The 288,358-nt window shown below is 40.9% G+C and overlaps 2 protein-coding genes across 10 annotated transcripts; one reads left to right on the top strand and one right to left on the bottom strand.

Moving 5' to 3' along the window:
• Nucleotides 1–34,323: 34,323 nt before the first annotated feature.
• On the bottom strand, nt 34,324–182,304 carry ERG (ETS transcription factor ERG). 9 transcript variants are annotated; one of them, XM_030463978.1, is made up of 11 exons: nt 182,253–182,304; nt 143,774–143,861; nt 68,474–68,691; nt 54,328–54,479; nt 51,201–51,404; nt 50,159–50,239; nt 48,068–48,139; nt 41,405–41,473; nt 40,989–41,045; nt 39,014–39,061; nt 34,324–36,177 (listed from the first exon to the last, which is right to left on the bottom strand). In XM_030463978.1, the coding sequence occupies exons 2-11, from the start codon at nt 143,810–143,812 to the stop codon at nt 35,657–35,659; spliced, it is 1,461 nt and encodes a 486-aa protein (XP_030319838.1). In that variant the 5' UTR covers nt 143,813–143,861; nt 182,253–182,304; the 3' UTR covers nt 34,324–35,656. The 9 variants fall into 9 exon arrangements, with proteins under 9 accessions (XP_030319838.1, XP_030319854.1, XP_030319831.1 ...); XM_030463994.1 differs by lacking the exon at nt 182,253–182,304 and adding an exon at nt 182,120–182,139; XM_030463971.1 differs by lacking the exon at nt 182,253–182,304 and adding an exon at nt 181,344–181,394.
• A 74,338-nt stretch (nt 182,305–256,642) lies between these two features.
• ETS2 (ETS proto-oncogene 2, transcription factor) lies at nt 256,643–271,462 on the top strand. Its single transcript, XM_030469291.1, has 10 exons — nt 256,643–257,050; nt 260,520–260,591; nt 263,490–263,610; nt 265,443–265,562; nt 265,997–266,197; nt 267,048–267,131; nt 267,936–268,178; nt 268,353–268,616; nt 269,325–269,443; nt 270,324–271,462. Exons 2-10 carry the CDS (start codon nt 260,520–260,522, stop codon nt 270,537–270,539), a joined length of 1,440 nt encoding a protein of 479 aa, XP_030325151.1. The 5' UTR covers nt 256,643–257,050; the 3' UTR covers nt 270,540–271,462.
• Nucleotides 271,463–288,358: the final 16,896 nt, after the last annotated feature.

Raw genomic sequence — 288,358 nt, forward strand, 5'->3', positions numbered from 1 at the left:
TTGAAAGAGAACATGTTAGACTCTGCAACAACCCTATCAAATCTGCAACAGGGAGAAGCTTAAAAAAGCATAGTATATGCTCTAGTTCTTGCTTATACATTGCTAATATGCTGTTTGGTGGCAAAGCACTCATGTCCTGGTAACCCTCATGTTCTTGGGATTACATGAACAAAAGAATGTTACCCTGGCTTGCCTGCTCAGCCTTCAGCAGATACTCTCTGCAAATATTAGATTAACAGAACAGAGCCCTTCTAATGCAGTAGGTGCTGATTAAACATCCTGTACCTAAATGGCTTCAAAGAGCTTTTGGAGCATTTCCAGGACATTATACATTCCCTCAGAAGAGACTGTTCAGAGCTGCCCTGTCTTGTGTGAACACATAGTGCACACAGTAAAACAACGTAATTCCAGAAGGAGCAGAACATGCTAAGTTTTTTTGCTTCTCCTCTTAACAATTCCTCAATGGTCACTGTGCAACTCACCATGTCTCATGACTGTTAAATTAATTCCTTTTTTTATTGTCCTCTGTAAATGTTTATCCAGACAAAATATGACATGATGACTGCCATTAGGGATAGGGCAATGAGATGGATTAAGGACTGGCTACGGAATAGAGCCCCAAGAGTTGTAATCAATGGTGCAGAGTTCAGCTAGACACCTATAACTAGTGGAGTCCCCCAGGGATCAGCGCAGGTCCAATCCTGTTCAACATCTTTATCAATGACTGTGATGATGAGACAGTGTCTTCTCACCAAGTTTGCTGATGACACAAAACTGAGAGGAGTGGCTGACACCCCAGAAGGCTGTGCTGCCATTCAGAGCGACCTGGACAGACTGGAGGGTTGGGCAGGGAGAAATTCAATGAAATACAACAAGGACAAGGGGGTAGGAACAACCTCAGGCACCAGTATAGGTTAGGAACTGACCTGTTAGAGAGCAGCATAAAGGAAAGGGACGTGGGTGGACGGAAGGATGACCATGAGCCAGCAATGTGCCCTTGTGGCCAAGAAGGTCAATGGCATCCTGGGGTGCATTAGAAGAGGTGTGGTTAGTAGGTTGAGAGAGGTTCTCCTCACCTTCTGCTTTGCCCTGGTGAGGCCATATCTGGAGTATTGTGTCCAGTTCTGGGTCCCTAAGCTCAAGAAGGAAAGGGAACTGCTTGAAAGAGTCCAGTGCAGAGCCAAAAAGATGAATAAGGGAGTGGAACATCTCCCTTGTGAGGGAAAGCTGAGGGAGCTGGGGCTCTTCAGGAGAGGAGATTTAAGAGTGACCTCATTAAAGTTTATAAATATATAAAAGGTGAGAGTCAGGAGAATGGAGTCAGGCTCTTCTCAGTGATCACCAATGATAGGATAAGGGGCAATGGATACAAGCTGGAGCATAGGGGGTCCTGTGTAAACTGAAGGAAAAGCTTTTTCACTGTGAGGGTGACAGAGCACTGGAACAGGCTGCCCAGTGTGGTTGTGGAGTCTCCTTCTCTGGAGAATCCATTACCACCTGGATTCTTTCCTGTGTGACCAGGTGATCCTGCTCTGTCAGGGGGATTGGACTTGGTGATGTCTCGAGGTACATTTCAACCCCTAACACCCTGTGGTTTCTGTGATTTCTGTGATACTGAGAGGAGAAAAGTTTTTAAGGGCATAGGATTTATGTCTCTGGCAGACACATTGCCATTTCTTTCACAGCAGACAAACATTTACTGCCCTACCTGGCTGCTCCTCTCCTTTGCCCAAGATCAGGATCCTCAGGAACAACAGCAGAATCAGCACTGCCTGACTCTGTTGATGTTCCAGATGTAAAGATGAATCAAAATATGTCTCAGGCTCCGACTGAATGTAAACCAGCTCATGGAAGTCAATTGGTCCTAAGACCCTGCACTGTGGAGGTGCAAGGCATGTGTTCTGTTCTGCTGGCTTTTATGCAGAGCAGAAGTGTCCAATAGGAGTGGCAATATAAAGATGTCTTTGACCACCCTCACTACATATCTACTCTTCTCAGGATCACACCAGCCTCAAAATAAAATTCAATGTGTCTGAGTTACTATACATTAAGAAGAACTGAGTTACCTGAGGAAGAGACTGAACAGAGGTCAGATGGCTGCTGTACTCATTAATGGCTTTTGCAGTAAAAATTGTTCACCTCCCCTAGAGCTATTTCAAGGTCTTTTCGCTTCTACTGTTCATATCAAGAATCTAATTATCTAATAATGGTTAGGATTATAATTTATTTATCTTTCCTTTGAAACAAAGATATATACCTGAATCATAAGCATAATAAGATTTTACTTAGCCACTGTGGTTAAACAACATTTTTCAAGTTAGAGAATTGTTATTCATTCTTTACCCAATGAAATTAGTAAAAAGGTCTGTGAAATGTACCCTTTCCTGTGCTCAAAAATAAGAAATATCTCAAAATAAACATCAAAGTCCAATATCTGGAATGAATTAGGTGATTCATGCTAAATGACCAATCTGCTAGTTATTGGAAAAAAACAGGTGGCTATTTTTAGAAAAAAGTATCATAAATGCTACACTAATGGTAAACAAAATTTGGAAAGAACAGTATATGCCACGGTAGCCTATTCTTGTAGTTCAGAATAGTTTATCATTGTAAAACTGCAGACAGGTAGGGGCTTTCCTGTGAGAAACAAAGGTTCATGCAGTAATTATTTCCCAAAATATGTCCAACTGACCTTCGTGTGACAGAATTACTCACTTCAGTCTCAGTGCAGCACCAGCAAGTATCTGAGGAAGGTCAGAATGAAACTTAAGTGTAATACCCAATGAGATTCCCTTCCTCTCCTCTGCTCTCTTCTGCTCTCCTCTCCTCTGCTCTGCTCTGCTCTGCTCTGCTCTGCTCTGCTCTGCTCTCCTCTCCTCTCCTCTCCTCTCCTCTCCTCTCCTCTCCTCTCCTCTCCTCTCCTCTCCTTTATGAATTAATTTTGAAAGGATCTGTTCTGTGTACCAAGAGCCCTGAAATAGCAGTGAATAACCCCTACAAGGACTGTATGAACACAAAACATCTCTGAAGGCTGCAGACTTCATATTATTATGCTTTATGGCTGGTAAAAAAAAAAAGGGGAATATGCTTACCAAAAGACAGGCAAGAAAAAGAGAAACACACAGAAACCTTCTCACAAGTGTGTAGCACTTGGAACTGAAACTTATTTTTGTCCTAAAACCATGTTTTGACTTATATCTGGATGAATATGATAGCTGATCTTTTCTCCTTCAACAAAAGTGAAAAAAAAGTCTTGAAAGCTAGAACAGACACTCAAAAATTAGGTTTTGAAAACCAGGAATGGTTGAGTATTTCAGCTGATGTATTGAAAAAAAGTTATTCATCCATGAAATGTTTATTAGTGAAACACTGATTGCTTTACCCTGGCAATCTATTTTATACACAAACCTATGCAAATCTTTCATTCTGAGAGGAAATAAGCAAGCTGAATTTATTCCTTGATAGCCTTCTGCCATTCCCCAATTCTACAGAAAAATGAGAGTTTGTCTGTACATGGATTTATTCCAGTGCAATCATTTAACAGCTCCAACTCCATCCAGAACAATAGATAGTACATGAGGGTGCTGTGAGACTGGACTGCGGGTGTCCTTGCACCCACTACCAACTTCACTGACTTTCATGACTGGTTCCATCAGGAACAAAAAAGAAATAATCACATTGCCACATGACTTGGTCCATTTTGCCACTCTCCCACTTTAAGATTACAGTTTCCTTTATTCCAGATAAATTTATTTTCATGTTCAGACAAGTCCCAGACTGCAAGGAATGGCTCCAGTTTCTCTTATGGAAGTGGTCTCTCCCAGCAATTCTTTCTGGGTGTTAATGTCACTGAAATCCAGAGGCCAGATTCTTGGCTCTACAATTTGCCTTTCTGCAGCAGCCTGATGTTGCAAAGAGGCTGTAAAGCTGATCCAAGAAGCCAGCTGAACCTTTTCTCTGGCACAGAAAGAAGCATCATCAAAACCAGGCTGTTTCCACTGGAAAAATGAGCCTCATTTTGTTCAAGAAATGAATGTGCTATAACAAAATTTTAAAGCCCCCATAATAAGACCATTATCAAGACTGTGACAAAACATAAAAAAGCTTTACGTTTCCATGTTTAAACGCTAACCCAGAAGAACTGTAGTCAGCTGTAATTCTAGTTTGTGATGATCAGTTTTGTCAGATACAAGTTTGTTTAAACATTATATTTTGCAACCATAAATTTGGCTTTTTAGCTGGAATTTGAACTTAGACTTCACTGCTAATCCATGGTCAGTGGTTGAACTGGTATTTCACAAGTTCCTCTGTGGACTTTCATGTTCTCAAAGGCCTATTTTAAACCTGCTATCTGATATCACCATCCCATTACCAACTATCCATCACATACCTGAATACAGCTGCTAAATAATAGTAACTGCCTATTTTGACTTTGCTCCTCTTTTGAGCAGGAGGTTCTTTAGTGCTTTATTAAAGCAGCCAATGTGATTTACTGCCATTCTGCTTCAGAGCTGAGATGTGGCACAGAATAGCAAAATGGCAAGTGTAACCCACCAGGTCAAAGCTGTAGACCTGAGTGTTAGTTCAGTGAGGTTACTTTAGGCATGTAAACATTTCTAGTACTTTTGATGCTACCCAAGAAGTGGCATGTGTCAGATTTTCTATCATCCTCCTGTTATTCAGGAGACAGTTCTAATTCCATAAAGATAAACACCTTTGTTACTGGCATAATTTTTGTTCTCCTCAGCTGTCTTGATCAGCCCATGGTGCTTTTCCTACCTGTTAGGGCAGCCTCTCTAGTTATTTTTTTGTATGTCTTCTCAGCCTCCCTCCCTTCTTGGCCTCTTCTCACAAACATATGTTGTACTGAAATGGACAAGGAAAAATCCATTTACTCCCTCAGACTGTCAATAGAAAAGATGAACTGCCACTCCTGAGATGTGTGGCTTAATCTCCAGGCCCAGAACAAGGACACAAATCTGACTGAGAGTCACCCAGGTGATGCATCCTGAATCTCTCCAGCAATACCATCTGGAGAGCAATATCCCACCAAGTCATTGGAAAGCAGAGCCTATGAAGGGCTTTGTGTTTCTTTGAACTTTCTCTACATTTCTTTAGTTATAGAATTATAGAATCATTCAGGTTGGAAAAGACCTTTAAGATCTACCAGTTGAACCTTTATCCTAAAGCTACTAACCTAGCTCCACCAACCCACTACTAAACCATGTCCCTAAGTATCTTGTCTGTATGATTTTTAAACACATTCAATAATGGTGATTCACACACTTCCCTGGATAGCCTTTTCCAGTGTTTAATAACCCTTTATGTAAATAAATTTTCCTAACATCCAACATAAGCCTGCCCTGGCATAACTTGAAGCAATTTCCCTTTGTCCTACAGCTAGTTAACCCATGAAAAGAGATGGACATATCCCCCACCTCTCTACAACCTCCTTTCAGGTAGTTGTGGAGGGTGATAAGATTTCCCCTTATGTGACACCTGGAATCACTGCATTGCTGACATTAACCTTCTGTACCCAGGCTGGAGAGTATTAGATAAGAACAAGATCTGCAACATAATGCTTCGAACTGGGAGTTAAAAAGCATGATGTTGGTCTCTGTCATTCTTATCCTGTCTAACTTCTGACCAAGAGCTTTCTTGGGAAAATTATATTCACAGCTAGGTTTAAAGAACAGACAGCTGGTGCAGGGCAAGAATATGTTAGATTATAATTGCACCTTTTCCAAAGCTTCACCTAAAATATCTTCCATTTTCATGCAGTTACTGCGTGATTTGAGGGGGTGGTGGAATAACACGCTGTAAGGAATTCAAATAAACTAAGTGGCTGAGCACTGAGTGGAAATATTCTAAATGTGAAGAGACCAACTCCCAAAGTGTGCTTGAGTTACAAAAATAGAGTATTTGCTGCTAGGGATGCATTTCCAGTCCCACTGACAGGTGAGGCCATGTCCTAACCATGAATATGTATGTACCTAGTGATATGCTGCATAACTAAAATAGCTGGTAAAACACCAGATGTAATCTGAAGTCCCTCGAAGTCATGGGCCCTTTCCATTGACTTCAAAGGACTCTGGGTCCATGCTGCAGGTTTGGTGAGCCAAGCTCACTGCTGGAATAAGTAGTGGCAACTGCATGGAAGCCAAGGTATCTCTATTTGCTTGTGCCAGCAGTGAATCCAGTCTATAAACTTTGTTATGTGGTGATCAGAGGCTGCATAATGCATTCTGTGGTTCAGAAGGTAATTAAAGTTTCATGGCCATCAGCATATTGTCCATGTTATGTATCCAATTGCATTTTGACTATATGAAATAGGTTTTTCCCACAATCAGTTAGTTAAATGCTCCCTCTTTGTTGTTATTGTTGGAATAGTCATGGTTCGGTCACTCTCATCTAAAATACTGCTTAATCTTTGAAGCCTTCCTTTTCATACAGTAGCAATGTAATAAAATAGGCTGTATGATTATGAGCCTCATTTTAGTTTGCTAGAGAACTGATACAGGGGTAATAAAATCACATGACTTGTACAAGAGTAGAGGGGAAATAACTCTTAACATTACTAGACGTTATTCCAGTACGTGTATCAATTAGGAGCTGTCTCAATACTGACCATTTTCAGTTCAGGTTTTTGAAGTCAGAGAAGACCTTTCAAAGCATTTTACTTTGTCTGCTCTTTACTGAAAGGTATAGTTGATAAATCCATTGCTCAGTAATGGCAATATTTTCAGCAGCAGGATCACACAAAAATAATAAATAGGAGGGCCTGGAATTTCTTCCACTTTCTGTTTTTTTATATAAGTTCATAGACTGATTGCTTGCTTTATTGGATTTGTTCACGTTAGCAACCTAATAAATGACCGTCATCTGTGGACTGTGACAAATGAAATGTTCCACACATTTCCATCCCTTTTTGGCTGGCTGAATGAATAACCTTAGTTCAGATAACAGATGTCAAGAGGATTGTAGATTTTTATGAAGACATAAAACATATATGAGAAATATATACGTTACATATTGGCAAGGGGAGGTGATAAATGAAATCAGGACATCAAGAGCACTTATAAGCCTTATGATATTATCAGCCTGGGCAGGAGGAATTTTGTGGGAATGCAGGAAAATGGAATTTACAGGAAAACATAGGAATATTGCACCATTACAATCTTCTCTGTTTCTTTGTTCTGATAAACGCCAGCAGTGAATGAGAAGGAGGAAAACTCAATTAAAAATGTTTATTGCACTTGCCTCTTTCTTAAGTTTGGAGATTTCTTCTTCTCCAGGCAGACATCAGTCCGATGAATGGTTAATCTGATATTTGGCACATAGAAGGGATCTGTGGTGGAGGAAGGAACAAGTTAGTGATGGGTGGAAGTCTCTGATAACACCAATACGAAGGTAGCGCAATTACTTTTCGTAAACATGATCATCAGTAAGCTGGTAACAATCAACAGCTGTGTAAGAAATTATGCTACAGTGATTAGGTTTAATTAATGCCGAGTCATTTATCAGAAAGAAATTATTCAGCCTGGTGATTTCTCATTCATGTCTTCATGAAAGGGAAGGTGCACACTCCAGAGTACCTCGCATCATTTCCTCTGCTTCCCGTTGTTAGCGCAGGAGTGAGGCCTCGATTATGTCCTGCAAATTGTGCTGCCTGGAACTGAGCTCGTTGGAATGCCAGAATGATAAATGCTTATCTTTCGAAAAAGAAAACGCTTTCAGCCTATTAAGAGTCTTCACAATTGCTTTTACAGTAATAGCAGTCTATCCTGGAAAGGCTTTAGATATGGGAGGTTTATACTTCAGGATAAAATCTGTCTCGCATTTCACCTATGCAGTGAACCATGATGTCAACATTTCTGCCACCCATAAGGTAGGACCTACAAGGACCACCTACCATGAGGTAGGTTTTGTGTAGCAGTCACTTCTTTAGGAATGCAAAGCATGGTTTGGACATTGTAATGAACAACAAAGATAATTTAAAACATGCTACTGAAGATGGACACTTGGTGTCCCTGAATATATGTTGGGATAGAATTAGTGACATAATCCTGCAGGCAGTCTTCTGGCTGACATCACATAGGTGACACAAGCCCTACAAGAACATAATGAACTTCATGACCTTGTGGCTAGGTGTGAGGGGTCTTGCTACTGCCCCCTCCATTTCACAACTAAGTGATGGGATTAAGGAGGCATCTCAAGCCCTTGCCTTTTCAGCTACAATCAATTCTCCACTTAGTCTTACTATTTTGCTCCAAGGGAAAGCACTACATCACACTGGCTTTGACAACAGCCATAATCAGTTTGTGGGCTGAATGCAGCTCTTACAAGCCTTTCTAACAACAGTTTGATGAGGTTAGAGAAGTCTCATCTGCTTAAGAAAAGCCCCCTAAGAGTGGAGAGGCATTGGGAAATATTTTTTGTGCCCGTGATGAGTTGGTTGGAATTTCGAATCTGCATCTTTCCCACAGCTGCAGGCACCCCTCCAAAATGGGTCTGTCTTGAGGTATTTATAATGTGCCTGTCACCAAGGAAGCCAAGCACCACATGGAAATGCAGTGCCCAGGTTTGCAGCTGATGCAGCTCATCATCATTTTGTCTCTCTCCCAGGTTCCCCACTCTGGGATTCTTCCCAAGGTCTTTGCTCCAAAAGAGCTTGTTACAAATGTTTGCTCCTTTGAAAGCTCCCTCAAGGGAGAAGTGGGCAAGCCTGCCACCTGCTACTCTGTGGTGCAGCATCCCCTCCACAGCAAAAAGGGTTTTAGACAGGGCTTTCCTTTTCCCTTTCAAGAGTTTGAACTAGGATGCAAGACACTTCAGATGTTACAGTGAGCAGGCACATTTAGCTGAGTAGTATTTCTACTGTCTCTTCAGACTCTTTCTGAATTAACTTTCAGTGTCTAAATCTACTGAGCTTGCCAGGTTAATACTTAGCAAGGGTCACAAGCCAATGTGGAGCATTGCATTTGGTCCTACAAAGCAAGGAACTGTTCTTCCCTCTAATCTCCTTTCTGACCAACTCCAAAGGTACTTCAACCTGAACTATCTAATAGCTTGATCAGCCATTTCCTTTTCATTTTGTCCATAGTTTTCATCCCTTCCTTGTGTTCTGCCCAATATTTACTTGTAGGAGAGTAACCTTATCTAAAAGATGCAGTTTCTCATCTTCAAAGTAAATATACAGCTTGGGCTGGTAACATACCATCTGTAAAGTAGCTGATAAGGGAATATCACTTGCAAACAATTCTGGTCTGGTCCAGATCTGAAGCTGAGGTAAAGACCTGGGACTCCAGAAAGCAGCCATGGAATCCAAATATTTGTGCTGTCTATTTGGAATATATGTCTGAAACAGCTGCTAAGGCGAACTCACCCAGTGTCTCCCAAACCAACTCCACCACTGGGTTTTGTACACATTTGCATGGCTGAAGTTTCACAGTTCAGCAAGAATATGTTTGGGAAAAACCACTCTAAGTGGCATTTAGGTTGCAAGGAGCTGAGCATTCACAGGGTAACAGGAATTCTGTGGCAGTGAGGCCGTCCTGTGCCCACCCAACCAGTCACTTGGCCCATGTAGTAGGGCTCATGTAGAGAGGCTTGCTGAGCTTCAGTGGTTGGGTAAGCCTTTTGTGCAAACCCTCTGAACAAGACAAAATTTTTATCAACTTTGTACTTTTGCTCCACTTTGGCAAATGTTCACAGGGCAAATTCTCCTAGAGGTGGACAGTTAAAGGGTGGGAATCTCAGAAAAGGTTAACACTTAATTTCTTTTTTTTTCCCCTAAGGTTTCAAACCTGAAGAAAATGGATTGGCAGTGGACTAGCAGAAGCCCCTCTAGAGCTCCCTGTGAACTCTGCCTCTTGCACATTTGCTGAACCTTGTAATTATAGAAGGTCAGGGACGCAGAGCCAGATTCTGCCATTGATTTCCCATATTTTCCCTAGAGAGCAGCCTCATTGACCTCCAAGGTATTACCCACAAAGCAAACAACTGCTTCCATTCATCTGGCCCTCAACAGCCACATTACGTGCTTGCTTTGCCCACACACTGCTCCACTGAGACTATCACAAACCATGGAAAATTCCGAAATTCAGCTTTGGAATTCCTGCGTGTTTTGAAAAAGGGAAGGGGCTGGGTCTGCATTCAGATTAAGTTTAGATTTGGTTTGTGGCTTAAAGCTGACCCAAGACTAGAGTTCATATTCACAATTAAAGAGTGGAAAGCTTGTGGATTTGTCTGATGAGGATTCTTAACAAAACAGCTGCTATCATTGGAACTGGGGCACACATGATACAGAGCAGGACACAAAATATCCCCTTAGCATTCACTGATTCCCATGGTATGACCAGAAGGCCTTGCAGTCAAGCTCTAAAATCAGACTGAGACTTATAATTTTCTAATTCTTCTGCTGAACAGTACCCACTGAAGCAGGTTTGCTTGTGGGGATCAAAGCCCTGGCTACTTGAGAGATATTGTGACTTCTACCCTCCACACAACAACTAAACTATGCCTAGGACTGGGATTTGTTCTAATCTACCTGAGGGTAAATGCACATCCACTGGTATGTCCTATTGAGGTGAGCATGTTTATTGCATTGGCCAGGACACTGGGACTGGGCTAAGGGACTTGTGCCACCTGGCAGATTTCTACCTTAAATAGGAATTGTTACTTACTCTTTAAACTTAATTCTATTGTAGGCGGGCTTAATAAAGGATGCTTATCATTAGAGATTTTTAGTAATTTCTGGGACATCTTTGTTCCCAGTGTCTTGCAACACTATGTCTGACAGCCCTATCAAAAAGAAGATGGAGTCTTCAAAATTACTGAGGGTAGGATCTCCCTTAGCTTATAGAAGAAATACTCATTTTGGAAAGAACCACACAACCTGTCCACAGACCAGTAGAGTCAGATGAAATATGCAGTAGGTCCTCCTAGGTCATGTGCTCCAGCATTGCTAGAAACAAATCTATTTGCTCTTATATCAGTGCAGTACACAACACCAATTTTCCATTCATTCCATTGTTAGTCCAAAAGGGAAAGAAGCCAAACCTTTCACTTTTCCACTGTTGTTAAAGCACAAGCATTTTATTTAGAGACTCTGAAAACATAATTGTTTAAAGTCTTAAATGAGATTCCTGTGCTGCCAAAGATATCTATTCAGAAACCACAAATCAGGCCGCTAGAGATATTAAGACTGGCATAAACATCATGAGACCTTAAAAAGAAGAAAATAGAGAACTAACTTTCTTTCTTTCTTTCTTTCTTTCTTTCTTTCTTTCTTTCTTTCTTTCTTTCTTTCTTTCTTTCTTTCTTTCTTTCTTTCTTTCTTTCTTTTCTTTCTTTCTTTCTTTCTTTCTTTCTTTCTTTCTTCTTTCTTTCTTCCTTTCTTTCTTCCTTTCTTTCTTCCTTTCTTTCTTCCTTTCTTTCTTCCTTTCTTCCTTTCTTCCTTTCTTCCTTTCTTCCTTTCTTCCTTTCTTCCTTTCTTCCTTTCTTCCTTTCTTCCTTTCTTCCTTTCTTCCTTTCTTCCTTTCTTCCTTTCTTCCTTTCCCTTTCCCTTTCCCTTTCCCTTTCCCTTTCCCTTTCCCTTTCCCTTTCCCTTTCCCTTTCCCTTTCCCTTTCCCTTTCCCTTTCCCTTTCCCTTTCCCTTCCTTCCTTCCTTCCTTCCTTCCTTCCTTCCTTCCTTCCTTCCTTCCTTCCTTCCTTCCTTCCTTCCTTCCTTCCTTCCTTCCCTCCCTCCTTCTTTTCCTCCCTCCTTCCCTTCCTTCCCTTTCTTCACTTTCTATCTTTGTTTCTCTTTCTCCCTTTTGCCTTTCTCTTTCTCTCTCTCCTTAGCTCCTTTCCCTCTCCACTCCTATTTGTCTCTTGCTCTCCACCTCTCTCTCTCTTCCTCCAGGTTAAATTTTTTTGAAGCTTTTCTCTGGGCCATTAGAAGTAGAGAAACTTGCTTTTCAGTGGAAGCGGTGACTCAACTGTAGCCACCTGAGTATTACATGAAATTCTCAGGAAAAAAAAAAAAAAAAAAAAAAAAAGGGAAACATTTAGTGCCATTACAAGAGCCTGCCATAGGAGCTCCACACAGCTGAAGGAGGCAGAAAAATTTCCACTGGTGAAGCTCAGTTGCATGCCATTTATTTCACTTCTTTCTGGTTCATATCTGGTGATAGCGATTTCATGGTTACTATAATTATTATTATTTATTGCCTGTATTAGAATAGCACTTATATTAAGAGTCTATAGCCTATATAGACTAATTTAGGCCCTGGCAAAACACAGGATACTCACACATGCTATGAGAAAGAGGCATTAACCTCAGAAGTTACAGCCTTAAAGGACAAGATGAACAAAGGAAGGAAGAAATTAGAGATCATCTTTCCCTTCCCCCTTCCCAGACAGACATTGTGCTGCACAGCAAGATGGAGTCACTTTCCCACGCTATCTCAGGAAGTCCATGGCAAAACTCAAAAATTAATCTAGATGCTGATTTCCAGGCAACTGTCTTCTTCACAGAGCCCTTCTTTCAACCAAAAGCCAAAGAAATTAGAATAGTAATACTCAGACAGTAACCTGAGGTGACCCAACACCAGATGAGATGTCATCAGGCTGTGCCTCCCCTGTGCAGGAGTGACACCCAGTATGGCTGGAGTCCCTTCTGGGACAAGGGAGGCATCCTTAATGTCTCCCAGGGTCCTTCCTTCCCTTGGGTGTTCCTGGGTGCTCCAGGGCATGTTTTTGCAGCATGCAGCCCCTGACAGGTGATCTGTGACCTGAGGGTGACTTCAGGACTTGTCCAGACACACAGCAGAGGGAATGCCAATGCACAGTGTGAACTTCAGTGCTCAGTCACCCCCATCCTCCCAAGAGCTCCCTGCATCTCCAAGATGATTGCCAGCTGTTGAGTCTCAGGTGACTCGTTCCGGTCCAAGAAGAAAGAAAAACATGAACAGCTTCACTTATCATAGCATGACGGGAACAAAGGAACAAAGTACACTATTCTGGAAAGTCAACACATTGCAGAGAAATATCTCGGAGCTGGCAGGAAAATTACTTTGATTTAATAATAAAAAAAAATTGGTTTGCTTGTGTACTTTCAGTATTTTAAGGAATCCGCCTGACCTTATCAGAACATAGGCTGGGGGTGCTGAATTACTTTACACTGGAAAACTATCTAATGTAAACAAATTTTATGACTCCCAACTATATATTATTAGGTAATAAACTTAATGACTTTATGAAGGTTATTAAGAGAAACCGTATGAACTCTACCAGGGTCCAGCTATTGTGTGTCTTAATTTAAAAGAGTAAGTGGAAAACATAAACAAGGGAGTAACCTACCCATTTTCTGTCTAAGGTGATTTAGGGTTATAATTAAAAGTGGTGCTATTGGGTTCAAAGGTCTTGTCTCCAGTGCACTGAAAATTACATATTGGTGGAGCTTGGAATCAAAAGGGTATTTCAGAGCTAAACCCACTTTCTGGTGGGAGGTAAGAGGATGGGCAAGTACAAGGAAGTGACAGGGTGACAGGTTTGTAAAGGAAGAGGGTGGGATGAGTGTTCCTAGGAGCAGGGAAGGGTCAAACATTAGGAAGGGGCTAGAACCAAATTTTCTGGGTTTAATTTTCTTTTGGATTTTATTTAAGTTGAAGTCATTGTCCCTGCAGGTGGTTCCAGCCACTGAAGAGCACGATCACTGCCCCAGTGCGACTGAAGTCAAAGTGGCTGACATGAACAAGACCAGATGGTCTGATTGATGTGGGCAATGCTGAAAGTGCCTGGAACTTCACCTGGAGGGACCTAAAGGGTATGGGGTAATCTATGGGTATGGGGAGACCCGGGAGGACCTGTGGGATACTTCCCCCAGCACAGGTGGGGCTGGGGCTCAAGGCATGGGAGGAGGGTTCAGAGAGCATGTGGAGCTCTTTGGGTCAGAAAGCCTGTAAATTTGCTAGCTTTGACAGCAACGTGGCTGTACTGAAAGGTATTCCTCTCCCAGAGGTGTCTCCCAGGCCAGAGAATGCTTCCTGCCACCCTGCACCCTGACACTGTCCTGGCCCAGCCATGGCAGCTCCAGGGGTGTGTGGCTCCTTTTCAACACAGTGACACCACCTGGCTTAACCCTCTGCCCCTCTCCTCACCAATATCCCAGCCACAGGCTACTGCCATCCCTGCTCACATGGATCTGTGTCTTGAAATAAGAGAAGTTTGATGTTTACTTTGGAAGCATTTATACCCCCTTTTATTATGAGGGAAAATCACAGTCAGATTTTCTCTGATCCCTACTCAGATACTTTTCCAGGGCTGATACCAATCTTGCTGGCTGCAAATGCAGGTGCCCTCTCCTTCCTGCTCTGCTTTCTCCTTTCTCATCGTTACTCAAGTAAAATAAATTATTTACAATGGACTTTGTCTTTACGGCATTGTTCAATTTAATAAAGGGCTCCTGTTTAAAGGACAAACCATGCTGCTCTATGGACATACTCCCTGGGCTTTGATAGGAACTACAGTAATTAATCTGTTTTTACTGTGTAAATGGGCAGATACTTGAAAAGCCTGTTCTGATTCTTCTGGAAAGGCTCTGTAGGAGTTGGCATAGGCCAGTTGACGAAAGGCAACACATCTTGCCTGCACATGTGAAGAAAAATGTCTCTTATCCAGAGCACCCAAAGACTTGTCTGAAAAACTCGGAGCTCAGGGGTGAGCTGCCCACTGACTGTGCCAGGCAGTGGTTTAGCTCCATGAAGGGGTGTAAGACACACAGGCTGGTTTTGTGGGATTTTTTTCCTGTGCTGACTGTGGCACTGCTCAGGTGGGCAGGCCCCTCAGGAACCACCCAGATCACACACACCATCCCAGCATGAGCTCTCTGGGCACCACCTCTGTGCTGTTTCATGGGTTTCAAAGGCTGGGATGGCCTAGGAGAAAAAACATGAAAACCAAGTGCATCTGCAGCAATTTGGTGATGTGCTTTTTGATGTGATACCTCCAGTATCACAGAGACTGTGTCATTTTAATTTTCCATTCAACAGGAGAGTAATCATACCCCATATGCTCACACTTTCCCTTTCTGTCCTCACAGAGCACTGACATTTCCCAGAGGATCATTAGGCCAACAAAAGATGACAGACCACTGTCTGTGTTTTCTTTAACATTCATACTTTATTTAACAGATCTTTGAGATGTTCCCATAATGGGTAATTATCGTTGCTCTTCAGACCAGATGGACAGGTAGAACCAGCTAAAAGCACCATTTCTGACCCAGTGCCAAAGTAGAGGGTGAAGGCAGTGCTGGTTCAAGAGCAGCAAGCATTTGGAAGAGTTTGCAGCTCTTCTGCAGTTGTTTGGGACTGTCTGCTGCAAATTGAGACAACTGCAGCAGATTCATTTAGCCCACAGCTTTAGGGAGTCCTCCATGTGTATTAAGTATTGCACAATGGTACTGATAAACAACACTTTTGTTCAGATTCTATTGTCTAGGAACTGCCATTCTTTTCTGACATGGCCATTTCCACTCCCTTGGCTTCCTCACTTGTCATGGAGACCACAGTAAAACCATAAAGCCATCAGCCCATGGGAATGCTAGTTGCAAGAGAAAGCTTGTGGCAGCTCTGCTCTGCAGTGCCAGCTGCCACAGACATGCCAGAGGCCTGAGCCCAACATATCTAAAAAAATTGCCTCAGGCTTTGAGGTGGAGAATGGTTTTGCCACTGTCAATAACTTCCTCCCATAAATTAAAAATTCTCTGTTCAGGAGAAAAGGTTGCATTGGAAGCTGGTTCCAGACCATGAAATCATCTGCCCACAGAAACCGTGGGTTATATTGTACCTTCTCACCCTCTAATACACACACAGAGGAATGAGGATGTTAAAAAAAAAGTGCATCCCAAAAACCCTGAAAGGACTAAATCAAAACACAGAATTGCACAAGTAATTTTTCATCTGGAAAAGGAAAAGAAAACCACATGCACCATATACTAATCATGTGATTTAATGTACTCCTGGAATCACGTACAGTCCTGGGAAGATAAAAGCAGTGTAATAGAATTACCCCCAAACTACAGACAGTAGAATAGCCTGAGCAGCACTGTTCACTAAATTCACAGAGCCATTTCCATTAAGCTGAGGTAGACTGTGAGTTAAATGCATAAAGAGGCATTTCTGGTTTTTTGGCTTTTTTTTTTTCCCTCTGGAGTAGAATCAAACCTTAAGTCAACAGGAAAAACTAAGTAAGAGGGCTGAGGTGGGCATGGATGAGAAGCAAGTCTCACACATACACAGAAAAACATGTGCTCTTTGAAGCAGAGGTTAAAATAAAAATCCCATGGGGCTTGTGACTCCCATGAGGCTCTGCCTAGTGTGGGCACTGTCAGGACAGAGGGCTTGGGGATAATAGCTTCCTGCTCCACCAGGGCAACAGGATGAGAGTCCCAGCACGGCCCCGTACATGCCCCATGCTCAGATAATGTCAATGCTGCAGTGGCTGACCCCTCCCATTTCCTTCAGTGAATAAACACCTCTGCTTCCTCTTGATTCTCCCAACAGATACTTGGCGACCAAGCTTCTCAATTTCCTCATGAGATATGAAGAAAGTCTCGGTTTTTCCCAGTTGCGCAAATCCCCCTGATTATAACCTTGGCATGCATCAAGAAATTATTTCCTCTTTCATCAGTGAAGCCTTTGCACAACCCTCCCCTGTACAAGGTCCAGCCTTGGGGGATGTGACCCTGCTACAGCAACGGCGTTACTGGGTTGGGCACCCAAGGTTTTCTTTTTGGCCCCTCACCGTGTCGCAGAGTGGGAGAAGAACTTCACTTTATGAATAGTAGGGACAGGATGCTGTGCAGTTTTTAGCCTTTTGTGTATTGAATCCATGCTTTCTACAATGGCATGTTTCAGGGCTAACAGTCCCTCAGGAGGAAAACACACCGGAGGAAGCATTTCCTGCTGTGGGCAGTTGACAGCTGGTGTTGAAAAAGGGCTTCTCAAAGTGATGGAGAGGAGGCTATTTGGGGAAGTTTTGGTAACGTTATTTTACTCTTCTTGTCAACAGCATTGATGGTTACCATAACAGAAGTACAGCAACACATCAAAGGGAAAGAATGATGGTAGTTAAGGGCCTCAGATCAGTATGTGTATTCCACCGTGCAAGCACATGTTTGTGCAAACTCTTGTTATCCACAGACAGGGCTGGCTGTCCCTCACCTGGCAATCATGTTTTCTGAAAAAGAATGAAGATGATTAACACAGAGATGCCACAAGTCCTCATGCATTATGCATGGACTATACTAGATGATCTTTAAGAAAAAAAAACAACCTAACTAGACTGACCCTTTTAACAAGGGCATGGAGTGGCAAAGGGTTTAAAGTAGAAGAGGGTAGGTTTCTGTTAGATATTAGGAAGAAGTTCTTCCCTGTGAGGATGGTGAGACAATGCAACAGGTTGCCCAGGGAAGTTGTGGATGCTCCTCCTTAGAAGTACTCAAGGCCAGGTTGGACAGGGCTTTGAGAAATCTGGTCTCGTGGCAGGTGTCTCTGACCATGGCAGGAGGCTTGGAAATGGATGATCATTAAGGCTCCCTTCCCAACCAAACCATTCTATGAGTCTGTGATTCTGTGACTATGTCTCTGGAGAGTGGGATAGCTGGGGAGGTTGTGGTGGCAGTGAAGAAGAAAGCATGGGGTGAAGTCAAGCTATGTCAGTGATTGAGTCAGGTGTTATCAGAGCAGGGATTTCATGGACCATATTTTCTGCAATGAGATAAGGACAAATGGGAATATAAGAGTCAGGATTAGAACAATTCTGATGAAGTTCTGATAATACAGGACCATATCAGCAGGTAGTGTGGGTCTGAGAGGATGAAACAAAGGAGGCCAGTCAAAGAAACTCATCCACTGAACTCTGAGACCAGCAGAATTGCTACAGTCAGGGTGCTGGGGGCCAGTCAGCTAGGAAATGTGAGAGATGTTGTTCTGCTAACCAGTAGCAAAAGGGTTTATCACACTGAGACAATCAAAAAGGAACACATCCACCTACAATTACCTCTTTCTACCTAGTCACTACCTCCATCAAACCTGTCACCCATCTTAGGCTGTCAGTAGCATGACTTGCTTTGTGGAGATGAAATCTGAAATAGATCTCATATAAATATGAAAAAAAAAAAATCAGTTCAGACAATCATACAGTTTGCATTTATGGTACTGAATGAGATGACTTCCAAGAAAAGGGTTTAAGTCTAAAAAATATTTTAATCTACCAAATATTTTGGTGAATTCCAATTAAATTCATTAAACTATTTCCACCAGTAAGGTCTGAGACGACAATGATTAACTTTTCAAACACTTAGCTTCAAGATTCTCAAACAAAAGTATTTGGTTTTCCACTTCGAAATTGAGTGTAGCTTTCCAAAATATATCTCTGTATAAATATATCTTTAAGATTAAAGTGGATAAGCAAGTGTTTATCTCTGAAATATTATATTTACAGTTTGTGCCAGGTTTACTGGAGATGCAAAAAGAGGTTGCAGTGCTCCTGCTCAAACTGCCTGGCATGTCACACATAAAATATTACAGGACAGCTGCACGTTCTTCTTTTGTCTGTCTATCCCCTGGCATTGTGACTGTCATCACTTCTCATAGCTTCAGCTGACACAATGAACTTGACAACACAGATGAGCTTGTCCCTTGTGTTGCTTCTGGATCCATCACTACACCAGCATGTTAGACTACTGTTCCCCACAGATATCATTTCCCTGTAGCTAATGCTGACGCAAGGCTGGTTGCGATTTCTCTTCTTTGTAACACTTCCTTTATTATAAAAGGGCCATGCAACCTTGGGGACAAAAAAAAATCCCCCAGCAAGCTGAATGTTTACTTAATTGTTGGTCAAGATCTGGCTCCCGTGGAAATGTTGGCTGAAGGCAATGCTGTGATACGCAGTCCCTTCTACGACAGTGCCAGAAAACCAAGGGGCAGGTGGCAGTTCTTGAACAATAGTCAATTACACTTTTTAGGCAAATATTTGCTCATATGTCCAGACAATAACGTCTTGTGGAAATGTGTTTTCACAATGTCCTTGACAAAGGTTTGTCTATTAACCTAGACACAATCGGGTACAGTTCTGGAACAGTGTTTAACACATGAACTTTTCAGCTCAAGTGACAACAAAACATCATGCATCCAACTCTGAACACAATAATCACCACAAATCACCTTCATATGGGGAAAAGAGCCTTTCGAAGAGGATTTACCTTTAACCTATAAAAGCATCTGACGTGAATGCATGTGCTGGGATCTGTTCCCACAATTTCGGTGTGCTTCCAGTATATCCTTGGCCAGGTCATTCAAGAGTGGAGTTCCCAAAGCCCCTGTGGAGTCCTCCCCGGGCATGGCACTACAAGCAATCTTTACCTGTGCTAAGTGCTGCTGCGGGACCCATGGTTGTTTGAACATTGCTGAGACAAGCTGAGACCCTGGTGCACAGTTGTCTTTGCTTGGTACCACACTGATGAGGCAGACACAGCTTCTCCCTGCCTTGTGCCTGGGCAGCGGATCAGTCTGCCCAAGAGCTTTTAAGGATCATCTTGGTTCCTCCTCAACCTGGATGTGGGTGGAAACTCTAATGTGGGGTTCCCCATCATAGCTCAGCATCGTCTTCTTCTGGGGAGCTACTGACACTCATTCCATCCCCCTCCTGTGGGTAGCAGGCACAGCAGAGCCTCATTTTCAGGGCACAAAGGGAGTTTTGTGTGGTACATGGTGTATGGCAGTGTATCGCTTCCCTGCTAGCACTTATAGTACTATGTGTATCACATTAGTGCCTACACTTGGAGTGGGGCCTGCTGAGTAGGGGTTGTGGATTAGAGACGGAAAAAAAAAAATCAGCTGAATTTTCCATACTTCTCTCTGGTTTTGGGGTCACACAAAATGAATAGTCTGCGATGGGTGCTCCAGCCAAAAGCATTTGGGAATTGTTAGCTTGGTCCTTTGGGATTGTAAATAATGATTCATGAGTTGCTCCTCTGCCCTTCCACGAACTCCTTAATATGGACGAATGAATGTTTTGGCTGAAAATGTTCCAGCCTCCACTTAGTACACCACATGTGCACCTCATCTTAATGGTGATTCAGTATCCACGAGGTGTGTGAGTCACCTCAGAGATGTGGGATTGTTTCTTATTCCCTGACGGGTGGGCATTTATACAGGGGAGAACATAACATTTGCTACAGACAGTAAACAAATAAAGGAACTAAAGAGCAACAAACACAGTAGTAACTGAAAGTTCGGGAGAAATACACATTTGTGCTAAAACTGGTAAAAGTGACAGAATTTTTATAGTTCTGCCTGGATACTAATGATAAATTAAGATCTGTTCCCCTGATGGCAAGTTCATTACAGGAGTAGCTCAATGAAATAATGTGTCTTCTGCTAATGAAGAAGGTCAAGTAAGATGAGCAACTGGTCCCTGATGACCTCAGAAATAATTCTGGGAAGCAAAGAAAACTAAGTTTGCCTTGTTTGTTCATAAAAAATATTTTGTAGACATCTTTTTTAAGGTTTTGTTCCTTTTGATGAATTATGAAAAAATTACAAATCTCTGCTTCATCATTCCTGAGAGTGAAATAATTCTTAAAACCAGTTTATTGTGATGATTATCTTATACCTCTTTCCCTCCCCAAGCTTACTTTTCCCTGTGTAATTTCAATGTCTACTTTCCTTTAAGCCTTAAAAGCTCAAGTTTTTAGAACATCTCGTGTGTGTGAAAAAAAACTTTACTCTTCTGGGAAGCTAAGGTCAGGTTTACTTGCAAGAATCACAGAATGAAACATTTAAGAAACAACAGTTATGATGGATTGTGCTGAAAGCCTTACTCAGTTATTATAATGCTTTCTATTTTCTTTCTTTTCAGTTCTTCAAGGGCTATATAGGAATGTCTCAGCCACTAATAACTGAAAAAGTATTAGTATAGCATATAGCAGGTAGCATATAACTGAAAAAGTTAGTAGGTAGGTAAGTACCAAACACCAGGTTTAAATTGCACCCAGAATATTGGTTTGGCTAATGGGAGGGTGACCAAAACTTCCGAAGAGTCTCAAGATCACATAGTTTAGCACAATTCAGTAAGATTTCATGTGCCTAATCCATGGCATCATGAAGGAAATTCTCCCATAAGTCTTTCTTCCGACTACCAGTTTTCTGCCAGCGCACGCGTTGATGGAGAAAAAAAAAAATCAAATAATCATCTACTGAGAAGAGGAAAAAAATCACGCCTTGAACAACCGTAATCAATGGCTTCTGTAGAAGTAACTAAAACACATGCTCTCTTAACTACCGTTCTCCAGAAGACATATTTAGCAGTATGACTACAAAAGTCAGGGCAGATACAAAAGGCAAAAAATATTCATTCCCCTGAGCAAAAAGCTGTTTTCAGTTACACCCAAGAAACCACATTAAAGCCTCCTGCCCACGAGGTGCCAAGCCATCCTCAGAGCACCAAATCCCATTTGCTGCCGTTGACATCAGCGAGCATGGCAGGATCCCATGGCTCCCCGTGGCAGCTCGGCGCTTGCCAGATGAAGCATCAGTGCCCTGGTACGGCAACACCCATGCACACGTGCTGAATCCTGCATCCACAGCCAGCCCCAGCAGCCCTGGAGAGCTGGACTCCTGCTGCAGGCAAAGAGGCCCTGCAGCAGAGCTAGACTCAAATCCAGTACCTATTTTCGCCTCGGAGGTTACATCCTGTCTTGATTCATTCTGGTAATTTTGCTTGCTATTAATGCAATTTTGGGCAATGAGAGCAAAGGAAGGAGAAGCGGGGCTGGAGTCAGGGTGGGCTGGCACAGCCGAGCACCTCTCTGCACAGCACCTCTGTCCTGACCCAAAACCGCACGGTTCCTGCCTCCGGAGCGGAGGCTGACAAACATGCACAGTCCTGCCAAATCCCAGGAGAGGCCTGAAGTGTTCTGAAAACAAGGGCTCCGGCAGAGAGGAGATTGCTCTAACCAACTGCACCATCTAGTGTCGGGATATCTTAAAACACTCAGTTCCCCCACTCCCACCTTTTTTGTTCTAAAGCATCCTTGTTATTGCTGTACACACAGTCCATTTCCACAGTGTCTATTTCATAAAGTCTTCATTATTTGTTACTTTTTCTTTTTTTCTTTCAGTTCTCTTTTATTGGTTTGGGGGTTTTTTTTGGTTTTTTGTGGGATTTTTTGTTTTGTTTTTTTAAGTGGATTTTTTTGTTCCAGGGACCCCTGAGTTTACAAAAGACTTCAAATAGAAGACTTCGGGCTTTTCAGTAGAGCTTTGGGTGACTCAGCCCTGGAGCAGTCCTCTCCTCTGGGGCTGTGTTACCACTTTATTATTCCATTAATCATTACGCTGGTGTGGTGAATGACAGCTTGAAGTCCACTGAACAGAGACCATCTTCCCACCCACAGGTGTGAGTAGCAAATGTCTTTTGATTAGTAGAACAAAAGGAATGGCCAATGCAGAAAGTGGGGCATACAGATCCTACTTCACACTATATGTAATATATATATATTTTTTAAGGCAATGCTCAGGGACAATACCATGCACAACTGACACCTCAAATCTTATGTACTTAGAAGAAGATGGAAGTGTTCAAGGATAGTTTGGATTGAGCCTTGAGCAACCTGGTCTAGTGGGAGGTGTCCCTGCCTATGGCAGGAGGATTGGAACTAGATGATTTTTAAGGTCCCTTCCAATCCAAACCATTATATGATTCTATGATTCTATAATTTTAAGGACCTCACGTTCCCCAGGTCTCGCCACGTAGATTCTTCAGATCAGGAGTAAGTCTTCAGATGGTCTTTCACACTTGTGATTTTAACTACACTTCAGTGGCAGTAACATGCAGGGGAAAACAAAACAAAACAAAAAACCAAAACCAAACCAAACCATATTTCTGGCTGCTAGCAGTAGGAACAACTATGTGCTAACCTCTGGTCCAAAAAAAATGGAAGTGTGTGGCAATCAGACATCCATCTTTCCGGAGACACCAGCATCTGCAAAACCAAAAGATCTTCTTGCAAAAAGCATCACTTCTGTGTCACTTCTGAACTTGCTATTTCCAATGAATGCTCTTTGCATGGGCATCTGTGGGACTCAGTTCTCCTTGGAGGCTGCTGAGATGCCTAAGAAGGTGAGATGCTTTGACAAGGCCCTTCCTTCATTTTAAAGTGTACTGGGGCAGTACTTTCAGCCTTGGAGTGCTGCTGTCTTTAGAAACCCTTCATCTGCATGCTTTAACTCCTTTTCATTTATAGAGCTGTGATCATATAATTTTCTTTAATGAAAAGAAAAATCCCAGCTATTCAGGTGATAGTTCTATTAGAGACTTTAATGAATATAAGAAGTCCATTATCTTGGAATGGGGATTGGTTTTCAGGAAAGAAAAAATACTGCTTCACTGACAGATAAAAAGCTTTCTTTAATATGTTATAAAAATTGGAAGGAAAAATAGTATCCCCAAAAGTTATTTTCATTAATTTTATTTTTTTCAATAGCAGAAATACTTCTATAATTGCCACTATGCAGAAACATTTGCATTAAAAAAAAAAAACACCCAAAACTTGAAACATGGCCTACATTACCAGACAGACATTCTATTCATGGGTTTATGGGCTGTGTTGCTTGAATGAAAAAATAATTAACTTTTACTGAGAATTCCTAATAATGTCAGTTTTACTACAGCACATAGCGTCAGTGTACTAAAAGATGAATTCTAATATGAAATAAACTACAGGTTGTGTGGGGGAGTGCCTTTTTATCGTACCAAAAGGCATTCCTTCCTGCTACCTACTCTCAGCAGGTAGCAACTCATTTATCACTTTGCTGGTTTTGCCCATAACCCAGCAACCCATGAGGGTCTGCCCTGGGGAGGAGGTGGCTGCACACTCCCAGTTGGTCCTCCTCAGTTGTCAGGGGTGGCATGGGCATGCTATGGACGGCCCTGGTGTCATTTTTCACAGATGTGAAAAGGTTCAAGATTGGTTCACTTTGGTGAATCCTAGTGCCATCTTTTGGGGGAAATAGGAATAAGTCTTGGCAGGTGTCATGGTTTAACACTGGCCTGGCAATTAAACTGAACAACAGATGCTCTCTATTAATTTCCCTCCTAGTTAAAGAAAGGAGAGAGAATAAGGGAGAGAGACTTATGGGTTGGAAACTAAACTACACAGCTTTAATGAAACAGCAATGATAAATAAGAAAAATTACTAAATATATAGAAATATACAGGAAAATCGATACCATGCCCAAACCAGGACAGCAGGCTGTAGCAAGATGAACCTCTTTTAGGGAACGGCGCTTCAAGGTCCAACCAGGTGTTCCAGCAGAGACTCACAAACAGTGCTCTGAGCCTATAGCCCTCAGGGTTGACCAGCCTGGATCAGTGCTATTGCTCCGAGAGCAACTGGCATTTCTGCTGGCTAGCTCAGGACTGAGGGAAGCTTGGCAGTTTGAGCCTCACCTTTTATTGGCCCCCTGGTCCTGCTCATGTGCAGTGGGGGCCTGCCCTAACCAGGCACAGGAGGGCTTAACACAAGCTCACGCCCACTACCTGGCAATTAGTGGCACCTGGTTGCCTCGTTACACTACAGCAGGCAATATTGCCCTGATGTGAGGAGAGCAGCTCTGGTTATTCTGCTCCCTGGCATTTGGATGCTGGCAGAACAGGACATCCCTGGGGCTGATGTCCTTGCAGGAGAGGGCTGGAGGTGCAGGGTCTTTTGGGTGCCTTGGTACTGCAGCAACTTGAGTAGACAAACCAAAGCTGACTTTTGTGGGCAGGACTGCAGCCCAGGCCACATAGGACAGCGTGGCATCCAACAACAGCCCCTGAGGTCCTCATCAGTGCTGCAGCAGGGACTAAGCCCTGGTCTGGGAACTACTTGCCCCTGGGGTGTGTACACTGTCACCCATGCCATGGGAACTTGCTGAAGGGATGGGAAATGTAGAGGCTCTTCCCAAGGAGCAGCAGGATTGTACTCCCTGTGCCACCCAGCAGAAGTCAAGTCAGGAGGGGGAAGCACGATCTGCAGTACCCCCTCAGCCCACTACTGCCTTTCCCTCCTGCTCTCACACATCTCTCTTGTTTCTTTCTTCTATTTTTTTTTCTCCTTCTCATCTCTTGCTGCCTGGGGGGACCAGGCTCAGCACCATAGCCTACCCTAGGCTGAGGCAAGATGCACAGCTCAGAACCTTCAAACAAAAACTTCAGAGAGCACCTAAAATACAGAGGGCATCCAATAATATCCTAGCTCTTGACAGCTACTCAGCTGTAGACAGGAGTAGATTACAGAATATGACCTGTGTCACAAAACACAGCTCTCAAAAAGCCACTTATAAACCATTTGGCAGAACCCTGAAGATGATCACAGAGCACTCATGTATATGGGAATGATGAAATTATGGAGAGCACCTGGGAGCATTAGGGGGATGGACATGAAAGCCATGTGTGTGCACACTCATAGCCTGCACACACACTCTTCTGTTGGCATCTGAGGGAAGCCCTGACCTGTGCCTGAGGGTGCCCAGCCCTCCCTCTGTGGCTGTACGGAGAGGGTGGAAAGGGACAGGTGGGGGACACACAGGGCTGCTTGGTAGATCACTGCCTGCAAAACCCCCAACCACACAGGATCATTCTGCGGGATGAAGCCCACTATGGTGGGAGAGCAGTGGCTATGCAGGATGAAAAATCAGGAATATTTGACTTGGTATCCCTCTGCCCCAGCTCCCCTTGGCATAGGTTGCACTAACAACCTTTTGTTCACATCCCAGAGATGCTGAGGGCTGGGGCTACCAGCATGGCCATGGCAGGGGGCTTGGTCACAGCTTGGAAGCCTTTCTTGTTCCACTCTGCAGGAGTACAGCCAAAATAGCTATGATCCAGCTATCCAACCTGGCATGATGCCACCAGTAACTCATGGGGTTCAAATTCACTGGTCAGTTCCTTCTTTATTTTTTTTTTAATATATATTTTTTTATGTTTTTCTTGCTGAAGAGAAAAATGCTTTGTTCTCTGTGAGGAACCTTGACTTTAGGTACTGACCAGTTGGGTTGTCCAGCTGCTGCTGGAGCCCTGGTTTCTGGACCTGAAAAGTTGAGCTAAGTGACAGAAGGAGTGGCAGGAGCTGACTAAGTCAGTCACCGTTTAACATGAGAGAGATTCAAAGTGGGGGCATGAAGCATATGCAGGCTAAGACCATCGTGCACTGCTGTGCTTACTTCAACAATCAAGAAAACCACAAAACCCCTAGAAAATATTTAGGTGACTTGTTTCTACAGAAGCTGCAGGGGACTAAGCCTTAGAGTCTTCAGGAGCCTAATTATAAGGCTAATTGCATAAACTGTGGAAGGCCCAGCAGGTGTATGGGAGCATTGAGGTCTGTCAATTTACAATATGGTTGACCAGGAAAAATAGCCCTGCCCATATCAGTCAGCAGTCAGACAATGCCACAAGAACCCAGAAGTTCCTTAGTGTCACACACTCTATTTTTGTTTAGGAAACTCGTTATCACCTTCCTGGTTTGTGAGAGTGCTGCTGACTAGAGATGCTCTATAGCCTTGAAACAGGTGGCTGGCCACCACTTGTGGGCTGCCAGCATCCTAAAGGCCATAAGAGGTCCCAGCATCCACAGACAAAAGGTTAGAAAAATGAATGGTCATTTTGCATTGGGGTCCAGGAGTCATATTTTCACAACATGCAGGATCGTAGACTAGTCAAAGGTACCCAAACCCAACCTCAAATCAACATAGTTGTCCATCATTTTTCTTTTCAAGACCATCCCAAGCCCCACCACTGGGACATAAATCTATCAATCAAAGTTTTGAAAAGTGGTGAACTATTTTTTCTATAACAATGAATATTTTTATGTTGGCATTTTACCCCGTGCTGGGTGCCTTTGCTGGAGGCCACTCCAGGGGTGGAACACTCAGGTCCAAGTCCTTCCAAAATAAACGTGACTTTGTTAAATGACAAAGCACCAGGCAAGTCCCTTTCTAGTGAGGGACTGAGGAACACAAATCCTACTGCAATACTATCAGGTTTTAGAGCCTAAGCTACTTTGGGTCTTTTGGTAACCTTATAATCAGTCAGCTACCTACATTTTGCCAGGTATGCTGACTAAATATAGCTGCTTTCTGTCTCCCAGTTTCTCTATGTTTACATTGTACTATACCAAAATTGCAGAAAAAAGGCCTGCTAGATTCTAATGACTCTCTATAACATAATTATAATTACAGACATATTTAAGAAATAAATGACTGAGCCACAAACCAAATGTCTCAGCTTTTAGCCAAAGTAGGGAACTAAAAACGCAACAGTATCTGGGAGCACCTACCATGTCTCAGCTCAAGAGCTATTCCAGTAGTTATGTGTAACATTAAAAATGTTAAAAGTAGTGATGGGTTTACCACCTCATAGACTGCCATGCTAGAACTTTCCACCATGATTTGCATCAAGTATCAAATGGAGAGCATACTGGATTCAGCACATAGTAGGCATAAAACTCTACTGTTTTGATACACAACTAAAGAATGAACAAAACCTTTACAGAGTGCTAAGCCAGCATTTTATACAGTTTAGGACAAAACAACAGAGATGTATCATCTGATGCTTTTATACAATCTGAAATGATTTATTACATACTATACATTTAGCATTGCAATACATTTAATTGTTGAGGTAAATGGTTAAAGAAATGAAAAATGCTGGTTAGCTCATTTTGCATAGCACTCATCAGTGATTGGAAGTGGATATAACATTCCCAGTGCAAATTACCAGCATTGGCAAGGCTATTTTACAGCTGTTCAGTGTGCAGTCTACATTGTAATGAAGTTGTTACATGAAATGTTTGTGGAAATTATAATGAAATGTTAGCTGAAAATATACTGAAGTGATAAGTGTAGAAAGAGAAATGAAGTAAAACATTTACAAACTCCATTGCCTCTGCAGCTCAGGCGCTTCAGTGCTTACATTAGCCCAGATGTGCTAACCTGCCTCTTATGGAAACATGCATCACAGATCTGCTCTGGCATCTCCTTTGAATTAAAACTGACTTTATATTCTCTTTAAGTCTTTTTTTTTTTTTTTTTTTTTTTTAATCTCTAAATTCACTAAGGTCTAAGATCTTCTCTTTCACTTTCACCTCTCTACTGTTAACCTCGTGATATCTGGATGTCTCCTTCCCCACTTGCCTCAGATCCATCTTTCACTTACATGCTTATAGAGCAAAACAAACTGCTTGGGTTCTGCCAGGTACTGAAGCCTCCCTGGCATTCCCTGATCACATGCAATTCCTCTTTCCCTAAGGGGCAGGGGAGGTTGAGCTTAGTCAACATCTTAGATTGCTACCTTCATATTTTCAGCCCATTTTTGACCTCTCAGTTTAGTGATGGTTCAGATTTGATCTCATGTCAACATCATCAAATCAGGTCCAACACTCTGCACTGCACAATCTTTGCAATAATATCCTAAAGGTCTACTTTTACTCCCTTCCAATAATTGCTAATACAGGGGATGGCATAGTGACACTTCACTGCTCCCTCCAACAGCACTTCATAACTCTTTTTCTTCTTTTTCCCCTCTTGATTTTGGAATTCTTGTTCTATTTTCTCTTACCCTTTCCAAGCCCAACAGATAATACCTTGGTCTACCATTTTCATACATCCTTAGTAGCATGCCTCCTTTCCTGCCACCTCTTTCACTTCACTCTTCCAGGGAAAGCCAAGGCAACAACCTATATTGTCAACCCCATTTTGAGAATCAATATGTCCTGTGCTCCAAAGACTGTGGGTCACTTACTTCAGTCCTTTTTTTTTCCTGTCTTTTTCTTGTAAACTCATGATAGGAGGTTTACAACTTGCTTACAACCAACTTTTCCAGTCATAACCAGTGGTCATTCAGGGAAAGATTAGACACTTCAGTTCCTTTGGGATCCAGGCTGTGAGCTGGCTGTGTCAGGATATGAGCCCATCACAATGTTGAAGCACCTTCTGCATGTTTCCTGGATTTATCCTCAGACCACGTGAGAAGAAAAATACAATCCCAACCTCCCTCCTTGATGAAAGAGATGAAATGGAAAATGTTCAGCTAGCTTTTGTGTAAAATACAGCCTCTTCCAGCCTTTTTTAGTCTTGTATATTTAGAGATATGAGCACTTCAAAGCAACATCTGTTAGTCATGATCTACATTTACCATATCCAGCACAATAGGATCCCACTCATTGCTGGGTTATCTGAATGCCTTTCTCATCCAAAGAAATGAAATACAATGATGTATCAGACTAGTTTTTCTGGGAACTAGATAGCATGGGCAGAATGGGGTGATTTTTCAACCACAAAACAAATTAGTATTTTGAATTTTGTTGGTTTTGTGTGTGTGTGTGTATGTGAGGGGGTGGTTTTGGGTTTTTTTGTTTTTTCCCCTTATATTTTGTCTACAATAATGCAGGTGAACATACTTCTTCCCAGCCCACAAGGGGAAAGGGACATTGTTTTAAAAATTGGCTATTTCCATGGGCTGTGCTTCTGCAGATGTACTAGAGAGTTTCACAAGTCCTCCAGCTCTTCTCCAGGTGGCTGCAGAAAGAGGTGGCTTTTGAAGCCCAGTATCACTCCTGGCAGTCTTTTGCTCATGTCTCAGGTGGCCAAAGGGTCTACATGGTATCAGCTGGTTTGCTGATACAAACTGGTCATTAGTTTTGCAAAAATTTGTGAAAGAACTATCTAAGTTCTTTCTATGAAAGAAAACTATGAAAGATATGTCTAAAACTTAAAACTTGTATTTCAAGACCTTAGGACCTTTCAAGACCTTAGGACTTCTTTGAAACCTTAAAGAACCATGGCAATCATTTAGCCCCATCCTGGAATTTTGTATGTGTCTTCTGCGGAGCAGTTTGAAGTTTCTAATGGAGAAGAATGAAACCTTAATAATGAAGAAAACTGGAAAAGTATAGGCATTTTTTTCTGCAATCCTACTCATGGTTTTCTAGTACTAAGTAACAACAGACTGGGTACCCTGTGGATATCCATGTTCTGACTGAAGCAGCTTTCAGTCTGACCAGGACACAGACAGAACACAGCCAAAATAAACACTGCACACAGTTTGGTGAGATGAGCTGGTGGATTAGTGCAGCAAGTTCAAAACAACATTTTGGAAAAATCTTTTTTTTTTTTTTGTTATTTTATTTAGTTATTTTTTGGTGGAGAGATCCAAGGAAGGGAGGCTTTTATGTTCACAAGAAAGTGCTCCAAACAAAGAAGAACGTGTAAGTCCATTCAGAAGGGAAGGGGTGAAGGGGTGAAGGGTCTCTTCAAGATGAGGGTAAAAGCACATTAACTGTTTGACTGGGAAGAAGAGGCATAGACTCCAGCAGGAAGGATTTGGCAGTGAGAGGAGTCATAGATAGAAATAGTTCAGACAGCAGAAGACATCAGGCCTGCTCATGTATAGAGACATTAAAAAAAAAATAAAATAGAACCCATTAACAATTATCAGAGAAGAAGAAGGATAGGTTTGTGAAGTGGAATATGTCTAAACTTGGCTAACATCCAGTCAAAGGGAGCATGATAACCAACTACAAATATTTGGAAAGCCATAAACATTGAGGCAGGCTAGGATGTCTGGAGTGTGATACATGGGGAGCATAATCAGAATAACTTGTAAAATACAAATATCACAGGAAAACAAACAAAACAAAACAAAAAAAATCAACCCTCCTTGAGAATGAGACGGGCTCCTCTGTATTAAAGGAATGGGTGGAAATACTCTGGAGCTGAGACCTTTTCAAAGGAGAGGTAAGTTAAGTAAACATCAGTAAGTATACAATAGAAAATAGTTATGTGAGGGTGATAGATGGGGTTTCCAAAGCAGACTTTCTCACTGCTTCTTCTAGGATTGTGCATAGAAAATTATTCTGCCCCTTATTCCTCAATGAAATAAATATGGCCCAAGATTCTGGTATACAACCCAAGAAATTTTCTGACCCTGCTTTTGAGAAGTCCTCACTCCAGTGATTTGAAAGTATGTCTCAGGGTGATTTCTATCCTAAGCAGCCTGGTTGTTTTATTTCGTTTTCTTGAAAATCTCTGCCTTTTAAAAAAATGATGACTATTACATTTTGAAACAATTTTCTACATTCCAGTTTCCCTAATATTATCATTAACCAAAGACATGCAGGATCTGCTGTGAAGATACCTGAAGCTCTCTCTCCACTTCAGATGGTCAGGATTGCTTCAGCAGTTAAAATTTAGCCATGAGTTCAGTAAATCCTTTGGATGGATGAGATCCCATTCAGTGCTTAACAGTGACTTGGGTAAGCAGAGACTATTCTCAAGGATGTTTCCCTGATGTCACCAAAACTTGAGTAGATGGCACAGAAAAAGATCACAGAATCATTTAAACATATACTATAAGGCAGAGTGTTGGGGGTTTTTACCTTATTTTATGTATTTGTAATTAAAAATTGATTTCAAAATTAGATCTTAACTGTGTAAGAAACAGTCTGAGAAAGAAGAATTTGCAGAAGAAAGTCTAAAACACTGAAGAGCCATGTGTTCCCCTGTTTAAAAAGCATGTGGCGTTTGAGGTAGCCAGTGTGGGCTTTTCTGAATGTGGAAAAGTGTGGGGAATGAAGGAGATCATTACAGATTGTGTTGTGCTGTTCTTCTCTTAAGAGTCACAGTACAACTGCTGTAAAATACATCCTTCGAAGGCATTTTTTTATATACTACTAAGAAGAATTTATTATCAGGAGAAGTATCTTGAAGAACGGTGATATTTGAGTTTCCTAGCTCTACTTTTAAAAATTTTCTCAGTTTTCTCACTGTCACTTCCCATGTTACATTGTAGCTTCTCAGTCAGATGTGTATTTATTTCTTGGTGAAAGGCTAGCAAACATATATATATATATGTATATATATATATATATATATTTCAGGGAAAACAAAGCTTCTACTTTCAGAGAATGTGTTCAATGTGTTCAACGTGCTATGATAAGGCACTTGACTGATAACTGACTTTAAAAGAAGTTCTGATTGAGCAAAATTTATCAACATGACCAACTTGTACAAATGTGGACTCATCAAAGCCATGTTGTCCATCCAGGTGCTTAAGTGTCAAACAGACTGCATGTCCAGCTGAGGTCTTGGGGTCTGGCTGAGCCTCACATGAATGTCTCTCACGATTGCAGAGTTGCTCAGCTTTTTGGCTGTACTAAGTCCATCCCTTGTAACAGTCATAGGAATCAGCCCCTAAAACTCTGGCCTCACTCCAGTCTTCCAGGGTCGCAGTAGCAGGGCTAGACTGGGTATCAGGCAGTGAGCAGCAGACACTACATACACCATGTTCCCTCTGTGAGTGCCTTGGGACATCTTGCCCTCCAGCAGGAAGACCCTATGGGATGACTGCTGCCCCTGGGGTAGAGAGGCCCTGCAGGTAGAAGAGCCACCCATCCCAGTGCAGCAGCAGTAGGGACTCTGCATCTTTCACTCTCCTTTTTAACCTCTGGTTGGCAAAATCCAGATTTTCCAATGCTCCTGGAAAGCTGGGACTTAGTGATGTGGAAAGTTGTAGCCCTAAGACAGGTGTCCTGTTCTGGTTCACAAGTGAGCTCACCTCTGGCCTCCTGTAGATTTTGCCCTTCATCATAAGGAATCTCCATCACACTATCTGCTAGGACTCCATCCCTGTCCCAGGATTTGGATCCTTTCTCTTAACATCAGGATGTTGTTCCCATTGTACATGATAGCAGCCAGGCAACACAATCTGGAAATCCTGCAGGCAGCATTGTGAGCACTGGGGATGCTTTGGAGGCCTCCTTGCCAACCTAAACAAAGACGGTTGTTTTATCTGGATTTTCAAGTGTTTAATTAAAAGGTGGTTCAACAATACACTCACTGTTTTTTTGAGTTGGGAAGTACACATGAAGTAGATAGCAAGCATCTGTAGATGTATTTCCACTGAAAGGCAAGATATTATTCTTACAGTCAGCATATAGTTGTGCCTGCCATAGCTTTCTAAAATCGTGAGTGACTAAACTGTTCCAAGTGTTCAGTTTTTCTAAGCTTTCTGTAAGTTTTTGTTTTTTAAGAGATACAGACTTAGAGCTCTTATTTCCCAAACAGTCACAAGGCTTATGATGCCACTGCTCAATCTCTAGTAATATAATCCTGTGTTTGTCAAATGCTACCAAGACACCCATAACATCAGACTCTGGCAAGCAGGTTCCCATTGCACAGCACCCATTAATGCACCACAAAACAGATATATGGAACATTTGCTATAAAACCTGATACCACACCCATTTTGTCTGAAAATTAGACAAAAGAACAGCAAAAAAAAAGAGGGCTACAGTTGGAGGTCTGAGCTGTCTCGGGTCTCTGCAGTAAACACTGTCTGCTGTGGAAAGACACTCATAAATGTCAGTGCTGATTTTCCAGACCAGTTCTTCAGCTGGTGTTGCAAAAAAAAAATGGAGTCATGCCATTAGGCACCAGATGTAGTTTTGGGGCCCAGGGTACAGTGTGGGAAGCCTCTAAATCTTGAACAGACAGAAAACATCCTGCCTTGTGTAAACAGCCAGGACAGGATTGACTGCAATGACAAATTAACAAGCTACCATACACTCAGTTCTAAAGTGAGGAATAATGGAAATTATTCATTATTCACTTTATTTACTAATAATGATACAATATGTATTAATAGCAAGGGGGCATGGTCATTCAACATATGATTCAGTGTGAAAATACATCTCAGGCTAAGATTATGTTGCATAATCTGATGGCAACAAAAGATAATTTCTAGGTGTCAGTTCTTCCTTTGAGGAAGAAGAGATGTCAATTAACATTTCATTGTCAATCTTGGCCATAAAGCCACCAAAGACTTGGGCATGGCTGCAACCTCTGGGCAAAAGAAGCTCAAGATAAGAATGGCAAGGCACTGTTAAAGAAGGGCGTAGAAATGTCTGGCAAAGAAGATACACTGCACCTGTCCACTTTGAACTTAGTCTAAGCTTTGCTATTTGGTCCTACCTTTTCATTATTGTCAGATGTCAGATGTTTTAAAACAAAGTCCCTAGCATATTTACACACAGTGAGTAGATGATCTGATAGGTGTGTCAAGCACTAAAAATGCAAATGCAAACTACAGTGTCCATCTGAATTGCCATGCTAGGCCAAGCTTATTTTATTGCATACATTCTGCATTCTAAGTACTAATATGTTCATAATGTAAACATTAAGCATACAGAGTTAAAATTCAAGGCCACAATATTTTTGATTGTCCCTTTTCTGTGTCTTTGGTTGGCCGAGATCAACTCGTAGTGTATAAATGCATAAGTTATATAATAATTATATAAAAAGGAAAAAATAACATTGACTTGTATACTTCATTCTGACAAACGCACAGCGTTCGCGACTCGATAAAGAAAAACTGGCGCCCGCCTAACAAAAATACATAAATGATTTCTGATTTTGGCAGTCAGGGTTTGTCTCTTGCTTAACCAATAGAGAACAAACTCCCTTAATAATGATGAGGTTCGAACTGGTAACTTTTAAATACCAAACACAATTCCAGTTTTACTTTTTTTTTCTTTTTTTTTTGTCTTTTTAAAGAGATGCATATTCTGATTTCTGAATTCTTCTGCTTTTCCCTTTTTCCACTTATTTTATTACTACAAAAATCAAGTCTCTTTCTCCTGTAATACTGGGAATGGTATGATACTGAGCAATATGTTTCACAAGTTCAAACAAATGTTTCTTCATAGTCCCAACACTACTAAGTTTTCAGTCTTCAGTCTCTACTGGTAAAGAAGTTTTTTTTCTCCCATTCTCACCACCTTTTTCCTCCTCTTTTCCTTTTCTGCTTCCTCTGTCAGGTGCAGGCCTCTGATCTACTATCATACACTTGCCCTTCAGCACATTCTCATTTCCAATGTTTGGCTCAGGGTTCCTGTAATACTGTCAAGGAATCTCAAAGTTTAGGTTGTCTTCACAGTTTGAATAGCTGATAACACCCTGTTGAATGGCATGCATTTAATTTTAACCAAAACAATGTTGTTATATTCCAAATCAGCTTCCACACTAAGCCAGTTTCTTTTGTTGATATGTTTTGATTTTTTTAAATACAGGTAGGCTTTTTTTGTCGGGTTTTTTTTTCCCCTTCTTCCCCTCTCTTCTGTAATGATTCATATATTGTATGTTAGGTCACTATAGACTTATCCTTATATTGCTGTAGTATAGTCCCAGTTTTGCACTAACAAGATATCAAACTTTACACATAAGCTTATCAACTTTTAAAGACTACTGGCTTTTGTAGGTTTTCCTTATCATTTCATGCTTTTACCTACAATAGTCTATTGTTACTTGGTCCACGGAGTCGATGCCCATATACATTACATTTTAGTATCTTAATACTTCTCGAATATCTCCTTTAAATCCCTACTACAAAGAGTCTTTTTGACATCTATTTTTCACTGTGTTTTTTTCCCAGCCAAACCTTCACTTGTCTCTTTAGGCACTTTTAATTCGTGTACTCCAATAGAGTTCGTTACAATTCATCAGGGACTGTATCCCAGCAGGAAGTGTCTTTGTTTGCTTTTTATGGTGTTTCTTTGTTTCCCCACTTAGTAGTAGGTGCCAAGATGAGAAGGCATATGAGCAGCTGGCAGCCTGGTATTGGGGTAGATACCTCCAGTTGGTGAATTCCAGTATGGATTAGGAGCAGCGAAAAAGCTGGACGATGTTACGGGCAAAGCAGGGGGGTGGGTAGCTACAAAGTTCATCTTCTGAGGGTGTGCATGATAGGAGCTCATGTAGGGTAGGTCTGAAGGGTATTTGTACATGGACGACTCTGGGGGGTGAGGCTGGAGAGCCTGAGCGATTCCGTGGAAATCAAATTTGTAGGCGTAGCGCTTACCATGAACCTTAGTCATAATATTTTTATCGTAGTAGTAGCGAAGCGCACGGCTGAGTTTGTCATAGTTCATGTTAGGTTTGCTTTTCCTCTCCCCCCAGCGCCGAGCCACTTCATCGGGGTCGGTCATCTTGAACTCCCCGTTGGTGCCTTCCCAGGTGATGCAGTTGGAGTTGGAGCTGTCCGAGAGGAGCTCCAGCAGGAACTGCCAGAGCTGTATCTGCCCACTCCCTGCAGGCAGAGACAAAAGACGTCTGTCAGGACTAGTGACTCAAAGATGTTAAGACATCATCAGTTCTTCCAGGCTCTCACGTAGGACCCGGCTAGGAAACCTCCCAATGCTTGTTCCTGCTTCTTACTCTTAACTAGTGCCCTCTCTCCCAACCTCAAGAAATCCTAAAGAGCAGAGATAATGGTGTCATGTTTTCCCACTTCTGAGTGGCAGAATACCATCGCATGGAGATTTAATGGTTACCTAATGTCATTCGGCACAGACAACCGATGGGGAAATAATACAGCGCTCATTTAGGAAACTAATCTCTAAAGTTCAGGACAAACAGCTTTCACTTGCGTAACATTTTGCTTGTTCTCACAGCATTATGTTGCAACTAAATGTTCTCTGCTATGGAATAAGCCTACATAAAATGGAGAAGTTTAGAGAAAGCTGGGCTCCTGCCAAACCATATCATCCCTTTGCAGCATTCGGGGAAATGCAGAACGGAAACTTATTAGCTTGCTGTTGCATTGCATACAATCTTAGGGAAAAACATTTGCAAGAACAGTGAAAAGGTCCATAAAATATGTTCTTGTCATTGTTCTGTGTCAAATGAGTTTAAATGATTATTGAAGCTAAGATTTAAAATGTTGATTTTTTTTCCTCCCTCCTTTGCCAATTTCATGTTAAAAATTTTTTTTTTTAGTCTGCTGTCAACTTTGCAGAAGTCTGTTTCCCAGAGTTACAGAAATTAGATTTGACCATTTTAAGCAATGGTATATTTGAAATATTTGAAAGGGCCTTGCCACTGATATTCATGTTAAAAGCTTAGCATTTCTTAATAAAGCAGCACTGAAATGATGCAAAATACAGCTGAAGCAGCTTGTAAGGCAATCTGTTTCACAAGCATAATGTCAGCAGAATTTGCTAACCAGCTTGTATGTGCTAACTTCTAAGTACATCTTTGACTAGGAATTGGTTGGGTTTCTTTTTTTTCTTCCAAACCAGATATGTGAGTGTAATAAACAAGCTTTTCTTTAGAAATCTTATAGTGGTGAATTCTAATACCAAGTTAGAGCAGCATCTGAAATCCATTAGCAGTTTATCCTTCAGTGCAACTGAAACCCATGTTCTTTTGAATTATGTTTATCCAAGCTGCCCTTAATGAATTTCTTCTGTTCCATTAACATGCATTAAGTAAACAAACAAACAAAAGAATCCATGGTATGAGCAAGGCATGCAAGTTTTAATACATGAAACATAACAAGAGGATTAGCCTTTGAAAATCAATAAACAGTTCAACACTGGACAAAACACAAATTTTTGAATAAGCAATCCAACACATGTTCTAACATAAACACTTGCCTTCCAAATGTAATATACAGTCCTATGAAAATAAATGGTTGCTGTCAATTTCCTTTTAATGAGAGAGTAATTTCACAAACTTATAAACACACAAAACATGGTAACGCACAGGAAAATGTATAGGAATTCCATATCCAAATGTTAAACAAGTATCCCAATCCAGACCGTGTTATTGTCTTTCACTAGGAATGAAGGCTACCAAATGGACACTTGACAAAACTGCAAGTTATGGTTTGCCAAAAAATTAAAGAGAGGTAGCCCCCCACTTCAGTTAAGATCACCCACTACTTTAGGCCATTTGGAAAATACTCTTCTTAATGTTTATTTATTTGGTCTCCTATTCATGCAAAACTGTTTGGAAAGAACTGTTTGATGTTACTGGAAGTAGTGATAGGAAATGGACCAGTATTTTGGCAATTTCATGCCTGTAAAGCCGTATGGCTTTTTGTATGGTATGGTTGTAAAAAGAAACATGACTGCTGAGGTCTGAGGAGACCTGTAATGTGGAACAAGGAACACTGTGCTCTGTGGCTGTTGAAGAAGGAAAATAGGAAGTGACACATACAATGTCAATCCACTGTGGCAGATTATGATGCTGATTATGGTGGTGTATGGCCACAGTGTGTCCTGTGGAGCAGCAACAGTGAAATCTGCACTTTCACAATCAAGTATTATTAACTCCTCAAAAAGGTTCCTCATCGCTAGCTAAAATATACTACAAGCCCCTGTTCACAAGGTGCAGCATTGCCTTCTTCTTAAAATGGGTAACATTTTTGAAGTGTTTAACCCAATTATTCTTTGCACATAGATTATGCTTTCCTGTTTTTTCCCTATATATTTTTTCTGGTTTGGGTTATTTATCCCAAAAATATACATTTTTCAAGGTCAGTATAACATTGTATTGTAAATATAAGATTATTCTATTGTAATTATCATAATCGAGGACACAAATGACACAGATTGGTAGAACACTCATCACTCACAGCCTTCTGGAGGGGTACCTGGAGACTAGATGGGATATGTTACAGCACTTAGCAAAATCCTGTTGTTTAGGCAACTGAAGTGAATTCCTATTGACAGGGCAAGTTCAAATATATCAAATGAGGTATGTGACTGATTGAATGAAACCATCTACTCCAGGATGATTTGAATAGCCCTCTACAGACGGCTGTATTAACCATAGTTAATATCATATGAGATCATATGTCTCAAATGAATACTGTAGGAAATAAGAGACCTAGCTCATACGTAGACACCTACATTAAGGTACATGAGCTTATGTGTCTTAATCTCTGACCTCAGTCATACTCTTATGTAACAAATTTAGCAACCTAATCCTACAACACTTGGGATACCATCAGCTCCCACCGAGTCATACTGAGAAGCAGTAAAATCAGTCACATCACCTTCCATGTCTGGCCTTAAAGCTGGAGTGGGGACACTAGCAGTGAATAGAAACCCTCCTAAACCAGTAATATCCCTTCTCACCTGGATTTGCAAGTCGGCTGCTGGTCGGTCCAAGAATCTGATATGGATCTACAAAATTGTAAAAGAAAGGTTTTAAATCACGTAACAATGACATCAAGTGTTTCAGGTTTTATTTTTCACCCTTGTAAGAGGCAGTGGGGAACAGCAGGTCCAGCACTGGGGAAAGCTGTTCCTTTCTCTGCATCACAATAGTTGCATATTTCCCCTTAAAATTGGCTGTGCAAGTGAACTATTACTAGGATACACATTTGCCTTTTGTACTGCATTAGAGTGCACAAACACATACTCAGCCATGCTGTAAATTTGGCCCAGAAGTATTCTGATTACTACTTAAATAAAGTACACATACACACAAGCATACTTTAGTGCTATCAACCCCTGCAGTACGTCACGGCCCACAGGCACAGAGGTGAGAGTGCCCCCAAGAAGGACAGCAGCCTCTCTTCTTGTGAGGCCACATTTGTTTTGCCTGAGCACTGCTAACTTTCTGTGCCAAACGAGCCTCCAGAAGAGAGCTGAAAGTGTGTGGCTCATCCTGGGCAATGTGTTTGGGTCTATTCTTAGCCACTGGAATCCAGTAGGGGACCCCCTGTATGAACATTGCAGCTAGGTTTTCAGAACCTGTGCCAGCCACAGGATCACAGTATTGTTTGGGTTGGAAGGGACCTTAAAGATCAGCTTTAGTCCCAACTCTCATGCAGGGGTAGGGGACACCTTCTACTAGACCAGGCTGCTCAAAGCCCTGTACAACTTGGCCTTGAACACTTCCAGGGACCATCTCTACGTCTTCCTCAAGTAACTCCCTCCTGAAATGAAAAATTACTTTGGGCTACTTTGAAGAACCACGGGAAAAAGGGAAGGCTGTGACTTAGGTACAAAAGTCAAAGCAATTGGCTGTAAGCACAGCCTGGAGCCTCTCAATGAATGATCCTGTTACTGGGCTGCCTCATCTGCAGACCACTGCTCTCAAACAGCCACCAGTTTTACAGGCAAGGATAAGATCAGGTTACAATCTTCATATATTTAAATAACCTGTTCACACAAAACCATTAAATGGTGGGAAGAACTTACACAAATAATGAATACATTTCTTCAAAGATTCTCATGGTTGAAAGACCAGATTATATAAAATGCTATTTGGACAAAAAGTAATATAATACTTCCCAGGCAGCATGGATATGAATTGAGGAGATGCAGTGTCTTATTTAGCTATAACAAATACAAGAGTAATTATTTGAAATCCCTGTGATCAACACAGGTTTAGAGTCTTCTGAGCTAACAATATCTTCCGAATTTCTATTATTTCCTATTTCTACTCATTTGCTCTTAACAAAAGCCATAACTGACCCAGAATCTCTGTAGTGCTTTCTAGCTACCTGCCCAAAGCACAGCCTAGTTCACACTAAGGGAATAGGGCCTACCCAATGAATTAGCTGCTTTGCAAACACAAAATGCACCCATTTAGCAAAACCACTCATCTACATAACCACTCATCTCATAAGCTTCTGGTTTCTCCTCAGTTTCCCAATGGTTTAAGACTCCTTCTCACTTTCCAGTCTAATTTCAGGACCCTGGTTCAGATAGATTTCTGGATGCTGTAAACCATTGTGCTCCTTTGCTCATACCTATTTTCCAACTGCTAACATTTCAACTACTGTGGAGCATATGTGGCATCTTTACCTTCCATCTTTGTACCCAAACTGTACATAGGTACTTTGCTGAACAGCTTTTTCATTTTGCAAGGTCGTAATTGACGTTAAACATCATTAAAAGCAATTTTCAATGGCCACGGGAACCTCCATCTCAGATCCAGATGTAGAGCCAACTCATACACATCTGGGCTTTTAGTGGTCACCACCTGGAGATCTCATCAGTGGTCAGATCAGATGCTGCTATTTGCTTCTGGTTGGTAGGTCCTTCTCATCATGTTCAACACTGTCATACTCAGGCATGATTCAAGCAAAATTACACCCACCTAACTGAGGACGCTGGTCTTCTGTTTTGGGAACTGTTGAGGATGATGGCTGAGTAGCTGAAAATGAAATAAGCCCATTTAGTTATTTTTCCAGTCTTGAAGGTGGTCACCAAACCTGTGATAAACCACAGGCCTGTGACTCCTGCTGCTCACCCCTCAATGAGGGTCGCAGTAGGATTTAGCTTTATTAAGGCAATAGGGTCAAGGACTTGATGAAGCCTGAATTTAAAGAATGACATGGCTGCCCCAGTCACTCCACTAAGTACACAGATAACAGGCTTTGCAGATAAGGCACACATGAAAAACCTCCAGAACTGAAAGCTGAGGTAGCTCCTAGCAGTTCACTTCAGAGGCTACCCAGGTTGCACCAGATGTGCATCAGGCCCACAGGTGAGCAATATGCAGATGTGGTTTACCTTTTGACTGAGGACTGGCGTGGGTGTGACTTGTCCATGCTGATCTCCTGGCTTGCTCATAAGGCAAATCTGCAGAGGAAAAATATAATGATTCATTAAGATAGGCATGAAATGTTTATGTCCATAAGGGGCACATTCCTAGGGGAGCCATTGGATTGGAAATATTGCTGAAATAGGAAGGACACTCTTTGTTAAAACCTTTGTCATTTTTATTGTCTCTAAAAATAACAGTACCACATTGCCCTCTGCATTGCTCTTTAGAGGTGCGTGCATTGCACTGAAGTAGCTGGTGCAAATATTCAAGATCCTAGAGTTTACCAGGCTCAGACCACTCCCTTGAGTCTCCTTCCTCTGCCCAGGACACCAAGGAACAAAACACACTACACATAATGGACAATATAAACTAGTGTCTTGCAGGATAAATCCCTCAAGAGATCATAGCTCAGATTAAACAGTCTACCATTCCCTCCCATTCTCAGCATTAACAATATTTTAAGAAGAGAGATTTTAATTGATTTAACCTGTCGTTCTTTGTTACTCTGTTGCTGTCATCCCTTGACATTGATCAAACTCAATAGGCTGAGTTTGAGAGTTCCCTTTTCTGCCACCTATGTGGAAAACATGTGAGACCAAAAAAATCTTGATTTTTGTCTGTTGGAGATTCCCCTAAACTACTGTGGTATGTCCTTGCATCAGCTCTCCTTGCCATCATCCATTTTGTTGTGCTTCCCCTGGGATCACTCCTCATCCAAGCACTGTCTTCCTCAGGTGCACCTGCTGGTCTCACTCTCATATTCAGAATCCAGCCTTTTGGGATCATTGATGGATGCACTTCACCAAGCTCACTTGTTTCTCTCCTATTTGTCATTTAAAATTGCTAATAAATCTTTTCACTTTCCCTTCCACACCCCAATATCCTTGCAGATCTTCAGAAACATAATGAGAAACCAGTGAACTTAAATGTTAAACCAATTTACACGTGCTTATATTTTTTCCAAGAAGTGGATAGGATTTTTTTCCTCTTTCATCTATTTAAATATTCTTTTCTGCTTATCAGGACAACCTCCCTAACTTTACAAATGTAAATCTTTATTTGCCTTTTCTTTCATTTACTTATTACCTCTATTTCATTTAAATACTTTAGCATGTAAAAATAAAGAAACTAAAATGTAAAAGCTTTTTTCATAAAGTATATGTACTAAATTCAAATGTGTATTTATCCTTTGAACTCTTTCTCAGTTGCCTATGTTTTTCTATGGCTGGCTTTAATACATTAGCTAAAATTGCAGCCAAAATCAGAGATTTACATATCGTGCCCAGGATCTCAGGGAGGAAGCAGTACCCACCTGTTAGAACTGAGTTGGTGAAGACAATTTAATTTTTAACTGTACTTGTTTTTTATTTTAGAAATTATGTTTGGAAGTGAAACCAGTCTGGAAGTAAAGAAACAGTCACAGACTGGCTCCACGCAAAACAAATATATTTCTGCCCATTTCCAAGCACTTTGAACAGAAGTATCAAATGGAAATAAATTGTCATGTGAAATTCACCACCAAATTGCCTTTAATTTATTTAGTCTGTTTGGCATAAGGAGCAGACTGGCACTACCAGCCCTGCAGTCTCCCGGAATCTTACACATCCAAAACTTTGCTTTTGCTGAGATATGCAATTTATCTTTTATTACATTTGAATAACTAATGCCATTTTATCCCTGTTTTCTTGAGAAATATTCGGCAGTCTTGTCCTTCAGAAACTCAAAGAAAATAGTAGGAATTGCATAAGTGCTCATCTCTGAGCAGAACAGTGGCGTGCAGATGAAATGTATCATGCAGATGTCCCGATTAGGATGAGATCAACACTGCTATTAATTGTTATAATTACAGATATCTTGCAGCCCAAGGACTTTATCATCTGACCAAATAATTCAGAAGGACTCTGGTCATGCTTTCAGGTGTTTCTGAGTTCTGTCTGTACAGAGGGGGACAGTATTCAGTCATGGGCTGCTTGCATGTACTCTCTCCAGTCCTGCCTTGCCTGTCCAGATCTCTACCACCATGGCAGACTTTCCAGGGAGATTCCGGATGACATAAGCAACCTTTGTTTTGCCCCTGCTTCTTTCATTCCTTGACATTAAAAAACACAGACAAATAGGGCAGAAAGATATGTGCTTGTCATTAGGCTGTGCAACTCCTCCCACAATCTCTCCTCTCTCCTCTCCTTCCTCATCCTCTCTCCCTCTCTCTCCCTCTCCTCTCCTCTCCTCTCCTCTCCTCTCCTCTCCCTCCTCTCCTCTCCTCTCCTCTCCTCTCCTCTCCTCTCCTCTCCTCTCCCTCCTCCTCTCCTCTCCTCTCCTCTCTCCTCGCCTCACCTCTCCTCTCCTCTCCTCTCCTCTCCTCTCCTCTCCTCTCCTCTCCTCTCCTCTCCTCTCCTCTCCTCTCCTCTCCCCTCCTCTCCTCTCCTCTCCTCTCCCCTCCTCTCCTCTCCCCTCCTCTCCCCTCCCCTCCTCTCCCCTCCTCTCCTCCTCTCCTCTCCTCTCCTCTCCTCTCCTCTCCTCTCCTCTCCTCTCCTCTCCTCTCCTCTCCTCTCCTCTCCTCTCCTCTCCTCTCCTCACCTCTCCTCACCTCGCCCTTGCCTTGCCTCTCCTCTCCTCTCCTCTCCTCTCCCTCTCCTTCCTCTCCTCCTCTCCTCTCCTCTCCTCTCCTCTCCTCTCCTCTCCTCTCCTCTCCTCTCCTCTCCTCTCCTCTCCTCTCCTCTCCTCTCCTCTCCTCTCCTCTCCTCTCCCCTCCTCTCCTCTCCTCTCCTCTCCTCTCCTCTCCTCTCCCCTCCTCTCCTCTCCTCTCCTCTCCTCTCCTCTCCTCTCCTCTCCTCTCCTCTCCTCTCCTCTCCTCTCCTCTCCTCTCCTCTCCTCTCCTCTCCTCTCCTCTCCTCTCCTCTCCTCTCCTCTCCTCTCCTCTCCTCTCCTCTCCTCTCCTCTCCTCTCCTCTCCTCTGACAGGGATGTGTGACACTGTGTTTTCACTTGGTGGCACTTGAAGCCCTAAATATATTTGATACAAATTTAGTACTGTGAGAAAACTGTCTTGCCTTTAACTCAACACATCATATATAAAGCTTTCTGACTACGCCCTCTCCATTAAAAGAAAAACCCAGTTATCAGCATTCCTTGAAATAGCACAGAATTCCAGATTCATTTTTAGTTCATTATGGTGGCTTGATAAACATGCTGCTATCCCAGATAAGCAGCTCTGTTCTTATTCATTAGATACTGGTACAACATGTCCTTATCTTGGGCAGATCTTTGATGGGAATGCTCTTGTTTGATGACCACGTAGACAAACCCATATTAGGTCTTCCTGAGCTTCTGATAGCTTCATTGTATTACTTTCAGCTTGGTGAAACCTCATGTTCTGATGTAAAGGTGACTGAAGAAAAATGCCTTTGTCACTGCAGTTCATCGCAGGCCCTTCTCATTTCCTATTTTCTATTGTAATGCCTTAACAATGGCAATACTTAATTACTTTCACCACAATTGGATCCCAGGATCTGGCTAATTCCCATTCAACATTATTTATTCCCCCTCCTCATTTTTGACCTTTCTCATACAGTGCAGTGATGGTCCCCGGGGTCTACAGTTGCTCTCACATAAAGGGTGTTTTTTTACATCAAAGTTTCCTTGCAGTTTAGCTGAAATGTGTCATTTAACTAAAAGGAAAGACATGAAATAGGCCAACAAAAATGTTTCTGAACAGAAAACTGAATTTCTGCAGAAAAACTTTTTCTGCTTTCTGATTGAAAACCCTGACTTTAAAGATGCTTGTTAAATTTAAATTGTAAAAAGATAAAATAAAATGAGTTTGTTGTAGGAAATGTTCAGTTGAGATACACCAGTTTACACAGAAGAATACGAGAATCCGAATTACAACTCCCACAAGGAATTGTATCAACACAGGGAGATGCTTTTAAAATTGACATAAAGCCTTTTGTTTTGCAGATGGCATACTAAAATAGATTTGTATGGAAATGATGAAATTGAGAACTTTAGTATTTCTGATAGGTGGTTTTTTTAGAACTTTGTATTTCAGAGAGAAACTAGTGTTATTTTTCCATCACAATTTAGGATGAAACAAATATTGATGTCACAGAATCCTCATGAAATTTTAAAAAAATCCATTTTTTGTTCAAATCCAGTGGAAACATACCCAGAAAATGGGTATTACTTCACAGCAGACTCATTCTAGTCTTTGCCTGAAAGACTCTCAATTTCCTGCAGTACACTGAGGTCCCTCTGGTCTTACGTTACATGTTAATTTTTTTTTTGTAAACTACTGAGAGATTCAGGAGTCCAGTTTTACATTGCATGGTTGGCAATTTTTTCTGTAGCTATGCTTTGTCTTCTCATCCATATTCATGTCCAGATTCCTCCACGTCATTCAAAGCTCCTGGGTGCTACTAAAACCTGTGACCACAAGGGCCACAGTATGCTTTACTGTTTGATGAAAATGCCTAATTGTTCTTTTAGTATTCTTTTTCTTAATATTGAGATGAGGCAGATACTTTGTGAGACTCTCTATCTTTAGTAATTATATCGTGTTTCTTCATCCTCAGACCCCGAGTTGAATAATTTCAAACTTTTCTATCTTTCAACATGCTTGAAAGATTTTCCATATTCTCATGGCTTGTCATAAGTGCCTTCTAAATCTGCAGAGAGCCTTTTTGATAAGGGATGATTCACATAACTTTCTGTACGAGGCCACACTGCTGATTTATTTAATGGCACAGTCATCCTTCCCATATGATCCTCCTCTATGTTTCTTCATTTGTTTACTTTCCCCCCCCCCCACTGACTTTGTCCAGCAACTAGAGCTGTGGATTTCATTAGGTCATAAATAAAGATCATGGAATCAAAGAATCACAGAATGGTTTGTGTTGAAAGGGACTTTAAAGACCATCTAGTTCCAGCCCCCTTAAATGGGATGGGACACATCCTACTAGAGCAGGTTGCTCAAAATCCCATCCAACCTGACCTTGAATACTTCCAGGGAGAGCATGTGCAATGTTTATGCTAAGTTCTTCTTTTATGAGAGAAAAGGGTTGATTTGAAATCAGTAAGATATGCAAATAACTTGTGTCTTATTTATCAACCTGTATTTTCAGCTGTTAACAAACTGCCAGTTTGTTGATCTCTAATAGGGCTTTGAGCACTAGTACAGGGACCACTTAGAGAAATCTCTAGTATTAGGTAACAAAAAAAACATGTGCCGTGTTTATGTTTTATAACAATTTTTGGTGTGTCTTTTTCCTAACTTTTAATAATTATAAATCATGGCAGAGTATGTTAAAGCAGCCATGACTTAAGATGTCCCTTATTTAGGGTTCATTACAGGTTAATTTGTCAGTTCTTGATCTGTTAAAATATTTTGTTTCTTACAACATGCTGATTTAACTTTGATCGCAAATAGTTGTGGGACACTTCAGAAAATGGCTTATGAAAGCTGAATGCCAAATGTATACAATGGTTTCCTTTCTGTTCACTACAGCCTGACAAATCTAGCAAAATGGTTGATTTTCCTAGAAACCAAGCAGGACAGATGTCCTCATGTAATGGTCTGTTGGACATTTTCTTATCTTTTTAAGTCATCAATTAGCAAATCTGCAAGCATGCATATATACATGTATAGAAATATATATAAAATAGTTACTTGTGTATACTCTCCTGGATTATATTGTAGAGTATTGATAAAAGATAGATAAAATATTTACTATCCCAAACCCCCTGTGTTTAATGACAGAATGCATCTTTTTACAAGAGCTCAGTCAATTCAAGTGTACATCCCTTCACAACACTTGGATGTATGCCTCTGGCTCAGAAATAGATTTCCTTTACATTTAGTATTTTGCTGCAACTCCTCTTGATGTCTCAAACTACTTTGTGCTTATTACTGGAAAACCAAATGTCCAGATTAGGCATTTTTCCAGCATCTGTAGTGGTGAAGGGTGATGGAAAGAAAATCTTTGGCTTCACAGCAATGTCCTCATCTTCTTTATTTATTCCCTTTAACCTTTCACAAACCAGCACACCCACAATACTTTAGTGAGCTTCAAACTTTTGAGAAGTAAGAAATAACTTGTATTTTTAATTTAATTATTTAGTATTTTAAATTCACAATCATACACTGTGGGGTTTACTTGCCTCAAGCACAGATAAAAAGTACATAGCACGAGAAATATGTATCCTGTCTTTTGAGAATACTTTTTTTTCCAATATACTTCAAATCACACTATAAAAGTGGGTATCTTGCCTCATTTTACAGACAGAGCTGAAACACATTGAGAAATGACTGCACTGAGACAATGCAACAGAACCAGTCAATACAGCTCTGGTCTTCTTATTCTCTGGTGCTTTACGCACTGGACATCATTGCTTCAAAGACAGAGATATGTGGAAGAAACAAACATTAAACTGCTCTATTCAGTCTTCTATTTACAATGATATATGCATACACATATATATAATGTGTATATATATATATATATGTATGTATGTTTGTATTCAAAACACAGCCTAAGATTTATGCAAAGAGAGTTGAAGGAGAAAAAGAATTAGATACTTCAAGAGATGAAATGAGTAAGATCACAGCATATAAAAGGTGATCATAGTTCGTACCTGGCCTGGTAGTAATTCTTTGTGTTGCTTCTGGATAAACTGATGTATTTGGAAAAATAAAAGTGGCACCTCCTAAAGAGAAAGAAGAAGACATAACACCTAAAGATTCATTTTCACAGTCCCTAAGCCCACTGATATTTTCTGTCTTGTAGTGTGTCTAAATAAAGACTATGAATAACTTTTAATTCCAATAGCCTTTGCACCTGTGTAAATTCATTCAAATTACTGGGTAAGTGTATGTGCAAAATCTGTGTTAAGAGAGGAGAGAGTCAAGTCTATAGTTCTACCCTCCTCACAATCACCTTCACCTGGGCAGGTGGTTTCATCTGTTCTGAAAAAAAAATTCTTTGCCTTTTCTTTATTAGTTCATGCCCTTCCCAATGAAGTTCATATTTTCAACAGAGACTGCAGATCTGAGCCAAAGCCTATGGGTGTCTGTGGGAATCTTCTCACAGACTTTGTTCAGCTTTGGATCAGATCCTCAAAAAATCTCATTCTCTTCCCAGAATGAAAAATTAAATACTGAGCTTGATCTAGAAAATGGCATCTCACTTATCTCAAGCACTGAAATTGCTCCAGCTATATCAATAGACTTCTAAGAACCACCTCTATCAACATGAAAAGAGCCATAAGGGTTTGTGCAATTACTGTTAACTTCAAGAACAGGCTCCTGGCTTTTTTAGGGTCCTTTAAAAATCTCACTCCAAAGTTCACCTGCCACCAGAATACCTGATTTTCCTTATTCTTATGATCAGCATGATATTTACACTCTCAATGACACAAATATAGACTATCTCATTTTTTGTAAAATGAATTTCAAAATATCATTGTCAGTGCACACATGTAGAAAAAGATAACACACAGAACTGCTGAAGAACACTTGCATAACTGTTTATGGAAACTGCTTGGAAAATTAGAATTTTGAAAGCCAGAGATAAAAAAGACCATTGAGTCAACCTATTTTTATAAAGGGCTTAAGGCTTATTCCAAACTCAATCAGTCAATGAATGACAAATTTTTATTGCTGTTGATGGGGACTGCAGCAGGCCTACAGCCCAGAGTAGGATTTTATATAAAATGACAAGCATGCAGTCTCAGAGAGAGTTCTAAGCTAGTTAATTCCTAGCTAGGTAAACCAGTGAAAAACTAAATGAAATATGAAAAAGGCATCACAGTCCTTTTTTTTTTTTTTTTTTTTTCCTTTTGCATTATTCTTTGTATTTCTTTGTATTATCTTTTTCATTTCTCTTAAAGAATTGTTATTTCTGGTCACTGTAGGTAACTAATACACTCAGGCATGATCATGCAATGTTCCAATCATCTTTAATCAGTATGTATATCACCCTATTTATACAATTCCATGCCATCCTCTGTTGCACAACTGCTATAGCAAGATAAAATTTGTTCTGAATTATTTTCATAAATATTTTAAGTCACGTCCTGAAAGGCAGTAGCTTCTGAGGCATGTATTGTATGGTTCTCCTAACTACACTCCATACTTGCCTGGGCCAAATTAACAGAAGTGTGAGTATTAACAAAAATCATTTTCCATTCAGATCAGAATTAAGTGGAAATTACAACGTAAAATTTGTGAAGCTTCCAGTTCAAGTCCCATATAGCTGACATATATCTAGCTGAGATGAGTAACTGCCTGAACAGCAATTTTATTGAATTATATGATATATACTGCATGGGAGGGCAGTCAGTCCCCATTCACCAGAGCTCACAGCACTTAGACAAGTGTTGAAGTGTTTCTGAGCTCCATCAACTTTATAGGCATCATAGACATCACAATGAGACAGAAAGAGAAAAAAATTCCTCAGAGACAAGGGCTCTCAGCCTGCAGTTTATCATGTGTTAGGGACCCTATTCTCCTGTAGGACACAAGAAATTACCATTTTTGCACCATCTGGCCCTATGTGATTTTAACTTGTTTCTGTGTGTCTGTGCATAAAACACACACACAGCAAGGAGATGATACTCTTTTCTCCCTCTTGATTTACCATTTCCCTTTTTAGCAAGCAACCCATAAAAAGGAACCCTGTGCTTTTAGAAGATGACCTATAGCAATGGGAGCAGTGCCAGCATTACCTGTATTTCTAGCATGCATTAACCGTGGAGAGTTTTGTAAGGCCTTATCAACATCATCTGAAGTCAAATGTGGAAGAGGAGCTACAAAACAAAACAAAAAGCAACACCAAAATGAAAAAAAAATTGTGAATTATCTTTTTAAACCATATTTTCCCCTGACAGGACTGCTTGAATGTGAGCCTACTGACAGTCAGTTTCAGTCTGAAGTTTGGAGGGAGGTACCTGTGCTACTTAAATTATCTTAAACTAGGGAATTCACTAATTCATCATTATGAATGCATAATAGTTCTGATTGATTATTGACGATGTGCGTGTGGAGAAGACTGCACCGCACTGGTGTTGCAATGCTCATTTTTTTTTTTTAAACCATATTCACTTTAACTTCTTTAAACTGATGCCAACTTGCAAAATTTCCTCAAGCTTAGATAAAAGCCCTCAAGCCAGGAATTCACTAGTCCCTTCTTTCCCTTTGAAATGCTAGCCATGCACTACTAGTAATTTGCAGTTAGACTTCAGGGACTGTTCCTTTTTTCCACAAATTTACAGAACTTTCATTGAATTCAGTGAAATCTTCCTGATCCTACTCAAAATAGAGCAAAATGCTGTCAGTCCTTAGAATCATGCCTGGAATTTACTTTATGAATCAATATTTGTACTTTCATTTAGTATTCTCATCATCAATATGGAAAGAAACGAGTATGTGACCAGAAAAAACATGAGCACTGAATCCCATATGATTTTCTTCCTAGAGTTTGTTGATGAATATGCTGGGTTTGAATTTGATTTTTCTCTAAGATGGACATGTAGAAATATTCCCTCTTTTCTTTGATGAACATGAGAGAAAGCCAACTGAAATTAATAACAATCATTACATCAAACTCAAAAGGCTTTTGATTAGCCTCCCTGCTATGTTCTTAAGAGCAGCAACATTTTCAGCAGACATTTGAAAACCCAGCTGGGTGTATCCACACCATTAAACCTAAAACACACATCAACCAAGACTGATTGTAGCCACTAACACAATGACAGAAAACCAGCTTACTCTCTCTGAGGTAGTGTAGGTGTGACAGAAGGATATCTGCATTATAGCTTGGGGTAAGTCTCTGGAAGTCATCTTTGGTCATTTTACACAGCTCCTTCCCATCGATGTTCTGGAACAACAAGATGTCTACATCTGGAAGCCCGTACTCCTTCACCGCCCATTCCAGCCACTGGCGTACATGGTCCGTGCTCCATAACGTAGGATCTGGTGATATCACAAAGCAGAAAATTAGGCAGAGAGGGGAGAGTGCTGATGCAGTGGACCAGTATAAAATGAACATAGAGCACAGTCAAACTGGAGAGACTTTAATCCCCTGTTTCCTGGCTGTTGGAGACATACAAGGAATCACTTTGGGCTGGTGAGTGCAAGGAGGAGGCAGTGCAAATGGTGTGAAAAACTACCAGAGAAGAGCTGTGAGCTCCAATTATTAACAACAAACCCTCTGCTGTTGAACCCATTCTCCCATGTAGTGCTTTTATAATTTTATTTTTTCCTCATCATTATACACAGATTAACATAAGCTCCTGTTCTCTTGCAGGGAATACATTTTAGAAATTATTTGAGAGAGCCCATTAACAGCACTGTGACTCATATCTGGACAGTTTTCAGAGCACTCTGTTGAATTCATATCTTTATTCAAGTGAAATTTCTACTCAACTCAGAAGTACTGTTTCTTGGTCTTAAGCTAAGTAAGTACTCATAGATTTGGCTAATTATTTCATGAACTAGAGTGGCTCATATTAAAAGATTCTGCACTTCTTTTCTAGACTGCTGTGTTGTACTTCTGTATATAGCATCACTTGCATGGACTTTTACTTACTACCTGAAGTACTGGCAAAATCATGGATTAAAAATACAAGAACTAATCCAGATTTTTCAGGAAACCATAAGGCCAAATGTTTTTGGTTTTTTTAATGAATCCTGAATTTAAACTTTGATTTCTTTTTTTGCCTCTTGACTCCTCCTTTTCTATTCCACTTATGTTCTACTTTTCCCTGTTCTTTTCACCCTGTTCTTAACAACCTGCAGTGCACATCCTCATAATGGAAGACAGTTCCTCTCATGAAGAACTGATGATTTTTGCAGAGAAAAGAATAAATTTAAGGAGGAATGAATTCCTCAAGATTTTTTGCCTTCCAACCTAAGCAATTCTGTGATATCCTGAAGACAGAATGGAGCATGCAGAGGTCAAATGGCTGTACTCTGTCACACAAAAGTCTGTGGAATGGTTGGGATTTGAATGACAACCTAAATATCCTTTCTGTTGTTTAATTCAGTGCCATCCTCTCTCTTTTGACTGTTGTTCAGGGTGGTTTGAAAGAGGTGGGAACTCTGTCCATGGGCTAGGAACTACTCAGAGTCTGTCAGACTGTTTGCTCACTCCCAATCATTCACACACTAAATGTTTCTTCTGGCATTTTATGTTCCTGGAAGTCAGAATATTTAATCCTCTGGAGTTTCAGAGGGTTTCTCTGTTCTCTGAAGTATATCAAAAAACACTTAAAAGAATCCTTCCATCAGCTATGAAATATGTAGGAACCTAGAGAAATGCAACTCTGGTCAGTAAATCTACGGTCTGAATGAGATTGCATACAGCAGGGAACTCCAACTACTACATTCAGTCTGGTTTAAAGTAAAAAAAAAAAAAAACAAAACAAAAAACCACCAGGAAGTTTACCAAAAGATAATTTTAAAATTATTCTTAATTATCGTAAGTAGAAAGTTATCATAGCTGGAAATATGTGGTCTGCTGTTTTTAGTCATAAATATTGCCATATGAACTGCAAACTGCCTCTGTGGTAGTCAAACAAAACCAAATTATTTTATCTATATATTTCTTCAAAATAGTGAGGCTGTGACTGTGACCATCTTGCTCTTTGAATGCCACTCAAATTCACCTCAAAACACATCTCCAGGAATACAATGTGAAAAAAAAGGATCTCGCTGAGCTCATCATGCAAAGGGTTACTAAAAAGCTGAAAAAAGTGCCAACCACTGAGAATATAAATATTTTAGAAGAACATTTAGAAGAACATTGTGAATTTCAGTATATTCTGCTTCCAGTTAGGCAGAACACTTCATTATTCAGTGCATCCCTCTTCTGTGCTTCAAAATAGAACTGTCAATACCACTGCAGAGGATACTGCAACATATTTGTCCACACTTAGCTTGACAAATAACTGAAATAATCACAGCTTGCAAAATTGGCCACAGTTAGTACTCTTGCATATCTTAGCAACTGAAAAACTGTAAGAATATTAAGCAACATAGCAGTAGCAGAAATGTTTCAGACAGGCACATGTCTACTAGAGAGGAACTAGCAGCAAAACATTCCTTTCTGGTTGCAGGTTGCAGGTGTTGTGTCTATGCTATGTGTATCCAGTGGTTTATGGACACCCACATAGGTTAATGACACTCTAATGCTTGGACTTTGGAAATAAGCATGTTAATTATTTTGCAAACTGAGGCAACAAATCTTCCAGCAGTGTTTTATTTGGAGGACAAGGCACACAGGAGTGAATGCCTTCTTGTTCAATTAATTGCTGAATCCTCCAAGCAAGCTTGCCAAGACTAACCAAGAATTTCTCAACTGTGCTCTTAGATTGCAGTAGAGTTGTCAGTTTGCTGCTTAAAATGTTTTACACCACCCAAACTCAGGGGATAACCTAGATAAATGCTTTCCATGCACTGTTGGATTTCATAGAAGCTATTGTCTTTTTAGCATCCTGAGGGATGGGCTGCATATTTGTCGGTATATGATGTGGTACAGTGATCCTTTCTGTCTCCCCCACACTCTGCACTCAGCTGGTCCATGGTAGTAGGAAATGTAAGAAGCTCTTCATTTTGACCACTTTAGGGTGAAATACTCCAAAAGGAACTAGAGAATTCAGACAGGATATGAGTGCCTGTAATCAGCTAGTTCTGTTTCTGAAATAAGAACAGTTTGAGAAGGTAGCTTCATTGTAGTATTTCTCAGTTTGTTCTCTTATAATCTTGGGAAATTACTGCTCTTTTCTTCCTAACTGCATTATTTTGCCACTTTCCCCCAGATCTTCTTAAGTAATGTTAAGAGACCTAGAGGAAATGTATATTTTTTTTCTTAAAATCTTTGTATAGAGGGTCTAACCTGCAGGCACAATGACTCTTCGTTCATTGGTAGTCATATTTGGGGGTGGAACGTGCTTCTCTTCCATGTAGTTTCCATAGTTCATCCCAACATTGTCTGAGCCGCTAACCATCTTCCCTCCTTTTGCCACGCTGCAGTCATCAGGAGAATTCCTAGACAGAGAAGAGAAGTGTGTTTCTATTATTATTTCAGTCTTCACTAATATCCTCAGCAAAGAATCATGCTGAATGAGATGGAAAAACTGAGAGTAAGGTACCCGGGTTGGGTTGTCACTGGAAAATTCAGTACCTAACACTGAATGACTTAGCTGATTCCTTCAGCTGCCACAGAAAAACCATCAGCCTCAATGGACCATATATTTATTTTTATTTTCAAAGGATCAGGTTCTTATATGTCTCCAAGCATACACGATTTATTTCCAGAGACTGGTGCTAGAATTGGAGGCTTGTTCACTAGATTTCTAAGCCCAATGGCTGTGAATAGCTGCACTTCTCTCTCCAAACATGTCACAGGCAACTCATCAAACATAGAGATGTACTCAATGTAAATGTTCAGAGGGAAAGCTATTATTAGTTTTTATTGTTCAAGCCTTGGACAAGGCCTGTACAAGCCTTGGACAGCTTCCCACCTCCACTGCTGCCATTGTTCCATGTGGTCACGCTCAGTTGCACTTTATGTCATGCAATGTAGACACACTTCTACGTATGGCTTACAGAAAAGGAACATTTGCCAAAGCCATGATTCAAAATACCACACGCATGACTGGAAAAACCTTTCAGCTCCTGACTAGTAGTCTCCATGGTACTGTAGTCAAGAAATGGAAATCTGCAGAGGATCTGCAACCAGACACCTCTTTAATTTTGGCTTTACTTTCTGAATAGGGTCTTTAGGTTTAACATCCCACAGGGGTTCCCTAATGGCATTTTAATTGCATCACAGTTTTCTTTCTTGCAGACACAGTCATATTTGCCCCTTAATTTAATGTCTACAACGTGTTTCATCAGAGAGGAAAAATTGTTACAAAAATCAAAATAAAGACCACAGCCATAGGGAATACCTTTAAATGTACAGAGGCTGTTTGGCAAGGGAAGGAGGGTGTTAGTTGGTTTCTTTAGTGATACTCTTACTAACAAGTTTTCTTTTAGTCCTGCCATTTAACTCCTGAAACTGTACCATGGTCTTACAAAAGAAACAAATCACCTTGCAGTGGTTCAATTTCGTTCCTTGCAAACCAACTAACTTGTAGTCCAGAGAACCAAGAGATCCCCCAAGATCCAGACTCCTGGAAGAATGCTTCAGGATCTGCCCCCAAAGCATGTTTCACCCAGAGCCTCTTGCTCTCCCCATCTCAGAAATCCCAGACCTTGCTGCAAGTGTTGTGTAGCAATATCACTTAAAGCCCACCTGAAGTGAGAGTAAAGGTGATTTCCCAAAAAATGTTGTTATTTTTCAAGGACAAAAGCAGAAAAATAGTACACAGTTTGGACCACTGTCTGCTCAACATACGTCAAAAGAATGTAACACACTTTTTATCCGATGCCCAAGTGACTTGGTTGAGCTGGCTGCTGAGCACTACGCAGGGTCAGGAACTTATGCATTTATAACTCTCACATGTGTGTTTTAAAAAGTAACTAGCACTTGGAAAGCTGAAAAAAATCAGTATACATCTCAGATACTAGAAGTACATTTTAAATGCATCAGTTTTTTTCTGCACAGTGCTACCACTAATTTTACCATGTTGTGTTAATGTATGTATTAAAAAAAAACCCAACAAAACAACAACAAAACAAATCAAGCCAAACCAAACCAAAATCAAACAAACAATAGGACAAACAAACCACCAAACAGGTGATGGCTTTCAGTTTAAAAATAATAATTAAAAAACCATTCAATGGGTGCTCTCCTCTTTAGGACAAGGAACAGGGCCTTTAATGTTGTCTGGGCAATGTTGGCTTCACATACCTTTTTCAGGTGCTACATAACATATTACATGTGAAATCTGCTTTGTGTACAGGTCATACAACTGCTCTGTCAGCCACAGGACTGAATAACCACAGGGAAGGTATAGTCAGCACATGGTCTCATCTGTCATTGAGTGGTGGTGAGCTTAATGTTTCCTCTTAGAACCAGAATACTAGGGCGTTATTCTCTCAGGTTTAATCTTCTATCCCACTACATACCTCTAAATATAATGCCTGGTTACAGCTTGTTTCTGTCAAAACAGAGTTAAGCAAAACAAAGTAACTTTTCCTTTCAGATGTAAACATGTTGAAAATGAGCTTTTGTGATAGCTGCTTGTGACTAAAATGCTGTTTTTCTCTGTTTACCTTCAACAAATACAAATAGCATATATATATATATATATATATGTATATGTATATAAGTGACTCTGCATAGTAAACCACGTATAATTTGGAAACAACATTCAGCATCTGCCCTTAAACCTGTGTGGATGTTCACCCTAACAAAGGTGTTAGTTACTTTACAAAAACAAAAGAAAGAGCCATTTGGCCCCTTCACTGACTTTTTAGAGATGTTTTTGGGAAGTAGAGAGCTGGCAGCATCCTTTGGCCTACCTGACACTGTTACTTTGTTTTGGTTTTCTGTGAAAAGGAACTTGAGATATCAGGACATCAAAGTCTTGCTACTAATGTGAAATATCATATCAGTATTAGTCTCCACCAGTTCTATAGGCAATTGTGCATTAAAAACACTCTTGTAAACACTGAACAGTAAATGATGTGAAAAATCCAGTAGTAGCACATGGCTTTTGGCAATTTGACAGAACTTCTGAGCTGATCTTCTGATTTGAATATAAACAGACAAGGGTAAAGAAGAAGATCATAAATAAGTTATAACTTTTCATTAAAATCCAGAAGCAGATGATCAAGAGTTTTCTCCTGTTTGCCTACAGTTCAGCACATCTTCTAAAACCATGCTTAACTTCAAACATGAAAGCAGCTCCATGGGAGCAATCAGGACTACTCAGGTACTTCAAACTGAGTGTGTACTTATGCATAATATTGAACCAAGGCTTAATTCAAATAGCAGGGAACAGACCTCTACCATATAGAAAAGAAAACTAAAAATGCAAGCAGACACTAAAAAATGGTTTTAGTGCCCAGAACAACAAGAGAGTGATTGTCTGCAAAGGGTTTTTTTAGGACTTTCTGTGAGTCTGCTTTATTTCTGAACCACCCGGGGATCAGGGCAATGGAAAAGCAGCTTTCAGAAAGTGTGCCCAGTGTAAAGGGCGCAGCTTTGCAGTGATTCATCCTCAGCTCTAGGTCTGAAATGAAACCTGAGATGTTTTTCTTCACAGCTGAATGTTATTTTTACCCTTAGTAAATATACTGTGTTACACCTGGAATTAAAAAAAAAAAAAAAAAAAAAAAAAAAGTGGAAAAACTACAATCATAGAACCCAAGAACATTATGTGCAGTCCTGAGCTGACTCAGCTTTGCTTGCTGATAGAATCTATTGAATAAAGTGCTTCTCTGTAGGTCCTTGGACCTGGAAACCTTGCCTTTATTCAGGGTTACTTAGAATCAAGCTGATTTCATGGTTAAATTTAGTGCCTATTCCTACTGGAGCCCATTGGAGTTTTGCCAACCATTGACTCTGATGAAAGCAGATGTAAGTTCATAAATAAATGTATGAAACACATTTCTGCATCGTCACTATGCTACTATTTTCCCCATGTGACATGAAACACCTGCGCTGTGTTAAAATGCAATGTGTCAGGGAAACACAGATTAAGAATCAGCAAAATTTTACATTATTTCTGTGACATTCCCACAATATAAATTCATCTATTTAATATTTCTGAATATCAGAGGGAAAAAAATGAGAAATATTGTATTTTCAAAAAATATTTATGTCTTTATACATTTTTTTAATAACCAAAGTTTGGATAACTTCCTTACAGAAGCTACTTATAGAAAAGAAGCTCAAGAAAGTAGAGTGGTATAAGATTATCTTTGAAGAGTTATCCATGCATTGTCCCCATCCATCCAAGGCTGGTCAAGTCAGAGGACACACTGAGTTACCAGGTACTTTTCTTCTGTGAGGCTCTGGCAAACAAACCAATACAGTGTCTTACAGCATAAAGATTCATCTCCTCACCTCTCCTCTCCCATTTTGTAATAACAGTGATCCAAGAGGGGAACAGCTCCAGCAGGCTTGCTATGTCCCCACCCTGTCTTTACGTAAAAGAGGGAGAGCTCTGCAAAGCCAGCTCCCTTGGATAATTTGGACCAACATATGTAAATTTATATTTAGCCAAAATGACATCATTTAAAGGTCAGCTCACGCTGAGTGTATTACAAAGCATGCTCAGGCTCATGTCTTCACTGCAGCTACTCAAGTTGTGAATTTGGTCAGCCCTTCCCCCAGCAAAATGGTTTGTCCCTGAAAAAGGGGCCCATGAAGAAAAACAAATTTTCCTGAAATTTCTTACTTTGAGGCACATTATTTCTTAAAGCACATCTTTACTTCAGTCCACAATATCAACTCAAAGAGTTACATAGCTGTAGCCCTAAATTCTTCCCCTCCCCTCTCTACACTCTTTTCCTCTGCGTGAACCATCTGCTGAGACCTCACAAAGCAGTGACATGCAAAGACGAATCCTTATGGGTTCCCCTTTGGCAGTAGTCAATAGGGACTGCACAACCTTTCCTGGTAAGAAGGACCTGACCCTCCCTGGCAGCAGGAGTGGCTGCATCAGCAGCTTTGCAGAGCCCCAGGAGCTCCCTCACAGATGCCAGTGGTGATCCCCAAGGGTGCTGAGACAGTAAACAGTGCATTCATTGGTGATATCAGAGGTCTCAAAGTTTGCTTTGATAGAGCTCGGCTTTCACCACACACACACTCATCACTCAGGGACAATGCTGGCTTCTGAGCCCAGCTTCTTCACATCCACGAGGGGAAGCTCTGCAAGAGCACCAAGCCCCCTGCTCCTGTGCAGGCACCTGCCCTAAATCTGTTGCCTGAGCACCGCTACACATAACCTGCTGAAAGGAAAACACAGGCTTTATTTTCCCTTCCAAGGCTTCTTGTGAAAGCAGTGCAAAATTTCCTGCAGCAGACTCTGGTGTAACAGAGGCATTAAAATGATGGGTGGGTAAGTAACACAGTGCTTAGCTTATAACCTTAGTCACTCCCTCACCCACGTAGGGTGTCTGGGTGGGATGCTCACCCACAGGAAAGGGGACAATCAGAGCGTGAGTGAGATGCTGCTGTCTGTCAAAGGGAGGGAAACCCCTCAGGGCTCATGCTGCTGGCTGAAGCTGTGGAGACAGTCTGTTTATCTTTGCTATAAGGTGAGTGTCAAAAGCAGTCCTAAAAAGAAAAAAGAAAATAAAAAACACACAAAACTCAAGTCCTCACTAGGCCAAGCAGTAATGGATGTGCAGTACTCCATGCTGGGCCATGAAGGGGAAACCCAAATGTTCTTCAAGAGCCCAGGGCTGTGAATAAACTGGGCATAGGGCAACCTAGAGTTAATACATTCCTGCAGGATCCAAAACAGGGGCAGATACCACTGCAAAAGGTACCCTGGACTCAGTAGGTGTTCAAGATTGCATGGGGTCAGCCCAGGGGCTACTCAGAGATGTCACAGTATGGCACACAGAGGTGCCTCGGGCTCCTTCCTTGAGTGAAAGGAGAAAGCAAACACCACGTGCCAACACTTGCAATGTTTCTGGCTTTCTGTGAGCAGCACACAAGATGCTTGTTTATTGAGCTGTACATGTAGCAGCTGTTCATTTTCAATCAAATAATAACTTTTGCTAATTGAAACAATCATTTTTAATTTTTTTTTGCTTAACCTTCCCCAGCTATCTTGTGGTCCACAGCTGCTTCAAGCCTTCAGGCCATCATGGCAAATTAAGGCAGTCAGCGTCTGGCTCACTAGAGGCCAGTCAAGCTATAAATATTACTGGCCTGGCTCTTTTTGTTCACAGCACGGGGAAACAGCTGGTTTAAGTTTGACTGCACGTTGTCATTTCTCCATTAACACAAACACTTCAATATTTCTTATGTGTGAGGTTGGAGTGAAGAAAGGGGAAGAAGGGAAGAGGGTCACTAAAAGCCAAACCTAAAAAATGATGTCCTGTATATACTTAATTTACAATTAGATTGCTGCCTGGGAGAAGGCAGAAGTCAGACATGGTGATAGCTTGGCCAAAGCCACAATAACTTCCCAGTTGGCCTATAACTTTCAGGACCTATTTTCTCTTATTTTCTTTTATTATTTTAATAGAAATTCTATTATAATGGTAATAGATTACATTTCTTGAATTGTATTTCATTTCAGCAGCTTGTAAGACTGTTGCATTTGTGGTTTCATAAATATGAAATACCAGGAGACAGGGCCCTTCCTAAACCACATATGCCTTCTTTTGTGGTTGGGAATCATACAGAAAGGTAGTAAAGTAGAGCATGCCAGGCATAAACAGAAGTGACATCTCATATGGAAACCATAATCCACCCTGTCTGTGGGATGTCTGCTCATTTTTGTGATTAGCATTGTCAGGCTGTGAGGATAACAGGTGTGAAATGGTGAAGTCAATGATAAGCCACGTTTCTTTTTCTTATTTGCTTTCTGCTTTGCTTTAAAATGTTATTCCCAACCTTTAAATACTGAACACCCCCAGCGATACTTCCCTGACAAAATAAAACATCTACCAGTGAAGGGCGAGGAGAAGACTCACCTCAAAAACTCAGAGACAACCTACTTACTGACAGTGTCTATGCCACGCCAGTCTGAGGAAACACCACAACCAGCAACTCTAAAAACTTTAGACACAGAAAATACTATACTGGAAATAAAGCAGTAATGGCATCAACAGTCATCAATAATGACATAACCCCTGTGGGGGTCCAATGTCTATATTTGAAGACTAATGTTATATTTCACGACCCATATGAAATTTTGGTTGCTTAACACTTTTGAGATTCTGTCAATAGTCACCTTCTTAAATTCCTGAAGCTAAGTACACAATTCAAGCCTCAGGGGTAAATCCAAACTGTAACCATGACAATTATGGACGAACACATTATCCCAGAGTGGAAAGTTTTTTAGATAGCACCTGCCAGCCCAGTACCCTCTGGAAAAGCTGAAAAAAAAAATAGCCATAGTAGTGGTGGGTTGGGTTTGTTTTTCTCTTTGGCAATATGTTTACCTCAAGAATAAGAGCCAAACCATGCAGACACACACATGCACACACTTCATGTTAAGCTGGTGGATTCTCAGAGCAAAGAGGATTTTCTTGAAGTAGTTACAGAAAAAGCCCTAAATAGTGAAGATCCTGAATTTGTTTTTCCAGTTTTTTTTTAGTTTTGGAGGGAGCCACTCCACCAACCACCCAGTCAGTGGGAAAAAAAGATTATCAGTCTGAGATAACTACCACTGTGTCTTTTTACCCAGGATTAGTGTTACTTTATACAGCCAGCTCCAATAAGTGCATTAGGAAAGTCATCCTCTTAAGACAGCTTTTCTGCAGACTGATGTAGGGGCTGCCTCAAACCCTCTTGGAGACAGGCGAGAAAGTCCCATTGACTGCAATGGGGTTTGAACCACACTTATTGTTTAGTCTGAGCTGAGGTTTACCAAAAATACCAGGACCACATGCCAGTGGTACACCACCAGATGTGGAAGGGATGGCACTGAGCCTCAGCTGCAGGGCTGTGCTCCAGGGATGGAAAAAGCCATGCCCTTGAAAAACAAGTGATGTCAAAGCGATGACCGCAGAGCAGTCCTGTTTCTCCACACAAGGTGTGCAAATATTCTCACTACATCCACTAGGATCATGCCACAGACCATAATGCAGGTGGTCTCACCTAAAGTAAGCCACATGAGCCTGTATCCTGGTAGCAGGGTGTTTCTGTCCTGGTGGCCATACAGAGATCTGTATGGATGAACTCACCTTCTCAGTGGCTGAGCATATCAATGCACATGGGTAGACTGTGCAAGGTATGTCAAGTGCTACCCATTCCGTTTGCTGATTTGTATAGCAAGAACCAGCTACTGCTTAGGAGACTTTACATCAAAGGGGAAAGGAAAAAAAAAAAATCAAACAAAAAGTTGAAGTCACTTTGGACTCAGAAAAGTCCTCCTGTGTGTCAGATGCACTCAACCGAGCTAGTACAGAGGCTCTTTGATGAAAACTTAGAACAGTAACATGCAAAGAAAAATGTTTTTTCCCAAAAGAGCCAGCACAAAAGATATATGAAGTGATAATTTCATTCTCAAATGGTTTTTGAGCAATAATTGGTAGCACTTAAAATAACATTTTGCACATGATTAAGTATTAATGGCAACTAATTATTTCTGGCATTTCTTTAAACCTTCTGTATCAGCCAAGATGTTGGAAAACTTCTGCTGTGCTTTCACTGCAGCTAACTTTTAAAATGCTTTTTCAATGAAATCATCACCCTGCTCATGGCAAGTGAAATTTATCTGTGGCCTGAATAAGACTCTGTGTTCCACTTCAATTTCCCTTAAAAAGATGTATTACTGGTTAGGAAATGTAGTTCTTCCAAGCTACCTTTGTATAGTCCCATCTCTGTGCATGGCAGAGTCCCTTGCAGGAGTGTATTCAGGGACCACTTAAGCAATCCATGGGTTTACGTGTTGCTTAGGCAGTAACTATGGCTTCATGAAGCAACTCCACAGAAGCAAATTTCACCCTAACTGCATAACATGAATTGCATTCGTTCATTGTAATAGAATTGCCCATACTTTGATAAAAAAATTAAAGAAAAATAAACAGAACACTAAGTAACAGGATGAAGTATGCAAATTCAGATTTATATTGTAGAGTATTACTGTAAGTGGGTGAATCTCTTGGTTTGACACAAGAGCAATATATAGCAGGAAACAATATTGTTACATTCTAAAGAAAAACTGGCTGCATGATGGCACCAAAGGTTTCATTAGATTTATGTACCTGGGAGAAATATAGTGGCTGTAGCAGCATAATGGATTTGAAGAAATTCAGTCTGATACTACCTGTGAAAATCTGCATTGTATATGTAACAACAGTAAGATAAGTCACAGCTTTAATTTAAACTTTTCTTGATTTATTTAATTTGAGCCTTTAGGCTATATTTTCTGGTACCGTGCAGCAGGGTTTAACTTTAAAAATACTGTCATTGTCAAAGAAAGCTGTGTAGCTAATCCCTCTGCAACACACTGAAAACAACCAAACAACCTTTTAATTTCATTCTAATGTTATTTCTTCATTCTAATGTTATTTCTCACAGGCACACCAGTTTTGAGACTGTTATGTTTTGAGATTTAATGTAGGGCAAATACAGCCAAAGTATATCTGGGTAGAGTCCTAGCAGTGCGAGCACATTTCAGCTTTGAATGGATACTTAATAGTTGATGTGTAAGAAGTTTAGTACACTCCTAAAATTTTATATGCCCTCCCAGACAACAGAATATATGGCTAGGAAGCAGCCTAACACCATCAGAAGGGAGAGCTGGACAGCAAAAAATAAAAAGGCTAACTATTCCCTGGTTGCCACTTTGTGGGGTCTGTTACCCTGTTTTGCATTGCCTTCACACCATATTATTCAGACCCAGGCTCCCCCTTAGGAAAATTATTACAGAGGGTGCTCTGGAGATCCTAAGGGTAGCACTTCAGCAACCCCACAGTGTGTCTGTGGTATTTTAGACTCCTTTGGGATAACCCAGATTTTCAAAGAGGTTTAAACACAGACAGTACAGTTTTACTAAAATTGAAAAGCAGCTCCAATCTCTATTGCTACCACATGTATTAATTTTTAACACGTAAAACATTTTTAGAATTGTTTCATTTAAGGAGATAAATTCATGGACTTCAAATAAGCAGGGTTAGGAAGGCTTCTGCAGAAAAGAATATGCCAAGTATATTTGCAGGGAATCACTAATCTTCATGTATAACTTGTGGCCAATATTATGTATGTGACAAACAGCAGATGATCTGTCAGGAAATGCGTGAAACAACAACATACAAATAGGAAAGGCCTAGCAGGACTTCAGGAAGGAAAAAATGGTTTTCATATTTGTAAGAAACAAACACTTGTATAACACTGACCTGTAGAGACGTCTGTATTGACAGCACTACTCAATGTATCAGAATATTTGCTGTGATTGTTTTGCAATAATATGACTGATAAGTAATTCCATTTTATGCAAGACTTGAGGGATGCACACTTTTTTGCACAACTGGCAGGAATATCACACACTAGGATTTTTATTTTTTTACTTTTTACCTTTTACACTATAAATATTGCATGCATACACATAAATGAATTTTAGAAATGCCACAACTTATTTGTATTTGGTACTTGGCAATATTAGATCTCCATTAAAGTGTACTGTTAAGATCCATTTTTCCAGGTGTGTGTTAGGCCTTATAAAATAATAGATTTATGATGAAATAAAAAGCGCATTTTGATTACAAACAATAATTTTTAACCTTGTGTAAATATAAGCATGCAATATACACATTGATTTTTTTTAGTCTTAATCTAATCTTATCTTTGGTAGTCTATAAGTGATTTTTTCTTTGTTTTTCAGTATGTCATGTCTTCTTTATTTTACTGCATAATGCTATGTCTTAGGATTTGAAATAAAGTATGAATTTTCCTCATCTTCTTCTTAGCAACTTCTCATTGCTCTGTCAATAGGGGAGGCTGTCAAATCTAAGACTAATAAACTAAACCCTGCATCAATTGCTGCAGATGATTTTTGATACAATATAGAAAGAATTAAATTTCTTCCCATTGTTTTCATTCAGAACATCCCCTTCAGAAAATCAGTGTTCTGATAAAAAATATTTTGCAGTTCAGAGCAGTAACTTGTGCATCTCACATGTTGGTTGATATTGGGAAAGAATGGCCACTGCTGAGCTGTTCACTTTCTAGTGGTGGCCATTAAGCAACCTTGAGTAATGCTGCTCTGAGAAAAATGAGTAACTTGGTTTTTATGTGCTGTTCAGCTGATCTGCACTAAGCTCCAAGTCCTAATGCTGGAGTGGGCAGATCTAATGCTATTCTTTTTAGAGAAGACATGCAAAAAATTTATCCTTGTCATCCCTCTACTTCTGTAATAGCAGTAAAGGTGGTCTGGATGGTACAAAAATCTGCCACTGGGGTTTCAGATGCCTTGACAACTCCTGGGTGCCACCTATCTATAACAATTAACACTTCTGCTGGAAAAGTATGAATCAAAATTATGCCCTGTAGCTAATAAAAAAAGATGGATTTAAAGACAATTTCCCATAAACTCAGATTATATATGCCAGCAAAAGTAGACGCATGTTCTGTTAGTAACATTGGAGATCATATGCACAAGCATGTTGCTTGGCTTGTGTAGAGACCAGGATACCTCTGAAGGCAAGGCAGATACCCCTCTTTGCAAAAAACAGCTTTGGCAGCCTAAACCAGCAACAAATTCCTGTCTATTGATGGTGTGAGTAGCCAAAGTACCACCCTAAGCGATTCATTGCTTGCCCACACTGATAGAAAACAGCATAAAAGAAGGATAAATTATAGGCATTATAAAGGTATGTCCAAACAGTCTGTTTAATTCAGGGCTTCTGAATGTTTATCTGTGGAAGGGAAGTTGGAACCAGATGATCTTTAAAAGGTCTTTTCTGGTCCAATCCATTCTATGATTCAGTGATCCCCGGAAAGTATTTCGAGTTCACATATACAAGGTGAACACACCTTAGATTTGGGCAATAGAGACAGCGAGCCCCCCAGCCTGAGTCCATGTCCCCAAACACCAGGCAGTAAAATGTGCTGAACACAAGCCCATCCTGACTCCTGAACACATGCAACACATGAACTGTGGATTCAGGTGAGAGACAGGGTGCCTAAATCCAGCCCTGCAGCTGGGAGGCTCTGCCCTGGTGTCTGTGCTGCAGATCCCCGCTCACTGGTTACTTCTGGTTTTATTCAACAACAGCCCCCAGGAGAGAAGTAAAGGTGCTGAGCACAGGATCTCTCCCAGATGCATGCCTAAACACATATCCATCCACAATAAAACTTTCAGGCCTCTCTAGATAGCCAGGCAGCACATGGCTGCCTCTGCAGACACCCTGCGGTAACAGGGGAACCTCAGGGTGTCCCACCCTGTCTGGACCAAGGCATCCCTGCCAGAGCTGAGTGCTTTAGTGCAGGAAGCTCCCTGGGTTCCCAGATCAGGGCTCTTACCAGTCTATACTGGTCTGGGGCATGCAGGTGTGTAACAGCAAATTTTCTGCACTCTGCTCTCACCCTATATGGGTTTTCCTGGAGACCCAATTTAGCTGATCTGACTGTAGGAACATGTTTTGGTCTTGGTAAGGGCCCTGACCTCCTAAATCAGAGTATAATCTTTACCAGTATTGCTAATAGTGATTAGTTAGGACAAGGTTTCAGCTAATAAAAGATGGTTTCTATTTTAGTTATTTTAAAAATGTGATTGACCAACAGTTTTGAATTCATCTGAATTATCTAGACTCTTCCTTAAGACCTGAGAGTATGTCAAAGCAGGGGACTCTGTATAGCTGACTTTAGTTATGTATAGTGTTACAAATTATTACAACTCATCTCAGTAATGATTAACACTATCTACTCCAAACTATTTTATGGCATTTGCACTGAGAAAAACTGATCAGTTCTCTTACAAAAATACAAGCATGAAGCTAATTTTAGGAAGCAGTTGAAACTGGGTTTGAATCAGTATCCTATTTGTGATTATATTTGTACATTTGCTTACCACAAAAAAAAAAAGAAAAAAAAAAAAAAGAAAAAGAGAAAAAAGAAACCAAAACCAAACCAAACAACATGCTGAAACTGACTGTGAATAACTTTTGAATAAGTAGGCTTACCAGAAGACATCCCCTAATTCTTTGTAACTTCAGCTCATCATTTATTTCTACACATCTCAAATCTTTGACTGGAAATTCTGGATTTAATTTCAAGCACAGTTTCCACCTGTACCAGTGAAAAGTACAGGTGTGATAAGCGGTCAAACCACTTTGCTCTGCTTGTGGTGTTCTTTACATTAGCATAGCAAGTGTGAACAGTAACCATGGTGCCCATAGCTGAGTTTTTTCTAAATAACTGATGCTGGGAGATGAGATTAGTAGGTAGATGTTTGTGACAAAGAGATCTGAAGCATGGTTCTCACTGATATATCACCAACAATTGCGAGCAACCATGTCTTTGGACTTCTGCCCTCCAGCAACACCAGAGGAAAACTGTTTTGACAGTCATGCATTTTAAACAGGAAAGCACTTGTTTGGATAGTTTCCTTGAAAAACCAAAAATAACTCATTTGTGCATGGGAGAAATGACATAGAGTGCTCCTATGCTTGGGAGACCTACCAGTCAATATCCACAACTCCAGTGTGTAATTCTTTCAGCTTCATCATTACATTTCTCCTTTATAGCAACATTCGTAAAGTCCCAAGACAACAATTAATAAACTGATAGGATCTGGCTACTGCCCACTGAGCTGAATAATTTATTTTCTTGTTCCTTTCTACTCCCCTGCTTGCCTGTGTACATGTGATCCTTCTTCAGCGTGAGCTCTTCTTAAATCCAACTCCACAATTACACTTTTTGGCACTATATTTACAGTGAATATAAAAATAAATTTCCATATTTCAATCCTTCTGTAATCGCAAAGTTTTACTCCCCTGTGATCCTGTCTGGTTATATTTAGAGCAAAGGCAACTTCTCAAATTACTGTATTTTGAGAATAATTATTTTGAATATTATTTTGAGAAATTCCATTGAGCATTAGAACACAGGACACACCCTTATCTGTATCAATGGTGCTGCCTCTGACTAGAGCAAACTCACATTTTGATAATTTTAACCTATGATCTTTCACCTAGCGTGCAGTACGAGTTGGCATCCCAAATTAACCAGTCAGAGGAAACACAGAAAGGTACTGCACAAACTCATGAGAAGGTTGTGCCTGTAGCACCATTTGAGACCCTAAGTAACACCTGAATGGGGTTAGCAGGTGTAATGTACTATGTATGGGAGAACTGTAGACCTTCAGGACAGCAGCTGGTTGCCAGGTGGGTTATCTTGGGGCATCTAAATTGGTGATAGAAAACATATATTCGAGCCATGGTAATACTGGCATTATTACCTTGACCCATTAACCTGGTTTGGGTTACACTCCATCTTGATGGTGACTCTGGCTGGGGGCTGTGATAACCAGTCTTGCTGGGGGACACGTGGACTCATCTTTGACGTCTGCCCATATTCACTGGAGGAGGAGGCCGTCATCTCTGTCTTTGCAAGGTGAGGCGATCCGTAGGCACACTCGAACAAGGACTGGTCTTCACTCACCACTGATAATGCTTCCTGCAAACCAGAGAAGTCAGTGTGAGGGTGGTTCAGAGCAGAAATTACAATATATCCCAAGGAAAAAAGGGCTTGTCCATTTCACAAGAAGATAAGCAGTAGGTCACTTTCTTAAACTCTCATTACTTTTTAGGGGCACCACTGCTCTTGGTGGAGGTGAGGAGTGATGGTGCCAGATGAGCCCTCAGCAAATGGTGGGGGGACAACCTCTCTCCTGGGTAGACCCTTCCCACCCATGGCTGAGAAGGTGCATAAACACGATACCAAACATTTAGGAACAGTGGCTAGGAGCTGGGAGAGAGGAGAGGGCAGCAGGGACAGTGAAGCTTTGGCCTCTGGCATCTCAGGTTAGAATGTAAAGGGCTAGGTCTGCTTGGGGTGTAAGTAAGATGCCATTGCTACTTTAACTGCCTCTGCAAGTAACAATCAAAAGCCAGGCTTTGCTGATTCAGTTTGAGGTCCTCTTCCTTCCTCTGAGTCTGAGGCCAAGTCTCTTCTGGACTTGAAAGATGGGCATGACCTCAAATCTATGCACACTTCTCTTTCTACTAGCATCCACCACCAGCTTTGATGGAGATGCCCACCACCAGCATCAAGAGGACGCCATGCCCACCAGCCACCTTTCTCACAGTGACCCCTCTCGGTGGGCCACCTTGCTGGGCATTTCACTCTGTCACCACGGGAATGGCTTCCCAAACACCTTCTCTCACTGTGGCAGCTCTGCAGTGAAGGCCTTCAGGGACAGCAGGGCTCACCAGGCACCTCCGTGGTGGGGTGGCTGCCATCATGGCTGGCTGGAGACCAGACAAATGCCAGAAGGAGTGGAAGCTCTCTTCCCATCACCAAGACATTAATGTTGGCATCAACTCCTTCCCCACATTATCTGGAGCTTTCCCATGGCAGTAAGGAAGTGCCCAGACCTGGACTGGGGAGGCATTGTGCCTGTGGGGCCAACTGGAAAGCTGTGGGAAGGACTGATGGTGCTGAAGGGACCCATCCTATCTGGACCGAGGCTCCCCAGTGATGGGAGCTGATCTGAGCTCCCACTCTCCTGTTGGCTGCCAGTGCCTCACAGGCTCAGGAAACCATCCCTCTAAAAGCAGCCTTCCAAGGAAAGTCCTCATCTTCAGAGGCTGCTTAGGGTGAAAAGGAGGGCACCACCCCAGCACCACCATCTGCCCCAAGGTGACTGAAACAGGGCAAGGGGCTGCCCAGCACCTCCCTCCCTCCCTCTTTCTCTTCCTCCCACACATCCCCCATGGGTGGCCAGAGAGCAAGCCCAGCACTAGGTCCTCAAAGAACACTCAGACTGCCAGATGACAGCAGCTATGAAGGTGGCCAGTTGGCTATGGCTGGAGGTGCAGGGGCCAAGGACTGGGGTGTGGGGTGGAGGAGCCCCATCCAGATTTGGGGCAGGGTGCTTCTCTTTCAGCTGCACCCTGATGTCAGGCAGTGTGTGTGGGCCTGTGTGGCCGCCAGCCATGAGGACATTCAAACCCTGTGGCCCTGTCAGTGATGGAGGAGACAGCAAAGGGGAAAAGGGGCAGTGACGGAAACCCTCTGGATCCAGGAATCCAGGCGGCTGCCTGCAAGCACCTACCTCCCCAGCTGCTGGAAGAGGGCTTTGCACAGGTTTAGCAGCCACATGCTGTCCTGGAGACCAACAGTTGTTTGTTCATTTTAAGGAGGTATACATTTATCATTCCTTATATTCACCCAGTTAGTGAGCCCTCAGGGTTCATTCTGTTAATACTCATCATTTTCTCTGGGACCACAAGGGCCAGAACATCATTTTTCTCATGAAAATTGAGATCGCCTCTTAATCTCTTGGCTTGGGGAGTGGGATCTCAAGCAATCCTCCAAGTGCCACAGGGCTTGTGACTGAATCACTAAGCACTCGCCAACACCCTCTTCCCACCACAGGCCAGGACAAGAAAATCTGACAGCCACCTGCACCATTTCACTACTACTGCTCTGACGTTTTTTGAGTGCAAGGTTCACCGCTATCACCATCAATTTTAACTCCCCAGATATTACTCAGGCTTTCAGGTGCTTTCCCCAACCTGCCCTTGGCCACCAAACCACTGCCTCTTGGGGTATCTGGGGGTGTGAAAGTGCTTCTGAGAGACAGAAGGAATGCCAGATTAACACTTGTCTTTTTTTTTTTTTTTTGGCATTCCTCTCAGACTTCTGTGTCTGTTCTGCAAAAAACCTGCTGCTGTTGGTGGTGGTCTGAAGCTTTTCTGATGAGTCATTTTTGGGAAGGTCTGTAGACAGCTCCTGCTTTTCAAGGACTTATAAAGGGAAAGGTTGCTCCTTGCCTACAGTGTGTAGAGGGTGTGGGGACTTACGCCTAGATGGTAAAGTAGCTGGGATCATATCACAAAAATTAGAGAAAGAAAATTTTACTCTGGAAGATATTTTTTAAAAAGTTGTTTCTCAACAGTCTATGAGACTTCTTCACAAAGACATATATAGATACATAGATATATACACAGCTTGGCTGGGGGGATCACAATGCATCCCATACTTGGGACTATTTACTGCAGAGTTCCCTCTTTTCTGTCCAACTGTAGAGCTAATACATGAGCCAAAAAAAAAAAACCAAAACCAAAAACAAAAAAACCCCCATGTAATGAAGTGTTACTTTTGGAAGAGCTAGCTCCAGTAAACACATGAAAGTGTGAATCATACAGAAGAAAGCAGATGAAAACTTGCAAATACAAGTGGCAGAATCTTATTTTATTATTTAAACCATTTACTAATAGACCTTTACAAAACAAGCATCAAACACTATATAATGAAACTGGTTTTTATCCCCTCACACAGAAGTGAAATCCAGCAAATTTATTCTAGTTCTTTTTAAACCTGACTCCACCTAATGTAAGTTAATTTATGCATTAGGGTAAGTATAAATGTAAATTTAAAAACCCCGGAGTTTTGTATTTATCAACATTCATAATGACAGTAAATAATGCTTGTGTTCTAGATGCCTATTATGTTGCACATAATAGTACACACACTTTAGGAGATTAGCAAATGCTGGAAATATAAGCCAAATTACTAAGGGTTGTATCAGTATCTAAAAGACTATGTCAAAACCAAGACAAACATAAATGAACCCAAAAAATACTCAGACTTAAAATTCAGGAAAAAAAAGCTCACTTGTTCATGGACAAAAAAAGCTAGAGTTTTCTTCTGATTTAACAGCAAACACCCATCTGTACTCCACCCTGCTAGTTATCAGCAAGTGCACACTGACAGGTCTGTAAAGGCTCTGTAGGAATAACCAAGTTTCTGCCAAGTTTGCACGTTGTTGGGTCTGTCCTTATGTGGAAGGCTTATTAATGGACTCAAAATTGTGAGTTTCTCTGATGTTTTGCTCCAAGCCCTCACTGATCTTTGCTGGCTTGTCTTGAAGGACAGTAGAAAACATATTACCACTTCCATGAACACAATACAAAAGCTGAATTGGCCATCTAAGCTTTTGCGTATTTTGATGAGTCAGCATCACGAGAAGTCATGGTCTAAACTAGATTTAGTCTTACTTCCTTTTTAACCATCCTTTCTCTCTTCTCTCCCTTAAGTGAACTTGAGGTTTCAGTGTGGGAAACATAAAAACTATGTTTAGCATCTGTACTGCTATGCCTCCTGCCAGCTTCTCCTTCAAATGCAGTCAGGACCACTGATGTCAATTCACCTGCAACTGCTACAGGTGACATAGATGTCACACAAGTTTTCTCCGTGTGGGAGCTGTGCATTGAGGGTTAGGAACTGCTGCCTTTCTTGGTGTCAGTGATCTTAAAAAATGAAGAATTTCTGTATCCACTGACCTTGCAAGACACAGTGATGCTGAGCAATGAGAGTTAATACAACCTGATATAATCTCATGTGACACATAACACTGTCGGAAAGCACAGAAACAGCATGAAGAAATATAAAACATTTCTCAGCTACACAAAAATGTCTGATAACTGACATCACTTGCTATCTACAAAAAGTGATTGAAAATTTCCTTCAGCTCTCCTTGCATTCATTGCTTCAACTTGCCTTACCTTGATTTTTCTATAAAAGCCTTCAAACCTTAACCCTACATAACCTATGAAAGGAAGGCTCAACCAACAAAATACTGTACTGAACAGCTGACAAAAAGTAGTATGGATATTTTTAAATTAAGCACAGGGACTTAAAAAGGGTGCTTTCTGCTGTAATTCTAAATACAAACTCCTGGACCAAATATAAACTAAAAATTGTCAGCATTCACCATCATGAAAAATAGCCCCATGGTCTGGCCACATAGAAATGTAGACAAAGCTATTAATACTGACAATGCTTGGCAATAGATTTTTACATATGGGTGCCAGTTGTGTTTCTAGTAAATACTTTTCATTATTCGTTTGCATGTTAATCTTTTTTTCTGACCTATATTAATGCTGTTTCTGGAGCAGTTTGGCAACATCAAGCAATAAGTGAGATAAAGTAAAGCAAGGTAAACATTAAAAAAATACTATAAAATAGATTTATTGTAAGGCTTCTTTCACTCTTGGCAAGTTTTGCACCTTTATGGTAGTAATTTCAGTGGTGAATGGGTCATCTTCCTGGATTGTCCATGACAATACATATTCTTACAACACCTCAGAAATGAAGCTTTTAGTTTTTAGTAACCAGTGTCTGGGGTAATGTATTATGAAGAAAGCAACACATGATGCTTACAGTGGCAGATGGGAAAGTTCTTTATTGAAAGTCTGTGGATTAGAGGCATGGGTAGTACTATCTGAGGTCAATATTGGACATGGAGTTTCTTTATTTTATCCTCCACATAATTCCTCTCATGGCACCACCAGCAAACCATAAATACCTGTTGCTTCATTAAGTTTTGCTTGGATTTTTTAATCACTTGTATTATGCAAACCCTGGCTTTTCACTTTGACTTTCTGTACTAAGGATATCAAGAACAAAATGACTTCTCTATTTGGTTTTGACTTACACTTTACTTGTAAGTTGAAAAACAAAAGAATAACAGTCTGACAAATTTGTAGAACAATAGGTACAGCAACGCCTTCAGAGCAGGCATAAAGTCATTAGGACAAAGGTGTTTACTTAATCAAATGCAAGATTACTTGGCTTAGACACATGAAGTTACAGGAAATGTGACTGGAGTAGTTCCCATCATGAGCAGTATACACAAGCTGAGCTGTCTACTTTATACGCAATGTCAGGAACTAAGGACAAAAAAACCCTTTTTATGTTTTGTTTTTTTTTTTTAACTTGCTCAAACTTCAGAAATAATTAAAGAAGACAGTCAGGTGTGCAGTTTTCTGGAATAATTTTGGTGCACTGAGGGTTATTAGGGAAAAAATACTTCATCAGGATTTTGAAAGACTTTGGAGGCCATTCTAAGCTAGCAATGTTTTTTCTCAAGTTGATTCTCATTAAGGAACATTGTGACTTATGCATGAGATACATTTGCTCACTGTTACTCCATGTCACAAACCCAGATTCCATTTTAGAGACCAATTCCATTCATTTCTAGGGCAATCAAATCATGTCTCCAGGGATATACCCACAGTATGTGTGCTTCTATATGTATATCTCAAAAAAAAATTAGCTATGTTTTTTAATTTCTTCAAATACTTTCATGGTTTATTTTTTAATCCCTGTAACAGAAAAGTTTTGGTAGATCTTTTTTTATCCCCACTGACTACCTAAAATTTATCAAGTGATTTGCTGCTCCAAAAAATGCTTCAAGAACTTTAAAACTGAAGAACTTACTGGCTAACACTGTCAAAATGCTAACAGGCAGCAGCACACCAATATGATGAAGAGTACTGGTTTCACAACAGAGAGACCATGGGCAAGAGCTATACGTAAAGAGGATGATGCATGAATAGACACAAATAGAGCAAGAACTCTCTTTGTACTTTGAGAGATGCTGCAGACCATGAAATGTATTTCTTGCTTGTGGAGTCATCTTGTAGAGTTAGCACTCCCACGCTCTAAAATGGTTACCCTTGACTATGAGGGATTGTAAGAAAACTAATCAAGAACTTTTAATTAGCTCTGCTATATGTCATAGCATTTGTATAATCTATTTTTGCACCAGTTTTACCATATTTCTCCTTATTAATGCAAACAATCTTTACTTTTTCTCTAATCTGATTTCATGATAATACATTTTTAAGCACAAGTTTAGAGCTCCACACAGACACACAATCCATTCAGACAGGCTGTTTCTTATTACTTGTCAGATGTCTACAGCTGGTCAGAAAAACTAATTATCCATTCTATAAAGAATTCTGACATTCTGGGACTTATTTTCATTTTAAATTAGACAAAAAGCTGTTATACAAAAACTTTCACCAAAACATTTATTAAAAGGATGAATTGTAACACACTGGCGTGTGTTTGGCAGATGTTAAAGGGCTCCTATAAACAGCTACATTTGGAGAGGACCTGCATTTTCTGAGGAAAGACTATGCTGATTAATTATCTCTACACAATTATCTCTATTAAGTGTTTCCATGCTTCTTTGCACCCAGTATCCTTTTTGTATATTTGTAACATTTGTTACTGAAATTGTGTACAACCAAACTACATACAATTGTAACTGAAAGAACAAGTGAAAGTGTGAAAGAGAGCACCCAGTAGCACTTACAGCTACTCCAGACATCACCAAGTCACTCTTCTTGCTTCCTACTTTTCTATGCTTCCTCAGACTACAACTTCTGATGGTCTAGGAACCTGTTTATCTGGAGTGAAAGCCTAATTTCAAACAAGATGGGAATGTCATTTCCACAGTCGAACAGAGAGCACACACAAGGCTGGACACAAGAACCTTGCAGATCAGCAGGAGGTCTTCCATCCTGAAACTCTGCTCCACTCACATCTGCAACAGGCATCACTGCTTGATAAAGCAAGCTGTGGTTGAACTGCTTAAGGACCTTCTAGTCTAAATTTGCCATCCCGTTTTAAAGCCAAGTCTTTGAGCCCTGGATTCATTGCTTCCAGCAAAAATTGGTAAAATAAAAGACAAATGATAGATGTTCTAGCCTTGCTATTACTTATTAATCATGTTGCTCTTACAACTCTCTTCTGACCATTCACAAAATAAGATGTTTAACAAGATATTCAATATGGTGTGCTGAAAATTCTGGGAAAGGTTATTACTTAAAAAGCAGTCACCTGAGTCATGAATTGCAGCTCACATCTGGAAAATGTTTTCTTTCTAAATCTCTGAGTCTTGGATTCATTAGATCAGACAAAAATCCACATATCATATTCATGAGAGAGTTCAGGAACAACAAAAGGCCTTGGCAAGTACAAGATAGGAAAGACAGATGTTGTCCTCACCTCCACCCATGAGAATCTGACTGCCAGCTCAGCTAACATCCTTCACCAATTTGCAAAGAGCCCTTGAACAGTCCATGCTAATCCAAACACAGCCCTAGTGCTGCCACTTATCTAATATCTACACCTCGTGCTAAGAAAAATACAAAGGATGTTTGGAAGCAAAGGAGAGCCACTGCAGCAGTCCTGCTTGAAAAAAAGAAGGAATAATCAACCATTCATCAAAATGATGTTATGAAATTGCAGGCTAGATTAATTTCTGGGAAAGCAGCATATGTTTAAGGACTGATTCTGCAGCTTTCTTTGTGTAAGTTATTTTCCTGTCTTCACTGGGAGTAGTAAAGTGAACACAGACCTCGTGGCTGAGCCCAAAGGTTTAACATTTTGTCTCTTAATGAACAAATTCTGAGGCAGTAAAAATTCAGACACAGAGTGGGGCATTTCATCATTATTTCTAATATGCTGATTATCATCCCTGAAATGTTAGCATGTCCTATTTTTGCCCAAGCTATTTTTATTATTTCTTTTCATCATAAAGTAATTTTTGTAGTATGAGGTATTCGTCTCCAGGCCCCCAGTTGCTTCATATAATAAGGAAAAATCACCTTTCCACTATTGCAGGTGGGGAAACTTTGATAAGAATGACTAAATATGGATCTCAGCTTAGAAAACTGCCTCCTACATGCCAAGCTTCATTCCATACTTGGGGATACCCTATGTCTCGCAGTCTAAAATTATCACGTGGAGTTGATGAACCTCTAATTTCCAAAGATCAGGAAGAGTCCGTGAGCATCTGACTTAAAGTGCTGCCATTTCACGATCAGTTATTTCACCTGCAGTCATTACCTGCCAGTAAAGTGCAAACGAATAGTTTAATCACAAGCCAAGAGTTAATGAATGGAAATAGGAAATTCTCTCCGACATGTCTCATGCCTTGGCTACCATCAAAGCAACACAGCGGGCTTGTTGAAATGCAGTGTCAAAAGCCATTGTTTTGCATCCATTTCAAGTGCATGTTTGATGCCAGAATGACTGTAAGAGGGGTATGCCTGGAAGCAGCTCTACCCATGCACAGCCACTGTAGAACTGCACCAGGCTTCTGAATGAAAACACACCTCAAAATTCACATGGATGTATCAGAAGTCTAGGGAATAAAGCAGACTATCTGCTACTATACAGTGTTGAGTCCAGTTCCTCTTCTCTTTCTGCATGAGTAGAGTGCTAAGGCTTAAAGGCTGAAGCAACACCAGGTTTTATATACTGCAATAGTAGCTGAAAGAACAGGGTTAGTGCTGCAAGGCTGGAGCAGCTCAATAATCAGTTGGGCTTAGAATACATATTCTGGAATGATTATGTCAACCTTAATTCACCAATGCTAAAAACAATATAATTGTATCCTGCAGCCTGTATATTGTACGCAAATTTTTTTTAAGGAATTGTAATGCTTATTTTAGCACTTCCATGCATATAAAGAGCTGTTACAGTGATGTTTGAATGACTATTTTTTCAATACAATAGATTTTTCTTCCCTTTCATCTTATATTGTCCATTATGAACTTTGAAAGCTTGAAGTTTTCTTCTTTGTACTGTTTGGCTGTTAACTTCTAGTGCTTCAAAATGCCTAGAAAACTGAGAAAACTTGGATATCAATCTCCTTTCCATTTCTGTCTCAGCCCACGGCTAGCCTGCTGCTTCTACTGGGCTTTTCTAGTATAGGACTTCATCAATCTGAAGGAACAGCCAATCTTCTCCTCTGTTAGAAAACATAAACGTCTAGGATTTTTTTTTTCAGCAATCTTTCAAGCAAAGATTTGTTTGGACAAACAGGTAGCAAGCTTGTAAAGCCGCCTGCAGCCCAACCAGAAGTCAACTAAAGCTGCACACCACACCGGCTATGAACTTCTGCTAACAGATCAAACTGGTATTTGGGAGAGTCTTGGGGCCAAAACTGCTGCCCCAAACCAGACAGCAATCCAGTTCTGGGCATACAATCCTCTGCTTCCTCTGTTTCTTCTTAACACCTTTGGCATCGTGTAGCCCCTGCAGTTTGAATGAGATGTCTTCAGGAATTACTGGGTGTTTCTTGGAGTTAGTCCTCTGGGCAAAACTAAAGGCTTTCCTTGAAGACAGTAACTACCCTGCCACTTTGGTTTTGGTAACATTATTGAGAAAATTCTTAACATAAAGATAACATATAGGGTTTTTTTTGCCTTATTCAAAAGATTTGTCCAGTGTTATCACAAGGGGGTAATATTTGCAGCACTTTTCTCTATGTTCTAGACAAAATGTCAAGATTGTACATTATGTTTGTAGTAATCTTAATATTGATTTGTGGTGGTTTGATCCACTAAATATATATTTGTATATATAATTATATATGCCCATTATATATATATACACATACACAAATACACTTACACATACAGTTTGAGATAATCCCATCCTCAGCCTCTGAAAATAATTAGAGCAAAAATAATTCAGGCTTTAAAATACCTTTCTCTAAGGTGTACTACACACCAAAGACAAACTCATCAGCAAAGTGATGAGAAATTTGTAGAAAGGAATGAATAGACTTTTACAGTCATGGCATCAATGAAAGAATAATGTATGAAGGATAAAACTGAAAAGAGCATCAAAATCAGTTTCCTTTCCAATGAACCTTTGGTTTTTATGAATGCCTAAGAGCACTAGGGAAATAACACTTGGACCGTGGCCATGAACTGAACTTCTGGGTGACCCATCACTTCCCTGTAGTGACTTTGTGTATGGTGTTTGTGCACGTGCATGCATACATTTGCTATGAACAGGTCACTCGCTTTCTGGTTGGAATCCCAAAATTAGTATCTGGTGCATTTTAGTTACCACAGAGATATCACGTAGGAAAAAAAAAAAAAAAGTGTCCACTTTTTACCTATTAAATCTGGCTGGTACCCTCAAACCAGGGGAAATCATGCTCAGGCATCTGCAGAGATGCTTTTCTGCAGCTCAGCTTCCTCCCTAGGGATCTCTTGGTGCTGAAGATGCTTTGTGCTTGGTGCTTTTCCCTGCTGCATCAGGCTGGCAATGTCTCATATACCCTTCTACGTTCACCTTCATACACACTTCAAATTCTAACCTTCCCATTTAAAGGACACTTATCATATTCAATATTTACTAATTTGAATTTTATTACTTGATAGCTTTTGCAAATGCTGCTTAAAACATCTTTATTTGTAATCATGCTTTTATTTCCCTCCAAATATATTTCTCTCTAAATTTTTCTGACTTCTCTCCATTAGATAACTGAAATTTCAAATGCAAATTGCTATTGCTTTTTTTGAAAATTCAGGACATTGAGAGAGCTCTCCATTTTTTACAATGTTGTAACAGAAAATTCTTTGTGTGCATTAGTTTCCTTTCCTCGGTCAATCTTTGGTCTGTATCTTCCATTTATACATTGACTAAACACATACATAGTATGATGATGCTTCTCATGGTATTTCCCATTTTATGAGCATATGGAAAATTGCTCTGATGGGTAATCTTTCTAAATTTGGAATGAACTTTCCAAGTATGCCCACTGCGTATGTAAAATACGACTTCCTGTCACGATAACCTTTACAGTGTATAGCCTAACATACTTTCCTATAATTGTTTATAACAAATATCTTGATTCATACTTCAGCACTCATTATTTTAGCCATTTTCCATAAAACATGACTAATGAAATTAATAAGGAGTTGAATGCCACAGTATTAACTCATTTCTGGGTGTGCAAAGTTAAACCCAGAGTGCTTAGTAAAATAGCAACAGAGTTAAGTGTGTGCTTATATTTGAGCATATTTAACCTGCTCTGCTGAACCAGTATAAAGTAACTAGTATTGGGGTTTTTAGCTCAAATATTAACTATGAGATCAGTCAAAGAGACTAGTGTGATTTCAGATATATTGCAGTTGAAGAGGTAGTCAAACCAATGGATCAGAAAAAAAATATTTTCCTACCTATGGCAAAGTTTGGTGTGAATGTTCTGTGATTGGAAAAAAAAAAAAAGAAACCCTCATACACAGAAAATAGCTTTGTGATACTAAAAAAAAAATACCAATTACACCCATGGTTTTACTTTGAAATTTAGTCCTTATTACTTTATTTAAGCAATGTCTATCTAAACAAAATCACCAATCGAGAAAATTTCAAACTTTTTTCATTCTTTTTCTCTTTTCTTGGAGAACTGCCTCACAAATTCAACCTTAACCTTTATTCTGCAACTTGTGGCACTACCACCAAGCTTTCTGCTGATTCTGGTATACAGCAGAAAGAGGTTGTGCCCCATTTTTGCTTGCAGATATGAAGAAGAAAAGGAAAATGCACATGGTGATATTTGATGTAGCAATGAGAAAAATCCTGCAGCTTCTCCCTGTAGCAATATTTCTTCTAAACTAAGGATTACCAACATTATTACTCTCAATTAAACCCACTCCCTGCAGCTCTGATGTTGACTGTGTTTTTCAATGACCCCCAGAATGTCTTTCCATACTGTATGCTATGCCTTCAAACATACAGAGAGGTATGCGGGCTGTTTCTCTTTTACTGTTTCCCCAAACAAACCCATTTCCTACAAGCCATTCCCATATCTTTTGTGCCATGTCCAACTTCCCTGAAAAACAGCAGGAAAACAAAGTGTGAACTCAAAACAACCCATTTCCCCAGAACAATGTGCCATACCAAGGATAGGGAGAGCTGGAGGGGGGAGTGCTGGGGAGAGGGGAAAGACTGAGAGAGAAGGAGAGAGGCTGTGTGGATGCTGCCAAGAGACTTAAAGAAAAAAGGAAGGAGGAACTTTTAAAACTCACAGAGAGGAAGAGTTGTGTAACTGTAAATATGCAACAGGCAAGTTGCCAACTATTTCAAAGGATTTGAGGTTTCAAAATCAACAAGAAGGCTAACCGATTTGCACTCTGGGTTTTGAGCTTCCAGGAACACCTTTATATGTCTGAGAGCCAGAAACTATCCTAAGTTTTTACAGACTACTCAAACCATACTTGGTCATAATTTCAGGTTGAATCAGTAAGGAATGTAAACAGACACCATTTATGCTTCTCTGCAATCTAATGAAGTGAAAGCATGTGCTAAATAAAGCAAAATTATACATGTCGTTCTGTAAGGAGGGAAAACCAAATCATGTTGATTTAGTTCCTGGCTGACCTGAGCAATCTCCAAAGTTCCTGGTAGTCAGTAAACCAAGAAAACCCATATGCTAAACTCCCATTCATTTATTTCATATTCCTCATTGAGATGCAAAAGATAAAAAGTCAATGATGAGTGTCACTGTGTCATTTTAAAATCCTGTTTCATTATTTGGCTTGTCAAGGGTATAAAACCAGAAAGAATGAATAAAAGTAAATAAGGAACAAATTAGTTTAGCCATGCTGTCCACGATAACTATACATGTAAGAAAGAAAAAATTGCAGAATTAACACAGCAGCTGGAATGCTTTTCCCCAAATCAAGAATCTGACCAGTTTTAAAATCTTTAGGTAGGGAGACACTGCTTTTGCAGTGACAAATTGTGGTTGCTTTCTCTTTTTGTTGATAAAAGATGCAAAAACACAGACTTTGTAATCACTTGCAATTAAAACCCTCTGTCCAAAACCACATCATGTGTCATCAAGAGCTCCCACTACTGTGAAAGGTGTGCTCTACCAAGAAGGAGATACGAGGTAACATTTGTGACAATGTCCTGACTTCCTACTGCACACTTCAAAATGTCAATGGGACTGCAGCAAAAAAAGACCTTTCAGATGACTCAGTAGTATTTACTAACATTGTGCAGTGCTAGATGCAAGAAAGAAATAAACTCTGCTATCCTGGGCAAAGAACTATGTCAAAGCTGTAGACAGACCTTTGTCACAAAATGCTTGTAGCTCACAAAGAAGAGATATAAGTAGAGGAAAGTAGATACAGAGCACAGGTTAAGTACATAAGGTGATCAATGTGACTGCTGCAGTTGTGCCAGAGTTGTGTGTTCATTCAAGTTGAATGTGCTGTGCAGAAGATAATAAAAAATAAAAAGCCACTATGCAGGGCAGGAGAAAACTGAAGTGATGGTGAAAAGACTGAGGAAGGGGGAAGGAGGAGCAAAGAGATATTCAGCACAGTCTGGAGTAAGCCCAGCTAAAACCATACAAACAATTCATCCTTGCCCAGGCTCCATCTGCATCTTCCTCCTTTCACTCTGCTCTAGCTGAGGTCTGTCTCTGTGTCAGCATCATGGGGTGAAGGGGGAAAATGGAGGGATCTCTCCACTTTTGCATGCTCTTTGACTGTCCAGGACCACCCCAGAGCCTCACAGTGGGGAGAAGATGCAGGAGAAAATGAAATGTGTGGTACTGAAGCGCTCCTCAGCCATCAGCCCCAAGCCCTCCCAAACCCATGCTACAGATACCCATGCAGGGTGGGAGGCAATATCTCTGCAGGGTCCTGATGGGGCAAATTCCCTAATGCACCATGTCCCACCAAAGGGAAGATGGCTCTCACTCCTGCTGTGTGGAATCCTTCTGCCCTATTGCTAATACGGGCCTTACCTTTTGATAACGTCAGGAGCTGCCAACAGCTGAGGTAAGCCAAAGGCAACAGTAAGTCAATAAAAGCACTTGACATGAAGGAAGGTGGGCTTTTTTATGTTTTATTTTCCCTCTGAAAACTTGACAGAGTGAAGACTGGAACTTGACCAAGGAAAGTCTTAAGAGTTTTCTTACTATATAATTCAATTCACTTGGAATACATCCAGTTAATGAGGCTTTTGCAGTTGTGTGTGCTCAATACATTTGCAAGTCAAGCAAATAATCACGAGGCACACATTCATGTAGGTGTTCAGCCTCTGGAATCCACATTTGAACCAAGCATCTGTTCAAAGCACGAATCTCTCAAGACTCTAATTCTGCAGCCAGCCAAATACAAAGCGAGTGCTGAGGATTTCAAGCACTCTATCTACCAAAACAAAATTATTTCAAACTGTTCAATGAGAACTAATTTTTTTACATCAGAGATAACTAAAACACATGCTTGTTTTTTCTAAGAGGATGCGGACTACTCTGAATGTCTTTTAAATATATGAAAGGTTTCTCAACTCTTTTCTTATAAGTAAAATTGAGATTGAAAACAGATCTTTAGAAACAAACTCCTTTGTAAGACTATGATAAACAGATCTAAGGCTTCAGGAAGATTTTGGCTTCCTCATATGATTATTTAACCAGTATTTCATCAAATAGGCTTTGCATGTTGAGTACACTAAATATTACATTTGTCACATATGCAGGTATTTTTTCTAATCATTTATTTGAAAATTCCTCACTTATTTATGCAGTTTTCAAAGTCCTGAGTTCCTGATTCTGTATCCCTAAGGATATTTTTCTAACTCTTACAGTACTTTTTTGGTTTCAGTGAAATCATTAATTCTTGCAAACAAAACCACCCTATTAATTTTAAAACTTGGTATTTAAAAAATTTGCAACACACACATATCTTTTATATGAGCACTTCTATTGGCATGAATAAGCTATCTGTAAGTAAGATCTAATACCCTTTAATTTGTAGACATTTACCAGAGCACTAGAGCAACGTCAGTATTAACTGAGCACTGTGGCAGCCTATGAAATTTTAGCAGCTGAGTAGTATAATGTCCCATTTCACACCAGATTAAAAGTGCAGAGAGGTTAGTAAAGACACCAGTTCTGTGGGGAATAGAAAAGCTCTGAAAATCCCAAGGTAAGTGTCTCAGGCTGGGAACCTGAAAAAACCCAGCTGTTTATGAAAACACACTGTGATTTTTTTTAAGCCACATTGTGGATCTGTGGATCAAACTGAAAAGCCTCCCCTCCAGTCCTCTGCCCAAATCATTAGCTGTCAGATCATCCTTGTACAAAACCTGCTCTGACTCACTGCTGCTACATCACTCTGTTTCCACTGCTCTTAGAACATGGGAATCAAAAAAGGCAAAATGTCTGGTCCTTAGCCATCACAACGGGAGTAATTAGCAGGTTAGTGTTTATACAAATAGGAGGGGTTTGGACATTTTCCTTCTCTATTTTCATTATTCAGAAGGAAATATTTTTCCACACAAGCAAGGTGCTGAAATTTTCAGTCAAGTGAACTGTGTTTCTGGTTGAAAGGGTTATCAAGATGTCTGTGTGAAGATACAGGAGTCAGTGTGAAACCAGCTCTGTCCTTCAGAAACATGTGTCTAGAACTTGAGGGCAAATGAGAATTAAATTAAATAATGCAGAGAAAAGGCAATCTGAGGGATAAAGAAAACAGAGGGTGAGATGAAGTAGTCCTAAAGGAGATGAAAGAAATCTAGAGAAGGAAAGAATGTTGATGATTAAAAAACATGCACTGAGAAAGTACTGAATACAAAAAAAGCCAGCCAGACAACCTGAGAAAATTGGAGGCAAATAAGGTAATGTTCATGAGGACTTTGGTGTGCTGATGATAAACACAGTGGTTGCAGTTTCTATGAGAGATTACCCATTGCTTAATTTTGTAAGACTTCAACATATGTAGACAAATGAGGTGAGTTTGTTTGGTTTTTTTTAGCAATGTACAAAACTAACATCTAAAAATTATTCGGTTTAGTTTAGAGAAAAATTCTGACATTTGATTAGCAAACCCACAGGATCTAGGAAGCTTAGAAAGCTAATCAGAAAGGGATTCTAAGAGATGGGGTGGGGGACAGAAAGGCCCAGGAATTTACCCCTTTTGTCACAATCTCCTGCATTAAATCTCCTGCACCCAAAAGAATATAGAAGTAGCACTTGGCATTTAGAGGACACACAAGGTAACAGACTGGAATAGATTTGATAGGTATAAACACAGTCATACTACAGCAAATACAGAAGATACAGCTTAGAAAAACACATTGGTTGGTTAAATACCTTTTCCAGGATAGTTCTGTTGCAGGTTTTTAGCAGTAGGACAAACCAGGGAATCACAGTGCAATGTCTTTCTAAACCCAGATGAGTTTACAAACATTCCTGCATGAATACTCCTCTGACATGTTATGCTAAGCCTTTTGCTAAATAGCCTGCCCTGTAAACAATATTTGTGATAAGGAGAATGCATTCATAATTCATGAGTTTATAAACTGAGGACTCCCCCTTGTCCTCCAACAGTTTCACAGGATCACAGAACTGTAATGGTTGGAAAAGACCTTTGAGCTCCCTGTGTCCAACCATCAACACCTCCTAAAAAATAAATGCATACATACACACACATATATATATACATACCACCATGTCTACTAGAGCATGTCCTGAAGTGCCTCATCTATATGGTTTTTAAATATCTCCAGGGATGGTGACTCCACCACCTCCCTGGGCAGCCCATTCTGGCACCTGAAATCTCCACAGCTGTGCTGGGGCCACCACAGGCATCACAACCCGTAGAACAGACTCGACTTGCTCTGCAATTTAGTAAGTACAAGGCAGGTAAGGAAGTCCTTGCCTTTGCCCTGACAAAGGTTTCCTGGAAAGGAAGGCAGATCCTTGTTGCAGAGAGGAGTACATCTACTCCTCTGGCAATGGTGATGTCCCAGGGGATGGCAGTGGCCTCTGCACAACACCCCTGCCAGGCCACAGCTGAAGGCTGCAGTAGAGCTCTCTGCTTGAGCTCAGTCACATTGAATAAGAGAAGTTCGGGGTCTTTGTACAAAAAAAGTCTTCTACAACTTCCCATTGTTCTGTAAAAGAAAAATCCAAGTGTTTGGCTTGTACTTCAGGCTTTGGATTCTCTGTGCACTTGCCTAAAGTTTAGTGGTGCTTTGTGTAGGGCTTCTTTGCTTGCAAAGTTTGACTTCTTTGGAAGTTTGGGCCTCTGTTCTCTTCTACTGGCCACATTCTCATTTACTGACACCAGACTTGTGATTGCAAATGGTCTCTGAAGTACTGGAGATTACACTTTATACTCACTGTCATGAAAATTTAGTGTATAATGGCTTTGTTCTTCTTTTCTCCTAGTGCCCCCTGAACACTAAGCTTATAGTTTCAAACTGTCTAAAACTTTGTCCCTCTTAGGATACTTCATGACTCAAAGTACTTCCTTGACAGATTTTGTTTTCTCACCTTTCACTTTGTTTTTTTCAGCACTGATTGGCACTGATTATTATTGCTTTAGTTGCTTACGCAGTAGTTTATAAATTATTTTGAAACAAACTGCGTTGTTCCTGCTTCTGCTCAGCATCCAGTTTTGGTGCCATTATCAAATTTCAAAACTTCACTTTCTGCATCATCCCAGTCCTATATGCTTTATCTTATCTAGGATTTGAAAAGAGTGAATTCTGAGGATTTATCAAGCTTCCTTTTTAACAACAGTAGCTGCCAACTTTCATGATCTTTGTGAACCTTAGGTTCCCTTGAACCTTAATTCTACAGTCAGCTGAAAACCTAGGACTATCAGTTTTCATTTCAGCTAATAAATACTAATTTCAAGGTTTAAGAGGAAATAAGATGAATAGAATATATACTGTTCCCTGAAAAACTGTGATTTTTAACCTCACCATCTTATGAATTCTGAATTCTGAATTCTGATTTTATTTTGCTGAAAAAATTATAACATTGCTCATTGTGACCTTAATTTCAGTATTGCAGCCCACTGCTCTCACCCTCCACCTTGAAACTTTAATATAGGTCCTTTTTCAGCATTTTCCCTCATCTTCTTATTCAACTTTCTGAATTTCTCTGACTCGTTCTCTTTTCACTAAAGAAATGAAGAGAAGCTAGGGAAAATGAAAGAAAAAAGAAAATGCCTTGGGGCTCACAGACACCCCAATTAATGCTGACCTTCCTCAAGTAGCCTACCAGTCCCCTTAATTGATCCTCTCCAGTCTCCTAAAAGCCTTCACTCCCCTTAAACTGAAATACTGGAGAGAAAATTGCTACTAAGATAACAGAGGTAAAGAGTCCTAATTTGTTATATTACAGATATTGGATATTTTCAGATTTAAAAAAATGAGCTGAAGCTATTGTCATTGTCATACTATGCAGAAAATATATTTCTCCAATAGGTTAGACTGACAGCTTTATTTCTTTACAGCTTCAGGAGTAAAACTTTTAGTATTGGACTTATGATGGCAAAAAAATACCTAAATCCTAGCTTACAAACCAGAAACATAACCAGAAATCACTTTGACTCATTACTTTTATTCATTAAGAATCATATCCTAAAATTCTAGATTGCTGAGTGTTTATCTACATCAGATCCTTAGATAAGGTACTTGTTTTGTGTCAGATCTACCTTTACACCTAGGATGAGGTCAAGACCTAACTGGTTTTAACACCACTTGCAGCCCCTTAAGAAGCAAGTAAGAAAAGCTGAGGAGGTGTGTTTAGTTCTTCTGCAGGGTCTCTGCCCTGTGATGGGTTCAGACCTGTTACAGGAAGTGTTCAAAGTTTTTAAGACAGGCTTCAGAGATAGAGAGTACTTAAAAGCAAGACAATTTGGGTCTGTCTCCTGGATTTTAAGCCTTTAGGCTAGATCTTTCATTACTCCAGTCTTTTGTGGAAGAAAACTGATGCTTTGAGTGTTCGTACAATTTAAGAAACTATCCTTTAAAAAAATAGCTAAATATCACAAGACTTGATAAAAATCGTGAGAGTTGGCAAGAATTGCATCTTCTAAGAAGTAGCTGAGACTGACAGAGACTGAGGCCAAACAAAACCTCTATGAAAGAGAAAAGCAGCACTATGAAGAGAAATATATTTTGAATCGAATTTGGACTGGTTTGGGTTCTAAAAGTTTAGACTACTATGTGATGAAGATGTGGGGGGAAAATGTGAATCTTAAGACAGCTAAAATTTAACACTGATGCTGACTGGAAAGGATCTGGGCACAATCAGGGAGAAAGAATGGAAGCAGATTGAGTTGGAAGTCAATAATTTACACATAAAATTTATTGATTTTGTTTTAATTCAAATGAATTTTAACAGCTATTTAAATGTTTTTTTAAAAAAAAGGTGTTGTAGTTGTCAGACCTGCAACACACTGGCCTGCCAAGCAGTTTTCCAATTTTGATTGTTAACTCATTTTGAATGTTTGGAGCTAAAGCTTCCCATCCTAAGTGAGAAAACCAAATACAAAAGCATCGCATGAGTAAAAATAGCTGGTGGCAATCTTTTGTTCTAAATTATGTCACTAGTACCTATGTGAATAAAAACTTAAACCAAGCAATTTTTAGCCATTCAGCTGGTTGAAACCACAGGTTGGGAGGAAGATAAAAGAGAGAGGAGTACAGTCAAGCCATTTTGCTCAAGTTCATCCCCTGTGTGACTTTCTACAACTTTCTGTAACAGTATTTTACTAAAGAAAGACTTTTCCTAGGGAAAAAAAAAATACTAACTTTTCTTTATTTTTTCAAGAAAGGTAGCATTTACTAAGCTGGGTTTTGTTCCACATCAGTAAAAGCAGGTAAGAGTCATAACACCACTTTCCAGTTGTGAGTAAGCAGTCTGCCTTCAAAAAGCTCTCTGAAGTCTCACTGAGCAGAAAAAGTGGGAGCTCTCAAGTTGATCAGCACCTTGGGAAATCAAGATCCTTGTTCAGGGCACTAAGCATGGATTTAATAACTTATCCCGAGGGACCATTTCTGTGAAAAATTCATCCTGGTCCATTTAAAGACTTTCTACTGAACTTGCCTCCTTTGGCATAAAGCAGCAATGATTTAGTTTGGATTGTAAAGATTTACTATGTACTTTTCCTATCTTATTAGAACCAGTAATGGAATTCACCCACTTGAATTTTGTTGGGGGTGAAGACTGAGACATCCAGAGGTTAAATTCCTGCCTACTTTTCATTTTAGCTTAATAACTGCAGTGAGTATGCTTCCTTAAAAACCTGTAGATTCTGAATCAAAGGATTTTTTTTTTCTTTATATCACTAATATTTTAAAAAATCCTAAGAATCCAGCGGTAAAATTACTAGACAACACTGATTAAAAGAAAATATAAAAAAAAACCCAACAACTTAAGAAATTGACAGATGACTGTAAATAGAAGTTTTCTGACAAAATCTATTTTCCAGTTCACTTGTTAATTTTGGTAAATGTTTCTATAACATATTTTAAAAATAAATAGTTTCAGTAAAGACCATCACGGAAACATTTTCAGGAGAATAACTGGAGCACTATTACTAATAACGCATTCAATTTTTTTCTTCCCATTATGTAGGAATCCCATGCATGGGAAACAAGGAGTCCTTTTTAGTAGTGTATCCATCAGTGTATCAGACAGGGTGATGATCCGTCTCTCTGTATCCTTTTCCTATATTTTTGCTCCAAAGCAGATGAAATATCATGATTTTTCTGAAGTCTCCCTGAATGTTAAATCTCTTCACTACTTAATTTGTCTACACTGTGTATGTGCAGACAACTTCAACCCTACGGGTCCAAAAGATGTGCTGGATTTCTCTTATTAGTTTAATAAAAAGAAAATGGGGGCTGTCACCTCACCATTGCAGAGCCCCTCACGATGAAACACATTTGCACGCTCTTAATCTAAAACATCAGTGGAATAGCTCAGATGCTTTCTGTTCAGCACACATTCATGCAGTTTGATGGATCACATCTACAATGACCATACAATGAATACTATGCTGCCTGCAACCCTCAAAAAAAGCTTGATTTTTTGGCTGGGGTGACCCAGCCTGATTCAGACTTCACTGAAGTCAATGGAAAGACTCAGCACCACCAACAGGATCATGCTGATCCCAAGCCAGCACAGGAAACGCTGAGGAAACATAGAGCTACCCTGTTTGTTGCCTTGAATATTTGTTTAGTGTTTCGGAATTTAATGACTAAAGCTTCATGGAAGAAACCTGGCAGCCAGAGACCTTTGCCAAGTCATGTTATTTTGGTTGTATCAACTCCTGAAATAAACCAAAAACTCCAGCGAGATTTTTGTGGTCATGCCATAGCATCCTTGAACTCACTCCATCTGAATGTACAGGATCGCCCTGTCCTGGTAGATATGCTCCCTTCTTGTCTAGCAAGGCAAAATTATGCTAGGAACATGATGTGCCCAGTTCTCCTCTCACTTTATAGCCATCTTATACCTCTGTAGCCCATTGGATATAGCAGATCCAGTTCTGACTTACTCCTGCTTAGAGAAAGAGGTAAATTCAACAGATTTACTATAAAGCCCAAGAAATACTCCCAAAGTTTGAATTTCTTCAAGTGACCACTCTGCTATATTTCTTCTAGCTGAAACAAGCACCAATTGACTGGACAGAAGCATAGTCCCGGGTTCCATATCTCGTGAGTGACTATTTTGTTAGCTAAAATTTTCACCAAAAATACACCTTCAGAAATAAAATAAAAATTCACATTTAGAAGATGAACAAGGAGCCTACCAATGACTCGGCTGCAGTTTGTGTTCATTAAGAGGGTTAAACCAAACTTTCCTGATTGTTTCTGTTGTTTATGAATCTCGACCTTCAGAACAGCACTGAAATGTGCTGTCTCCTAAAGATGTTCCCTGCCGATATGACACACACTTTGCATTGTTTCACTGCACACAAGCATTAATATCCCAGAGGTAACCCACCCTTCTTTTAACGGCTGGTGACAGGTCCAATGGCTGAGCAAAAATCAGTTGAAGGAAAGGGAAGTCTTGTCGGAAATGAGATTAATCTTGTAACGAGTGTTCAGCCCTGATAACCCATCTGTGCAGAGAACTGCTTTAACTGGAGAGCAATTAACCTTCACCTGACAAACTCTGTCCAACCGTTATAAACAACATTAAAGGCACAGAATCCCCCTCTTTTTCCCCCCCTTACGTAGACTAAACAATCAGATTCTGAATTCCATGAACATGGTACACGTAAGAGTGCCTTGATGACAAATTGCAGGAAAAAATTTTTTAAAGGTAATGGCTGTATGGAAATAATTTAAACTATGTCTCTGGCCACCACTTGAGTGGGTCGATCTGATTAGTAGCAACAATTTTGAGCGCTTCCAATGGAATACCTTAGGCATGAGGGAAGCTGATGTGAATACACCAAAGACTAACAACAATAAAAATGTATGCAAGTAGCAAAGAGCTGGCTAACCACATCCCAGGAACACTGCTTTCAAACAGAGCATCTACTTCCCCACCTCTCTTGTGAGCTCAAAGCTCAGGGGCAACTTCCCAGAGCTTCTTCACCTATGGCCTTGTGGAAATTACTTGCCAAAACTAACATCAAGTTGCAGAACCCATCTGCAGTAACTTGGCTTTTGGGTTGGGTCCTCACAGAACCAACTTTCCTGTCAAATAGCTCCAAGTGATGCAGTCTCCCAAAGGGTCTGTAAATCCAGCCTCAGATTACCAGCCTGTTAAACCACAATGTGACCTTAAACAACTGCCTTTCCACAGCAGTCTGAGGAGACAACTGAACATGGGTCTGTTCTTCAAAGATGAACAGGCACAATATGTATTAAGCCAGAACAGCAGAGGACTAATAAAATCCATGGGGAAAGGCCTAGTTACCAATCTCAGTAAGAGTGGCAGAGGCCTGGAATAATTCCAGAGGAATCATCAGTAAAACAATGTTCAAAATTTAGGCAGAGCTCCTGAATAACCTGGGTGAAAGCCTGGCCTCAATCAAAACACTGGCCAAATATTTTTCACTTCATTTGCACCATTTTCAATTCAAGTTTTGTAATTCCGCATTCATTCTGTACATGTCCCTGAAAGCAATTACCCTGAAGTTATGATTAGCAATGGAAGTTTTCTTTATTTACTTTTCTTTTGCTCTAGGTTTCTCTTTTTCTTAGCAGAAATGTAAATATACAGGTTAGTCATGGATTTACTAATCTGTACAGTCAGGCAAAATTTCCATTTTTGTTTAATACATATGTCAAGAGATGACCATGACTTTAATATATCCAGAATATGCTCCAACATGTTTATTGAACAGTCCACCTCAAGAGCTATAAGGAATATTTCTTATAATTGGTGATGTATACAAACAAGGGATGAATGCAGGCAACAAGGAACTAGAGGGAGGGTGCTTGCTCTTCATCTGACATAATAAAAATGCATTTTGAAGCACCCTGATTTTAAGTATTTTAAAATGCAGGGCCACTTTCCCTACCCTTGCAAAGAAACTCCCTGGTATTTCATATTCCAACATAACCACATTGTTGTTAAATTATTACACAGATGTGTTGTACTGTGGCTTAAATGTTTTAACAGCAACAGGCAGTACACTACCTTTATATCGAACAAGAAGGGCTTAGATCTTTTCAGTAAATTATATATTAACAGATGGGAAGTTCCTATTGAAAGCATTTCCTGTATTGGTAGTCCCTGATTTTGGCAACTTATCTGGGTAGGAAATGAATGCAGGAAGTATCTGTCTACAGTCTCTTTATCATCAAGGTAATTGCTGTGGCAGCATTTTACTGTTTATCAAGGTAATAAACATATCGTCTAAAAAAAGATGTTTTTCAGCTCTAAAGAATGAGGCTTAAAAACAAAATCTTACAGGCTTCCATTGCAATTGTGTAAAATATTCTGTGCAGAACTAATATGCTGCTACTTCTTTCCCTCAGTTCAGCTGTACTTACAGATTTGTCAAACAAAACATTTCCAGTCTCCTACATCTTTTTTCCCAGTTATAGCACTGTTTCTCAATCTCTCATCTCACTTAAGTCAGGTAGGTCATTTTAAAGAGTTCTGCCAGTTCCCATAAATAGTTATTCACCACCCCTTCTGGCAGGTATTTGCATATACCCAGTCCTAGTAACTGTTGTTGTGTTTCCTTCCCATTTATCAGGCATGCTCAGACTAGGAACACATACATTTAACCAGGAGAGTTACTGATCCCAGTTCCCACCCATCAGGTGAGACACAGCCACAATACAAATAAACACAGGTTGCAAATCAAAGGAGACATCAGATCATATACTTCCCTTCCCCTCATTAATTTCCAAAATTCACCATTCCAAAAGATCATTTGCCTGGGCCACTGTATGTGGATGATTGCTTGGTGTGTCCTTCAGCCTAACCTAAAAAAAATTGCTATTGTTTTTTAACCTTTTAATTTTCAATGACATTTTAATGGCAATAATTGTCATATATTAATTTCACTTTGGATCAAACTAAATTGATGTCAATAATTAACAGAAGTGGTAATCACTGGTTTGTACACTGGAGTTATTAAAAACATTCCTAATATTATTTGTTTATTGCCAATTAATATCTCTTTCCTGAAACCAATGTGTAATGTTTCTAATAGGATGACTGTGTGTATGGTAAAAATCAACAACCTGGTGCCTAAGAATGCATGCCAAGGACAGAGGTAACTTCCTTGTGACACAGTTTTGCAACCTGATTCTCATCAGATTTCCTGAAAATTCCCCCTCTGTTCACTGTGATGAGTTGTTTACAGGATTAAATATTCCTTCATTTAAGGGGAAAGTGGAGGAGGGGAAAGGGAGGGGTGAGGAGGGCAATAAATCAAGGGACACAGAACTCTCCAACCTCAGGCAGACTTGGTTTCAACATTTAAAATAATCCCATAAAGACAGATTCATCCTTCAAGGACAGGATTGATACTTTTTTCATATAAGCATTTTAAATTTTCTGTCTCTTTGTCAGTGTTTTGAACACAGTCAACATTTCTTCTATAACACACAAATATATATTAAAGACAGAAGGATGACTAGCAGAACATATGCCATTTTGTCAGATAATTGGCTTTTCATTACTGACAATGTGGAAAACTGCTGGTATTTACTGTATAATTATCTATCAAAAGTAATTGATTTTTAAATAGCTAATGATAAATCTCAGACACCACATGAAAAGATTTTTATTAACTTGATAAATTAATAAGTGATATTTTCTACTGTATTGTTTTTTACTTTGTTAAAATTAATAATACAAGTTATGGAAACCAAAATTTCTTTTTGTTTTCTCCCCTTTGCTGATTTTCAAAATAATTCTATTGGCTTGCTTTAGAAACTTGCACCATGAAGCTTATCTTTTTGATTGAAGAGCATTATATGGGGTTATAAAATTTTACTTGGAAAATAAATATCTTCTTTTGGCATTCACATTTCTGGAAACTACCTTTGTATTTATCTTTCTCCAAATCATTCTCCAAGAGCACTCAATTCTTTTAATATTATTTTTGAATGGCTTTCTCTAACCTAGGGAACTTGCTGAAAAACATTTTGTTAAAAGATAATACAGATCTTATTAAGAAAAAACAAACAAAGAAGACAACACAGACAGTCAAACATATGCATTTTCCAGTTGTTGCCCCTTGCCTGGAGACTTAATTCTGGAAAGCAAAATCCTTATATTTTTATTTCATTTTGGCATATGTAGCCACAAACCAGCCTGAGTTAGATGACTGCTGATTGAAAGCAAAAGAAAACAACACAAAAATCCCCCAAATTATCTTCTTCTGTTCTTGTATTTGTTCCCTGGTATTGTACATTTGTGTTTGAGTCAGAAATACTATTTTACCTGTAAATAATTCTAGGACTGATTCTACTGCCTTTATTGGAACAAACTCTTCATGAAATTGGTGGGAACTTTGAATTATTGAGAGCAAGATCAAGCTAAGTGCTTTAAGGCATTCTTCATGTTCTTGCTTCTGCTTCATCAGAACATTCAGGTGTGTGCTTAGCTTTAAAAGAGGTTTGTGTCATATCACTCATGCAATGCAAGTATTTAGAAGCTTAAAGTTAAATATACTATTGGATCATTTGCTAACTGAATCAGAACACAAAGGAATAATCTGTATAATTTTTAATGACAGGAACAGAAGGACAAATTACTGTATTAGTTCTCTTGGATTCAGAGCAGATGCAGTCCTGTAAACAAAAACTTAAAGATTTAAACATTTCCATATGCCAAGACAATTTTTTTTAAAAAAACTGTCTCCAGCTTTCCTTGGATTCAGAAATATCTCAGTGAGTACTTAAATTTTCTAAAAGAAAGTGATAGAAAAGTACTACTGTAGAGAGAGGCACAGGCTAAGGTTTATCATTAAAAAAAAAACCCAACAACTTGCCACTATATTGCTGCTTTAATCAGTATAATTATGTCCGCAGTTTTAAGCCTCAGAAACCTCAAAGATTCTCTTGTCCTTTATCATAGACTTCCACATGGACTAGGGCATTAGAAAACAATAATAAAAAGCAGAAAAATGCACATTTAGAAGTAAAGTAGTATAAAATAAATATACACAAATTTAGTCAGTAAGTCACTGTAAAATTAAGGTAATTTAATGAACAGCTTTTATAATGCTAATTGGATTGGAAGGCAAGGAGAAAAAAATAAGATGACTTGCTACATGGCAAGGAAGTAGAACTGTAGTTACATTTTACTATTTAATGTTCTTTACTACAAGATTAAAAAACCAAGATGGTCTTCAGAATATGTCTTTTTACTTCACCCCAAGGTAACACTAAATACTTTTTACGCCATTCTATTAAAAAACCTCACAAAAAAAAAAAGATGCCAACTTCAGAAGCCTTTGATACTTTTAAAACTGCATTTACAGTGCCTAGTGAGAGGCTCATAATGATCAGTGCTGAATTGATTTTAAGTTTTCATCACCTTTGGTGCCCTGCACTATTGTGCTAATACATGTATCTGTCAGGTATTACTTGTGCCAGGAGGAAAAAAAACCACATCCCCTTATTGCTTAAGGGGATGACTGTTGAAAAAAAGTTGAAAAATTAAAAAAAAAAAAACAAACTTAAAAAAATGATTCCTCAAATACCAAAAAAAACATAACAGTGAGATTAGCTGTGTGCAGACCAGTTATAAGGGAGTGAATGGATTAGAAATATCAGCCCCCTGACTGCATAATGAAAACAAAATCCTGGTTGTGGAGGCTCACACCTTCTCCAGCCACCCTCCTTTCCTCCGTTTCTCATGCTGCCCTCCACGGGTGCCAGCCCTGCTCCTGGCCAGAGGGAGAGGCCCTTGGTCTGAGAGACTGTGACACCCTTAGAGTGTAAATGTCAGAATTAAAGTAAGCCATCCACATGTACCCTAGGAAGAAGACATTGCTGTCTCCTCTTCCTTAAGGAAAAGAAAAGCCTTCCACCACGGACGCTGCCTATGCAGGAGCTGCCCTGGCTGGGCAGGGAAGCCCATGGGAAGCTTTTCTCTTTCTCTGGCATGGGCAGAAGGGGAAGAGGGCAACAGAAGGAGGACAGAGGATGCGAAGGGACACATCTCCTGGTAAAGCCACGCTTATGACATCAACCCCAGTGCCAGAAAATTTACAGAAATATTTGCCCTCATAGATCCCGACTAGCCCCAGCTAAGCCAGCTTGGTTTCTCACGAACCCTGAGCCATAGTTGCTGTGAGAGTAAGAGGATGAATTTAAGTCTTACTGGAAGGCCACCTCCACATTTGGGTGCATTTAGAGTAATTTGTACGTGGTTATGAAGGAACACGTAGCCATTTGCCATGCAATTTTGACATTTAATGACTCCAAGGCTTCTCTGAAGAAGAGTTATCTCACAGTGCAGAGATCCCAGAGGATCCACTTTGCTTTCGCCCCAGCCTCTGACCACCTACACTGGTATAGCAGGGCTACCTGTTGCCAGCAGACATTATATTGAAATTGCAAAAAGCATTTGCTAAACGTAACTGTTTAGCATCAGCACAAGTGCCCATTTGGCATTCAAATGGAATTCTTTTATTTCAGAAACCTCTCAGCTAAATGACTTCTTTATGTACTCAGTACAGAAGAGGAATTGAATCTTTTAGGACTGGCTTAGCTTCATGTCAGAGTGCATTTCCTGCACCTAAAGTACAAAGCACCTGTCATTTCTTTTCAGTCACTTTACATTTTGCACTCACATTAAGAAAATCCTTGCTTTGGTATATAAGGCCTTCCAAGCTCCTTGGGCACAAAAATACTCAATGTTTTGGGGTGTCTATTTTCCCCTGCAAGTTTCATGCTCCCGAGTAAGGAGACAAAAATGAACTTTTTTCCACTCGGGAGGCTTAGCTGTTTGCATTGTCTTAGCAGGCTGCATAGTACAAAGTTGCAAACAGTCTCTCTAACCTCTATAAGTGTAAGGTGAAGGCAAATAATAATTATGAGATATTGTTTACAGTCATGTACCCTATTATAATTCAGCCAACACAAAACATCAAAAAATAAACAAGATCTCCTCAACGGATACATTTAAACTCATTGTACCACTATTTTAGAAAAAAATAATTTTTCCTATCAACATCAATAGTGCATTCTGATTTATAGATTAAAAAAACAGCATTATTATCATCTCAGCACATAGCCCTTCTGCTAACAATGCAAACCCTGACTACTTGAACCTCAAGATTTTCCTAAAGTGCCTGTGGGCTCTGAACCGTGTGGCAAAACCAAAGGGAATTCAGCTGTTTCAGAAGCTACTTAGCAGATCATAGATACTGGCCAGCAATAAAGAGAGATTCAGATCTTTGTCTCCACAGATAACCTCTTGAAAACATCCGTGATTGCAAAAAGAGACAGTTCATTAGATTTTTTTATCACATTGTCTCCAGGCAAAGTTTTCAGATTTCAAAAACTACCACAAAAAACTACCAAATGATCTTTAAAATGTAAACATTTAAGCAGAAGTTACTGAGAAATCAGACAGCAGCCCCACTAACAGCAGCAAATGATCAGGTACCGCTGCTATTCTGTACCTCTGCCTGAATCTCTGGCATAATCAGAAAAGTACAGAAATACACAATACCATGAAGAAAACAAATACCTCGATCCCAAATCTGATGATACAACGCCACGGAGTCCTCACCGTACATGCTGGTTTGCGCTTTACGTGGAAATTAGTTTCACTACCACAAAGCTTTTAGTTACAGTTATACTTCTGCAATTAATCACAGCTATCGCCGTATCTGTTACTGCTATCTATTGTAACATGCAGAGAAGCAAAAACTATATAGATAGACCAACATATAGATTTATACAGCTTTCTAAGTGTCACAACCTGAAAAGCTCATCACACTAATCCTTAAAAAAAAAAAAAACCCAACAAAAAAACCAAAAAGCAAAAAAGCAAACATGCACCAAGATCAATTTATAAGCCAACAGGAGAATTTTATTGTAAAAAAAATTAAAACAAAAAGAACACACCCACGAGACCTTGCCTCTACCATTTAAATAACTTTTAGAAAGGTTCCAAGTATTAGAACAGAGTTTCAAACAAGCACGTAATTAACACCTGCATCAGATACAAGCAAGAGCCTCTCATCCCCCTTTGCCAATACTTGTGTCCCCATCAACAAGAGAAACATTTAAAAGTATCCAAAAGGTTAGGGCTCTTAGGAACCCTTTCTTTCCTTCCAGTGCGCGCCCTCTCCACTTATGGCAGCCCGCGAACACATCCAAGTTGTCAGAAAGATACCTACAAGAAATTTCAGAAGCTCTCATAAAAGGGCTTCGCCTATGCAATCCACAGCACTGAACAGTGAATTTAAAAAAGACCAATTTTTTTTCCGAGTTTGAAGTTTTTAAGCCTTGCGGATGGTTGGAGTAGGAAAAAGGAAATTTACTAGGCAGTACAAAGGAAATCTTGTTGTCCTCTATTGTGGTAGTGGGGGTGTTGCCCAATTCCAACTTATCTAGGTTGATAAAGGAAACCAAAGAACACGCCACTGAAAAGAATTCCAACAAAAAAGATACCCCTTTCTTACCTTAATAGTGCTTGCCATAATGTGATCAAGATTATTGATCGCTAATAATTGCTAATAATAATTATTGCTTCGCTCTGACCAGAAAGAAGTTTTGATGAGGTTGTTTAGAGCGGATGAGATTGTGCTAACTCTGGGAAATGAAGTCAGCCAATGGCAGGAAGAGGTTTCTATTGGTCCTGGCCACAGCAGCTCGAAGAAACAGGATATTTGGGAGTGAAGAGATAAGAGTCCTAAAACAATGTTGTTTTTCTTGATGATATGTGACTAAATTTCTTTTATTTTTTTAATTTTTTTTTAACAAAAAAGTCAATTGCCTGTGACTGCCTGGGCAGGTGTGATCTGATGTGCAGTAAGTGTGACATGCCACTTTGAGGCAGGATGCAGATGTCAGATGCAAAGGGCCAAATTCAGCACTAGTTTCATGCAGTCAATTCACTGGGGTATTGCTGATTCAGGGCCAAAGCCAGACTTGGTACAAGCGGGTGTAACTCCACGTATGCTAATTAAGTCAAGCCCTGCTTACACCACTTCTATATTTGTCCATTAGCTTCATTCCTGGATTCTTGAGCTACTGAACACTTTCTAACCTATCTGATCTAGCACATTTTTTTTACTTCAGAGAAGCCACAAGGCTGAAGACGATAATTTCTTCTTGATGCCTCTTTCTTACTGAGGAAACAAAGTCACAAAAAGCCATATATTTCCAAAACAAATGCCTGAATGCCATAAATAGTCCTAAATTTTCCACACTCTTCCTTTACTTCACAGTTCTATCCATGTATGAAAATGAGACAGTTCCACTGGCAATTCCCTTCCTGGTTGGAGTGTGATAGTAATTTTTATTCACTGTTATATTTTTATTGGTCCTTTTGTAGCACTTGGCAGTCACAGGGCACCCAAAAACTACCAGCTGTGCAAACAAAATACCGTCCCTGTCCCACAGCCTTTCTTGGGAGTGTTGAATGGAAAAAAACCAACACAGAAGTATGAAAATAAGAAAGGCAAAGTGCCTCTACAGTACCAGCCAGCATAAAAGTCCACATGTAAAGAGTCATTCAGGAGCCATTGTTGGCACAATCCTCTTGCTCTTATGAGTCTTGCCACACTGTATTTCTGTAAAACATGTAGTTCCTAGTGTCAAGAGATTCTGAGCTTTCAGCCAGAAGAGAAAAGCTTGAAAATAGGACCTTCAAATATTAAAGGAAAAATTTAAAATGTCACAATGTAATACTTTATTAATAATCTTGTAATTTCTTAAATCTAGTCCTACAGTTTCTCAATGCTTCCTATAACAACATCAAACCATGGGCATGCTTCTTGACAACTGTGCAGCATTGGATAGATAAAAACTACTATAATAAGGTCCTGCCCTCAGCCCAGGGACTTCAGTATGACAAAAAAAAAAAAAAAAAGAAAAGAAAAGAAAAGAAAAGAAAAGAAAAAAGAAGAAAAAAAAAAAGCTAAGGCTTGTCATAGCATTATGTAGCAAAGGCAGATGACCTCATCCTCTCCCAATGCCTTCCTCTACTGCTCCTTAGCACATGGAAAGGAAATCAGTGTTGTTCTGTAACTGGTGATGATGGCTGGAATTTCGTATGCAGATTTTCCCAAATGGTACACATGACAGCAGTAAGTCTCAATTCACTCTTCCTCTCCTATCCCAGACCAAACACCACCATGAACTACTCTGGAGATGCTCCAGAGCAGGTGAAGTGCTGCCTTCTTGTCCCTCAAGCATCCTCCCTGCAGGCACTGCTCCATTTCAGCAAGGCAGAGGAGAGGAAAGGCTGCTGAGAGTGGCTAAAGAGAGTGGCTCTGCCATCCACTAGGTGGTGGGAAATCCTGGTTTCCAGGTGCCCTGTGGTGATCAAAGAGCTGGAAATCCCTGAACACAATGAAGTGACACAGGAACAGCACAGAACCAGGTTCTGACAGACTGGACCCTGAGTGATGGCAGTTATCATTTGAAATAGGTAAAATTTTGTAGAAAAAAATCACATTAAAGAGAATAAAGAAACATGTAGAATAAAAAAAGAGCTTATACAACACTGAAACAGAAGTAAACATTGCCCAGGTAGTCAACAACCCATCCTTGAGATGTGAGCCTGCAAGACAGATGAAAGGGATGGGAGGGAGTACTCCCCACAGCTTACCTTGGTTCTAGCCCTGAACACTAGATAGAAAACAATGAGTAATTGGACTCACTGTATTAACATACCATTAGCATACTAATGTACTATTAGCAAACTAAAATACCCACCCTTAGGCTAGAGGGAACCCTATTCTTTGAGCATACATAGTGAATTTTTTAAGCACTGCCACTTTAAATGGAAGCGAAGAACTAGTTGTCCAGTGGTGATATGAGTGATAGAATATACTTAGAGATAAAATAATTTTACAAGTTTTAGTGAATAAAGCATTTGTCTGGGGTTTTTTTTTTGTCCTTGTGTTTCAGGAAGCTGAGCTAACTTTGTGGAATACCACCTTACTCCCTTTTCTGTGCAGAACTGGGTATTAAAACAAGTATCTCAACTCTGTGTGTGGATTGGCTTCTTATACACCAGGCAACTGACCCCACTTTCGGGACAACAGGAAGACTCCCTGTTTCAGGTATAGTGGTGTGTCTCTCCCTTGGGCTTGTATCCTCACTCATCTCCAGCTGAGTCACAGCCTCAGGGCTTCCTCAGCCATCCTGAGGGGCTGAGCAAGCCTCCAGCAGAATCCAGATCCCAATGGACAGGCTGGACATGGAAGAGCAGATGCCTTGCTCTTCCTCCCCTCTTTGGCTCCTCAGGCATCACAGGTTCAACTCCTGTACAAGTTTATCTTGAGTTTAATGAATCCTAGTATCATTTTGGTTGCAAAGATATTTAAGATCATAAATCCAACCATTAAAATAGCACCTTACTTTTAAGCAGCCCCTGTTTCCTTCACTGCAAGGATGACTTCTGGTCACTTTAGAGCAATCTAGAGTCAGCACTCCTGTGCAATAGTTTACATTTTTCATTAGTTGATTCATTTAGAACTCTGCTAAGTGTCTTCTTACAGTCTACATCCACTGAATTACTGTGCTTCTGCAGAGTAGGTAACTTCTGGTAACTTTCCTATTTTCATTACACACATTATGGAAAGAAAGCAATTTACAATAACTCTATTTCATGGGGATGTTGATTTCCTCCCTTTTCATCTCCAAACAATGAACAAGACAGCCAAAAGATTAGAACATTTTACTTAAAATTTCAAAGCATTGTATAATGGTTCAGTTGGGGGACTTCCACTCCAGATAAGCCCATGATGTTTTGTTTTTTTGTCAAATATATTGAGAGGCTTGAAGTATCATCTCCATCTCTCCAGTGTATGGGATCTAACAAATTCATTCATAAGCAGGTTTTAGTAATGATTCTTCTCCAGTCTAACTCCATATGGACAAACATCCTTTTGATTTTATAAGGCTTTTGGAGGAATAAGGCAAGCAATGCCAGACTCTTCCGAGCAATATCATTATTATATAAGTTTTATGGAGCCCACAGCCCAGTAAGGGTTTTGCCATTTTGAACTGTTCCAAAGAATTCCATGAAGTTTATTTGACTTTGAAGCTAATACCCACAGGCAGATTTCTGAGTGCTTATGTTTATGTCGATCCAATTGTAAGACACAGCCTTGGTATTGTAAGGAAAGGAAAATATTGGGTTATCAAATCACCATCATCTAGTTGCAAAAGAAAACAAGTAAAAACACTTCTACTGTTTTTCTCTCTTCTTCATTTTGTTAAGGTTAAATAGAAAGAAAATATGCTTTTGTTATGCTAGGCAACTAGCATAGTAGTATTGTCTGAAATAATGCTGTGTGAGTTTGAAAAAAAGGAGCTTGGTCAACAAACAGAATGAAAACACAAAAAAATTAATAAGAATCTCCACAGTTCACCTAACACCCCCTTCACCCCTTAATTTCTCTCTCAAGCTTATCCCACTAATTTGTCTGGGCTCCTTTCTGATAATTTTCTTCTACGTTCAAGCCTGCATCTAGAATCTACAGAGGAATAAAACAATACTGCATGTGCTTAGCATTACATGTGTGCTTAAGTTTTTTGACCAAAACATGGATTTTGCACATGCTTTAAAATTACTTAAGCTGTGTTTCCTGAATACAGACAGGCTTAAACGTTGCTTTAAGTGCATTCTACTTTCAGGACTGAAGAGCTTCTCTCTAAAGATGAGCTTCCTAATTTGTAGACAAAGGATCCCATGTCTGATCTAAGCCTACTTAAACCAACAGAGCCATGCATAGACCTAAAAATTCTGTCTGACCATGCAAAATAATTAGACCAGATCTTAAACAAAAATTAATTTCCAAAGAAAAAAGCTGGTTTCCTTGTTGCACCCTTTCTAGAATGTACTAGAAATATGTTCAATCTGTGAGTACTTACCTGAACACAAGTAAAATATTTCCAGAGAGACCACTTCTCGTGTTATTAGGAACAGCACTACTAACTCTAAAAAACAATGCAGTCCTCAGATTTTTTTCATATCTTATCTGATAGAGGGTTAGAATGTAGGAAATATATTGCAATATTCCCTATGTAAACAGATCTGCAATCCATCTTGTTGTCTGGGAGCTAAACCAAGAACTCTGCTCTCAGCCTGGGCTCACCAAGGGACTAGAGGTGTGCTCAGTTACCTTCACTAATCTGCTATGTCTTTTACTCTCACAAGTCTGCCTAGATAGCTTCTTTCCTTTTTACTTTCAAAGTGTTGTTAGTACTGCTAATAATACAGCTTTCATCCCTCTAATGGTGGAGATTTATTTACATTTTCAATCATTCTGGGTAAATAACTGGGCAAACTGGAGACACAATCCCCTTGTGTGTTATGCTTTGTATACATACAGTGTCTGCAAATGTGAGTATTAAAAGAAAAGAACAGAGGAAAGAAAAAGTGACCTCTGTCCCTCTTATCAACATTACAGGTAAGAAGGAGGTTGAACTCTAGGTAGAACCAAGCTAAAAATGAAAAAAACCTTGAGTACAATAAAAGACTGCCATTTTTTGAAACAGATGTTAAGAAATGCAGGCAAATTAATGCTACATCATGGGACATGAAAGACATATGCAAAGGTCTTAATCCCCTCAAAAAGACAGAGCATTTTGCTTTAATGTAGCTCCAGATGTCATATTGGCCATACTCAGTTCACTGTGTGAGGGCCAAATACACTTTTACCAGGTTTTCAGCAAGCCCTTCAGCAGAACTTCCTCCCTTTAATTCACAGCTTTCAGCTGGCTCTGAAGAAAGTCAGTAAAGCTGCCTGCAGAAAGGGAAACTCTTCCCTCACCACAAGGAAAGCTCTCACAAGTAAGCTTTTAGCAGGGGAACAAGAAGGGGTGCCCAGGAGACAGAGTTTCACAACCTTCCCTGAGAGGCTGCAGGGTGAGAGACTGCACCTTAGGTGCTGCTCTCTGGGATCACCAATTCTCACTACTCATCCCCCCGGAATTCTGGGCCTACAGTGCTGCCCGAGGGACCTCTTCCTTCCACACCTGAGTGAGTTTGATGCAGCACTGGGGTTGAGGGTGCAGTTAGAGTTCTTGTCCAGGGAAACATGGGGTCCAGTTCTGGAGTGGGCTCATGCCAAATGACGCACAGCTAGAAGCGTGGAGGTAAATTCAGGGAGGAAAATGCTAATCTGAGTGAAATGGGGCAATTGCTTCTGTCAAACTCCAATTAGCATATTAAAGCAAGCAGCCCATGTGAAGCCACATCATTATTACTAATTATTACTACGAGGGCAACAGAATCACAGAAAGTTGGCAAACATGGCACATATCCCACGTAAAGCAACTTTTCCTCTGCCATTGTTTCCAAGCTTCCAAGCTTTTCCATTCCCTCGGGGCCAGGTATGACAGCAGAGTGCCACGGGATGGACCACGTCCTCATCCCCACGATGCTGCCCGCAGAGCAGCTCGTAGGTGGCGGGCACTAGAGGGTGCTCCTGGCCCCTCTAAAAGAGTGCAGCAGCCTCCTGCACTGTTTCCTCCAACAGAGCTTTCCAAAACCAGAAATCACTTCTTGTAATAAAAAAGGAGCACTTTAACACGAGCAGATAAAAGACATTTCTTCCGGCAGCAGCGGCACCCACAGTCGGTTTTGCCCTCAGTGTTGGTTATGAATTAACATCTTCCCACTATCCTGTCTTTGCTTCATTTCCATCACCCCATGTGCTACCTCCGGCTGCTCCAGCCCATTTGGCCAGTTAGTCCTTTTATATCTTTCTGCCAGCCTCACCTGCTTCCTGTCAAAGCCATGAATTCACTTCACTCAGTGACAGAGCTGAAAAGTTGGGAGAGACCCTGATATGTGGGTTACACAGCTTTTTTCAACTTCCTGAAACAATAGCAATCAAGAATGGATCTTTTCCCAGCAGACAAAGTTTACAGAAATATTGGAAGTTTTCAAAGTGAAAGTCAAATCACCTCACTTACCTAACCTTGGCTCTCTAACTATGATTCAGGCTATTTAAGAGAAGGACTTTTTACAAAGGCACGTAGTGGAGGGACGAGGGGTAGCAGTTTTAAACAGAAAGAGTGTAGAATTAGATTAGATATTAGAAAAAAAAAATCAATGTGGGAGTGGTGAGACATTGGCACAGGTTACCCAAGGAAACTGCAGCTGCTCCCTTCCTGGAAGTGTTCATGGCCAGGCTGGATGGGGCTTTGGTAACTTGGTTTTGTGGAACTTGTCCCTGCCCATCCAGGGAGGTCAGAACTAGATGGTCCTTAAAGTCCTTTCCAACTCAAACCATTCTCTGATTCTATGATTTTTGATGACTACAGCACTGTCTGCCCATCTTTTCTGTTCTAATCATCTCTGGAGACCAGCTATGTTGTCTACATAAAAATCCCCAAACAAATGTGATATAAAATGGGAACTCTGTTTACGTGAATCACATTGGCACAGTCACTATTATATTGACACTGGATTTATTTGCAATAGTCAGGGCAAGTACTTCATATGTCTTCATTCAGTCTCACCTACAAAAACTGCTTAAAAGAGGTGAGATGAATAGCACCTTTAAATTACTTCTTACATGATATCTGAGACACCCAGCTTTTGGATAACTCTGCTTACATCAGATGACTCTCAACCAACTTTCCTTTCATTCATCCTTAATTTTCTCATCTCCAGAATGTTAACAATTTTACTGCCAAATGCCAAAGGAGTGCTGTATGGATTAAGAGGGCTGAAACCTTCAGCTGAAAGTTGCCACTCATATGAAAGATATTCCTTTCCTGTTTTGTGATAAATTGAAGCTGGTTAAATGACAATGGTGCCCCAGGACACAACAAAAAACAATCCCACACCAGATCACTTCAAAAAAGCAAATTCTCTGCAAAGAAAAAAGAAATAACTCTGAGGGCAAAGGGCAACATTTTTCATCACTTTCTTCCAAATGTTTTAGATCAGTTTAACTTAAATACACAATAGTTTGAACTGGTTATTACAGAACACTATCCTTCAAGGTCTTACCATCCCTAGATTGATGGGCATTGAAGACAGCAAATATGTCTGGCATATTGGATTTCTACACCATATTAGTAAGGCTGTTTCAAGATTTTCATCAAGAATGGAACCTATTAAAGTCTCTCTCACACTCTTCTGGCTTTTATAGCATGCTTTGGAGGACTGTGTGCTCTTTTTTCCTGTCCATGACCAGGAAGTCTATAGAAAACACTTTCAACTGTTTAATTTGACCTTTCACCTCTAGGCTTTTGCCTAATCTGCAAATTTGAATAGGAGGTATAGCTGAGCTTTTTTTTTCCCGTCTCTAAGTAACTAGGTGAATTCCTTAAGGGACCAGACACACATCTAAAATTGGGACTCTTTTGGTATTGGACTACTTTGTTAGTGGCTGTGAACAAGAAACAGATGTGAAATATCTGTGTTTGAAACTTAGTGACCCAGAAAGACAAGGGCTAATCCAGATCATTTTAAATGAAATCTGCCACCCTTTGACCACCTTGAGATACATGCACATACTCAGGAATATCCCATCTCAGCAGACAGTAACAAATAGAAACCCTGGGGACTTTTATACATCTTTATGTTAATTATGAACTCAGATGTAGTTCAAGATTTGAACAAAAGAAAAAAAATGGATTCCACATTCATGTTTTTTCCTGGTACCTATCAGCCTCCTTTCCATTTAGAAAGCTGTCATCCACCACTTCTTAAGAAGTGGAGAAGAGAGAGAATGCAAAAGAAGCAACAGATGTATAATCAAAACTTTTATCTACTTAGTTTGGCTCAATCCTTGCTGGATATCTCACAGCATCTTATGGTAACACTGAAATAATTGCCCTTTCTTCACCAAGGACACCTAGGCTGGTACCACAGTCAGCAGAGGGTGACAGGGCAGAATTCAAAGAGCAATGGGGTGGGGGCTGATGGAGCAATTCACTAATTAGACTCCTCCATGAACTCTTTTTCTTCTGTCAAAATTATGGTGAACTTTAGGCTGGAGGAGATGCCATTCCCACCCTTGTTTCCAAACACTAAATTCACACTGCATACATATATATATGCAGTAAAAGTAAACTACTTCCACTGCACTCTAACTTGCTTTTCTTTTATTTTCTTTTTTTTCTGTTGAGGATGGCAGAATATATTTAGCTGGCCTTCTTAAGTACTGAAATAATGAAAATAATAATAACTGAATAACTGTTTTGCAAGAAGGTTCAAAAAATAATTAGAAATCCTGCACTTGGAAAATGTGATAGTACATCTTCTAGGAATACTGCCGAGGTGAGGCTGTGTGATCCAAAAAGGATAAGATTCACCCATTTCTGTAACTGTCTGATATTTCTGGCTCTCTCTAGGATCCAGTAATACCATGTGCCTTCCAAGAAAAGCAATTTTAAAAAATCACTGTTAACTAACACTGGCCTGTCTTGATTCTCAGCTGTACAATTAAACTAAAAATATTTATCACCTTATTGAAGAGCAGAGCAAAGATGTTGAGGAAATAATAGCCAAAAATTCCTGTAGAGACTGCAGTTTCGTGGCTTTCTGAAGTGAGATTTCAAATGCACTACATATAAGTCTCACTTTTCTAGTGATGAACTCCCTCACTCCTCTCTTCAGCTAGATCCATGTTTGGGAGCTTCATTCTGTACCTGTAGGATCATCTGGGAAGGAGAAGGCCTTTTGTTTGGAAACTGGGTGATCCCAGCAACTGTCAGTGGCAAGCCTCTAGCCTTTGTTATTATTAAAGCAGTTTATAAAATAAATGTGCACTACCAGATTGAAATATTCCTGTGAACTCTTCTAAAGAACTCTACAGATCAATAACCTGATCAATAACTGATGATAAATACCAAGTATTTCCAACACCCAAGAAATGCCATGTTGATAAAGTCCTATCTGCTCTGCTCTCTGTATGACCATATTTCTAAATCTTGGTACATTTAGAGAAAGCATACAATAAAATTAGTTTGTTATCTTAAAAGTACTACAAGTAAAACAAAAGGACTTGGCAATGATAAACCAAAATATTTTCTCCTGGGGACTAAATATACCCACAAGAAAGACAGCGAAGAAGTTCCCAGTTACTTTAATGGATAAAAAACTGTGGGCATAACATGCTTATCACTGAAAAAAAAAAAAAAAAAAAAAAAAAAGGAAGCACTGAATATAGTTAATTGCCAAGATAATTCCAACTCAGAGTTTTTACAGACCTAAGATTTGTCATCAACATGATAATCTTTTAGCCCATATCTAGAGAGCTTTTTCAGTTACATATTGTTTTAAGAAAAATAAAGACAATGTGCTGCTTACACCAACAGGGATGGAAAAACTCATTCTGCTTTAATGGAACTAAGGTTTTTTCCTTCTGATAATTGAACAAGCTTATACATTATCACAGCTTGTTGCAAACTGGAAATTCTGAGTTTCAAAGATCTCTAAGTAAATCAAGCTACAAGACGTAAGTACTTTCCAATAAAAAAATGAGCAGAAGTTAAAACAGGGAGGGAACCAATAATTGATAGGATTTAATGCATGATTTAAGGTCCAGGAAAGAATCCCTACAGCCTTATCCTACTATGAAAGACTTGCCAGACATGTGTGAGAAACTTGCTACAACATGTGTGTTGAATTACCTTGGTGGCCTGTGACTTTCCCAACAATTCACTATTAACTGGGATCCAGTAAAAGAGAAATGAAATTTTGTATGCATCATTAGTCTTCTATAATGGGGCACTTATTCTAAAAAGGATCTGTGTTTTAGGCTCTGCCCTAGAAGATGCCAAACTTTTCCAGTTCACGTCACTTAATTTCATGGGGTATCTACACCTCTATCTTCTCCAGAGACGGAATCAACTGAAACATAACAGTTTAAATTCTCTGGGTCCATGCAGGTACCCAAATGCCAGGCAGCCGAGCCTAAATACAATGAAAAAATGCACCCAATGCAGCACAAAATGCAGAACAACCTCATGGAAAGAGAACTATCCTCAGCTGGTTATCCTTGAGCTCTCAAGCCCTCTACAGAATGGACAGAGAGCTCTGTTTCCTTAAGAAATCTGGACAGAGGAGTTCTTGAGACTTGAGGACAAACCCATCCCAGACTGTCCCTTGAGTCAAATCTGTCTCTACACTGAATGGCTGCCTCAATGGAGGGCTGATCCTCTTTTCAGCCATAAAGTTGTAACCAGTATCCCATATACAATCCTATTGTAACAACCAAGGGAATCAAGGTGAAAATTTTGTTTGACATGGACATTGAGTATTTGTTATGAGGAGAGGGGAGGAGACATACTATTCATGTCATTGTCATTTTTTTAATAATTTGGCATCTAAAAAAGGAAACAGGAAAATAAAAAGAGAATTAGAATGGGAACTGGAATGGGAATGGGAAAGAGAAAGTAGGAAATTCTCCTTAGACTACAAAGAAATGAAGATTTATGTTTGCTTTTAATGTTAATATTTCAGTTTTTCCACTCTTAAGTTCAACAAAGGACACTACTGGTACCTGAAGTGACCTAATGGTCACTTTACAACTTTAACTCTTGGATATTTTTTTTAATAGTATCATTTTGGATTTGAAAATAACAGCACAGATGTGAATTTCAGTCCTGCATACACTCATATATGGGCTTAGCTTTACACAACTGAACACTACATTCTCATCAAATTCAGGGAAGACTACATAAAATTTCAGAAAGGAATTCGTGGGTATGGTTTTGCAGGCTTGGGACTTTATTTTTTTATATTTTTACTTTTTCTGAGAACTTTCATTCTAGCTGTAACTGAGACTCTGTTCATGCCTTCTCATATTGTAAGCACAAATGCTGGAAGGCACTGGTTTGGATGTCCAGTGTAGATCAGTCAGCTGCAAGATTTACCAGTGTGATCAGACATTCAGAGTTTTAGGAGACCTAAACTACAGGTGATGCAGGCAATTTCCAGAAAAACTGAACTTTCTCATCATATGTGGAAAATAAATAGTCTTCAGCAGGCATTTTTTAGACATGAGATTGGTAATGGGCTGACCAAAAATATAATTAATGTTTATTAAAGTGATGTTTGATGAACAGTCCTGTATGGATGACCTTCCTACCTTAAGCTGCTGGCACTACTGTTAGGTCCAGTACTTCCCAGGTATTAACTCACTGCATCAACATTCTTTGCCAGCTAGCTACAGGTATTTAAGATGTCCATGTGGTTTAATACCCTTTTACTGAGGCACAGCACTTGTTCCTCTCCAAGGCCAAGCTGCAGTTCCAATATGGCAAACAGCTCTGTGTTTCCACCGCAGTTTGGTGCAACTGTGTTTCTTTATGGGCAAGGCAGTAAACTTGACAAAGAATGCAGTTTGAGGACATTTAGTAGCTCGAGACAAACTTGTTGAGTAGTTTTGCCCAGTACAAAAATACCAGTGTGCTTTGAAAACACTGGACATTCCCCGGAGCAGATATTTGAAGCAATTTTAATGCTTGTTTACAGGGTATTTGTCATGAAGGCAAAAGAAGAACAAGGCATGAATCTCCATGTTTTTCAAGGAGGGAAAGCTGCCCCTCTTTGCTCCACACCAGCCCAGCATGTGCCCAAGCACAGACTCAGATCACCCCCATCCCTGGCCAACAGGACTTGCCTTCACCCCAGACAGCAGCTTCACCCTTCAGGCACTCACTCCCCACCTCAGCCTCTCTCTTGCTCTTTAATTTTCCTGAGCAGAGAAAGAATTTCAAGCAACTTAACAACTATACAACATTTAGTCAGATGTTTCCCTGGATCGGAACCTTCAATCCACCGGGTTCTGCGTGTCAGCCCCAGGTTGGGAGGGAGGGGAAGGTTGGGAAAGCTTTGTTTGCCACTGGAGTACAAATAACAGACAAGAAGAAGTCATAAAAGAACACATTTCTCTCAACGTTATGTTTGTGTAGGCTTTGCTCAAGCCAAGCATATGCAGAACCAAAGCTGTGAATCTGCCAATATCACAAGTATGATCCAAGCAAGTCCATCGAGATACTGCCAGCCACACATCTCTCTCCATGAGGAAAGAATTTGGAATGAATTATTTGACAGAGAATCATATAATTGCAGCATCAAAAGTTATAGTAAATGGCTCTAATCAACTGCCAAGAAGTGGGGTATTTTTCTGGCTTGAGCTTCTAATAGAAAAATAAAAAATGCAAGAAGTTATAGCAAGTCTTATGTTACTGAGCTGTCATTCTAGAAATTGTCCTTTAGAAAAATATTGAAGTGGATAACAAATAAAATGATACTTGTTAGTTCAAGTAAGGTTGGAACAAGGAGATTGCTTTTGCAAGCTTCCTACACTAAACAACAGAACTTTGTGCTCTATGAATAGCCAGATTCATACATGGTAATTTATGTTATTAATTTTAAAGACTGCACAAAAGAAGTAAAAACAGTTGACTTTTCAATTACAATGATGATTTTAGTGTGTTCAGCTCTTAACAAAATACTTAGCTGCTAAGGGTGAAATTTCATTTGAAGGATTTTCTCCCTCAGGATAGCTTTCTTCTAGTGAGGGTTTTCTGCTACAGTTATTGGGGTTTTCTGTTTGTTTGTTGTTGTTTTGTTGTATTGGGGTTTTTTTATTTATTTAAGTTGTTCTGCCCTTTTCAAGCTGAAGTATCTACAGATTAAATAAATTGTATGCATTAAAATACTTTATGAATATTATATAAATAAATCCATATTCTAGTCATCATGCTGTTTCAGGCTTCCATCTCATTTATTACATTGTGATTTCCTGGCCAAGACATGGAAAGAACCCCCTTCCTCAAATAATTAGGATGTACTAAGGAAATTCAAAGGATACACAAGAGTGACAAACATCCTTATGGACTGGATAAACTAGGCTAAACTTCCACTTTTGAAATCACAGAATCATCATGGTTGGAAAAGGCATCGAAGATAACCTAGTCTGACCACCTACCCACAGAAAAATACCATGTCCACTAGAGCATGTCCTGTGTCATGTTCCTGAAATGTCATGTATACACATTTTTTTTAAATAAGTCCACAGATGGTGACTCCACCACTTCCCTGGACAACCTGTTCCAGTGCCTGACTACTCAGTAAGGAAATTCTTCTTAACATCTAGTTTAAACCTCCCCTGGTATAACTCCAATCTGAGTACACGAGCCCAGTCTGTATTCACAAAGGGGGTTACCTGCACTAAGTTAAGAAATAAAGAGTCACAGAATCAGAGAATTTTCAGGCTTGGAAGGGACCTTTAAGATCATCCAGTTCCAAAACCCCTGCCATGGGCAGGGTCACCTCCCACTAGATCAGGTTGCTCAGAGCCCACTTCAGCCTGGCTTAAAAAACTTCCAGAGATTGGGCTTCCACCACCTCTCTGGGAAACCTGCTTCAGCTTCTTCAGCTTCTTATGGGCACTTTCCATGCAAGTGCTCTTGCAGAAAGGGCAGCTGACCAACGATATCAAAGCAGCAAACTAAAAGTGAAGGAAACTTGTGGTTTCTTTATGACTCCAAGATGAATTCTTTCATCAGATTAACCACTTCTGAAATCATCCGGCATGTCTAACATACTCAAGGGACAGCCAGGATATGGTCTAAGGCAATGCATGCAGAATCTGACTCAGGAATCATAGAATCATAGAATCATAGAATTGGCTGGGTTGGAAGGGACCTCAGAGATCATCAAGTCCAACCCTTGAACCACCGTTGCGGTTGCTAGACCATGGCACTGAGTACCACATCCAGTCTTTTTTTAAATATCTCCAGGGACGGAGAATCCACCACTTCCCTGGGCAGCCCATTCCAATGACGGATCACTCTTTCCGTAAAGAAATTCTTTCTAATATCTAACCTAAACTTCCCCTGGCACAACTTAAGTCCATGCCCTCTTGTCTTGTTGAAAGTTGTTTGGTAAAAGAGCCCAACCCCCACCTGGCTACACCCTCCTTTCAGGTAGTTGTAGAGAGCGATGAGGTCTCCCCTGAGCCGCCTCTTCTTTAGGCTGAACAACCCCAGTTCTCTCAGCCTCTCCTCGTAGGGTCTATGCTCGAGTCCCTTCACCAGCCTGGTTGCCCTTCTTTGGACCTGCTCCAGAACCTCGATATCCTTCCTGAACTGGGGGGCCCAGAACTGGACACAGTACTCCAGGTGTGGCCTCACGAGGGCTGAGTACAGGGGCAGAATCACTTCCTTGGACCTGCTGGCAATGCTGTTCCGGATACAGGCCAGGATGCCATTGGCTTTCTTGGCCACCTGGGCACACTGCTGGGAACATCTTCATTCAGGAAGGACATGTAATTTTATGTTTCACTTTAAGCACATGCTTGAATCCTACTAGAATTGGTGAAATTTAAGATCATCCTCAAAGTTATGCATGGACTTTGGTAATTCCCTGAATCTAAGATCAGTAGACAAAGACAGGTAACTTTTTCTCCTTGCTATGGAGAAACCAGTGGAAGAACAAACAACCCAGACTGGGTTGTAATAGAATTTCAGTTACTACTAATCAAATTTCTAGAAGAAGAAGAAAATCTAAGTCAATGGGACTAGAAAGTGGTATCCTGCCTGAAGTCACAAACATCATCCCTGTATCCAGCATTGAAAGGAGAGCAGAACAGAGACACACTGTGCTGCCACAAGGTGATTTGTTGGAGTTATTTGATCACACCCATCAATTAGCTGTTGCCTGTTGCCCCTTTCACCTCTGAGCAGAGTTAAAATTGCCAATGCAACATGGGCCAAAGCCCATTCTGTGCTGAGACTGATATCTCTGAAACCAGGGTGTGCCCTAAGGCACCAGAACCTCTCCAGGTCTGGCCATGGGAGAGCTACAGTTGAGGGCCCTGACAAATGGAAAATCCATCACTGCTTCATAAAATCCAGGGTTATAAAGGAGAACATCTTGTTGAAAAATACTCAGGTCTGACACAGGCTTGGACAACCTCCAACAGAAGAGCAAATCAGGTAATCAAATACATGGACGAGAGAAGAAAAGCTCATAGAAATGTCCAAGTAAGGGAACAAATTCACCTAAAATTGTCCGAATATGAAAACAGTCATTGCATATGTGGTATGGATATCACATGGATATTTTGGCATCATACAAAAATGACCTTATTTTAGGAAATAATTTCTTATCTGGTTGTGCTAAACAAAAAACACTGATCATGCTAAAGCACATTATTTCTTGAGAAGAAAAGTTCCTGTTTGAAATGTTTTTAGCTAAGTGCAACTGATCAGGGTTCTGTGCTGTCCATATGCAAGACCAGCTGATGAAACCACTCCTGAGCATTGATGCTTAGATTCAGAGTTTTCAGTCCACTACTTCAGAGTGGACATTTGTGTCTTTGTGGGACTGAACATAATTCTGCATTCAAATCCATGGGGTAGCAAAACCTGGTTGTAATTTATGGATCTTGCATTTTAGTTTGAGCACAGGACAAATAAATCCAGACAGCAACCTGCCTCCAAGGAGAAAATTCAAGGCAAAGGAAGCAACTGAAAACAAAACATAACAGTGTGAATCTGCACTGTTATTAAACTGTGTGAAATTCTATGCCTGGGGCTGCAGTGTGTTGCTGTCAGCAGTGCTATGCCTACACCCTGGGGTTGTGTGCTGCTGTCAGCAGTAGTACTCCACAAGCACCATTTCCATCCAGACCTTCCTGAGGAGACAACTGATGCAACCTGGAAACTAAAACAGAATCATGAAATTCTCGGGCCAAAACTATTCCACTTGCAGCTCTCAGAGGGAGGATGCTGCTCTTTGGTTCTGCCCCACTGCTCCACTCCTAGTAATTGCAGAGGATGATTGCATGGCTATTTCAGAAGTACTACAGGCTAAGGGTGAGAGAAGGGTACATGTGGCAGAAGGATTGGCCACCACTTTGTGCTTGAGGGCAGCAGAGCTGTTATAGTAGAAAGAGTATTGGTTAATAGTTCCATTAACTCTTTTCACACCTTCTGTGGATAGAGGAGGAGATGTCTTTACATGAAAGTGAAGAATTGAAGAATTGCTGTCTTGAGTGAGAGACAACTCAAACCATCTCTTCCGAAGTGCTGAACAAAGTAATGTATGATACAAAAAGGATGGAAAGGAATGTTGTTAGAAGGTTGTTTCCCTGATTTTATCAGAATTGCTTTATATCATGCTTAGGGGTCAAAATTTATGGAAAGCATGTTGATAAAAACAGTGGTGGTGTGGGAATTAAAACAGCAGACTGTCTTCCTAAAAAATATATAGCCAAGACTTGTTTTCTAAAATAATTGCATTATCAGCATAGAGTTAGACTCTCAGATTCTGATCACTTTGGTTATGGTGCATCAGACATGCACAGACCAAAAAACCAAAATAAAACCAAAGAAACAACAAACAAGCAAAAAAACCCCAAGCAACCAAAACCTTCCCTGAAGGGGTTTCTGAAGATTCCTTTTATAGTGGAAGACAACCTTGGTTGCAGAGAACCTATATCCACCTCAGAAAGCAAGAGCAGCAATCCTAAGAGACTATTTCAAGTTGTGTTGCCCCCCACCCAAGTGAGCACAAGGCCACCCAGGTGAGCAGGAAAGCAATATTCTTTCTCTGCCAGCTCTGCAGAGTAGCTGTTACTGAGCCTTTGCCTCTTCAAAATATATGATGGAAAGCCTAATCTCATAATAGGAAGCCTAATACCATGCAAGCTGTTGGTTCCCTTGTGGGAGTCAACTTTCATTAACACCAGCTCCTGGGGAGGATGCTATATGTTGTTCTCAGATTCAGTGGGATCCCAGAGCTCTGCTTCACGGAATAATAACAAAGTACAAGGATATTTGCCAAGATAAGACGGCACCATTTTTTATCCAGTGAAGTCAATACAGAAAATAGTTTTCAAGAAATGATCACACTCACTCTTCTCCACATCAGCACAAAAAGGTCTCCAGTTTGACACTTGGGAAGAGATGAAATTAGCTGAAGGACTCAAGTCCTAGGGTTTTGAAAGAAGCACAAAACACATGACAACAACAACGCACAATAAAGACCAATTTTCCAAGAGTAAACAGCACCCTACAGTCTTCTCTGGCAAAGAATGGAAACCGGTGGTTAGCGAGCAGTTTGGGGAAGTAATAATGAAAATTAATAAAGTTAATTTAAAAGGATTTGCTAACGGGAAAGTCCATTTCTGTGCTGGTAGAAGGATATGAACATCTGTGAAAAAGTTAGGGCCAACTTAATGGAGGACAGCTTAGAATAAATGTTTTGAAGAAAACACTGGAGGAGGTAGCTTTCTGTATTACAATCTCCATTTTATCCAACCTTCAGGAAAGGTCATTGAATTAATCAAAAGCTTTTTTTCTTTGGGTAGACGCCCAAATGTACATACCGTCAAGATCTGGTGCACAGAAATAATTTGAAGCAAATCTTCTAAAAAAGGTTTTGAAGATGCTTGCCAGTAGAACATTGTGCCTCACAGCTATAATATCAGAAAAAGCCATTCAATTTAAATTAATATATTTGGCCAGACAGCTATATTAAAATTCTTGTTGTTTTTTCTGTTATAATGGTAGCCTGTGGTATGACTAGCCCTCTTCAAAAATCTGTATCGTTATTGCCTTTCTCTTGCCTAGGGTGCATCATATGTTTTTCATTTTGATGAGCTGCATTGCACTACCTCATTAAAACAAACACTTATGCAAAACAAAAGCCTGTGTATCAATCACAGTGCGGGGCATGTAAGCCAGCTTTGAAGACTGCAGTGTTTCAAAAGCCTGTTTCAAAGGAGAACTTCCGACGACCCAGCTCCGCTTGTGTGTAACATTTGCGGATGGTGTCAAGCACAGTGGGTGCTTCCTTAGCCCCTGCAAACAAACAAGGGAGCTTCAAAAACGATGTCAGCTGCAGCTGCAAAGCATGCAGAAGTGCAATGCTGGCTTGAGGGTGGAAGGGACAGGTGGGGAGGGACAAGATGGGGGTGTCTGCCCACCATCCAGGGGGAGCAGCAGCCGCGCCCCAAAGCCGTAGGGATGGCTGGGCAGGCACTGCTGGACAGCTCCACTTCTCCTCCAGGACACCCAACACCCACCAGGGACAATCCTGCCCAGGGCCTCCCTCCTCCTGCAGGCCTCTGCTTCTTCTGGGAAAACATCTTCTTCTGTGCCCAAGGTATCTTTGGGAGAAGCAGGACTGCATTCTGTATGGGTTGTTTTTTTGGTTTGGTTTGGTTTTTTTTTGTGACTGCTTTCAGCTGACATTATTTTTGCCTTTAAAAATGGATGGTTCCCCTCATGTAAAGGGAGCTTTGGATAAATAGCTTAAATGGAGATGTTGCAGACATCTGAAATTGGATGAGATGAAGTCTACCAAAAAAAAAAAAAAAAAATAGCTGAGATATGTGACTTTTCTATGTATACATTTTTGGTGGCTTGTTTAAAAAAAGTGAAGTGCCACAGTTGATGTTTTTTATCCAAATCCCTCAAGCTGTTTACAAGGCAAATTACATCACAGCTACCACTAGCTTAACAAAGTTTACATCAGCTAGATTTTGGAAGATCATCAAGATGTTACAGTATCTCAATGATTATCATGGTTTTGTATAATGTATTCCTCATGCTAATGCTTTTTCCTTTTCTTCACAGAGAGTATTGCATGATGCAGAGAAAAAGAAAGACAATTAAACTCATTAAGCACATTCCTCCAGAGATGGAAACTCTAGGGAAAGAATTGTCACATGAATCTGTCCTTTTCAAAGAGGATTTTTAATTCATATTACTTCATAAATGTAAGCAGACTGAATTCCATTTCCTTTTTGCAAATATCCTTTAAAATTACTGAATAGATTGAGCATATTCAATTAAAATTGCCACTGTTTACAGAATCTTAAGAAAAAAAAAGAGAAACAACAGCAATAAAAAAAAACCAAAGTAAAACAGGAAAATACATCATCCTTTTACCATACAGGTGGTACTTTTTCAAGACCAGTAGAAGAACAATGTAGTGGTTAACTCCACATGAAAATGGTCAGAGGAATGACTCAGGTTTATGTATGTGTCGCAAGCTTTAGCATAGGAAGTTCCATTTAAACACAAGGAGAAATTTTTTACTGTGAGGGTGACAGGCACTGGAAAGGCTGCCCAGGCAGGTTGTGAAGTTCCCTTCTCTGTAGACATTCAAAACTCATCAGGATATATTCCTGATCTGCCTTCTCTGGCAGAGAGGTTGGACTCAATAGTCTTTCAAGGTTCCTTCCAACCCCTAACTTGCTGTTATTCTATGATTTTGTGATTATGTGCAAAAATACTTAGATTAATGCAAGCCTGTATGTAAATATTTGAAACCCTTTAAAAAATATTAATTTAAAAATGTTTGGCATTTTTGGCACTTCACAAGCCCATTTTTCATCACTTATTTTTGAGATTCATTAACATCTGCTAGTAAAAACTCAGTATTATTTTCAAAAAGTTCCATTAAAACGTAGCACCATTAGTTACGGTAACTGTAACCCAATGCAGAAAAGGATTTACCAGGCTGTGTGCTACATCATTCTTCTGAAAAAGGCTATTGCTAATCCATTTATTCTGTAGCTTTAAAAGTCCACATATTCTCCAAGTCAAATTTTGAAATCACTAACATAATTTTATGACAAGGATGTGGTGTTTTGGAAGGTAGGGATACAAATGTCTTTCCACTATGTCTTTCCACCATTACAGAAGTGAATACTTCCATGTAGAAGTATTTCTCCCATGAAATACAGTTCAGTGAAATACAGTTGAGCACTGCCAGGTTTGTTTCTGTCCCTGTGTATTGGAGAGTTTTGATTACCTGTTCAGAAAATGTGCACTAAGAAATGCAGGGAAAGGACTGGTCATACAGTTTTAAGTTTTTAAATCAATGTAGTGAACTCATAGCTTGTGAGGAAGCCACAGCCTGAATGCACTGATGCAACATGTGAATTACTTCAAAGGTTAAACAATGTGTAGAAACTAATCCTATTCTCATGGACAACCACAGAAGAAAAGGACAATAGTTAGAACTTGACTCATTAGATTGAAAAATATTCAAATATTTTGCCTTCTGGAGAACCCTACTCACCAGTTAATCTTGGCATGTTCCTCTGGATGGCTCTACTGATTCCTGTTTTATCACCTTAATACAACTATTTATTTTTTTTTCAACAAACTAGTTGTGCTTAAAAGCAGGCATTTAACTGCCTTTTACCAAGCTAGCTACTTGACTTAAAAAATACATACTATTATCTAGCACTAAACTCTGCCAAAATAAAATGTCAAAAAGTGATGGTGAGTGTTAAATCTTGTCTCTATTGAAGCCAGGGGAGTTTTGTCACTGTCGTCCTTGGAGCCTGCACTTCATCCAAGCTACTCCTAACACTTTTACATATTTGATAGGGAAGAACTTAAAGTGATAAATAGCAGCCAAAACACATGCATTCGTGAGGGGGGGGAAGATTTAAAAACTTCCTCAGTGTTGAAAGTAAACTTCTGGCAATTTTGAAATTTTTTACCTAGCAGGCTGAATCTGAGTTTAAGCAGGGGATATATTTCTGATTATACTAGCTATATGAAAGCTCTAGGCTAGTCAGACAGGCTCCCCCTGAAGACACTGAAGTCCCTCTGGAGTCATCTTCTAAGATGTTTATTTCAGGCTGTCCAGAGTTAAATGACAAGGGCAAGCAACTCACTTAACCAACCTTTACTCAGAAAATGAAGGTATTTTTATTTATGTACCTATATATTGGTTTCAGGCAGAAAAAAAATCCTTGCACTGTGCTGAAGAAAAGTTTACACCATGAACTTTTTCTGCTTTTCCTTTTGGTAGAAGCTTTACTGTGAAGTCCTTGAACTTTGGTCCTGGAGTTACATTCACAATGGCTAAATCTCTACCCATGTAGAAATAGCAGGAAAATTTCACCTTTGAATCTCTGAGCCCATTTTGATATTGATCATTGCCACACGGGGCACTAAGAATGGTTAAATCCAGCCTTCTGTCTCCATGTACCCTGCATGAGAGGGTGGATCCCCTCACTGTGAGGGAAAACTTTCCCTGCCACCCTTCCCTGTTCTCCACCACATCCTGAGCTTCCTTGTGATGACCCTGTGGTTTGTATGATGTCCTGGGAAGGGCAAGATATGTGTTTAAACACCCTCATATTAAAGAAAGGTGAGCACTCCAGGCATACCAAGAGAATATTTTCCCCACCCCTATATGATATGACATTAGAAACTGCTAGGCATCTTCTCCTACAAAACAAAAACAAAAACAAAAACCCACAACAACAACAACAACAACAAAAAAAAGTCCCTTTTTGCTTTTGACCAGCCTGGGTGCAGGGTTCTCAGGCCACCCCCCACCACTGCTTTCCTGATCTCCTACAATGGACCTGCTGTGTGCCCAGCTCCATGTCTTCAGGTAAGCTCTTGCTGCCCAAGAAGGCAACCTTGGAACTTAAAAGTGTTGAGTCAAAGGGTTCCCCTGGGCTGTGGCCACACAACTGGCCTCATGCCAAACCAGTTCTGAGCTCCCCTATGGGTGCATGGAGGTGACACCTAGGTGGGTCACAACCTGACCACCTCCCCAGCTCCTTACCTGAAGGGACCTCTAGTTTCGGTTATTTTGTGGTTGCGTCCCAAATGTATGAAGATTAGCTAGTGTGCAAGAAATGAGACTGGAAATATTATAGTCTTTTATAATATATTATAATTGTCTTTTCTTGTGATGTGTCACTATATTTAAATTAAGAATTGTAAACTTTTTTTACATCTTTCTGATTTCCTGGCTAAGTTTCTAAGGTAATTCTTCAACATTTCTTCAATTTTATTCCATTCAGGGAGCACAAGTCCTCAAAGCAGGGAAGTATAGCATTTTGTATTGCTTTCCTGATAATGTATAACTGAAATATAGCTAAAAATTTGAAATATTCATATACTCAGTCCCTTCTAAAAGATTTATAATTTCTGTGCTTCCTTAAGAAAAACCAAAAAACAACTAATCTAAAAATATTTTTATAGTTTTGCTTTCAAATGTAAACACACAGGTTGAATACAGAAATCTTTTAATGCTTCAGAGTGATGCAGACAACAGTCTATTTGAAAATGGAATGCTGATGTGCTACCTGAAAATGAAAACCATTAAAAATCATCAAAAATGGAAGTTGGCATGAATGAAAGTTGTGTAATTACAGATTCCTCCCTTTCTTTTAAGCACCTCTACTTACAAAAAACCCCAAACCAAAACAAACAAAAAACCCATAAACCAACAACAACAACAAAAAAAACCCCTGCTTCTCTGCTTCTCATGCTCATGTAAGTGAAACATTTCAGGAAACTCCCTCCCAATTTTTCTCTGGAGAAGGGTGGAAGATGACGTGCAATCATTTATGTCCACATGTGTGAAGCTGATCTTTGTCTCCCACATCCAAGTCAATTTTTAGCCAAAATTATTTGCCTGTCACAGAGGAAATAGTAGTCTTAAGTTATAACCACATGCAGACCAAGACAGATAGAAGATGCTACCCCCTGTCAAGCCTGCCAGATTTCTGGCTTTAGAAAGACTTTTCCTGTGCCTGCCCCATGCCAAAACCAGTAATATTAACAATGCTTCTATTACAGCCAACACTTCCAAAACTGCTTTCTCATTAAAGTCTATCTCATTCAAAACAATATAAACTATATCTAAACCACACAAAAGTATGCAGCAGTGGTGATAGGCATTATCTGAACAGCAGACAGGCAGCCTGGTTTGCTCATCAAGGTCACAGGCAGTATCTAGTAAAGCATCTGAAATCACAAGCCCACTGACCAGTTTCCTGGAAAAAGTGCTGTCAGCCACACACTTTCTTCCACGCAACTCCACCCATAACGTCATGGCCCTTATTTTTATCATATTTTTTAGGACACACTCTCATAATCACAGAATCATAGAATGGTTTGGGTTGGAAGGAACAAAGCCAAGATGATGCCGTGGGAAGTCCTGCATTACCAGATCCCAGGGTTCCCATTAACCTGACTTGGACAGACTCCACTTAAGGCATGTACTTCTAAGATCATGAGAATTTGCATATCTTAAAGGCAAATAAACATTATCTTGGAGCTGCAGTTTTATTTCTTCAGTGCAAGATTTCCCTATGACAAAGAGTGATGTATGCCAGGCCAGAACTTATGGCTCCAATGCAAGCAAATACACCACAGATATTAAGAGAGACTTTGGACTGAATGAGAAGAGGGTTCTCTTTCAAAAAAATTCATAGAAATAATACCTAATTCCATCTGTCTTGATCGATGGCAGAAAGGTATGATTTCTAGCTTTAGACATCTGAGATAGCCTTGTATTGTTTGCCTCAGGAACTATATCTTGTGGGGTTTTTTTATCTTACACACCCACCTTGCAGCTCTTTGCCCATGTTACATGACTCACCCTCATAATAGATGCATGAAGTGGGAAAATCCTTCTACCTCCTTTGTTGCTGGCCATTACACAACAGGATACCAAAGTACAGGAAGACCTCATGCCATGCTCAGGATGGAGCAGGCAACTGGTACTGCTGCAAATCTGTCTGAAGATCAAGAAACCAGAGGCCACCTGCATTATCTCCTCCACATTGGCTACAAGGATAAGTCAAGGATAAGGCTGCTTTCTTTCTAGTCAATCTGAAGTGAGAAGGGTGCAGGGCTGGCTCTGGGGAAGTCTTAGCAAGATCCCTGAGCAGCAGGAATGAGGACAAGTGAAGGGCAGTGCTGGTGTCCACTGTGGACAACACTGGATGCTTCCTCTGACAGCTGCTTCCAGATTTGCCAAGTGGGAAGTCAGACAAAAGTGGTTTTTGTATAATAGAGGCTTCAGAGAGTGAAACGTCCTTGGACAGGGTCAGTTTTGCCATGGGTAGAAATCACAACAACTCTGAAGACACCATTGAAGCCAAAACATTAATTTATTAAGGATCTGAACTCCTCTGGCCAACGTCATCAAAAATATTGTCATTTTGCAACACAGTCCCCATTTTTCAGAAGCACTGCAGGCTCTGCTTACCACTGAATGGTTGCCATGTTTTACCCCAGCATTGGCTCCATTTCACTGATGAGTGAAGTGACTCCTATAAAAACAGTTTGAAAAGTACTTGGGGATTCCTTCATGATAAAAGCTGCAGTTGTTCACCATATGGTGTAAATAGCTGGGAACACTGTGCCTCCTTGTCAGCAAAAGCTAAAATCTCAAAGTACAGGATCCTAGCTAGGAAGGATACCATGAACTTGGGTAGTGGGATTGTACATTTGAACACATTTTAAAATAACCTCATTCTGGAGCAGGGAAAGAATAAACTTTAGTGTGTATTTAATTTTTCAGCAGAGCCAAGCAGACACAAAGTGTAAAAGCAAAATATTTCACCCAACTCATGAACAGACAGGATTAAACATGCTTTTAAAGTTATATGTAAACCTGCAAGTGTTGGTAAAAGAAAAATTAACATACAAAACTGTGTTACAGAACTTTTAAAAGTCACAGTCCCATGAGGCCAGGAATGACTTTTGCCCTTCTACTCCCCACAGTAACCATTAAAAAATTAACAACTTATAAATCAAAATTCCTAATCACTGTATTTCTGATACTACTAACTGAGTACTAAAACTACTCAAGATAGAAGTCTGAAACATATTTGGTAGAATTGTTTTCTCCAGCTATTTGTTGTTACAAAATTGGAATAAGATTTTTCTTTTAAAAGATTAAGCAGACTTTTCAAGCCTGTGAATGCGCCCTTCTACCATAGAATCAAAAAGTATAAATGTATGAAAATCCTTTTTCCAGGTTATCTTTCCTTTACCTTAGCTGCCCAAAGTTCAACATCTAGGCTGAAAGAGAGTCCTAGGCTCCTTTTTAAATCTGTTTTTAAATGAGATTAAATACCCTCTGGATATGCCTTTATTTCCATTAGCTCGGAAGAGAGGTTTGGCTTTCAGACAAATCAGGTGAGAGAAATCTTGACCCTAGTGACTTGAAGTAATGAACAAATGGCATGTTAAGTTAGAGGAGCTACTAAGATGATTAAGTTAGAGCTACTAAGATGATTAAGGGAGTGGAACATCTCCCTTATGAGGAAAGGCTGAGGGAGCTGGGTCTCTTTAGTTTGGAGAAAAGGAGACTGAGGGGTGACCTCATCAATGTTTTCAAATATGTAAGGAGTGAGTGTCAGGGAGATGGAGTTAGGCTTTTCTCAGTGGTGACCAGTGATAGGACAAGGGGTAATGGGTGTAAATTGGAGCATAGGAGGTTCAAGTTGAATATTCGAAAAAATTTTTTTACTGTAAGGGTGACAGAGCCCTGGAACAGGCTGCCCAGGGGGGTCGTGGAGTCTCCTTCACTGGAGACATTCAAAACCCGTCTGGACACGTTCCTATGTGATGTACTCTAGGTGGCCCTGCTCTGGCAGGGGGGGTTGAACTAGATGATCTTTCGAGGTCCCTTCCAACCCCTAGGATTCTGTGATTCTGTGATTCTGAGAGGAGGGCTTCATAGATCTCACCTACAGGACATCAGGAAGACAGAAATAATGGGAGATGGTAAGGCAAAAAAAACAACCAAGTGGCACTGGTGCCATCAGCCACACCAGCTCCCTCATCTAAGGGAACTCAAGGAGCACAGAGATCCTGCTGACATAAGTGACCACTGAATGTGGCACCCTTCCCATAAACTGATAATAATGGAAACTCTAAAAGAAATACATGGCAGATGCTTTATGTAGATTCCCAAGTAAAGGTATATCTAGGAGCATGGGAGAGCCAAGGAAACTGTAAATAGGAATTGGGTCATCTACATCACCATTTTAAATCCAGCTCAGTTTGTCACAACCAGAAGTCGTCACCAGCAGATTTCTGGTTATTTAGTTTTGGTTTTAATCCAGAGCCCAAAACACGAGACACTGACCACACCTCAGGTTACACCCACACATGGCTTTTAACATTGGCAGTCTCCACTAGAAAGAAGAAGGATTCCTAGAGGGATGTAGGCCAAACTATTCTCTCATCTTGCAAGTGGACATTCAAGTCCATGCCTGAAGGCACTGACATGACAGGAAGGATGCTCACCTGGCTATCGTCTGCTCCATGCTGTTTTTGTGGGCAACAGTGGTCACAAGTCACCAGGTCTCACAGTTCCTTCCTAGTGCCCAACCCTCACACAAACACCCACATGATGCCCAAGTGGAAGCCTAGCAGAATAACACAGAGTAATGCAGGGGCCACAGATAATCTTGAGGCTCACTAAAAGCATTTTTCCAAGGACACCGCTTGACAATTTGGCCAGAATCTCTTTGTGTTAACAGTCTCAGAGTGACTGACATTTCCTTGGCCAGGGGAGACTTACAGAGAGGGTGTCCAATACATCACTGACCACCAAATCTTCTGTACTTGTTTGTCATATTCCATTTCTCTATTCCTGAAATCACTGACCTTCTCTCACTTCTCTTAATACCACTTGAAAAATTAACATTTCCATACTGCAGGAAACAGTAAGTGTAAGGCAGCTGAAAATGTTTTATACAGTTATGTCAAATTCTGTACCAAAACTAACAGCAGCACTCAGAATGATTCTGTGGAGAAGAAGCACCAGGACACACATTAATCCTTCCTCCACCTCAGTCAGCACACTCAGTCACAATCACAGGCACCCATCATAGCAGCTACAACAGCTGATTATGGTGTTAATTACTATCAGTGTTATTTGACAGCCACTGCACCACATGGATCACTGGTTGGTACGGACAGAATACAAGCATACTATAAGCTCATGACTTCTTGCAGAATAACTTCAAGAAAGTTATCAAAGGGAAAAGTTATCATAGTATGAGGGTTCATGTTTCTCCATAAAGTAGAAAGTGATAAGCAAAGAGCAAGAATCCAGTTTTCAGCATGGAAGAAGATAAATGCAGTATGTCTCAAAATCAGTATTCAGTGTACCTAATTGCAGTGATAGTTATTCAGTGGCACATCTTTTTTCCTACCCACATTACCTTTTCATACACATTTTCATATTGATATGAAAGCGCAGAGATTTCTGCTTGGCTTGGTGAAACTTTCTGTATTTCCTTCAGCTTGTCTTGAATAACCTAAAAAATCCATGAACAGGCATATTATCTCCCATCTGATTGGGGCCCTACTTCCCGTTTTCCAGCTCATTACTAAATGTATTAAGCAACACCAGATTTAGGATGCAATTTGAGACACCCTGCTGCTGATCCTGGGTGCCAGGCTGAAAACCACATGTCTACTATTATTTTCTTATTTTCTCTTTCCTATGCATTTTTAATTGTTGACTGCAGGTCAATTTCTCCCTTGATAAGAAGATCCTTGAGCTTTTTAAAACAACTAACCTGTTTTTCCAATTTTTTTTTTATTTATTTATTTTCATTTCTAAAAATTGTGGTACAACAAAGACTTCCAATTTTCCTTCGGAAAATATATCCCACTCCATCTCTTTCATCTCTTTTCATATCATTGATTTAGGATGTGTATTTACAACTTCTCCATTGTTTATTATAGTGACTAGTTAGGTGCTATTTTTGACTTGCAGTAAGGCTTAAAGGTGCTTCCCAGCATTGCTCTCATATTTTTTTTTAAAAGCAAGTACAAAGACTGTCACTCCCAAGTTCTCTGCTTCCCTTGTGTCCCTATATTTCTGTGTGAGCAGCTCAGCAACTTCATTCTTCAGACCTTTCACAACCCCTGGATTAATACCATCAGGTCTGGGTAACTTGTTGCTCTTTAATTTATCAGTTTGTTCCAGCACCTCATCTGTTGATCCTGGCAATGGAAGGAAAATGCTTTAAGGGCGCCTCTAGAGCAGATAGCTAAAGTCACACACACATACCTAGAAAAATCCCCACTCCAGCAGCCAGAACTACAGATTACAGCCTGGTTCATGGACACAAGCCATACCAAACCAAATGGGGGATTCAGGTAACTCAGGTTTTCTGCTACTGAACGTATGGCACCATATTAAAACTATTTCTAAACAACATAGTTTATAACAGATTATTTTCCCCAAATGGAAAAAAATAACGGGAAAAAAGCATTCATGTGCTTTATTCAGCTAAGAAGGCTGTGGGTATGCTCCCAGCTCTGTAAATCTGTGCGTGCACAAACACGTATTGCAGTGGCTGCCCCGAGGACAACGTGCTACTGCTGAAAGAAGAACCAGACCCATGCTGCAGATGAACACTTGGTGACGTGATTACTGTGACTAAGTGGATAGCATCCCCAAAGTGCCTACCTCAGACAACATGTACTTTAATTCAACCACAAAAAGTTGGGTTTGGTGCAGCAATTACTCAACGATTCTTGCCACCAGAGCAGCCCAGTTGGCTATGCATGCCAACTCCTTGCCCAAAAAATACAGCAGCAAGAGCCAACTGAGGACCCAGCTGCACTTGGGAACCTCTTTGTTTACATGAGACAGAGAGCAGCCTGAAGACAGATGAACCAGGGGTGGGAGGAGGCTGACCTGCTGGCAGCTCCCTTGCCCTCCTCCCCCCCAGCCCTAGCATTATAGGGCTGCAATGGGATCCATGTGTGATGGCCAGTGGTCCAGCCCACATGTGTGCTGTGCTTCTTGTGCTCCCAGCCCTGCTGGGCTGGGGTTTTAAAAGAATGACAGAGTTATATTTATATATCTGCCACCAAAGGCCTGCAAAGGCTTTGCTAATTCTGGACACCTGCAAAGTCTGGCACGTGGGCAAGAGGTGGCTCTGGGGAAGAAAAGGGTCGGGAGGAGGCAAAAGAAGGGCCAGCCCCCCAGAACACAAGTGCTAGGAGTAAGAGGAATTTCCCTCTTCAGAGTAAACCCTAATGTTTTTCAAGAATAGACTAAAACTTCATTGAATTTTGGGTTTGTTTGAGTTAGCCACAGCTGTGTAGGGGCTGTGGGTCACCCCGGCTGAGGGGCAGAGCCCAGGCACAACCTGGCGACCAAGCTGCACAAAAGCTTTCGGTTTTGGCTCTCTTCCACCTTGAGTGTATTAAACCAAACACAGTCAAACAAAGGAGGGCAAGGATCAAATCTGTGCTGAAGCAAACAAACAAAAACACTTTCTCCAAAGCCCTCCTGATAGATTTAATATGATTGAGTTTTAGAGGCTATCTATCATTTTATTTTGGCATTAATATAAATCAAATAATGCCTTGATCCCAAGAAGGCACTGAGGAGACTCAGTCAAGCCTCCAGAAGGGATGTGCCCCTTAAGTTGGAAAGTTGGCGGATGATTTAATTTTATTAGCAAATCTGACAGTGCCATAGGAATTTTCCAAAATCAAAGGGCCCTTTCATAGGCTTCTCTACCCAATACTCAATCCAGTGTCTAAGAATAACATTCAGCCCTCATTAATTAATGATATCAGTCCGAATAATGTCAGATTGCCTCAGAGACCTAGCCGGGATGGATGAATCACACCCTGCCGGCTCCAAGGCTCTCACTCTGACAAACTGCAGTGTGTGATGACGGGCTGCTCCGCCTGGAAAGCTCTCGCCCACGGAGCCCCAGCAGCTCCCAACCCAGCCCTGTCTGAGGCGTGCGCTCACTGCCGGGGCAGGCTGTGGGGTTAATGGGTGTCTGAGATAACACTCGGCTCCTCCAGGCCCCGCAGAAAGACACAGACCCTTTCCTCCCCTCTCCCGGGGCAAGAGGGGATGCTGAATCCACATGGTGTGGCTGCTAAGCAGGGTGGGCGAGCGAGCCAGCATCACCTCAGCCTGCCTCTGATGCAAGCAGTACGACACAAAAGCTGGACTGTCCTCAGCTAGTTCGGTTATCTTTGTGGGGCACTCAGAGCTACACCCTGGATGTATTAGAAAGGAAAATATTTTTTTTTCCCTGGTGTGGTGGTGCTACTGCACCTCCCCATGTACTACATGGGACAGATGCAAGAGGTCCATTAACTTTTGTGATGCACGGCAGAATCAAGACCATATCCTAAGCTGAAACACCACAAAGAAATATACACCTTCTAGTCTAGCTTTTACCAAAACTACCAACTGAAGTTTCTCACAAGACCTACTCAGCTGATACTGTTCCAACATGGGGAAAAAATGCATAAGCTGTCTCTATAAATTTACAATTTTACTGAAGCCATAATTATGCATGAAAGCATCCAGACTTCTTCCAAAGTGTGCTGTACTCATATTGATGTAAAATTGCCTTCTTTCTATTTGTAATGTAATCACAAATGCACTCCTCAGGTTTTCACAAATCCACTTTCTGCTTTCAGCAATAGCTGAATGTGCAGCAACTCGTTATCAGTCATGAATATGAAGTTCAGTAACACTTGCACATCACCATCTTTTTACGTAAATGTCACATTCCTGAGGCCTCATGAAAAATTTACAGGCAAGAACAACAACCACATCGTTTAACACATTCATATAAATATTTATTCACAGATGCTCTCCCTCCCCCCTTACAATGTACATGGATGGACAGACATCCACATTGTCTCCTATCCTCACACCCTGGCTTCCCCTCAGACACCCTGGTTCCGCCACGAGTGGGCAAGATCAGCACAGGGCTGAGCTGAGCTCAACATAAACATGAGCTCAGCAGAAATACACATGGCATTCGTTCCTTTTGGTATCCTGGTCACAGAGGCAAAGTGTCAGAGGGACAAAGCTGGGACTTGTCTTTTTGTGCAGTGTTTGTTTATACACTGCACACGTTATGCCCAGTAACATGAAGCTGTCAGGTTCAAATTACAAATATACCACAAATGCCACAACTAATTTATTTCTCTGCTGTGCTTGGGAAAACAATCTGGTATTAAAAAAAAAAAAATTATTTGATGCTGATGTATTCTGATTGCCACTGCAAATATATATTTTTTTATTATGCATAAGCATAGTTTTGATGTGATGGCCAAAGGTCTCAAAGGATTTGATGATGAGGGGTGGAGCCTATCAGACTTCAGGACCCCCTCCATTTTTGGTTCAGTAGGACTGTTTTGAGAACAATTCAAAGTGCTGTTTACTCTAAGATATCTTGTTCTAAAAGCGATTGACAACTTACACACACGTATGCTTTTCTTTGGGAAGAGGCACTGACAAATAAGCCTGTAAAAAGCATTAAATCCTAAATTTGTTATTTTATTGAGGCATTCTGAAAAATTACACTAGTGACTGCATTTGAAAAATCTGGTAACGTTAACTTTCACGACTGAAATATGATTTCTTTTAAAAGCCTTTTCCTTCATGGTCCCTGCCATAGGATCCACCCCAACATCTGGATAACAGAATCCAGGCTGACAGACTAATGCACATGTGGAGGAGTGTGTCTGCTACTTTGCTGCTTCTCAGGACAGACACATTGTCTCCCTCTCTTTCTCCTTGTCCCCTCCTTTTCTTTTCCTTTCCCCCCCCCTTCTTTCAATAAGACTGCACATGTCTTCCAGCTCTTCATTGCAAATGTGACCAGTATGCAATATTGCCTTGCATCAACACAGAACGTCTGGCTTAGGTGATACCAAGTAGTTACTGCCCTGGCTTTGAATGCTTGCTAGGTTATTAACCAGCACATCTGGCTCTCTCCCTAGGAGGGTGAGTTCTGCAGTGCCCCAGGAATTTCTTTCATACACCACTTTTATTAGCTTTTCAAAAGAATACGGATTACCACTGGAAAGGAAGACTTAGGTCATTTGCAAGCATATTGGTCCCCAGCCTATTTACCATGCTTAAAAACAATAACAAAAACTTGCTATTTGATTTCCAGAATTAACTTTGCCTCGTTTTAGCATGGTCCTATTGTTCTTGTATTTAAAAGATCTGCTTAGCTGAAAAAATGGCTGGTCATTTGTGATAAGTAGGATTAAAAAAACAAACCAAAACAAAACACATTTCAGAAAGCCAGAAATATAACTTAATTTAGAAATAAAGCTCCTAGAAAAAAATATTCTAATCCTATATGTCCTGCGGACCTTACTTCATCATCACAGGAGGGAAGACAAAAGGGCTTCAGGTTTAATCAAAAGAAAGAAACACACGTGTAACTCCACAGGGCAAATTTATCTCCTTTGCCCACACACAGAAGCTGCACGGGGCATGAAATTCAATTGCAAGAGTTATATTACTATAATTTCCTATCTGGACATCCCTATTTCAGTAATTTCAGAGTGGCTTTTTCTGGTTTTGTTTATGTCACTTCCAAAGCAGTTTAAGAACACTGGGAAAACTGCTTTTGTTTCCTTACTGAAAAAAGATCCTTATGGGGGGGTTACAGAGGTAGCTCTCCAGGGCTTTCCTTCTACCTGATTGGTAAAGTTCAACACTCTTGGCCAAAGCTCTCCTGTAGCAAACCTGGGAAAAGTTGCCCACCCACCCAGCTACTTGCCTGCCTACCTACCTACCAACTCTCCTGGAATTCTACCCTCCCAGGAGGACCCTTCTTCTTAGTGCATCACCCTCAATGACTGAGTACTATTCTAGCACAGATGATATTCTCCACATAGGGTTAAATAAGTAAAGAGAAAAAAAACTTCCAATTTGCTGGGCTTGCTAATCAATCTCTTTTGAAGTTGTGTGAGGCTGGAATTTCAGAAGCTGTCAGCACTCACCAGCTTCCATTACTCCAAGTGGGAGTTGTTTGGCACTCACAGCTTTTGAAGGGATGGTATTTCATGTAGGTGTCTAAATGGGATCGCTGCTCTCCGCTAACCTTTGGCAATTGCTTTTGGCTAGACTGATCATCCAGAAATATCACATCACAATGAGGAACATGTAAGTCCTCATAGAAAGTGTATTTTAAAACTACACATAAATAGCCCTTACTCCTCCAGCCAGGAAAAAGAAACAACGTTCTGTGATTGCCCCAACCAAGGAGGACAGCCAGGCAAAAAGTTCAAAACTTCAGTAAATTCATGCAATGAAAAACAAAACAAAAATTCCTAATTATGTAAATGAAAACAGTGAATGTTTTCAAGAATGTTACAATCTTACTCAGAGATTTCTGCCAAACAGGACAAGAAGTTAAGTCCTTCACATAAAATCCTGATTTCTTTAGATCAGTATCAGAACTGAATGGATGCCTGGTCAAAACTCTAACCCATAAATTCTAGTATCAAATAAATTACAGTCAACAGAACATAAAGATCTTCTCACCTCCTCAGGTCTGAATCTTCTGAAAAGCCCACCTTGGCAGCATTAGACTTGGCATTATTCAGTCATCTCCAGGCTTAAAAATAACCACAACTCATTTCATCCACTAAAGTTCATGGAAATCCTTACAGGGTTTTTTCTTTGCTGTTGCCTATAAATTGCATTGTCTTCCTAGGGCTTCCTGTCCTGGAAACAGAGGCACAGAGGCACTAGCACAGAGATTCAACTGAGATTGTTTCCCCCCTATTCTGCTGCTTTTATTTAACACACAGACACACACACACCAAAAAAAAAAAAAAAAAAAAAAAAAAAAAAAAAAGAGAGAACTGGTAGAAGTTCCTTACAGGAGTTAGAAGAGGACATCTGCAGGCAATTTAACATGAGGGTTTGTTTCTTTGTCAGCTGGCAACCCCTGGATAACTCTGTCATGTAACTTATATGCTAAAACATGATGTAGGACAGACAGTGAGATGGGTAAATATGGCAGCACATCAGTTTTATTTGATTAAGATTTATACTTTCTAAAAGGGAGCAGCCCTGCCATAAACTATGAAAACAAATACAATCTTGCAGCAGAGAGAACGTCCCACCCTACTGCACTCTAATAGCTCTGATCTTCACCAAATCCACCTCCTGCTGCAACCCAGGATAGTGTCTCCCTTCCTTTCAATGCAATTCAAGAAGCAACAGAAAACGGGGTTTTCAGGTGAGAAATGGGCATTTCTTCATTCCCTTTGTGGGGAGCCATCCCTCACAGCAGCCCTCTCTCTATTACCTAAGGACACACTTTATCCTCCTTTGAAGGCAATGGCAACAGAATGTGGAAAATCTCATGCAAGCCCAAGGTTGATCCAGAAATTTGTGCCTCAGTTCACTGTTTCCTGATGGTTTTTCAGGAACATAGATTGGCATCTGAAGCAGCTCTAGAGATAATCCATCTCACAAAGTTCCCTCGCTCCATGTGTTTAACTTCCTCCCAACTAGAGGAATCTGGTCAAGTGAGGAATGCTCATCATTCTCGTTCCACTTCTGTTCTTGTATCAGATCCTATGTATTCTGACATTTATAGCCACCTATTTGAACGGAAGCACTGATTAGATTCAATTGTTAAAATTACCTTCCTCCCCCTTCATCTCTGTGTGCATGCTTTGGTTTGAATTATTAGCAATTTAAAAATCAATTTTGCAGTTAAATGTTTAATTATATAATTGCTTCTGTTGCCTAAATTTGTTTAGGTTGTGCTTTATTAGCATGTAATAACTGAGAGTATATTTTCCTCTGTCTGAGTTAATAATGTCTCTGCAATGGATCACACACCATTAGCCAACTGGCTGCAGTTCTGGGACAACTCTGAGAGAACTGGAAAGATTTTTTGAACTTGTAACTAAAGAGTAGGTGGCTTCCTTTAGTTTCTCTAACTGAATGAATCTAAATTCCCAGTTGGCTTCCACTTCAAGTTTTAAGCATTTTTTGTACATTTGGAGGGCCTCTTAGTGTAAATGTTGGGCAGAGAAGCTCTGCTGTCCCAGACTTGGACACACATGCCAGCTGGGTCGATGTCACGCAGCATGCTGTGCTCTGCAGACTTGTGCCCAGATCCTCTATGTGGAGAAGTCCTACAGGAGGGCTGTGCAGGTCCCTGCCTACTCACCTACACGTTTCTTCACAAGGAAGCTTGGAGACAGGGAGGAAAGTCGTTTAGCCTGTCTCTTGCTGATAAGGCAGCAAAGACTGTGCCCCAGGTGTCTTCAAGATATCACCTGTGCTTCTGCTGTGCAAATCTGAGCCCTGCCCTGACATCCAGACTCAGGTTTGGGACATGCCTGCTCCTGCTTAGCCTGCCATCTACTCCCTGATTCCCAAAGGTTTCCTACGCTTGTGTAAAATGTCATCTTGATAAGATTATATTGCTTTTAGGTTTGGAGCCAGCTTGTTTGGAGGAGGCTCAGGTGTTCTGTTACATATTTAGGATATGCCATGTAAGATAGCATTTGGTTATCTAATGAAAAGCCACCTACAAGTCCCCCTTCATGCTTAATGTAACTACTCTGGAGCCTCTGTGTAAGCAGTGGAAAGACAGAAGGAGCTTCCCAAGACAATTCACTACTTCCTAATATAGGTCTCTCCCCATTCTCCAAAGACTCAGAAACTGCTGAAATCAAATACCAACCAAAAGCAGCTGAAGTTACACATCTTGTCCAGCACAGCCTCAGGCTCTCCCTGACAACTTGCCATTTTAAAGTTATCCCATCTTATTTTATTTTCTCCTTCTGAAAGGGCAGAAAATGAGTGCTACCATTTGCAATGACAAGACCCGTCAGAGCAGAAAAGAGAAAACACAGAGGTTAAAAATGTTACACCCTCGGGAAAATAGCTCCCTCTCCAGTCTCCAGTGGGTCCCTCAGGGCTAGTGGAAACATTGTTGGTGCACGTTCAGATTTCTGCAGCAGTGATGCTATCACTGATTTAAGCCAACATGCCCCACTGTGCTTCCCCCGACACCCCCTCCAGAAGAGCAAGCAGCACTCAGCCTGTGGGTTGGCCATGCTGGAGGCAGGATTCCTCCCATGCTATTCACAGCACTGACATCTGCCAGGTTTCAGGGTCCCTGGAAAATCTCTATATATGACCAAGGCAGTATGGACAAATAATCATGTCAGATCATCCTGGAAAGCAGATTTATTTACATCCTTTTAAGTGCTGCTTTGCCAAATTTGAAATAGCAGGTTACAGTGTTCTACCAAACTTGTACTGTACTGCAAGGAGGTGATAATGACTCCCAGAAATTTTATCTTTGATCCAAGGTAATCACCGACAATATGAAATATATAATGGACATGCCAAACACTCTTTTCAGCTCTCAGGAGCAGAAGAAATTGTTCCCTTTTGTGTCACAAAAAATCCCAAACCACTTGAAGTAACAGAAGTACTAGCCTAGGGACACAGAAGATGTAATACAGTAAAAGCCACCCACCTTAGTTAGTTTAACCATATTGTAAATCTGAATGGTAACACATATTTTTTCAGATTATTAGGCAGCAAAAAGCTGTCTTTCTGAGTAGGATCTGGTATTGAAGGGAGTCCACTGTAAAGCTTGTTGGGTACAGGACACACTGGCAAGAAAGCCATGGGATTTTTTAATTTTTATTTTTAGTTTGTAGGGGGGCGAACAGCAGTGATCCTTTCAGTCCCTCCTGTGCTTGTAGGGCAAAAAAGTCAAGATGCACATTTTCAATTAAAAAAGCCTTAAATTTCACCAAGAATACACCTATGATACAGAATCAGTTTGTCTTTCTAATGACACATGCCTGGAAATATCAAAATACTGACTACTGGCTTGAGCCAAAGAAGAAATATTTTTCACATCAGGAATTCAAATTTGCTTGGGAAAGAGCACTGAGAGTCTCAAAATGTCCTACTGAATATCGGGCAAAAAACGTATGGCAAATGATAACGTAGCAAGTTGGTGGATGTTATCTAATCAAATTCCCATAACTGTTTATGAGGTAATGTCTGTATTAATAATCTAAAGAAGGGAATTAAACAGCACATCAGCAAAGTATATTACATTCTGAAGTCAACTTTGGGACATCAACAGGACTGCTGAAATAGTCCAAAAAAGTCTTGAGATTAGAACATGGGTAGGAAATAATGAAGTAAGATTTAAGGACGGTTGTTGGTATAAGCACGCAATATGAGATCAAAATACAGGAGGGAGGAGAAGAGAGGGAAATAACAGGAGGAGTGAGAAAGAGAAGACATTCATTTTTGAGCATCGTGTGAAGAGGAAACACAACACCAAGGCCAAGATAAGCATCTTGCCCTGTTTGTGGGTTGCAGGAGCAACAACTTTTGAAGTATGCCTTCCAGCTCTAGACAGTGTGACCAGAAGGATGATAACGTGGTGATTCATGACCAAGCATCAAGAACAGCTGAAAGCAAGGATGGATGCAGCTGCAGTGGTCAAGAGGGGAAGCCTGCCTGGCCCCCATCACCTGAAATGGACTGTGACCAGAACTAATGCAGACAGGCTGTGGGATGCTTGGCAACTGCCCCTGAGCTCTCCCAATAAATCTCACCCTTAAGAAGGTGAGGAGGAGCTAAAGAAGTGTGAAAATAAGGAGTTTGTACAGAGCAGATATACAAAAGCTAGTCAAAAAGGGGAGATGGGTATCTGAATATGAGGAAATGCCTCACAATAATGAATCATGGGGAATAATCTCCTAGGAAAGGTTGAAGATAACCTGTAGCTTGGGATATCTGGGGCTGCATCATGGCAAAATGCAAAACCATGATACATTAAACTGTAATCTCTGACTCAATGGGAGATAAACTCTGCACATCTTTAGCACATGCATATTTGTTCGAGGGCAGTCTTGGGCAGGTGGTTTCTGTAACCATTTGTTAAGGAAGGAGGAGACTGTCATTACAGCCTTCAAGAGTCCCAAGGCTGTCCAAATACCACAGTGGTGGAGCCCACCGAAGCAGACTTCCTTGCATTCTTTCTTTCTCTCACTGAAGCCACACAGAAAAGGGACAGTCTAGGAGGCATAAAACACAGCACTGGACACGTGGACTTCTGGAGTCATGGGCCCCATCTGCTGGAATGGCCTGGACTTAATAAGGAGATACCTTCTTAGGCAGAGGTCTTGACAGTGATTTACAGGCAGAACACCAAAACTATGATTCAGAACCCTTCACAAACCCCAGGCTTTAGAAAGGTGGAAGAGGAAGAATCTCTTTTCTCAGTTTTCCCAAAGCCTTTTTGTCCTCTCTTTGTCCTTGTCCCAGTCTGTCTAGTTTGTCCTTCCCATCTTCTTGTAACTTCTCCCCACCCTCATCTTGCCACCCTAGCTCTAGTTTCCATGAGCATCCATTTTATGATTCCTGCCCATCTGCAGTAGAATGTTCAGACTTTTAATCATCTGGCAGCCTGCAGGAAGGAGATTTGAGCACATCTGATTCCACATAAGAAAGAGTTAGTGTAAAACATATATATCAGACAGAACATTGAAAATGCATTTGGTACTCCTTAGTTTGCTCTCTCCTGCTTATGGAGAAGATAATTTTTGTTTAAAAATGGCCTCACTTAAGGAATTAGCCATGCCATTAGTCTCCAGAACAATGGAGATTAAAGTCTCTAGACCATCCCCTATCAAAATAACATACTTTTCTTGGAACATGTCATTAGCACTGTTTTCCATCTGGCAGTTGGCAGCAATCTTGGATTTTCTCCGAACTGCTGAAAGTTCATCAATTATAGTGAACAGAAGCATTATCTCTTTTTTCCTCCAGGAAGGAGGTATTTGCTCAGGCAAGGCTACCTCTACAAGAGGTAGAGTTCAAGAGAAAATAAGAAAAAAACAAAATAAACCAAAACAAACCAGGATAAAAAGAACAAATAATTTACTCATGTAAACTATATGGCAATCGTTTGGTTACAGTTCAGAACTTTACACTTCTTAGAAGTAAATCACAGTTTCTACATATCAGGAGAATCTAGTGTTCAAACACAGTAGTGATTATGGCATTTTTACAGGTAGTTGATGTATGCTGACAGAGGATGGAAATAACACACCATATTTTAGGCCTGGCAGTTTGGAGTTTCAGTGAATGAATGCTGGTGTGGAGGAGTGTCACCCACATTCATGATAAACTCAGTTCCTTAATTTTATGAGAACCCAGAGTAAACCATGCTATCATTCAAGGAAGATTTAGCAACTGTGACTCAGCTAGCATTATTAGGAAAAAAGCATAATGAAACTGAAACAATGGTGTTATCTTGTCAGTACAAAAGCAGGGGAAGAGCTTTTAAAGTTCTGCCAGAATAATGAATTAAGTCCCCAGTGAGGGATAAACAAAGGGGGTGGGACTTACAGCTCCTCGACTTCAGGGATTGCTGATACCAATGCTTTTACACATCTGTCACTGAGGGACATTTGTAACCCACAAGATGAGAGCCTGCATGCAGCAGTTATCCCAGAGCAGCTGTCAGGTAGCAAGTTTGCAGCCCAGATAACCCACAGAAGCTTGTTCACCTCTGTGTGCTGGGACTCAAGGAACCATCCCACATCTAGAGGCCATTGCAGACAACACATCCATGGGGTTGTCACTGATTCATACCTGTGGGAGGTTTGGCTCATCAGTCAACAACTATCAGGAGTGGTTATTCTGCATTTTCTGGAGAGGATGGGAGTATGTTATCAAATTGACTCCAGTGGTGACATACTGTGATACAGTAGTATTACATACTCCATATGGATTGCCTGCTCAGCTAGGCTGCAATGTGTCTGCCATTAGCTTACTTCACATGTGACTTTAGGCAAAGCTTTTTGTATCTTTGGCTCAGATTTCTATGCTCTCACTCCTAAGTGAGCTGCCCAAGTATCATTTGATAAGCAGTGAAAGTAGTGCTTTAGCAATGCAAAGAATCCACAAAGACTAGGACCTTAGCTTAAGACAAGACCCTAAAAAGAGGCAGGAGGAAAAGCCTGGCTTTATTCTCCTTATCCTGGAGGATAATAGTAATTCTGTTCTCCTTCCCTTCTTGTCCCCTTTGCCTATTCAGGCAGAGACTGCATTGTGCATACACAACTCCCAAAGTAATGAAGTCTTGGATCTTATTTAGGGACTTTACAATTCCAGGAAAAATAACAGATTATATCAGACCCAGAATATGCTCCTTAATAAATAATACCAGTTTAAAAAAAATCTGCTTTTACCATAACACAATAGATTAGGTACATCCAGCAGCATCTCTATACTGCCACAACTTGAAATTCAACATATTCTTTGGCCAGCAAAGGAGCTCTGGGATCAGGTTTTGTTACACTTCCAATGGCAACATGGGATGCTGTGCATGGAAATGTGAACGTGCCACAACCCAGGCATGCAATTTTCAGAAACATCTATGGAGTAATCCTTTCATTTCTTCTTTAAAAATAAAAGGTATTCCTTTATTGTAGCATTAAAATAAGTTTTCAGATTTGCTTATCCCAATTTGATAGACTCAGAAACAACAACCTCTAGCTACATCGACAGAACAGAATGAAGTTGTATGGCTACAGACCAGCTGAATTTGGCTCAAAGTGTTGATGACCTTTGAGAATTATTTTATAACAGAGGTCCTCTTGGATTAAGCTATCAGGGACATGAAGTGTCCCCATTTTTCAAGTTGTACAAGGCAAAAGGTGGCTCTGACATCCACCAGCACCTCTATTTAGCTGCTGCCATTCACCTGTCTCTTCAGTCATCCCAGATCTCAAAATTATCACCAAGGAGCAGAAAAATCCTATCTTCTAGATATACACAGACCAAATCTTCCACCAGCATAAATCAGCCTGGATTCAATGAAAATTATACCCATTTATCCAGATTACACTCAATTCTTTATAAATGCAGTAATTTCTTTACCTACAAGCTGCATCCTGAACTCTTCCTCTCCCAGTGAAAGCCAAAGGAACAGCTGTAACTCATTTTTCTTTAGAATTGATTCCACAAAATCCCCTCCTCAGTGATGACCCATGCTAACTAAAGCCAAGCAATCACTTGCTCGTTGCAAATGAGGCTGCTGAAAGCAGAATTTAACCCTTAAAAAAATCACGAGTTTTATATTATGGTCAGTATATAGAAAGCACACATCATTAAAACACTAAAAATTTAGATAACACTTGCACAGTTTCTGTGACTACTGTTATAAGAACTAGAGTTTAAGTAATAATAGTGGAAAAGAGTTAAAAAATATTAAAGAGAAAAAACATATTAAGAAATGTATGTAGATGACAATTACTCTTGCCTGTACGACCTAGCCACTGACTTTTTGAAAAAAACTCTAATCTTTCCTTTGAGTTTGATAAGATCTAATTCATGTTAAAATGTTACATTTAACACCAGTCTAAGCAGATATGTAGGTTCCAAATTACAAACTACCCAAAGCAAACTTGTTCAGACTGACAGGCAGAGGCTCAGCTTCTAGGTGAAAACTGTATTCAAGCACTTCCATTTAACACCCTGTCTGGAAAGAGAGCAAAAATGGTGCATTTTCAAAAAGTGACCCTTAGGGTACATAGAAGAAGAAATCCTCTTTTGCTCTGTTTGAAAACTGTTTTCCATCTGGTTGTTTGTGGCAACTGGTGATAAAACAACCTTGATTCCCTGACACCAAGAGAAAAATCTTCCTTAGAACCATGCTTAACATAGAAAACTGCATAGCTCCCAATTAAAAGGACAGCCCTTTCCAGTGCCAGTGGCAGAGTGAAAGGTGAGGACAGAACTGGTTGCAGAGAATCCTGTGTACAAATTCCTCTCCAACGTGCAGACTTGTTTAAGAAAATGTATTCTGGAAGAATGAGGGAATACATAAACCTTGGTATGAATGTGAAAATCTTATACCTAAGCCCTTTCAGCTATCAAGAACTGCTCAAATGACTGTCCAAAACCAATGTCTTCATTCTAATTAGGGATGCTGGATAGGAAGAAATAATTTGTTTTGCTCTAAATCAAATAAACACTTTTTTTTTAATTGAGTTTGCCACTATTCAAGACTAACAGTATTATTTTCAGCCTTTAGCAATAGCAAACTTGATTAAACTCGGGTGGTGATCCCACAAAACACTGGGAACACACTCTGCTTTAAAATCTGAGTAGTCTTACTTCAGCCCTCTCGCAGGAACTAAATGGAACTGCCTGAAGATAAGAGTCAAAATTCCCCTTATTTTGCTGAACTAAAACTAGAAGTCTAAACATACCTACCCTTTTTCTTGTCAACATCAAACATTTCTTTCCTTTATGCTTGGGCAAAACAAAAAGGCTGTGAGTCAGGTGAATCTACATGTTAGGGAGCAACAGGAACACACAGTATTAACTGTGGATGCTTCATTCAAGCTGAAAAATGTAAGGCCTAATTTTAGTATCCTTGGATTGAAGGTGGCCAAAAAAAAAAAGAGGACAAGAACACTAAGAGCATTCCCAAAATTGGACAGGCTGTGCTTTGGGTGCTGGAACCTGGCAATTTACCATTTCTTATTTTGAAATGGAGAAAAAAAGTTGCGAGGTTGGTTACATTTTCTCCAGGTAGCAGAAAAGGCAGATTGTATAATTGCAGATAACAACTGACATCATGCAAATTAAATTACCCTTTCTGAAAAAAAAAACCCAAAAACAAAAACAGCAAAACACATCTCTGAATACTCATGTTGCCATAGCCATTTATTTCACATCAATTCTCAGCAGACATTCAAGTGGAAAACTTAAATCTTAAAATCTGTAAAATCTTAATAATTCAAACACTTCCCAGAAAGTTATCTTCGAAGTTAGAGCTCTAAATGTGTACGAATGAGGCTGTATCTGCTTAGTCAAGAAAACAGAAGATACAATATCATGTAACCGACTTGATGGAGTCCAGTTGAAACTTAAATACCAAGAATAACTAATGAGCCCAGTTTGCCCTTCTACCTCACCACAGAAAAAAGAGATGTAAAATATAATCAAACCAGAAAGTCTTCCCCATGTCCCATGTGCTATACTTTCTTGAGGTTTATTTTTAAGAATGTAGTTCCATTCACTTTTAAACTCTAAATGAAGCACCATCCCTGGCAGCTTTTTGAAGAATGTATTTAGACCAAAGCAGACCCTAATGACATAAACAGAAATGTGAAGGATTTGATGCCTAGTTGGCTAGCTTTCCTGTCCCAAACACAGTATTAAAATAATCACCTTCCTCATAACATTTCTCAGTGTAACAGCATCTTCTGCGTTCTGTCCTGCTGTAAAAAGGATCCTACAAGTTCTTCTGAACATGGAACGACAGAGATTTTTGTGCAGCTCTCTTTTACTTGCTGTAATATGAAGCGCACGTAAAAAGATGCCCTCTCAAACTCTTAAATTCCATGGTTAAAAAATAAAACCTGCGTCCGATCCCGGTTTTGGCAGAAAGCATGAAACTCCTTTCTTCTTAAAGTTACTTCTGACACTACAGACAGTTAAACAGAACAAAGAGGTACCAAACTGTCTTAATATTTTTGAAGTCTTACTGGTTGAAATCCAGGTGACAAGACATGTTGAAGCAAGAGTGCTTACAGTGGGGGTGCTCTTCTGCTCATTCCATAAAAGCAACTGAGTATGAGAAGAAAGCCTTTGGAAAACTTGGAGAGAGGGAAGAGACGAGCTCTCACATGACTGCCCATCATTGTAGTATCTAAACACAATCCAAAAACACTCCAGGGATTGTATCTCTCCAGATACAGAGAGCATTCACTGCCTTTTAAGGGGAAAAGTGACTTGTTTAAAATAATATTTAATTTTTATTCAGTTAAAAATAAATTTAAAAAAAATAAATATTTTCTACAGAGAGCTGCTGTCTGGTAGATAGCTGTCAACTGAGAAGAAACTCCATGAAAGAAGCTGTAGAAAATGAAACTCCAAGGAAAGACAGAAAGAAGAAAGAAGAAAGCTTTTCACTCACAGTCTGCTTAGCATGGCTGATTTATCTTCAATTACAGCAATCTTACTACACCAGCAGTATTTTCAGAGAGCACAATCTGTGTGAATGATAAGTACGCAATTTCATCATATGATTTGTATATAAGGATTAGCAGGCTTCCCCCCAAAAAACACAGCTATAAGAGTGTCTTTTCTTTTTGCAAAAGTGAATTATCACTCTTCTCTAGAAGAAGTCAGGAAGCCATTTCCAAAACTTGAGATGATGAAATAGTGAGACAAAAATAGAGTATCCCCGAAACCAGTCAGTCTGGAAGGCTCAGATGCTGCTGTTCGTGTACAACACCCCAAAATGTTTTTAGCAACACATCCTCATCTAGGCCTGCCAAGTTCCTGTTCTTCAGTGAAGGTTAAGAAAGACAGCATAATAATTGTAGTAGTAATAACAATAGTAACAATAAAGTAAAAACAGTACAGCAGCTTTTGAAAGGTAGCAAAAAAATGCTGGTTTTAAAGCAACAGCACAGTTCAGTGACTGCTCTAAGACTTATATAAAACCACTCACTGAATCTTTTCAATAGGCTGTTTATTTGGCTTTGAATTTTGCATTAAGGACATATTCCTTCCCCAGTTGGACCATGGTTGCCTGTGGCTTTCATAGAGCAGAAATGGAGACATGCAAATTCAGCTTTTTTCAAGTAGGTGTATTTGGTGAAGAATATAAAATATTAAAGTATAATCAAGGGGTTGTAATCCTAGAAAAAGTTATCTTCATAATGTTCACATACTTCAGAGCATAAGAGTACAGGTGTCAGCAACAAAAACTGCAGGACTGACTCAGACAATAACATAAATATCAAGGAATAAAAGAACCAGTGTTGTGCAGTAGCACAATCTATAAACATGTAAGAAAACCTTCAAACCTTCAGTACCTATACAAATTCTTCAATTTTATGACTCTCAAAACATCTGAGGACTCATAGTAAACAGGAAACTAACCTTGATGTGAGCTGCTGGATCTGGGACAGTCTGAATCATGTCCTTTAACAGGCAAACGTGTTTACCAGGAGCTCAGATCCCAAGGCAGCTGCATAACCAAAGAAAGACAAGTCACATAAACATATTTTTAAAGTTTATTTTTAATAAAAATCACTTATCTTTTTATAGAATTATAAGTATCTTTCCATCTCCAGACCTCCTGTAGAACAAATTGAAGCTCCAAGATTTTTTTTTCCATACAGTCTGTTTGGTATATATTTTATACAGGAAAAACAGCTGGCCCTGAAATTCTCGAGGAAAATTGTACTTGTAATAGACAATTTTCCTGAAATAAGAACTCTGGGATGTGCTCTGACCTGCACAGCCCCTCTATTCACCCAGGATATCGGGGATTTTCACAATCCCTTCTTCCCAATTTAGAAACATACAGCAGGATTGGGACAGATCTGGAGCTGCTATAAATTAAGTATAATTTCAGAGAAGCTGTGCCCATTTACAAGAGCTGCAAACCTGGTTCAGCCATTTAATTAAGAGCACTTCAGAGCATGGATCTTCTGGGATCCCTTTTCCATGTCTGGTAATAAAATACGGAGGGGTTATGGCAGGGGAGGTGTGCTTTTTTGCATGTACAAGGGATGGGAGACCATTAAAACAATTTATAATAATAGCAATATATAATGTAAATCATGTACAGTACTGATCTGTACTAGTTCATCTAATAACTGTTAATACATTGGTAGTGATATGCCAGGAAACAAGAAAACATGTAAAGATTTAGGAACATGAATGTGACTTAAAATAATCTGGCTTTTTCTCCATTCTCCCTAAATACTTGGAAATTCCCATTTCTCCCACAACAGGTTTCCCTTTGCCCATGACCTTGAACTTCTTTCATCTTTTAAAGCAGCAAGGCACTATTAGAAAATCTTTTTCCTCTGCATCGGCTTTTTTATTATTATTATTGTTATTTCATTATCTGTTCTGGCATCTACACTAACTTGCAAAACAAATGGCAGATAGTTTCTACCTGTTTACTTAGGAGCAATGTTGAGACTGACTGAGTTGCAGCTTGTCCTAGAAGCAGCTGTCATGATGCTAGGGAACCATTTATAAACTGTGGCATTTAAAGGTATCACCAATTAGATCTTGGTAAAACTCCCCTTTACTGCTGAAAGGAGACAGCTTTATCCCTCTTCAAATCCATGAAAATGATGTACTTAATTTGATGACCTCTTAAGAGAAACCCCAAAACAAGCCAAAATCTCATGTTTGTACACTTGCCTGAGCTCAGCTGATCAATTGGGTATGGATGTCATGGGTTTAAGTGAAGATTTTTCTTTCCACAGGACTTAAATATCTTCAAAAGCAAGAGCCTTGGTCTCTTGGTAAAAGTTAACTTTCAATAGTGATGTTGTTAAGTTTTAAGTCATACAGAAACACTAATAGCACTGACATGCCTTTCAGTTCCCCTCCTCTCTTCCCTAGTAAATCCACACCCGCCACACTATTCATTGGATTTATGGGATTTGTATTTTAAGCTTTTGAAACACTATACACAGATTCTGGAAACTAAACAGTTTTATTCAAGTGAAAAATATTTTGAACCCAGTGTTAGATCATGTTTTCACAGTCTGCACACTTTCATCACTGTATTGCCATAACAGTACCTTGCCCCCAGTAAAGAAGCCTACCCAGGAAAGTAGACTTGGGCCACCTCAGTACTTATTTCTGCTTCTCTGGCATCTTTGCTCAGCATGCAAGTGTGTGTGTCTCCTCCCTGCTCACGTATTTTACTTGGTTTCAGAAGAGAGGTGAGTTTATAAACATTTGGGGAAGAAACATTCAAGAAGACCTAGAAAAAGAGAAGAGGTTCTACACTCCTTATAGAGCTGGAGATCTCCACCCCTCTTTGTTCACCAGAAATGATTCTTTTCCCCTGCCCTGCAAACTCTCCCCTGACCAAGACCAACTGCATGCCATTTGCATTGGGGTGAAGATGGAGCATGCAGGGCTGACATCTTGCCCAAGATACTGCAGCTCAGAGAGATGCTGAGGTGGAAATACCTGACAAGGGTGAAGGGATTTCTGTCTCTCCTGAGTTCTCACTGGGTGGTTCACCCAACACCAGAAGTATTTTGTGCTTTTGAAGCATGAGTTATGATCAGAGGTATGGATTGCGTTGCAGAAATGCCCCGTGTCACTCTGGGGTGGGAAAACAGATATTTCTTTTCGAGCTCAAACTTTTATCAAGCTATTGGGATTTAAGAGAAATTGTCCAAAGTCTGTCCAGGCTCATTCATATCACAATTTTTCTCCAGGAAGACAGATTCTTTATAGAAGAGAAGATGATGGAGAACATTTGCAAACCAGTTGCCAATTCTACACCACATGGGTCTGGGAATCAAAGACAAGCAAATGTTAGCCACTATTAGTTGTAAAGATGTATATGCAACTGTTCCAGCCATTTGACTTTTCCCCTACACTTCTGTCCAGAGTGATCCTAAAAGGGAGAATTTCAATTTAAACTCAACCTTTGGCAGGGTTTTCTTTCTCACCTGGATATTCATTTATAGCTACTCTGAAGTAGGAAATGTACTAGTTTGCAAAAGATACCACTTTAGTCTTTTCATTTCTGGAACCCATCATTTAAAAAAAATCTGTGACAATCTTCCTTGCTTTTTCCAAACAGAAATATAATTTTAATTATTTCAGCTCCACCTTTACTGGCTGAAATTGGAAGCTTTCAGACATCTGGTACTAACTTGCTGAACCAGATGGTATTTATTGCCAGAACCTCCTCCACCCCCAGCCCAAATTTCATGCTGGTCATGTTTGTGCCTGACAGCCTGTCACAGAACCTGTACGTGGCTGCAGATTTTGCTCTTCATCCCCTGGCTAGTGTGACACTATCCTAAGAGCCAAAATCACACTAAAGCCTGGCTTAGGGAGACATCTCTTTTCAGGAAACCGAAACAAGGAAATCATAACACAAACCAAAAGTTATCAGTTCCTAAGTGCCTTCCTAAGTTTAGAGTTTAACCCTGGAAGGAGATGTTCATAGTCACGGAGCAGCTTTTCTTCCAGTTCCCAGCATCCTGAGTCAAGATCAACTTTCCTTAGTCCTGCTCTAGAGGACTAGAGCCTGGCAGGGCATCAGAGAGCAGAGAGGCAGCAGCAGTCCTGGAAGAACCCCAGGGAGGGACCTTTTGTGGCCAGACACAAGTCCATCAGACAATCAGGATAGAAAGAGGCCCTGTCACACAACAGGCAGCCAACCCACCTCGTGAAAGAAAGTATTGTAGATCGTGTCGGTGTAACCAGAGGAACTGAGCACATCTGGTCAGAGGTACAGAGCTAGGGATGGGGGACAAAGCATGTCCTGAGCATGCTCCAAGGGTGCTGGGAGAGAAGGCACCAGAGGACAGGCAGGAGAATGCTGGGACAGTAGACCTTGCCCTGGCCAGGACCCCAAGAAAAGAGGATAGCTGTCAACAAGCTGTGCTCACCATGAAATACTCATTATAGGATCTGGTTTTTGGTACTGGTTTCCTTCCCTTGATGCATCCAAATCATCATACCAGAATAATAGTAATAGTGAAAGATAGCAATACAGCTTATGAGATAGGAGACACAAATTCTACTCTGATATTCAAGACAGATTAAAATATCAAGATAAACCATGGTATTGTACAAAACCAGCCAGATCTGGGTATGCCTGTGCAACCCTACACAGAAGGAGACAGATAAGCTCTGGAGTCTGTTGTCTTTCTATGCACGCAGGCATGCAACCCACGTTTTTTTTTTTTTTTTGAGTTATGTAAATACATCAAAGGGTCACAGAATTATGTACAGCTCTAGAGTTCACCAGATGTGATTACGTTGTTTTTCCTTTTTATAGTCATATCAAAAGAACTAGTTTAAATGTATGCACATACTGCCAAATTATTGAGAGCCTGGATGCTCCCTTTATACAGGGGGTCAGTGTGCACCCTTCTCATATATTTTTGCATTCATGTTACTTTGCAGACAGGAACACAGGTCTCTTTTCCATAATTTGGCATGCTATGCTCACCTAAAAAAACTCAACAAACTAGGTTCCTCACAATGTGTCCAACACCCTGCACTAAAGTGCTACAAGACAGCATGACTGGGCAGTCAGCAAAACTAATGGAAAAAGGCTCCAGGCCAAACTCCTGGCAAGGTGATGCCCACATGTAGCAGAGCTTGACTGCAGCAAATAAAGAAACACCCTGCTGGTGTCTTGCCAGGCATGAATGTGGCCCAAAGTACTTATCTGCAAAGGGAATAATACTCAAAGTACAGCCACAGTGTGTATTCAGCACCAGATAATGATGGGCTGCTTAATCAGCAAGAAACAAGATACCAGAACTGCTGGTCCAGGATCCTGGTGCAGTGAAAGCAAGGATGACATCGAATGATTACCCGAGCAAAGGCTGCATGGGAGAGAGTTGCCTCAAAACTCTGCCTACAGGGCACTGGCTCTCTCTGAAGAGCCCTGTATCATTGCTGCTGGGAAGATAAAGGCCTGCACTTTACAAATAACCTGCATGTCAGAGAGTATGAAAAGCTATGGATGGCACATAGTACTGGTGATCTGTGCACACACAGAGCTTCACACTCCGCTATGATGAATAATACAGAGTGGCATTGCACCAAATTTCTACCAGCATAAGTTTAGGATGTTTGTGGTTACTCACAGGAGGTGAATCCCTGAAGAGTTATGCAGACTACCCCAGAAGACTTTCAGACCCTCTCATACTCCCATGCAACTGGACTCATCACATATTTTATAAGAACTGATGCTTTTCATCTGCTGGAGAACTTTTGAGACATCCATTTCTGTATTATTTTTTCAGGAAATCTCTTTTTGTGCAGCTGTGTTCTACTGGTACTGGTAAAGCAGTGTATAAAGGAGAGATAGGTTAGGATATTCAAAAGGCAGAAGGGCCATAAACCTGCCTTAAGCGGTGTGTAGAAACTGTGCAAGGCCCTGATGCTGTAACATAAGGCTGTACATCTTTGGTAGATGAACGCCCTACGTGAGGTTTTTGGCCTTTTTGTGACTTGTGGGCACCTAAAAATTGTTCCAGTTATAATGGAAGCCAAGTTTAGGCTTGCTGCAGTTTGCAGGCAGTCTACAGATCTGAGGAGTTGCAAGGACCAGCATGTAATCCTTCCCCTTCTGCTGCTGCAGCTTTATTCGTATCAGTATTTTTCTGAAAAAAAGTTATTACAGTACAACATTAAGTTACTTAAATTAAGTCCTTTAACAGGGCTAAGAAGAGAAGAGGTGAAATCCTTATCCACTGAAATAAACTGGACTTTTGCCACTGTCTGAGGCAAGCCAGAAACTCACCCACTCTGCCTTAGCTGATAGGTGCAAAACTCATTACACAGAAGATTGCTATAAGAATGCAGCATAGAACTGCTAAACAAGAAACAAAACCATAAGCTTCTTGCACAGCATGGTACTGCAGATTTATGCCCTTCACCTTCTCTAATACATCCAGGTTTAGAAGAAGGTACTTCAGAGGCAGGCAAGAAGCCAGTGGCAGCTCCTGTCTGCTCCTAAGGTTTGCTGAGAACCTGATGGGAGCCCTCGTAGGGACTGAGGAAGACCATGACCCCTGTATTTCTGAGGGAGAAATGGCTCACGGAGAAAAACCCAGTAATATCCAGTGAAGAAAAGCCCAGAACTGAAAGTCGTAGGCAAGTTTATAATTCAGAATTTGTAAACAAGGCCTCAACAATAAAACTCTGAGGAAAAATCCTGCTACATTCAAGAACTGCTACTGCCAAAGCAAATCATCAGCAGTCAAGGTGTCTTTGCTGCTTGAGTAAGACTTTATGAGTGCAGGTGGATATCATGAATAAAACAACACTAAGGGACAAGAAACTAAAACTGGAAAAGGTGTGTCAACCAACATTTCTACAATTTTCCATTCTCAATGAAAATTTTTGGTACTCATCCTGCCTTGACAGGACAGAACACATTGGATGTGTTGTACACTGTCTGAAGTGCTCAGATGCAGAAGAAACACAGGGCTATGTGGCATTGGTTATTAGAGTAGTAAATTAGAATCAATGGATCTGGGCTAGGAGATGTTCCTAGCCTAGAACGTGTCTATTCTGTATTTATGAGCACATAAAGTAAATGGTAGGTTACTTGGGAACAATTTAAATAAAAGAATAACTCACTGATTATTTTCCAATTACATCTCTTTGATAGATTTTTGTGGTTTTTTAATAATATGGCATTATTTGTTTAAAAAAAAGTGGGAAAACCAAAAGCTGAGTGGGGCTAGTTGCTTCATGGATTTCAATTGTGGCAGCTAAAACCTGAAAGTTTTTTCACTTTCAAAAAACACATGAAGATGTTAATAATTTTTTTTTCCCCTTCTTTTTTTTTTTTTTCCTCTGGAGATAAAGTTATCTGCCCAGCCCTCCACCTGTAAAGCCTCCCAAGGATATGGTTTTATGACTAGCTTACAGTGGTAAATTCTATTCCCCATGCAATAATATTATTATTTGTGTCAATCAGCTCAGAGTGCTGGTCTGGCAGTGCCTTTCTGATGGGACTTCCCTTCAGCAGAACAAGTTCCCTGATGCAGATACTGGTGGCACCCCTGCAGCCCCCAGGGTGATGGGTGGCAGGAGGGAGCACCGAACGGCTTGGGCTGGGGGTTCAGTAAGACTTGTCCCTGGGAGGCAGCAGATGTGGGCTTGCTATGGTTTTGATGGTGAAACCACAAGTTGAATATTACCATAAACAAGTCAGTGACTGAAGAATAAACCATGTGTCACCACCTGTCTGTGAAGGCACAGAGGGCTGGAGATTACAGTTAGCTCTGTAATAATACTCCAGGTCCTTAATTCTTGTAGGGGCAAATGGATGCTTCAGACTCTATGTCTGTCTTTCCTACAGTTCACTGAAACTGAAGATGTATTTTCTTCTAGGATATCGAGCCGATCTTCCTATGTTTTCAAGGAGTTAGAAAAGGAATTGGTGGTAAAAGTAGCTAAGTATCTATGAGATGAAGAGTGCTCCCCTTCTTGGAGGGATCAACCCACTCACAGGGAAAAGATAGCAAATGTTCCCTTTCTCCTTCCCTTTGACTATGGAGCCAGTGGAGAAGGGACATTTCTGTGCTACCACCCAGAGGTATCTGTGCAGCTACTGCTTATCTCACATTCCAGCCCATGACCTCAGGGGAGGATACAGCCCTAAATCAGCTCATTTACAGTAGGAACTTTAGACTACAGCCAAAAATATTTGTTTTTATTAGTACTCCCTATATAGTAAGCCTCTGACCATAACTTGTTTTATTTATTTTTCTGGCAAATTACCATGTTCTTATTCAAAGCCATAATGAGGATTATATATCAATGTGGAATGCAGAGCAGCTATTCCTGAAACTCCCAACTGCATATAAAAGAGTTTGGAATTCCCCAAACACTATCTCTTCAGTCCAGGCCGCTTACAAATGTGGTTACCATGAATGAAGTAATATCTTCAGAAAGGAAAGAGACTTTTGAGTCACGTCTGACACATTTAACTACATCAACCACTTTCCATAGCTCAGGGTTTTGACTGTCTATCTTAATACCACGCACGGGTGTTTGATAATGATTACTCCCTGATGCTTATCCTGTTACAGGATACCTATACACATGCACAGGATACCGAGAGGAGGGTAACAAATGAATTCAAGACTTGGTGCCCTCCAAGTAGAAAACCACAGAAGTCACCAGAGATGTTCCCATTTCAAGCCAAATCCCTCCTTGGTGCACTTTGCTGCCTTTCTGTTTCATGCTAGAGCTGTCCTTTCAGATTTCTGTGTTTAACTATTCAAACTCAGCTCCACACTTAGCTTAAGGTGTCTTCCAGTCCCAAGACACATGGTTATGAAGTAACCACCACATAATTTATGTCTGCAGATTATAATTAAGGACCTCAGTGCTCTACAGAAATGACTTTTTTCCAAAGGAAAACAGTATATTGTACAAAAAGCAGGAAGACATCACAAGATGTATAGTGACAAACAGTATTTCCAATTTGTATTTGTTCCACTGTTGCAGCACAAGCCTGTTTCAAGCATTTTTTAACCGATGTTCCACTTAAAATTACACCTGTGAAAAGATACAGTCACTGTTATTTGGCGACTGAAGTCACAAGCTACAGAAAACTGGTATCTCCTTTTGAAAGATAAGAGCAAATGGAAGTGTTTTTGAAAGTGAAATGAGAAGATCCAATTCAAGAATTAAATATCAGTGCCCTGTGGTGTGTGTTATCAGCTCCTCCAAACCTTCCTGGGCTAGTGCCTCCCAGAATTTAATGCTGTTTGAGAAAGATTTGTGGATTAGCTGCTGTTGGCATTCTGCACAGCTCTGATACCTGAATTTTCCAGGACAGAAGTAGCTTTGTGAAGGTGAAGGAGGAATGATGTACAGGAGATTGAACTAGATGCTCTAGCTGCCCTCTAGCTGTTAGATACCTATGCCTTTAAATTTAATATTGTTAACAAGAGATATGTTTCTAATAAACCCATAGAAAGTGATAGGCAAGAGTCAGTCTAGGTTTTGCACAACACACATTATTGAGACGATACATTAATATTTTCAACCATATTCGAGCATTTAGAACCTACTAATAGCATATGCATATTAAGCAGAAAACAGCAGAAATTTTTAAAAGCTGTAAATGTGGGAACAGCTCACAGATTTTCCAGGGATAAATACTTGATCACATTTGCATATTCCAAAATTATATGCACCATGCACTTCTAGTAATTACCAAGTTCATCACACTAGTACATTATTTCATGCAGATTATCTGCATAGTTCTGCCAAACCTAGAAAAGTACTGAATTGTTAAAGTTAAAAACAGTATGTAAATTTTGAAAAATCTAAAACTAGATTTAGGGGAGAACTAAAGTGTAATGTTACTTAGCTTAGAAAGATATGAGCAAGAAATAAAAAAACAGTGAACATTTTCTCTGTTTTCAATAAATATCCTCGGCTGCCATATTTAAGAAACATATATGCTGTTCAGGAACAGAATGTACTGGCACTGAATCTATTGCATGCAAGAGCTCACTTTGGGGATGCAACAAATGTTTCAGTAATCTGCATTGGAAAGTTGTCCTCCTTTTTGCTTCCTCTAGGTTTCTGGGGGATGATTCTTGTTCTAAGGAGGAAAATCTTTATTTTAATGAGGAATATAATTTTACTGTAATTTTCCTGTATGTATAGACTCTTGTTGGTCCGGGGTTCCGCGAAGAGGAAAGGTGGCAATGAGTCCTGGGGAACTCACCCACCAGACAGCTCCATTGAGCATTGCTTCTGGAGCTGTCTCAAAGCATTGGTGGTGAGAAACTACTGCAGATGCCCAGGATCTACATGTACACTCCAATCATGACCTACCAACCCTTTCATTTTGCTGTGGTACCTCACTGAGAGGCTCCCCGTGCCAAATTCACTCAGCTGTCCCCTTCATGGGTGGGAGAAGTAGATGCACCCACCTTGAGAGGTTCCCTTGAGGAAAACTGGGCTTGGAGGGAAAGCAAACATTGTATCAAGCCCCAAAATGAGTTCTACTGGAACGTTTCTGAAGCAAGTTAAATCAAGAGCAGACTTGTGAATTTAAACTCTATCCCACAGCCACTTGCTGAAGTACACTTTATGATTCCCCTATGTCACTTTATGACAATCCCTACCACAAAGAAAATGACTACAGAGATTTGGGGACATCCAAGCAATTACATCTGTGGGCCTAAGGTTTTCCAGAGAGTGTGAAAAATGGTCTCATATGAGGGAATTTTCCAGAAGAAGGCCTGACCTAGCTGTGGGCACTCACTGAAAGTAAACCAATACTTGACCAAATAGTCATCTGAGGTGTCTGGAGTCTGTTTCTCCAGCACAGCTTTGTTTCCAAGGGCATCTGGAGGAGACTGCTGCCCTTCTGCCCCATGTACAGGCATCCTCTGCATCAGCAAAAGAGGGGGTTCAGACCTCCATAAAGGGATAAGCAAAGCACGACAGAGAGGGTGGTGGAGAAGCATGGGTGACTCTTCAAAATCCCATGCAGGATTTCTGCTGTTTTGAAACTTCACCCTGAGGATAAGCAAAGGTACTTCATGGGGAACAACATTAAGCCAACCAACATGACTGGCAACACCACTTTTTTCTGCAAAAATGCGTAAGACAAACTATAAATACAGGCAGTGATCCTCCTTCAGTATATCAGTAAATTAAGCCAGCTTCCAATGGAAAGGATCATTTGACTACAGACCAAATCTAAGCAGAGCCTTTGAAGTTCTTCAGACAAATCTCCCTTTCTGTAGCTAAGTGCTTTTTGCTCCTCTTGTATGTCCTTGGCATAAAATCCTTTTTTTCTATTGGTTTAATTTCTCTTTTTTCTTGTGGCACTTCCATTTCAGATGTTGGAAAGTAAAAAAAAAAAAACAAAAAACCAAACAAAAAAAAAGAAAACACAACAAAATAAACAACCCAAAATAAAAAAGAAAAATAAAACCTGAACAGCTGTATAAACACAAGGTATTTAAGAAACAAAGTGGCTTCCACTAAGTGTTGACTTCAACTGCAAAAACTGCTTCAAAAGTACACATCAGGACGACTGCAACTTGAAGTTCACTTCATCAAAAAAATTCTAATGCATTACGAAAATAGAAATATGACATATCCTTAGCAAGCAAGTACCTTGGAAGGATATAATTCATCTTCAATAATGCTTTGATTTGTGACCTTCACAGCTTTGTTTTCATTTTTATTTCCATTGCATTAGAAGAATGTCTATAAATAGCTACTATGGACTGAACGTATAATTTTAGGATCATTTTTTCAGCATGTGGAGTAGAGTGCTAGATGAAACCCAGACCTGTTACTTGTGAAACTGTAAAGTCTAAAGTTAAGTGTTTAGAAAAACAATATTTCACAGATCTAAATGTATTTCCTATTAGTGACTGCAAAGCTCTAACATAAAATTTATAGCACATTATTGAACCGGTGCTAAGCAAAACTTTAACTCAGAAATGCAAAGAAACAAATTTCACATGGAAAAGACACTTGTGAAGCTCAGCTGAAAACTCCTAGTATGTTTATTTCTCTATTTCTCACAAGGGAAATGTTTGTATTCCACCTCATCCCCTATTTAAAAACAGAGTGAAGAGGAATGTGTTTAGTTCACCAAGCCTGATTTCACAGGAGGCAAAAAGTAGAGCAAAAGCAGGATGTGGCATTTTGCATGTGGAAAAGTGAAAAAGAAATATTAACAATTATTAAACATTGTACTTACAGCTCGAGAAGTAAAGTGATTACAGGACTAAGGCAGGTTTCACTTACCCTGAGCACTTCTCCAGCAGAACTCTAGAAGGCCCCAGAGTGGCAAAGAGCTACAGATGCAACCACCTCTGCACTTTGGGAGTTGTTCCCCCAAAGCAAAGGGGGTACTTCTGATGTATAAAGACATTATTAAGCCTTTGCAAGGATAAGTCTGCAGTTATCTCCTTGCTTAGCTTTAATTAAAAATAATGATTTAATGGAACAAATACAGCTTATGGTCCAGACTTGCTGTAGATGTCATAGGAAGTTTGGGAACAAGATACAGGAGGGTTTTCTTGAAGAGTGGGGCCCTTTGTATTTAGTTATTCTCTAATTAGTTGTTTTTATTGACATACGGCATACAGATGGGCTTATATATTGCTATAGAAATACGGCCAAAGTTTATTATCTTACTGCATTTATTGCTGTGCCTTCCATCGTGATAGTTCACAAAAGCACATAACTAGCAGAGGATCCAATCCCATTTATGTTAGACTAAGAAGTAAAACTCTCACAGATTTAAACCATACAGGATCAGACTCCAATGATTATATGGGCATACACATGTGTTTCACCCACTTCTGATGGATTTTGTGCCTGGAAGGAAGCAGCAAGTCTTCTAATGGAGAACAATGTTTCAGAAAACAGCTAATTCCCCAAACTGGCAGAAGTACACAACAATTGTAGAGACTGAAATATTTCAGATGTGTCTTTAGCAAGGGAAGTCCAAATAATGCCTTGACCTTACGAAACTCATACGCTCCAGATAGTATTTGGGGGTTGGTACCTTTGCATGGTACTTTGTCACAGGAATTAATATTGCTTGGTCAGGCTCTAGCTGTTCAGCCTTTTTTTTTCCGATTCAGTCACACATTGTATACCTTGTCACAAGAGATTTAACCTGAAATAGTCTAGCTCTCAAGAAATGGTTCTTCCAGTATTTTTAAGATTTTTTTCTTTTGTTCTCTCCTGCTAAAGCATCAGATAACATGTCAAGTTCTCCTGGTAAAAAGCTGTGAGACACAGACACACTACAACTGTGAAATTGTATGGTGATTCAAAATCTCACTGTAGAGTCCAAGTTCAGATTAGCTTTTTATATACCTCCACACATTTTTTTGGATTTCAGCCACTCTTCCCCAAGGTGTACCCTTAAGCAAGACCCATCAGTATGCTTTAATGCAACAAATAATTCCCTTTCTTTTACTTGTCCTCACCACCATTCTGTGCATTTCCCCAGCTCCCGCTACACTTCGGAACTACTCACATATTTTAGCAGTGTTGATGCCTAAAATCTTCTTTATTTCCAGGTCTCGCTCCCATTCCTACGCTCAGCAAGAGCTGACAAATATTTTATCCAAAAATTATTCAACTTTTCCCAACATTTTTTCTTCCAAACACTCCTGACTCTTCTGTGCTCATTCTGACCATCTCAGACAATCAGCAGTGGTAATGGGAGTGATGGTAATGATGGTAATGGGAGCAGATGGCTTTTGTGTCTGCTACAGAGGTGCTGTCAGTGGAGCTGGTATGTCCAGTAGGACTCCAACCACCACATTGCCCTGGGTGTTCCTGTATTGAGAATTCCAGACCCACTACAGAGATCTTGCAAAGGAGAATGAATCTAGATGGCAGAGGTCTACCAAAAAAGCTGTGGTGGTGAACTGTGATCTTTTGAACTGCATTCTCTTTGACATGTACTTACTTAGAACACAGGTCAACTTTTACTTCTAGTAACACCCTGAAAGATATCAGAAACGCATGAGCTATCAAATACCGCTGAGTTTATCTCCACCTGTATTACAGGAAAAGATGCTGTGTGCATTTAGCAATGCCTCCTGACACTAATGACTGCCTGCAGCATCTCTGTGTTCACATGGCAGAACACTCGTGAGCTCCAGGGGCAGGAGAACCACAGAACTAGACTTGGATGAGACCTGTGGAGTCATTTGGCCTGACTTCTGCCCAAAGCAGGACAAGCTTCAGCAGATTGATCTGGGCCTTGCTCAGACAAGTCCTGAATATCTCACAGGCCAGAATTACACTACTGATGTGGTCACCCTTATAGTGTTTTTTTCCTTGTTTCCAGTTGCAATCTCCACTACTGCAGTTTGCAGCTCTAATACTTTGAACTTTGGTTGCATGCATACGAGAAGAGTGTGGAGCTGTCTTTCTCTACACCTTCCCGCTAAGCAGATGAAGATTGCAGTAATATTATGGACTGTTACCATTCATGCATCAATGAATGCATGAATCTTGCTCAATCCTTGGCTTCCATTAGTCAGGTACTAATGCAATTCAGTTCAGCTAAAAAAGGCAAATTTTTTGGTGTCCATCTCCGTTAGTACATCTGTAGCTGTGTATAGTTTTACAGCTGAAGGGACTATTTCAAGAGCATATGATCCCTTAAAACTGTGAATCAAGATATGCTTCATTAATGAGAGACAAATAGGCATTGTAGCTATGTCATTTTAACTACACATCAAAACATCTTTTTGCCATTTGTCAGAGACAAAAAAAGAAAAGGCATTTGGCTGTTGTGGCCTCATCAGTTCTTCAAGCCACTGTTTGGCCATATCACAACTAATTTATTATCATAGACTTAGTAAGTATTCAAAACCTTGATGGAGTTCTAAAAGTTCATATTGTGTTCTCTAAAATGATTAACCATTAGAAAAAGTCATATGTGGCAGTATTAAAGGTCTCTTTTAGACATGGTAGCATGCAGATCAAGATTTACATTTTCTGTAACATCAGCCTTGCATTTCCTTAAACAAATGCATTCCTGAAAGAAAACCAAAAATTGAAAAAAAAAAAAAAAGCAAAAAAAAAAAAAGCAAGTTGCAAGTTCAAAGAATTTAACTGAGTGATGCAAAATATTTCCTTTAAATGTAGATCCAATTTCTTCCACTTTTTTATGTGCCAGGTGTGTATAAACATCAAATAGTAGATCTATAACAGCAATGACCCTGCTTTTTCAGTTGAAATAAAAAATAGTAGAAAACACTATCCTTTCCATCCCAAGCTTCAACAGATCTTTCCACAACTGCTAATGAAATTTAGCAGGGATTAAGAAGAAACAAATCAGCACTGTCACTTTGACTCTCTCTGATGCTTGTGGTTGGAGTCTGTCATAATTTTAAACACAGCAACTTGGAAGTTTACTTTTAAGAGCATTTTCAGGACTGGCTGTGTATTATTTGTGTGCTTCATCTTCAGGCAGCTCATGTCTTGCAGAGGAACCCCTTGAGCAAATAACTTACACAGTCTCAGGTATGAAGTGCAGAGATTGAAAGCCCAGATCCTGCTCAGTTCCCCACTCTAATCAGTGGGGTTTGGATCTGATCCACAATAATATGGAAATGAGCAGGGAAAGCGAGGGCACTCTGAGACCAGTTATAATACCAAAATGAAGAAATGAAAAAAAAGGAATCAAATTCCTTAGATGGGTGTGCATAGAGGGCAAATTTAACTAGGATAGTATTAGTAAATGGTATGATGTTCTCTCTTTATGATTTACAGACACTGTATGTATTTCCAAGGTACTCAGTGATACACGAGCTAGCTGCAACAAACTGGTTTTGGTGTGCCAAATGCCGTAAAATGACTCAGCATTTCCCTCAGACAATGTAACAGCACCATGGATTTCATAACATTAATTTAATCTTGCCTCAAGTAACTGGTCCTTTTCCCCCTCTCCTTGCAGAAAGGCAAGAGAAGTCAAGAGCTGGTGTCTTCAGAAGTGCACAAAGTGCAACAATTTCTAAAAATTTTAGCTCACTACTGAGAGCTGTAGGGCATCTGGGGACCCACCTACTACCACCTCAGGGAGACCATTTTCACCATCAGTGGAAAAATAATAACTTCCCTTTTCCGCTGGCTACAGAACATATTCCTGATGGAGTTTAACAGAGCCAAAACACCCAGCACAGGGTTTCTGCTTAGCTGGAACTAAGCAGGGCACTATAGTCAGGGGGTAAGGAACAATTAGGCCTACTTCATGCCTGTGAAACAATTAGTCATTAATTAGGCCAGCTTCACATTTGGAAAAGGGGAATAGCTTTAATTAGAGTGGAATTATATCCCTTTGACAGACTTCAGAGGGAATTCTAATGGCAGGATGCAAACTATAAAGTCAGCCAGGCTTTTACAGCATTTAAGAGCTTATGGAGCATATTGCAAGTATACAGTCTTTTCAGTGTGTATAACAACCATCTGCAACAAAACCCCACGTCTCTGCCAGGTTCAGAGTTACTAAATGGGAGGGAAAAAAGAATTTTAAAACAGTTTAAAAATCCCCAGCTTGAAACAAATGTCTTTATAACTACATTTGGACAGCTTCTTTTCCAGCTTCAGAAACTTTCTTTCCCATTCTTGCATTTATGCAACAGAACATAAAGAAAATGTGAAGCAGCAATAAGGAGATAAATATTTAACATCTAGCTACAAAGTATACTTCTTCCTCTCAGTCATTTTTTTTCTTTAGCTATTAACCCGAGGAAGGGTCTGCACATGAACTTGCAACTAAATAAGTAAAATGAACTTAATTGATGCCTTCTGTTATGCTGGGGCTGGAACTGGGCACTGGTCTCACCATAGAAGTTTCTTGGAAGCTACAAGCATCCTGCAACTTAGTCTCCAATGACTTAGCTTAAACCCCTTTACAGGAGGACAGACAGCAAATCTTCCATTGCAACTCAAGCTATGGGATCACTCCGACAGAGTCCAAGAAGAACTGGCTTTGAGGCAGGACAATCCAATGAAAGATTTTTACTTTAAAAAGAACAACAACAACAACAACAAACCAACAAACAAACATATACCCATCTTCTGAAATCAAAATCAAGCAAGGAGTGTGTTAGAACCCTGCAAAGCAGAGAACAAGGCAAATGTGGTACTGGTGACAGGAATACTTCTGATATTTTTATTTCTTGATGGGAACCACTCCAAACAAGACACTTCTTTTTTGAATTTAGGGATGATGACTTTATGGAATTTTTTCAGTGGAAAAAAAATACAACTTTCAGCTACTCCTAATTATTAGAAGATTTCACTCAAGCTTCCAGAACAGTCCCGGTTACAATAGATACTGCAGGACCTACGAAAAGCTGTGGCTGCTCTCTCCAGCTGTGTGTACCTCCCCCTGTCCCCGAGCCTCAGTGTCTTCAACTGCTCCTTTTGGTGATTTCATGTTTTGCATAAATAATTAAACATTCATGGTAGCAGAGACTAACATGGATGTACCCTGCTTTCCATGGGTTTCAGCTACTGTGTTGCAGCCTTTTTTCTATCACTAAATGTTACACTTGAAAATGGGCCCACTTCTACAGGGGGGATGGAGGGAAATCTATTTTACAGCACCTTTTAATGCTTTAATGATGGTATTCCAAACAAGTGAGATCCCAATTTATATCCACACTCCACTTAAACCATGGTAGGGACTTGAGCCAAGTTCTGAGTACTTAGAGAGCCCTAGGAAATGCATTTCCATAGGCCAGTAAGGGAATTACATTTTGTGAACTTTAAGGACGAAACAGGAAGAGCTCAGAGACAACACTTCCAACTGCTGGATTCACAACACTGTTAACAAAAAGCACAGAAGAAACAAATACTACCCTAAAAGTTTTAAAACACAATTGTGGACACCCAAGCCACATCATGGAAGTCTGCGAAGCAAACGAAAGAGATTTAAAAATAATAATTTGGCCTTAGAAGTAATAATTCCTTACAGAGAATTTCCTGCTTCTATAAATGCTCCCTATTTTCATCTCAACTAGGGAATAATGTGATAATTGTGATAACTAAATCTCAAATTATCCAGGGCTACAAATTTAAGTTAGCATCTTGTATCAGTTACAAGAGTCCTACAAACTAGCACAAGTGATGCTCCCCCAGCCAGCACGCTCTTCCTGCATGCACTCAGGTGAAAAAACAAGTAAACAGTACACCCACAGGGCATAGCTGTTGTTTTCCATAACCACTGGGAAAAATCATCCTGCAAGTAATTTCATAGGCAGATTCCCTGCTCAGCTACCATACCCTCAGGATACAGGCTGTCTCGAACACAGTCATGAGGTAGAAGGCAAATAAAGGAAAATTGAGTAACATGTAAGAGGGAACACAGAGGTAAATATGGAGAAAATATGCTTCTTGCAAGAAGATGATGTTTTCCATATGCAAGAAGAAGGGATGATGGCAAAGGAAAAGCAGAATAATATCTTGGCCAGCTGTCATGTCAGAAGATAAAGGATAACCACTGTCCTACTTTGTGCCAATCTCCTCTTTATTATACCCTTTAAAATAAAATCACAACAGCACATGCTTCTCATATTTCCAGTGTGTCAAAGGGTTATTATGACCACTATGTCCTTTTAAATTGCCTCTTATCTTGGAAAACAGATTTTACTACACATACAGCCCCTAGAAAGGGAGCATGGTGGAAGTCACCATGCAATTTAACACAGTAGAAAAACAGTTCTGCATTACCTGGACACAGGAGGAAGTTCCCAGTCTTGTTACAACAGGATAAAGAGCCAGATATGACCATGCAGTCCTTTTGAAAGAAAATTAGAAGTTGCCTCAGGTTTGCCTACAAGCAGGCACATATTCAGGTTTCTTTACCATTTGAACCCAAAACAATTTTTTTTTTTTCAGAATTTTTTATATTGTCATTGCCTTTTGCACCTTTAGGTACAATATTCCTCGTATCTATCACCTTGATGTCTGGATCAATCACCTTTTTTGCTTGTGGAAAAGGAAACCACAGTGCATCATTTGTTGGAAACACTCATGTTCTCCCATTCAGCTACGAATGTTCTTAATTTTCTCTCTCTCTTTTTTTTTTTTAATAATATTTGAAAGATATCTCTAGTTGAAGAATAACCTTTAGTTTACTGTAAAAGAATGTTAACCTGTCATTCCACTCCAGCAGTGGTGAAATAGCAAGAAAAGACAAAGATAACATTGTTGCAAATATTTTCTCAGAATGTTATTTCTTCCCATGGCAGACAGAAGTACAGACAACTGTTTACCAAGTAGTCAACAGATTTTGTCAATCCACTCAAGACAAGAAAATGCCAGATAAACACTCATTATCCATCTGATAAAAGAATAAAAATAAGACAAGGAACATCTAAACTCATTTATTACTGTGAATATCTTAGTTACACGTCATTACAGAAAACTTACTCTAACCTACGTTATTATGATCTACTTACACAAAGCTGTATTTGAATTTAGCTGGATTTTCCTTGAACTTAGCATGGAAGAGACAATGTATTAAATCCTTCAGCAGCAAAGCACACCAACTGACACATGGACCCTTAAACTTGTTGACTTCCTATTCATAGAGTAAACAAACCGAAAAAGCTTAAAGATTGACAGAACATAAGATTATTGTCTGATCCTCATTTATTCCTCCATTACGACACATGTCTTCCAGTTCTTCTGGCTAGCACCTTGATATAAAGAGTAGTGAGTTCTCAACAACATCAGTAAATTGGGCAACCCTTTGAAGACCTTTCTTTTTAATGGTTATGCTGCCTCTCAGTTTTCCAGGATCTCTCTGGCTGTTTGAAGCATGGGACATCCAAAGCCATTTCTGAGGAGGAGGAGGATGGGTGGCCAGTGAGCTTCTGTGTCAAAGGCTAATGGTGACAGCAATAAGTCACTGGGAAATACCCATCAAACAACTGGGACCTCAAAGGAAAACACCTTGATCTGTTGCCATCCAGCCACCTTTGGAGCTACCATCATGCTTGATGAGTTGGCTGCAGAAGACATACTCAGAAGGGCACTGAGCTGATGGTATTCCTTTGCTTTATATTTACCAGTATGGATTAGTCTCCATATGACACAACCTGTAGCTGGCTCCCTTGTGAACTGAGGTTTTGCACTGCTGAGATCTGTCTGGATGGTTTCTGCATGGCACAAAAACAAAAGGCTGTCACAAGGTCCAGACAAACTCATGTTGGGAGAAGGAAATGAAGAACAAGCAATTTTGACCCTTGAAATTCTTGTTCTCACATTTGTTGTGAGAACAACACATGTTGTCTTGTTCTCTGCCTGGATCTCTTCTGCTCATCTTGGGGAAGCCACAGGAATGAAAAAAACAGATTTTGTCAAGAGCAGGACTGGACTATTAATCAGCAAAATAAATGAACCTATAAAACTCATATAACCTTGCAGTATATAAAGTAAAACTTCCCTGGTGGTGACAGTTTAATTCTAACTACTCTCTGCCAAAGTTTCGTTCTGGGTATGAATACACAAATTGTCCAAAGGAGCAGTAAATGTCCCTGCTTTCCTAATTTTGAGACATTTCTTTCAATGCACATAGTTCAAGACAAATCAGATGTTAAAGGAGATATTTATGATCTCCAGAACTCAATAAACTGCATTTACACTTACAGTACCTTGGCTCTTTCTGAGCTGAAAAGACCGTAAGACCTAATGTATAGTTGTATAAATAAATGAGTATATGAAATTTAGTAACAGGAGCTCTTGTGACTCATAGGAGTCTTTGGAAAAATCCCCACTAATCTATTAATAATAAAGAATCTGTAATGCTAAAATTGCAAACCCCAGCACGTCCTCTCTTCTTAGCATACCAAAGAGACTTTTTTTACTGGTAACAGTAGCATATTCAAGACAGCACTGGCTTGACACAAGTCTAGTTCAAATTCTGAAGCCGGATACCTAGGACTTAAGAGCAATCCCATAAAAGATATTGGATATTCAGCAAAATTCTCAGCTCAGTGTAAAAAGCTAATATTTTTAAATGAGATAAGTATGAAAGTGCTATGTACAATCAATCAGGGTAGAATTCCTAGTGCTACTGGACAGGGTATCAAATTACTTCCATTTCTTGCTGTTCCTAAACTAGAAATGTAGAGTATAACAAATGTGCAGTGAAGTGCAGAAGATGCTAGATAGGTGAGTTGGAACCTCTGGCACAGATGAAGGTGTTGCTAGTAGTTTGATACCAAATACTCAATGAGAATATAATTTACAGTATTGACATTTTACACAGCTTGATTAGGTTTCAGAATTATACCCTACGGATAAATCAAGGGTTTCGAAGAATTTTTTCCCATGCTGTCTACAGATACACAGACTGCATAGTTAAAGTCTCCTGGATTACATTTCCAGGTTTCCTTTATAGGCACTGTGTCTGGGGACCTAAAGTTTTGATTATGCAGCACAATTCTAGTACAAGAAGTGATTTCTGGAGCCAACTATACATCCAATAAATTCAGTAGCAGTTCAGAGCTCTGTACGCCAAAGGGCACTGCCTGTCACTTTTGCATTTAACTTCAGAACAGAAAGCATGAACATCGTTTCCAACATTATGTCTTCCATTTCTGAGCACTGATGTGACCATCCCTTCTCATAGTTCCAGGTCCCTAAATTGGACAAATAATACAACTGGAAAAATGCATACAATATTTCATCAACCATTAAAGAACCAGAGCTGTGACTGAGAGGCCTAGATTCCTTTCTTCTTCTCTCTTTTAGTCTTTGTGTATGTTTTATTTTTTATACAGTGCCTCAGGCATCACTCAACAAATGATAATCTCCCCACAGAGTCACAGTACAATAAACAAAGCAGGGGGAGAAGATCCATTTAGCAGGGAGACCACAGTGGTTCCCTTTTTAGCCCAGTTCTTCAAGCAAGGAGACTTGAGCTATCGTGCTGTGTGCATATATGAGTGATTCTTGACCTTTCCTTCCATCAGCTTTGGAATCATGGCCCAGTTTTCCCAAAATTCAGCAGGGGGTTAATGGTCTTAAAAGTACTGCACTGCATAAAGAGTGAGGGAAACAAAGAGCTGGGGGAAGCAGGGAAACACTCTGAGTGCCTCCACTAAGGGGAAAGCTAAAAAGAAGCAGCCATATTAGACATCAGAAACTCCACACAGGACATCACTGCCCAAAGGGGTTGATTGATTTTTCAGCTCACAGACTGATGGTGTCTGAGGATCATTACAGAAGTTAATTTGACCGCCTGAACAGAACTTCCCCTTTCTGTGCCTGCAGTCCTGCCCACCAGCAAGGATGGACACTTCCTAGGTGACAAGTTCATGCCATCATCTGAGGAGCACCAGGACATGCTGTGGCTGTCCCTGGCTCTGCTGAACTTGACTTAGGCAAAGCAGTTGATGGATCACCAGGACTGGATCTCAGAGGAAAGCCTGACACACGCAGATTTTTAATTCTACTTAAATCCCAGTAACAGAGGTCCTCCACACTGAATGCAAATATTCTTTTGTTCAAAAATCAAGGCACTGATGAATGGATGCTCACAATTTATTTCATGATAAAACCACTTTTTCTGACAACTTTACATATTACAATTCCTCAGTAAAGCTTACAAAGAAACATACCAAGCCAGGAGCTGTTGATACTCAGGATTCAACAAGAATCTTTATTGAGACTACATCTGAAATAAATGCTCATCTGTGAGAGTGTGATTACCAGAATCTGTCCTCCAGAAAATTAGCACTATTTGCAGCTAAATAATATATTTGCATTTGAACAAGAAGGGAAAGAATGCATTTAGATTTGGATTACCTGAAATATTTTTAACTTACACAGAAATGTGTTAGTTCTATTAATACAGGGATTTATTTTAAACAGGAATTATAGAAAATGAAATTCTAAGCTGTAAGTGTTTTGCTGGTGGCAGGTAGGTTAACATTCCTCCTAATCCACAGGGTAATAACCTTTCTCTCAAAAAAAAAAAAAAAAAAAAAAAAATTTGCAGATGTCTGCTTTTCATCTATTAAAAAAAAGTCTGAGAAACTAAGAGGTAGAACACAACCAGAGAGAATTATGACCAAATGCCACGTATTTAAAAATTCTCCACATGTGGCACAGAAAGAAACAGTCAATTCAGTACAATTGTCTGCTTAACAGGTTGAGCCTCTATCCAACTGGTAGCAATCAGTCAGGACACTAGAGTGGGCAGGAAATCTAAAATTAGGTTTTACTACCTATAATGGAGGATTTATGGGATAATTTAATTGGCAGTCTTGGGACTGAAACCCAAGGTGGGGGAACAAAAATATCTTTCTGGATATACTCTACGGACCCTTCCTATAGTGGGCTGAAAAATAAAAATACTGGGAAAATAACCTAGGGATGTAATAGCTCCTTTCTGGAGCTATTAATGCAGTAGGCACTGCATTAATATGTTTGTGTGTAGGGGAGGCAGATCTAATCAGAGATAGTAGGAAGCCATGCTTTGACATAAACCATTTTTTCTTCTTTTTAGGAGAATGTCCTGTGAATTGCTTTTTGTAGTGAAACATGTCTCCAGCTACACAAGGGATGATAAACAGTCCCAAAGTAAACAGAAGGCTGTAATTCCCTCCAATGCTCTTCAGACATCACAGAGGATGAAAGCCCAGCACAAACATTTTATTGACTGCAGCAGATTGAACCCAGCCTTGCAGTCACTCACTCCAGGACAGCCACTGCCATCCTCAATATTTGTTGAGCCACTGCCTCTTCTTTTCGTTCCCCATGGCACTTCTCTGCTGATACAGATCTTTTAAAGTTAAATCTCAGATAAGTGAGACACTTTTTTGCCTTCACCCTCCTCACCAGGATAGCTTTGAAAGGGTTAATACTTAGTTCCTCACTGACTGAAAGAGTTGGGCAGTTGAGCAGGGGGTAACAGGATCCCCCTCTCCAATCTCATGTGTGTACCACCCATGTCAGCACACGGCTTATTGCATTTACCATTATTTATTTATTATTTATGGCTTCATAACATCTTGAGAGGTTCAGAGAGGAGCAAGGACACCACCCGTTTTCACCTAGCAAAGGAGAAATGCACTCCCAAATGCTGCTGGTTGTTCCCCATCACTTCACCATTGCTCCTTGCTTTAAAGTCCTGGATTGACATGGATCCCCAACTCGGTAACCAACTAGGATGCATGGAGCAGGTCTACATCAGTACTGGGAAGCAAAGACCCTATACAGAGCACATCTTCTGACTACTGTTAATATCATGACCAAATCTCAGTTTCAAAATATCCTGCTGAGATTCCATTTTATTTTTTTTTTCCTTTTGGAAAAGGCATTCATTCATCTCTACTCCCAAATACCTGAGCCCAGGGCTGATTGCAAAACTTTTCTGTAAGAAGATCTCCATTGCAGATCTTTATGATTTATTTCACAAATACTTTTACCTTTAAAACCCATGCACTGTCATATTCTATTTGGTGGTAGTGAGTTTTAAGAAGATGACAGGACAACCTGCTTAGTATTACTACCTCTAATTTACCACTGGCAGTGTCAAAAGGAAATATAAACAATCAAGTCAGTATAAAAAACCTTGATTATTATTCTTAGAACTTAGTTATAAGTTATCATAAATTAAAAAAAAAAAAAAATCGATTCTAATTTCTTTCAGAAAGCAACATGCAGGAATATGCTGAAAAAATTAAAGAATTTAAAGAATGTCTTAAGAATTTCTCTCTCAGCACATTTCAAACTTCACTGGTATGACATGCAAAGAATCCCAGAAACAAGCGAAAATTCACAGATTCCAAGAATCAACCTTTTCAAGAGCACTGCCAATAGCCAGTAGGTCTACAGTACAATCGTTCATGCCATTTGGAAACCAGTGAACTGAGAAGGCTGCAACAACTCCAGAAAAGTTGTTTAAATAGATCTCAGTGTGGCAGTTGCAAGTATGGGCTGATGGTTTTACCATTTTCCTGTTTTCCCCTCTCACATCTTTTGAACGCTAACGCCAATCACCCTTCATTTCTTGCTTTTAAAATTGTTACCCTAATCTTAATTCTATGAATGTAATTGAGAAAAATCCCATCGTCATCATCAAGAAAATGTTTTTGCAGTTTTTATGTCACTTGTGCTCCTTCACTGAGAGGACCACTACACAGCCTGACCTAGGTAGACTTAAAAGTCATTGTTATAACTGTGATGCTCTTGAAAGGTAAAGGCGGTACCTTTTCCTTGACACTGAAAATTTTCTTTCTGATAGATTAATTTACATTACATTTCAAATTATATATGAAGTTTACTTTATATTTGAATTGTTTTTTCCATTAACTTTTTTTTTTTTCCCCTGGCTTATGTTTTCTACCTTTGGGGATAACATGTTTACACTGAAGTAAAGAAGAAAACCTTTGTGACTTAAATACAGCCTCTCCATTGCCTAAATTTAAAATTAGTGAAAAGTTTATAGACCTTGACAGATTCAGGGTGTGGTGCATCACACTCTCGTTCATGCAAACACAGCTTACATCTGCGAGTAAGTTGCCTTTTCATGGAAATACTATTCAGAAAGCATTTCCATAAAAATTCACCCTGGCATCGCTCTGTTTCTCTTGTCATTCACCCAGCTGTGTTCCTTCTTTGATTGGTTTTCATTTTGAGTAAGGCATAACAGTCAAATTTTTCATAGGGGGAGCTGGGGAAACTCCATTTTTACATAAGAGCAAACACAGTAGTTAATGTAATATGGCTGCATGAAGCATCAGTAAGCCCCCGTGTAGTTGTATTCAGAATCAGAGTTAGTCTGAGAGAACGCCTCAGCCTTCATCTTCCCTTGCTAAAGACAAGGCTAGAATACCAGATGCTGAATCCAGATCTTTGATTTCTGGAGAAAAAATACCAGCTCTTCTCACAAGTTTGAGTCAATCCTGGCTGAGGTCAACTGTAGAACTCAAGTTTTTCCACTAACCTGAGCAGGAGATAGGGTCCAGCCTAGTTTGCCTGGGGTTACAAGGACCCAAGAGAAGAGTAAGGGGCCATCCTCAAACAAAAGGGCAGCTGGCCCAGTTGGGCAAATTAAATGAGGTCACACAGCCACCCCTGATACTGCTCCTCAGCTACCAAGTTCCAGTGATGCCCTGATACATCAGTCGCCTTCCAGGCTCAGTGCCTTTTATTTCCCTGACCAGCATGCTGAGCCACGACTGAAATTTAACTATTTTTAAAATTCTAATTACTCTTACAGCAGGTAACACCAGGACTGATGCAGAAATAATTCCTGCCCTGATGTACCTGCCAAGCCCTGCACCATTTTGGTAGGAAGATGAGACAAAAGCACTTGTCCAACTATGTGGGGACCCTGAAGGCAGGCTGGAAGGCTGGGACTGTCCCCACACTGCTTCTAGTCAGAGGAGGAGCCAGTGTCCCACAGCAGTGCCAAGGAAAGGACACCCGGAGCAGGGGCTGCCCCAGAGGCAGCTGCACTGCCTCCCCTCTGCAGCAGCACCCAGCCCCTCATCCCTATGCCCCCATGTGTTCAAAGAGCATTTCAAATCTGCTTCCCAAACACATATACTAAATTATTATTTTAAATGACGGGTTTCGTATTTTCTGAAGCGCTCTCCCTACACTGAGGCTGAAAATGGACAGTCTGTGGTCTCTTTTATGAAGTTGTTTTTATCCTTTTGGAACCAAAGTGGTAAACCACTAATGGCATGAGCGTTTTTCTCATTATCAGTTAAAATGTTAATGATTCTTATTTAAGCAAGAAGGATTTTAAAAACTTTCAGGCTTGCATGTTCAGTTATTAGACCTCAGACTTTTTATTGTGTCTTCTCTTAAGAAATTTCTTTTACACTTTTAAACAGAAGAGGTGGTTTCAAGGCCAGGCAGCAATTTGCATCAGTAAACACTTTTAGGAACTTTTTGCTCCAGTGCCTTAGTACTGACTCATTTTCAAAGTCTCTTGTCTAAAAGTCCAGTGGACTCTAGTACTCAGGTCTGATTGTAAATAGGTAAATGTTCAATTAAAAATGTGGTCTAGCAGCTGAAGCAAAGGCAGACTTTAACCCCAGTGCTAGTATCAAGCTCTGCTTATAAGGAATATGTGAATTACTCATCCCTCTCTTAGAAAACATAAATGGACACAAAGTGTTCCAATTTTGTTTGCCCTAACCCTCCAGCTACAACATGGTGTTAAGTCATGTCTTCATCTCCAGGAGTCCAGAGCTACCCAGATCTAGACCAACGCGGGCCATGGAGGTTATTTTCACACAAGGATCACTGGGGGCTTCTGTTTGCTTCCCTTTCTCCTCTAGCCTCATCCCATTGCTAGCACTGAGAAAAACAGATGCACCACCACAGCTACCAAATAGCACCAGAGGAGAAATGTCCAAGGTCAGAAAAGAGATGGGCGAGTTTAGGAAGGGTAGGAAGCCAAGCATAAAGGCTCTGGCACCAGCAAATCAAAGCACATTCATAAAACAACAGCCCAACATTTTGAAAAGTATTAAGCACATACTACAAAGCAGCTGCCAAAGGGTTGCTGTCATCTCCAGGAAAAGCAAGCATGCCACAGATATTTCCTGTGCACGCTGATCCTGGGGGAACAGTAAAAGCTGGGTATTGCACAGACCTACTCTAAATGTTCTCACTTTCATAATACACAAGTGTTTTCTCACTGCATCCATTTTTGCTGAAATCCATTGGTGGGCAGCATACCTAACTCAGCTTTTGTTTAAGTTCTTCTGTTCTTCCAAGGTAATTGGCCCTACGGGACTTAAATCTAAATGGAGTGTATCTTTGCAGGGACCTCGCAGAGGTATTTCTAATGTTTAATGGTCTCCTGAATTGCTGCTTTCCTCCCACTGTGAAGGAAATGGGCTCACCGTCCTCCGCTTCCCCGTAGAACTCATTACCATAAGCAACAGGGACGTACAAGCAGCATCCCTTAGCCCATCCCATGCTTCAAGAACACAAAAAGAAGAGGCATCCCACTTAAGGGAGGAAGACTTGTTTCACATTGATGTGATCAAGCACAGGTTCCTCTCATGGGCGGTTACTCAGGACCCATCCATTTAAGCTCATCCCAGGGGGCTAAGGCAATTATATTATGACACAGCTTTCAGGCTCAGGGTGACTTAATGACATGGGCACATACCTGACAGCAGTGTGGGAATGTGAATTTGTCTATGTGGGGTTATTTCTGCCTTTCTTGCACAGAACCATTTTCTAATGTCTTCCAGACCACCAGCAGCCCGACGACCATATGTGGAGCAACACTGCCATAGACTAACTGGTTAATGAGTTATTTTCACAGCCTGAAATAAGGCTCCCCTTAGGAGCTGGTAGACATCTCATTGCCTGCCAGCAGGCATAGTCAAGAACCGGCTCTCAACTGCTGTCAATACCTAATTTAAAATGCTTGTAATTATAGCAGAACAACAGTAACATTTTGTTTACCTAAAAGCTAAGTTCCTCATTCATTCCCTCTGCCCCTGGCAAACAACCACCAGACATGCACGCACACACACACAAAAAAAAAAAGAAAAATGGGGAATATGATTGTAAAAGCTGTAGATTCATAGCAGCTAGGAAAAACTGGCATATGTGCCAGCAGCTGCAGCCCTCCAGCACAAGCTGTGCTCTGAGCAGCAGGACCCTCAGCACCCAGGTGCCACCTCCATGCCAGCAGGTCAATGAAGATGCTTCATTACATGCTGTGTATCACCATGCTTTCTTGTCCTTGTGTGAATTTCTATTTTGAACTGTTTCAGTGCTAGTAAGAGGAGGCACCTGGGCTTTCTAAAAAACAGCAAACTTCTATGCCATCTCAATTAAAAGCTGGAGTTCCAAGTTTCCCCATGGTTGTCTTGGTTCCCTGCTAGACAATGTGATCAGGGCTGGCAAGGAAAGTCTTTCTTCACAACCATTCAGGGCCAGGTTAGTGATAATCTTGCACATCCCAAAAGCCTGCCAGGCTTTTCCTCCCGTTTTTTGTACTGTTGCAATCACCTGTCTACAGGTGTCTCCACCTTACTACAAGACAAAGAGCTGCAATGTAAAATGTGAGGTGCTTTGGCTGTAAATATCCAAAACGCCTTTCAAATTTGAAACAGAAAAATTATGATTTACCTCCAATAGGAAGTCATTGGGCCCTGTGAGGAATTAAACCAGGGGATGTTGATGACAAATCTTCACTGATTCCTTGCTGCCAGGGGACTGGGATGAGAGCAGCGATGGAGCAAGAGGAAGTTTTAAGACCTGCAGGTGTACAACTCATGTCTCATCCTCTATAACAGATGAGCCCACACAGGGAAAGTGGAAATTCTCCCATTTCCTACAGAGGAAATTTTATCAAGAGGAAAAGCAGCCCCTGTTTCCTGTGCTAAGAAGACACTGCCTTTAAATACTGTAGTAACTGTGAAGAATTAAGACTTCAGGAAATGACAGCAATGAAAATACTTCCATGGCTTTCCAGGCTCAGTGAATACAAGAGGAAGAAAAGCATAGCTGTATCAGCAGCCAGCTGAGAAGCTTCAGCCACTTCATCGAGGTCAAGATTTTATGTTCTGAACAGAAATTCAGAATTCTCAAACTCTTTCATAAGTTATTCTGGAATGGGGGAAGAAGAGGAATTTATGGGTTGGTGGTTTTTTCCATGTAAAACCAACTGAAAGTGGTAAATATGTTAAAAAGGGTTCTTGTTTTGCTTTTAGAGAGCAATGATCCAAAGGAGAACAACAGGACTGACAAACACCCATAAAGCACACGTAGTGGAGCACACCACTGGTTTTTGGTTTCTATTCACCAGTCAGGCTCTAGCTTCCTACTAAGCCATTAAAAATAAAAATGATGAGGGTTCAAACATTCAGTATCACCTATGTAGCAGCAAATCACTCTCTGTAAAATGATTTGTCTTGCTAATCCTTTCTATGACATACAGATGAGAGTCACTACAGACGGGAATCTGGCTTGGGCAGGTCTGCAGTGGGAGCAGAAATCAGCTCCACCAGCATCACCAGGAGGGTGCTCAGACCTCCAGCACAGGGGTCCTCATGTCTCATGTGACAATCAGCATTACCGTTTGGGGACTCTTCATTGCCAGCAATGATTTGTTTCCTTACAGGTCCATAAACACAGCTTACGTCAATGTGGTTTCAGGCTCATTTTTAGCTTAGACCACTTACAGTCCAAGAGGAACCCAGAATCAGCGGTCAAAAGGAGCCTAACTGGGCTTCAATAAACTTTGCTGATCTGAACTGTGCTTCTGCAGGGACACAAGGATGCCAGAAACCAGCACAGAGAGCTGGCCAGAATTCATCCATCCATTAACAGGCAGGAACTAGGAATCACACTTTTCCACAACAAATGGTAAAACTATCCAAGCCCTAATCTCCTCCCCACAAAATTCAAATGCCTTTTTTCTATTTTTCCTGGTGTTAGAAATATGTTTCATATGCCTTACAAAACTCACACACAATTTGTCCGGTTTTGAAGCAAGGGCTGAAGTGCAGCAAACATCCCTGCTCTCTCTCTCTCTCATTTCTGCTTTCCAAGAGAAGTGCCAGAGAAAGTATTCTATTTTTGTAAGGGTTTAAAGGGCACGGTCAGAAAAGTGACTATGTAAAAATGGCACCTTTTCATCCAGCAGATCTGTTCCCAGTGAGTATTCTGAGTCATGTCTGCTTACTTTAGTGACCAAAATAGATTTTTACTACTTCTCACTCCTCTTCAGTCCTGTGGAACCAACACGGCAAAGAGGGAGTTATATAAATCCAGTTCTGGACCAAACCCCATCGGGACTCATTAACTAAGCACAGGGTGCAGAAGTGAGGCTCGGATGTGCCCCTGCGGGTGGCTGAGGGGGCAGCACCACTGCCCACCAGTTCCCCTGCCCTCTGCCAGGCATGGCACATCACAGAGGTTGATGGCAAAGTCAGAGGGAGAGGAGATGGAGAAGATAACTCATCTTCCCCTCACGCTGGCTCTTGTGCCCTTCCACAAACCAGACCCCTAGTCCCATGTTACTGCCCCTCAGAGTAACCACAGCCTAAGCTCCCCAGGCCCAGTTAGTTATAACTCCCTTTCCTGCAAACTGTCATGGAAATCACCAGCACGGAGCAAACACAAAGCTCCCCCCTCCATCCTGCTAGATCTTGCAGAGCTACTTTGCAAGGCTGAATGCAGGGTCAGAGCTAAGCTACGCTCCATCGCAGGGAGCCAAACAAAAACTGTTCCTCTGCCCAGGAACAGGCACAGAGCTTACAGCCTCTCCGAAGCAGGCTGTCCATAATCATGCCTTGAGAGATTTAAGCATGGTACAGGCTTCAAGAGTACCATCTAGATGGCTGGTAAAAAACCCTCTTGCCCTGGATGAGATATTGAACCATTAAAAATAAAAAATGGTATGGGTATTACTGGTTCCTTCATGAGCAGAACAGAATCTTCATAGAAAGAAAGCAGTATTAAACCATTCCTATCCTAATGATAAAAAAAGAAAAAAAAAAAAAAAAGAAAAAAGATGGTTAATGTTTTCCTTTTTCAATTTTTTCAGTTAAGTTAAAACAGAAACGCAGAGAGCATAAAAGGGTTTTCTATTGCTCTTTCTAACACCTCTGTTGCTGGTTATAAAAATGGACAGTTAGACTGTAGTTGAATAGTATAAATGAAACTATTATGTACAGGGTGAACTTTAACTGAAAATAATAAACAATAAGATTCATTCCCAGTCAGACTATAAAACATCCATCTGTGTCCCTGCTGTTCACCTCGCTTTGTGCCTCCAGTCTCCCTAAGATCAGCTCCTGGGGCATGGATGGGTCCCTGGATGCAGAGTTCAGTGAAGTCATTTGAAAGAAAGGATGCCTGGTCCTGCAACCCCAATTTCTACTCAAGTTGATGGACAGAGGCTGCATCTTTCCCTGCCTGTGTAGGGGAGTTGGAACTGGATGATCTTTAAGGTCCCTTCCAACCCAAACCATTCTACGAGTCTATGAGTCTGTGACCTTCAGTGACTTTTCCAAGCTAACATAATCATCTCAGACTGTCTAGCCTGTCCTCTGGCTAGGGAGGGAACTTTGACAATTACTGTGAGCAGATGCTTGATTTTTAGATGGTTACAGCTAGGTGAGGTGAATCCTACCCTCCTGAAAACCATTTTTCAGTCTTATCACAGAACCAACTTCTCTGCATAGAAGAACCAAGATGTCAGGTTCTTATTTCTCTGTTCTCTTCAGCTCAAGAGGGAGACGAATTGCATTGCTGAAATGAAGTCTTGGTTGTCCCACCAAGAAGTGTTCTTTGTGGTTTTAGGATGTTGGTATACATATTGGTTACAGGTTTTGGCTTTTCTTGATTGCAAAAGATACGGAGCAAATCACAGTCTGTTTGCTATAAGTACATTAAAACACCAAAGAATTTATAAATGAAGGAAAGGAATGAAGAGCAATGGCCTATCTTCACATTCTGGGCAAATCTAATGAAATTTGGGAAAAGCATCAGATAACCACCAGGGCCAAACTAGACCTTAATTTCACTTTTCCTTTTTTCAAAACTGTTTCCAACATGACAGCTACAAACCTATATATAAAAAAAAATCAGTCCTCCAAAAGCCTTTGAACAGCCAACTATAATCACAAGAATCACTGTAACAAGTTCTTCAGCTAAATTACACAGAACTTCTACCATATCTGCTTTGTAAGGGTCCTGCAACCAGCTTTCTCAAGCAGATTTTGCAGTTTAATCTCAGTGCATGTTGTATTGCAATATATTAAGGTAACTTTACTAGTTTACAATAAATCCTTTGTGTATAATTTGTGAATTCTATAGAGAACTATCCATTTTATAAACAGAATTTTTAAATACCCAGTTTACATTTATTGCAGGGTTTATTCAGAACTGACAAAGCCTCCTTAGAAAATGGAATTTTGCTTAGAAGACTTGCTTTCTGCAAACTATAAGACTTCTATGTCTATAAAGCTCTTTTTTATAAAATATAAGCTACAATAGAAATTCAAATTTTTTAGTCTTTGATTGCTATATTTCATTTTTTGTTCCCATTTAATGAGTCATTTACAAAAAAGACACACTGTGCAATTCGCTAAATCCAGAGGATTTTCATACACATTTAATTGCACCTAAACAAATTATACACTAACTTCTGAATATCAAAAAATATTAGACTTCTTGAAAGAGTCTGCTTCAGCCAAATCAGGTCAAACACACTGCGTACATCCATACTTAATAAGCTAAAAATAAAGCAATAAACTCAATGCAAAGCCAGAGGGTATTATGAAAAGCTCAAACTGGTAAGCCTACATGACTTACAAATTAGAAGAAATCAATCAGATTTTGCAAAACATTTGGTGGTAAGTAGTTTACAGGGCAGCAAGCTGCTACTCCTGAACCACTGCTCCCAGCACTAAGAAAACTAAAAAGACATGAATAGTTAATAAATCAACACACCTTAACTAACAATGTAATATTAGCAAAAAAACCCCAATCCACGCTCACCAAGCACTTGTAGCAGACAGTAGAAAGCAGACAGAAAAGATGCTACTTCAGCAGGCAACATATTTGGGATTAGGGGAGACCAGCAGTGAAGGGAACCTAGTCCTGACCCACAGGCACCTTCAGATCCTTCACTGGGTCAGCCTCTGCAACCCACCAGATTCCAGCTGGCAGCCCAGGTGCTGCACTCATGGCTGTGACCTCCTCTCCCCTCTTCTCATTACGGGCAGAGTTGTGTGTTAGTCATGAGCAACACTCCTGTATTTAGCAGCAATAGCTAAATTGCTTTTGCTAATAATATTGCTAAATTGCTAAACTCCTCTATGCCACCCCATTTTGCCTGAATCACTCTCCCGCAGCAGCTGCCTATTCACTCAGGTGTAAACTCCATCAAGATTTTTCTCCTGTTGCTGTTCCTTTGTGAGGTGAGAAGAAAACATACCTGTTTCATTACAGACCTCTTGGAGAAACTTGAAAACTTGGGTGCCTAAACGTAGCTGATTGAAACCACATTTGAGTTTGTATTTGTTTAACTTGCCTGGTGCAGCTCCTTGAGCCTGCCAGTGCTCATCAGCTCCTACAAGCCAACCTTTCTTTTTCAAATCAGCAGCGTATTAGATGTGTGCAGTTCAAAGCCACAGACCACCTGACAGATTCAGAAGATCTAGAACACAATGGAAGCTGACACTCGTTTGCAGAAGGAGCATCTAAAAGGAGCAGCAGCTTTGTAATATCTTACCAATACTACAGTGCCTAAGCATCTCTCTGCTGAAAGGACCAGCACAAACATGGCATCTTTTAGCAGGCAGTGAGAAAGCTGACAGTAATGCTACAGTCGAGACACTTTAATAAGCACCTGGATACCATAACCATTAGTGTCTCTATTAAGATGAATCAAAACAGAAGACCTCAATTCAAAACCATGCTCCCAGCCACTCATGCACAACGATGATCTCCCAGGCTTGAGTGCTCACCGCAGCCCAGCTGCAAAGCTTGTGTGGCTACAAGTCAAAGCTCTCAGTTTTAAACCATCTTCTATCAAAGTTCATTGTATCTCCAACTAAAATGAAAACATATGTTTATTTTTTTTCTCTTTGGGCAGGCAATTAATATTTATACAGTGCATTATCAGACAAAAATAACTCTGTATTTGGTTCCTGGAATAAGTTTTTCTCATTGGAATGAAGTTGTGCCAAGGAGGAATTTCATCTGATGCAAGCAGCATGCAAGAACAATGCACTTCCTGTGATAGCTTTCTAAATTAAAAAACAGCATTTCAGAATGGGCAATAGAAAAGGTAAATTGAGGAAAACATCGTGCAGTGCAGTCCCACATTCCATGCAAGAAAAAGTGCCATGGAAGTCACACTAGGAGAAACATCTGCCACAGCAGTGCATGAAGTGGGATTTTCTGCAAACCCATTCATACTCACTGTAGATCAAATATCATTTTCACTCTCAATATAAAATATGTCTTGATGCATACATTTTAATTGTGATATATACAACCTTTATGAAGGCTGTGCACTATGTTCAAAGTAGACTTAACTTTTTGGGTTTTATTGTGAAGTTACCATTTCTTGAATTCAATCAAGCCCTCCAGACTATACACATACCACTAAATATAAATAGAGGAGGTTAAAATGCAGTTTAAATATAACAGATAGGTCCACAACTCCATATTTAGATATACCCTTTAATTTTTTTCTATTGCCTACTTTTTACTTACATTTAAATTTAGCAAAGTAATTTTAGACTGCCAATTTTCTACCTACACTAGTTAACTATGCTGTGAAGGAAACGTATTAGATTTTCTCCACTTATTTTATCACCTTCCAAAATGACAAAGCAATACAAATTCTTCAGACTCAGACGTTCAACCCATACAAAAGACAAAAGGATGCTCAACTTTACTGGGAAACCCATCTGGCAAAAAGTGCATGGCTACAGCCACATGGGGAAACAAAAAATATTCTAGTGGCTGTGAAAGTGGCCAGTTGTGGGTATAATGAAAACAGTGTGGTGTTATTGCACAAAAGGTAATTCTCTCAACCCAAGACATACACCATTATAATTCAGGCTGAAAATATCTTACCAACATGAACATTTATTTGTTTATTTATTTTTTTTTAACAAAAGCATTTTAAATCAACAGTATAGGAAAGCTGATGTACAAAGCATAAACTAATCCCTGGCCTACCTTCCCAGCTGTACAGCAGGAAAACTGTGGAGAGCATTAGGCACTCAAAGCTAAGCCTGCACCTCTGACCTTAGATGATATGGATCAGGCCCAAAGGACCCTTTCTTACCATACCCCCTGCCAGCAACTTCCACCTCGAGTTCAGGGCACAGATTTCCTCAGAGCTCCTTGCATGACTAAAAGAAGTACGGTTCGCCCTTCAGGGCAAACAATAAAATTAAAAAAAAAAATTAAAATATTCATGCAAAAGAAAATGACAAGCTGCCTGATAGTGAAAAAAACTCAGCTCAATAGATGTTTCAAGGGAAAGGGTTCATTTAATTTCAAACATTTTGAACTATATTGTTGTTACCCGCTGATAACTCCTGAAGCATTTAGTGATGCAGAGGCAAGGAAAGGAAGGAAACGTAGCATGTAAGGTTTCAGGGCTATCAGGTACTATTAGCAGTGCAAATGCTTTTCATGGGTTTTTTGATAGTCACTGGAGAGCATATAACTAAGAAGAGAACCTGTTGTATATGGGACCCTCAATAAGGTGATCAAACTCAAGTGCTCTGCTGTGGGAGAACCAGTGCCACAAACCCCACATTTTGATGGCAAAGTGCTGGTGTTTTGGAGAAAGCACGATAGGAAAGGGTTTGCCTCATTAGTAGTCAGGTATTTTGCTCATGTGGCGTTATTCAAACCAACTGGATTACAACAGTTATCCCAGGGTTTTCTATTTGTTTACACAGCTCCATATGCACACAGAAAATAAACTGCCCAGGGAAGAGCAGGTAGCAAAGAAATGTCAACATTGCAAAGGTGAAGGCACTGGTCTTAAGCAGAATCATCATCTGAACGCTAACAACTGCGTGATCCAACCTGGTATTTCACGTAGAAAAGGTCTAACCTGTTAAGATACAAACAATTGTACCTGAAGTAAGAGATGCTACTTCCATGTTGGTAGCATTCTGTATTTAAAGTTCATGGTTCGTATCACTGAAACTCCACAATGGACTGATACACCCAGATGTCTTCGCCTGACAAAACAGCTCAAACTTGGTTAAAAGAAGAAGAGAAAAGCCACATCAGTCAGTACTGATTATAAACCGTCGGAAAAAAAAAAAAAAAAAAGAAGAAACATGCCTAGCATGCATCTATTAGAATGTATCTTGAAGAAACAAATGCTGCACAAATTACAACCCAAATGTAGTAACACCTTAGGAGCAAAAAGTCCAACTAATCACACCTAGGACTTACACTGACAGATCATTTATAAAATTCCTGTAACATGTAACTCTATCCAGTACTATATGATTTGTTTAACTTTGGGACTAAATTGTGGGAGGTGGGGACAGATGCTGTTCAAAGCTCTAAACCCCCGAAATGCTTTTGGAGGTAGCAATTTTTTTCTCACAAAATTTTTAAAAAACTACGTGGAAAGTTTGCCATTGTTCTGTCTACACATGGGTATCAAAGAGAAAATTAGAACTGACATGACTATTCCAATATACCATGTCTTTGTTTTTATAAATACCCTTTAAGAAATAGATAGGATAACTAATACAAAAATTTATTTGTCCCATACAAAGCATGGTCTAGTTTATTCTTGCCTTTACTTATTTCTTTTCAATTAGGAAATTGTCAAACAATATATTTGCCTTCCCTGATTTTCCTGTCAGGTCAGGTGTGCTTCAAATTGCCTACCTGATTTACAAAGCTTGACAAAAGTTTACATTTCATACCCTTGTGAGAAGCTGTCTTTGTCTACTTGTTGCTGTAAAACCAGGGAAGTGGTTAAAGGGTTAAACCAAAGGAATGTGACATTTCTCCATGTGCAGTTCGTAGACCTATCCTGGTTTTCCTAATGGACTCAAAATTACATGGGTAGAAGGCAATTTCCAAACTACAACTTCAGAACTGAAGCACAGTGTTAATTCAGAGAATGACACTTTGAATACAAATAAAAACGTCATTAAAGAAAGAACAAGTTTACATGTACTGAGGTTTCTTAGCAGAGGCAGAAATGAATGGAAGTTTATGTTAGCCAGAACTTGCAACTTCAGCTTTTGTAAATATGATTACATATACTCCAAACTCTACAGCAAAGTCATCTGGTCACCAAAATAGATCTCTGCATATCGTACCGTAAGCAACTCTGACTCTCCTCAGACCAACTCAGGTAATTAAAGGTTTTCCTACATGCAAGGCAGCTTTTGAAAAAGCAAGAGAAGTATTAGTTAACTGAATGATGAATTGCTGAAAGAATTACAAAGACACCAACCAACGCTGCTATTACAAACCAGGGAAAAAAAAAAAAAAAAAAAAAAGAAAAAAAAAAAAGAGAGAAGGAAAAAAAAAAAAAAGAAAAACAACAACAGCAAACAAACAATCAAAAAACAACCAAAAGGATGAGGAGATGATATAATTTTAGAGGCTGATGCCGGCCAAGACAGCAGCCAGTCTGCTACCAAACAGCTTTAATGCTTTAAAACGAAGGACAGTAGGGAAGGGTTTGCGCAACTCCCTCCCGGGGCAGATTGCGGCTCCAGTTGCCGCCCGCGCTCCGGTCGAGCTCACTGGGCTGCCCAACTCCAGCCTCCGACGTGTCCCGCAGAGGGGTCAGCCGCCCCTCGTCCCGCCGCCCCTCGTCCCGCTCTTCCCGCCGCTCCCGGCCCCGACGGCCACGCCGCCCCCTCTCCGAGCCGGGCGCTCCGCTTCCCTCCCCAACCCTCCCGCCCCATCGCAGCCCCGGAGGGAAAGGACTTACCGGGCGAGGCCAGGGAAAGGGGCGAGTCCGGGGTGCCGGGGCGGGGGGCACGGGACGGAGGGGCCGGGGCGCGGAGGGCGCCGCCGGGGGAAGGCAGCGGCCGCCGGCGGGGGGAGCGAGGGAGGGAATGAGGGAGCGGGCGAGGGGACGGCGGCGTTGCCGGCTGCAGTGAGTCACTTCAGTCGGGACGGGCTCAGCCCATCGCGCTGGCCCCGGGCTCACTGCGCCTCTGCCTCTCGCCAATCGCCGAGCGGGGCAGCCGCTGCTCCTCGGCTCTTCCCGGCTCCCCCGCCGCCGTCGGGGCGGCCCCGAGCCGCCCGCCGGGCACCGACACCCCCCAGGACGCACGGGACCCCCCGCCCCCCTGCTCCCGGAGCCCTCCCCCGGGCGCCCCCGCTCCGCTACGGGGGAGGAGGGCGGGAGGGGCCGAGCGGAACTGGAGGTGAGCGGGACCTGGGCGGGGGGTGGAGGACCCGGGGCTACCGGGGGCTCGGCGGGTCTGCTCTCCTCCCGGCGTGGGGAACAAGAGCGTGTTTTAAGGAGCAGAACAAACGTGCGGTTGTTGCGAGGACCCGACGTGAAGTCAAAGCCTGGCCTCTAACCAGGTGGCAGCGGGGCTTCGGCGGGCAGAGAGATAAATAGCGAGGTTCAGGGAAATAAAAGGAAGGGGAGGAACAGGGGAACCTGGTCCGGCGGGAACGGGGCTGAGCGCCCCATCGTCCGACGGTGCGAGGGAATAGTAGGGGATGCATCCCGACCTTGGCAGCGGCGCTCACCTGGCACAGGCAGGGAAAGCACAGCGGGAGGCGGGCGAGCCGCGCACTCCGGGGAGAAGCGGACGATGCTCCGCGTCTCGTCTCGTCCCGACCCCGTCCCGTCCCTCTCGCCCGCGGGCCCGGGGATCCTTACCGGGGCGCCGCTTCTCTCCTCCGCCTCCGCTGCGCTGCCCCGGTCTTCACCGGGCACGCCTGGGCCCCCGCTGCACCGCCGGGCATCGCCCGCTGCTCTCCCCGGAGCTTCTCAGCCAGCGGTCAGCTCCGAGACCGTACAAAGCAGAAAACCAAGCACTGCCGTAATTAAAAATAATAACAATAACAATAATTTAAAAAAAAAAATTAAAAAATAATTAAAAGCGTCTCAGTTTTTAAAGCAGAACTACATAATGTATTAATTGGTTGCTATTAGCATGCAGTTTTATTGAGCGTAGCACACAGAAGTCTGATTGTGAGCGAGGAGTGTTTTCAATGAAAGTGGAGTTATTTTAGCTGCAGACATGTTTACATTTCTGTGGTTTAGTCTATAACTTTCTCTTTTTCTTGCTTCAGAATTCTGCTCCATGAAGCAAAGCCCTTAGCTCCCAGACATTCCAAAAAGTCTGCCAAAATAATAGGAAAAAAATGAGAAGAAATTAAAAAAATAATAATTAAAAAAAAAAAAACAACAACACACACAGAGACCCCCAAGTCTGGGTCAGGCTCTGGGTTGGATATGGGCAGAGTGAATATACCCCCTCCTCACTCCTCTGCAGTTAAAAAGCCTTCAGGGCACCATTTCCTGTTTTTAAGGAAAAAATAAAGCGGGTCTAGGACTGATTTTAAACGCTGCCTAGACCAGGGCTGGTGGGTGCTGAGGACCTTTAACTCTCTCAGTGCCAAAGGGTACCAAACTATGCATCAGTCCAGCCACCTCTGAGAGCAGCCGTTGCAGTAAGATGGCTTTTCACTGTCCTGTACATTTTCAGGGGACAAAGAACAGCAAGCATAGGACCTGAAGGTCCCAAGCAACAATGTAGTACACATCTACCACAAAGTAGAAGAAAGAAGTGACAAAATACCCTAAGAAATGGGACTGAGTACCCTCTGACCTGTCACAGAAGCCCCCACCTATTCAAATCTCCCATCACTTCCCCACAGGCCACGCTGCAGCACTGGGGACTGTGTTGCTGCCCACCCCACCTTCCTCGCAGCCACTGCTTCCCCTGCTATAGATAGGCAGCTTCACTCCTGTGGCCCTTACTGAGTGGGTGTGAAAACAACTCGAGGTTTTGGGTATTAAACCCACAGCTTAGGAAAATCAAAACAGAGCAGTTTGGTTAAAATTAGGAACACGCGCTAGTGAATGAAGCGAGAAGTTAGCGGACACCTCCCCACAAAACTATCGACTTGAGTTTTCCACTCTGAGGTTTGGTAGGTTATGATATGAATAGAAACAGAGCGATCAGAATAAAGCACCCCTGTAATGAAGGGTTGTGTCTCCAGGGAGCTAGGGAAATGACAAGGAGAGGTAGCAGGAGAGAGGAGGATGCTGCAGAGCCCAGAGCTGCAGGAGCAGACACAGGGCTTACACCCATGTCCCAGCTCTGCACCTCAAAGCGTCCAGTGAGGCAGGTGAGGAGAAAACACAACTGTCTCTCTTTACCAGGCAGATGATCGTAGACCTCCCTGCCCTCAACATTTGCTTACCAACCTTGTCTGAAGCATTTTTAGGTGTCCTGCTTCCCCCACCCCCCCCCTCGTTTTTTTTTCCTCCCTCCTCTCTTTGTATTTTACATGCCAGATGACTCCTGTATATTTGGACCTTTTGCTTTTGAAGAAGCCAGAAAGCGCTATGATTTCCTAGTGCCTAAAAAAGAAAACACCTTTTCCCAAGATGTTTTATATTAATTTAAGTATCGGTTCCTGGTTCATGTCAGCTCCTTTCACAATGAAATGTCCTGCGTGGGCTGTCACACCTGCTAAATATAATCGTCTCTTTCTTTTGATATTCTGCAAAGGACCTTTAAAGGTTCACATCCTTCAGTCTGGAGATTTAATTGCTTCATCTCAGATTTTAAAAGAGCCTTGTAAATTTCTGAATTTTGTCAATTTCAAAGCAGAAGGAGGGGGGATGCGATAGGGTTGAGAAGGTGAGCAGGAGGAGGGTATTGAGTGTACTCTGCTGATACCCCTGGGCCTTGTAAAAGCTCTGACACACCAACCCATCCCACAGCTTCTCTTTGGGGCAGACAACTTGAGCTGGTTTTTATGACTTACCAATGAGTTAAATATGAAAATAGTAGCCTATTTCGCTATGGTAAATGCTCACTAGGGAGGAAATCACAGATTCTGTTTTATAGAAGGTAATGGAGTGAGATTACCTGCACTAATGTACTTAACTCTTCAGAGAACATAAATCTAGCATGGAGACAGCCCCAAAACCAGTCGCTCCCCGAAACAAACTGTGGCAGCAGTTGTTTCGTCCTTATGAAGTGCTGGTGGCACCAGATTTGCCCAGTAGTGCTGTGGTTAGATATTCCCAGCTGGTGCAGTTATATATACCCATAGGGAAATAGGGATGGAGCTGCCTCTCACTTGAGGCCAGAAAATGCCCAGCAGGATAGGAGCAGAAAGGAAAGTTAGGCTGTGGGGGGCCATGCATCCCCTATCACCCATTTCACTGCACTGTGCACACAGCAGCTACCAGTAACATGATTGCCACAAACTGCTCTGTGAGACTCTGTGATGTATAGTTCCCATTAACCTGAGGACACTGAGAATGCTATCAGCTTCTTGCTGCCCCCTGGGAATGTGGATGCACGAACAATACCCATCGTTGAGCTCCCAAATCCTGTCTTTCACTTGAGGAGGTGCAGCAAAGCCAGTGGGAGTCATGCCTTGCTGTTGGTGTGTCCCTCCTGGATCACCTCAGATGCCAAGTCCCACGATGTCACTTTCAGGCAGAGCGGGGAGGCAGCCCCTCTGCAAAGAAGCCACCACAGCTGGGGACAGAAGGTGAGCTGATGGACTTCCTCGTGCAAAACTGATCTGCATTGCCCCTCCAAGCTGTGGTCTGGGGCCGAGATTTAAAGTGCTGCCCAATAAACCAGTCTTCTGCTGATCCTTGAACATGTTTAAGTAAAATCTTCAGCTGGTGTTGCTGCAGAAAATGAGTGGTTCTTTTTGCAATGGGAGCACAAGATAAAAAAGGGATGGAGGAAGGGGGCAGACAGGTGAAGCCTGGAGCATCCTTTGCTGTGCTGCCACCCTGCATGGCTAAAGTGGCATTGAGAAGCCCCTTCCTGCAGCCAGCTCTAGCTCAGACTGCCTGTCAGCTGTCTGCTCACAGCCAGTTGCTCTGACACAGGGCTTGTCCCCAGAGCTGTCCCTGATGTCCTGTATGGGGACAGGATTCTCCCTGCAGATTCATTTCTGGAGCTGTGTCTTATGAGGAAGGAGGAAACTTGCAGACAGTAGCAGATGAACAGTGGGCCTTCAAGAGCAGCCTCTTATTCAGGAGTGTCATGTGGAAAGAAAAAAAGTGTTGATATAATTTTCCATCTCCTTAAACACAGTTTTCAATACACAAGTTTGAAACAGATAGTCTAAAATACCAAATTTCCACATCTGTAAAAAGAAAAAACCCCATAACCCTCTCTTTTCCAAATTTTCTTTCAGAGCAGTGGGACTGTGAAAATACATTTATCATGTAACATGTAGCACAGCCTTGGATAATTTGCAGTCTTATAATGGGAGAACACATACCTCCTCACTGGGGACTGGATCCCATAAGGAGTGCAAAGCTTGCTATGGTTTTAGCTTGGCTGCTGTAGGCTCTGGGGGGGGAGGAAATGGCAAGCGATGTGGGATTCCAAAACTGGATGAGGAATCCACCTCATTTTTCACCAATATGACTCTGTTCCCATTGCTGTTGGGCAAATATTGTATAGTGCTTTGAAGTTCGTAGAATTCTGAAGTTTCTGCTTTGAAGAAACAGGAGGAATTATCTTTGGCCTTCTGTGTATACATATATGAATGCAGATATATAGATAGATAGATAGAGATATAGAGATATAGAGATATAGATACAGATACAGATATAGATAGACATAGAGATAGATGATATAGATATAGATGACGATATAGATATAGATATAGGCATAGATACAGATACATATAGATATGGATATAGAGATAGAGATATAGAGATAGAGATAGATACAGATATAGCTGTAGATAAAGATATAGATGATATAGATATAGATATAGATATAGATATAGATATAGATATAGATATAGATATAGATATAGATAGATATAAAAGTACAAAAGTGCTTTCAGTCTTTAATGTGTAGGTTGTCTACACACCAACAGATAAGAGGTGTTCCAACTTTGCTGCACTCAAATGCCAGCAGGATGGGCTGTGAGCAGCAGCACAGGATCTGCTCTGGGCAGATCACAAACTCATGTGGGTTCAGACAAACCAGTGGCTCTCTGTGGGCAACAGTTCTAGCACTTATTTATCTTAAAAGCATTTCAGCCTCAATTTGCTATCTCAATGGGAAAAAAAAAAGAAGGATGAGTGAAAAGTTTGTAACATTAATTATCATAGTTGTTATCAATGCAATAGGATATATGAATGATATTTATTCTTTTTCATATGAAAGAAGATGACTAGAGGGGAGATTAATTTATTTTTTCCACTGTGTAACATTTTTGCCTGACAAAATGCAATTCCAGAATCTGATTTTCTCAGTCAGAACAGGAAGGATTACCACTATCCCTGTGAAAATACTATTTAAACTGAACTAGTCTACCAATAAAAAGTGGACACATTTATAAATATTACCTCACACAGATGTGGGTGGCATTCACTAATAAAGGTTCTCTTATGTAAAAATGACATTTAAACCAAGAGAGATGGGTAGTTATATAGGCACATCCTATTGCAAAGATATGAGCAGGCAACAATTTTTCAGCTATCAGGAAGGATGACATTATTATAGTATTCATGGATTTCTTTTAGTCACAGACTGGACACCAACAGCATTTTGGCAGTCTCTTAGAAGATCACTAGAGTTCTTCCTATAACAGAATTACTTTTAATTAGGGAAGAAAATGTGGTTTCTTCTGAAAATTTCTATGCTGGCAAAAGAAAAGATTCAATCTGGGGAGATACTGAACTTGATTAAATGAACATGATTAAATACATGGTTAAATAAGATATTTGGAGGAATGAGATACAAATGAGGTGAATGGTTCTTAGGATATTGAACACCAGTGGATATTCAGGACTGTTGTATCAATTTAAAACAATTCACATTGGTTTCCAAACAACTGGCTAAAAGGAAAGGGAAATCATTGTTTGATTGTTTGTGGTTTTAGTTTTTAATTTAGGGTTTTGTTTTGGTTTTCTGCTTAAACTGATAGTTAAGATTGAAAAACAAACCATATGTTGGCAGCAAAGGTCTTGGACACTCTTGAGACTCCTATGAATTTCAGAAGGGTTTTTATCAGGCCACAAATAGTGATGGAAGAAACCAAAAAATGTCAGAGGCCTGATCTGAGTGACAGGAAAGATGGGATGCTTGCCTAAATCCCTTCTAAACATCCCAACTCTCCAAAATAAGGTGAAACTGTCAGCTCTTTATCGTGTTCTGACAGGTAAGTCCCAAACTAGCTAAAACTGAAGATCGGTCTGCAAGCCAAACTGGAATAATTATGAAATAAACTCTCCTGTGCAAATTACCATGTCCAGAGCTGAAATTCTAACTCATTGTCAGTTTCAGATGGGGGCAGAATTTGTGCCTTTTCCTATTTTATCCAAAGCTATTCCCTCCTATCTCCAAATGCACATTTCTCTGCATCACTGCCCAGCTTTAAGGAATAATAATTCATGCAGTGAATCAACACAGAAAAGGCTGATTAGTGTATCTTTGCAAGAACTGCTAAATTTGTCAGCCACCTGGTGAAAATTAACATTAAGAAAACCAAAATCTGAAGCATTTCAAAAACAGAAAGACAAAGTTAGGGTAGGTGACAAAATGTCAAAACATCTAAAGCGTGCATTACTTTGCTGGTGAAGTTTCATCCAGTGTACACAAATTACTCAAGTCAGAATAGGTGTTTAGTATAGAAGATGTTGGATAAATACTGTATGGAGACAAGTTCAACCAAAAATAAAATGCTTACACTGTTCAGTAGATAGCAATTAATAAGTTAAATATCACAAAATTATTTGCTTATTACTTACCTATGTTCTTACAATTTTTCATTCCCTTTGCTTATTTGGTGTATAGGGATCTCTGGAGAAGCCATAGCTTAATACAGATGCAATTAAATAGAGAAGCAATATCCAGAGAAATTACAATTTTGTAGGTTTTAATTTGTGAACAATCTTAATTGTCTCTCTGCTTATAGTCTGCACCTCTTCTTTCTGCATTTGTCATGATATCAGGAATAAGCTGAATTTTTCTTTCAAGTCTATGGAATTGGTCCTATGTTCATATACAATGGATATACAGCTGTACATATATATGGCTTTGGCTAGCAGACCTGGATACGTACACATCCCTAGGAAAAGTGATTTTAGCACACAAACTTAGTTCTTCCTCTATACCTATCTCTTTTCAGATATCCCCATATGCAATCACCTAATTTTATCACACTCCTCTGTGATACAGATAATTCAGCCCAAGGTTTTCTGCAGCATTTCTTCACTGGCTGTGTGACTGAAATCACCGTCAGAGGCAGAAAACCAGCCACCCTCAGAATCTGAAGCTACAAAACACTCAGTAATACACAAATAGGAGACAGATGATTTTACACAGCTACAATCACATGCACACATATGCACGCAGGGAGAGAGATTCAGAGGTTTCTTTTCACACCTACCTTGTGGCAGTAGTGCAAATAAGTTACATATATAGCCTAAAAATGAGATCTATGTAGGCTGCAGCAGGTCAACATTCTCTCTGCTGAACTGCCTGGCACCAACAAGGCAGGTGCCTCAGCAAAGGCTCCCTCTGTGCCTTCTGGAGAGGAAGGGAGAGGCTGCTGCAGAAGGTGACTCAGCTCTGGATGTGACACTGAACCACCCTCTGGATGAGACACAGCAGAGACAGAGACCCACCTCCTACTTTCAGCTGCTAAAGTGACACATCTGTAGTAGATGAGTGGCCTAAACTGCTGGAGCTGCTGACTTGGTGATGCAGGTAACCCAGGCTGGGGGAGCAGGCAGGACGTGGCAGGTACTTATCAGGCAGCACCTTGATGGAATTCTCCATTGCTGGCTGGTTGGTGACACATGCCCTGTATGTTTCACCACCACATCTCTCAGTCTTGCTCAGCATGAACAATTTATCTTCCACATTTTCAGATGTGATCTTCTGAAATAATTAAAAAATGAAGAGCACGCTTAAATCAGGACCGACATTAAGGCTGGATTAAGTGAAGTACATTTGTTCTGTCACAGATGAAAAAAATGACATGCTGGATCCCCACTGGTTTGCTGGTTTTGGGTTGGTTTTTTGTTGGTTTGTTGTTTTTTTTTTTTTTACTTACCACCTCATAAAACATTGGGTTATACCAAAAAGAAAAGTGGTCTCCTTGATTTTGTACCTAAGCCCTTCAATTAACTGGAGAACACTGAAAGATGTTTGTAGGTCAAGAGGGGACCAGGCTCACATTCACTGTTCATTGTAAAACGCAACATATTCCAAAGTATATCTCACTCCCAAAATATGCTTCTGACACTGCGGTTTTGGAGCAAAATATGAGAATAGGTTCTTCAGACCAAGGATTGATTCATTTTGTCAAACTACACATGTAGCATAGGTGTGCTGGACATAATGATCTGTCATAATAATGTGACTTCTGAAGGATGGCAGATCCCCAAAGCAGCTCCAGTTTTGCATGAAGGCTGAAGAAAGCCTTTGCTGCTCACCTTAGATTACGTATGTATCTGTTGAGACTCGTGAGAAGAATAAAGATCAGGACGAGGCCCCCTTTACATTCTTGAAAATACTAAGAGGAACATTCAGAAATGTGCAACAGATGATAACAAGACAGCAACATAAAAAACTGTAGAAATCCTATGGCCTTTATTACTGTTCATCAGAACAGATTATTGTAATTGGTCCCATCTGCCTTAAAGATTTATGAAATCGATACAGTCTAGGATGGACACTCTGTATAAAAGCAGTTACTGATGTGAAGCTTGCAAAGACTCACTTTAGCCCCCGTGTCAAAGTTTTGACCTGTTTTTCAGCTCAGAAAATCCTTGTTTTCGTGGAATGCGCATGAACAGCGGCAAACGTCACACCACTACTATGTTGAAATTAGAAGGAAAAAATGAGAGAAGGCTGCTAACAGAGAGCCAAGCAGTCAGATTTGGCAGCAGCAGAGTAGAGCTGCCTGGTGTCTCTGCCACCACAGCTGGCTTTCCATGTCACACAGTTCACTGCAGTTCCACGCAGTGTGTGTGTGTCTATCAGACTGTCCTGCATCCTTAGGGAAGGACTGCTTGCTGCTGAGCTTCATTTTTCCCTTTTTCCAGACACCTTGCATTGTTACTTAGAATTATTTAGATCATTAGATTTATTTCTGCAAAGCCCTTTGAACCAGAATGATGAAAAACACTTCCCATGACCATTTAAGTTATCAGACATATGAGAAAATAACATACATGTATTTCACTGGACTTAAAATGTAATTAAAAATTATTAACAATCATCAAATCATTACACTGACTGCTGTCTTCATTTGGAATTTTACAGGGAGCTTCATTTTGAGCAGGTAGATTTATTGATTCGTTTCCCTTCGCATGTATGAAAAAGTATTTGCACAATAATTTCAAATATTTCAAGCATTGCATATTCTACTGTATTGAAGAAAGGGGCCAAAGTATTGAAAAGTTTGCTGAAGGAGGGGGAGGGTTTTTTAATGAAAAAAACAGTTGGTTCTCCAGAAGCATGGGAATTTTTAGCAAACGCTGCATACTTACCTTCAGAAATGAGTGAAAATGTTCCTGTTTTTCCAAGCAATCTGCCATTTATACAAAAATCAAGCAGAAGGGCATGGTTTCAGTGGGACAATGGCCATTTTCTTGAGTAAAAGGAGATCCTGAAGTGTAGTGGAATAAGAGTATAAATGAGAAAATCTATTTAAAATAAATGAATAAATAAATAAACGGAGAATGTGACATTGAAAATAAAAAAAAAGACAAAAAGTGGGGGAAGATTTCGCCAACTCTGATGCTTGGTTAAAACAAGAGCCTTTTCCGCTTTAGGTGGAAATAGCCATTGCAGTGTATGCAAACTGCAGCAAATCCCAGGACAAGGCAGTAGAAAGGCAAGCCAGAGAAGCCTAGATTTTTGCTTATATTACACAAAAGCATCTTTCTGCAGAAATGATCTTTCTCTGATGCTTTTAATTTTCTTGACGCAGAAATAAAATAACTTAGAGTAAAATTAAAAGCTGGGAACAGAATAAGCAGTCTAAGACTATATCACACTCGATAAAATTCCCTGAAATTATCTGTGAATTCATTGAACTGCTTTACTTTTTTTCCAAGGAACCTGCTTTGCTGAGGAAGTAATGTATAGATTAAGACAGTGCACTTAAACTCCAAAGTCCCCTTGGAGAGTTCTTTCTGGTATAAATCTGCTATCCTTTAACTTGGATTATAAACAATCTACATGATATGCACCTGGTTCTGGCAAGGTCTATATTATTTCACTCCCAAAAGCCGTTTTATAAAGAGAACACACTGCATTTCAACAGCAATATAAATAATGTTGCAGTTTGGGGATCTCTTGCGCAGCTTTCATTTTTCTTTCTTTCCTTTTCATCTGAATTGAACCACACCTCCCTAAAAATACTCACTTTCTTAATGAAAACCATATTTTTGGGCATTTTTTCCCCCCGCGTGTGCATGACCTGTTGAAATGCCTGCACAATCTTTAATGTCAAATTCAGACGACACGTGTCTTATGAAAGTCTGGGACCCAGCTCTCGGAGGGGCCTCCCAGATCTGTCCCACGTCTTTATGAGAAAGAGGGACAAAACCTTCTGGTTTTGGCATTTTATATTGGAGTCTGCTTTAAGCTAGGCGGAAAAAAAAAAAATAGCAACGTAGAGTCTAGACAGAAGAGATTGGGTTGAAATCTGGAAGCTATTCAGTGAGGCTACGGCACATGGCAGCTTGACTGCAGCAAGAGATCACATTACGCTGCCTAATTACACATGAAAAATGTACACATCACTTTTCTTAAATGCTTGGAAAAATAGATGTTCAGATGGCAATTGCGAGCTAGTAACTGAGCCAGTCGTACATAGTTGGAACGCTTCACAAATGGCATTTCAAAAGCCTGCATTTTTTTTTTTACAGTGTAATTATTTTTTGTGTATGTGCGTTCATAAAAAACAACTTCTAAAAAAGGCATTCTAAATTTAGCAGGCGGGTGCAGTACAGAAGAAGCACTGAAGGTGAAAATCCAGCATGTAAGCAGGAACAATGAGGGCCTAATCCTGACTCCCTGTGAGTTGAAGGGCAAATTCAACAGGGCTTCCTCAGAAGTGCAGTTCGGTCTGCAGGCTCAGCTGCTTGATTTCACTTCCACAGACCCAAACATTTTACACGTTTGCTGTAAGCAAATGATGTGGTTTATAACTTCAATGGGAACTCCCCATGGAAGTAAAAGATAAGCCAAGGCCCGACTGTTTGCAGTACCTATGGCCCTGATCTTGTATGTTTATATTCCCGTGCCTATGAAATGTTTAGAAGAGAAGCGTCTCTGTTCAAGTAGACAAGGAGGGGAAAAAAAAATAATCTCATTTACTGCATTGTTTGAGCATGGAGCTTGCCTTTCATCATCATCAGCTCCTCCTGGCCTCCTGTCCACAGGCTACTTCAGTGGGTCCTTTTGTGTTCCACTCCTGCAATGTACTCACCACTCCCAGTGCCAGGCTAAACCAGTCCAAAGATAAGTTTGGTGGAGTTTTTCTTCTGTTTGAGTCGGCTTGAATGACATCTGCCCTTCTTTTTAGCTTAAACACGAATGTTCAAAGATGCCTTCTCCAAGGGAGAAAAGATTTTTCCAAACTACTTCCAAAGATTTGCTATTTCAATCCTCTGGTGCTAACGAGACACATAAAAGTGGATTTGCAGGGGAAAATGTTGTTGGTATGTCTGTCTGCCTCCCAGACTTTGCTTTTCCTAGAAGACTCCTCAGAGAAAGTTTCCGCAACACCTAAAGAGCCCAATTTTGCACTCTGGGAATGAGGCAGTGCTGCTCAGTGGGAGTTCAGGGGAAAAAGTGATCCCTGAAGCCCACCCTGGTAACAAGGCTCTCCATTTGACTGCTGCCTCCAAGTGCCTTTGAGTCCTTTGCTTCTGGAGCCAGTGACCGGTCAGACCTTGGCTGAACTGCTAATCCTGCCAGACAAAGAGGAAAGAACATCTTGTAAAGTTTTGTTGCTGTTGTTATTATTAAAACGGGCTAAGCCCAGAGTAACTGGCTGTGCTCTCTGGCAAAATGACCTACAGAAAAATCCTTCAGAATGAAAATGATCACTTCTGGTTATGGAAGGAAGCCTCCCTAGTTTAGGGGGATGAATTGAAGCAAAGTGGCTACTTTCAGTTGGAATATGGCTTGTTGCACAGATTATTTTACCACCATACTCCACAGAACCTTCCTCAGCTTTTCCCTTTTATGGCACGGCTGCAAAAATAAAAAAGGTGCTGTGCTGTTTGCACAGACTGTGCCTTCTGGAATCCTGCATGAAGAGCATCGGTCACACAAGAATGAAAAAGATGCCCGAATGCTGCGGGCAGAATATAAATTGGAAACTGCTCTGCTCTGTTCTTACCAGGGGCAACTTTCCTGCTTTCCCCAGTGACAGGGAAAGATGGGGGCACAGCAGGAAATCCTCCCAGGGGAGCACTGCAGCTGCTGTGGAGGGGCAGGATGCTGGTGAAAGAGGGAGCCACAACCACATTAAGGCACATGCTGTTCCCCTTTTGAACAGGCAGGAACCATTGCGGGCAAGGGCTTCCTTCCCGGGTCAGCCTCTGCAGAGGTTTGGAGCAAGCAGACAGAGCCAGGCTTGGGTGCTGGGCTTGGCCCCCGCCTCCTCCAGGCATCTCCCCACTGTATATTTTGTGTGGTGCTGTGGTTGGAGGCAGCTGCACCGAACTCTGAAAGTCCTTCAGCAAAGTAAGGCCTCATCTTCCAGAAGGGTCAGGCTCGCATGCAGTTTTTTGAGAGTTGTGGTAGCCCTCTCGCTGTTTGTGATGAATTTTAAATAAAGTGAATATTTTCTCTACTGCTTGCACTTGGAAAGGTCACTGGTAGAGGAGGAGGAATGATCACAGGAAACAAATCACTTCCTTTGGTCATTTCTCCCACCACAGCCATGCTGGCTTTAACAAATCTAATTAAAAATTACACAACGTTGTCTTTTCTGGAATCTATTTTATTGAAGAAGAATGAAATAAACCTAGACAGGAAAAATGCACTATTTGGAGTAGTAGCTCTTTTTGCTGCAACTGATTTAGTGAAACAAGACACAAGGGAATGTAAATGGCTTTCTAGAACTGCTTCCTGCAGCCATCTCTCTCCCCATGTGGAAGAGGGAAATATTTTAAGTTAACCAGCTGCATCACTTCATACAATAGTAAATTATTCTAAGTGTTCGGTCACCAAAAGCTACACTATCTCTGAGGTTATTCCCATTATCACTATTATTTGTTTAATTTTTCTGCAGTCAGCTTTAAACAGCACCTCTTTACAAATGTTGTCAAACCCATGGGTCTGACCTGCTGGATTTGGGGATGTTAGGCCCCTTTCTGGTGGGTTCAGCTGGGACAAGAATTTGACAGAGGGAAAGTCTTTGCACAATTGTCCCAAATCTCTTACAAGATTTTTCCTGCCTTATTTACCATCTAGAAATAATTAATACATTTTAAAATCTTAGGGCAAAATGAGAAAAATCCCTCTGCTTTCAGCTGTTTCTGTGTAGGTTGTGAGAGGTGAGGCTGGTGATCAGATGGTCTTAGATGAATGTAAGCTTGCTCTTTACCAAGTTATCTTTCACTACCGCTGCATTAGTGCCATTTATTATCAGCCACTACTGACTTCATTGGGGCCAGGGTAATGACTGAGTGATTATGTATAAATGGAGAAGACATCAGAGCTATAAACAAAGAAACATAGATTTGGGCCCTGACCATTCAAATGATTTAGGTGCCTAACACAAAATTATTTCAATGGGGAATTAGGTGCTTAAAGAGCTTGATGGAACACTTCTTCTGCATCAGTAGTGAACTTACAAGGCAGCAGTATGATAGGCAGAGTAATAATATTTACCATGAACAAATATCCTTGCCACAAGAAAAACAAAGTCCTTTGGACTGATGCTCTCCCCATCCACAAAGAATTTGTCTCCATTTATGAAAGCACACTTTAATGAATCTACCTTTCCTAAGACAGGCAAGGAAAATATGTCTGGAGAATGGATTCAAGGGCTCAAAGACACTTCAATGTAAGAGTTTAGCTTGGAGGAATCACATTATAGATTTGGGGATGGGGCAAGGAATTTTACATGTGTCATCTCTTATATGTTGTCGCTGCTGATAACAGCAGTAATGTCCATTATGCTGATGGATTAAGTTCGAAAGACCTTTGCCCCACTCATTTTGTTTAGGCTTCAAAAATTGTTGACAAGGTAAACTCTTATTGATCCAAATCAGGTATTGTTTCAGAAGTAAAGGACTCTCAGTTCTTTGAGATCCACCAGCTCTTGATGTGGCACAGTGTATTGCGAATACACTTGTACATTCGTGTAAAGCAGGAATTGATAATCAAATTTATTTTTGTTATTATATTTATATATTATTACTATAGAAGATGTCAGTTGTGCCCAATATCTTCTGAAGACTGGCAGGTACTTAGTGAGGAACAGAGTCTGTACATGGCTCTTAAGCTATCCATTGCAATTGGCATCTAGTTGTGTGGCCTAAACAGAACCACTGAAACAAATGCCATCACTGAAGACCTTAAAATGGCCAGTTCCTGTCTGGCAACTGAGCCTTGTTCTGCTAACTCTGCAGCTCATATACATATGAATATCTTAAGGCAAATATTAAAAAAAAAAAACAACAAAAACCAACCTAAAATTTAAAAAAATTAGTGTGATTTTAGACAAATGTGATAATAGAAAAATTTCAGAGAGATTATATCTGCTGATAACACAAATATTTAGAACAACTTACTCTCACACTTCTCTGAAGAGATACACCTCACCATGATACCTCAATATCTTTCAGGTCTGCAGAACAAATTTTGAGTGGAAGTGATCCCATATTTGTCTCTCCAGGAAAATCATGGGTTCCATTGCTTTTACTGGTTAGGGTTCATTTCTTCTTTTGTCAGGTGATGGAGATGGCTTAGATATTCAACCGTATATTTCTTCCAGGATGCTTTTCCATTGTTCCTCTTTCCTCCAAGACTGCCATAGGTCATTCCAGGAGATCTGTATTTGACTGCAAAACAATTTCTTCCTCCTCCAGAGGTGTTTGGAATTTAAAGTGACTTCAAGAGACAGTAAGACTTGGCTTATTGGGATATTAGGCTTAATTAATTGATCTTAAGCTTAATTAAGTATTAGGCTTAATCAATTAATTAATAATTTCATATGAATTAAACTTAATTAGTTACTAAGCTTAGTTACTATGCATAGAGCTTTAAACTAGATTTGAAGGGGGAAGGGGTTAATCATCTCCTGCTCACCTATAACAAAAAGTGAGGCAGCACACCAGGGGCAGAGGGGTAGAGTGCTGATAAGGGCTCTTATTGGCAAGCCAGGGAGGACTCACTGCGACACCCCAAAGGAATCAAGGGGGATTTGCCAAAGAAGGTGACACAGCCAGCCAAGCCGAAGTGCCTCTACACAATGCACACAGCTGGGCCAACAAAAAAGGATGAATTAAGGGCCACTTAATTCATTAAATTCAATAATTTCCACTGCTGCTGGAAAGCTGTGATGCAGTGGCTACTACTGAAACTTGGTGGGATGATCCCCATGACTGGCATGCAGGGATAGATGGGTTCAAGCTCTTTAGGAATAACAGGCAGGGTAGGAGGGGAGGAGGTGTTGAAATCTACATCAGTGACCAACTTGAGTTGACGGAGTTTCACCTGGGGAAGGATGATGAACTGATCCAGTGCATATGGGTTAAGATTAAAGGGAGGAAGGGAGAAGGTGATGCTACAGTAGGGGTCTGCTACTTGACCAGCAGAGCCAAGCAGATGAGGCACTCCATAGGAAGATAGAAGAGACTTTGTTTTCACAGGCCTTGGTCCTCAAAGGGGCTTTCAACAACCCTGACACCTGCTGGAGGGACAACACAGCAAGGCATCAGCAATCCAGGATGTTCCCAGAATGCATAGATGACAACTTCCGCCTCCAAATGGTAGAGGAACCAAAAAGAAAAAAGGCTACACTGGACCTTGTTCTCACCAACAAGGAAGGGTTGATGACAAATGTGAAGATGAGGGACAACCTTGGCTGCAGTGATCATGAAGTACTTGAATTTAAGATCCTCAGGGCATCTAGGAAGATGGATTCTAAGCTTACAGCCCTGGACTTTAGACGTACAGACTTAGATCTCTTGATAAAGTAATACAGAACCAGTGACAAGTAATATGGACAAGGCTGATGTTCTCGTTGACTTCTTTACCTCAATCTTCACTGGCAAGGGCTCCAGCCACTCTCCCTTTGTCACAGAAGACAATGGCAAGGGTTGGAAGGAAGAACTGCCCATTGTAAGTGAAGATCAGGTTCTTGGCCATCTCAACATGACAGACAGAGCCTCATAATAATGTCCATCAACAATCCCCAAGAAGGCAAGTGATGAAGAAGATTTGTGGTTTATCCAAGTCCAGGGAGGAGATGAGACTAGAAACTGGAACATTATGTACACAGAAGGTGGATTGGTGGGGGTACCAGGTGAGGCTATTTTGTGCGATTGAGGCCTCTTTGATAAGAGGGTCCTGAAGGTGACCTAACTGCAGACTTAAACACAGAAGTAACACCATAGAGAGCTTCAAAAAAGAAGCAAAAGGGAAATCTGGTGAGGATTTCAGGAGGAAAACTGGATTAACCTGCAACTCAGAATTAGCTAAGGAGAACTGAGGGTTAAAAATCGAATAGCACCCATTGCACAGCACAGAGACTGACAGCGTTCATGAGTAGGGACAGCTCAGACCAAAGAGAGCTGTGCTGCACATGGAATGCATCCTGCTAAACTGAGAGCACAGATCATCACTCAAAGAACAAGCAGCAGCAGTTTAAGGACCTAAATCCATTTGGATGGGAAAGCTGCCTGCTGCTAGCAAAGTTAAACGAAAGTTCAGTGCTTGAGGTGAGTGGCATTTTTGGATGACAGAAAACTCCACTTACATCTTTGCAAGCTGTTGACACCAAAACTTAAGATAATCCCTTTTTCACTAGCACCACCTCAGCAAATGCCCTCCAGTTTGGGATGAAATTTCCTATCCAACCCAGAGGAACAGGTTTTGCACAGTGTCTGGTTGTTGGGGTGGGCAGGGAAGACCCCTGCTTAAACTCCTGTCTCACTATTCTTCCAGAGATAGAATGGGGAAAATCATTTGAAAACATCTACAAGAACTGAAAGGCTTTTGCTACCTTTTTTTTTCTGGTATATCACAGGAGGGCTCCACACCTCACAGATGGAGTCCCAACAGGATACAGCAAAGGTAAACAGACAGAAAATGAGGAATAGCTTATTTAGCTGAAATTGAAGAGGGGCTGTAGGTCAGGAGGAAAGATCACGCAAGTTGGAATACAGCCAAGAAACCAAAAGTAGACCTTTAAAACTTGCAAACAAATGCTACAGGAGCTTGACTGAGTACAAACAGGCAGGAGCTATACACACACTTCATCCCCCTGTGTCCTGCCATTCCCTTCGCTCCTCCTTTCCTTTTCTTCCTGCCCTCCTGGGTATCTCTCTGCACGAACCTGCCAGAGAACAGAAAGAGTGCAGGCCTGTGAATCCCGTGGCACAGTTCCTAATACATAGACTACTCCAGGTTTACACTTGTGCATCTATTGTGACAAGTGACAGTACTGAGGTGTGAGTCAGTCTGGGGCTGGACACAAACAGGATCTTTCTTAAGAATCCTTTCCTAAAGCTTCACATGGATATATGGTGAAGGAGCACACAATTTATCCCTGGCAGTAGCTATTTATGAAAGCCTAATACGTTTAATTATGGAAGATGTTCTTGGGTTCAATTTAAATTCAAAAAACCCAAAACATATCACATTTCTGTGATAGAAAAAAATGTGGAAACCCTGTTAAAAAGTGCCATTGTATTAAGTTGAGCAGTTTGTTCTCCTTCTAATTTCTGTGTTCTCTTGTCACAATTTAAAGTAAGGAAAATAATGCTAATAGTATGCTCACATTCAACCATTCAGAGTGTATGTCCTCGGAATTTTTATAAAGTGCAATTTTAAAATATTATTTTTCCAAAATACTGCCCAAAGGAACCATTCTAGCTGATCAAACAGCTCTTGTAACATCCTTAAATGCTCATGCAGCATTTCTCCAAAAAAAAAGGCCTTGGATGAAAACGAAACACCACAGGGGCACCATGAAACACCAGTTAGCACCTTTATAAAACTCTGCTTCCAAGATTAACTATGCTGCAACCCTTGCAGATCACAGAATTGTAAGTCTTGTACTAGCACAGAGTGGAATTGTGTTAATTCGTCTCAGAGGATGCAATTGCAATGGTCCCTTCTTGTCTTCAGAGAAATCCAGCCTGGAGCACCGAGATGGTGCGTGCCAGGAGACATTTTATGGGAGCATGGTTTTGCAGGGGGCTGCTTTCTCATTCACATAGCTTGCCTTCAAATTGCACCAGCCTGTCTGAGGAGGAAAGGCAAAGGTCTATGCTGAAAATTTCCCGGTTGGTTCAAGTGATGTTTTGTCCTTGCGTTGCACTGGGTCTTTGGCGTTGCAAGACGTATTTGCACGTTTGGAAAGACACAAGGCAAACAGAAAGGTCTTTAAAGCAATCAGTTCTGCTTCCTTCCTTTCTTGTGTTTTCCTTTGCCAGCTACACAATATTCTCTCAGAGAAATCTGCAAGCCATCAAGTGCATCAGAGCCTGGGCCATGTTTGCTAGAAGCTAAGCTGAATGTTCAGCAGGGGCCCACCTCCCAGACGGGAGTGTGACCCCATTTCATTGCTACACATGCAGAAACCTTCTGCTCCATTTCTGCTTTGCAGGAAGGTTAACGCTACACTTGGACTCATCCAGCAGCTCACAGTTGTCAAAAGGAGTGATCCTACTCCTATCCCTGTTCTGGACTGAGGCCGTCAAGGACCCACAAGGCTAGCAGGAGACATGAGTAGCAGCATACTGGTTGGTCATAGCTTAGATTCATAGGGCCCTACAAAAGACTTGCATTGCAGCCCAGGTCACTTTAAGTGCCCAGCACAGAGTGGTAAAGGGTTTCCTTTTAAAAAGGGGAAATTAAGATCCACTGAGAAGGTGTTTTTGTCTCATCCATCCACCTGAATGGGATAGCAAAGTCTCCCTGGCTAACCCCGTAGCATCTGGCATGCCAAAAGAGCACAGAGACTGGCCAGGCAGCAGCACTGCCTGCAGGACAGAGGCAGGATCTTCACAGCAGCTCACAAAGTAGTTTGATCTGTCATTGTGTGGTGGCAGCCTGAGATGGTCACATCATCTCTGCTCCAGAAGTTTCTTATTCCCTGCGATCTAGTTCCCGGACACAGAGATTGCCCAGCCATGAGGTACCAACAGAGTGCATGAAGGCTGAGGCAAAACAAGGGGTCCAAAGATGTATTTTATACCCTGGAGAATTTTTCCTCTTGAAAATTAAACTCTTTGCTTCACCCTATCTTCCTTTTTATACCCTTACAGTCCCTCATCTTTGCAAGCTTTTGGAATTCTTAGTTTTAAAAGGAATTAACAGAGTAATTCCTGCCACTAGTACATAACACAAAAGCTGATAAACTGTTAAAAAAACAAGGAGGCCTTGCCAAGAGACTTAGTCGAGACATTTGTTTTTGGGAAACCCTCTGCGCAGTACAGTCCACATGCACACTTAATCATGCAGAGAAACATTTACTGTAGGATATATTTTTAGGCAGTTTTTCAAGTGGCAAATTTCCACTGGGGTACAACACTTGTCCTGTCATAATTAACTGTACAGAAAATATTAGTCTAGAGCTGGCCTACCCAATAGTGGAGGGAAGGCGTTACGCCCAAGTTCAAGAGAGGAGCAGGGTCTCTCTCTGTGTGGGCTAGTGAAGACTAAGCACATTACACACATATTTGGCCATCACCACCACTAAAGGCTATGAGCTTCCCTCGCAGTGTGTGCTTGGTCCTGGAGCTGAATAGCTTTCAGCTGCGCAGGATGCTGTTTGGCTGCTCTGAGAGATGAAAAAAAGATGTAGGAGTCAATCACTGGAGAAGGGAGGTTGGATTTTAAAAAGGGGATTAATGTGACAGCCAGGGATCTTGAAGGGTGGTGGAAAACCCGGGAGGCCCTGCAGCTCCCGTCGAGCGGGCGCCTGCCAAGTCACACAGATCTGCAGCGTGACACATGTCTCCCATCTTGGATCTCCTGGCTGCACAAATAACTCATGAGTGCTCACATGGCTACAGCCAGCTGCTGCCCCCCTCTCTGCTAAGGGCCAGCACCACACGCTGCCTCTTCCGGCATGGCCTCTGTCTTCTGCCTCTTCCTTTCAGTGTTTATAGGTTTTAAGAACAAAACCAAGAAGCGGGACTGACAGGGGGGATGCTGAGGTAAATTCTCCAGCACGTAACCCCGGTTCCTCCGGCCGTGCTCGCTCCTCTGGCTTCATGGCTGAGGTGTCTGAGCATGCCAAAAGCGCAGAGAGCACTGGTCCCTGGCTCAAATATCAACAGCAAAGGATTTAAGCATGTACTGAAAGGTTTTGCTGAGTTTGAGTCTTACAGAACAGAATGGTAAGTACTCCAGAGTAAAGTTAACTTGTGTTTTGGTGTTTTTTCTTTAACATGAGAATGTTGTTGTTTTGGAAGGACCCTTCCCATAAGCCTCCAAGACAGGGACGGCTGGAGTAGGTATTTTACAGGTAAACCAAGTGAAATTCAGCTTTTAAAAGCTGTCATGCCATGAAGATTTTCTTGTCATTTTTTAGCTCCCTGGCTAGGAAAGGCTCAGATGCAGCTTCAGCACCATTCCAGGAACTTTACTAAATCACTGGTGTCCTACTCTCCCATCTCATGTACCAACCACCAGTATATCTGCTGTCACTCTGCTGTGCTCCTCAGCCACAGGAACAAAACACATAATGCAACAGGCTGCGTCTGACAGAAGTTTCTTGGTCAAGACTTAGTCTTGACCAAGTTGAGTTCATGTACATGAGAATTATTTACAGGCATGGGGATGGTGAGAACTACTGAGCTCCCCACCTTGTCCTATTCAGATACATTGCATTCTGTGACTTATTTTATCATAGGTCTTGTAGATTTATACTGGTGTGTGTTTGGAAGATATGAGATAGACAATGAAAGACAAACTTATTTGTACAACAGAAACAGATTTGACTCTGTTTTCCATGCTCTTTCCATATCTGTGAGAACCCCCCTGCTAACAGCTGGCAAGGTCTGAAGTTGAACAAGAGTCAGTGTAATCCTGTCTATCAGAGTTTATGGCAATCCCTAGTAAACAGGTAATATTTATTTTGCAGGAGAATTCATACACCCTCTGATAAGCTACAGAAAAAGTAAAATACTCCTGTGAGCAAATACATTGGGTTCAGCTGATCCTGTTGGCTGACTGATAGGATGTCTGCACAGTCATGAGCTCCATTGCTGTTCCCTGACATAAAAAAGTCACTTAGCTCTGGGTTTATTCAACCCCAATACCAAAAGCTAGTATCACAGGGTGATGCTGTGCTAAAACACTATGCTGCTTAGCTAACACAAGTCTTCCCATGTCTCAGTCTTTGACCTTGAAAGGTCCTTTCATCACAGGTTGTGTAAGGTGTGTCACACCACAATCCTTAGGCTAGCCCCTGGTTGGCCACTGGTGTCCACCTGTCCCTGCCACAGCAGCGTAAAGTGTTGGTCCTCATCCTCCCCTTAGAGGAGGTCAGTGAGCAACAACTAATGACATCCAGACTCCTATCTGCATCCTCTGATGTCTGATCAAATTTTCCTCTGGCTGAGGAGTTCTGTGTTTCTGGGTCCTTCATAAGCTTTCTTTCTCATGCTGATTCTGATATCTATCATGGATTAAGCCATACCTTAGCGTTTCAGCAGCTGCATCAACAGGGTCTTTCCCCTTATCTATCTAGGCACTTATTTTAACAAAACCTGTAAAAAACTTTAGGAAAATTTTTAAAACTTGCTACTTAGTGTCAAATCTCACTGAAAATGTACAGTAAATTAAAAAATTCATGAACACAAGAACTAGAGGGCAGAATGCCAAAGACAAACATGCAAGTCCATTGAGTCTCACAAGCTTTGTAGCCCTTAGAATAAGTCCAGGCAAATTTTCCTTCTCTTAATTTTTAGAGAGATGTTGTTAAATCATTCCATCTTCTTTCAAACCATTAAGCAGAACAGGCCCGCTCAGAAAAATGCTTAATTCTAATTTTTTTGTAACATATTACCCTGGTTTAATTTAGTACACATACATACTGTATATATCCTGTATACATACAAAGTGTTTAGCGATTAATGTAAATGGCTTTATCAGGCATAAACATTTCCATATCTGATGTTTCAGTTATGATCAAATATAAACACTCATTAGCATTTCTTTTATAGTTCTCTTCCTCAGACAAGTATTGTTCAAGATGAAGTATTTTCCTTTCTTATTTTTTATAGTTTTTGTTTGCTAATTATTTTTCTTTTAACTGAGTCATAAATACATATTACAAAGATGTGAAGTATCATCTAACAACCATATAATTTTCTACACAGTGCTTGTTTCATTATATGCAGAAGCTTGTCATATTGACAGCTCCTCAAGATGAATCTGCCTGTCAAAACCAGAGATTAATTCTTCATTTCTGAATTGCACTTTCAGTATTTTAAACACATACTGGTATGATGATAATTCAGAAAAAAATAAATTTAAACCAAGCCTATTAGCTGTGTAGACTGCCAAGATTTGCATAAACAGAATATGTGTTCAGATTCACAAAACTGAACAGAGAAAAACTGTTTTAATGGGTCCATATATGAAAATCAATCCTACACGGACACCATTTGCAGGATCATCTTCTGTAGCTGGTGCTGATGACTCCACTGAGAAGCAGTATGGATCTATTATTCTGTTCCTAAATTTTGAGTGGGAAAATGGTTTCCCACTGTAGACTATTCCCATCAAATTGTTTGCTAGATATTAAAAATGAAATACAGTCTGTAGCAACTTCATATATAAAAACAGAGTCAAAATAAAAAGATCAATATTATTCTGTAAGTTTAGCTTTTACAAAATGGTGCAACATCCACAGTCCTACATGCCAGGTCAGCTTCTGTGAGAGTACTCTGTTTCAGAAAATCTCCAACACATTAAACAAACCAAGGAGGGCAAACCTCCAGTTCCTTTTCTGCAGACCTATCAGATCACAAGCTACATGTGTAGAGAGCAAATGCAACCCAGAATAAACCTGCATGAGCTACTTTTTCTTGCTTCGTGCCCTAGCACAAAGGATTTTTGCCCTCTTTCTGACTGTTAGAGGAATTCTGCATAACTCATCAATGCCTGCAATTTCTCAGAAGAACTACCATTTTAGACATCTTGGAAATACCTGAATGATTCTTCCAGAGCTGCTACAGAGAAGACTTAGCTAGCAGACTGAGAAGAAATTAATGAGAACTGGTTGTGCTGTTATACAGTATCTGCCCTTTGTGTGCTACTTCACATGGTGACCGTGCAGTCATTTATATAGACACACTCACTTGGGTTGTGTGACATCTAGTTTACATCTCTTCTTGGCTAGCTAGAAATCTTGGCAGCTGTAGAAGACTTCTTGCACTTCCAAGGTTAGACATCTACCTCGTGCTGTTTCTTGTTTCAGTTCATTATTTTTAATTTACTACTTACACCATTAAAACTGCAAAGAAATTCCTTCGCTGATTATTTCACCTCCATCATTTACCGAGTCCCTGCTACAGCACAAGTACTGATTCTGTGTCTGAAGTGACCCTTTATCACATTTGCATGGAGAGTAAGCACTTTATTGTGCATATTTTTATACTGAAGCCGTGATTTATTTTGCTTACATTTCTCTCTGAGACATTTTTTTCTTGGTTTATGATGGGGATATGTAAGTCTTTTTCCACAGTTGCTCCTACACTCTTCAGTCCTGTGTAACACCCCATCTAGACTTCACCTGATTTATGTCAGCCTTCAGAAATAACAGGATCTTTTTGGGCTGTGCTGGGATCAGAGCAGTTCTTTTGGGGCAGAACCATGACTACTTAAGTATAAGCCGAAGCACTAAACTGTTAAGAACAGTCATTCCAAAAAGAGTCATGACAAATAAATTAGCCAAGAATATCTAAGGGGCCTCTTAAAATAGCATCTTTGAGCTGTGCAACTGTGTTTGAATGCTAAGATACTTCATAAAAAATATGCCCATAGTTACTAAGATATTTGAAGTGTCTACCTGAATCCATGTCTGCAGAGGATCATGAAGAGCAAAAGATGCACAAATGGGCTTCAAGCTGGTCTTCTGTTAGACCTAAGGGTATCTCCAAACTCAGCTTGGCTCCAAGAAAGTTCACAATATTGGGAACCAGAAGTCCCACATTTTCCCAGTCCTCTCAAATATCCAAGAAAGAGCCACAGGAATACAGTACATGCTGAGCAGCTCTCAGTAGCAAATGAGAGAGAAGAAAGAAAAAGTCTTCAGTGTATTAAGTTCACAAAACCTAACATTGTGATACAGCTCTGAAATGGTTAAATTCAAACAGAAGCTTCTGCCAGTACAAAGTATGAATGGTCCCATGTTTGTGTTAAGATTTCTTATTCAGTATTTCAAATATTGTTGTATAACTGCATCTATAGTAGTAACAGCCAAATGAGAGAAGATGTGAGGAGTCACTACCAGGATGACAGAGAAGCTTTTCACCCAAGGAAGCTCAAAGAGTTTTGTTTGTTTAGTGCAACAAAATTAGAGCTAAGGGAGGAAAGGCATAAGTGCCTTCTATGAGCAAATTAGGGAGGTATTTGAGTTACTGAAGCGAAGGATAGGCTTGACAAAATAGAAAATAAATATAAACTGACCACAAGTAAATTTAAACAGGGAATGAGATTGCTAATCTTCAGAAGAGTAAAAAAGTTCTTAAACAGCTTTTGGATAGAAGCAAAGTGGGTAGCTGGAAACTGAGCTTCTAGATGCCTTACAATCTAAAAAAAAACCTGCCTGCAACATCAGGTAACACCTCATGATTCAAGCAGGCCCTTTGGGTCTGGTTTCATACAGGCCGAAACCAGATAAATAGAAGGATAAAAAATGTTGCAGGGTGGGCTGGAGACCCCAAAACGTTTTAGAGCAGAGATTTTGCTGTGGTCAAAACAGGACATCAAAAAAAAGCAAGACACTGTGATGCAGGCTGAGGCTGCTACTGACAAGTGGGATGGAAAGAAAGTTTTCTATTTTCTGCAGTGAAAAGATCTTGTATCTGCAGTGAGTAGCTGTGGAAAAGAGACAGGCTCAGGGAACAAGACTGATTAGGACATGGTAACTGTTGAGGCTCTACCTTAATAACAAAGAAGTCTTTAAGAATTCTCCTGCATGAACTAAGATTTCTGCAAAAAGTATACCACACACTTAAACAAACAGTCTCTTATTTTCTACATGTTTTTTTTTTCTCTCCTGCACCTTAAAATAAATAGTGTGTGTGCGTGTGGGGGGAATCTAATCCAGATTGAATAAGAGTGTTGCATTAGGGAAAATACTGAATGTTCCCATTCTTGAAGACTAATTATTAATAGATGGAGGTAATAAGAAAAAGAGAATTAGCTGTTTAATCTAGCTGCTCTAAGACTAGAAATTCTGGGCCAGAAAATAACAAGCACACAGACATATCCTGTCATTTAGCATATGAGTAAAGGCTGCTATCTCAAGTGAAGGAAGACTAGACTGCAGGGGAAGGGAAAGAGGCAAGGTCACTGAACCCCTAATATATAGAACTGTGGTGCCTAAGGTATCACATGAACTAAAGCCTGAGAGAAGGACCATTAAAAAACAGACTACATCTGTGTATGCACTAAGAGTGATGATCCCTGTCAGCCATGGTTTCCTGCAGGTATGTTCACTGTGACAGGTAATAAAGCTTGGGGAAGTTTTGCTGGTGAATATTTGCCTGATGTCTGAACAAAGTATATAAAGTGCAGAGCATGTCCCAGCACAGTGCACAGGTTCCCAGCTGTGTGCCAGGAAACTGCTCACAGGGACAGAGTAAGAAAAACAGGAGTCAAAACTCCACAGACCTTCCCCTCTGTTAATTGGACCTTGTCAAGGAAGAGGATTTCCTTGCAAAGGTGAATGAAGGAGCCCTGGAATCTGAGTGAAGATAACAGTGGTGCTTCTGCATCCAGAAACCACTTGGGAGAGTCTCTGTTCTTCATAAGAGTAGGGGAGGGGAAAAAGTGGACATCTTGCCCAGCCTCTCTGCTTCTCCTCAAGAAGGAGAAAATTTCTTTATTCCAGAGTGAAGTCCAGTTTCTGTAGCCAGTGAAGGCTTCCCACAGTGCTACTCCCCCCTGAATCATGCAACCCTTGATAAGACCTGACTAACCATGCTGCACCTTCAAAGAGGCAACTGAATATATTCATCCTTCAAAATCCTCACAAATTCAACCTTTGACCTCTAGGCAAAGTCCTCTTTATTCAAAATTTGGAACAGAACCACAGGACAGCTGAGGATCCTTCTGAAGATCCAAATCTTCTCAAATCAGGGTCAGCCAGAGCAGGCCCAGTTTGGTGACAAGCATCTCCAAGTATGGAGTCCCCACAGTTTCTCTAAGCAATGTGTTCCCAGTGTTTTCTTACCCTAACAGTAAAAAATTATATATTTTTTTTAAAACTGTGAAATTTGCCTCTTGTCCTTCCATTATGCACTACCAAAAAGAGCTGGACTCATCCTCTTTATTCACCCTCTAGAGAGTGCAAGGTCCCAGCCTACAGGCTGGGTGAAGAATGGATTGAGAGAAGTCCTGAGGAGTCCTGAGGAGTCCTGAGGAGTACATGGGGTACTTGTAGATGAAAAGCTGGACATGTGACAGCAATGTGCGCTCACATCTTCAAGTCAACTCCATCAAATTAGGGTGCACCAAAAGAAGTGTGGCCAGCAGGTTGAGAAAGGTGATTCTCTCCCCCTGCTCCACTCTCCTGAGACCCCTGGAGTCCTGCTTCCAGCTCTGAGGCCTCCAGCACAAGAACAGAGGAGACCAGCTTGGAGAAGGCTCCAGGGAGACCTTATTGTGGCTTTCCTGTAACTGAAGGAGCTTAGGAAAGTTGAGGAAGTGGGGGTTTATAATACATCTATGAACAGGACAAGGGTAATGTTTTTTTAATGAAAGAGCATAGATTTAGTTTAGATACTTGGAAGAAATTCTTCACTGTGAGGGTGACGGGACAGTGGCGCAGGTTCCCCAGAGAAACTGTAGATGCCCCATCCCTAGAAGTGTTCTAGACCAGATTGGATGGGGCTTTGAGCAACCTGGCCTAGTGGGAGGTGTCCCACAAAGGGGAGCTGGAACTAGATGCTCTTTAAGGTCCTTTCCATCACAAATCATTCTGTGATTCAACTATATGCATGAATAAGATCTCCCAGTCTCCAGACTGAATAGGTCCATCTCTCTCAGCCTCTTCTTGCATGTCAGGTGCTTCAAGCCTCTAAACATCTCAGTGACCCTAAAAAAACAGTTTTGTTCATCTATGTAGGGCAACTTTTAAAATGGGATAGTAGGTGTAAAGTTATTTGCCACTCTTAATTTAAATGAGAAGATGGTGTATCTTCTTATCCACTTGTGATTATTGTTAGAAATTACAAACAGGTTCTATACTTTGAAGAGATAGCATATATTTATGATTAAATGTTTCTTAATTGCCAGCTTGTCATTGACAGAATAATGTTCTTATAGACATACGAGTGATTCAAAACTAGAAGGAACTCTATATCCAAACTATCACTTTCAAGAGCAAGTTGCCCCTCCATGATCTAGTGCAATTGACATTTCTTCAAAGAAAAATGGGGTCTACAATTAAGACATGTTAATCAATCTCTGCTAAATTAAGTCTATAAAGAAAACTGCTTTGATTCTTTGAAGTTACTTGAACAGGGTTAAGAGTCCCCACAGGCGTCACAGAATTTACAGTTAATATGCAGTATTATATATATATATAAAGAAATATGTTCAAGTATTTGTGAATAGAATATAAGACAATTTCTGCCATCTGCAGGAATGCATGTTAAAGGAGACAAAGATTGAGTTCTTCGTATTTCTTACATACTTGTGTGAAGGTATAAGGAAATCAGTGAACAACAAGGCACAATGCTTTTGAGAGCAAAATGACCAGATTTTGCAGCATATGAAGTACCAACTGAGAGCAATAGCTGATGGATTTCTCATATTTGTGAAGTCTTACCACAACAAATAAAGGTTAGATAGGTTAAAAGAAAAAAGTGGCATGTAAATCAAGTTAAATTTGGGTAATAAGGTTTAGAAGGCATCATTTGAAACACCTTGTATTTAGTGAGTCCTCTCCCTTTTCCTACTTGTTTCAGCTTATTTCCCACATGAGGTAAGTGTGTCAATCAGTCCTAAATCAAGCTGAAGCTCTGCCTTAGGAGTGCTTTGCTGCCTAATGCTAGTGATTTAATCACAAAGTCTGACAATCCCAGTTGATGATCCCATAGTACTACTCCACACTCTATAAGGTACAGCGTGGCAAAATATTGTATTCATGACTGATGCCTGGCCAGTAGTAGTTAAAACAAGACTAGAACCTTATCACTGTTAAGCAGAATACTGGAGTGAATCAAGAAACCCAATTCCCAATTATAACCTGGCAAAATTGTTTTCCCACATCTATTAGGGACTTTCTTCACAATGGATAGAAATTGTGACCTGAGGGCTATGTGTTTTCATTCCACAGTGTATTTCATTCTACAATAAGCACCTACTGAACAGTAACAAAGAAGCTATTGCTAATTATGTAACTGATGTACAAAGATGAAAGCTCAATTTCCAATACACAGAAAGCCTATTAAGTAAATTATAAGGGTTTTCAAACTGGTGATGACTCTGTGGTGAAAGTTTAAACCATCCACAATTTTGAACCTGGACTAGCTTTGATTTTTACTTCTCCCTTTTACTGCGACTCTGGTAACTTAAAGAGAAGCAGTGTATGCTGAATGGATTTTGCTACCTATCCAGAACAATTGTACCTTAGTGTCTGTATCACTGTAAAATTGTATGCCATGGCATCCCTCTTAAATCTGTTTCTTCTTCTGGAGAAGAAATAAATTTGTCATTGGCCAGGAATTACACAATTCACTATAAAGAGATGCCACTAAACCCCTTATGTCTCAGGCTCCTTTATCATCTTGTTCATCCACCAGTAGTCACCGGAAAAAACGTTAACAGGACAATAGAAAATATTTTGTCATGAATATGAACTGAATACAGCCTCTTTCCTCTTTCCACAAACACGTTCTGCCTTTTCATTACAGGACCCTCACATTTAATTTATTCAATATTTAGTAAACATGCTCATTTTTATTTCCTTTCTTTCCTTTGATCACAGAACAACTTCAAAGAATATTCCATGTGCACCATTCACAAAAGTGGCTTCATTTAATTGCTCAGGTAGCTCATGACATGTATTTAGCAGGCTGGGGGAGCACAAGCAGATTTCTGGCATGGATGTGAATGGAAAACTGGAACCTGTCCATGAAGCACTTTCTATTAACTTTGTACAACTACAGACACTGTGGGCACAACCAGAAACAACAACATATGCGGTTTAGAAATATGATTTCTGTAGAACTGTGTAAATGAACATTGGTCAGTCAAAACTCTCAAAAAGGAAAGGTACAAAGAAAGGCAATAACAATTAATTCAAAAGAATGCAGGAGATGATTGCCTCCTTCTCTAACATCTATACCAACATCTATTATTCTATTCAACTATGACTATAGCAGAAGTTAAGTATGGTCATGGAGTCATGGTTTACCATAATTTGAACAGAATTCAGATTATATTAGTATGAGGTTGGAAAGGAGTATAACACAATGTATAAGAACAGAGCTGCACTGGGGAGTCAAATTGAGAAGTCCCCTCTCTGCCTCAGCCCAGAACAATTTCAAATGTACCGTTGCTGTTTAGATAACATTGTGACAGGAACTTTACAAATTACCTGGAATTTATGGGCCAGATCATGGCACCACTATTCATGCTGAAAACCAGCGTGTAAGAGCAGCAGCTCCACTGAAGTCAGCAGACTGCCAGACCTGAGGTCACAAGCGAGGATTTCACAGTATAGCTCCACACTGTCCCTGGGCTACTAGCCCACAGACCCACAGACATGTCATCACATCTTGCAGCAAAGGTACATAAAAAAACTGAAGAAAAATTTACCAGCAGCAAAGTGGGGGAGGAGAGGAGAATCAGGGAGGGAAAATCTAGGCTCCTCTAATGCTTTGTTAGGCCTCTTGGCACCAGACTTCAAAAAATAAGCATCTCAAGGGATCCAGGATTTTTTTCCCCCCTATTTTCTTACTGTAAGATCAGCTACAGTTTTCTTAAAGAACAAAAGTGATGGCAATGCTAAAGTTAAGAATATTGCCTTATCAGTCAGCTACATACAAGAAACAGAAGAGTTGTAAGACAGTATTAAAGTTTTTAGTGATGTGCCAAAGAACCTTTAGGAGGATACAGGCTCTCAAGGCCATGTTACCTTCTTTTCTTATGTAAGTGGAAGAATTTTATAACCACAGCAATAAATTTCTTTGTGACATGATTTATCTCATTCCTTTTTATGGTAATGAGGTTTTTTCCCCTTTAATTACCCAACAGAAGCAAAGGCTTGCATCCTTTCTTCATCGTTATGTACTTTGCTTTTGACCAGTTCCAGATGACAGCACAGAGGAAAGTTTTCCAGCTCCATATAGCCACCTTCTCATACATATTTGGGCTGATTTGCACTACAGAGAATCATAGATCAGTTTGGTTTGGAAGGGACCTTAAAGAGCATCTATTTCAAACCCCCCTACCATAAGCAGGGACACCTACTACTAGATCAGATTGCTCAAAGTCCCATCCAACCTGTCCTTAAATACTTCCACAACTCCTCTGGCCAATTACAGAGTCACAGTAGAAGTGACTTCTGCTGTATGTGCTTCTTGCAGTAATATTCTTTTTTCCCACATTAAGCTGGCTCTTCCTCTGAGGTGCTGTGAAGGTCCCAGCCTTTTCAGACCTTAGCTACAGAGTAAGATATCATTGGCTAAGATTTCATCTGTTTGCTCCTTAACTTTCTTTCATGCCCTGCAGCATTTATCAGCTGACTCCTCCGTCCTTCAGCCTTGGGCTTGCTGAGCATTCCCAGCTCCATCCTTTGCCTGTACCTCCCTTGGTTCTGCCCTGTGGTCTCCACAGAGAGATGAGTTGCAACTCAAACAGCCTGGCTGCACATCATAGCAATACACATCAATTAAATGGTCACAGTACAAATCCACCCATTTTTTCCCCTTTCCTTTCCTTTCCTTTCCTTTCCTTTCCTTTCCTTTCCTTTCCTTTCCTTTCCTTTCCTTTCCTTTCCTTTCCTTTCCTTTCCTTTCCTTTCCTTTCCTTTCCTTTCCTTTCCTTTCCTTTCCTTTCCTTTCCTTTCCTTTCCTTTCCTTTCCTTTCCTTTCTTTTCCTTTCCTTTCCTTTTCTTTCCTTTCCCTTCCTTTCCCCCTTTTTTTCCTTCCCTTCATGCTCCATTTTCTGATGATTATCACTGTCTCCATGGGAATAGCCATTCACCATTCATGATCAAGGATTAATATTCATATTTTGGAGGGGTGACAGTTTCTCTGGCAAGGATCAGCTGTGCCAGTGGATGCATACAGTCACAGAATGGCAATGGAAAGGTTTGCCCTTGATCACCCTAAGAGAGGCATCCATATTTTCCCAAATGTGAAGGGATGATAAAGTTTACTTTCAAGGACTCATGTGATTCCCAGGCTGTAACCAGCCCAAGGGCTGCACTGGAACTGTGAAGTAAGGAGTTCTGTAAATTTGGCCACTTCTGCTGCCTTCTGTCCTCAGTGAAAGGAGCTCCTGCCACTGCTCCCATGGCAGATCTCCCAGCTGGCCCACTGCTGGCACTGCTCCTGCCCATGGTAGAACACAGTGGGAAGCCCAGGCAGCCATGACTGCTCCCCTCCATTGAGATCAGCATAATTTTTAAGCATTACCATGGATAGGACTGTGTTTGAATGGGGACAGCTCTCAGTCTTGCACTGGGGCTCCATTTCCCTTTTAATTCCTGAATCATATACTAGTTTTGGTTAGAAAAGCCCTTTAAGATCATCAAGCCCAGTCACTAACCAAACACTGCCAAGTCCACCACTGAACCATGTCCCCAAACAATACTGAAGAATGAAGGCCAGGGAATCCCAGGAGCCCCCAAACATCCTTAAAAGATAAAAAGGCTATGGCAGACCAGCTGTAACCCCTGGTGGCACCAGTTCTGAAAGATTTTGGGTGATGTGAGCAGATCCTCTCCAGCCCCAACACCTGGCAGCTCTCCATGGAGGCAGGGGATGCCTTCACAAGCACAGCCAGATCTGCCAGGGGCCTGGATGGCCTCAGGAAAATGTTACTGTCATGAGTGACTGACTGACATTTAGCAATGCAAAGCCTTTTGTGCAGCTGGGGAAATGACATTGTGAATTTTTTTTTCAAGGAAACATGTGAAATGTTCTTTACAAATGGATGTTTGCAGAGGGGAGCAGGACACTGGGGAAGGGACCTTCACTTTGTTTTCAGCAAACAGGAGCAAAAGTCACTCTTTTCAGATGAAGGTTGATATGTCAAACTTCTGACATCAGAGAGGAAACCCCCTTCCTCTGTGGTGTCTTCACCCAGCTTGCATTGCTTTAGCAAAGGCAGAGGTTGCTAAAAACCGCATGGAATGAAAAATAAAATAGCCCATAATTCTGCAAAAGTTGGAAGGGAGCTTTAGCTCATTCTTCAACTCTTTCATATGTTGTGTTGAAATATGAGGCCAACAAGGAGGCCAAGAGACTTAAAAGACCTATCATGAGGTAATTCAGCCACAAGCCCTGAGCAGGGGAACACAATGATAGCAGTGTGCTCTTTGTTTGCACAGAACTTGAAATATCAGAGCCCCTAAAATGCACAATTAAAAATGGAACAACTCCTTAGGGCCTGGAGATTACCCACATCTCCCCCTCTGAAAATGTTTCACTCAAGTGTCCAATAAAACTGGTAATTGCTTGTGGCACCTGCACAAAATAGCTGCTGAGAAGAAACCTATAAAAAAACAACTGAGGTTACATATTTATGTTTTACCATGGTGTCCTCCAGTGACCCTCACACATGCCTGTGCTTCATGCAGAAGACAGAAGGTTCAAGCAGCAGTGAGCATCACATAAATGGTTATCCCAGCTTGGGGAGAGGCAGCACAACAAAGCTAGTCTGTCCCATAAGAAAGGCTCAAGTTCTCCAGCAAGACCCTACAAGGGAATTATTCACAGAGGAAAGGAGGTCAAAGAAATAGACTCTGTGGGGTCCATCTCTTGAGGAAGCACAGATCTGCTCCTGGGTTTACTTCCTCCTCGAGGCTTTCTGATGGAAAAGGCAGAGCCCAAAAAAAGCAGAATGAAGGGGTTTGCCCCTTGGCCACAAAGGCAAAGGTGGCTTTTGTACCCTCCTGTGGCTGCCTCTGTGGAGCAATGCCTCCAGCTGCCACAGGGATTTTGGGCAACTCTGAGCACCTAAAGAAGATGGAGATAATACCAGTTGTCAGCCTGGGAAGAGGCAGTAAAGAAATCCTCACATTTGGCATCAAGATTGAAACTAGAGGCCAGCACACTGAAAAGACCACACTGGCAGCAGGTAGATTTAAATGCAGGGCAGCACTGCAAACATGGACACAGTTTTTATTAATTGCTGGGCATCACACATAGACATATTTGTAGCATGCATGGGATGACAAACAGGTAGAAGAAAGAAGAGGAATTATGAAACAGCCCAGCCTGCTAGGACACTTGTTTGTGAAGGGGGCTACCTGCCTCACAGGTTTGTTGCCAGGCTTCCATTCTTGCCGAGATCGAGTGGACTGAAGGAGGCAAGGTGTCACAAATGCTATTAACTTATTTTCCAAGTTTGATCCCATCATCTACAGCTGCAGGATCAGACTGTAGAAAAACAACAAAGCAAAAATTAGCTGTAGTGAGTGATCTCACTGCCCAGCTTGACTAAAAGAATGAAGCAAAAGGAAAAATGGACTGGTTTTGAAATGCCTTAATATGTACAGAAGAATTTTAAATAAACACAAAACCACATTAAAAATTTAAAAAAGAACTCTAGGATAAATGAGAGCTTTAAAATATTAACAAAAGTCAATATTCATGGTTTACAGAGTAAAGAAATTATGTTATTCCTATCCTGTGTAGATGATGCACCTTTTCAAGTGACAGTCATTTTAACTGCTGTCTTCAAATTACACTTTTTCACAACGAAAAACAAAAGAAAGGAGTGTATGCAATCTCACAAGACTGACTTGAATTTTCTTGTAGTAATAGAAAACTTTCGTTCTAAAACAGTCTGAGCACCAAGACAGTGTCTGTCTCACCAGACGGTGGCACTGTAGGCACTTGCTATCATAAGAGCATTATAAACGGGGGGGGGGGGGAAATAAATAAATAAAAGAAACCAGCTTAACAACTGCATTATCACTTTACAGCACTACATCTTTTAATTTATGAAAGACTTTTACAGACGGTTAAACATACATGAACTGCTTGTGCTAGCGACCCCCAAACCATTAGTTTAACAGCATGCTGAAAAGAAATACAGTGTCTCATGACATTTTAAAAAATGTTTTAAAAAGAAAACCAAAATCTTTCTTTCTCCATTCCCCTTCCAGTCCAAGCTTTTTAAAACCCTCCTCAAATAGCAGGGAGGAATCCCAGTAAGCTGCCAGATGACCTCTCTCACTGCACCACTAACATCAGTGTATGTATATCAAAATATATCAAACCCAGAAAGTATGGGGGCCTGACTCAAAACTGTTTCTTGAGCAGACTAAGTGTCAGGGTGCTCAGGACAGCAATCTGGTATTTAGTATACCCACAACAGCAATTTGTGAAACATACTGATTATATGATTTTTATGGTGCATAAAGCAGAAATGTCAGGAAGATAAAATCCAGGAAGGAAAGCCTGACTGCTCTGGTGGCAGTGGGACTTTTGCCATCGTCTCCTATATGGATGGTAGATTTTCCCTTATGGGTCACATCAGGATGTACAGGATCTGAATTTTTCACAGAAATGGGAATCCATGTGCACTGGCAGAACTGTTCCTGCTTTACAGAAGGAAGAATGGCAGGAAAATTAACCAGAAAATGTGTCTGAAAGTACCATGGATGCTCTGTTTATTGGAGGAAAAGAAATAAAACATGTAGCACTCTTTATAATGTACTGACAGAGCTCCCCTGCTAACAACAGAGCTACTTAACATTTTTCTGCTGCTTTAATTGCATTCACCACTGTTTCTTCAGAGGCTTCTTTGCTGTCTTTCATGCATTATTTTTATAGGATTATTCATTTATAAGAACTGCTTACTGATTTCCTAGGTTAATGTCTCAACTGTTCTACTCTATTATTGTTTCTTGTGGAAAGTAGAAAACACCCATTCTCTTGGTCAGTATCCCTTCCCTTCTCTGACAGCAATAAATGACACCTTCCTATACATTTCCCTAAATTAATTGATTTCAAAGCATTCACCAAATGCAGCCTGTAACATTGCTGGTTTACAGATGGGGAAACATAAGAGAATTCAGAATCAGAACACTGATTTAGACACTGATCCTGCAAACACTTGTTCATGTGAATAACTTTATGAGAGCATTTGATGTGGCTACTTAGATACATCAAGTTACTTGTGTGCAAAAGTGTTTGAGGATCAAGTCTTTATCAACTAGCAGCAGCTGCAACTGGCTTCTCCTTCCTTCAACTGCCTTGAAAAAAAACTATAATTCTTGGGCAAAGCATTTTTTTAGCAGTAGCTCCTCAGAAGGGGAAGAAGGTGGAAAGTAGTGAAATCCAAAGTTGTGTTTAAAAAAATATTCCTGATTTGCAAAATTGTCCAAAACAAAAACAGATACAGGATTTTCCTTTTTTTCTTTAACCATGAAAAAACATACAGTAAAATTTTCCCTGGTCTTTTCAAAGTTGAAAAGGCAAAAAATTGTGTTGCCAAAAAATTCTCAAGTTTGGTAGTAACAACAGCATGTTTGAAGTTACACAGGAGGTTTCAACACATGACTTTTCAGCTGCTGAGAGTTGTGGCTAATATTAGGAATCTGTGTCTGTTAGATAAAGATACTTTGTTCATAGCAAAATCAGTACTATTCACAGTACTGAAAATGAGAGAAGGCTATATAATCAAACTACAGAGAAGGTCGGCAGGCATATTCCCAAAGCAACAGTCCTATTTTGTAGATATACAGTACATGTAGAAAAAGGTTGAATATGGCTTCCAATTCCAGTTCTCCTGGAGGAAGACTTTTTCAGCATATACATTTATGATAGAAAGGCAGAAGACCAATATAGAGAAGATGACAGTCTTCCAAAGCCTGATGAATGTGAAAAATGTTGTTTCTCTCCTTCCTCCAGCCAGGTGTATTGCTTCAGACCTTCTGGGACTCAGATCTTCTGAAAACAATTAGCAAATGACTCTTCCCATATACCATAGAAAATACCAGTGTCATCTTAGAGGAGAGATTCCTTGAAACTGGTAGCATTACTATGTATACCCACTGGACTAAAACCCGCTCTTAGACCTTTGTTGTTTTGATCAAAAATGCAGTCTGTCCTACCTTGTCTGATTTTCAGGTCAAATAAGAAGTCACAGCAGATGAAATAATTCTACAGACAATAAGCAGATCACCAGAGCACCTGAAGCATCACATTCATATCATTAAACAGGCCATTTCCTTATGAAATGGAAGCAAATTTTCTCTCTTGACCTTAAATCACTTCCAAAGGACATAACCTTTTACAAAATGTACTTTTTTTTTTTAAGTCTTGGACTAATGAAAACATGGGGAATTATCTTGCCATAGATTTACAAGTGGCAATTATTACTGTGATCAGTTTCCTCACTGAAAATGCTCTGAATCAAGAGGAGGAAACAATGAGTATCAGTCTGCTAACTTTATATGTGTATGGATATGCGTGTATGTTACCTATTTATTAATATTTCTTCCTAGAATGCAAAGAAAACTAAAGATATGTCTCGGTGAATAATCAGACTGACTAAGCATTTACTTGAGGAAACAGAAAATGAGGAAATGTTGCCATAATTTTCCTCTTGCTTTACCGAGAAAAAAAGTTATTTTTACTCCTGTGTTCCCAGTGAAAAAAAACTAACCAACATGCACAAAAAAAGATATCCTCATGGGGATATGATCTCACTGTTGCACACTCTAACACGTTAGTCATTCCCACTTGGTTCCTCTTGTTCAATAGCTTATCCTTGCTCAGCTTACGGAAAGTAAGTTCACTGGCACTTTATCAGGCTACCAAAGTGGTAGGGAAATAGCTTACATTTCCCTCTGATATTATGCTGCTCTACTTGTAGAGGCCAAAGCATTCAACAGAAACTCATCAGCAGTCTCACATAAGATCCTCAGATATCACACTAGGGGCAAAGTTGTGATGAATTAACATAACGCTTCAAATCAGAACTCCATCACATCCTACCAGCCAACCCCTGCAAAGGTCTTGGCCAACAAATGCATCACACAAAGGAGCCTTTATTTAACATACACTTCAAGCAGCTGCCTTCATGTCAGACTCACTTCTTCTGCTCCTTAGCTCCTTTCTTGAATCTTTTATCTTTCTTAGCAGTGATCAAACAAATAGAAGAAGCCCATGAGGAACAGGGTTTCTCCTTAATCACACAGGGCTCTGGCTCACTTGCTGGTACTGCAATGAGAATCACTCAGTAGCAAAATCAGTCCACAGTTTGCTCTGGTAGTCTTGCCTGCTCACATGTGCCTGCTTTCCTGAAGGTTTGGGATGTTCTCCCTGCGGGTCAGGAGAAGGACTGCCACTGATGAAGACAGGAGCAGGATCCAACCCCAGGCTGGATCAGTGGGTTCACAGTGAGAGGCTGTTTCATAAGGGAGCATTGATGGAAAGAGCACTGACTCGTTCTTTTAGTCTCTCTTCACCTTATAATTTTGGCTTATAAGTAACACAAAAAAAGTAATTCCTTTTCCCAGATTTGGTCATTACCTTCCTCCTTTTACTGTACTTTGTAGTTTATGATAATCCAGATAATGGTATATCAAGCAGAATAACAAATTCAACAGAGATTCCACTTAAAATGCTTCAGTACTCTCTTCTCTGACTTAAGTTTTAAACTCTTGTCAGGCTGACTTCCCTTCCCATGCAGAGCTACAGCCAAAGTCGATTGAGAAAAATCTGTCTGGTTATCTGCTTGATGATACTCAATCCCAGTGAGCAGCAAGCTTCTATAAAGGGTTCTTCAGCAGGCAGTCCCCTGGGCAGGGAGCTGGGCTCCTCCTGAAAAGGAGCACTGGGGAGGCAGTGAGAGGGCTGAGGACAGCAGAGCAACCCTGCCTGGAGCTGAAGTGAGCATGTGAGAGTCATCCATCTCTTAGAAAGCTGTTGCAATGCAGAAGCTCTGTGGGCTCATTTGTGAAACAGTGCCTGTAAAGCCTCAGAAAATGCCCACAGACAGCCCTCAAATCCCTCGCGCTTCATTCCAGAGCGGTGCGGGAGAACACGCTCAGCAGTAAACTGCCTGAAAAATCAGGCAGTCTGGGGGGTTCAGAAGCTCACAACATGAGAAGCTCAAGAAGTGAATTTCTTCAGGCTTTATTTCACCACATCTGCCTGGAGTGCGCTCTTAGCAGTAAATTATATCACTAAGTAGGGCCCAATTTACCCTTACAGTTCTTCAGAGAAGTACTACACTATAGAGAGGCTCTCAGAAAAATGTTGGTTTGCTCAGCCTGAAACATGATGTTCATTCAGCCCGTGGTTCAAAGTGCTTTCAGCAGCACCATGATTCTTGGCCTGTCCTCCTTGGGGCCACGACACCTTCAAATTATGGGTCTCCCTGGCAAGTGGAGAACAAGGACTCCTCAGTGGTTGATGGCTGCCTGAAGCCCTGGCAGTGCCTGAAAGCTTCATTAAAGTGACATCCTTGTCAAGTTGCACCAGGAGTAAGAGCCATGCAACTGCTCATGGCAACTATTTCACAAATCTATTAGTTTTCAGAGAGGTAAGGATTGATTCTGCCCACTCTATATGCAAACCTAACTTCAGAATTATTTTTTTGTGTGTGTGAATTGAGAAAGATAACTGGTTTTTTTTTTTTTTAATTATTATTATTTGGGTGAGGGTGTTTTTTTTTTTTTTTAATTGTGTTTTGTTGTTGTTGTTGCTTTTGTTGCTGTGGGTTTTTTTATTACTAGCTTTGTATATAAATACTAAAAACTCTCTAAGCAACAGCTCTAAACCAGAACTGGGATAATTCGCCGCAATCATCAGCACTCAGGAAATCATACACATCTTTTAGTGGCACCTCAGACACAAAAACAGACTCTCCCTGGTACCATAAAACACCAAAACTGAATCTAGATTAAAAATATATACTGGTATTATGTACTATCATTGCCAGGCTTCAGCAAACCTAAATCATCTTTCTGCTAAAGGAGAAAGCAACTTCAGCTAAACCCAACGAAAATAAGGCAAAAATCAAAAGTAGTGGTACAGAAGTGACTGCAGAGGGAAGATAAAAGCTGCTGACAAGAACAAGCTCTGTGACACAGCCCTTTGCAAGCCAGCTGCCTCATTACAGGAAAGCCTGCAAAACCCAGTCAGGCTCTCAGTGTCGATAAATTAGAAGCAAAAATGGAAAGATAAAGCCCGCTGTGAAGGGGAACAACTGGGTGGCTGCAGTGGGGGAGCAGAGGCTGCTGCGAAGAGCTGCTTTCTGGCTGACTTGCTGAAACTACGAAGGAGGCCAAAACAAAATCATTTCTTCAAGATGACTGAGGGAAAAAAAGACATTTTAATTAAAAATTTTCTGTGTGGGAAAGCTGTATGTGGTCCTAGAAAGCAGGGTAGATAGCAGAAAAACTTCTTGCTAGACAGACAGCCTCATGCCAAATGAAGTCTCAGAAACTGGCAGGCAGATGAAGAAGATGCATCCCAGACAATGCAATGGATGTTCCTGATACCCTGGCAGCTAAGTCTGTCAGCTACTTGAAGTTATGTAGTTTTGAGATTTGGGAAACACAGGTAGTACTGAACCCAGCTGAAGCTTTCGCAGTGAGGAGTGGGTCCACACAGCCTGGGGATCAATGCTCCCACCTCTACTGCAGCCCCTATAGACCACACAGCTCCTGAGGCTGAAAGGCTCTTTAATAGTCACGGGACACTCCCTTTGCATTCCAGATGTAGGTGTCTAACCCAACAGAAGGGCTGATAAACAAGCCTAGATTTTATAGTTTTGTTCCTACTTGCATTTTCACTCTGATGTTCCTGCTGACAAGAGGGACGTAGGAGGGACATTTCCAAAGCACTCTGACATCCATGATGTCTCTCTCTGGAAGAGGCAAAATGCCCCATGATGGGAAAGGGCTCTAAGAACTTGCACTATTCTCCCCCCGGAGCTGTGTTTTGGCAGGTCAGCATGTCCCAATGGCAACTGAAGACATCCCAGGAAAGCCAGGAAAAAGACTGACTGGAGACAGTGGCAATCCAGTCAAAGGAAGGGAGGTAGAGGATATTTCAAAGATGTCTTCTTTTGAAAAGGTGAACAGAATGATGATTATTCTTACTGCTTTTCAAAGGAGTCTACCTCCAGGGATAAAAACATAAAAGATAAAGAAAGAATAAGACTCGCTTAGGTAGAGTCATAACTGGAATGAAAAGTGATTATTTTATTCTGCACCTTTCTGCCTGACTTTTTAACAACTACGAAAAAAAAAAATAACTTCACTTCAAACTTCCTGAGGCAGGAGCCACACCTGACATCACAGATCAACTCTTTCAGGTAATCCTGTCAAAGTCAAATCCCACTTAGCTTGTTTGCTACACAGATCCCCTGATTCCAAACCAACATTTCCCTCTTTAATTCATTACCTTCAGGAAGGAAATACTCTTCTGGCTTGCACATGTATTATTATCTCCACACAAACTCATTTCTAAGTCATAAAAGTTCTCCAACCCTTGGCCTACAATTACCTATGGCAGTGATTAAAACCTCATTTAATGCATTAGTTACACTGAATATTTGCAGAAACTATCTGACAGTAGCCAGCAGAAGCCCCAATCAAGATTAGAGGCCGTAGTGTGATTTACTGACTGTCAGAAAGCTCTCAGTAGCTGAGAGTGACTGGGTTGGAAAACCTCTCTGTGTCATGTAGAGAAGGCACAAGTTAGCAGGCAAAGGTCAGAGGTAGCTGGAGTTCATTTGCCTCCCCCACGGACTCATAACCATTCCTATAAAGGGAGAGGACAACAGTCAAACTGAGCTGTTGGGAGCAGCCCTAAGCCAAGGGAGTTTTTCCTTAAGTATAATTCTCCCTAGGTTCTTCCTAAGCTAAGAGGAATGGTAGGACTGGAGGTAGAGGAGACAGAATTAACATCTGTATATTAAAGGCAAACTGATGAAGGCATAGGGAGTGCTGAGATACAATGGGACTAGGACCATGTAACTAACTACCTCTTAAGGAACCTGTAAAAAAAGATGATGTCTGCATCACAACATGTGTTACTGTAACATGTAAGTTACTGTCACACATACTGTACTGAGCAGTAGAAACACCATGTAGAAAGCCAGATTTGATGAGAGAGAATGATTGGGAAAAGAGATGAACATGGTTTGTCTAGAAAATCGCATTGTAAGTCCTGAGAAAAGCAGAGAATTTACACTTTAAAAATACCACATTAGGGCTTTTATTTTATTTGGTTCTACAAGCGTATTGTACATTTCCTAAATGTGTGGCTTCCAGAACATAGACAGCTTTAATGTGACCAAATTTACATGTCAACAAGTAGGATACCTGCACAGATATCACATCACACAGGGTTCCCTTCATAGCCAGTGGAGAGCAGCTAGCAGGAGGCAATTCATCTGATCTGATCCATATGTGGAATAGGAGATGAATCATGTTGTACAGATATCTGAACTTCCTCACTGGCTGCTCTCAGATGGAGCTCACTGTAGCAAAGAAAGCTCTGCAAAAAGCTGCCTCTTCTCGGTGAAGCAATGGGCATCCAAACAGGAAAGGTCAGTAAAAAACCCAAACCTGTTGTACCTTAATGATTCAAGATTTTCTGGAATGTCAGACTAGTCATCAGTTTCCAAGCTAGGTTCATCAGAGCAGAGAAGTGAATGCTTAGGTTTAAGCATACATTGACTAAGGAAGGGCTTGAAGGAGAAATTTGCTCACATGAGACTTCCACAGAGCACCAGAGCCTCTGCACAGTGCTCCAGCTATAAATACCTGTCCCTTCTGAAGTCAGCAGCAAAACTGCCACTTATTTGATTGTGACCAGAACTTCACCCCAGTCATCTCTTTGCTTTTGTGCAGAGCCATTGGACAAACACTACAGTTTGAAGACAGAGAATTTATTATTCTGTAAATAACATTTTGATAAGTCATCCCCTTGCCCTTCCCTGTCCTTAGTTGAAAGACTAACTTTCTTTTACTGTGCAGTAAAAATAACCCTCCCATATCAGGCTCAATTTCTTTCTTACCACTTCATCAGAATGTTTGTTCTTCCTTATCACCGAGATCAATGTTTATTCGTGTGGGTGGAAACTGCTCTCTCTGCTCACTGCACTGTTATCACATTAAATTTTAACGTCACTGAAGAGGTAGTAAATGACAACTAAGCCTACATAACCAAAAAGGCTTTATTTATTTCATTAAATAACTTATTTTACCAGGAAAGACATCTGTATTGTTTGTAGGCAGGACCCTAAACACATATTTCACAGTAATGAGCCCCTGTTAACTGCTTTTCTTTTGATAATAAAACTCCACCTTTAGAAGTGTCAGGCACAATCTGTTCTTATACTGGCTTCACACCACTACAGCAGGTAACCACATAGTACTGCTGTTGACATACAAAGATAGACAAGAACAGGATTCAGGTCTGCTGTCTCTCTATTTACCAAACACTTTTTTTTTTTTCCCTTTAGTTTCATAGGTCCCCAACACCTTTTAAAGTAAAAAGGGACTAGTGGGTTTTTTTTTTCTTTTAAAGGTTTTTCTAGACTGCCTGCTGAGAGGAATGTCTGCTCTGAACTCCAGGTCCAGCATGATTTCAGTAAGGGGGTTTGTTTATGTCTCTTTGTGAATTAGCTCATTATTGAGATTACTTTCCAATTTTAACAAGCATTCTACTAATTATTAGCCACTGCTAAGTAAACTCTGAAATGGCTTGGAGTTCGAGTTCAGTTCAGATAAACATACAAAAGTTCAGATGCTTATCCAACTGCTTGCACTTCTTGAGTCTGCATAACAAGTCTGGAAGCCTATCAGGCTCCCCATCTCTCTGCTCCCACATGCCAAATCATGTCAAGAATGCTCCTGTTGCATTTTTTCATGGTGCTTCTGCATCTGGTTTTGGTCCTGTGCAGAAACAGGAAATATGAAGGCTCCTGAAAGGGAAGATAGGTGAGGCCTTAAAGAAAGTTCTTTTTCTCAAAAGACAGGGTATTTCCAAGACTCTTTCAAAAGCTGTAGAGTGAACCATTCCATTACAATGGGACAGCTTCAAAAATAACTTAATCTCACCTACAGCTTGTAGTCCTTCAAATTGCCTGTCCCTCAAAATGGTCTGAACTTTCTGGGTGTCCCCTGTTCCAACCACTGTCTCACTTTGGTGCCTTCAGCTTCCACTAGAATGCCACTGGTCCATAGACACTGAGCCTCAATCCTCTGGAGCATCCCACCTGCCAAGCATGCCAAAAGCAGCCCGGATTCCTCACCAAAGGCAATCAGAAGTATTCCTTTTAAAATAGTACCAATAGTGAAGATGTCCAGGTAATTATCTTCTGACCATACCTGCCAGGAAATGAAAGGGCTGGAAACAACTCACTACAGCCTGTGGTGAGTCAAGCACACTGTCTAAAAAAGCACATTAATCCCCAAGGTGGGTCATCCTCTGTGTGGAACACCACTCTCTCCTGTTAATGTTGAGATCCTGTGAATGCAAGAAGGCATGACCCATCAGTGCTGAGACATGCAAGAAAAAAATAGTGTAGCCATCAGGGACAAAATAAAAATGGGACCTGGATTCACAACCCACTTTGAATCCTCAGGCCCTCCAATAACATATTGATGAGTAAGAAATAAAATATTCTACCTGCAGTAGCATTGGGGAGTTTTCAAAAATGCTCTTGTTTTGGCTTTCTTTATATTTTCACTAGTGCTAAGGTGCTTTTTAGTCATTCCTCAAAAAGCAGTTTATCCAGCTTCAGTAGTGACTGACTTACTAGCAGTACTGGGAAATTGGAAGTAGTGAATGGAGGAAGAAAGTGATAGTCTTTTGTGTCTTTGATCAGCAAGACTATCAAGTTGTGGATGAAGGTTGGTAAACTGGGCATAGCAGTGTAAGTCAGCCTCTGGGCAGCTGTACGTATCTCCCCCACAAGCAGAAGAGGCAAAGTATATGAGATGAAAATTGAACACTCTCAGTAGTGCCCTTACCACTTCACCCACTGGTAATTACCTCACTGATTTGTCTCAGAAGAGCTCAGGACAGTTTGGGAGGAAGCCATCACAAAACAGGCCTGAGTATGCATTAATATGATTATAGAATCAAAGAATCATTAAGGTTGGAAAAAGATCATCAAGTCCAACTGTAACCCAGCTACCACAGCCACTAAACCATATCCTGAAGTGCTGCTTCTAAACACTTCTTGAACACCTCCAGGGATGGTCACTCCACCACTTCCCTTGGCAGCCCATTCCAATGCCTCACCACTCTTTCAGTAAAGAAATTTTTCCTAATATCTAACCTAAACTTCCCATGGCACAACTTAAACTCCTGTCATCCTGTTGCTAGTTACCTGGGGAAAGAGACCAAGACCAGTCTCCCCTGAGTCTTCTCTTCTTCAGAGTAAACAACCCCAGTTCCTTCATTCACTTGTATGAGGATACAGCTACAACATGCCCTAAAAATCCCTCACCAGCCTTGCAGCTCTTCTCTGGACATGTCCTAGGACCTCAATATCTTTCTCATATTGTGGCGCCCTGAATTGGACCCAATACCCAAACTGTGGCCTGTGCAGGGGCAAATTATGTTTCAAAAGATTAAAGAATGAAAATAAATTGCTCAATTTTTTTTGTCTGTATGAGTAATCTGTGTTCTCAGGCATTAGTAACATTGCTACCAACTTTGTTTTCACTTTAGGCTTCAAAATTCAGCAGAAATATTTGGGGCCATAATATCTGCCAGGGACAGAGAGGGCAAACATTTGAAAAAATATATGGCTGAATACACCTTGCGTATTTTGTTGGTGACAGAATTTTCAAGGGGGGGGTGGAATACGTAGATGAATATGAATTGCAAAATCATAAAGTAGGCCGAGGGACACAGACCCTTTCAATTTCTGCTGAAGCAAATGGAAAATTAACAAGGATTGGTTTGCAGAAGGTGCTGCTCACACTAACAGCCCCTGCTGCCATGCACAGAGGAGCACTGCCAACATTTTCAGTCTCATTTCAGCTATGCCAATGTTTGTTCTCATCACCATTTTTGTTCTAATGAATTATCACTTTCACCTCTTCAAAAGGGGTTGAAATATTTCCAAAGTGAAATCTCTTCTTTTGTTACAGTGAATTGCTAGACACAACTGCATATGGAAAGAAAGGAAAGTTGCCTTCTTTACAGACTTAGATGGTCCCTACTTTCCTCATGAGATGGAGAGAACAGGATGTACACTTTGATGCTGGTATCTCTTCTTACCTCCTCAGAGGCAGTGAAAATAGTGCAAGACACACCAGTTTTCAAGCATGTCCCTTGTGTCACATTGCATTTGACAGAGTAACTCATGTACACCCTTGGGCTTCCATCTGTCTGTGAGGTTTCACTCCAGGCTGCACTACTCACCAGGTTCCAAATGGATGGAACCATTGGGCTGGAGCCCCACAGCAGCCACGGCCATCTATGATGGGATGTGCCTTGATCCCCCCAAAACCAATTACCAGGGAACACTGATGTGGCTGTGAGGAGCGGGACAATTAAAACCAGGAAAAAGGAGGTGGGGGAAAGTGGGAAGATTAATCCCACTGTGTTACAACTTTTCTTATTTAGTGAAAAGGAAATACAATTAAGGCAGAACATATTAAACACACCTACACAGATATCTAAACATCTCCCTGGTGCACTTGAATTCCTGCCTGTAGATGAAGCAGGCAGCCGCTGCTTCCTTAATCAAATTAGAAAACTAAACTTAAAATTATCCCTCTCCAGAGAGATACTTACACCTCCAAACACATTCAGCAAAATAGAATATTAAGCTGAAAGGAAATCACTGAATTATTTATTATGGCTTTCTAATGGTCTAGGCTTACATTTTCAGACACTAAAATGTACAGTAGAAAATGACTTATTACAGTGTACACCGGAAATTTTGGGGAATTAAAAGAAAGCTGTTTTGCATAATAATTGCACACTTCCACTTCTTGTGGAAAATTAAAAAGCCATTGCTCCTCACTAAAGATTACTATAATTGCAAGAAAGGGAATTTGGGGGTAGGGAAGGAAAGAGAAGAGATAGCAGGAGAGAAAGAATGATGGCGTAGACTCATGATGAGTTTTTGGAGGTAAACATACAAAATTCAGTGATGCTCCAAAACACAGTCAAGGGCAGAAGGAACAAAGATCACGCCTCTCCAAAATGTTTCAGACAACAGGCCACTTGAACTCAAGAAAGTGAAGGAGCACTTTGGTAAACCCACATATCATCAAGTACCTCCCAGGCGGTGAGGTGCTGCTTGCAGGCCCACGGGAGCGCTCATCTCTGCAAGGCACAGACCCTGCAAGGAAGAGAGCAGGCTGGGGATGCTCAACCAAGTGTTCATCCTGCATGGGAAGTGGGACAATGCAGCAGCTCTGCTGACATCCCCATGAAGACTGCCTGACCCAGGAATCTCATGAGGATATCCCTGAGCCAAAGTGCTGATGTGGGCTGGGGGAGCAGGGCTTTATGTTCCCACTGCAAGGTACTCGTACTGTGATGAGGGTGGAACTGGGGAGCCAAGGAACCATTAGTACTACATCCAGGGGCACAAGGAGTTTATATAAGCAACCTGCACTCGTGAAGGAGAGGCTTTGGTGAGCAATTACGTGTTCTGCTGCACACAGTGAGGACAGTTTCTCTCTCTACTACAACAGCACAGTTTAGATGCAGTCTAAGGTGACTCAGAAAATCTGGTCCGCTCAGACTTTCACATCAAAAGCAGAAATCAATCTTTGTTGCAAATAATATGTAGGCATTTATTTCAGTCTTGCAGATGAATTAAACATTTTCTGAGTGCAGTAACATCTAATATTTCAAAGTACTAAATGTTTTTTGTATGTAAGTATACCTAATGCATTTAGACTTATATGTATATAAGTATATGCATACAAGCGCATAGATAGTGTTATATATTCCTATTGCATTAATCCTATTCCCTGCATTTATGCTAATTCAAATTTATACATGCTAAACATTTTCTTGTAATTATCTGTTACATATACTCATTTATTTCATGTTTACATATAACTATGCTTTGGCAGGAGGCTTGGACTTGATGATCTCCAGAGGTCCCTTCCAATCACTACCATTCTATGATTCTATCTACTAAAGATTCAGGCATAATTAAAATACTTACTGGCTTTCAAATTCCAACCAGTAAGGCAACGAAGTTTGCATCTTTCTGTTGGGTTAATATACCAGACTCACAATTACACAATTAATGTGATGAAATGTGTAACGACACTGTAGAACTTACACCTGAAGGCTTTTATCAAAGCAAATATTCCCAAGTATCAGGTAATCACTATGATTTATAGACTGGGAATAGTCCCACGCAAGCTTCTGAAGTAACTGGAGGAATTCCTCTCTTAGCCTTCTGTCATAATTCTTCTTTTCTTGCAGTCTTCATTTACACAAAATGAAAGCTTTAACTGTGTCTTTACAAAAAAATCAAAGCACTAGACTTTGGTGGCTTTCTGGGGGAGGAGACTGAGATACTGTTAAGGACAGCTCATAAGCAGGCAGGCCATTCCTGGGTCCCACCCTTCCTCCAGGAGAAAAGTTGGGTAATCTTCACAGGATTTCTGCAGAATGCAGTTTATACCATCCCACACAGACATACACACTGATCCCACATATATAGGCAGACACAGTCAGAAGCTCATGGAGATGCTTGCACACAGGCAACTATGGTTTACAACACATATTCTGGGAGGTTTCTCAAGATTGTCAGGCATTAAATAAAAATGAAAATTAAAAAAAAAAAAAAAAAAAAAAAAAAGGAGATAAAATCAATAAAACACCCAACACCGTGTTCTGTCCTCCTGGAAATCCCCCCAAACATCCATTGCACATGTGGCTGTCTCATACTTCCCCCTGTTTTTGAAACTGCCAGTGCTGACAGGTCTGGACTAGAGGCAATTCACCATCCCTAGAGCATCACTTATTTCTGCTTTTCACAGAGAGAGAGTAGGCTTGTATCAAGGCAGAAGGAAGTGTGCCTGGTGTCTCGGCAGGGTTTCCAATACTACTGCCAAGACAATAAAAGCACCAGGAACCTGCAGGGAAAGCTGTTCTAGGTAGGAGTCTCCTGCTGCCCATGCAACCCTGTCCTACAGAGATGCCTCTGGCACCCAGGCCCAGCAACCAAGGGGTGGAAAGCCACTCTGCCCAGGGCAAGGTAGATGCACTACTTGTTCCCCTAAAATACAGGCAGGAGAGAGAGAAGTGTTAGGGGAAGGAAGCAGGACAAGTCTCTATAGGGACCTGGGGGAAGACACTGGGGGACGTATTTCCATGTATTTCCTAACATGAGAACTGTGACATTGATGCATTTTCTACAAGGAAACCCATATAAAAATGAATGACAGTTACATAAAGATGATCTCAATTTAAGGAGTCAGTACAAAACCAAATTACACAGTGGCCGTGCAGTAAGTGCCAACATAATGGGAGGTTTTCATTTTGGGGTCAGCTGGGAAATGTCAATATTTTTTTTCCCTTTGTTCTACTTCCAGTCATCCAAAATCATGCCAGCTCAGACTTCTGACCATAGATTATGTAAGTGACTTTCCTTGTAACTTTACAAAGGCTGTTTTTTAACTGTGGGAAAGGGAGAGAAGAGACTTGTTCCCCTCTGGACAAAGCACTTTGCTTCCAGAGTTTTCTTGTCTTGGCTAGAAGAGGAGCTAACTCAGCACATAGAAGATAGACTCCCATCGTGCCTGCCTTGCATTTTTCAAGGCTGTTATTTACTTAAAGGAGCAGGCACGATTTATATTATCAGGGGAAAATAATGGCAAGTATTGACCAAACCAAAGTATGGCACCACTGAGGGATCAGCACAAGCCAGACATGTCAGCTAAGGTAATGTAAAATAGGATATGCTAATATAAATGTGCCTATATTTTTTATTTTGTAACAACATTAGGGAGAATTAGAGAAGTTCAGTTGCTATGCAAATTGGGTAAAAATAGCTTTCAGAAGATGAGAAGCCTTTGGCTTGCACAAGAGTCAACATGGCTAGTTCAAGTGAGAGAGCGTGACAGCCTGAATGGTTGGGAGGAGGCAAACACAGGATGTTCCTTCTTTGTTTCTCTCCCTGAAAGATGTGGAGAGAGGAGGAAATAGGTTTAAAATACATGCACACGCGCGCTTTTTCACGAAGCACAGAGCTACACCGAGGGATTAATTACCATCAGATGTTATGGAAGCCAAAAATATAACTGGAGAGATTAGTCCAATTCATGGAAGAAAAGTCTACCGTGAGCTATTAAATACAAAAACACAAATACGGCCTCTGGGCCAGGAAGTCCCTGTGCAGTGACTGCCAGGAGTGGGGAGGATGCTCTGGAGGAAATATGAGCATGTGTTTGGCCCCATCTTGCACCCTGCTCTGGGAGTTCCTAGTGCAGAGATGGGACAGTCAACTGCTTGGCCTTTTGGCTCCTTGCAAGTAGAGCTTTTCTTCTACAGGGGACCAACTGCTTAGGTCAAAACCTTCAGTCACATGGAAATTTGAGTCATATCCAACATGCGCTGGTCCCCTAAGTGAGACACGTCTGCAAGCATTTAAAGAATTTCTTTCTATTTCTATAACTTTACCTTGAAAAATCTTTGGATGCATTTGAGAGTGAAGAAACCAGTGGCAGAATGTCCTGAAGTTGACTTGAGTAGAGCTTTCTGGGGAAGGTGGTCAGGCTGGAACTCTGGCACCCCCACCTCTGTCCACTCAGTCTGTGAACACATTTGAACATCTGACAATCTCCAATATTCTGAAACATCCCCATGCATCCAGAAATACAGGATCTGTGCTTGCTGAGTAGCTGTCTGGGGGCACATCCAGGTGGACGGCTCCCTAAAGTTACAGTGCAATCTGGTCTGTCTCAGCCTGGGAAAAAAGAATAATACTATTTGCTCTTCCACTTTTTTTCCGAACTGATGCTTTCTGTATCTATCTCTTACCATCAAATATTTATAAAAAGAAATTTTGAAATCCCTAAGAATGTAAATATCTCGAATATCCAGAAGAACAGGCAACTGAAGCCAACGCTTTACCATCCTACATGAAATCAATTCCATTCCTGAAGAGACCCTGGGAACTGATTTTGTTAGCAATTTTTAATGAAATGCTACAAATATCGTTTGTTAAGTGGAAACAACCATTGCTTAAAAAGGAAAGAGATATATGCACGTTATGTAACTTGCTGAATCTCTTTTTCTTTTTTTTTTTTTGCCAAGATCTTCTTGATAATGGTGTGAATTGTTTAGGCAAGCTCATGCAGCCTACAGACATACGTACATACAGTGTTTAAAAGAACTTTCTGTTCCTTGTTCCCAGGTACACACCATCTCATGCTACATATTTTAAAAACCTGCTATAGCCTGTTAATGGAGTGTGGAAATAACCCTGGAGGATAAGGCACACAGAGTTTACTACATAACTTAAAAAATATTGGCCTGGAAAAAATGTTGATCCTATTAAATAAGTTTTAATGAAGTCAAGATTTAGGTGATTTTCATGATAATATCTTCATTCCAGTTGCTGTTTCAGTGTGCCAAGTTCTGTATCCTATTAGCCCCTTACCAAAGAACAAACTGTTATTGGTGGGTTTTATTTTCAATTTTTGTTTTTAAAGGACAGGATGGGAGGTTGCTTATGTTGGCTCTTTCTTGGTACTATTATTTCCCCAAAATCTTATTATAAAGGGAATTCCAGTGAAGCCATTAATAAATGAAACAAAAATAAGTAGTTTAGAAAGAAATACTCAGAGATTGTCCTCACTGTCAAGCATATAGACTAAATGTTGCCTTTCAGTTGAAGCCTACTTAGATATTAAGACCTTTACTTGGATTCAGTATCCTTTAAACCAATCTTAGATTCCCTGATGGCAGCACAGGCTAAATGTTTAGCTGGCACACAATTTCAGTTGCTAACAGGACAATTTTGCAACTTTGCTCTTTTTGGGTACAACTAGTCACTAATGACTTTCCCAGCTACCCTCTGTGCTGAGATAATGCCTCCATAAAAATTCATAAAATGAGTCAAATTCCTGCAGAGAGCCAAGTAAAAACCCCTCAACAATCATGTTTGAGTGCAAGACCAGCATGAACCCAAATGATCACATTTCATTTCAAGAAGGATTGCTTTTATCCACACTGAAGCAACTTGTGAGGGAAAAAAATCAAACAAAAAAAAACTTTAGTTAATTACACTGAATTTTAATCAGCAATGAAGACACACTGTTTCTTTTGACAGCAAACTGTAAATGCCCTTAAGCCATGTCATCAGTTGTGGCACAAAAATACTGCTTTTTTTTCCATGAAGGATTTAGTTGCTTCATAGCAGAAGTTCTTCACTATTTTTTGTCTTGGTTTGAAGAAGCATAGTGAGCTTTATGTTTTCTGCTGCAGTTGACTTTGAGGAAGTGTGAAAATGGAAATGCTAAACGAACTGCATTGAAAGTCTTGATTTTATATTGAAAAGAGTTTACTGCAAACCGTGGCTGAAAACTCATTATATTTATGTCATCTAAATGTCTTTATCCTTTTCACAATATGTGATGAGGTATTACTTCAGCTGTGAAGTTTATGCTACTTACTGAACATGCCTGATTATTGCAAAAAATCTAACCACGTCTTAAATTCCTAGAGACAGATGGAGCAAATTCCTCTCTTCTTATAAATGCATCCACTCTAAACCATGTACAATGTGGACTGTATTTTTCTATAGGTAATCTGCTATATAATCCATCTACTTCATGTGAAGTAAGTTCTTTTGTTTTATGATAGAGTTCCTGCCTCTGGGATAGGACACATAGTAGAGCTAATAAATGAGTGCTGAGACAGATCTCCCTCTCTCTCTCTTTTCCATAGTCTCTCATCTGAAGTGAATTTTCATGGCCCACATTAACATGATCCACCAAAGCTTCTTGAAGTGAGAGGCTGAGCTATTGGATGCTTTACTTTCTTGACTTGTAAATTAACCACTTGATTAATCCTCACTTGGTGAGGACCATAAGCCTTAGTGATGTTCCATACAACTAAAGAAAATATATGGAAATATATATTGCATAAATCTTCTGAGATGGCTAAATACCAGTGTTCAAAAAGAGCCTTAACAAACTGTATAATAAAAACATTTGAGACAATATCAATTACATGCACAACAGTAAAACTAAAGTCACAGGAGACTGCAAGAGTTTCAGGTAAATGTCATGGAGCAGGATGCCAAGAGCTGTGAGATTATAGATGAATAAACTCTAAGATATGTTAGCATCAAGGCAAAAAAAAAGACATTAAAGGAGGCAGACCTACACTACACAATTATAAACTATAACATTGCTAGTCTGTCTGTAGTATAGTGCAAAGAAATATTTGCTCATAGTTCCACTTCTGATTTTACTTTTCCAGGGAAACAACTCCATGTAGGTCACTGGAATCCCACATGGGCAAATACTCACCTCTCTGAATCTCAGGTTGGGTAAGATTTACTTAAAAGATGCTCTTTCAAAGATGACTTTTAAAACTCATCCTTTCCCATAACACTTGAGATTTAACATGTGATGACTACTTCCAGGCATCAAAGAGTTAAGTTCCTAGTGTGAGACTTGCTATATTCAGAACAAAACTTCCTTCACCCATCATTCCAGCAAGTGTATCAGGATATTGCTGCTACAACAAAACCAACAAAGCCTCATGTGTTTTAATGTATAAAAAGAAACGCTTCCTGACCAACAAGCCCTATCCATTGTGTTTCAGGTCTAATTTTTCAGTCAAACCGTGTGTGGAGACGTGGAATAGGCACAATTGCATTCAATAAAGGGAACAATGGATAATGACATGCTCTGACAATGGGCTCTGACAAACCTTGTTGCTGCTGATTTCTTATCACCCTGATCTGGCTGGCCCACCCTTCTTCTGGAGGTGGCCACCTCACAGCAGAGGTGCCAGCAGCCACGTGTCTCAGTAGTCTGCCTGCCCCACTTCACAGCATGCAACTGGGAAAGGGCTCATTTCCCAGGAAAGCAGGGTTACACAAAGGCTGTGAAGCAGAGCATGATCTCACGTTCCCTTCTGCTAGCACAATTTTGGAAGCAACCTCCGATGCAGAGCTAGGAGTCAAAAAGATAGAAGTGGCAGGAACTTCTTAAACCACCACAGAAGATTGCTCAGGGACTGTGCATCAGTCTTCCATATAGCATTTCTCACTTGTCATTATTCTTTGGTTCCATCCTAGAACTGCTAAAAGCAGCAAGAAATTTTGCAACTAATTCCAGAGGGAGCAGAAGTTGGTTCTTTGCTGTGGACTGTAGTAGAAATAGAATCTGTATAGTTCTCCTTGCATCCTTTCCTGTAGTTAAACAGAAGCATCCTTCATGCTTGCTTGTGATCCTAAAATGAGGAGCAGTGACCATAGAAGCTTAAGCAAGTAAGCTTAGAAAGCTTTTGAATGCCTGGTAAGCACTCACTTTAGCACGAGCAGCAGCCAGCTGGTTCTGGACTCTTCTAATCTGGTATTTGCAGTGCTCCTCACTGCCAGATGACATTTTAGGCCTTGGATGGTTTCACTCTGTTTGCTTGGTTTGGTTTCAAGTTTACATATAAGCAGCCATTACATGAGATGCCAACAAACTTTGACTCAGTTCCTCATCAGAAAACAATTCTGCACTCCCACACCAATCCCACAAATGCTTCTGACTCTCTAATAAAGCAGCATTAAAAATGTGCTCCCTGTCAAGAGTTAGGGCTAAGATATGGTCAGTGCTGGAGGGCCCCTTCTGAAATGAGAGGGCACTGAAGGGCCCTGAACCACCATTTCTTAGATCCAGTGGCCAGTGTTGCTGCTGTCTTCTCTTGGGACATCATCTTTTAGTAGCCTCATGGGGCAGGTGAAACCTCAATGACGTGCTAGCATGAAACACCTGTCATTCTGCCTTTTCCAACCCTGCCAATTAATTCTTACTCTGAGCGACTAGTCAGAGACCTGTGAGTATTACCACATACTTGATTGTTACAAATGTAATTATAGCTGAGGTAGAGCTGAGCTAAAAATAAAGCAGTGGCTTAAAACTCTGGGAGATTTTGTATGAGGAAATACATTAGTCCTGAGCACTGGACCATTCAGGCAGCTGATCATTTCAAGACCAGGGGGACCTATGATGGAGAGCTTGTTGCAGGGGCACAGGAAGTAAGTCCAGGTTCATGTCCCAGCTCTGTCAGGAAGATGAACAGATTTTTTGGTCTCTTTGCCTCAGTTTCCCATCTAGACACGACATGGTGCTGTCTTACTCTCATGACTCACACGTAAGAGTGCTTATGTGGCCATCTAAAGGCAGATGTCAGCTTGCTCTGCTGGTGCTCAGCACTGCCCACAATCTGTGCAGTTGTATCACTGGGTGGTATCAACCAGGGAGCTGTGACCTTTCTCTGGTTCCATTATTTACAGCTCTTCTGGCAGAGCCTATTTCTCTCATTATTTATGTGGCATGTAGGATATGGGGACAAAAACTTCCATGGGGAATCTCCAGGGGACAAGACCCCACAAAAACAAAATGTGGCCAAACAGGCCCAACAGCTCATCCTTGTGAGGAGGTGTTGTGAGGCTTCAGCACAGTAGGTAAATCCATGAGGGGGTGGCTGCAGCAATGACCCCACTCTGCAGATGCTGCCTGATGCTGCCTGGCATGGGCAAAGGACAAGAGGGACTGGACCTCCCCACCGATGAGTTACTTCAGCTGAAAAGGAAAAAATGCAATTTTCCTTTCAGAGCTTGTCTGCAAGACAACACTAAGGAAAGTTAAGGCACTGAGCTCAAAATGAAACTTGCTGTAGCTCCTAGAGAGCAAGGCACTGAGCCTAGCATTGAGTTCAACCTCCTCCTGGAGAGCAAGGTATCTTAGATGCTCCCTTGAGGACTACATGAATCCAGCTAGCAAAGACTTTCTGAATGTATTGTGCAAGGTAATCTGCTCATTTTGACTGGAACAGGTTCTATTCCTTCCACCCCCATCCCAGCCCAGGAACAGGTCGGTCCACCAGGAGTTGCAACTAGGAGTAATTTTTAGATGGAGAAAGCAGTGATGAGCTCCATTTGGCACATCCACAGCCAGAAGAAGGCACGCATCCATAGCTCAGGCTTCAGCCAGGGGTTTAGGACTCTCATTTTCCCCACAGAAATGTTGACTTCTCACATCAGCTTAAGCCAATCTGATTCTGATAAGTTTATTTTGCTCTGATTTTGTCTGGCTTTGAGCAGCTCTAGATTCAACTTGAGAAAGCCAGTCTCTCCTCCTACCCCTTTGAATTTTCTTGCTGCAAAGAAGCAGTGCAGGCAAACCCAGCAGCTGGACTGGGAAGGGAGGAGTGAGGGACTAGAACCAGCCTTTCTCATGATGCACAGAAATCATCTGAATGATTTTCATAACCTGACTGGCTTGCTAGGGGAAAGGGGGAACACTGTTTTATCTGAAACACAGTACTCACTTCAGCAGCCCATATTCCTGACTGGGAAACTGAGTCTGTGGTTCTCAGAAGTATCAAGACTTTGCTCTCTCCAGCCCTCAGTTTCCTGTGAGCTCAGAGAAATGGCCTGTGCAGCCTCTCTGTCCCTGGAGGAGCAGCACTGTAGCAGGAGCAGGGAGGCAGGGTAGGATACCAGGTGCTAAATCCCCTGTATTACTGCAAGAGGAGCAGGGATATGAAGGCATTCAGAGAATGTCACCAACAACAAACACCAGGAGGTTTCCAGGCTGTCTTTACACACATCACAGACAAACAAACAAGAAAGACATTTAGACGTTCCCTCTATGTTTTACAGAGCCCTTTCATGCCAACACTAATAATTCCCAGAGGCTGTCAGAGAGGGGAAAAAAAAAAATGGAAAAACAAAAACAAAAACAAAAAAACACAACACCACTAGTTTTGTCTATGATCTAAACATCAAACTGAAGAGTAGACTAGATCTGTGCACCTCAATAGCTGAAGTCTTTCCGGACCAGGAAGCTGAAAAGCTCGCCCTGTCCAGATGTTTCCCCACCATGCCATAAGCCACTCACAGAGAGAACTCTTTAAGATCTCAATATACTCAATAAAGTTCAGAGACAGCAGAAACATTCTGCTTGTCCACCAGGCAGTGTTCCCAGCCCTGGCCTGGGAAGCTCTCATACCAGCATTTTAACACCTTGGGTTAGGAAACAAAGCAGAACAACAGTCTAAACAACAGAAACTGAAGTTAGCTAGGCAGAAAACAATTACTGCAACTGGAATTTGGCCAGCACTGCCTGGATGAATAGCCCTCCTCTCCTGCTCACAGATAAAAAATTCCATGAGATAGCTAGGAACGATGAGTGGTGAAGATCTCAATTTTCAGCCCCATGCAAAAGGGTACAGAGTTCTGTTAGTGCTTCGAGGGGACAGTTTCATTAATAGCTGAGAGAAAGAGTATCAGCTACTTAATCACCAAACTGCTTCCTGCAGTACCCACAGTCTCTGTGATGAAATCTCACCAGTTATTGATTAGTCTCAGCCCTTTTGAATGTGCAAGATCAGATAAGGTCACAGCCTGAAGTGATTCAGTGGTAACCTGGAAAAAAAGGCTTCATACAAGTAGCAACATTCATTAGCTACACTACTTAATGGAAAATTTGCATTTTAGAGGGAAAAGAAATCACTGCCAGGATTACTGTTCTAAATCCAGTTACACATAGCTAAGCATGAATGAGCACTTACACACAGTTTTGAAATTGTTTCCATTTTAGAAAAAGAAAAAAAAACCTAAACCAAACATACTAAAATCTCTGTCTCAGCTTGTATGGAAGATCTGAAATATTTTTTCCACTAACACTGTAGCACTAGAGAAGGGTCTCCAAAGATTGCTCAACCTCTTTAACAGTCTTTAACAAATGCATTTGTAATGAGTATGTGTAATAAATTTCATCAGATCACCCAGGTGTTTATATAAGAAGTCTTTCTTTCAGAAGCATCAGGTACTACTTACACTGACTCATCCATCTACCTGTCATTCTTTTTTTGCTGTATGTTGTCTTCAGATTACAAACAACAAATAATGACGACTTTGATTGGAAAATTCCAGCTTAAGCATTTATTTTTCCCAACACAATATTCATCAACTATCATGATAAAAAACTCATCTCACTGAAAGTTATTTGGTGACAATCAAAACAAGTGAAACACAAAAAAAATATGATGAACTGCATCAGCCAGCAGTAATTTAACAGCATTTTTGTTCAGTACAGCTTGTATGTAACCCAAAGAATGGATATGCCAAGAATACTTACAAATACAGAGATGAGAATGCTCAGGCTGGAGTTTATTGGTATGCTGAAGAATTCCCCAGAGGTTTCAGTTTTCCCACACCAGATGTCCTGCACTGCATTAGTGGGGAAAGGGTAAGTCACAAGAAATGTGAAAGTCTCTCTTGAAACAGGTAATTTTCTCCATGACATATCACCCTCAGTCTATGTTCTTACAGTGACCTTCCAGTATGCCTGAAGGGGACTACAGGAAAGCTGGGAAGGGACTTTTTAAGAGGGCATGTAGCAACAGAACAAGGGGCAATGGCTTTAAACTGTAAGAGGGTAGATTTAAGTTGTATATTAGGAATAAATTCTTCACCGTGCAGGTGGTGAGACACTGAAACAGGTTACCCAGGTAGGCCATGGAGGCCCCATCCCCTGCAGTGCTCAACACCATTTTGGATGGGTTGCTTTGAGCAATCTGATCTAGTGTGAGATGTCCCTGCCCATGCAGAGGTGCTGGAACAAGATGACCTTTAAGTTCTCTTTCAACTTAAACCATTCTATGATTCTATGTTGGACTGTCATCTTCCAGGCCGCATTTTTAATAATGAAGGGCCATTGAAGCATCTGCATTGCTCTGCTGGAGTGGTGGATCCTTCCTGGTTTAAAAGATGGCTCTTCAGATTAAGACAAAGGCTCCATCTTCTGCTGCTGCAGCAGCTCCTTTTACCTCCTGAAGAACATAAAGGGTCTATAAATCCGACTACTTTGTGACCTGAAAATTCTTCTAGCATACAGGGAATCTTTGCACAGTGCTAAACACACATGGTAAATCTGTGCGATTGTATTCACAGTTCTAAAGAGCCCTGTTTTGCCTGGATGTACAGTCAAGAGAACCTGTATCTACACAACTTCTCAGAGCCTTTTTGCTGGCCACTATTCCCCAGCTTTTTTCCAGGAGCTGACTTCCTTCTCTGTGCAAGCTGCATAAACAAGAATATTATCCTTTCAGTATTATCCTTTCAGCTGAGACTCTGTGGAGCTCTGGGAATGAATATGAATCTCCTCAGCTGAGCAGGTCACATCACCTCCCACCACATGGAGTCAGAACCCCAGAGCAACATTCTGGGGGTCAGTGGCAAAGGAAACTAAACTACTTGTTTTATCTGAGCTTCTTTCCACACTGTGGCAGATAAATTGACAACCTAAGGATCACTTCGATGGCATTCTGGGACTCTACTGAGAATTATGGTCTCTCCCAGTACTGACCTGCAAGCTGTCATTTGGAACAGGGAGCATATTGTGGACAGCATCTTACCTTGCTTGTCTTCTCAGAGAGTTTAAACCTTGAAAAGGCAAGAGCTTTCAGTGAAAGAACATTAACTCTTATTTCTTTGTGGGTGTAAGTGATGTGAGAAAATCTCTGCTATAATATGCTGACCTAAGATATCTTTATCTGAAGGGCTGCCCTAGATTATGCCACATCGGAAATTTTAAAATAGGATCAGAGGGGGAATAGCAATACATTTGCAGATGATACTAAGTTGGGAGGAAGTATTGATCTGCCTGAAGGTAGGAAGGCTTCAAGTGGGACCTGGACAGGCTGGATCAATGGAGCAAGGCCAATTGTATGAGGTTCAACAAGCCTGGGTCCTTCACTTGGATCCTTCACAACAACTCTGTGCAATTCTACAGGCTTGGGGAAGAGTGTCTGGAAAGCTGCCCAGTGGAAAAGGACCTGGGGTGTTGGCTGACACATGGCTGAACATAAGCCAGCAGTGTGCCCAGGTGGCCAAAAAGGCCAACAGCATCCTAGCTTGAATCAGAAATAGCATGGCCAGTAGGACTATGGAAGTGATCCACACCCTGTTCTTGGCACTGGTGAGGTGGTACCTCAAATAATGTGTTCAGTTTTGAGCCCTTCACTACAAGAAAGACTTTGAGGTATTCAAGTGTGCCCAGAGAATGACAACAAAGCTGGTGGAGGGTCTGGAGAACAAACCTAAGTACAGCATCTAAGGGAATTGTGATCCTTTACTCTGGAGAAAAGGAGGCTGAGGGGACACCTCATTGGGCTCTACAATTACCTACATGGAGGTTGTTGTGAGGTGGGAGTTCCATCTCTTCTCCCTAGTAACAAGTGACAGAATAAGAGGAAATGGCCTCAAGTTGCACCAAGGGAAGTTTAGACTAGATATTAGAAGAAACTACTTAACTGAAAGGGTAATTAAGCACTGGAACAAGCTGCCCACGGAGGTGGTTGAATCACTGTCCCTGGAGGTGCTTAAGAGACTTGTAGATGTGGTGCTTAGGGACATGGTTTAAGCACTGGACCTGGTAGAGTTAGGTTATAGTTGTACTCAATGTTCTTAAAGTATTTTTCCAAGCAGAATGATTCTGTGATTCTGTGATTTAGGATTTGTCCACAGGGACAGACTTCAGCTGGCATGAACTGGCCAAAATCAGTGAGGAAAAGGCTGACTCAGTTGTTTTGAGCAAGGCATGTAGAAGATGATGAAATTTTGCTTTAATTTTAGACCTGTGCATTTCTGCACATTTTAGTACTCCCCTGACACCCTCTTCCCATTTGCACTGGAATGATCTATTCCTGAAAACTTGGACTGGCTTCCTTCTTTTTTTTTTTTCATGTCAATAAGGGCAATTCTCTCCCAGCTCAGCCAGCATGCTCTGGGGTGCACCTGCAAACCCCTGCTCCATCCCAAAGAGAACCTTTGCTTGCCTGGGAGCCAGCAGAGGACCAGAGAGCTTCGCCTCCCTCACTGCCTCAGAAGACAGCTATTCATGTGCTGATACCACATATGGGCACCTCTGAGCTCCAGCAAGCTGAATTGCAGTGAACTCTCTGAAATGAAGCTCCTGGGGAAAAAAAAATATACCTTACAGATCAGAGGGAGATGCAGCCCATCCGCATTATTCTTATCCCCAAGTCCTACCGCTAACGATGGAGAAAGTTGAACCCAACATCATGAACTGGCTCTTTGCTACAGTAATAATTACCAAAGGGTGCCAGGTTGCAGGGCCAGGTAAAAGCAGAGATGAGAGACTCTCCCCTCTCCCTGTCTTCCCTCGGCCCCTGCTTTTTGGTGCTGGGGTGCAGGGAAGTCTGTTGTCACCCTCCCACAGGCATCCCAGAGGGGAGCCAGGTGGCTGTTCTGCATGGAGCAGGGACAAGCAGGAGGAGTAGATGGAGGGGGGCAGCATATAGGGAGGGATCCTGCTGCCCACTTTGGCAAGGGTGCTATGTGCTGCCAGGGCATCTGTGCAATGGCCCAAAACTCCCTCCCCATGGGCCAGCCCCGTGAATGTCACACACAGCCATGGCCATAAATGGTAAGTCTTGCAAGCAAAAGCTGTTTCTGTAAGCCATAAAATGACCACATCAAATAGGAAGGAAGTTAAACAATTATTCCCATTGCTGAAGGTATGGGCTGACAACATCACAAAGACTGATAATTAAAAATACAGTAATGTTTTTCCAAAGTCTGTTTCACTGTTATTTCCTCCTTTGAGCTGCCCGATGGGTGTTTTATGAAGCATCATTTCATCTATTCCTAAAAATATTTTCAGACTGGTTAGGAGCTGTTCCCCCCCATACAGGACACCAAATCAAAATCTCTTGCAGTTTTGTTTTCTTTAAAAGCACAAAGCCTGCTTTGGCAAAACCCTGGGGCAGGAAGATGGGTTAGGTGTCCTCATAAGACAGCAATAATTCTTTGCACATATGCCCAATGTTAGCCATAGAGAACTTCTCCACAAGTCACAATGTTAGAATGCCTCATTCAAATGGGATTTGAAGTAAAAATAGAAAATAGGAAAAAAATAAAAAGCAATTATCCAAGTTCTGGAAAATGAATTTGTGTTCCTGAAACACAACAAAATTTGGCAATACCTTCTTAACTTTCTCAGTGCCAAAGGTAACTTCTTGCAATAAATCATTTAACTAGGCTTTCAATTAAGTAACTTATCCATCCTATCTTCTGTAGTGGTTCCCGGTTCCACAAACACAGCCAATTTTCAAAAGAAAAGGAAAATCTGTGTAAAATCAAGACTGTTATACAGAGAGATGATCTTACACACACTGCAGGTCTTGACCATTCTACTCTCTATGCCTGAGAATACAGACAAAAAATCACTAGTCCAAGTCACAGCCTGTTGGCTCAGCTACAGAGAGAAATGAAAACCTGGGAGCAGAAGAGGCATCAGAGATCATATTAGGCAGCAAATGACAGGGGCTCTGTCCTCAGTCAGGACCTTCAGCTCACCCAGGAAGCCTGCAGAGGCCTCCTTCATCCCTGGGCTGGGACTGAGGAGGAGGAGAGCAAGAGGAGGAGCTGGGACTGCCACAGCCCTTGGAAGCCACCAGCCCTTTTATGTGAAGCACGCCGGTATCCGAGGGTGCTTGTTGGTATCGTGACACAGTCGTTCAGCACACAGAATTGGGAAAGATGCAGATAGCATCACCCATCATCACCACCCGATGACAGCATTGAAACACCCAGCTGCTGCCCGGGGAGGCTAGGGCAAGCTGTCCTGCACCAGGGCTGGCTTGCTGGGACACCTTCCCATTTACATCCTGCTCTGAGTCACCCTGTTTCCCCAGGTAGAGGCAGGGTGCTCACATCAGGCTGGAGGACTGCCCTATCTGGGCCATCTACCTGGGAGCAAAGTGCTGGCAGGCTGGGCTGGGGCTTAGCGAGCCCCTTCGTCAGCCCCGGCCAAAGCTGGGGAGGAGGAAGAGGAGGCTGGGCCTGGTTTCTCCATGCCAGCTGATCTCCTCCTTTTGATTTCTCCCACACGTGGCATGCCTGTTCCAGCCACAGCCTGCAAACGAGCGTGGGGTGACAGGGAGGTGAGTTTGCAGAGCGTGGGTGTTCAATTCCCTCACGCCTTCCTGAAATAAGGAATCAACAGAGAGCTTGCTGAGGGATGTACGGGGACTATGGAGAACCCACTGGGATGCAGCCCATATGCAGCTGTATGGACAGGCACTGGAGACAGCATGAAGCAGAGAAGGGTCTGGAATAAGAAGTGCTACTCCATGATGTCCCAGCCACACAAATTAAGGGTTAAAAATCAAAATGACGAAAGCCAGGAGAGGGAGGCTTTTTAATGGCTTGAATAATCATGTGGACATCCTGCATTTTCCTTGCCCTGAAAAAATCTGCTGGGTTTTCTAGCTCTTAACAGGTAGTATGACTTCTGAAAATATGAAAAAAAAACCTGGATTTTGTACTTACACCACCTCACCTAATTCATATTTACTAAATAAAATACCAGGCTGATGTTCTGTCCATCTCTGCCTAGAAGATTAGCAATTATTCCATATTTTCAAGAAGCTGTATTACAAATAGTCAGTTCTAACTAATTGCTTTAATTATTCAACCCCTGATTTAAATGCAAGTTTTTCAGCATACTGCTGGTGACTTAATTAATTGTAATTATGTACAGGTCACGTTCCAGATATATAATCTTTATAAATGATAGACAGATGAGTAAGGATAGGAATCCAGATCGCCAAACACAAGTTCAGCCCCCAATTAAAGAACCGTGTGCATCCCAAATTTAAATGCTGCATAATAATTATTTCTATAAATAATAGTATCTAGAGAAGGAGCTGATGACAGAGCTGTATCCCAATAATTAGGAATGACTCCAACTTTGTTTACTATTCCCTAGAGATGCATGCCTGTTGCTTTTGTTTCTACATGACCAGTTCATCCACACACCTCAGAGAATGCTATCAAGTATTCAAACTGCCTGCTCAAATACCTGCTCCTCAGAAGTCCCACCATCTCTCAGAGGAGTCACAACTGGGGCTGAAGTGTGTTATCCCAGTAAGGGAAACAAAACAGCCAGCAGTACAATATACTGGCAACATCTCTCACAGCCCTTGTCTAAACTGTTGGTTCATCACAAGCCATTTCTGGAATGTCTTTAGCTTGAAAGAGTGAAGTTAAATATTCCATATTTTAAGTGGAACACACAGGACAGAATTCATTAAGCACAGAATTCATTCACAGTACAGAATTGATATTTAAAGGCTGCTGAGCCAATTCAGAAGTTTTGATATTTTTTTCATGTTTTTATAAGGAAATAAGCAATTGTGGTATTTTTTAAGTGACCAAATGTTTTCCTTTAATAAATTTTGACCCCTTAGCCAACCATAAGCACATATGGCTGGAAACAGGAGGTCTCAAATGTGTGTAAAGGAGAGGAACATTGTCAGTGTCACCACTAAAAGAGAAACATTGTGAGGCTTAAATTAATCAGGAATCCATCCTGAAGAGGCACAGGAAAAAAGGGGTTTTTTAAGTATTTCTGGGCTTGAAAGCAGTATTCCACAGAGAAGAAATAGTATGAGGCACAATTCTTCAAATGGATGTTTCTCTTCCCTGTTGCAATGTTTTCTTTACCTTTTCCATCTTCAACCCTTCCCCATGCAAGTTGTATTGAAAATGCTGCTGCTAAAGTCATCCTTGTGGTTTGTCACTTCAAAACTTTTTTCCCCAGGGCTTTACATCATGTTAGCCACAGGCTTCCAGCCCTTACCAGAGACATGATTCATGAGTCTTAGTCCCTCCCTCCTTCATGCCTGCTTTTGGACCTCCTCACTGGGTCTGCACTCCAGATCAGAACTACTCGTCTCCTTCCACCTGAAAAATGCAAAGGAACCGACTATGAACTGTGCATCTTCTGGAATGCACAGAAACAAATAATAATAATTTTGGATAGTGCAGTTAGAGAACAAGTTGGCATCCTATACAAATTAATTCACTTCTCTTTCTGTGAACCTTGTCTCAAAGGCTGCCATTATGAAGTCCTAATCATTCTTGCACTCCACTGTCAGCTTTAAAGTAGATGGTCTTTGGAAAAGGAATGGATTGCTTTGCTTGTATAAAACCTGACCCAACTCAGAGCCTCACAGAGTCCTTGGGAGCAAAAGCAAGCATGAAAATTGAGACGCAGAGGATGAAAACAAACATAGAGCATAACTGGTAACTTGACCTTTGCTGCTTTTAAGGAAGATTAGGGTTAGGAGCTTTACAAAGTTTGTTCTTGAATTTGCTGTTTCCAGAAGATGTTCAAAAAGATAACTGGGAAAGATGTATTTTTGCAAACTCGAAGACAAAAAATGCACAGGTCCCAAGTTCCACACTGCAAAGCACACATACTTAAATCACTTAAGATCATGGCCTGAATGATAAGTATGCCAAACAGAAGAAAACTCCTATCCCTGTCTCCTATCCCATCACTACTGGATATAGAGAGTAGCCTTCACAATTAATCTACTTCATACTGAAATACTAGAAACATGGGAAACTAGTAACATTTAGGAAGGGAGCACTAAAATCCAGAAGACTGCCACAGCAGGGAGAAGACTGCAAAATGTACTCCACCACTCTTCCCGCTGGGACTTCCAGTGTGAGATCCCCTTTCTACTTACAGACCTAGAAAAGGGAGGCATTAATGAATTAATGATCTTCCTGGAACAAAATAAGGTATCTGAATCACTTTCTAGGGCTGGACAGGTGCCCATTTGCCATGTCTGCTCACTCACTCTTGGTAAGATTTGGCAAACCTAAGTATCAATGACAGTGGCCAATTGCCAAATAGGTTCCCAAATGAAACTGCCAAGTGAACAACTAATAGCTTTTGAATAGTCTTCAGACAATCATGATTGTTCAGTCATTTTAGAGTTCATTTGGACAGGAATGGGTCCATTTGGCATCTCCCTGTGAAGCCTCAGTCACACAACCCCTTCATTGTCATCTTAGCAACAAATTTAAGGCTGATCCTAGCAAGTCTGCTCTCTGGGCAACACTGAAACAGCAACGTGAGCCCAAGACTCCTCTCACACCTCACCCAGTATTCCCACAAGAGAGGTAGCTCAGACAGAACCTAGGTAGTAATGAGAAATCATTGAGAAGAAGTAAATTTACATTCTACCAAAGCAACAAGTCATTCTGAAGTAGAAGAACAAAGGATGCCTGGCTCCTGTAATTTGCATCTTAGAGTTGCTTGTCTAATCTCTAATAAGATATAAACTCTTACCTCAAGCCTAGTAAGATGTGAACTCTGATCAAAGGTTATTGTTAATAGCATTTATTTCTTGTGAAATTCTCTGGAATACAGTTGAGTCCATATTTCTGCCTTTATGTCCGAGGAGCCACTATCTCTGGTGTCTTTTATTTCCTCTGCTGTCTCTTATTTCTAAGATCTGTAAGAACTTTATTTCCCTCAGGTCATCAGGTCCTTCCCAGCTTTGGTTAAAATTGACCAAAGGGTTCAAAAGTTGTCTGGGAGAAACAGGAAGCAAGAAGAAAAAACAGCTGAGTGACTCCGTGACTCTCATTTCCTTAAGCTAAATCCAAACTAAAACACATCCTTGCAGAGAAAGCATGAACCCCTGTAACAAATACTTGATAAACAAACTTTTTCTTTAGGGACATGCTCCTTTCAAGGGAAGTAGAGGGTATATATGCAAAGGTGAGAAAAGGAAATATCCTAGAAACATTAAGTTCATTTAAGTGTTTTCAGTCTCATTGAAAATGGCAAAGGGATGAAGTGTTCTCATTTAGGAGCTCTTCACCCCTTTCTCAGAAACTAAACTCTCCACTGGATCAGGTAACAACACAGGACGCAGACACCTAAAGGTTTTATTGTCAAAACATCTGATGTGGCAAGCAGATGTATTCCTTACAATTCATGGGACTTTTTATACACACTAATCTACATTTTGGTTTGTTTCTATTTCAAAATAGGAGACACTGCTACTACACAAAGGTTGGCCCTTGTGGGTGAGAATCCAGCAAGTTCCTTTTTGGGAAGCATCTTCATAGAGCTGCCCTAAATGCATTTGGTGTTTGGAAGGTGCCAGTGGCAAGCAGCATAAGCCCCATCAGCCTGAGGCAGGCTTGCAATCTGCAAAAACATTGGGAAGGGACAGAGGATCCAAATGCAAGGAAAGGGTATTTAAAGAAGATTGCTGACCTTAAACCCCTGCACACGCTGGATGTGGGTTCTCTGAAACACCATGTTTCTTGTGAGAGCACAGAAGGAATTTAAAGAAGACGAGATCAAAATCCCAGTCTTTTAAAATCTGTCCAGTTTGTTTCCTGCCTGACCTAAGCATGTGTTCCCCTGAGATAAGAGCTTCACACAGAAGTTAGTTTCTCTTCGGTTTACTTTTTTTACACTACAAGCAATACAGGTTCTGCTTAAAGAAACCCAGCAGAAATCAGTGGAGCTTGTCTGAACAAAGGCTGATAGTGTATTGATTCCAAAGTTCAGCTTCTATATTTGGGCAGAGACAAAGATGTGATGTGGGTAGCATGGGAAAAAAAGCAAATGAATGATTACTGTAAGGGTAGCAGTAGAATATATATGCTTATTTAAAGACTTCTGGGCAAGAATCAGATTTCTTTTTAAATCAGCCACCTTAAGAAAACCAGTCTGTACTGAGACAAGGGGAAGAGATTGCACTACAGAAAGAAAGAAATTGTGTGGAGAATTTATTTCTCCCTTAATTAAAAGATTTACAGTGGTGGGGAAAGGCACGGGAACAACAAATTCCTGCAGCTGCTTATCTGCCCAAGGCCAGAGAGCAATTCACTTCACACCTGTGAGCAGGCAGTGACTTCAGAAGTCTTGGTGTTGTCAGCAGGACTGACTCCTCAGCTATGGAAACATCTGTATGAGGAGAAAAGCACATCTGGCCCACAGAGGGGAATTCATGCTGATGGGGGAAAAAGCTACATGGAGATTTGTGTGGGGAGGAACTGCCTACAGTACTCTCCCACAAGATGAAGCCTTTGCTTGATGTGTCCAGAGCCCCACCAAAACCCACTCTTTGTAAAAAAAAAGGCAATTTAAAATAAAAACATGTTTTTTAAAAAAGCCAGGAGCAAAAAGGATGGAAGGGTTTGATCAATCACAGCTAGATTTCGCTTTGGTTTTACATGTTTCTTAATCCCAAATGCAATTCACAAAATATTTTTGAGACTGATTTTATTGTTTTGGGAGGGTAAAAAAATGCAGCGCCTAAGCTCCAGAAGATCCTTATGGGCTAAAAAAATTATTTCCCCCTTGTTTTATGCCAGTCCAGCACAGGCTGGTCCCCTTTTCAAGGTTCATTGGCCCGTGTTGGCACGGAGGTGGTGGTTTCAGTACTTTGTGCCACTGAGCCCCTGCAGAGTGCTTGCAGCATCGACTCTTCATGAAGGACCAGACAGCCACAGCCACACAGGACAAGGGTGTGCAGCCACATGAGTGGCCATGTCACATAATGCAAGAATGTCTATTTTGCTGGGGACATGGTCAGCAGGGCTAGGGGACCGCAGTGCACCAAGATCCTGTCACTAACAAAGCTGCACGTGGGGTGAAGCAAGACTTATAGTTTGGTCCCAGTTTGACACTTGGTATGGGATATCAGCTTCAATTTCGCCCCCAGAAGTTAACTATTTCAAATTCAAAATATAGAATTTTGCTTACTAGGTTCAATCAAGGCAAATAATCTTATATTTTGCTCTGCTAATAGTATTCTTACATACAGTATTGTTTTCAAGATTCCTAGTACATGGCATATGTCATGTGCTCTCCACAAATATCAGATATACTCCCTACCGCCCCTTCCATATTTCTACCTCATTTGCTGTTATGACAAAGATATTCTTTAATGAATCTTAATGACTCATCTCAAATGTTGTTTTTTGCATTCTGATAAGCACTAGATGGGATGACTAATAGACTACATGCAACACCTAGACAACGTGAGCAGCTCAGTGTTTGCTGAAGCCATATTAGACACTGATAACAGACACGGGCATTGCACCTGCTCCATTGTAAAAAAAAAAAAAAAAAAAAAAAAAAAAAAGCAAAAAGAAACCAGGACAGATACAGCAACTGCTGCTTCTATTTGTATGAAGAACATTTGTCTTGTCAATGTTCCAGAGAACTTATGTTGTGGCTGTTATAAAGCTTCTCTCTCTTGTAACAATGACTAATTTGACATCATGCCCCTGGGGAAGTAAAAGCAAAAAGACAGCCAACTTGGCTAAGATGGAGCAGTGCTTCACAGAGGAGATGTCTATGAAATAAACCCAGGCAGTTTTCCAAGTCTACCAATGTATGCACCAGTGGACACAAGAATGTATACATCCACATATGGCTTGAGCTGGTACTGCTTTTCATTTTCCTTCTGTGAGATTAGGGCTAAATTCCTTGAGATAGGATGGCCTGAACAGTCTTCCAACAGAAGACAAGGTCAGTAGAATGGGATATAGGTCTTGCATAGAGGCTATTTTAGTCATGGCACTGAATAAATGATATTCCACTCTGGATGCTTCAGGCTGAGACAACACAGAGTGGGTTGAAATGTCCTGACTATAGAAGTCTACACCTGAATTTTTTTTTAGGTCAAGGAAGTAGCCAGCAACTTCTCCCTCAGTCTTAGTACTTAAGAATGCATATCCTATAGGTCCCAACATGTAGCATCTGCCAGGCTCTGAATGAATTTCAAAACATTCTTCCTACTTACTGACCTCAATGAGACTCACTGCTGCTCTTTATGTGAGGATGTGTATACCCACTAAACATGCAGTAAATGGGACACATGGATTAAATCATAGTATTTTCTTGCCGGAAAGAAAGATTAGATATGGCTCTGTGCTAACTTTATGTGCCACAAGTTGTGCCACCACCCAGCTCTCAGCTTGTACTGCTTGATACACAAATGAGCCAGTGAGATAAAAAAGCACCTTGGGAACTCGCTCTGGAAGGTAGGGAATGAGAATGAAGTAGGTTGAGAGTGATAAAGAAGGTAACAGAAAAACATGAAAAGAATAAATTCTATAATACTGGGGCTCAGGCACTTACATGTAGGAATATATGTTACTATGAAAAAAAATCATGAGTTTTGTTCCAAAAATACACCCAATGCTCACACAGACAGTCCCCGTTTACAGAAGTAGAAAAGCAGCAGCAACAAGCAAGGCTTGCTTGAAATGGGCTCTCCCTTTCTGTGGTGTAAACATCATTATCAATATACCTATAGCTAATGTAAGCTTTTAAATAGTTCTGACAGCCTACCAAGTGCCAGCATGCAACTTGGACAGCCACAGAAGAATGATGCAAAACTCCTCTGTGTGTTTTGGTGATGGGAGGAGGAGAAGAAGGGAACCGTGCCCATCATAAGATAAAGTACTGCCCTCACTGGTAAGAAAAATATGCCACTGCCCAAGCCAGTGGGAGAGCAAATGTGGTGAAGAAGGGCACAGCACTAGGATGAGAGAGCTGAACAGAACTCTAAGCCTGCACACAAGGAATGTCATTCTAAAATGAAACCAGCAGTACATGAAATTCAGAGTATAACAGAAAAAGCTCTGTTGCTAAAGAATCTCAAGCGCACTCCTTTGAACACAGTCATCCAGAAGCAATTATTAAACTCTGCTGTTTCTGAATAGTCTTGGCCTTAAAATATTAGCATGTGCTTTTTATTTTATGCCTCAGACTGCATGAAATTAATTAAATACACCCAAAATGGTATGAGCAATCTCTTAAGCACTAGTTAGTTTAACAACTAATCCTCTGCTTTAAGTATGAAAAGTAAAGGCTTAGGGTTTTCAATCATATGAGACATCATCGTACAGTTCATGTGTCAGGCATGTCTCCTGTCCACTGGCAACATTATTTGAGGCATGCTTGTAGCATTTTCACTTAATTAAAAAAACAGAAGCATAGGGACTTCAAATTTTTGTACCTTATGCAGCTGGCTGTTTACTTAATTTCCTGCAGTTTTATGAAGGTGAAAAGTAGTGCTTTATGGGCAAATTGTAGCAATTTCTGCTACTGCTCAAGCATGCTGACAGAATTTTGACATAGTATTTTTTTCTCCGCAGTAATTATAACTATGGGTTTGCATGTGCTCTGAATAATGACATGCACATGAATAACTTGTTAAACTTTGTGACTCACGGAGATGCCTTTGCAGAAATTATCTTGGTCACCCTTTGTGCACCAAACACTTCGAGGAGAACTGTGGGGACAGTCAGTATTTTAATAGCCTCCTCCTCACCAAGCAAAGAATATACTGCCGAGTGAAAGGTCATTTGACACCCCCCTTTCCACATCCCTGTATAAATATTTTGCTTTAGTTGTGTCTGAATGGCAGAGTCAGTTTCATCCTTTGTTTCAATCATAAGAGCATCTTGTTTGAAGTTGCTATTTCAAACTGAGATAGTAGTGCTTTTATTTTTTCAAATAAAAAAATTTATTTCATGAGACCCCTGAAGCTGTGACCAACCTGCTGGAGCTTCATTGTTAATTGTCTTTTAGGTTCACAACTTGCTTTTTCTTTCAAATTCAGGATGACTGTTTCTTTACATTACTGAATGCAAATGAACAAGGACGCATCCCAGTACCACAGGGATGCCAGGAGGAGTGGGAGGAGGTGTAGGCCTATCAGCCATACCCTGCTCCTGAGCACCCACCAGACACCCCTGGGATTCCCCTGGTAAGGGCTGCTCCATCCCAGCACAGTCTCCCTGCTCCCCATGGTCGCAGCAGCAGGGATGCGAGGAGGAGGAGGGACACGTGCACCCCAAGCCTACTCAGGGAGAGGAGCTGAGCCAACATGCAGATGAGCACACAACACATACTTGGACAGCACGACAGGGTTTTCACTCCTGTGTGTCCTCTCCCATGGCGCAAGAGAAATTCTGGAGGAGTAAGTCATAGCTGCTCCAGAGCCCTGGCTGCAATGCAGCTCTTCCACATACCTCCCGACTCACATTCCCTCTCTGTGCTTTAAACCTCTACATTTTTTGGATTTTATTCCCGCTCTGTCTTGGCCCCAATGACAATACAGAGTGGAGACACTGAGTGAAGCCCTTCCCTGGGATGCCCTGACCATCAGTTGCTGCATACCTCCTCCTCCCTTTCTTTGCAAATGAACTCACAAATCAGCATTGTAGCTGCTCAAATCCAAATTCCAAGATCAAATTATCCCCTTAGAAAATTGATTTAAGTGCAAAGTGCTGTGGACTTACATACTTAAAAAAACCTACCAGGTTTCTTCACCATAATTCATTAAAGAGGGTCATTCTCCAGCATATTTCTGAGATCTGCATCTGAGATGCAGATTACATTGCAGAGTAATGCAAATTTTAAAAAACAGAAACAACCCCTGAACACCCACTTGCACTGTGGGTCCTCTTTAAAACCAGAAATCTATGAAGAAGGATTGAAAAAATTTATTTTCTATCTGGACTACCCCAGAATCCCAGTGCAATATTCTTCAGTCTTCATCCCTTTTCTTTCCCTTCACCTTTCTAGACAATTTACTCTTGAGTACCACAGGGTACTTTTCCCTCACTCCTGAAAAAAAAAAAAAAAAAAAAAAAAGAGACAAGCTCAAGTGGGTCCATACAAAAAAAGAATCTCAAAATTTTGCAGCAGCATGGTGCTGATTCTGAAAAAGAGAAAAGATCCTGACAGGATTAACTCCTGTAAGGAGAGGGGATCAGGTCAAGCTGTTTGTGTAAAGAGGCTCAAAACTTTGTCTCTAAACAGTTTTGCTGGCCTTTTTTTTGGCTTCAATTCCACACTTATTCTTAAGTTTATATGTAACTGTTCCATTTGTCTCTGAAAGTATGCCAACACATACACAGGTAAGAGCTAAAGCTATTGTGAGGGGGATGGACAATTCCTAAAATAGAACAAAACACACAGGTACTCTATAGAAGCATTTTCAGCCAAAACAAAACCTTTTTTTTTTCCTTTGACTGTCTCTCTTAAATATTTTACATTTTGAAAATGAGCAGTGCAGAAGGATCACGCAATTTGAGAGTAACTTGCTGCTGATCTATGTACAAAACTTCTGATGGAGTTTCTAAGGGTGCTATCCAGTGAAGATATTAAGACTCCATGGATTAAGTTTTCACTTGTACAGAGAACATTTAGTTTCAAATATCCAATTGGCATTTCCCCTGCTGCAACTGTGGACCTCTAGAAGAGTCTGGCTTTTTCTTTGCCACGACCTCCCATTAAGTAGTTGAAAATAGCAACAAGATTCCCCATTAGCCTGCTCCTCTATAAACTAATGAAACCCAGCTCCCTCAGCCCCTCCTCATATATCATGTGCTCCAGCCTTCTAGGCATGTGCTGCTTCTAATAGAGTAATGGTGGATTTGTATACTAAAAATAAGTATTATTTAAAGAAATTAAATACTCTTATGGAAGAAGAATTACTATAAAAATAGGAAATTTAATAGATAAAAATATGGCCAGGTTAATAATTTTGCTTTAAATCCCAGAACATTAGTTTAGTAACAAATAAGTAACTCCCAGCCTTTCATCGTATCTTTTTGGCAGATGTTTTCCGTATATAGAGGGTGGCATAATTGTTTTTGCCAGTGCTATAATTAAAATTGCTATGCAGCTGACATACAGTTTTTAATGGTTTCCCTTAGGATTATAACAGATGCTGCCTTATTAGATCAGGACTCTCTCAAAGTAAGAAATGTCATTGGCATAATCAAGACACTTTTTTTTAGGCTCTCAAAGTAGCCTGTCACAATTTGCCTGGTAACATTTGACCTTAAGGACTTAAACATACCCTGCTTCCCTAAGGAGAAGGTTTTCTGAAGAGTTTGGAATAAATATTGGAGAATCTTACTCTGGGGCAACAAATTACAAGGGTCAGCTTTTGTTACAGCCAGAAACAGGTGAAAAGTATGGAAGGAGAGAGCCTTGACAACTGCACCATCAACAGCCACAGAAACGATGACTTTCAAAAGGCAAAAATCACATCTTAGGCACATAGTAAAGGATCAGCTGAAACCTGGTGAAGAGCTGAGAAGTAGCAGTTTTCTGAGCTCCCATTACAGGAAAAATTTACAACCATAGTAAATTTCAAGCATCAATTTGAAATGGGGGCTAGTTTAAACAAAGCAATGTGTATCAGCAAGCTTTTTGGAAGTGCAATTTACATCTTTGGTGCTCACTGAATATCCAGAGAAGCTGAGGGTGGAAGCAACAAGAAACCGTGGCTCCAGGTTGTTTACCCCTTACAGCTCTGGTGTTTTATTGCTACCAAGGACAGCACCTGTAACCTGTGAAGTGGGTGCTGTAGGACATGGGCTGCCCTGCAGGTCCCCTGGGCACCCACAGCAGAAGAGCTGCTGGATAGACACACCAGGGCTTCCTCCAGACCAGACCATGCAGTTTGAAAGCCAGCACACAGATGGATGTCAAAGCAAGACACCATCAGGACACCAAACCAACACACAGCCAGGCCCGATCTCCCAAGCTGGATACACCCAAAGTGTTTAACATCACATAAATGAAGTAAATTCCTGGGTAATGTGGCAAGAGAGTAAGAAAAGCAACTCATGCCTCCTCTCTGCTTGTCCACTGAGTCTCTCCAAACCCTCAGGGGGAACTCACTTTGACAAAATAAATTCAACTAAAAGTAACTTTAAGTTTGGGTGGCACAGAACTGCTTGCAACCTTCCGAGGGCTACCAAATTTTTTTCAAGGTGTGAGAAGCACTGACTAGTATCTGCAGTTCCTAAGATGAAACTGTTAGTATAGCTTTCAGATTGCATACAGTCTATATTAAGAACTACCCAAAATAATTATGGAAGATGCAACGTGACATAATTGCTGAATTTCCATAGTAGCAAGTGCCATAGTTTACTTATTAAAATAGACCCTTTATACAGATGATTCAATTTTATGGGTTAATTCTCCTAATCTTATCTCTCTCGAGGAGCAGGTATTAATTAAAAATAAGCATGGAAAACGTCCAGCATAAATTTCCTCCTGTGTAACCAGGGGAAAAAAATAAAAAATAAAATAAAATAAAATAAAATAAAATAAAATAAAATAAAATAAAATAAAATAAAATAACTCTGTCTCAAGAAGCTAGAATTATCTTTTCCCCACCCCACACCCAGCAGCACTTGGTAGGGAGGAGGTGCCGAAGCTGAGAGAACGACCCGGCGTTGTGGCAGCCCCCACGCAGCCGGCAGCGCGGCCACCACCACCGTAGCGACAGCAACGACGACGACGACAACAACAACCGGGACCGCGGCGGTGAGAGGGGCCGGGCTTGCGGGGAGGCGGGACCCGCCGGCGCCACCGCCCCCCGCCCGCTGAAGAGCGCCTGCGAAGGCGGGCGGCGCGGCACAGGACAGCACGGATCGGATCGGATCGGCTGAGCAGAGGCTCGGCAGTACCAGCGGATCCGGCGGGCAGCGCCCACGCACCCGGGCACCCGCCTTCCCTCTTCCCGCCCTCCTTTTCTCCTCCTCCGGGGACTCTCTGTTGCGATCAACCCATCGCCACCACTACCGCTGCCGCCGCCGCTGCTGCTGCTGCTGCTGCTGTTGTTGTTGTTGTTGGCCGACTCTGCCAGATTCGAGGATATTTTGGCTCCCGGAAAGGCAGCGGCGCCTCGGTTTTTTTGGACTGTTGCGTGTGTTGCTGCCCGTGCCCCCGCCGCCGTCGGGGAGAGACGCAGAGGAGCGGGCGAGCACCGGGCTCGGGGATCAGGTGAGGCGGGGGCGGCGGCGGCCGGGAGGGGAGGGAGGGAAAGGCTGGGGAGGGGGCGGCTCGCCCGCAGGCACCCACCCGTTCCGCGCCGTTCGACCGCCGAGGGGGGTGGGGGTGGGTGGTATCTCAGCGATGGGCCACCCCGGGAAGCCGGGCATCGTCCCCTGGGACCCCCTGTACGGCCTTCCACAGAGCGATGGCGGGAACCGGGAGCCGGGAGCGGGCAAACCCCGCGGGCGCAGGAGGAGACAGAAGGGACCCCGCGGAGCTGATGCCGGCGGCGGGGGGGACGAGTCCAGAGGGGCTGTGGAGTGGGGTGCCTGGGTGAGGCGGCTGAGCCCCCGGCAGGGAAGGGTTAATGGGCACTCTGGATTTGGTTAGTAGTTTAAAGGGTCTTAAAAAATGTTGGGCTGTATGATCTCCCCATCTAACTTTTATGTGGGCGAGTGTGTCATATGTGTGAAAAGTCATAGCAGCTCTCGGCTATCGCTCCCATCGGCACTTGGGGAGCCCGATAAGTCGTACGGGGGATCAGCGCTCCCAAGGCAGGCGCTTGGCTCTTAACCTATCAGTACAAAAATAATTTTTATCTGAAGATATTGAAATTTAAAAGCAAAGCAACAAACAACGGTCCCTTCGCCAAACACCCCCCCTCAAAAAAAAACCCCAAACCAAACCAAAAAAAACGCAAACACGACCAAATACCAACAAAATAATAATAACAAAAGAAACAACTAAAAAATCCGCCTCCCCAGAAAAACCCAACTAAACAAACAAACAAAATATCCCCAACCAAACACCACAAAAAGAATAGTGGAGATATGTTGCAGGAACTGGGACACTGGCATAGTTTATTTCTCCATCTGGATGATTCCCAGCTGAACCCAGCTGTGGGCAAGCACCAGGTTGTTGCTGAAAAGAAGTTGATCAGAATTCTAGAGTATTAGTTAATAAGTGCCTGATCCTGTTGACCCTGTTCTGGTTCACCCACTCAGCTATGCGGGGGTGTTGAAGAAGGTGTCCTGCCAGTTAAACCAATTATAGCTGGCAAGTAGCAGTCATCAGCATTAGTGGGGGAGTTGGAAGTGAGGCCCAGTCACACCATGCCCTGCTGGTAGTGTCTTTTCTGAACTTAAACATCAGCTTTCTATGTCTGGCATAAAGCCAGCTTTAACCCTTGGTGTCATGGAAAACCACGGTGCCTGTTCAGTTCTGTTTGTCTTGTGATAGCCTGTGTGAGGGTTTCGGGTCTCAGGGCTTAAAACTAGTACTGCTGATGGGAAAGAAGCTGATGCACAATGAGCAAAAGCTGTAGAAATTCATAGCAGAATGAGAGATTTGGTTGATAGAAGAAAACTGAAGTCTTACAAAACATGCTAAAGATTTTCCTGTGAGTTCTGATCGAGTCTCTCATTTTTCAGAGGCTATGTAAGTGCACAGAACAAGGCCACAGGACAAACAGGCAGCCTAGCATAGAGAACTAGTGACTTGGGTTAATCAGCAACGCCATGTAATGAAGACTTCTTATAAACCTTTTGTCTCAGGACCCTAAACATTTCTAAAGAAAAAAAAAAACCCAGGAAGGAGGGAATCCCAGTACTTTTTAGTCAGTGGTGATGATTCTAACAGAATTTGAGTAGAGGCCAAGATTACACATGAAAGTGTCAGAAATCTTACTTGGAGTCCTAACTGGGGTTCAGATAAAAGCTTACTTGAAAATACATATAATGTTTTCACAGATACTTTGCAATTGGCAAGGCATTCAGCTAGCTATCCCTAGCTATCACAGCAGGTTTCAGATTTCAACAGCAAAACAAAGGATGTTAGAAATTGCCATATACTTTTTTAAAGCCCAGCAGAATATAAGGATAAACAGTTGTTAAAACTGTGGCAGATTTAATGAAAAGAGTAGGATGCTTGCTGAGTGAGACTCATGCTGTGTAGAATTCTTTTCTGCTCAATGAGATGTGCAATTTAGATCAAATATTTGTACATGCTATTTTGAGGTAAAAACCATCATTTGCAAGACTGCACTTTGGGGTAACATTAATATTGTATAAGTTAACTATTATTTTCATATTCAGTTGATTTATTTTATTTTAATGATAAAACCCAATATGGCTAATAGCAATGAAGTTGAAATGGGCCTTTCAGGTTGAGGACTCTATTTTTAAGCAATGGACTATATAAGAGGATGAAAGGGTTCCTTGGCTGTTAAATGTTTTTATTTTCCTCTTTTCTTATATGGACAGCTTTTGCATATGTTGTCATTTTAGTAGCCTGGACTTTTTTGTTTAGCTCCTAATTTGCCATCTTTCGCCGAGTTTAAGATTGTATTTTTATTGCTCATTGTGTTAACAAGGCTAGTGAGAGAACTTCCTTGTAATAAGTGATCACACTTTTGTAGAAATATTAATAGTGTTCTATGTGACTATTTGAATAGAAATGCACATTTTAAGACAGCTTCTGTAAACTAAGAGAATTTTTCCAAGTCCTGTGAAGATGGAGGGGAAAAATTGTTTAAAGACAACTTTGCCACAGTATAATTTGGTTAGGCATTGTTCACTGACACCTGAATTACAGCATCACAATAAACCTGAACAATAGGCATAAATCTGGCTTTATTCCTTATATTTGATCTCTCCTCTAGGTCAGTAAAAGGATATGAATCTTATATTTTTCCTCTAGTGATATATAGGAGAACATGTGATACAAAATCCTGTTCCCGGTAATACAGGCAACATAGTATAACTTAGATTTCATGAACATGAATGTATTGATGGTGGTCCCATCATCAGCTTTTTAATTTGAACTTAGACCCTCTAAAGCTTTATAAACATGTTAGTGCCACTTTTACAGAATATGCAAGATAACGTGGGCTGGAGATGCTTTGCCTAGGGAAGGTAGCAGGTTGCTAATACTGGGTATTGGCTTCAATGATTAATCACAAAAGGGTGAAAGTAGTGAATATTAGTACATGAAGGTGTATTATGGTCTCTGTTCCTTCTCTTCCACCCTTTGAAAGCCAAAGTCCAAAGTGAATCATGGTGTGTGAGCAGGAACACAGGAAGCGAAAAGAACACCAAATTGAATGCTTAAGTTAATGGGTGAAAGTTGGAAAACATCTCCAAGTAAGAGGTATTTGGTAGATAAAGGACTTCTGTTGGCTTTTCATGAGTTACTTAAAGCCCTTGCTCTGGTTGTCAGAAGCTAATAATCCTAATCTGCTTCTATCCTAAAAATTTTAACTCCAGTGATGCCTGTGAAAAGTCTTCCAGTTAAAAAGCTGCATAAGCAAGAAGTGGAATTGTGCTATGTAGCCAGGATGTGAGCAATGAGAGGGAAAGCTTTCCCTGTATCTCATTGAGAGAGCTGTTCTGTAGTCTGTGCTGAAGCACTGAGATACATCTGTTAACATTTTTGCTTCCTCAGTAGCAATGTTTTTCATGTGACCCCTCTCATTTTTCAGATGAGTGATTTTGGGATCAGAAACATGGATCAAGTAGCTCCTGTGTCTACCATGTACAGAGGAATGCTCAAGGTGAGTAGTCTGAAGCTGTCACCTTCTTCTAAACCCAACTGGGGCATCTCCCAGCTAATGCATTGATTGTATGCATATTAATGCTAGCACAGGGATTGTGTAACTATGCCATGGTGAATACAGATATTTAGGTTTTTCTTACTTGTTTGTAACCTCTAGGTGTTCCTAGGGTGTTCCAACTGAGTTCAGTAGAGATGAAATAGGAAAATGTAAATTTTGTACTCCTAGCCCTCTAACTCCCTCCCTCTATCACCCAAATCCTAAGAATGGCAAAGTAAGAGATATACAAGAGCTGAGCTCAAAATTGTTTGAGTTGGTGCAACTTTAGCCTAAATAAAGGTTGCAGGAAAAGCAGTAGGGATGGTCTTTACATCTTCAACTTGATGAGACTGACAGAGGGTTGTTCTGATATGACTGACTAAGTCTGATTCATTCAAGAGCATTGCATGAAAAAAACAGGTTATTTTCTTGCATTGCATTTTATCTTTAGACAGACTGTGTATGATACCTTGTTTTGAAAGGAAATTACCAACCAAAGATAAATGAGAAGCTGACTGTAAAGGCTCAGACTTTAAGGGCTTCCCTCCTCATCACCCATCCTTATTCGGGCAAGTTGCCTTTTAATCCCATGATCAATTTTCGGCACAACACTGATTAATGCAAACCAAATAAAATTTAGGCAGACACTTTCTGCTCTCATAACCTTGTGGAATGTCCATGTTTTGAAGTATCAAAACACCTCACATCTCACCAGTTAGTGAGAGGGTATTATGCTAACTTCTCTGATCTTTTTTGTCCCCTCTTTCCTTTCTCTTTTGCCCCCAACAAGAACAAAATCCGAAAGTCATCTTTCTACATAACAGCTGTGTGCTCTTTAACACAGTGGTTGTTCTAGATAGTTATTCAGTGTTCATTTGTCATATAATTAAGTCAAAATCAAAACCTATATTCTACTGTTTTGTTGCTGTTCATGTTTCTTTAAATTTTGTTCTGTAATTATTACTCTTCTAGAGAAAAGCTAAATAAAATGTTGCATAACTGATAGGGAAGCAGTATTTATTCTACTCCCCCCCCTTTTTTTTACTATTATCAAATCACAGACCTGCTTAAACATTATTTTTCTCCTTTTTGAAATATGAAACCAGCACAGTATGGATTTTACTCATTCGCATGCCACGGCATTTTTTCCAGTGACTCAGGATAAGGGTCAGCTATTTACACAAAACGCAGGAGTTTCCAGATTGTGTTGAAAGAACTTGCCCTTTCTTTTAGGTACTAGCAATGAGTCAGTGCTTTTATCTAGTAATGTATAAAGAATCTTTTACTAGCAGATTTGGCAATTGTTATTAACTTGTTTCATTTGGATGTGACCCCTTCCATAGGCTCACTTTGACTTGCCTAGTTTTGGTGGGTACCTGAACCAACTGTTCCCTATTTATCTCAGCTGGTCAATGGGTATTTCCAAACCCAGTTAACTCCTGGAGGCATGCTACTGTTTATCAGCTTTTTTTTTTCTTTTTTTCTTTTCTCTTTTTTTTCTCCTTTCAAATATATACATTTATAATGTATTTACTAGGATGCATTGCAGCTTGTCTGAAAAATTACAACTGAAAAATTATGATTTGTAGTTTCTTACTGGAGTTAATGTAATCTGAGGAGATTGAGGAGGGGGATGACACACAGCACATAAAAGGCACCTGGTGCAAAAAGACTACAAGCCACTTGCAGCTTTGTGGTGACATAAAAAGGAAAATTGGGGAATGTGAGGAAGCATTAATGCCTATTTGCTATTCTAGAAATAGAGTTGAGGTTGCTTTTGCATCATACATGAATCCTGCTCTGAAAAATCTGTGCCTTGCCCTAAGATGAATCCTCTGCTTTGGCATAAGTTGGCAGACCAATGGATACCAAAAATAAATAAGCATTTGTCAGTTGCCTTTGTCTCCAGCTTCCTGAACTGCAGTAGCTGCTGTGAAGGTGCTGTAGCTCTCTAGAACAATGTTTTATCCTCGGGTGCTTATCTCAGTAGCAACTTTTATCCATCCATGCCTGGAGATATTACAGATACTGTTTCCTTGTGACTAACAGACAAGTTGCATAAGTTGTTTTTAAAGTTATTTCCTCCTCTGGTAACATACCCTCAAGCCCCCCAAAAGAACAGTGTGACTTGGAGGGGGGGGGAGGGAGGGTGGATGGGGGCAATCTAGTAAAAGTACTTTATATTTCTAACATACTTTGTCACAAGCCAGACTTGAAAGAAGCTAGGTTTTCAAAATGTAACAGTATTTATTGAATATTGCCAGTACATCAGTAGAATCTCCTTTTATCTGGAACATTTGTATTTAGTCCTTTTTATCCCTTTCTGTATAATGAAACTAGCAGTGCTTCACTGGACACCTGAACACTTGAAAGACAACAAAATGTAATGGGTGGCAAATCCGGGAACTCAGAAATATAAAAGTTGGTTGTATAGCTCCAGTGATGTTATTCAGATCAAATTAAAAACAAAAATTGCTGATCCTGCCTCTGACATTAAGTACTTATCCAATGGATAGTCAGTTTAAAGGGTTAAGGATATTAGGATTTCTTTAAAATATACCTGGAAATAAATATGTGTGTATATATATATATATAAACACACATGCATTCTCTATTGTTAAAGTCTCAATTACAGGAAAACTAAGAATAACCTTACTTGGCTTTACTATAACCTGCAGTACATACCACCCACCTAGCACTGTGGTCTGAATGTTGGTTGTATTCATGTACAAGAAGCTATGCGATCAAGATAGTGGTTATGCATGATCTTCAAATCTAGGAAACTTAACCCAGCCACTTCCTAGCAATTGCTCTAGCAAAATGCTCACGTTGTTTTTTATTTGTTCTATTGCTTTACAGCGTCAACCAGCATTTGACACCTTTGATAGTTCCAACTCCCTCTTTGCTGGATATTTTTTCTCACTAAATGAAGATCAGACACTTCAAGAAGTGCCAACAGGATTTGATTCTACTTCTTATGGTAACTCTTCACTTTGTTCCTTAGTCCAGTCAGAAAGAAATACACTCTTGCAAGTGCAACATAGGTTTCCCCCAAAATAATTTTTTTTAGTACCCAGACCATTAGTCTGTACTTGATTTTATCCATGTGAGTTGCTCTGCTGATAGTTGCTCTGTACTGAAAAGGATCAGGAACTGGGATTTGGTAGCCTAATAAACTGACAGTTCCTGGAAGAGGGCTTAATACATACTAAACCAGACCTAAGAGAGAGTAAACTTTTTTTAATTAAAAAAAAAATTATGTGTATTTAAACTTACATCTTACTTATGGCTGAGATGTTGCATATATTCTGCAAGCTCTTTTCTTGACCCTCTGGTGTTAAATCCCAGAACACAGAATCTTTTGCTCCCTCACTATCCCCCCTGGTCTGTTTTACTCCTTACCTTAAGAACAGAGGTGGGGATGCTTACAGATCCTCATGTGGGTCTTCATATAGGAGAATACCTACTAAAAGTTCTCAAACTCCTTGCCTAAAATCCCTGACAAAACAGGTAGTTTTGACCACAATGTAGATTTTTTACCTGAAACTACCTTTAATCTTCCCTTAGGGAAGGAAAAAAAAAAAGCCTCAAACCTCTGAAAACCACCAGTCCTTTGTTCCAGTGTGATTCCAGTGTGATTCTAATCAGCCACTCACTTTGGCCAGCAAAGCAAGTGCTAGCAGATACTGAGGATGGGTGTGGTAAAAACAGGAGTTCAGGACGGGCTGGTAATGAGCTCAACTTGCTGGGTCAAGTGGAGCCTGTAGATAGTCTAGGAAAATGAGAAGAGCTGCACAGCTTGATGACCTGACTTAATCTGCCAGTTTTATTTGCCCTGCCACCGTTACATGCCTCTGCCATAGCTCCTTCCAATGCTACCTGTGTGCAAGTTTTCAGAGGCTTGAAAATGTTCAGGGGTGCAGTAGCGAGTGGGCTGAACTGTCTTCAAATTACCCCTTCCTTAATTACACCAATCACAAAGAAAATATCAATAAAAGGCTTCTTAATTGGGAACATCTAGGCAGTGGGGTTGCCTTTCTTCAGCTTTGTTCTTCTTTCTGAGTAAAAGGAGGTATCTTCTAGTGAAAACTGCCTGCTATGAAAGGCTGAGTGGCAGCCAAATTTGTCCTTAAAATGGGACCTGCTTGCAAATTTAAAAATTAGTTAGGCAGATTAGTAATTTATAGCTGCACAGGATGATGTGGGCTTTGGATTTGGTTGCATTATCTGGGCATTGGGTACTAGCTTTGCCCCAGTTGATAGAATAGTCTATTGCACCATAAATTTGGGTGATTGAGAGATGCATGGGAAGGTCTGAAATACAGCCAATTGGAAAGCAGTATTCATCAGTGCAAGTTGGTTCTTCAGAACCCTGCTGTCAGTTGCTTAGCTCTCAAACTAAGGCTGTCAGGAGTTACAGGGGACTTGAAGTTCAAAATGCAGATGGCAAAATAGCAATCAACAGTTTCATATTTCATATACTGTTACTCTCAAAAAAAAAATAAAAATCTATGCAACAGGAACACCTTATGTAACTGCTAAGAGTAAAGGAGGATCTAGATGATGGAATCTGCAAACCTTCAATTTAGCATGATGCAATATTATCAAACCAGTAACACAGAGATTTCAGTCTTGATATATCAAGTCAACGGCTTAATATATCAGAAAATCTACATTGTCTGTTTCCTTTTTTAAAAAACACTTGATTTCTAGCATCCCTTTCATATTCTTCAAATAGCACTATCACTCCATTCACTGGTCTAAAAGTTAATGTGTCTTCTCTTTCTCCTCCACCCCTTTTCTTTTTTGTAGAGTCGAACAACTGTGAATTGCCTCTGTTAACCCCGTGCAGTAAGGCTGTGATGAGTCAGGCCTTGAAAGATACTTTCAGTGGTTTCACAAAGGAACAGTGTCGGCTGGGTATCCCAAATAGTAAGTGTTTTCTATTTATAAGCTCTTTTTTTAATGCTAAGGAGGACGCTGAATAGCGGCTCTTTCAAAAGAGAAAGAATGATGTCAGTAGGAAATACAAGAATGAATCCTATGTGAATCTGGCACAGCTTGACTTGGAAAGACCAGACTTGCTGGTATTAAAAATGGGTGCATGGAGAGCTCATGCTTTGGCAGCATAAGAGAGAATCAAGTAAGCTGAGGACATCTCTGCTTACAAGTAAATGAAGAAGGGAAAACAGGGGACTGGGTTCAGATTTTTCTTTCTTTAAATTCAAGATTAAATTCGTTCTGAATTCATTCACAACTCAGTAACTTGTATTAACACATCTTTGTCATTCACTGCATTCTAATGAAGATTATTTGACAAGAAGTCAGGAGTTATGTCTAAATGAAGGATACTTTGTGTCTTGCAGATCCCTGGCTGTGGACTGAACAGCAAGTTTGCCAGTGGCTTTCATGGGCTACCAATGAGTTCAGCTTGGCAAACGTGAACTTCCATCAGTTTCTTATGAGTGGCCAAGATTTGTGCAGCTTGGGCAAGGAGCGTTTCCTGGAATTGGCACCTGACTATGTGGGTGATATTCTGTGGGAACACCTGGAACAGATGATAAAAGGTAGTTAAAGAGGCAAACACAGTTTTTGTTTTAAGGTACTTCTAACAGAAACAGAAAAGGAACTCTTTCAACACTTGTTTCACTATAAAGGGCTTTTATTACATATGAAAACTCAAAATTAACTTTTAAGCTTGGATAATAAAATCATTATTACAACTAATAGTACATCCTTTGTACACAAAGTGCAGATGCAGCTATTTGCAGAAATCATTCCATATCCAGACTGAATTCTTATTGCAGCCAGGTTTTAATTTGCAATAGTCATTGAAATAAATAAAAAGGATAAGACACAGCAATAAACCATTAAAAAAAAATAGGAGCTGGGCAAAATTTGTTCATTTCTTATAACAAATTTTCCATTTTTTCCCCTTATTGTAGTGTTTTGAGGTAATTCAATGAACAAATATAAAGAAATCCAAGGCACCTAGAAGTGTCTTACATGGACACTGGTATTGCTAAAACCCTGCATGCAGTGCTCTGCAAGTTCCATTGGATTTGGAGTGTTACATTCAGTAGTTGCATACTTGGACATTAAAACACACTGCAGTTATTGTTGTTTCTGAATTTTGTTTTATGTTAACACTCAGTTGGTATGATGGTTTCTAAGCTGACTGAAAGTTGGTTTGGCTTTTTGGTGTTTTGTTTTGTGTTGGGGTTTTTTGAGGTGTTTTGGTTTTTGGTTTTTTTTAAGGGAGAGAGTGCTATGTAATACATTAGTAAAATTTATATGAATGATGACTTGAAAATACTCAGGAGACTCAAATGTTTTGTGGCATACAGGTCAGATCTTTGAAACTGTAAAACCAAATTGTGTTTCTTTGTTGTTTTTTTTTTTTATTTCTCTTCCCAGACAGCCAAGAGAAAACACAGGATCAGTATGTGGAGAACTCTCATCTCACCTCCGTTCCTCACTGGGTCAACAATAACTCCTTAAGTAAGTATTTTAGTAAATTTGACATCATCTTTTGCATCTATTCTAAGCATGTCTCCATGGACTCCAGTTAAAAAAAAAAAAAAAAAAAAAAAAAAGACCAAAAGAATTACTGTGCTTGAGGAGAACACTTGACTTGAGTTGCTACAGCCTTCTTTCCTAGTATTGTTTGTCATCTAATTCATATAGGAAATCTTTTGAAGAGCAAAGGCTTTGAGAAAATCAGATTTCCTCTTGGTATGCCAAAGCCTACATCTGTGGAACAGAATGACCACTCCCACCTCTAACAAACAGAGTATAAAACTAGCATCCTCAGGGAGCAGTTGGAGCTATATTCAGGACTTTCTGAGGACTGTGGAAGCATAATACAGCTTTTGAAAGTGTATGGAATGCAGTGCTAGGTTTCTCTGATTGATTGGTGTTGTATTTCATTTTACCACAGCCAATCTCCAGCTCAAGCTTATTACATCACTTAATGATGAGGGCCTTACTCAAAACCACGTAAGCTTTTGAAGCTTTTTCTGTAGCCCTGTAGTTTCCTTGAAGAACAAACAATAAACATATTTGTGGTCAGCAAGTTACAGAGAGAGGGCTACAACATCTGATTCAGAGGCCATTAGATGGGGATCTTCTCACTGGCTTCAGTAGCCTTTCCAAAAGGTCTGTAGCACCTGTCACTCCTTCTTAGTTAGATTTTCCTAGGAAAACTACTTTTTGGTGGCAAGCTGTAGTAAGGTGCTGGAGGTGTATTAATTAGTCTGTGGGACCATAAAGAAAAACAATTCATTCTTTTATTTCTTTCTTCAGGTGTTAATGTAGATCAGAACTCCTACGGAATGCAGATGCCTGGATACCCTAAACCCCTTGGTTATCCCAAACCTGGTCTTCTTACTGATGTCTGTCAGACTTCCACAGGACCAAATCTCCTCAGTCCAGAGCAAGAGTTTTCATTGTTCCCTAAAACCCAAGCAGATGCTGTTGGTGTGAACTACTGTGCAGTAAATCAAGATTTTCCAAGAAGCAATCTGAACTTGCTGATAGATAATTCTGGTGAGTCATTATTTGCATTACAACTATGGGTCCAAGGCCATATTCTTGTACGTCTTTTCTTCCTTTGCATGATTTATATTTACAGCCTAGATTGAGAGGGAGAAAAAGAAACACCAACACTTCTCTCTCTCTTTCTCTTTTTTTTTGTTTTTGTTTTGTTGTTGTTTTATAAAGGTAAGCTTAGGGAACATGAATCCAGTGACAGTGGTGCAGAAAGTTATGAAAGCTCAGACTCAATGCTACAGTCCTGGAACAGCCAGTCGTCATTAGTGGATTTACAGCGTGTGCCATCCTATGAGAGCTTTGAAGATGACTGTAGCCAGTCCTTGTGTCTGAGCAAACCTACAATGTCTTTCAAAGACTATATTCAAGAACGAAGTGATCCTGTAGAGCAAGGGAAACCAGTTATTCCAGCAGCAATTCTAGCTGGCTTTACTGGTAAGTACTGAAGCGAAATGGTCACTCCTCTTCTTGTGTAACATCAGTATTCCCTATAAATGTGTACCATGGTGATAAAGTTGTATAGTTTTAAGGGATGCCTCACAACTTACAGACCAGTGCTGAGGAAGGGTTTCAACTTTAAATGTTACTAAAGGAAGTCTCATAGGACTATCCATCTAAAGCAAGAACAGGCAGATATATAAGAACATGTAAAAGTCAAATGAGCTTTTTGGTCTGTTTGAAAAAGGAAGGAAACTTGGGCAAAATCTCTCACACTTGGGAGTTTCTGCAGGTGTTGGCTTGCCTGTTAAGACCACCTTCCTCTGTAGTCCTTGCTCAAATCAGATTTCCTCTAGAATATTTGCCGAGCCCAGAATTGCAGAACAGGGCAAAGTCTTGAAATGCAGCTGATGGGAGGTGGAGTGAGGGGTAAGGAATCCATATAAAAGGGAAAGCATAATTTATGTCAAATTTTGCATTCCCAGGAAAAAGCTGACTTACTTTCATTTTACTGTGTTTATAAGCAGATGTGCATTACAGAGATAAATCTTTAATATTAAAAAAATAAGTAAATCAGCATAATCATGAGATTTATCCTCTGACATGAGTATGGTCACATATATTAGTTGTGACATATATTGGTTGTGGTAAGAGCTTACAGAAGTACTAATTTGAGATTTTTTCCCACTGTGTTTCTTTGGACAGGCAGTGGACCTATACAGTTATGGCAATTCCTTCTGGAGTTACTGACTGACAAGTCCTGTCAATCATTCATTAGTTGGACTGGAGATGGATGGGAATTTAAACTTGCTGACCCAGATGAGGTATGTGGCTAATTGTGATGAAGAAAAAGATTTAGGATCTGATCTGCCATCTGTGGTCCTAGTTGTGACTATACTGCCTTTACAAGATCAGACACTTACTGAAATCTCTTCATCTGCAAATGCTTTACTGTACCGTCAGGATTACTGTGAGATGTTCCCCCTTCCCTTCCCACCCAAGGTTACCAGTGTTTATTTGTAATTAGGAGAACACGTTGTGTAGCTTGAAGGTAGTATACAAAGTTAGTACTCTTGACAGTGTAATACTGTAATTAGCTTACTGAATGCAGTTGAATCAACAATGTCTGGGATTGCACCAAGGTGTGAGGAAAACGCACTCCCTGTGCTTTTAGAGGTACAGCAAATATAGTAGTGCTGCTTTTAAAATATTTTGGGAATTTTTAGTCATTAAGTATGAACAAAGCATTTTCATTTTCTGACACTGCTACTGGTAGGAAAAGTATTGTGTTAAGAGACATGATATCAAGTCCACTGAATCCTTTGTTAGGAAAAAAAAAAAAAGGAGGAGGGGGCAGGGGAGAATCATTAACTTCAACTTCCACTTAGAGAGCTTTACAGCAACTGAATGCTTACATGGTGTCTTCTGAGTGAAGAGACTGTATTTCCCATAAACTTGATCTTAAACATGCTTTGGCCCATCTGCTACAAAGGGATTTTTTTTCACTGATATTTGCTTTCTCCTGAAGCTGCTGATGGCTGTCTCAGCATGTCCGCCTCTTCTCTTACATGAGTTTGGGACGTTCAAAGCACATTAAATGCTCTGTCTGAGAAAGGGTTTTAATAACTGCATTTGTGAGCCACCAGTTAGAAGGCGGCGACTTGAGTAAACCCTTTGCGTTCTGCTTTCTTCTTGGACTGACAGGTGGCACGGAGGTGGGGAAGGAGGAAAAACAAGCCAAAAATGAACTATGAGAAGCTCAGCCGGGGCCTACGCTACTATTATGACAAGAACATCATCCACAAGACCTCAGGGAAACGCTACGTGTATCGCTTCGTCTGTGACCTGCAGAACCTCCTGGGGTACACGGCGGAGGAGCTGCACGCAATGCTGGGGGTGCAGCCCGACACGGAGGACTGAGCCCCGAGGAGGTGATGCTGCAGGGCTGAAGATCCACGTGTTTGGTGGGACTGTGTCTGGTGACCATCTGCAGTCAGTTCTTCTGGCTGCTTTGGATGGGTGCAACTCTTGGGAAATAAGGACCTTTAGCCAATTTTGTAACCAGGGAGAGCTGGAAGGAAGTGGCCTTATTTCATCAGTGGCTTCGGGGGTTGCCGTGACGGGCACTTGAGAAGCATGGAAGTCAGCACAGACCCCAGCTCTGTCATGAAGAGATGGAAATGCTCTCAGATTAAGCATTTTGACGACCTGTACTGCCGTATAAAGTGTTTTAGCTACTTACACTGCCATGTTACAGTGGGTTGGCTTTAAAACCAAAGGCTGGATGAGAAACCAGTGGTACAGCAGAAGCATTGCTCAGCTGTTTTAAAATACCATCACCTGTGCTTATGTCTTGTATCATTCAATTTATTAAATTAAGAAAAAAAAAAAAGGCAACAGAAAACCCCACCACAACAAAATAATTTATTTTAAATGAGCAGTAAGGAGGATTGATATTAGTTTTGTTCTAAAGCATGTTTTATTATTATTATTACTATGACTCCAGAAATGTGCTGTATAGGTACATTAACACTCTGTCCAAAACCAGATGTAGCAACTGTTAACAGAAAAACAAAAACAAAAAACCCTTTAAGGAAGGAAAGGAAAATCATACCATTTCAATATTCAGTTTGTATATATTCTCTGATCCTTTTTGAAACTCTGTAATATTCCTATTTAACAGATATTGTATAGTGTAAATTAAACTAATTGTATGTGTGTTTTTAAATAGGATGAATGTAAATTTATCAATTTTTTTCATGTTTGTCTAGGATATGCAACCTTCTGCAAATATTTAATTGGCCTGAAAGACAACATATGTGCTCAGTATGCATGCATATGGTATGCCTATAATATGAAATGGAGGGGTGGGAGGTGGGGGGCGGGGGGTGGGGAAAGGAGGGTTGGCTCAGTATTTTGCCAAGACTCAAGCTGGCAATTCTTTGTGCATTTTGGCATTTTTACAAGAAACTGATGTTATAGTCTGGGATGTAAAGGGCCTGTTTGTGGTTTCTGTAACTGAAAATGAAAATATTAATATGGATAAAGTTACCTTTTTTCCTTTATAAATGGCATATGTTTTTCAACTTCTATGCATGCCCTTTTAAAAAAGAATTTATATACAGCCTTATTTTTTCAGTTGAATTCTTTCTCTTCCTGCAGTTTATCCTGTATGATTAAAATATGAATTCTATTTTTGGAAATAACTGTGACTCCTTTTCAAAGATCAGGAGGATTTATGTAGCAGCTATTTTTACTGCAAAAAAAAAATTCACTGGAAAAATGTACTTTGTAAGAAAGCTTTATTTTTTATCTGAGCTTGATGTACATTTAAATGTGTTGTACAATGTCAGAGGTTTAAAAATATGAGTCTTTATTAAAACCTCTTGAGCAAGAAAACAGCACGTCTGCTTTTTAATTTGGACAGTTTCAGGGGAGTTTCTTTTTTGTTTATTTGCTGATTCCACCCATGTCCATTAACCACCCACCCACTTTAAACCAGCATAAAAAAACAACCCAAACCAGCCAGAGATTTACTAGGAAAGGGAACTTTCTGGAGAAAATTCTGCAAGAGTGCATAGGGTGGTACCCTTCAACCAAACTAAGTGTATGCAATGACCCTGTATTTAGATATAAATTAAAGTTAATGGTCTTATGTTGGGCCTCTGGGAGAAAACTAGCAGTTTTACACTGTGTTGTGAATCTGTGTGTAAACTGGTAGTTAAATATGTGGAAGAAGAGAGGCATGTTAAAACTATTTATGTTTAAACTGTTCCTGAACCTATCCTATACAAAGCAAGCTTACTGTCCTAGGTATTTTCATCTTGTACTTTTCTCTATTCTTCCACCCTACAGAAAAGTGGAAAAGAGGGCAACAGTCATTCTTAAGCATACTTAAAATAGAAAATGCAGGTTTTAAAAAAAAAAAGAAAAAAAAAAGTTGTTTTTCCTGGGCTACTTGATCTATCTATGAAACTGTGATCATCTTGATCTTGCTTTCATGGCAGTCACCCAGGTTTAGCAAACACATGAAAAAAATTGAGAATAAGCCCTTTTTAAATGAATGGGGCCTATGTCTTGCAGCATGACCCTTCAGCCTTAGTTTCCACAGTCCCCATGAAAGGAAAGTCCCCCACATCCCTCCTTCCTTCACGTCAGCCACTGATGCAGGCCTGGATCCATCTCAGTGGGTGCTGGGCTCACACTGATGCTGAAGAAACTGTAAGGGCAGAAAGAAAGCTGCAGAGCCCCGGGCTCAGAAAGAACTTGGCAAAAAAGAAAATCAAACAAACAAAAACCAGCAAGAGTTGCTGGGCTTTGGGTGACACTCTCAAAAGGATAGTGCTATATTTTACCAACTTAAATGACCTGCCTTTGAGCTATGGCCTCAGCAAGGGAATATACTGTATTTTGCAGGAGATAATGTATAGGCTGCCACAATTAATGTGGGGTGTATTTAGTTTGTTTTTTGGGGGGATTTCCTAAGGGAGCTTGTTGGTTTGGGGTTGTTTTTTTTCCTGATGTCCTTCTCATTTTGTGGCTGCAGAATCCTGACCATCCTCTCAATATGTTAACGTTTCATTTTCAGTCTGTTTTCCCTGAACACAGAACTGCTTCTTCTTGGTCTTTAGACCAAAATCTTTGTTGCCTCGTGTGCGTGTGTGATCAGTGTTGGCTTCAGACTAGAGACCAAAGGGAAGTTGTTTTCCTCCCTCAGCAGAAAAAGGAATTTCATCATAGCAAAAGCAGCAAAGCACCCCGAGACATGCAAACCACCCTGGGGATTCTTCCAGAATCTGAACCTGGTGTCTTGCACTGGATCTGGTCAATGCAGTGGTACAGGCTGTAACCCAGTGTGACCCAGAAGACAATCATTAAAGGATGTTTTGTTGCAGCGCACACAGAAAGCACCACTTTGTTTTCTCAGCCACCCAGCATCAAAGAGGTTGTTGAAAGTAGTCTGGCTAAATTCTTCACCTTCTTCAGGATATGTCTCCCTGCCCTACCAGCTGCCAGCTTTCCTCATGAGACAGCAGTCAAAATAAAGTTGCAGTTGGCACCTACCCGTGGTTGGCATGTCACCTCTAATAACAAAGTTCTACTTCAAAGACTTCTTTGCTTTTTCTTTTTTTTTTTAATTTATTTTTTAATTCTATTTTATTATATATTCTTTTTTTTAATATTTTAATTATTTTTTAAAGGTAGTCCCATCCTAAAAGAACACGTCCAACCAAAACACTTCAGAAATATGTGAAGAACAAACACTCTGTGTCCAAGATGCTATTTTGGGAAACACCTGTCTACTGCACCCCATTCCTATGTTCACTTTAGGGCTTAGTTGTTGGCTACCATCAGGTGGAAGGTAGGAGCATGAGAAATGGAGTAGATTGTGGATCACTTATCTCCTCTTCAATTCATTCCTCAAGTATACTTGGCCACTCTCTGCTGGTCCATGTCCCAGCAGCCCTTGTATGTTGCTGCCTGGTTGTGGGGGACACAGTGCCCTTTTTTTTTACTGCTGACTTAAGGACTTTTTACCTTGCTTGACCTGTAAAGAAGACCCCTGGCCACTCTCTACTGACTTGTTGTCAAACATTGGAACCCATCACCTCACCCAGGGGCTAAGGTAAGGGTATATCAAGGTGTTGCTCAGCAGCACAACAAAACTCTTTTCTCAGTACTCTTCCTCATGAAACCTTACAATGGTTTTGCCTTTTTTTGGCAGCCACTGTGCATTGAGCTAATGGTTTCAGAGAGCTGTCAGCGATGACTCTGAGGTCTTTTTCCTGGTAACTACCAGTTTCAAGTTTTACTGTTAGGGGCTATTTTTCCATGGTTGTATTACCTTACATTCATCTACACTGATACTCATCTGCCACCTTTGTGTCCACCCACACTGTGCTGTGAAGTTCTCCTGGGGTTACTCACAGGTACTGTGGCCTTTGACTACTTAAACTACTTGGTGTTATCTGCAGACTTGAAGGTTTCAGACTTTGCTCACTACTCTGAGATTTCTGGCCCTGGTCAGAGCCAAGGGGGCTCTTCTTACATTAAAGACCAAGAGGGCTGCTGTAAGATTCAGCTCTCCTTCTGGTTTTAGTTTCCAGGTCTTCCACAGGTTTCTGGGCAGCCCCAGGTAAAAAAAACTTCAAGACTATCTCTCTGACTGGGCTGCTGCTATTCTGGAATAAAACTCATTCACCCACTCATTGCATGGGACTAACAGCACCAAGGTGGTGTTCTGCTGAATCTTGTTTGGGCTTCCTTCTTCTTGAGTAGGTTGTGGGACAGAACTCTTGTGATGCAATACCACATCTAGCAACAAACAAGACTACCAGCAGCTTTCACAATACAGAAACCCATCATCTGAGCCTCAAGAGGGTTCAGTAAGGCCCTCTGAAAATATGGTACTCCATAAATGTCAGCCAAACACTAGAACTTCTTGTATTCTTGCTAAAAATCTTCCTGGAAGTGATAAGAAAGCAAGAGCTAGAAACCAATTCACATATTCACAGCACAAGTGACAAGAACTTCTGATTCCCTCTTCAGGGATGGTCAGAATTTTAACAGATTAACAAACTGTCAGATCTCAGACATTGCAGTTTATCTTTTCTTTTATATTTCTTTTTTTCTCTGTGTGATGCAGAGGACTAGTTGAACTAGTGACTGCCATGTGACTGCAGCAATGCTTCATATGCTAGACACGTGAATGCTCAAATTGCTAAAGAGGGAATAAAAGGCATCCCTGTAAGCAAGAAGAATGAAAAATTCAGCCAAAGGTGCACGATCTTTAAGAAAGATATTTTGTATCTCATTTGTAATGTGTACCATGTAATACTCAACCACACAGCCTGAAAATAAGTAAATAGGTTGGCCAGTGCCAGCATCATTTGCTCTGTGAAAATTGAGATTTTTCAAGTGATAAGTGTTGTTTATGAACAGAAGAGTTTTACAATAATTCTCTGGTTTGAGGAAGAAACATCAGATCCCACCATTTTTATTCCATCTGCCTCTATCTCTGTTGGCATTTATGACATAAATGATGAGCTTAACAAAATACAATGAGTAACAAGTAGAACAAGTATAATGAAATTTCTGTACACTCATGTGTGCTCTCTAGACAGCAAGCAAAATGTCCCTAACTCCATATAAAAAGGTTTGCTGTGATTTTCTGTATCGTGACCTAAAAAGAAAGTGCAAATGCACTGCCAAAATTCCTCTGAAGCCTTCACGTACAAGACCTATTTGTTCATTATTTTCTTTCACTGTGGGAAGAACCACAAAAGAAAATAAGTTTGTCTATGCATTACTTAACCTTTAGTGAAATCCACAGCCCAGAGGGAGGTAGGCAAGCTGAGCCCAAAGCATGTGGTTTGGAAATGGAGGGAGCTGGCTCAGGGAGTAGTGAATCCCTCCCAGGCCACCACTGCTGTGTATCGGGGCTGGTTCAACACAATCTCCTAGCTCCACCCCAGGTATATGCATGTGTGGCCAAAACCAAAACAGGTAGGGGCTAAATCTGCAGTACCTCCTGAAAGCTGGTGGTCAGAGCCTTCCTTTCCTGAAAAAAAAAAGGGGGCTTGGGCTCTCCCTCCTGAAATGGAGGGTGGTGGAGTGATGGCTTCTGCCCTACTTCATGCACCACTCGTACTGCAAGGTCTGGGGTGGGATCACTGCTGCTGGAGGGCTTCCAGTGCCCATCTTTCACCTCGACCCTCTGAGTTAAATGCAGAAAAGGAGGAAAGCATTTTTCATGGGATGGTTGCAGGTTAAAACTCAGTCTCAGGTTCAGGGGCCAGAATTCCCCCTCTTCTTCAGCTGGATGCCTGATTATTCGGCTACAGAAGAGAGCTGTTCCCACTTGAGCTGCTTCTCTCTAGCCTGGTAAATCTTGAATCAATCTTTTTTCTTTTTTCCTGACAGAAGGCAAAGAGCAATCTAGCAGATGCAGCTCTTCCATTTAGCTTTCTAGTTTCCTCCCGTTTGCACAGACTTTTCATTCTCCTACAGGGTGCTTTTTGCCCTGCGGAGGAGACGGAGTTATTCCAAAAGAAATATAATTCCTCTTATATGCCTTTGAACAGACCTGTGTGTTCGTTTTTCCCCCATCTCAAGTTCCAGCCCCTGGGGGATGCCAAAAACCCACATCTCTTGCTGAAGTCAGGACCAGGTCCCAAAGCCCTCAACTCACAGCCAACCCTAGCTGGAGCAAGTGCTGCTACTGGTGAGCCAGCAGGAACAATTTCTGCATAAGGATGAACAAGTTTTGAACAGTTTCCTCAATGTCATGGGCACAATGCTCCTTTTCTTCCTCATCAGGATTCTACGTCTGCTGGCTTCCCAACTTCTTTTTTTTTTTTTTTTCTTTTAAACAAATATAGGCATTGTTGCTTATGCAGGGAAAATTCCACTTGCTCCTAAAGGGGCTTTGCCAGGATCTAAAGGCTCAAGAAGTATCTTTTCCACATGGAGTTCCTTCCAGATTTCACAAATCCCTCCTTCTCTCTTTCAAACACATAAACACTTATCATTACACATTTTTAAGCAATCTCTAAATTCCCCAGCTAAAGCTGGGGAAAAAGTGCAGTGGTTGACTCCCCATTGCACGACTCTTGCTCTGCAAGGGAAGGAGATTTCTGCTAGTGAGGAGCAGTGAGAGCTGTTGGCAAGGCCAGTCCCTGCACAGTGCTGCCCATTTCTTTGCCCTCTCCATCCTTAAGCAGAACAGAAATGGGGGATTTGCCATTTTCTTTGAAGAAGCCTTGTGTAGACCTTACCCATAACCAGTCAAATGCTCTTCTATTTCATGGTGTTTGCTGCTAAGTCATAACCACCACACTTTTCCAGTGGGTCAGTACAACTCATTCTCAGTGGTGGTGTTGCTCTCATGTTTCTGTTTACCAAGCCTTGAAGACCACAGTCCAAAATGACACTTGTTAGTGGTAACCCCAGTGCTTGGGCAATTTAGAGATCATAGTGTGACTTTACCCATGTCAGCCGTGTGCAATGACTCATTAAAAAAAAAAAAACAACAAAAAACCCATCGGTGGAGAACTGAGGTCCATATTTGCTTCATCTTCCCTTCCTAAATGAGTGAACCTTTTTAGTAGTTGAATCAAGAAGATGTTTAGCAGAGCTGGAGTGCCAGTGGTCCTGCCAGCTCTCTGCAGAGCACAGCAACCAGAAGAGCCAGCCCAAAACAGCCTCGCAGGGCAGAGCTTCCCACTGCAGTATGATTGAGCCCAAGATGTTCATATTTTATTACATCCATTTTTCTCCAAGAAATATTAAAATGCTCTCAGTATTTGATGGGAGGGAAAAAAATAAAAAAACACAAACCAAAACCAACACATGAGCAGCCTAGCTATCCCTAAGCAACCTATCAAATAAAGCAATAAACTATTAGGAGGCAGAATGGCTTTAAAAGGACCCACAGCAGTTTCAGACCATCAGGGGGAGAATAGGAATGGAAATGATTCTGAAAATTATTAGTAGTACCTTAACAACAGCCCCTTAATATCTCCCACAGTATTCTCAGTCATTAGCACAGTCAAGCTGCTCTCTATGCCAATTACTGTTCCTGCATTTCCCTCTGCTTCAGAGGGATTTGCAGAGAATCCAGCTGAAATGAGATTTTAGCAAGATTCTGGGGCTCTTGAAAGTTTCTGCTGCAGCATCAGAGGTGGTGTTGGGTGGAAGTTCTGCCAGCTCTTCCCGTAAGACACTTTCCAGAAAGGGAGTTTAAATGTGGCTCAGAGAAGGAAGCAGCCGCTGCAGCTGCATTTCTATAGTTTCTTCCACTGCAGGGATTGACTTCTCAGTAATGAAATTGCAGGGGACCAGTGGGAGCCATTATGACACCCACACAACCCAGACCCTCTAGGATTTGTCAGATTTTGGTTTTACCTCCTCTTTCACCCTGTGGTGTCACAAAGTGCCTACAGTGTGGACCTCTCTGTAGCAATGCTTCATTAACATTAGCAGCTTTGCCTCCGTATTTTTCTTTTCCAACAGGTAAGATGGCTCTGCTTTGAGCAGGGGGTTGTACCAGAGGTCCTGGACAGCCTCAGTTATTTTATGTCTCTGTCTTTTATTCATAAAGATTCTCCGTCTTTTATTCATCCTTCTCTCCAAAATCCCAGGGACAAAGCATGCAGGTGACCATGGTGCTGACAGTGGCTGCCCATCTTCTGACAATGCCTTCAACCAAGTGCATAAGAGAAAGTTGCCATGCTGAGCCAGGAAGTTTGTAAAATTTGTGCCTTGGCATCTCCTCAGCAGGTTGCAAATGTTAAGCCAGACCTCTTACAATGAGTCCTGCCCTAACCTGAAACCTGAGACCCAGCACGGTGGTGAGGAACAGTGCCAGATACCAAGGTGCTGCTTCAGATGTGGGGCTCCTGGTCAGGAGCTGTGCCTACAAGGCAGAAGTCTGGCAATAGAGTCAGCACCAGAAGACTATGTAGACAGCTGGTTTTCAAATTGGGGTTGGTTTTTTTGGGGGGTTTGGGGTTTTTTTGCTTTGGTTTTAAGACATCAGCTTAGCCTGGACTCCTTCACCCAGCCAACCAGAGATCTGCAAAGATGAGAACAGGGCAAGGAAAAGAGAAAAAATGGGTTTTACTTTTGCTCCTGCTCCTGCCCAGGCCGACATCACTTGACTTCTTTTTTCCCACAACACTTTCTTTCCCCACTTCCACATGGAAGAGGCTGGGAATGCGAATGGAAAGCAGGTCAAGATCCTTATTGTTCCTTATTCCTGTGTGTGGGCGGTGAGAGAAATATGAGAGCCCCTTCTTAGCAAGCCTCTGGCCTGGCTATAAATCAGAGCAGCTCCAGCGGCACGATCCAGGAAATACCTCAGGCACATTATCGTTCCCTGAGGGCCATCCTCTCCTCTCCCTGCCCTGCTCCAACCCCTCTGCTCGCCCACCCCAGCTCACTCTGGCCTCTCCCTGCAAGCTGGAAGGAGCAGGAAGGGAGAAGAGGGGAAAGGCATCGCCTTCAGCTGGTCCTGGCTCCCAGAACTCTCCCAAGACTGTGCCTGGCAGTGTACATGGGTCTGTCTGCAGGTCTGGTGAAACAGGGATTGAATGCAAAGGGGCGTTTGCATTCTGGAGTAACTCTGCTCCCAGATGGGGATAAAACAAGACAGGGGACGTGCACTGTTGCCCTTTTGATTCATTTTCCCATGAAGACAAGCCCAAAGTCAATATAATTCCTTTTTTCTCTTGGCACTGGAATAGAAGGGCAGAGGCAGCATGAAGATGTGTATAAGGTGTTCTTGTAGGCGCTTCCCCCTTTTTTATCTCTGTGGGACACACAAAGTTATGGTCATGGATGAAAACTGCCTCTTGGCCCTGCGGAAGCAGTGGCTCCATTTACTTCCAGAATTGGCCATGGAGCCTCCATTCATTGCAGAAGAAGAAGAGCAGGTCATTGCTGGTCAGCTCTGTTCACAAAAAGAAATAGAGGAACAGAAAGCAGTACCCAGATTAAGTCATGAGTGATAGCTATGTGAACACAGAGTTCTCCAGCAAGTTATGAAATACCAGCTGAGCTGCTAGGAAAGAGTTTTAGTGTTGCAGCATAGACTCAGCAGTAAACATTGCTGCTTCACTATTAAAAACCAAGGAAGCTTGCAACATACAACCACATTTACAAAATGCAGGAGGAGGTTACATCATGGTATTGTAAATGTCCTTACTATTTTGGCTCTGGCAGGCCTGCATGTGAGCATCAAATGCTTGAGTAACCATGTGTGTCAGAGTATGGAAAACATTGCTGGAGATTCAACAGCTTCACAAGTGGAAGTTACTTATAACTTTTTTTTTTTTTAATTATTGTTTTAAGGTTTCCTTCTCTTGTTTCTTATCTGCAGTACCAAGCTCTGAAGTTTAGGTGGTTTTAAATGCAGTCCCTCCTGGAAGATTCTTTCTGAGCTGGAGACCCTTCTCAGTCAAATATTTTCATCTGCCAAAAAATACATGAACAAACCACTTGAGATGATTGGTTTTGTGCCAGACTTATCACTCTTTCAGCTGGCTAAAAAAAGTAAATATTTAGGAGATGAAAATTAAGCCTCATGTTTCAAAATGTTCAACCAAAAGATCTGCTTTTTCATTTCAATATTTCTGTCTCTCCTTGATTCTGCCTGAAGTAAGAACTAAAAACAGATCACATCATTTGTGAATGAAATGTTTTATCTAATCAAAAGCAAATTGTGTATCTGGCGGTGGAGGAAAACCAAACCAAAACAAAAACATAGTTTTAATTTTAGAGTTTTAAACAGAGAATGTTGGATCTTTATCATCCTCTCATTTAAGTTAATTAGGAGTGCATGAAAACCAGGTTAAGGTGGTTTAGATCTTTCCCTTGCTGGAGATGCGGTGTTTGTGAACACAGAGTACAAAGTTGTTTAAACCTTACATTTTAATTTGACATATTTATACAAAAGAAACTACTTGCATCATTGTGTCTTCAGTTCCAGTACAGACTGGCTTACATATTGATGGAAAATACAAACAAAACCAAGCCAGTGTAGCCCAATAAAAGCTATGAGTGTCCTGACAGTATATCTGTTCCTCAACTATGTTCATCTTTCTCATCTCTCATGTTACTTTATCTGTCCTTGCTACAGACTCCAAATCCATACAAGGCTTGAATTGAGAAAAGAGAGAAAGACAAAGAGAAATACAAGAGAAAGACAAATAAACACTCATAAAACTAATTTGGGGAAGTAATCTGTTCTTTGATTGTTTGCATTTTTAAAGGAAAACAAGCAACTGTGTAGGAATTCACGAGAGAATCTCAGCAAATAACTTACAAGAGGATTTTAATTGGTTTTTCTTTTCAGATCCAGAGACTGTGAAACCTGCTTTTTAGCTTTGTGAATCAGGTTTGTGATTATTCTATTATTTTTTTTATCCAATTTGAAACTTCAGGTGGAATTACAATGAAATCCAATTATTATCCATGACTTCAATTACAATACACAAAGCATTTCTAACAAGACAATTTGGAGTGTGTGAAAACAAGGCTAGAATCACAACTGTGAACATTTTAGCTATTTTCCAGGTTTTGAAAGGTTACCAGCTTGAAAAATCATAGAATGGTTTCAGTTGGAAGGGATGTATTCCACATCTGAAATTAAACACACTGTAACCAAACAGAAGTACTACTCAGAAATACTTGTGAAACTCCTCCCTGTTCTGGAAGCCATTGAAAGCCAAGACTGAAGATATATCACAAGCATAGCAACCATCTCAGTTGGAGATGCAATGAGCCCTCCAGAGCTGACAGGAGGTGTCTGTACAGAGGGAGCAGGCATGGCACCTGGTAAAGCACCTGTGGCACCTGTGGTGCAGCATCCAGGGGGTGGAAACATGGGAACCTAAAGCTCATGTTTACCCCTAGGTCCCCATCCAACCAAGCAGCCCTAATTCACTTGCAAGATGAAGGTGCAGAGTAGCCCCACAGATGCTCCCTGGGTTATGCCACTCCACGGTCAAAACCCCTTCATTTCTCTACCTTCCACATGGCCTGAGTGCAGATTCCCTTTAAACTATCTTTGCAACAGGTAGTGCTGTTTTCAGGCAATGTTCCTGAGCATCCTGTCTGCCAGTGCTGGGTGCTGATGGGGCTGTGGGGGCCATGGATCCTGCCAGGTCTTTGGATAAGGCAGGAGAGACAGAAGAGGGAGGACTCAAAGCTCAGAGGCACCCAAGCTTTCTCTCAAGGAATAGCCACAGAGGTGTCCCTAAGGAAGGTTGTGTGGATGGTCAAGTAATTTGGCCCTGAGTTCACCCTACAACAACTGCCAGACAGCAGTATGGACATAACCCATGAAATTGGCTCCTACCAATGTAGAAACATAAACATGCCCCTCTCTAGGTTCTCCTCTGAAGTCCCTCTGTTTTCTAAACAAAAATCTTGTTTTCAAGATGAATGCTAAAAGCAACAGGTCTTTTTTTTTTTTTTTTTTACTTTCACACCCTGCTAGGATCCTAGTAATGAAGAGGGTAGTCTCCTTGACATCTCTAATTCAGGTTTCATGCTTGCTCCATCTAGTAACCCTGATGAACTATCCCAAACAACAGCCTTAGGATCTCAAGTCCCACAGCCCATGTAAGGCTTAGAGAAGACCCCAGAATGCAACAGCCCTGCTGAGATTGTGCCACCCAGGTATCTGGTAGGATGGCAGCAGCCATGGCCCAGCACCAATATTTCCAGCCCCAGCCCTCAAAGCCAGTGTTAGGCAACAGACTGCTTACAGTGCATGTGGCTGTCACCTTGCACTGTTTTCTGTATTTCCTTCTGAGGAGGGAAACAAGTCTGGTGCACAAAAGTCAGACTTGTGGGATACTTCTGAGAGCTGATAATCATCAAAGAGGATAACAGAGACAACAGGACACTAATATGGATCCAGCTGGTAAGCTGGATAACATAAACTCTGTGCATTTTGAGACAACGGTATGCAAATCCATAAAGCTAAGGGGGGTGTTGAGGGGCAAATATAGGCTATGGAGCCAGATACTTATATAATGGCAATGTTTATTTCTAGCAGATATAGCTGTGTGTAATTTCATGGTGTGGCATTTGACCAGAGAGCTAATATCATCTTTGGATGTGTAGCTAAGAGAACAATATTAAAAAGAAAAACAAAACAAAAAAAAGAATGACCTCTGTACTTAAGATTTCAAAAGCACTTGCCTTCTCACTCCTGAGGCCAGCTGGTATCTTCAAGTCAGATGTCTTACTGTGGAAGAGCCAAGTCAGATCTCTTAGTCCTCTGTATCCAGACTCGAGCCCAGCTTTTTTCTCACTCTGCTTTGAGACCACAGCTTCTGCCTGTGTCTGCCTGGTGATGGTTTGTGCTAATCACCCTTTTGTACTCTATGGACCATCATAGGTATGGATCATGGATCTGCTGTCATCTGGGGACAGTGGAGTTGTGTTACACCAGCATGCACAGCCAGCCTTGCAAGACCACGTAGGTACAACAAATAAACATAGCAGGGGTGGATAAGTAGCAGTTTCAGTATTAGTTCTGTCCAGCTTTCTAGGAAAGACTTTACGGAAGAACTGTCAATACAGATAAGAAAAAAAAGATGCCCAAAACTTTTAAACCAAAACAGGTGTCTCCTTCAAAGAAGGTAAAGAACTCAGTCTAGCTGTCTTAACCAAGAGAAGTGGAAAATGTGTCCCTGAAAATGCAAATTTGATGACAGCATAGCTGACAAAGATACTACAAAACTGTGTCTCAAAATAAAGACAGATATGAATGGGATAGAGAAAAGAAAAAAAATTGTCACAGTGAAGGGAATTAACCAATGGAAACAATATTTCATGTTGTTTACTGGATTCTTCATCTCTAGAAATACCATCATCAAGAGAGGAAGGGTTTTTTTCAGCTGAGGTTCAAACGAGCATCAGTTAAAGGAAAATTCAGTTCAAGGAAATCCAAGAGATGACGTGACATTTCTGAGATCAGACTCTGTGATCAGGCTGGCCCCATTACCTCTTTCAGCAGGAAATCTTCCAATACCCAGCCAGCACTGTGACTGCATACAAGCTTTACCCTTTTATAGGGTTACAGTGGCATAAACTAATATCCTTCAACAGGAACTTGCACTTATAGTGCAATGCAATAGAAAGTGAGGAAGAAACACCTCTTCATCCTTTCTCTGGCTGTCCTCTCCCCCCACCCATCACAGCTCTGATTCCTATAAATTCTTTTTGTTTTGCTCACCAAACAGAGGCTTCAGTTTGGTATGCAATTTAAAAGAGCTTTGTTTGTACAAATGCCTGGAAAGACCTTCTCTAAACTGTTCTTACCAAACATTTGAAGTAATGCCTGAACATGCAGTCAGCCTCTCATTGTTGCTCAAGATCATTTGGTGTGTCATTAAAGAGACATGGCTGTTTAATTCTCATCCTTTCCACGCTTTGAAAAGAATGACATTTCAAGGAAAGGGCCAGGTTTTGTTTCTGGAAGTGGTTGTACTGTTTCCTGTTGAGTTTCATGACAGTCTCATTCTTAATAGGAGCAATTCTGAGACTGCATAACTGTGCCTGCAGCGTTGTATTTCTGTGTTTTGGGTGTGCATGGCACAATTACAACTGTAGTAGAACCACTGGACATGGGAGTGCTCCTGACAATATGCCAGTGTGAGGCTACGATTGCATGAGCTCATCTTCCACACCCTGGCCACAGTGGAGAGGAATAGCAAAACACCAGGAGCTTGCTGCATGATCAGCTTAGATATCAACTGCATGACTTACACTTGTTACAGCCAATAATTCAATGTAGACAAAATTGTAAGTGGGATAAAGAAAGCCACTGGTTATAAAAAAAAAATCAGGGCTGCCATATATGCGGAAGGCAAAGTCAACTCTTTGGACTGATGAAAAGAAGCAAGTGGTGTTAAGGTGTTATGGCCAAAGCCCACAGCCTCACAAGCAGGTACCCCTGTGATGTCAAGGCTGCTGTGTGAGAGGTAGAGCAGCCAAGTGACTCAAAGCTTCACCAGAGGATACTGATGTACAGAACCCCACTCCCACAGTTTCCCATCTCCGTATCACCCCTGAGAGTTACTCACCTGCAGATGCTTAAGGGATTCAGGATGCAGATTCTGTAAGGTGCAGGCAGCTTGCCCAGTCTAGGTATGTGGGTATGTGGGTATCTGCATCATTGTCCAGTTTGAGCCCAGCCTCACCTAGACAGGTAACACGAAGACAGTTAAGATATCTAATCAGAGATCAATTCCTCTTTTTTCTGATAATAGGGAGGAAAAATTCTAGCAAAGGTGGTACTCCAAGGTGAGCACAGTTGCACACACCTTCTGCTCAAGTCCATCTGGGCAGAGATAAGCTAGCAGAAGCCACTACACACATGCAGAACTGCTCTTTGGTTTCATTTTTGTATCAGTTTTCCAAACCTGGGGCCTCAAAACACATCAGTAGTCTCTGTGCTGCACTTTGAATCCAAACCACATTTCATAAGGGTGCTGGATCATTTCTATCACAAGACTGAAGGATACAGAAAGGTAATAGGATTCTGTGTCCCATAAAAATCTACTTTTCTCAGAAAACGAGCGTGTGTGTCAACATCTCTGTCTTTGAATTGGGCATGGAGAGCCACTATGATTCATCACTCACAGACCCCTGTTGGCCAAGGATTCAAAAGGCTGACAAATCCCTCATGATAAGGGAATAAATTGTAATCAGCTGTTGTTATGAAGATTTGACACACATTTATCCCAGATGTATCTGTTGGGGCAGCACACAACATACATCACAAGCTCTTCTAGTGGCAGAGCCGTGTTGTCTCAACGAAAAATTGAGGGGACAAGGAAGTCAAAAAAGCAGCTTGTGGATTGCACGGTCTGCTTCCTTTTGGTTAAGGATCACAAATCAAACAGATTACCAACTCACAAATGCTTCCTACAAAGCAAAGCAAAGACAGATTTGCCCGTGCACTGAATCTCGTTTCAGAGCTTCAGCACCAAAACTTGCTGCCACTATTTGAGGGGAGCACTTTTGAGCTTTTCTCCTGGCTGCATATCTGAATTCTTCAGTGAGGAACCTGGCTGAAATACTGTCATAGACAAACAGCAGGTTATTTCAAGCACTGTGAGTTAAAACATTGTGAAACATGAGAGTATTTCACTATGAAATAACAGGCAACCTAACTGCCTAGGAGCTGAGCCATAGATGTGAGGTCTCAAGGAATGTTATGTCTCACAAATGGTTTGCACTAACTACAAGTGTGTGAAGCAGGAAAAACAAATTCATGCAAAAAATTCTTCAGGAAATAAGCCTCTTTCCTATCTCCATGTCCCTCATAGCTAGTACTAATCTTTCTTTTTACACCCAGAAGGCACACTGCTCAGCTTGTGGAGGATTAGGGTGACTTTCTTTGGCATAACCCAGTGAGAACTCCTTTCTCACTGCAATGTCTGAGAACTTAAAAAAGGGATTTTCTTTTTTTTTTTTTTCCTAAACCTGCCCTCAGGTGAAAGTAGGCTTTTGACTCACCACTTAGGTAGTCAGCTTAGGTGGAAACCAAGAACATTTGAAATGGCAGCCAGTGATCAGAAACCAAGGTCATAAAAATACCACAAACACTTTTGCATTTCAATGAAACTAAAAGTCTCACAAACCTTTCAGAAACACCTACCTATGCGGCTGCTTCCCAAAATGTTCCTTGAAACAAATAAATCCTGCTTTAGCTGGTGTCAGGCTACAGAGTCCAGCCCAGCTGCATCAGCTCCTCTGCCCCTGAAAAAGCTCTTTCCACTTTCTTCCAAGAACCTCCAAGAAGCTTTGCATGGGTAGAGTGGAGGACAAAGCTGAATCTCTTCCAAGAGTGCCTAGGAGAAGAAATACTCAGTCAAGAAAAATCATTAACAAATGTCAAAATGTGGGGTGTTCAGGCAAGTGGGAGAGCAGCAATAAGACCTAATATTTTTTTATTTTGTCTGAATGCAGCTCTGATGGTACTAGGAGCTTACTTCTATATAGTGTGATGTGCCCTTATAGTTGGAAATAGATTATTTTAGAAAGTAAATGGTGGTGGTTTGTTTTTGGTTTTTTTTACCAAATGGTAACTGTAAAAGAATCTTACACAGCTCCCCAAAATATGTAAAAATAATTAAATCCAAAGAACAAGAAGCAGACTTCTTTCTTCTGCAAATTTCATCATACTTTGTCAAACACGTGCAGTAGTGAGGAGAAATGTTCCTACATTTGGTGCTTAGTGAATTAGGTTGAACTGTGAGTTTGAGGTAAATTGTGGCAAGCAGTTCTGCTGCAGAACTTGGCTGTAGATATAATAAAAAACTCTAATGGGGAAGAGTTCAGTATCTGGCCAGGGTGTCCTGTTTTGCTTTTGGTTTGCTTTTCAAGTGATGTCCATTAAAACATATGGTTTGCTGACTGAAACAGAGTTTTTGTCTGCTGAGTCCTTCCAGCAGCTTGCCATAAAGTTATTTAGTAAAACTCTTGACTTTCCCAGTTGGAGTATCTTTGTGCCAAGAAATCCAGAGAAAAGTTTAGAGATAGATTTCCAACCCTTTCATCTCTGGGCTGCCAGTAGGAATGTATGACTGGAGGTCAGTGGACTGCTTAGTATAGGCTCTCTTGCTACCATTTCAAATAGCATCATTTAGAAATAATAATAAACTTTATTTAGAAACTATTCAGAGTTGGAAAGAAGTTGTCCCAGTACTCCTGCTGAAAACTGTCTTTGGAGCTCACTGTTTTGATGGAGCAGAAGTACATTGTTTCCTGACTAAATTCAATAAAGGCAAGTTTATATGTACTTGTTCCTGTGCCCACGCTAACTTCCCTTCAGTCACTTATTCCCTACGGGGATGAAGAGTGTACGTGCTTCTGTCTGCAATAAATTTTTCTATATTAGACATATGTAGAGCCAAATGGGTCCTTTTTTCCACCTCTAGGTTTATGAGTATGCAGCAGAATAATGGAGGACTGAATCAGAAGCACATTCCTTTATTTTTTAGAATCTTTCTTTTGCAGTCACTCAAAAAATATATCATTGGAGATAACTTCTGGGGATATACTGGTTATGACACAGGACAGCAACATCTTGCAGAGGCCAAGGGAAATGGGTTGTTTCCTAAGGGGACTCCAGTAATGCCAAGTATTTGTGTACTGCAGAGAGAGCATGGCAGGTGACATCAGCCTCCATGCAGCTCTTGAAGACACACATTAGC

The sequence above is a fragment of the Calypte anna genome, chromosome 1 (assembly GCF_003957555.1).
Source record: "Calypte anna isolate BGI_N300 chromosome 1, bCalAnn1_v1.p, whole genome shotgun sequence".
Lineage (NCBI taxonomy): Eukaryota > Metazoa > Chordata > Aves > Apodiformes > Trochilidae > Calypte > Calypte anna.

Bases quoted from the DNA above. Each gene is read 5' to 3' on its own strand.
- ERG (XM_030463978.1), bottom strand. From the start codon at position 143,812: ATGATTCAGACTGTCCCAGATCCAGCAGCTCACATCAAG. The intron at 48,140-50,158 runs GTAATGCTGGCA...CTTTCTCTTTAG, and splicing joins AATGCATGCTAGAAATACAG to GAGGTGCCACTTTTATTTTT. The intron at 36,178-39,013 runs GTGAGAAGGGAT...CTCTGCCTGCAG, and splicing joins CAGCCGACTTGCAAATCCAG to GGAGTGGGCAGATACAGCTC.
- ETS2 (XM_030469291.1), top strand. From the start codon at position 260,520: ATGAGTGATTTTGGGATCAGAAACATGGATCAAGTAGCTCCTGTGTCT. The intron at 263,611-265,442 runs GTAACTCTTCAC...TCTTTTTTGTAG, and splicing joins ATTTGATTCTACTTCTTATG to AGTCGAACAACTGTGAATTG. The intron at 268,617-269,324 runs GTAAGTACTGAA...TTCTTTGGACAG, and splicing joins AATTCTAGCTGGCTTTACTG to GCAGTGGACCTATACAGTTA.